Here is a 288,358-nt window from a genome sequence, read left to right as displayed (position 1 = left end):
ATATACCCAGAAGTAAGATTGCTAGATCATATGGTAGTTTTATTGATTTTTTGACAAATAACCTTATTTACAAATAGGGAAAACACTTGAATAGACATTCAAAACACTTGAAACAGACTTGAAACACTTGGAAACACTTGAATAGACATTCAAAGAAGACCTAGAGGTATATGAAAAGATGCTCAACATCACTCACCAGCAGTAAAACACAAATCAAATTCACAGTGAAAAATGACCTCACATCTGATAGGATGGCGATTATAAAAAATAATAATAACAAGTGTTGGAGAATATGTGAAGAAATTAGATCCCTTGTCCACCATTGGTGGGATGTAAAATGGGGCAGTTGCTATGAAAAATGTTATGGGGTGGTTCTTTAAAAAAAAAAAAAAAGATAGATGTAGTTCTGTGTGTCTCTTTAAATAATCATTGAATATCAAATACTCATCATGGAGTATCAGAACAAGCAACAGTGGAGATTGAGAGACATATAAATGTAAAGTTTCAGTGGCATATAGCAGCAAGTTAAAAAAGAAGGAGGAGTAGGAAAAGGGGAAGAAGAAGAAAAGAAAAGCTATCTGGGAAAACCAGGAGAAGAAACCTCTCTGATGTAAATTCAGAATTTATGGTCATTAAATACCAGAAGCAACAACAGTCATAAAGCTTTCATAGATTACACCAATAACACTTCCATTTAAATTCAAGAATCATTATTCTTGAATTATTAAATATTATTATTATTAATTAAATATTATTTTTTTACTTGTGTTCTAAATCCAAGCATAAAAGGACAAACCAAAAGAAGAAAAATCAATGGTGTGACCCTAATATACTGAAATACGGATGGCTATCAAACCTCAAGTATATATTTTATGGAAACATTTGTCAGAAAATAAAGACAAATTTTAATGTCATTCTCATTTCCCATCAAAATAAAAATTTCTTTGAAATAAAAATGATCTGATTCCATCAAGGACAAAATTAATGGTAGAAAATATTTCAAATTAAATTACTTCTTGGCCTTAGATTCTCCAGCTAACTCAATCACTTCACTGTCTCATGTGAGAGAACAAAAAGGCAATAAAATGAGAAAATAAAAAGGAGAAAAGACTATGCAGAAGGAAGAAAGTGGGGAATCGCCGTGAGGACATGTCTGAACCATTTTCACTAACCATTTCCATCCAATGGCATTCCCCAAATTTGACATATCATCTTAAGTTTCTAGCTGTATCTTTGCCCTGCCCCCTATGATAATTAGGGTCATAGAAACCTAGTGGATCATGGACTGGTTTGATTTGTTTCAACACTATCTTGCAAATACAACTATTTTCTCTAAAAATAGTTTTGAGGAAGTATAAAAAATGGCTTTGTTAAGTTTGGGGATGTTTTCCTAAAGCAGTATGTTCTAACCAGAGTTTCTTCTTCTCTATGTCTCATTCTTTAACTCCTTTGTTATTTGGCTTTGAAGCCCAAATATTAGGTTGGAACTATTCTCTTAAAAATCACTAGTAATCTCTTTATGACTAAATTCTGAGGACTTTCTTTTATGTCCATCCTTTTCATCTTTTCTATAGCTGGTGGTCCTCACATTAGATGATTCTAACATGAAACTGACGTTGAGAACTACTACAGTGGCTGTTCACAATAACCATCACCTGAATTCTCCCAAAACTCTTTCTACCCTTCAGTTTGATACTTATATCTTGGTTCTTCTGCTATTTTTCTAAATAACTCCACATCTATTGCTTCTCTTGCCTCCTCAAATCCTAATTGCATCTCTCTCCTCATCCACACTCCAAGCTATACAAATCCCCTTCCATGTCAACAAACATCAACATCTTCCATGACAACAGCTTCTTTACAGAGCTCCAATTTGCATTTCCTACAACCAGATGGAAGTAACCACTTGGATATTTTAACAACTTTCCCAATTAAAACTTATCATTTCTTTGCTCACCAAACTTATCATCCTTCCCCCTCATCCTCTTGATTTTAATAATAATAATGAAATAATAATGAAAATAATACAATTTAATAATTTTTAAAAATGGATATCAAAGCCACTGCAGGAGACAACTGAAACAAGAATTTTCAGGGATAAGCCTGGGCATCAACATTTTTAAAAGCTTTCCAGGGGTTATAATGCAAAAGTCAAGAATATTACTAACCAAAATTCATTATTTCATAAACACACTCTGGTTTTTCCTTCATCTAGAATATGACTCCTCCAAATGTCAACTATAGAAATACTACATATTGTCCTAGGAAGCCTATCTCAAACACGCCTTCCTTAGGTATTTTCAGGTGCTATTTGCCAGGCATAATTATTCCCTTTAATGAATCTAAATAGTCCTTTTCAACTTTCCCATTACATAAACCAAATTATGCCATATATCACAGTAGCCTATTTATATATTTTATTTTTTCATTGAATGGAAGCTTAAGAATAGCTGTTCTTACACTTTAGAATATACAAAAATTTCTTAGAAGAAAGTTAAACTATGTATTTCCAGGCCAAATGATCCAAAATTCTTATTAAACAACCTGGATATTGCTCGGGGTATGGAGATATACATAAGGCAGCTCCGCTGTAGGTTATTCTAGAATCACACCTCAAGAAACGTTCTCTCCGCCCAGAAATCTGTGTCTTGCTCCCTCAGCTCCATGTGTCCAGGGGCACCCTATGTGCTCATGTAGAGTGAATAACTGACTCCGCATTGATGCTCGGTTAATAAGATCACTTCTCCTAAGTATACTGCACCTCAAGGCTTTGTCCTTCATGGGTTGGCTACAATTTCCACAGACCTCGGAACTCTTGGTGAAACTCTTATAAGGAACCACCAGCAAAGATAGTGCTTTTTGCAGCCCCTCCTTTACCATGGATCACTCCCTAATGCTATTCCCATAGAAGTGTACTTCCAAATCCATTCAATCTTATCCATGAAAGAAGTTGAGAATTTCTCACAGTTAGAAACACTTGACTTTGTTACCATGCCAAAGCTCTCTGAATTAATCACACTGTCCACAGATTGGAATAGTTCCACCAGCCGGGATTTCATAGTTATTTAAAGCTGAGCAGGCAAGAATTGCTCAGCTATGGAAAAGGCGCTCACAGACTCTCTGAGGCATAATCAATTGGATTAGGAGTCTCTCTTCTGAAGCTAGTTTTGTAAAGTCTGTCCCTCCTGAATTTTCTCATTCACCAGTCATCTGGCCTTTCAGGGCTCAATTGCAAAAAAGGTGACTTGCACACGATTCAGTAGGTGAACATAATTACAAAGCAATTAACAGCAAATTTAATTATAAACATGATATTTCAGTGTCAAATCCAAACGTTATAATTATAGACATATCTTGCTTTCAGATTCCTTAGAGGGTAACAAAATTGTTTTCTTTTATCTATGTTTTAATGCTAAATGCAATGCTGTGTTCTTTATATTGCCATGGCTTAGTGTGAGAATGTTTTCATTAAGGTTGAAAGCAATAAAGAAGGAAATTTGAAAAAGTTTGGTCAGATTGTATTACCACCCCTTTATCCTCCAGCAGCCTTTTTAATTAAGAAAGAGCAACCATTATACAAAATCAAAGTGGAAAAACCAGGAAGCAGGAAATATTTTTAAAGCACTGTGTTGTTTTAAGATTACCTAAAGAAAATATGACAAAATGAATTAAAATTTAATTATACTATTACTGCTAGACAGAGGTGCTTTTAGGTTAGTTTTATTTCTTATTCACAGTTTTACAGATTTTTTTCCACTTAAAAACACTGACAATATTATAATCAAGTAAATTTATTTTAAATTCCATAATGTGAGAACTAGGATACTTGAGATGTATAAACATCATCTCACTGGGCTCAAAGAGAGATACAAATCTAGATGATGGAGACTGTGGAATAATTTATTGATGGAAAGTATGATGTAAACCTGTTTCTCCTTTCTGTGAGAGATGCTTGGGTGATTCTTGTGATAATTTTTACCCCCAGGACATACTTAGAACAGTAACAATAGTTGGCTCTTGTGAACCTGCATTTTATATAAGCAATTTATGAGTTTTCCTTACTGGTCTTGAGATCATACATTTATTTAGCAAAAATTTATTGAATTCTGCTGCTTCTTGAGGAGATAGTTGAATAAAGTGGAGTCCCCCACAAGCTTACCATCTAATGGAAAAGAGGTTACAAGATAAATGATAATTTCAACCCATGGAGAGTATCATCCTTGTAGCTTGAACAGGTTGCTATGGATTACAGAAGAGGCAGGGCCTAGTTCTCTGGTGAATTGGGGAGAAAAATATGGCGGAAGTGATTTGAACTGAATGTCAAAAAGATAAGCAGATATCTGCTTGACCTGTAAGAGAGACAGAGACTTTAAACCAAGGCAAAAGACAGTGTTTTCCCAGTGAGGAGCTCCAAAAAAATATATAGTTTCTTGAGGGAACTTCAAGTTATTGAATAGTAGGAACACAAGTTGTGGGTAGAGGAATTATAGGAGATCATATATATATATTTTTTTAAAGATTTTATTTATTTATTTGTCAGAGAGAGAGGGAGAGAGAGAGAGAGCACAGGCAGACAGAGAGGCAGGCAGAGGCAGAGGGAGAAGCAGGCTCCCTGCTGAGCAAGGAGCCCGATGTGGGACTAGATCCCAGGACACTGGGATCATGACCTGAGCCGAAGGCAGCTGCTTAACCAACTGAGCCACCCAGGCGTCCCAGGAGATCATATTTTAAGAAACAATATGTGTCCTGCCAGGGGATTGGCTTCTATTAGGCTATGCAGGCTCTGAATTTTAACCAGGGAAGTGATATGATCCTGTGTATGTTATCAGTTTTAAATGGCCTTGCTGAGATTTTTATTGACAGAAAATAAACCATTTTTGTATGGAATTATATGTATATCCATATATCCATAGCCATAATCAAAGTAATGCACATATATATCCATCATTCCCAAAGTTTCCTTGGGCTCTTTTGTCATCCTTACCTCTTCTTCCACAACAAAACCCAGGAGACCAATGAACCACTGATGTTCTGTCACTATAAATGAACATTTCCTAGAATTTCACATGAACAGAATCAGATAGCATGTACTCATATATCTGGCTTCTTTCATTCAGTGTAATTATTTTGAGATTTGCTAACATCATATGTATTAACGGTTTATTCTTTTTTATTGCTGAGTAGTAGCCCATTATATGGACATACTACAGGGTTTTTTTTTGTTTGTTTATTTGTTTGTTTGTTTGTTTTATCCATTGCCTATGACAGACATGTGGGTTGTTTCCAATTTGGGGCTGTTATGAATAAAGCTATGGATATTCATGCATAGGTCTTTGTAAGGACATACGCTTTCATTGTCTTGAGTAAATACCTAGAAATGCAATGGCTATATCATATGATAGGTCATGTTTAACTTTTTAAAAAATTTTAATTAATAGTCTAATTAAATAGTTTGCCAAAGTGATTGTACCATTTTATTTTTATATCAATAGTGCATGTGGAGAAAGGGGAACCCTCTTACACTGTTGGTGTAAATGCAAGTTGGTGCGGCCTCTTTGGAGAACAGTGTGGGGATTCCTCAAGAAATTAAAAATAGAGCTTCCCGGGACGTCTGGGTGGCTCAGTTGGTTGGACGACTGCCTTCGGCTCAGGGCGTGATCCTGGAGTCCCGGGATCGAGTCCCACATCAGGCTCCCAGCTCCATGGGGAGTCTGCTTCGCTCTCTGACCTTCTCCTCGCTCATGCTCTCTCTCACTGTCTCTCTCTCTCAAATAAATAAATAAAATCTTTAAAAAAAAAAAAATAGAGCTTCCCTATGACCCTGCAATTGCACTCCTGGGTATTTACCCCAAAGATACAGAGGTAGTGAAAAGAAGGGCCATCTGTACCCCAATGTTTATAGCAGCAATGGCCACGGTCACCAAACTGTGGAAAGAACAAAGATGCCCTTCAACAGACAAATGGATAAGGAAGATGTGGTCCATATACACTATGGAGTATTATGCCTCCATCAGAAAGGATGAATACCCAACTTTTGTAGCAACATGGACGGGACTGGAAGAGATTATGCTGAGTGAAATAAGTCAAGCGGAGAGAGTCAAGTATTATATGGTTTTACTTATTTGTGGAGCATAACAAATAACATGGAGGACATGGGGAGTTAGAAAGGAGAAGGGAGTTGAGGGAAATTGGAAGGGGAGGTGAACTATGAGAGACTATGGACTCTGAAAAACAATCCGAGGGGTTTGAAGTGGCAGTGGGTGGGAGGTTGGAGGAACCAGGTGGTGGGTATTATAGAGGGCACGGATTGCATGGAGCACTGGGTGTGGTGCAAAAATAATGAATACTGTTATGCTGAAAATAAAAAAAATAAAAATAAAAATTTAAAAAAAGAAAAAAAAATAGTGCATGAAAGTTCCAATCTCTCTGCATTCTCACCAATATTTGGTGTGGTCAGACTTTTCAATCTTTGCAATTATAAGAGGTGTATAGTGTTATACGTGTAGTTTAAACATGCATTTCCCTAATGACTATTGATACCGAGCAACTTTTCATGTGCTTATTTGCTACCTTCTTTGATAAATTATCTTCTTTAAGCATCCAAATATTTTGCATGTTTTTTTATGGGATTTTTCAGTTTTCTTATTTTTATATTTTTAGAGTTCCTTAGGTATTCTAGATATAAGCCTTTCATCAGATATAATTTTCAAATATTTTCTCCAGTATTTTTCTCCCAGGCTTGTTTTGTGAAGGATTAATGTATTTGACTTTGATGAAGTTCAGTTTATTAATTTGTCTTTTTATGAATCATGCTTTTGTTATTTCTAAGAAATCTTTGCCTATCCTAAGGTGACAAAAATTTTCTTCTACTTTCTTTTAGAAGTTTATAGTTTTAGGTTTTACACCTCTATGTGTGTTTTTGAGTTCATTTTTAAAAAAAGATTTTATTTATTTATTTGACAGGCAGAGACCACAAGTAGGCAGAGAGACAGGCAGAGAGAGAGAAAGAGAGAGGAGGAAGCAGGCTCCCTGCTGAGCAGAGAGCCCAATGCGATGGAGGGCTCAATCCCAGGACCCTGGGATCATGACCTAAGCCGAAGGCAGAGGCTTTAACCCACTGAGCCAGCCAGGCACCCCTTGAGTTCATTTTTGTATGTTGTGCCAGGTGTGGATAGAAGTCTTTTTTGTTTTTGCACATGGATATCCAATTTACCTGCACCATTTGCTGAAGATATTTTCCCCTCTCCACTGAATTGCTTTTGTGCCTATGGCAAAAATCAATATTCCAACTCTCCAACATATATAAAACACTCCAACAACCAGCAGTATAACATGCATTCTTCTCAAATACACATGGAACATTCTTCATAGTAGACCATATGTTAGGCCACAATACACATGCCGGTAAATTTATAAAGATTTAAATAATACAAAGAAGATTCTCTGACTACAATGGAATGAAACTGGAAATCAATAACAGAAGGAAATCTGGAAAATTTACAAATATGTGGAAATTAAACAACATACTCTTAAATAACCAATGGGTCAAAGAAGAAATCCCAAGGGAGTTTAGAAAATGTTTGGAGATGAAGGAAAACAAAAACATACCAAAACTTATGTGATGCAGCAAAAGCAGTGATCAGAGGGAAAATGATAGCTGTAAATGCCTATATTAGAAAAATAGATCTCAAATCAATGATCTAACTTTACACAGTAAGAGACAGGAAAAGAAGAAAAATCAAACTCAAAAGTAGCAGAAGGAAGGTAATAATTGACCACAAAATGCTGGGATTGAGAAAACAAAAGAAACGGCCTCTCTTTGACCCTCAGCATACTGGATATATTATACATTTAAAATAATGTCATTGTCATGAGGAAGTCTTAGTATACAGTCAAAATAATAATAGATGTGTAGCTGTTAGGTATGTAATAAAGTTGACATTTGCATGTCATTTATTATGAAAGAGACTATGACTTTGGAGAACATAGATTTAACATAACTTGACCTCAAAATTCTACACATGCTGTTTCCGTAGTACAGATGTTCGCTCTGAGATTGCAGCTTATTACATAATGTACCAATGGGAAAAATATTCATTTCAACAGTACGTGGCCAATGTTATTCACCATAAAATTCTGTCAGAGCCAAAAGTCCCTGAAATATACCTTGTTTGTGCATTAAAGGATAGACAGGAAGGTTTTTTTAAAAAGTATAATGTTGGATTCAAGTAATTTTTTTAAAAACGATAAGCATAGAAATTAGTTGACTTTCAACCTCAGAATTTAGGAGACTGTGATCTTACTCAATATACTTTGAATTAACATAAAAATAAAAAGTCCTCCACATCTGTAGGATATGGGATAAATTGAATACAATCCAGTTTTATGTGTATAGGGAATAATTTGTTACTATTCAGTTTCTGGGAAGAAAGAGCAACTTTTTGTTCTTGCTGATACACTGAAGAAGTTAAATGATTAACCTGAGACTTCCAGAAAAACCACTGTGCATTGTTATCATGTGCTATAAGCTTTCAATATATTTAAAACATATAAAGACATGAAAAAAAGGATGGAGTTACATAAGGAGTAAGCCCAAATCAGTTCCTTCCATTTTTCTGTATGCAGGCTCATTCACACAGCTGATGACATCTAGTTACAAGCATAACGCCTCACTACCTCTGCCCTCCACACTGCATGCAAGACATGAACCAAGCTGAGACCCAATGTGGTAAATCACATGATAGTGTTAGTTTGAGATTAGGTACCCAGAGAACATCTAATATGAACAGCACAAGGAAACCTAAGAACTGACAGGGCCAGAGGGTCAGAGCAACAACATTTCTACTCAAAGTCTGAAGGAAAATGGTCTGTGTAGTCAACAATTTGGCTTCAGAGCCATCAGACACTCTAGACTCAGAGTCTAGAGTCTTTACTATCAAAAACTTTTTAGCATCCACCCTCATACGCATAATCATCTTTTCCCATGAGGTGAGAAGTCATTTTACAGCGTGTGAATTCTTAAACAAAAACAAAAAGCAAAATGTTAAATGAAACATTGTAGAAATTCAGGAAATTCAGGAGGACATGAAGCTGGTTAAATCTGGAGTGGGAATGCCATAAGATTTAGATAGTATCATATTCGTCCCTTTCGCTAATAACCAGTTGTTGAACACTAGGAATGTGTGAATTGCAAAACAGTCATCCAATTAACTTCCCATGCAAGCAGGGAGGCTGAGAATACAGGTCTAGTCTGCATGAAAATTCTGGAGCTTGGTATAGGATTGGAGTGGAATGGTGACTGGCTGTGGCGCATGCAAACCAAAGAACTGTCCAAAGCATCCCTTCTGAAGGGAAGATGGGCACACCAGGCAACAACTCAAAACTTTGCAGAGATAAGATTGTACAGCAAGATTGTATGGTCAAGACCACAAACAAGAGACAGAACCAATGAAGGAGACTTCAGGGATGAGCATGGAGACTTTCTTTAAAGAGAACTGTCCCATGCAGGAATACAATGAAGGCACCAGAAGTCCCCATTTTCCCAGTTCTTTTTTTTTTTTTAAACTCTACTTTCTTGTTTTATGGAAACCATAGAAGACTTCTTAAAATCTTTTACTTTTGACTCCTTAATCAAAATATGGTATCTTCTGGAAATGGACTCATATATTTAATTTTACCATCGCAGCCACCTACCTGGAGTTTTACAAGCAGGAAGGGCCCAATAATAATTTGGTGACTTCCAATTTAAATTCATTATGTAAATATAATAGTAAATATAATAGTAGTCCAATATATCCTTGAAACATCTGACCAAGATACAATTTCTGGACATCACTAGCAGGTGAGTAATCATAACTATTGGTTGCCAGATATTAGGAGTCACCCCTGGGTTTCAGCTTGAGAGATTATGAACACTATTCTGTTCAGCTCGTTCTTCCTTTTATAAAATCTATATTGAGACTTGAGTCAGTAATCAGTGCACTGATTGGGTTTTCTGCCACCAGAAGCTGGAGTTAGTGATGTCTAAGCCCTTTCTTACTGAATCCCCTGGACATAGATTCCTAAGTACATGATATGGACAATATTCATTTGAAAAGCTGCTTTTTTAATATTTTGTGATATAAAAAAAATAACTTAAGTCATCTTACAATCACCACAAGATTTCCTGCTAGGAAAGACAGAGCTGATGATAAATTATCTTATTGCCTATCATTGACTACAGAAGTTTTCCTAAGAGTAGCATACTTATTTTTGGAATTTTTTTCTTTGATATTTATTCTATCATATTGGATACAAAGCTGAAACTTTAAGATCCCCTAGAAAACACAACCAAATAACTCCAATTGATTTTTATGACATCAAAATCCTTTAGACCCCATATTTATATTCAACACATAGCTCCTCTTCCTTTTACATAAACACTTCCCCCTAAATATCTACAATAGGTCCTATGAGAAGGATAGATGGGCTCACACACAGAAAAGTTTTCTCAAAAGAGAAATAACAAACTACACACAGGCTTGCGTCCCAACTTGGAGCAATGGTGCACATGGAATTCAAGTCAGAATGACCATAAGCACTTACTCTAGAAGAGGTCAAAAGTGGCAGGTAATAAAACAATTAATCCACTCAGCTGTGTTTGAATTTAACTCTCTGTTGAAGAAACTAAACCTGTTTTTTCTCTTCCATCTTCCATTCCTCACTTATCCCTCCCAGAACACAAAGATTCAGCTCTGACAGGACAGACAAGTTAGTTTAATTGCTGTTTTGTTTTGTTTTTCTGGCCAGTAGATCACAGCTGATAACAGATATGAAAATGCAAAAACAAAAAATTTGTTATTAATCTCTGAAAAAAATCTAACACTTAAGCCTGTGTAGCTCTGTATTCTCCCAAATAACCAAGTTCAGAAATATAGGATCACTAATATAAAGGAGTCCATCAGTGACAAGCTGGATCTGACTTTAGAATATTCCTTCACTACCATAGTCCAAGAAAAAAAAAGTGTCTGATTATATTTTCCTTAGTAATAATCATCTTTGATGCCTATGTGGTATTTTATACATTTTTACCCAGATAAAAACAAGCTCAGGATCTAAAAACAGCATTATTATACTGAATATACATCACTGATGAAATTAATAATTATGTGGCATGCATCTCCAATGCCACCAAACTGAACAAAAAGCAAATAAATCTTGTCTTGTCTTTATTGCTTTCCAGAATGTTAAGATAACAAACTTTTATCCAGAATCAAACATTTTCAGAAATACTAGCTTAGGATAAGGTTTTAATAGAAAAGCTTTGTTTTTGTTTTTGTTTTTTTTCTCTATTAGGAAATTGTAGTGACCTTTCTTCATTGTTTTCTTGAGGTATTTTAGTATTATAAAATTGTGATTATTTTAAGTTTCAGGAGACCACATTCCTGAAAGACACTTGAATTTGATTAGCAGGAAGAATCAAGGGGAAACTGATGAAATCAAGAACCTGAGAAGTGAATAGTTATTGGATTTAGAATATGTCCTGGGATGTGATATAAATGTGTCATCTAGGTGGCTTTCAGACTAGAAATAAGAACATAGTGAAATGTGCAGAAAAAGTAACAAAAGTAGGTAGCAGTTAGATGTGTTCAGAGAAACAATGTGACAGAAGCAACACGCTTTGGGATGACAGTGCTCAGGCTGGATGCAGACTTTGGCTTAGAACATAAACCAAGTTGCACCCACTTAAAGGAAGACATTATGACTTCAGGAAAAGAAAATTAAATTTAAAAAAGTGAAGGGAAGAAGCTAGAATATTGTGATCATTGAAGAAGAATGATGAATCTTGAAAAAGATGATTAAGATGCTCCAGAGCCTGGGGAGGAATCTTTGGGGAGGGTCACAGAAGGAAGTTTCCACCTCATCTAAGAAAGCAAGAACTACAGATAGGATGCAGAAAAGCTAGGACAACATAATTGATGGAGCTCAGTTGAGTGGCCAGAGGAATGAATCCCAGGGCCCAAACCTGAAGAACAGTTTTAGAAATGAGTTTCTGAAAATTCTTCAGATTTGAGAGTCAAGTTTTCCCTCAATCTACCTATTGCTACAGGCCATGTATTTTCATTCCGTATTCAACTAAGATAAGGCTGAATATATCTTACTCCCAAATTGGAACCAAAGTAAATAAGGGAGTCCTTTGCATATTAATGAACTGAAACAAGTATTAGTGCTTCTAAAAATGTATTGGGCTGGCAGAGTGGATATGAAAACCAGTACTAATGTTAAGTATGAGTCTTAAGGTCTTATGTTGCTTTACTCTCAGGTTTGATAACTGGATCTAGGTAGACATTCTTCCGGGTCTATTTCTTGCTCAATAGCACCAAATGGGGACTTGGTCGCTAAAAAATCACACTGCAGGGTGCTTTAGGGCAGTGTATCAGCGATTTTGTAAAATGGGGTTTGAAACCTCAGATATCAGGGTACTTCCACCTTGGCCCCTCATCATGTTAGTCTCTTCAATGTCTTAAACAAATCAAACAAATTATTGGGTCAAACAATTAACTCAACTGGAAGGGCGTTGTTACTGATTTCTCAGCACCGGGAAGATGACCTTTGGATGACTCTGTGGCTCCACAGCTGAGATTCCATAAAGGTGCAACAAATTTACAAAATATGTTGGAGACGACAATGGCAGCAGTAAGTAATTTCACATATCTTTGGGAAATGCCTCCAAACACATTTCCAATATCTCAGCAATTTTCCTATTTGTTGTAGTTAGGAAAGCTCTGATTATTTTTGGTTATTATAAGTTGAGAGGATCTGAGTGGTTGCTGTAGAGATAACAACAAACAGACTATCCTGCTTTGTGGGGTAAGAACACTAAATGGAAATGAGATGGTGGTGGCTCTAAGAGGACAGCAAGGTTACAAACCTCAAGCCTGCAGAAGGTGAAAATGGGTCACCAAGATGCTGAAGGTGACCCTAAACATTATCCTAGACATTTAAGGGAAAGAAGGTAGATATTTCGGAATGCCTGGGTGGCTCGGTGGGTTAAAGCCCCTGCCTTCGGCTCAGGTCATGATCCCAGGGTCCTGGGATAGAGCCCTGCATCAGGCTCTCTGCTCCTCGGGGAGCCTGCTTCCTCCTCTCTCTCTGCCTGCCTCTCTGCCTACTTGTGATCTCTGTCAAATAAGTAAATAACATATTTTTAAAAAAGAAGGTAGATATTTCACCATAAAGGCTACATCATGGTAATAATTCTCAGATTCAGATGAGAAATCATGGTGCAGTGAGAGGCAGTGAATTGAGTATACCCAATAACAAGAGCTTTAGACATGATCTGCAAAATAGTTGTTTGAAAACCTAATTATCGAAGTAGAGAAAGGAATGCTGCCCACATTTACCGAGGATCTTCCTATGTTATTACATTTTATCTCAGCAACATTGGTGCAAGGTGGATGATTAATCTTGATATATGGAAAAGGAAACTGAAGCTTGAAAAAGCAAGACAATTTGTTTGAGATTTGGATTTAGAGATGTCTGTCAGGTTAAGTCTAGAGTGAAAAATGTGGATGTTACCTCCCCCACTTGATGTTGATTTAGATGATCTGCCTATCAACTCATTACATCTATAGCTAAAAACTGAAAATGAAAGCCTTTGAAAAATGATTTTCAAACTTTGCTTTTCAGAACGTTGGAGCTTTCTCAGTAACTATCTTGAACATCAAAAGGGCTGAGCTGATAGGGCTCTCAATCCTTACCTCCACTCTAATCAGCAACTCCACTTGGTCTTTTTAGATATTGGGATGATATGTAATAATGTTTCATTTGGATGAAGAACTCCACTGCTAAGGAAAATTTGGAAAATCTGAAAAATAGATATAAGAACTACCTAAAGACAAACCACTTTCATGAAAGTTTTCAACTCAACTGTTTTAGGAAAACAATCCTTTTTTTTTTTTTTTTTAATCTAAGCATTTGCTATGGCAAAAATCAAATAATTTCTTGAAGATATCTATGCATATTCCAATTGTCAGTTGATCGCAACTTTTTTTGTTCTATTCAGTAAGTGACAATTTCATTACTTAGGAAGAGGCTTATCTTTAAGATGGTCAGGTCAATTGCTCTCCTGAAACTAACAACCATTATATGGGCATCTCATAAAGTCAACAGAACTGGCTATAAAATGGTCAAGGAATGCAGTTTTTATCGTAGACAACGGTAGAGGACGAGAATACCTATACACTATATTTACAGCAATGTTGCTCAAATAGCACGTCTTAACTGCTGTGGCTTTCTCTACAGGAGAGGATGAATCAGAGGAAGAAAGTCTGCACTTTATTTCTCTGTGTGATCTGGCAAGGTATTTGCAACTGGGATTTCAAGAACATCTTGGAAGGAAGCTTCCTACAGTTTCATCCATTGAATCTAAACATTAACCTAAAAGATTACATTTTGGAAAAATGATCTCCAGGAATCAGCCATTTGAGTATTTTAGTAATTTTTCTAGTTTTTCTGAGGTTGGATGACCCATCCTTAACATACTAAATAGGAAAAAATGGCTGATATATTTTAAGGCAGACTTCACCAAAAGCTAAAATTATCTTTTGAACAAAGACCAAGTTGGACAAGAGCCTTTTTAATTTTGAAAATTTTTGTGGGAAGGTCTAGAAATAAAAAGTGACAAGTGAATGAGTTGGAAATTACTACAATAATTACACAACTTTGAACTTACCATCATAAATTGTAAATACTTGTTAGAATGCATACTACAGTTTCAACAAAGCAATACTAATGGGCATAATAAATCTTAAACTGGAGCACTCAAGTATTTAAAACAAGCACTAGACCAACCAAAGAAAATATTTTAAATGAGCAATGCTAAATGAATCAAGTCCTTTTCAGGTAGCACGGGTCTCCTGGATCTCATGGTCTGGAGCATACCAGATGGTTTTTGCACGTGTTAAAATCCTATTTGTGAGTATTAGTAATGGAGCAAAAAGTAATAATGAGATAGAACATTAAGGATGTAATAGAAGTTCTAACACTCTTCGGGCCAGTGATAGAGGGTAGAAAATTAGTAAGGTGTTTTTAAATGGAAGAGTAGGGGAAAAAAGAATCCTAAGAAAATGAGGTCTTTATTACAAAGTCATCCATACAAAAGTAGTCATTTCTTTTTTTTTTAGACCTGCTACAGAAATAAATCTAAATGTTTCAAGATACAGGATGGCATAATCACTAAGTATTGAAAAGTAATAAAATAAATCTATAGTATTAATATTACATATGAATTATTGGGCCAATAAACAAAATTAAATTCAAGCATTTGGCATATATAGTGTAGATATTCATTCCTTTAAAGACGTACTTTCTTCTGTAGCCCCCTTGCACTCTTCACTAACTATAAGGGATACAGAGCGATTGTTTTGAGAATACTAAAATGGACCAATAAAAACTAAAGTCTGCATAAGCTGTCAGCACCATTTTTATAGATGCAAATAGAGCATAATTACTTGGTCTGTTTGCATTTCCCATTTTCCTTCTTTACTGGTATAATGGAATGGTTATTTTATACCATTTAAACCAATTTCAGCTATTTCCCCTCTCAAGCTATGTGTTTGTGATGAGAAATCTGGCATAGGTCACTGGGGAGGTTTACATAGTTGGCAGACTTAGATGCTCTCTTTATTTAAAGTATGTGTCAGGGGTGGGGGGGGTGAGGAGTGAGGGCAGTACGCATGGGTGGAATTCATGATGCTGAAAATTTTAGAAAAAAAAAGGGGGAAATGCCTTTGCTAACTCAATCATCTTCTGCTGACAGTAGCCTAGCCTTGGGGAAAAGGAATGCATTTATGTGACTCTTTTCTCTATTAACCTTCAGGCTGATTCAAACGTGGATTTTCCTCTTTTACTCGACAGAGCACAATGAGCCTGATTTCCCCTTTCTCTCTGGGGGACCTTGGTTGTTCCCATAGCTGAGGAATCTATGCAAAACAGCCCTGCAGAATAACAAGAAGCTCTCCCAGAGCTTCCCACATCGAGTCTTATTTTCAAACGCCAGAAAAGAAGAACAAATAGTCTATTTGTACTTTACACTTTCCCTCAGCTGTAGGGGAAGTGCTCAGGGTCCCTCTCTCAAATTCTGAATCTCTTTATTTCTACACATCAGTAACTGTACGAAAAGAAGTGTATTTTAATGCCCCGAGAGTGATCAGAGTTCAGCAGTATTCTTCTGTCTCTTGAGTTTTTCATTTTAAAAAGATCGTATTTTCTTAGGCCAGTTTTAGGTGCACAGCAAAATTAAGAGAACAGTACAAAGATTTCCCATATAACTTCTGCTCCCACACATGCACAGCCTTCTCCTTTATCAAATATCTCTCCTATTAGCAACGTTTGTTGCAACCGATGAACCTGCTTGACACATCATTATCACCCAGAGTCCATTGTTTACACCAGGGTACACTGCTGGTGCTATCCAGGCTATGGCTTTGGACAAATAGATAATAACATGTATCTTTCATTATGATATCATACGGAATATTCTCATTGTCCTAAAAATCCTTGCTCTTGAGTCATTTTTATCTCCAGCTCAATTCATCTACGGCACAGAGCTTTGAATATTATAGCTCTTAATAAGTATATGATGAATGAGTAAGTGAATCTCTAAAACACCATAACAACATGCAGGATAACTCAGCAAAGATCAGTTGGTTACCAACATTATGTTCAAGACACCTCAGGACAAATGGAATTGAACTTTTTCTTTCTGAAACACATGAGTGAGGAAGGGTCTATTTACTTCATTATGCTCTTGGTACAGTGAACAAGAAATACACAGAACATTTGGGAATGCACAAAGTCTTTTAAAAATATTTTTTAAATTTTTCTCTTCTAAATTTTTATTTAAATTCTAATTAGTTAATATATAATATAATATTGGTTTCAGGAGTAAAATTTGGTGATTCATCACTTACATAGAACACCCAGTGCTCATCACCAAGTGCCCTCTTGATACCCATCACCCATTTAGCCCGTCCCCTACTCACATCCCTCCACCAACCCTCAGTATGTTCTCTATCCTTTAAGAGTCCTTTATGGTTTGCCTCCCCCTCTTTGTTTCTCTTCCCCCCGACACACACATTCATCTGTTTTGTTTTCCTAAATTCCATATATGAGTGAAATGATATGGTATTTGTCATTCTCTGACTGACTTATTTTACCAAAATAATAAACTCTAGCTCCATCCACATCGTTGCAATCCTGAAAAAGCAAAGCAAAGTGGGAGGCATCACCATCATGGACTTCAAGTGATATTACAAAGCTATAGTCATCAAGGTAGTATGGTATTGGAAAAAAAAAAAAAAAGATATATAACTCAAAAGAATAGAATAGAAAATCCAGAAATGGACCCCAAAATTTATGGTGAACTAATCTTTGATAAAGCAGGGAAAGATATATAATGGAAAAAGACTCCTCAACAAATGGTGTTGGGAAAACTGGACAGCCACATGCAGAATGAAACTGGACCACTTTCTTATACCAGACACAAGAGGGGTGCCTGGGTGATTCAGTCTGTTAAGTGCTTGCCTTGGCTCAGGTCATGATCCCAGAGTCCCAGATCAAATCCCCCAGTAGGCTCCCTGCTCAGCTGGGAGTTTGCTTCTGCCCTGCCTCTGCCCCTTCCCCAACCCCATTCCTGCTCTCTCTCTCAAATAAATGAATAAAAATCTTTTAAAAAATGGGTGAAAGACCTAAATGTGAGACAGGATACCATCAAAATCCTAGAGGAGAACACAGGCAACATCCTCTTTGACATTGGCTGTAGTAACTTCCTACTAGATATGTCCCTAGAGGCAAGGGGAGTGGACAAAGACTTTAGGAAGCACTTCTATCTGATGGCCTCTCTAGTTGTTGTCACTTTATCATAGATAATGTCAGGTGGGATGCACTGGATAGTAGTTGTTGACTAATAACTTGATGATTACAAAGAAATGGGCAAGGGTTTCTAAAGAACAGTTTATTTACACATCTTGTTGAATTTAGTTCTAAGCTTTTATTACTTGGGAGATTAGTTCTCAGGAGAATAGCAAGGAAGTCACCGGTGCTCTGTGGGTAACAGATAACTACAGGTTAAGAAAGATCACCTCAACAGTATGTTATGTTCAGTGCTGGTCCTGTCATGGAGAGGGACTGGGAGAATGCTAGTGGGACGTTGGCAAGTCATTTTCCTCTCAAGCTGTACTGTCATATACAAGGTTCTAACCATGTGTTATGTCTGAAAAATCCAAATCATTTTGTCAGGGAATGCTTTGCAGGTGATTTTGTTCTCTCATCTTGAGCAAAATTAGCAGTTGATTTTTATGAACCTGTGATTTTATAAAGTGAAATCCATTATGTGATGCTGGCATTGATGTTCTTTTTTCAAGGGACTATGAATAAAAAACAAGTATTATTTTTGAAAGGTATCTTATTTAAAGAGTTTTTCAATAAGAATGATCATAATTAGAAGTTACGGCTTTATGGGGAAAAATCAGAGAGAGAGACAAACCATGAGAGACTCTTAACTGTAGGAACAAATTGAGGGTTGCTGGAGAGGAGGTCGGGGGGATGGGGTAACTGGGTGATGGGACTAGGGTGATAGGTGGGCAGACGAGGTGATGAGCGCTGGGGGTTCTATGCAGCTGAACTCGACATCTGAAACGAATGATGTTCTATATGGTGGCTAATTTAAATAAAAAAATAAATATACATTCACAATTAAAAAAATAAAAAGCAAAATTTATTGCTTTCACATTAATGTCACAAGGCTTCGCATTTGTTCTCGTTAATGTATTGACTATTTAAGTTAAAAGAAAAAAATGATTTAAGGCCTAGCGTGTCAAACTTTTGTTGTATCAAGGTCTTACATGAAATGTCAAAGGTTCCATCAACTTTCACATCATTATATAATATTTATTTTATAAATATTATTATTTCACAGTATTATTCATGAAACACTATACCTTGATTTGAAATTTACATAAGGGAAAGACATGAATGAATTCAGTGGTGATTTTTAATTGTTACTATTTTGATAATCACAAGAGAAATTCCTTATATGTAAAATTGACATTACATAAATGTACTAAATGTATTATTCATCCATTTAATAGCAAATGTTTGACTTTATTGGAAAATGCATTTGTAGGCTGTCTCCATAATAGCTTTCTGGCCCACTGGAGTTTTTGACCACAGCTAGGCATCCACTAATATAGAAAATAAACCAGCGTGTGTAAGAAAGATCTCATCGGCATTTTAGGAGGCCACTAGACAGCCTTCTGAAGGAAAAATGTAGGAAATACTCTTACTGGATAAGCCACTAGCAAAAGGCTGTTGGTCTACACAGTGCGGACAGTGAGTAGACCACACGCTGTGTGGGCATTGGAAGGCATCGGTCATGGGCTTCGCACCTCATCTGTCACTGACAGTCTGTTGCCATAACCAAAAAAGCCCACATAAACGTCTGTCCATTTACATCAATCCAAATAATTTTGGGGTTTGATTCGTATTTTGGATTGGAAACATTCTTCCCAATAATAATTTAAAGAACACACACACACCAGGAATTTAGGGTAGTTCTAGCTTGTTAGTGGGACTAAATTTTTCCTCATAAGCTATAAATAGGATACTAAAACAGTAGAAAAAGGATAAATATATTATCTATGCTACTTTTTTAAATAGATTTAGAACAGATCTTACACTAAAATTATGAAACATAAAAGCAAGATTTTCTACTACTATTGATGAAACAAATCCATTAAAGAGACTTACTGAAATGAGGACTCTCACTGAGGCATTTTTGAAATATCTGATATCCAATAGCTGGAATCATGCCTTTAGGTTTGTTAGTGACCTAAAATCTGTAGCTAGCAAAGTTAATAAATAAGAAACTTTGACATTGCAGATTCCATGCTTTAGAAGTTTTATATATTCATGTAAGTTTCTACAAATAGGAAAGACTTTAAGCATTTGAGAATGTGATTTATAAGAATAAATATATATGCAAAAAATATCCCCAAAATGTGAGAAATACAGACTCAAATACAGTATCATTGGCTCAATTATCAGTATAGTAGAGGTTTTACTAAACTATTAGCCTGAGAAATTAAAGATGAACAAAACCACAGTATATAATCTTGGCAATTTATCTTCCCTTATATTGGCCATTTTCTTTAATTATAACAAACTAGCTCGCTTGGTAAACTATTTTAGCAAAGATATCTAGCATCCATGTAAAGTCTGAAATTCTAGTGAGTATACCAAACACAATTCAATAGCCAGCTATATTAAAAAGCTAACCAGATTGAAATATTTTTCGTAGATTTAGAATAGTTACATCTTATGCACTATATGTTATATACTAAATACATATGAAACTTTGCAATTTATATACAGTAAACCTCCGAGTGCATATTATATTTGCATGCACTTAGTTTTAGTTTGAGTTGTGAGAAATTCAGATCATGAATACAAATAAGAATTATCCTACCAAAAAACTGTTTTCTAATTTCCAGTTTTTCTCTCATTTTAAAGTACCTTATATTAATCTTATATGCATTCTAATACTACATTATACTTGACAATGGTGAAGAGATTCTTGCTTTCTAGTTATGATTTTAAAACAGAAGCTAGAAATTGAATTACAATTTTATACCCTAGAAAATAGTGTATTTAAAATTAATTAACTGAGACTTTCACTCACTTACTCAACAAATATTTATTAAGTTTCTACCATAGATCAAGTATTGTAAATGGAAATATTATTAAGTCATGTGCCCTTCTGGAGTTTGGGTCTAATAGAAATGAGATACCTCAAGATAAGAACATATAGCAAGATAAGTTCTGACACATATATGTGTGTGCCCTATATGAACACACCCAGGGTGGGTTCTTTTCATACGGATACATGCTCCACAAGTGTTTGGATGTCCATCAGGGCATAGGAGTATTAGAAAATGTTCATATCTATAAACATGACTAGAAATGCTTACGCAGGGGCACCTGGGTGCTCAATCTTTAATTGTCTGCTTTTGACTCGGGTCATGATCCCAAAGTCCTGGGATCATGCCCCATATCAGCGGGAAGCCTGCTTCTCTCTCCCCCACTCCCCCTGCTGTGTTCCCTCTCTAGCTGTGTCTCTCTCTGTCAAATAAATAAATAAAATCTAAAAAAAAAAGATAGAGAAATGCTTATGTAAAAAGTGAATTGCACCATCAATAAAGAAAGAAAAAAGCAACCTACTGAATGAGAAAAAATATTTGCAAATCATATATCTGATAAGGGGATAATAGCTAAAATATATAAAGAACCTATACAAGAACTTAATAGCAAAATACAGACAATCTGATTAAAAAATGGGCAGAGGATCTGAATACACACTTCTTTAAAGAAAAATATATACATGGCCAACAAGTACATGAAAAGATGTTCAACACCACTAATAATGAAGGAAACAAATCAAAACCACAATGAAATATCACCTCACCCTTGCTAGAATGACTATTAGAGAAAGAGAGAGAGAGAGAGAAGACAAGAAATAACAAGTGTTTGTGAGGATGTGCAGAAAAGGGAATGTTTGTACCCTGCTGGTAGGAATGTAAATTGGTGCAGCCACTAGGGAAAATAGTATGGAAGTTCCTCAAAAAATTAAAAATAAAACTACCATATAAGCCAGTAATTGCACTTGTGTGTATTCATCTGAAAAGAAAAACAACAACAACAACAAAACAACAAACCTAACTTGAAAAGATATATGCAGTCTATATGTTCATTGCAACATAATTTCAATGGCCAAGATATGGAAGCAACATAAGTGTCCATCATGGATGAATGGGTAAAGAAAATGTGAGATACAGGTGAATATTATTCAACCATAAAAAAGACGAAATGTTGTCATTTGCAATAACATGGGTGGACCTTGAAGGTATTATGCTAAGTGAAATGTCAGGCAAAGACAAATATTGTTTGATCTTACTTATTTGTGGAATCTAAAACAAGAACAAAACCAAAATACGCTTATAGATACAGGTAACATACTACTGGTTGTTAGGGAGTGGGCAAAATAGGTGAAGGGTGTCAAAAGTTACAAAGTTTCAGTTATAAAATAAGTAAGTCACAAACACATACAGCATGTGGACTGTAGTGAATAATCTTGTATTGCATATTTGAAAGTTACTAGGAGTAAATCTTAAAATTTCTTGTCACAAGGAAAAACGAGTTCTGCATGACGAATGGTAACAAATGTTAAGCAGACTTAACTGAGGTGATCATTTTGTAATATATGCAAATATCGAATCATTATGTTTTACATCTGAAAATAACATAATGCTATATGTTTTATGTCAATTATACCTCAATAAAGGAAAAGTGAATCTCTGTTGGGTCAGACTTAAGGTGGAGAGGAGTTTTGCCTTCTTTTTCTTTTTCATTTATTTATTTGAGAGACAGAGAGGGAGCGCACACTCAAGCGCGTAGGCGGACACGAGCATGAGCGGGGGAGGGGCAGAGGGAGCGGTACAAGCAGACAACACTGAGCATGGGGTCCCTCGGCAAACCTGATGTGGGACCAGATCCCAGGACCCTGAGATCATTACCCAAAGCCAAAGTCAAATATTTTAACAGAATGAGCCATCCAGGCACACTGAGGGGAGTCTTAGCGAGTCAAGCCTCGCTCCCCGAGTCATTCTCAGTACAAATAAGTACAAAACAATTGAATCAAGAGAAAATGTGAGCAGAGGAATGGATATACAAGCATGGTGTCCTTAGTCCTTAAAAGACCTGGGAGTCACTATTGCAGCTGCTCAAGGCTCTGGAATGTTGTCAGGGTAGAACTTAATAACTGCATTGTAATGGGATTTGTTCCTCTTGGTCAACAATTGTGGGAGTGGACTCTATAAACTATACTCCCAAGAGAGCTGGAAGTAATCCCATTCCAATATAATCCTCACAGGACAAGACTTCTCGGAGTTCTGATTTACATAGGTGGCAGCCCACTGTTGCGGCCTCTTTCTGCCCATCACTGTGGCCTCTCTCACTAGTCCTGCTCAGTGCCTACATTAGGCCTGGTGGAACATCAATTTCTACATTGTTTTATCTTTCATTTTTCTTAGTCTTGGAAAGATAATGAGGTGCCAAAATGCTAATCAGGTAAAAACAAGCAAAAATTTATACACAGATCAAGGGAAAAACAAAACTTTAAAGTAAATAGAATAGTGACAAAAGAGGAAAAAAATAAAACTTATTTCACAATAAGATCTTTATTAAACTTTGATTCAAACTGCCATCCTTAATTAATCCATTCGTTTTCTTTAAATTGCTTTTAGGAGAAAAAAACAAATTGAAAGAAGAGTTTTAGAGTGCTCCCAAATCTGACTTTCATGGTGTGTACTTGGACAATTTGCATTTATCCTTAATTTCTATATTTCCTCTATCTTCTTTTACAGTCATAGCAAGAAAATTATTTGCTATTCAAACTCTGAGAAATTCTAAAATATGTATTTGTCCAAAAATCATTAATATTCAAGATTATAGCATTTATGAATATATGGTAACATATATTACAAATATTTTAAGGTCAAACATTGGTATCTATCACTAGAATGTTTCATTTCCCAATGATCCCAAAGAGTTACAGTTTTATTATATGTGGATCTTGTTGAGAACACAGTCAGAAGAATCTGTTCTGATCCACTTTTAAGAATGTATTACTGTGATATCTGTATTATGATTAGAATCATACACCTATTGCTGACTTAGAGCTTTTGTTTTTCAGTCCATTTTATTTTATTTTATTTTTAAAAGATTGTATTTATTTATTTGACAGAGAGAGAGAGAGCACAAGCAGGGGGAGCAGCAGAGGGAGAGAGAGAGGCAGGCTCCCTGTTCAGCAGGACTCAATCCCAGGACCTGATCATGACCTGAGCCAAAGGCAGATGCTTAATCGACTAAGCCACCCACGCACCACTTTCAGTCCATTTTATTTATTTATTTTTTAAATATTTTATTTATTTATTTGACAGACAAGAGATCACAAGTAGGCAGAAAGGCAGGCAGAGAGAGAGAGAGAGAGAGAGGAGGAAGCAGGCTCTTTGTTAAGCAGAGAGCCCGATGCGGAGCTTGATCCCAGGACCCTGGGATCATGACCTGAGCTAAAGGCAGAGGTTTTAACCCACTGAGCCACCCAGGCACCCCGTCCATTTTAATAGGCAAAATCATAATGATGTTTACAGATTTAGGTTACAGAAAGTTTTGATTCCAAAAATCTGATTTATAAAAGATTGTTCCCTTTATAAATAGATCCATTCATCCAGAACATATTTTTGAGGACTAACTCCCAGGTACTCTTCTATGTGCTCATGACAGATCAGTGAACATAATAAACTAAGGTCCATGACCTCTGAGACTTACATTCTGGTGGAGTGAGGGAGACAGCAGAACATGATAAATTAAGGAAATTACATGCGTGTTAAAAGGTGATAAGAGCTATGAAAAAAGTTTGTTCAACAGCAAGAAGGGTGTTGGTCATCCTGTGGTAGGGAGGAGGGTGAGGAAGAATGATGGTTTGGAGTTTTCAACAGGGTGGGCAGGGAGAGCCTGGTACAGAAGATGGAAAGTGGGTGAAAACTTAAAGTAAATGAATGAACAGCACGGATATCTGAAGGAGCAGTGTTCCGGGCAGAGGAAACAGGTGGACCAGATATTTTGCTCGAGCAGTTTCTTAGGGCAGCTTCAACACTTGGCATTCACCTCTTGATGTTGGCTTTCCCTAAAAAACAAACAACAAAAAAAGAGTGTCTTTTTCAGGAAGACCAGCTACTTTTAATCACACGGGGTAAAACAGAATCTAAGTATCTCACAAAGCCTATTGCCTTTCACCATTTCCTCTGACTTCTTTATTCCTATGCAAATCAAGCCAAGAAGAATCAATGAGGCACCACCAGGCAAAGATCCAACATTCACTAGCCATGTTGGCTAACCTAGAGACTTCTTTTCTCTTAGAATGAATAGCCCTGACCCATAACAATTAAACCTGCATGATCTAATTCTTTTAGATATTTAGAATTCCTCAGGTCCGAGCTAAACTCAGAGTCATCAATCCCCATATTGATTTTTTTAAAAATTCACTATAGATGAACTGTTGCAAAAAATTTGGAACTTTAGGAAGAATATGGGGTAAAGGTTACCAGCTAAAATACAAGATGCCAAAATAAAAATATATAGTTGTTTAGTATAAGTATGTTCTCAATATTTCGCAGGACATCCTTATACTATAAATATACTCTTTGTTTTTCTGAAATTCAAATTCAAATTTTTATTTGGTAGATCTGGCAACTCAAAATAGAAATGAAATTGATAACGTGTTTTTCTTTCAGCTGGAGCAAAATTGAGATCTGGGCTAATTTCTGATTTTGGAGAGGAGCAGAGATTTCTGAACTGAGGCTGGTTACAATGTATCATGATATTTCATACCAACTTTGACTGTGTGGACAGCTTTCCATCAGATTCTAAACTGATACCGATACCATCTGATGGCCTGTATAAGGCTCTTGTTAGTCATCAGGTATGAATGAGTTCCAGTTCCAGCATCTCCCAGCATTGTCTGGAATAAAATCAGCTACTGTCCTCTGAGCTGAAAGGATGCCTTTTTCTTCATTATTACCCAATCTCTTGAAGCATCCAGTCCCTACTTCCTACTCTTTCTGACAGTCAGCATACAGTACTTTTTGTTCGAACAGGTGTATAATGATGTATCTGGTTACTTATCATGGACATTTTGTTTTTCAAGACACTCACAGACTGCCAGGGGAAGGAGCCTGGTCCTACCTCAGCATGTACCAGAAGTTTAAAATCCCTATGGAGAGGGTTTTTGCTAGATGTGCTTTAGTTTATTGGAGATCCAATGCCCTAGTCACATTCTCCTTCTTTGTTTGCTTATGTTAACAGCCAAACTAGCTTAGTGCATTGAACGAGAGCCCTTGTTTAAGCCTGAATAAGAGCTATCAACTTTCCACCTATTCGATTAAACAATAAAGTTGTACCTACATTCCATTGTGTGTAAGTGAAAACCAATTACTTTGTGACATTATTCTTACCGTTCAAAAAAACCCCCCCAAAACCTCTCTATCAGAGTAACAATGATAGAAACATATCATTATGACAATGCAGTTTCCACTTTCTATGTATTGAATTTCAGTAAGAGAAATACCTGTAGAAACACAAAATCAACACAGAATAGCGTTGCCATGGGTCAACCCCAACTTTTGTCCCCAGAGGCAGGATGCGATGCTGGGTTAGAGACCCTGTGTGAGTAATCAGACAATATCCATGCTGTGCGGTTCATCATCTTTAGAACCAGGGACTGCTTCCAAATGTCTGTCGTACATACACAAGGAAATCCATGGTTTTATTTGATTTTTTTTTTTGAGAGTAAGGAAATAGATCTACTAGTACTTTTACCAAAAATGATGAATGTAAATCTTTTCAAATCATAGGCATATGTAAAATAATTTCAATTCCACTTTATAATGTAAGATATACTTCTTTTGCAAGGATTTATTTAGCCACCCTCCCATATGTACAGAGTTAAGCTTTTGGAAACCATGTGTTGCTACTTTTTGTGAAAGCCGACAGATGCTCAGAGTTTTTCTCAAAAAAGCTATTATAAAATTTTTACATAGGAAAATTACATATGAAGTATATGCAGATGTTAAAATCTGCCACCCTTCTTGGGAAGTAGAATATCACTCACACTTTGAAATTCCACAGACACCCCTGAAAGATTTCACTGTAATTCTCTGCATTTTAAAACTATCACCTTTGTGCTCTTTTATGGTTTTATCACATATGTATGGTTCCTCCCCCAAAATATTGCTTGGTGTTTTTTATATTTATCTTTCTTTTAATAGCATTTGGGTGGTTTTCAGGTTTTTATAACTATAACCAATGATGATAAGAATTTTGTGTACATGACTTCTGTGTACATAAAAGTGTTTATACATCAGTGAAAATGCTCCCAAGAGTATGCACATTTTAAATTCTATTACTAAATGCCAGACTTCTAAGGTTGTTGCATTTATTTTCCCATCAGCAATTTATAAGAGTTCTCAGTGCTCACTACGCCTTGGTATTGTCTGACACTTGAAAATTTTACACCCATTCTGATGGGTATAAAATTTTGCCATTCTGATAGGTGCAAAGTTCTCAATAGGACTGCCTGAATACTAATGAGATGAGCATCTTTTCCTATGTTTATTGTCCTGATTTTGTTTGCCTACAAAGTATTTGTTCAAGTCTTTCCCCTGGGTGCTACCTGGTTATTTGCCTTTCTAAAAAATCAGTCTGGGGGTGCCTGGGTGGTTATCTTGGTTAAGTGTCAGACTCTTGATTTCAGGTCAGCGTGTGATCTCATGTTTGTGAGATCGAGCCCTGGATGGGGCACCTTGATGGGTGTGGAACCTGCTTAAAATTCTCTCCATCCGTCCCTCCCTGCCATTCTAAATAAATAAATAAATAAATATCAATATGTAGGAATTCTATGTATATTTTGGATACCCATCTTTTGGCAAAAAAAATATTGTGAATTTTTATTTAATTTGTGTCTTGTCTTCCCACTTTCTTTTTGATGTCTTTTGATAATAGAATATCCAGTTTTAACACTATTTAATTTGCTAATCTTTTCCTTTTTAGTTTGTGCTTTATGTGTCTTATTTAAGGAATTCTTCCTTGTTTCAACATTACAATGACTTTCACTAATATTATCTCCTAAAAATTATCTTCAAAACTTTGTATTTCATATACTATATATTTATAGTCATCTGGGATTTGCTTTTATTTATGTCATAAGTTAAGAATCTTATTTAGTTTTTCTTACATATGGATAACCCACTGGACTTGTTCCACCAGCCAATCTACTGTCCAATCTTAGTCGCATGTGAAGTTCCTGAGTATACACAAGTCCAGGGAGGGGTCTGTCCTTTGCCATATGGCACTGTGTTTATCCTTACATAACATCACAATTAAATTACACATCCTTTACTGTAAGTAATGATATCTATTAGTCCTTCATGAGGACAATCTAGACTATACTTGTCTTTTGCTCCTCCACATATATTTTTAAGTCACCTTGGGACTTTAATTGGAATTAACTTAATTATCTTGATTATTTGGTGAGAATTGATATTCTTCAAAATATTTAGTCTTCCTCCCAATAAGTATAGTATGTCTATTAACCTTTTCTTTAAAGTCTTATATTAAAGTTTATCATTTTCTCCATAATGGTTTACATATTTTTCATTGGTTCTTAAGTACATTATATTTTATGATAACTAATATTATCTTTAAAATTTAATCCTATTTTGTTGCTGGTATATAGAAATAAAATTAAATTGAATTACTGCTCTTATGTCAGCAAAAGTTAATTCTGTAAATTATTTAGGATTTTCTATGTAGATGATCATATTATATGACAATAATGAGAATTCACTATTTATTTTCCAACTCTGGTATTTTATTTATTTTTCTCACCTAATTATATTTATGAGGTCTTAAAATTCAGTGTTGACTAAAAGTGATCACAGCAAGCATTCTTATCTTGCTCTTTTTTTTTAAAGATTTATTTATTTATTTTAGAGAGAGAGCACGTAAGAGATCACTGAGGAGAGAGGCAGAGAGAGATGGGGAGATGGAGAGAGAGAACCTCAAGCAGACACTCCCCCATCTCCACCTTTGCTGAACAGGGAACCCAGAGCCCAACCAAAGGTAGGGGGGTGCCCTTCATCTCGGGACCATGAGATCATGACCAGGGCTGAAATCAAGTCAGAGGCTCACCTGACTATGCCATCCAGTTGCCCCTTGTTTTGCTCTTGATGTTAAACTAGATTGTTTAGCATGTCATCTTTAGTGATGTTTACTATAGGATATTTTTAGATATTATATTTATCAGTTTGAGAAAGTGTGTGAAGAGATTTTAGTTTATCTTTTATCTTAAATTAGGGATGATACAGAATTTTGTTGAATGTTATTTCTAAATGTGAGAGAGAAACACATTTTTTTAATCCATTGAAGTGATAAATTACATTAAATAGTTTTCTACCATATTAACATTGCTTTGCTGAGATAAATCCAATTGGTCGTAATATAGACTATACATTATAAACTTCATATGCTAATTTTTTGTTTTTATTTTCCCCTCTATGGTCACCATTGGCAATGTCCTATAATTTTCCCTTTCTTCCTTTTCTGCTTTTTTGGATCAAGTCAGTTCCTTACAAAACAAGTTAAGGAGTGCAGGGAGTGTTCTCTCAATTTGGTCTCTGAAGAGTTGGTAGAAATAACTCTCTCCTTTGAATATTTGATAGAACTCATGATTAAAATGACACTGTACTGGGTTTTTTTCCACTGGGAAGAATTTTTTTTAAAGATTTTATTCGTTTATTTTAGAGAGATTATAAGAGAGCAGGAACTGTAGAAGGGGCAGAGGGAGAAGGAGAAGCAAGACTCCCTGACAAGCAGGGAGCCTGACAAGGGGACTTGCGGTCACGATCTGAGCAGAAGGCAGATACTTAACCAACCAAGCCACCCAGGCAACCCTCTACTGGGAAGATTTTAAATGACGTTAATTTTCTTATACAATAGGACTCATTAGAGGCTTTTAAAAATATACACAGTTTTAGCTAATTATATAAATTCACCAGAAATTTCAATGAAGTATTCAAACTCACTGGCAAAATACTCTTAGCTTTTTAATCCGTACTGTGAGTTAAATCCTTTTTTAGTTCCTAGCTTTTTTTAATAGGTTTTTATTTTTTTAATTTTTTTAAAAGATTTTATTTATTTATTTGACAGACAGATCAGAAGTAGGCAGAGAGGCAGGCTGAGAGAGAGAATGGAGGAAACAGGCTCCCTGCAGGGAGCCTGATGCAGGGCTTGATCCCAGAACCCTGAGATCATGACCTGAGCTGAAGGCAGAGGCTTTATTTAACCCACTGAGCCACCCAGGCACCCCTTTAGTTTCTAACTTTGCTGTAAGTCTTTTTTGGTTTATTTGTTTGTATATTTTTGCATGCATATATGTATCTTCTGTCTAGTAGTTCAGACATTCCATGCTCTTTTTTTATCCTATTAGTGTTTACTTGAGAAATTTTAAAATTAATACTTGCCTTAATAAAGTCCACATTTAAACTATGTGATTTACTCCTTCCAAGCATTCTAAAAATTTAGAACGCATTCTAAACCCCTTTTACCCAATTTACATGTCATTCTTTATTGTTATTATTTTAGTTCTATGTTTTTTCACCTCATGGATGTTACAATTATTATATATAATAAAATTCTGTATAGCTCACCCTCACATTTATCACTTTCTTTGCTCACCATTCCTATTTGCCCCACAAACTTTTCTTTTGGAAACATTTTTGTTCTTCTTGAAGTTTGTTCTTTAGATGTTCCTTTAGAGAGCACTGGTTGGTAGTAAGTTTCCTTAGTTTGGATGTAAAATATTTTTCTGGCTCTTTTCAAAGATAATGCAGTATTTAGATATTTTTCTTCCTATTGAGAAATCAGCCTAGTTTGCATTCCTTCATAAATAATCTCTTTCTTCTCAGTACTTTTTGTCTTGCAGGTCTATAATTTTACTAGAATTTGGCCAACTGTGGATTCCTTTTTATACATCCTTCTTGGGATTTACTGAATTGTCTCAATCAGAATTTTTTAAAATCAATTCTGGAAAGTTCTGTCTCTTTACATATTGCCTTTCCCATATGTTCCCCACTGTCTCATTCTAAAGCTCCATAGTTATGTGTTCCACATTCTTACTGGACCTTACATGTTTTTTTCTTAACTTGCTGTTAATATTTCCTATCTGTGTTCTACAAATTGGATTATATCTTATGCATCTTCCCATCTGTGACAACTTGCTTCAGCTATGTCAAACATTTTATTTAGGTTGTGTTTTCATGATAAATTATTTTATTTTTCATTTATAGAGATTCTATTAGTTGTTTTTGCCCCAAGATTCCTGAATATTTGGGATTGTCTGCTATTCCTTTGTTATACTTTTTCTACCTTTCTTTTTTTCAAATGCATTGAGCTTACCTATTTCATAGTAAGTACATATGTAGACTTGGTCCACTTTATAGTTTTTGAATTGAGACCTTATATTTGTAACACTTTATAGGGGTATTTTTTGTGGCTCAGATAAGCATGCACTTCCCCAAAGAAAATAACTGTTTGCTTTCTCCAGTAGGCTAGAGGCACTAGCAACCTAGGATCAGTTTATACCAAATTTTTATCTTGGAGTGTTTAGACCACACAAATAGAATGATTCCTGGCCCAAAACCCACATAATGCCTTGCCTGTGGTTATAAATTCTCAAGAAAAGCTTTCTTTCCCTTTCTATCTGCAGCCAAATTTTCTAGTTTTTTTTTCTTTTGTTGTGGTACTTTTTATAGTTTATTCTTTACTAAAGATGTTACCTTTGGAAGGTTCTGGTAACATGAGGATGATTATAATTAAACTTCCTATCTTGATTATTCCTTAGGCCTTACCACCTATAGCCCTGTTCAAGTGGTTCATTTAAAGAAAGCTTTGGGGGACCAGGGCCTGGCAGATGTCCCCCTGGGCAACTGTCCAATTTAGTGCTATAATAGATCTCTGGATTTATGTTTGGTTGTTCCTTTTGGCTTCTATGAATTTGCCTCCTTTATTTCTTGCCAGAATAGTTAAGCATTTAAAAAGATGGGTTTTGTTAAATTTTATCCAGCATTTTTAGAATTTTTGTATAAGGAAGTTTGGTGTGTGTGTGTGTTTGAGGATATCTGATCTGCTTATTGTCAGAAATGAAAGTCCAGAAACTATCCATGCAAATAATTTAATAAGGCTCTATTTATTCTTAAAAACATCTAGAGGCAGTTTTATATTAATATTTCAAGAGATAAGAAAAAGTTTGCTAAATCAAGTTTTTACTTGTGCTATGTTGCTTAAATCATAAATATGAAGGCATAGTTTTTCCATGTCTAAGGTTTATTTTACTGTAAATATTTTTTCTTATGTTCAACTATGAATTTGCTTTTTTAGAAGTATATCTGGAACTCAAAATGAAGTCTATTACATGTTCTGACTTCCACATAATTTATAAGAATGTATCACCTTATCACAAAAACCAAGGCATTTTTCCATCTACTCTTGAGGTTTTTTATCTTTCAGCCTAAATTTTGTGTGTAGGTAGTGGGAAATCTGATGGAAGGGTGACAGGGTTGGGGGCGATTGCAGCAGTTAATAATCAACATCTATTCAAAGCTACAGATTTAAAATCTCCCTAAGACCATTATTCTTAAACTTTTGAGTAGGAATAAAACATTCACTATCTCTTGGCATAAATTATAACTTCCATTGCAACTCTACTTGTACTTGTACTACTCAACTTGTAATTGTCTTTCAGAGGAATTTCCAATATCAAAGAATTTATGTATTATCATTGTATACCCCACTCTATACAATGAATCAGAGTTGAATGTGTTTTTTAAGAAAACAAAAACAAAACAAAACAAAATAAAAATAACGAGGTTATCTGAATGAAAATATTTCCCAAAGTTTAGGATCAAGAATAGGGATATAGTTGAAAAGATAGAGTAGTGGAGAATACCTTTTTCTCATCTAAGTTTTATTATTTCCATTTTTATAATATGCCAATTTTTCAGTTATCTGATCTAAGGGGTTTAAGTATGGTGTGCAGTTACTTTTACCTACCAATTTAGAATCATTTTTACTAGATTTTGTTATTTCTTCAGGAAGCTACCTAAATGCTAGTTTAATCTTCCAAAGATGAAAATACATTTTATAATATTTCATTTTTATGATTTTGGCTTGAAGGACCTGTATTCTAAAAACTATAAGACATTGTTGAAAGAAATTGAAGATGTCACAAATAAATAGAAAGATATTCTGCACTCATGGACTAGAAGAATTAATATTGTCGAAATGTCTATATTACCCAAAACAATCTACATATTCACTGCAATCCCTATCAAAATGTCAATTGTATTTTTCACATAACTAGAAAAAATAAACCAAAAATTTGTATGGAAGCACAAAAGACCTGAACAGCCAAAGCAGTCTTAAAAACAGAAGAACGAAGCTGAAGACATCCCAATTCCAGATTTCAAATTATACTATAAAGCTACAGTAATCCATAGTATGGTATTGGCCCAAAAATAGACACATGGTGGAACAGAAGAGAGAGCCCAGAAGTAAACCCACACTTAAATGGTCAATTAATCTATGACATAGCAGACAAGAATACATAGCAAGGAAAAGACAGTCTCTTCAACAAATGTGCAGCTATATGCACAAGAATGAAACTGGACCACTTTCTTACACCATACACAAAAATAAACTCAAAATGGACTAAAGACCTAAATATAAGGCCTAAAACCATAAAACTCCTAAAAGATAACATAGACAGTAAACTCTTGGACATCAGTCTTATCAGTATTTTTCTGGATCTATCTCCCATGGGCAAGGGAATCAAAACTAAAAATAAACAACTGGAATTACATCAAATTCTAAAGTTTTTGCACAGGAAAGGAAACCATAACAAAACAAAAAGGAATCTGCTAAATAGGCAAACACATTTTCAAGTGATATATCCAATAAGGAGTTAGTATTCAAAATATATAAAGAACTTCTACAACTCAACATCAAAAACAAATAATCTAATTTGAGATGCGCAGAGACCTAAATAGACATTTTCCCAAAGAAAACATACAGATAGCCATAGACACATGAAAAGATAATCCGCATTACTAATTATCAGGTGGTATAGCCATGACAAAAAACAGTGTGGAGTTTCCTCAAAAATTAAAAATAGAGTACTGTACAACCCAGTAATTCCACCCTGGATATTTACCTAAAGTAAATGAAAACACTAATTTGAAAAGATATGTAGACCTCTATGTTACTGCAACATTATTTACAATAGCCAAGATATGGAAACAACAAGTGTCCATGGATAGAGAAATGAATAAGGAAGTTGTGATACAGGTATACAATGAATATTACTGAGCCATAAAAAGAATGAAATCCGTCATTCAAGACAACATGGATAGACCTAGAGGGTATTATGCTAAGTGAAACAAGTCAGGCAGAGAAAGACAAATACCATATTATTTGACTTATATGTGGAATCTAAAGAGCCAAAACAAACAAACAAAGAAAGAGAAAACAGAAACAGACTCAAATACAGAGAACAAATGGTGGTTGCCAGAAGAGGGGAGGTGGAGGAGTGGCCAAAATGGAGGAAGGGGATTCAGAGGCACAGACTTCCAGTTATAAAATAAAGAAGTCTCAAGGATGAAAAGTACAGCATAAAGAATATAGTCAATATCATATTTAATAGCTTTGGTCACCAATAGCTATCCTTATGGTGAGCATTTTGTAATGTATATAATTGTGGAATTCCTATGTTATACATCAGTTTATAATAGTGTATGTCAACTATGCTTCAGTTTTTAAAAAATGGCATTGTGGTTTTTTTAATCATAACTAATTTTTCAGTAGACTATCTTGGATTTTCCAGATTTGTATCATATATACCTTGTATACATAATTTTGTATATATGTAGAATTATATATCTATAATATATAGGCAAATTATTCTTAATAGTTTATAATCTGGCCCAACTGGATTAATAACTCCTCAAGAGTAGTATTAAATAATGTGAGATGTGGGATGATAGATGCGTTAATTAACTTTATTGTGTAATCACTTCACAATATAAAAAATGTATCAGATCATCACTTGTACACTTTAAACTTACACCATGTTATACTTACACAATGTTAATTATATCTCAATAAATCTGGAAAAATATCAGAGATATTAACACTTCCTGTTATGTTTCTAAATTAATGACAATTCTTCATTTCACCAATAAATTATAAATTTTAACTACATTTAGTATATGTGCTGCCGAAGCGAGCACAAATTTTAACTACATTTAAAGCATCTTTTTAATCCTAATTTATCAAAGTTTATTTTTCATCCAAAATGAATGTAAAATGTTATCAAATGTGTTTTTGAAAATTTATGAAAACTATCATGTAGCTTCTCCCTTTGAGTTCCTACTCTGAGGCATTTTAGAAATGGTTATCTAAATTGAAACCATCACTGTACTCTAAATTGAAACCATCACTGTTAGATTGTGCTTCACTGTCTTTTAGAACCTAGTCAGTCCCTTCAACTTTTTCTTGTACTCATTCTTAGTTTGATTTTTTCTGAAAATGATAGTTAAAGTGTATTGCCTGTTTGTTATTTTATGTGCTTTCTCTTGTTTAATTCTCACAACCACCCTGGAAGTTGAATGCAATTATCTTGAAGTTTGGGAATTAGGACATGGGGTCCCATGAAAGAACTTACTTCTCAGTGGCCAAACTTCTTACTGTGCCTGTGGTGCATGCCCCCCACCAAAGTCCTCTCTCTCATATACTCACTCATACAAGGATATCTGTAGCCACAGGGAAGAAATACGGGTGAAGCCAATTGCTTTTCCCAATGAAGACCAGATAACTATGCAAATGACTGATGGAAGTCTCCTTTCCCTTTTTATTTCTTATATTTTTGACCAGTACCTACCTTTTTTTCTTGCTTCTCCTTCATCTCTAACTGGCATCAGAGCTGACCCTCTTGATCACATTAGTTCTTTTTTTTCCCCCCTATTTCTAAGAGTTCCATCATCAAAGTTACCTTAATATGACATATTTTCAACTTCCAAGTTGAAATTCCAAGTAGAGTTGCAGAAATCCTGAAGTTGAAGCCAGTAACTGAAGTACTAAAGGTCCACAAAATAGTGGACTAAAAAAGTTTGTTCCAAAAACGTTTGTTCAGGTAAATAAAAGGCAGAGCATAAGCGGTAAACTAAATATCAAACTTAAAGTAGATGTTAGATCTGTGGCAGGCAAAAGTAATATTTCATTGCCTCCATCATGTTCATCAAGGTTGGAAGACATTCCATGCACCTGTTAAAAAATATTTGTGTCTATAAGAAAGTGAATAAAAGCACTTTCTAACCATAATTATTTAACTTTCTTTGAAAGGCAAAATTAAAAAGGGAACCTATATATAACTACCTGATTTCTAATTTGAGTGGAATGCAATAATCTGATTCTCAAACTTGGTAAAATATATAAATTTTCTTTGCCTGGACTGAGCTTCTAGAGACTGTTTCTGCCTGGTAGGGTGGGGATTAGACCAGGGTAGGGTGGGATTTGGCGGGGAGAGATCCATAAAGGTAACAGATAGCTGACCAATTTAAAATACACAGGAAACTCCAGGGGTGGGGAAAAGCCATGTACAAATTTCTTGTTGATAAACAAATAGCCCCATTTCTGTCACCTTTACATTTTCAATCACAGACATATGAAGACTACATGGCTTAGGGTCAACATTTCAAGGAGAGAGGGTGATTCTCTTCTAGCCCCAAATTATTTGAGAACACAAAATTTTGCTTCAGATCACCAAGCACAATATCTAGTTTAACGAGAATTTCATTTAATTTCTCTTCACACGCCCTGTTACAACAGTCATAGAGGCTAACTAAGCCTCTAGGACAAAGAAAGGTAATTTGGTAACAAGTCCTGTACCTCAGCATTTTGAAAGTGACATGTAGCAAATAAAACATTAGGGTGGTGGGATTCTGAAAAGCATCCCCCTAGAGTCCAGCAATCAGTACTGGCGCCTTTGAGCACATTTCAGTAGAAGCCACATCAAGCAATGGTAAACCAAAAGCTTTTATTCAAATCCCTGTGTTCATTCCAACTGTGTTCACTGAAAAGATAGATGCATAAAAATGGATGTTTAAAACCCAACCCTTGTCCTCTAGGCGTTAACAGAGTGCAATTTACAAATCTATCTCCACATATCTTCAGGTTTGGGGGTGGGCGGTAGGGAAACTCTGCTCATGCCTTAAATGGAATCAACATCTCATCAGTATCTCACAAATTATAGAACAATAACAATAATATCAAGTTTAGCCAATTAATCACAAATATTTTCACCAGGGGACAAATTAGAGAAATAACATTTTTTTTTTTGCAATTTAAGAATAGCCTACCATTTTGCACAGTTGCACATGTCATCTTATAAATATTTTGAGTAGGAGACATGAAAGTAAATATAACCATATTAATATACATGTTCTAGTTAATTCACAGAAAATATGTATCACCGAAAAGTGGATGTCTTCATGTCTTCCAGAAACTTAAATTTCTATTTTTTGAAGACAAATATATATTTTGAAAACAATTATTTTTAAATTGCAAAAGAACAAAAGATTTGCAGCCCAAAACAACACAGAACGCTCTGTCGGAGTAGAAATAATAGAGCGTATAACTAGGATTTCATTCTATTAGAAAGAATTTATTAGTAAGAATTTATTAGTAAGAAGCTGTGTGATCCACACAGGTCTCTTAGTTTCTGTGGGTCTTCCTTGATCAGAGGAAATTGGAGTTAGATCCCTTGGGTCTCTCTAGTTCTTCCTCACTTTTGAATTGTTATCACCTGCTGGACACCATGCCTTAGTGCAGAGAAAATGGGGCTTAGAGACAGAGGCTCTGGGTTCCAGTCTCAACTCTGCAGTTAATTTATTTCATCACAGTAAAGGTCATTAGGTGTTAGTACCTATGAGTATAAAATTAGGTAGCCAAATTTGATGATTTTTGATATCCCTTAAACATCTGAAATTTTATATTGATGGTGAATGGTTGGAAGTGTATTTCAGGGTACACTGTGCATTATTGTGAGTCAATAGGGGGAGCTCTCACATTGCCTTTTTAATATATCCCACAAATAATAGAATTTACATTACCTTAATTGCAAACATTGGGCTGGATTATTTCATTACAATCAGGTACTTCTGAACCAGAGGAATCTCATTACCCACCGCAGCAATCCACTCAGCTATGCCCCTTTAACTCCGAGAGCTTTTTCATCATCCTTCAAAGCACGCGTTTGTTAGTGCCTGTAACCCATTGCAGAAGTTGTTTTGTTTCTGTTTGTCTTCTGGACTCCAGCTCCAGATGAAGTTAAGGTTTACATATGATTTGTATTCAAACCTATAAGAGTTAAAAGCAGCAGGAAAGGTTTATGGAGATTACAAAGCAAGAAACCATTTCGTTAGGTCTGTGCTTCTGTGGGTTGAATCTGCTACACACACAAGCTGACATGTGTACTTAAATTATTATTGCTCAATTATGTATTTCAGGGGTGGCATCTTTGTTCTGTACTCCTTTTTTTCCCCTGCATTGTGTTATATGTAATTTATGACCGTAGCTCACAGAATATAAAAGTCATTCATCACTGAATCTTTAGGAAGTTTGCTTTCTTTAATTGAAACGGATCTCTTTTATGTTAATTAGAATATGAAATATGGGTTGTTGTCTCTCAAATGAAACTCATACGTTAATGTTCAGGTAAAACAAAAATGAGACAACACAGTTTTAATAGATAGTTCTTCAATAAAGTTGTGGTTTATTTTTAAGATGGAATTTTATTGCTTACTGTGATTTATACCTACTTTATCTAAAGGTTCATGGTGGCCAACAAATAACGGCTCATATTTTTTGGCCATTTTTCCCTGAAAACATAACTACATTTTAAAATATGGAAAAGTAATTTATAAGGGAAATGAAAAAAGCTTACATGGAAGATTACATAAAATACATCTGTCTTTTCAAGCCATTGAGATATATAAACAACTCGTTAAAACCTTAAAATGCCAAGAGGAAGGACAAAAGATTCTTTTATTGCAATGAACTTTTGAAAATATGTCTGTGTTTTTTTTTTTTTACTTGAAAGGATTAAGATTTTACTTCACATCTAAATAAAGATCTTGATTAAATGTGTGTGCGCTCTTATATTTTTAAATAATATCACTTGAAGGCCATTCTTCAAGAGGACCAGTGATAGAGTGAAAACAAAGGAAATAAACATGTTTGGCAGCCAAAACGCTTTTTTCAGTGCAAGAGTACAGCCTTTTGTTTTTGACTGCAAAGGTTTTTCTTTTTATGTCAAATGAAATTTTAAGATCACCTCTGAGTTTGGAACCGAATCCTTTCCTGCCAAATCTGATTCCAATCCTTAAAATCTGTTTTTCTAATACTGCCAGCAACGCACTAACTTTAAATAGGTAGCCAGACATATTGGCAAAAAAAATATACGTGGTTAATCAAATAAAACTATGTAGCAGTTTGGGAACAATCAATCAACTTTCAAAATCTTTTAAGTATGAAGCCGCTGCGAAGACATCGTGACTTGCGGTGAAATACTGCGATCAAACTGTATAAGCAGCTGCTTTTGAATCTATCTCCTTTGTTTTTAAGTTTTCACAGACCTTTCTTAACTATGAATTTTATAAGCTTTTGGAAGAAAAAAACCTGGCAGGGCCCACTGCTTCAGCTAACAAAGCTAGGAGAGCCGGTAATACGTTGAAGGCTGAGGGACTCCGAGAACTGCCAACATGAACTTACCTGGTTCACTGTGACTGCAGGGAGTATACTTGAAATGTCTTCTGATGACTGACGTGATATCACTGAAGGGAGTGGATGTGCAAAAAGTCTGAAACACTTTTGATTGTGCTTCCTGACTCGAGTATGACTCTTCAAAGAAAAGATATTGTCCCCTAACGACACATCCTGGTAACATTTTTCATTCTTTACCAAATTTATATTTCTCTTATGTGAGACGATCATCTCTATCCTTCAACATGTGCCAATGCCCACAAGAATGCTACTTAATTAAAAGAAATGTTTTATTTTAAATCAGAAACAAAATTTCATTTACAGATGGCTATTTATGAAACCCTTCTAGGCCCTGTGGTTAAATCAGGACATTTTCCTGCTTTTATTTTCTATGTATCCTTGTTTTTTATAATCATGAGTGTAATTCATTGGAGTTTTAAAACTTGAAATACTAATGAATGATTTGGTTCTATCAAACCAAAATCTTGGATCTGATCAAATATTAAAACTTTTTCTCAACACTTGAAAAAAGAGTCCCTGCTTCATTTTAGTGGCTGAGGATTATTTTGGTCAATTTCAACAGTGGCTAATAGTATTAGCTCCTAACATACTATGTTTCTATGTAAGGATGTTTCTATGTAAGGTTTCTGTATGTATATATAATGGGCTCCCATTTTATTGAACAGCTTTGTATGTTTTTTCCATTTGTTTTATCAAATAGCCTCGGATTTAGTCATGGATGAAAATCTAAGGATTATTTCTGAAAGGGAGATGAATATATATTTGGAAAATATATGGCTTAACAGTGATGAAGTTTGTTCGTGAGCCATGTTTATAAAAGAATTGTAACATTAGATGTAATGCTGAATTCAGAGCTAGAGAAAGAGTAGAAGTTAAGAGTGGTTATAAATAAAGGCAAGACACAGTAGGAAAAAACCCAGATCAGTGGCTTATTTCATACTGTCCTCCTCCCAACCTTTGGCTGCCCTAACTTCTTCGAAATCTCTAAAGTCCATGAGAAAAGCCTTCTCTGCCCAGATCTGAGAAATGCCCTTTCTCCCCTCAACCTGACCACACCTTCCGCACCCATCCCACCTAGATCAGGGAGCATTTCCCTGCAGGCTCTGATTCCCCAACGGGCACCTGTATCATCACACTTGCAAGTTTTATTTATCCGTTTAACATGTATTTCTTTGTCTCCAATTAAATTGTAATCTGGAAGGTAGCATTGTAGCCCCAGTGTTTCATGAAAGGCTTGCCTAGGATTCAAAGGCAGAGAATGCATAGTTAACTCCACTTTCTACCCAAAGACCAAGTACTTGCAAGGTCAGATGCAGGAGCAGTGTTGGTTGGTTGGATGAGTGAGAAGCTAACTTCGTGAAGAGACACGAGGGCTGATAAAAGAATGACAGTTTAGTCATGCTAGGATTGTGCAGTCAAGGCGCAGGCACGAAACGGTAACTTGAGTCACGTATAAGCCAGGTCTGCATGCTGACCCAGTGTTCGGTACCTGCCAGTTTGTACTATGAGGGAATGGAGGTACAGTGTTGCGAGAGCTTGAAACTTTTCAAGTAATTGACAAATTTAGATATTTTTAATGTGAAATGGGTCATGTTTTAAGTTAAGGCTCAATAGATTTTTAAAATAAGATTTATTCATGTACTTTAGAGAAAGAGAGAGAGAAATGGGGGATGGGAGAAGGACAGGGGAAGAGGGAGAGAGAAATTCAACCAGATTCCATGATGCACATGCTGGGGCTTGATCTCAGGACCTGAGATCATGACCTGAACAGCAACCAAGAGTCAGAGGCTTAAGGATTGTACTAATAAGGTGCCACTGTGGTTCAATACTTTTTCAAACCCCCCTGTGAACCAAGAAAACATGTGAACCAGCCCTAGAAAAGTGGCAATTCACTGTCTTTAAGCAGAAAAGAAAAAACGCCATAAACATTTTATTGAACTAAAATGACAAGGGAAAGAATCAAAAACCTTCCTACCATATTGGAAAATTACTTGTGTATGTATAGTTTTATTTACATTTGCTTATATTTATATTTAAATTTATACTCCGTCTTGTACATAAAACTATACTATATGTATATTTAAACTTTTACTTAAGTGGATCCATATGTTTACATTTGTATTCATATTTACATGGCAGCGTCTGCAGGTTAGGACTCAGAAGGCGGAAACGTTCAGTTCGGTTTAGACCCGGATGGCATGGAGAAGAGCACAGTTGTAAAAATGCCGGCCTTATTACTTGGGTTTGAATCCAAGTTTGCAGGCGGCTTGTTTTTCTGACCTTTAAAACCACCTCAATCTCTGATAAACACAGAGCTAAGCTGAGAAGAAAAGGTATTTACAACACCACCTTTGGATAATTTTAAAGCTGCTCAAGTATTTTTGCAGTGACCGGAGGGGATGGAATGCTGGGAAAGTAACCGCGCTGGAAACAAAGCTGACTGGTTTTATCTCAACTTTTTATATCCAACTGAAGCACACTTCACCTGTGAATAGTGATTATTAAGTTTCTTTCAAGGCAATGGGGCCTATAATTCATGAATGCTGCAGGTGTGAACACCTACAAGCCTTTTCTCTGAGTGAAAGAACGTTAATCATTATTCATGGGTGAGATAGTCCATTTATGCCACAGCAGAGAAAGAATTCCTTTTTCATCTTCTTAAAACATGAGACCTTCAATTTTATAAGCTTCACAACAATAAAAGATTCCCTCTTAGAATTATGTTCATTAGGGTTCTTCTTACATCATGCTTGTTTTTTTTTTTTTTTAAATACTTGCATTTGTGTAAATTACTAAAATGTCAGTGAGAATCTGTGGTTAAAAATAACAATGAATTGGTTAATTATTCACTAAAATTTCCAAAGACATCAGTTGTTCTAGACCAACATTTATATCAGTGAACAGAGAATAAATCCCATCAAAATGAAATCCAAGGGAATGGCTGTACTGGATTTTATTTGTATCAAATGTTGCTTGAAATAAGGAAATCACCGGCTGGAGCTTAGAAACTTTTTGACTGTGTAGAGATTTTAATTTGTTGTGAGAATCAATTGACAGTGTACATTCATAAATAATGCTCACAAGGTTTTAGCTAATATTCTCATTTGATTCCTTACTTCATACAAGTCATCCTTTTTCTATTCACTTTTTTCAAATATATAAAAATATATTTAAAACACATATGCTTTTTAATATAGATATGGTTAGTCTTGTTTTTGTTGTCAAAGAACAGAATGTACATGATATAAATTCTTGCAATTTATGTGGGCATCATACTGATGAAGACAAATCAGATATTTTATGGTTTTAAGCCATTTTTCGGTTTCCTTTAGCACTTTTTTTTAAGATTTTATTTATTCATTTGTCAGAGACACAGAGTAAGCTAGCACAAGTCGGGGGAGTGGCAGGTAGAGGGAGAAGCAGGCTCCCCTCTGAGCAGGGAACCGCCATGCAGGACTTCATCCCAGGACTCTGAGATCATAACCTGAGCCAAAGGAAGACACTTAACAGACTGAGCCACCCAGGCACCCTGCATTTAGCACTTTTTAAAATCATGCTAGATTAAAATAAAAAAAAAAAAAAGGAACAAAACTTTACTACCTAGCCAGATTATATTCAGAATATATGATGAGTAGCTAAAGAGATTATTTTTTCCCTTTTGAAGTATAAATGATATATACAACCTAACAGAGAAATTCAGGATTGTCAGCCAATAGTTGCATAAAATTATGTGATGTTGGAAGAGATACTGTAATTATTAATTTGACAAATGTTACAACTAAATGACTGCTTTTTTTTTTTTCAATTTAATCATGTTATCTACTTGTGTAGCAAAACCAAAACCTAAAGTGGGAATTAACTGTTTTACTCTTAAAATAGAAAGACACTGCAATCCTAAATTTGGTCAGAGAGAAAATAGTGAGGAAACAGTTTATGTTGATTCAGAAAGAGAGATAGGATTTGTTCTGTAGTTTATGTCTATAGAAATTTTATGTTAGAACTAGTCTTAGGAAGTAGGAAACCCAACTAGATTTTTTTCTTTCTTTCTTCTTCTTCTTCTTCTCCCCCACCTTGGAAATTTTCTCCAAACATTAGCCAATACACAATTAAAAGTTTGAGCAAACTAGTGAGAAGATTATCAATTATTTTAGCAGCAGGAGGAGAAATTTAGTTACCATAAGTTCAGAAAAGCATTCATTTTTCATTTGTTGGAAAGACTCGAATCTTAGCCTCTTCTCCCTCAGGCTTGGAGTAAGACATTCATTTAATATCATGGGAGAAATGACCTCCCATATTTTACCAATCATCAAGGTAAAGAATGACAAGGTAGTCCTTATGGCTGTGTCCAGCCCAAGGACCTAAAGCCAGAGACAACTCATAAATCATAAACTATCAGCCAATTATTCCACAATGTGTTTCTATTTGATAAGCAAATGTGCCCCTTAAAATTTGTAGAGAATTGAATCACCTTTCCCAAAATCAAAAATAAATCAGACCCTGCAGACCTACTCATTCATCAATCATAACACAAATACAATAGTTACAAGAGCCATCTTAAGAGTCAAGCTGACCTCTGACTTTTCATATCCAAGTGGCTTCTTGGTGCCCTGACTGGACTGTGATGGTTTCTTCCCTATTGATGTGGTGCAATGCCTTCATTGCATCCTTGGTGACATGAAACATGTTTACTGCTCTCTTGCTTGTCTGTCCTCCTTGGCCCTGTGAGCTGAATCTATTTTTAGGTCCTGCCTATTCTTCAGAATGTCTCCGTCTTGGCCTATGAGAAGACCACTGTCCAGGTTGGGGTGAGTCAAGGCACCCCACCAGTGTATCTGAGGTACACTCTCCCACTCACTGAAAAACCTGCTTCCCGACGAAAAAGCAAACTCTGGGGGAGAAGATGGATTTCTTTGTTACAACTTTCCAAGCTTCATTAAATCCTGACACAAATGAACTGGATTATTAAATTTAAATGCTCAGTCTGTATTTCTCTAAAATCATAGGAAGAACAGTGCTGAACTGCTTCTCCAACAGCTTTCTCAAAAGTGAAGTAGAAATTGCTCTCAAATGCTAGTTATAAATGTGTAATCTGAACTCCAGCCACTCCACAGGGCTGCAGAAGAATTTACGATGTGCTAAATATTTCCTTTGTTCTTCCCAGTGGTAGCCTGCTGTAGCAATTAGAAAGCAACTGACTCCACATGTAAACTGCTAGAATTTTCTAAAGAATTGTTGATAACTGTTCAACCGGCTCAGTGAACAGAATTTTCTTATTGTGCAGAATTCTGATTTTTTTTCATTTCAAGATTGTATTTTCTGAAATATTTTCTAAAATTTTCTTCCTACTTCCCCTAATGCCCTTCCATTGCCCCTTACAAGCAGAGGGAAGAGGTCAATATGACTGCTATAAGCCAGTGGAAGTCCAGATTCTCAGACTCCTAACACTGCCATGTTTTTTTTAAGCCTTATAAAGGTCCATTGTGTTGCTATCAAAAACACCTCTGACCTCCTCTTTCTCATTTTCATAGAAAGTGACAGCCCAGTCCCATCCTTCATAAAAAGGAAAAAAAAAAAAAATCTGCCAATACCATCCTTCTTCAGAAGCCAGACACTATTAATCATCAGCAGGAGGCAGTATGGCTTCAATTAGCTACATAGTGTACAATAAATTCTCAGTTATTTAATGTTGTGTGTGTGTGTGTGTGTGTGTGTGTGTGTGTGTGTGTGTGTGTGTGTATGGTGTGCTTTACTCGGTGCTGGGCACTTTTAAAAATGCTTTACACATATTAATTCTATGAGGATATACTACCATTATTTTCATTTCAAAACTGAAAAAAATTAAGTATAGAGAAGTTAAATAACTTGCTCAAAATCATGTAGCCAGTTAGCGGCAGGAGTAGACATGGCTTCAGAATGAAGGCTTGTGACAAAGAGGGCAAATGTTTTTGAGAAGCAGTGTGACAAATGGTTAAGGAGGAGATTGTAACATCAGTCACTCCATTGCTATGTAATTCCAGGCAAGAGTCTGAGTCTGAGTCTCTCTGTGCCTCAGAGTCATCATCTATAAAATGGGGCAATAGTAGTACCCAACTCACCATGGTTTTCTGAAGATTAAATGAGTTAATGTATATTAAGCACTTAAAACTCTGCCAGGCATACAAGCACAATGTAGATGGGTTTTTTGTTTGGTTGGTTTTTTGTTTTTTGTTTTATAATCCTAAACAGTATGAATCTAAGAATAAGCCTTGAAGAACAGGTGGAATTAGCAGCATCCTTACTTCTAGCCTTTTTTTTTTTAACACCAGACACTGAGCCCCTGAGCTAGTTGTAAGAGATCTGAGACAAGTTAGACACTGTATGCAACCTAAAGTGTGTTGTGGTTTCATAAAAAAGTATTATACATATGATAACACATGATGTCACTTTTTTTTAATGGTTATGACAATGGGATTATAAACATCATTAGGAAGGGAAGTAGCATGTTTAGGGAAGGCTTCTTATCTAATATATAGATATATAGACATATCTATATATTATTATGGACATGAGTAAAACATTTGAGATAAGTATTGAAAGAAGAGTAGGAGTTAGTCATAATGGGGTAAACAAATTCCAGGAGTGGGAATAGCAAAGGCAAGGGCAGAGACAGATGAAAATGTATGGTGAATGTAGATGCTGTTTGGTTACAGTGTGTGTGTGTATTTGGATATGGAGCAAAGGGGGAAGGAATGACTAGGCCTTCAAAGGCCAGTTCACACACAGCTGCCAGATCACTCTTGCTGACAGGCAATTCTGTTCAAGAACCTCTACTATGACCCTCTCTTAAGCCTCAACATTTCCCCACCATTCTAGGTTGAATTGTGCCCCTCTAAAATTCATATGTTGAAGCCTTTACCCCCAGTACCTCAGAATATGACCTGATTTGGAAATTGGGTAGTTATAGATACAATTACGTAGGATGAGGTCATACTAGAAAAGACTGGGACCGTCATCCAATATGACTGTGCTTACAAAAAAGAGAATACCATGTAAAGATGAAAACAGACACTGCATCTACAAGCCAAGGAAAAACAAGAATTTCTAGAAAAGCACCAGAACCTGGAAGAGAGGCATAGAACAGATTCTCCCTTGCAGAATTCAAGAGGAAACAACCCTGTCAACATCTGTATCTTGGACTTCAAGCCTCCAAAACAGAGGCAATGAATTTCTATTGTTTAAGCCACCTAGGTTGTAGTATTTTGTAATGGCAGCTCTAGCAAACAAATAAACTCATCAGTACAACATAAAGACTACATTTCTAATATTCTTCCTAAATTTTCTATAATAATTGGTAAAGGTAGTAAAAATTAACAGGGAGGTAACAGGATTACACCTACATTAACTCCCTTTCTGACATTCTGAACTGATACATCTCCTTCTCAAATTAATGTAAGACATTATATCACTTAACTACTCTTTAAAAATGTGCCAAATTCTCTTGCATCCTTACTTTTATTCTTAATAATTTCTTACAACTAGAATATATTTTCTGTGCCCCATAATTATGACTCATATTTCTACTCATTCTTGAACCTCCAGCTGAACTGTCCCACCTACACAAAGCATTTCTCTAAGCCTGGCTCTTAAATTTTATTCTTCTTTATGTGGTCTTGTACCAGACAAATAGCTAAACTTCTACTTGCCTTATGCACCTGGGGATTGTTAAATTCCTTAGAGCAGCTATATTAGATACCTTACTCTTCATTTCTTACATGAATTATTATGGTATTTGACTTAAAGTAAGTGATCATTATTCACATATCCATTGTACTTTTTTTTTCTCAAAGATTTTTTTTTTTTTAATTTATTCACTTGACAGAGAGAGATCACAAGTAGGCAGAGAGGCAGGCAGAGAGAGAGAGAGAGGAGGAAGCAGGCTCCCTGCTGAGCAGAGAGCCCGATGCAGGGCTCGATCCCAGGACCCTGAAATCATGACCTGAGCCGAAGGCAGCGGCTTCACCCACTGAGCCACCCAGGCGCCCCAATCCATTGTACTTTAAATTGAAACTGTACCAAACATAATTAATGATTCAAAAAATGGATTTAGTTTTGCATTGTTGAAATTGTCCTCCAATTACAAATAGGTTGTTCTACTTGCCTTTGTCCCTCATTCACTGGTACTCTGTTGTTCTAATTAAGTACAGCTGTTTGAATGTCCTTCTGTGCTAATTCTATCATCTTTGTCATTGCAGGGTCTGTTTTTATTGATTGACTTTTCTCTTCACTATAGACTGTATTACCCAGGTTCTTTGTCTGCCTAGTAAATTTTGATTAGATGTCAGATATTATAAATTTTGTTTTTCTGGTGTCATATTTTTTTTAAATTTATTTATTTTTTTAGTCTTTATTATAGCATATAGATTTTTTTTTAAAGATTTTATTTATTTATTTGACAGAGAGAGATTACAAGTAGGCAGAGAGGCAGGCAGAGAGAGAGAGAGGAGGAAGCAGGCTCCCTGCAGAGCAGAGAGCCCGATGCGGGACTCGATCCCAGGACCCTGAGATCATGACCTGAGCCGAAGGCAGCGGCTTAACCCACTGAGCCACCCAGGCGCCCTATAGATTTTTTTTTAAATCAGTTTTAACATTTGCTTTTAAGCTTTGTTAGCATGGGTACAGACCAGTCTCTAGTCTCAGAGTAATTCTCTTCATTACTAAGGCAATACTTTATAAGGATAATATGCCCCATGGACTAGGTGTTTGAATTACTGCTGAGAATACAACTTATTCCCAGTCCTATATAATGCTTGGGTAGATTTCTCCAGAGATTTCCTTATAGTAGTTCTTTCTCTGAATTCAAGTGTTTTCTTCTCATACATCCATATTAATCAGCTGAAAATTTAAGGGAACACCTCTGTAGATCTCTGGAGTTCTCTTTCTGTCCAAATCCATTTTTTCTGATTCCATCACTCAAATTCCAGCCACCTTAGCATCCCCAAACTCCCAACTCTGTTTTCTCAACTCAACAAGACCAATAAGCTCTGTTTGGGCTCACTCACCCTCAACTATGGTCTGGCACCTCTCTCTTAGCAAAGCTCACCACATTTGTTTCCCTTCTTTCAGGAGTCACTGACCTATATTGCCTGCTACCTAGTGCCTGAAAAACCATAGTTTTAAAGATGTAGACGTCATCTAATTTTCAAATTGTTTAAGATAGAAAGATAAATTCAATCTTGATCACTCTACAAAAGCTGATAAAGTCCATATGCTGTTGTTTTTGTGAACACTAGTTAGAAGGTACTATAAGAGTATGGTGACTAAACTAAATAAATCTCCTCTTGTGAAAAAATGTATGATATTATTTATTGCTTCTCAATCATTCACTTTATTCTTTTTTTTTCTCATGGAAGGACTATTTTAAATAAAATGTGGTTGAAAGGTCTACAAGAAGTGTATACACATAGCTTTGGAGTTATGAAAACCTATGTTCCAATCCTGATTTCATCCCATAATCTATGGCTACTAACTTAATCCTTCTGAGCCTCTCTTCTTCGATCGTAAAACAGAAGCTAACACAATAATTCCACATGGTTATTGTGAGGATTAAGTGTCCATCACATCTCTACAGCTTTTATAGTGAAGCTTTATTCTGACATCCATGCAACATGGTGGGCCAAAAATTGTGTGTGAAGTTCTTATTAGAGCCTACCTCTAAACAGGCACCCAATAAGTTCCCTCCCACATTCTCTTCCCCTCCAAACAACAGGAAACTTATTATATCAGGATGTAGAGGAATTGGAGATCTAATTTCTGTTAACTTCTGAATTTTGCTGTATTTTCCCAGCACTATTTTTTGCTTGAATTAATAGGCAGGCAAACCTGGCTCAACCATTTACCAATCTTCATCTTGAGTCTGGGAGTCCAAAGTATAATAATGAATTTGCTCATTTTTCATTTGACAGACTTTCTTCATATTTTTCCTAAAGTCTTCTTTCAGGCATCTAGCATATGATTTTGTCTATAGTTGAGCCAGTTTTTCTCATTCCTTTTATTTTCTTTTATTTTGCTGTGTCCTTCTATTCTCACCTCCCTCACTGGACTTCTCCAAAGATTCATTTCTGATTCCTGGGCAATATGCTAATATACTCTATGATTCTGTCTTTGAAATTTCCACAAACACCATTTGGTTATCTTTATCACAGCTTTATTCTCAATGTATCATTGTTTTCACACTGTTGTTCCAGTCACAAGGACTCACACATCTTCATCAAATGTTCTTTTACTTAAATTCTTACATTACTGAGTGCTGATGACTACTTCTCTATGAGACCTTACTCATAGGAGATGCTTTCTCACAAGAAGTAGTTTGTGACAAAGTAGAAAGGGCATAGAATGTGCTGACCAGAAATCTGAATTTGAAATATTTGCTGCAGATTGTGACCTGGGGTAAATTCCTTAACACTCTCTCTGGCTTTCAGTTTACTCATTTGTAAAATAAGGATAAAAATAAACTTCTAGAATTGTTACAAAAACTAAATTAGATAATCTGTGAAATGCTTATCATAATAATCATCACACAAGAGATGGCACTCTGTGAAAGTTACTTTGCTTCCATTCTACATATTTCAAAATCCCCAAACCTCTTGGTTAGGCTTTGGTAAAAATTTTCTGATATTTTCTTCACTTTTAAGCTTTTTCTTGTGTATTTTTATTAGCAGAGAATATTCATCTTGAAGAAGGTTATTGAGGATCAAATGAGGTGTGTAAAAATTGTTATATATGTATATCACTTAAGATGTATTTTGCATCAGTAAAAATAAAAATAAAAATAATTATTCATGTAATTAATGTAAGAAAAGTTCATGTAAGAAAAGACCCAGACATAATGTAGCCTCCTTGGAAGGTTGATTCAGCAAATTCTTTCTATATCTCTTTTCCTTCAACAACAGTGTTGGTTTGAGTGACATAGGGATGATTAAGATAAAAAAGATACTATTAAGGCAAATGCTATTGCTTTTACTGTCAAATCCAAGGAGTATCCAAACTCTAGGGTATTAAATAGACATGAAAAACTTGCTTAACCTTCAGATTTCATATCCCATTTCCAAAGATTTTGATTTAGGTCTAAGATAGTGCTGAAAAATCTGCATTTTCATCAAATGTCTCAAATAAAAATTAGATGAACAACATTTGGCTGAATAGGTATTATTCAACCATACTCTTCTCCTTATATCAGTACAAGAAAAAGAAGTAAGGCTTAACTGGCTGATGTATGGAATTGTTGAATCACTGTATTGTACACCTGGAAAAGAAAAGTATGGCTTAATGTCTAATGCTAAATGAAAGAGTCAATGAACATCCGTGATCCCGTGAGTAACTGCTAACTAGAATTACTGGAGTATTCAAGAATGTATTTATAGAAAGGGCAGGGAAGACAGGAAAGAGGAGGGACAGAGAAAGAAGGTACTAGATGGGAAGACTGAGTTCTGATTGTGAAGGGTTTTGGTTGCTATGCTAAGAGGTTTGGAGTCTTCTAAAATCAGTGGGGAGTCTTGGAAGTCTTCTGAGCAGGGAATAACACAATATAATTTGTGTTGTAGAAAGCTGACTTTGTCTGCGTATGATGGATTGACCAGAAAGAGGAAGCGAGAGGGAGAAGAAAATCACATGTGATCAAAACCACAAATGGTTTCTTCAGGCCACAGGGACAGGTGAGGCCCCTGGGGCTGAAGGGCCAAAGTAACATGAATCAACTTAAGGCAAGTATTGTGAGTGATTGCCTACAATTTCCATTTAGAGCCATAGTGATTCATCTCTTTGTGAGGCAAGTGACTGCTAGTGGCTGCTCAGTCCAGAAAATAAGGTTCTCAAACCTGAGACGCTCTATCTTGTGTTCAAAGTACAGAGGCAGCCCAAGAATACTTTTTTTTCTTAACTTATTAATAATAGAAATTGTAGCTTAAAGCTGGAAACTTATCAGGAGCAGCAAATATTTCACTTTAACGATGTATCATTAGCATTATGTTTTAAGGAAAAAAAAAATGCCTATATTGAAAAAGTGGCTGAGACATTGTTTACATGGTAGGGTTTATATTGGAATAGAGACCCAATCTCCCAACTGGCAGCATCAGGGTCAGGTGTGAGGAAAGCCCTGGTGCTCTATATTTAGAGCCCAGGAAATAGGTCATTGAAGGTAGCCAGGGAAACAGGCTTTCCCTTTACGATGAAAATATTCTCTGTCTTTGCCACAAATCTCTACTGACATTTCTCTTTCATCATCTTTCCAAGGAGTCCATTTGCTGGGCAAAATGTTAGATGGTAAAACTGGAGGCACTGGAATTAGTTCTTTCCTTTGGAGAGGATGAAGGAACGAGGGAAATTGACTATGTTCCCAGAAATAAGTCAATGTGAACAGCCAAAAGTTATCAGGAAGGCTGAGAATATTAAATGGGAAATGAACTAATTTCCCCTTCTCTTAAATGCTAAAGACAATCTTCTAAAATCTGTATAACTGAAAAATAGGTGTCACCTCCTCCCCAGAACTCTTCTTGGAGCTTCCTTTCAACCCAGCTCCTATTCCAGTCCTTACCCCAGCACCAGCCTTCTTCACATACGCAAATCCACTTCCATCAAACCTTGAGCAAGACATTGTAGATTTCATTTTAAGATGAAGCAGGAGAGAATTTTATCTTTGAAATATCCCCTTTAGACATTCCTCCAATGTCACTACCTCCTGAGCTGCGGGGGAGGGGGGGGTTGGGGGGTAGGGGGGTGGGTGAGGTGGGGGGTGTGTGGTGTCTCCCCCTCTCCCCTTGCCTACTGCAGCTGCTCAGTCTCTCCACCCTCCTCTCCCCTCCACTCCACCCCCCTCCCCCAACTCTCTGCCCCATTTCTTCAATCTTGCAGAGAAATTCTCCACAATCACTCCTGTTTCTTAGCAAGGTAAGGCAAGAGGTCCCAAATTTAAAAGAAGATAATTTTTTTTCTCTTATTATTTATCTGCCTAACCATTGTTTTACCTATTTTCCTTCATTTTTGTTATCAGGGAATAAAAAAATTAGATAAAACTAAGTGAGGAAGGCATTATTTTCTTTTTTTTTTTTTTTTAAGATTTTATTTATTTATTAGACAGAGAAATCACAAGTAGACGGAGAGGCAGGCAGAGAGAGAGAGGGAAGCAGGCTCCCCGCTGAGCAGAGAGCCCGATGCGGGCCTCTATCCCAGGACCCTGAGATCATGACCTGAGCTGAAGGCAGCGGCTTAACCCACTGAGCCACCCAGGCGCCCAGGAAGGCATTATTTTCATAGCCATATCTGCCATAAACTGTGGAACCAAGGGAAACCCAGGATTTATTTTCCACATGCTCCTTGGTGTGTTTATTCTCCTTGGTCACTGTGTTGGGTGCTGGCATCTTTGCACTCAAGAAACTGCCTGTGAAGGAAGTAAGCCCAGCCCAGCATCCATAGACATCATAGTCTCAAAATTGATATTTTAATTTAATTTTTCATGGGGGGGGGAATGGTCCTTGGATGAATTTCCCCCAAGGTTCTAACAACCCCCATGTGAATATATTACCTTTAAAAATTGTTGAAAACATGATATATTAGAATTTTTCTCCAGGATTGAACCACTGTTTCTGCTCCCCCCCCCACCCCCAGCCACAATTCTGACATTGTCCAAATCATGGCAAAAAGGAGCATTTAATCCGTACCTCAAGTGGCCCTAGAATTAATTTGTCAAGCCATAAGATAGAGAAGACTCTATCAAGTAGTCTTTTACTTGTGATTTGAAAATAAACTCAATCCAATTATGGGACCCAAAATGAGAATTAGAGGCAACGAAGTGGGAGGGCCAAGTACATCATTTGTAGGGCCCAATGCAAAATGAAAATGCAGGGTCCTTCTTTTGAGAGTAAGGAAAAAGTGGTGTTAAAATTCCTAAAATATAAAGTTTTTTCCTTCTTCTGTGATCTCTCTCTCAGTTCGCCATGGTGTTTTTTTTTAATTTGCTTTTATTGTTCTAAGTAAAGAAATATTAAAACTTGAAAACTTGGTATCAATTTTGCCATTCATCTGTATATGCTACAGTGCCAGTTTTAAATGCAAACCTAAGATCATTTGACTTGTATGTGAAATCACTAAAATTGCAAAATTCACATTTCATAACCTGTATGTGTATATGTATTTCATTCTTACTAGAACAGCAGAGGTGCTGCACAAAACACAACTGTATCATTTGTCTACATGCACATGTTGTTACCACCAGTCTTTGCCTTTGGCTTAGTGATGGATAAGGAGACACTGGAAGGAAAAGGACTTATGGGTTGCTCTCTTTCTCTCTTTCTATCTATGCCATTATTTTTAGCTGAAGTGGTTGGCCAATTCAGGGAAGGAACACAAGAAAGAAAGTGTGTGAGAGGGTTCTTCAGTCATTGTGTTTCTTAGAACATCATTGTGTTATTCTGTGTTTGAAGTATGGTCTGGTTCTCAGGGAAAGCATGGCCTCTTGGAGCTGTCAACACCCTGCTCACTCAGTTGTAGATGTAACACATTTAGCTTATACTCACATGTCAATGAACTCCCACACTGGGAGGCTACCAGAATTCTGTGCTTATGGGGACAGACAGACATACTGAGTATATCTCTACTCTTGAATGCTCAGTTGTCTCATTAGATTTCAGTTGTAAAGCACAAGTTCAAAAATAAAATTTATAATATCAAGATGGAGAAAAACAGAACATGAACCATGTGTGAGGCCCTTCTGGGACTGCAGTAGCACAGATGACATGCCCAGGATGGCCACTTGTACAGTGGCCATCTTGTTAACCCCTCCCACTGCGACCTCCTGATTAGCCCTCACTGGTACTGACACCTACTAGGCCATCTCCTCAGAATTGGCAAAGAAATTCTGCCTTCTCTTTTCTTCCTCATTTCCATGGCTCTTTTTGTTATTTTTATTTTTTATTTCTGCTCTATACCCCAGAACCAGGATTTTCTTATACTGGTTGGCGATCTTTTAGTCCATCTCTACCTGCAAAAAAAATAGATTGGAGTGGTTTGAGAGAAAGATCCCCACTCTAGCAGACTTTCTTTGGGATGTGTTTTAGAAATACCAAGTCTAGCATGTTGAAGGTGAAGGGTATATTATGATGTTTTTGGAGCATATGCTGTGTTTGAAATTACTGTTATAAATACAGGTAGTGAAGAGCCACAGAAGATTTAAACTAGTAAAGAAAATAAGAAAAATAGCAAATGTTTCATTTCAGAAAAGTCCTTCTGCCATATAACATAGACTTAAATTGGCAGAATCTGGAATAAATCATGGAAACAAGCTAAAAAGAAGTCATTCTCACACAGCCCATTGTAAAATGACAGTTGCCCAAGACTCTAACTTTGAATGACACTATGATTCTTTGATTTTACTGATACATGAGGGAAAGGAGAGTCATGAATTTGTTAGTCAACAGCTTCAGGACTAGGGAAAACTTTCCTCTAACTAGAAGTGACTCATGGCAGAAAAGGGACAGAAGGCAGTTGACAGAAGGCAGGTCACTCTTCCAGGAGCTTGAGAGAAAAGAATGTTTGGGCCAATGGATTTGAGCTCCATAAAGTCAGCTGGCTGCTATGGCCCTTCCAGAAGTTACAAAAGCTTGGGGGTGGCATTGGAGCCTATTGTAGTGAAAAATACCGAGAATCCCTTAGGATAGAAATTTTCCAAGGCCATCCTCCCTCTGCCCCAGAACTCTAGATTGAGTTTTACGATACTTTCATATTTCTCCATGATGGCTCAGTCTAAAGAAGGGAGAAAGTAGGAGGAGCCATTTCCATTCTCAACAACATCTACACATACTCCTATGTTCTTGAGAGCTTACTTCCCTGCCCAGACAATTGGGTCAACTGAATTTTTTGTCCCATCCTGTTAGCACAAAAGGAATCCTATTAGTTGGCAGAAGCTGCTCCATATCAATTCTGACTTTACTTGGGTGTCTTCAGTTCAGTTTTGAATGTTCTGGTTTTGGTTTGGGCCTATCTTCATACAGTGGTACAGGGAATACAGGGGGATTTTCTGGGGATAGTTAACCTGTAGTCAGATGGTGAAATTAGTTCTTATTTGAATTAAAGCCACGTGTGGCTGAGAGCATTACCAGTTCCTGTGCGTACATTTGGATTTTAAGAAAGTTTAGGGAGTTTGTCTTAAATAACAATGTCAGGATAAATGCAAACAAAACTGTGAAAGCTTAATGTTTTCTCTTATGTCAATCTTTCTTACTGTCAGCGTTGTGTAAAATGAGAAATATCATATGCCTGCTACCTCATTTGGAAATTCCCACGTGGAATTTCCAAGTTAACTTTTGGAAATAAATAAATACAAATAAATCAAGCTCTGAAAGGTAATGTGTTTTCCAATTCTACTTTTAAAAGTATAAATATGACTAAGTCTCTCTTCTTCAGCCAATGACCTAAAAACACTTTAAAAAGTTATATTAAAGAAGTAATGTAATTAGAAAGACTCAGAACATTCTTTCCTCCAGAGGTAGACGTTCTGAAATCTAGAAATAAAATAAAAACATCAGCAAAAGGAAATCTTATTGTTATTGTCCATTCCATAGAATAAAAAATGAAATGCATGTATTTGGCAAAGGTTTTCCCAAATCATGCCCCCAAAGATATGACAACTCCAAACTGATATAAGAAATTGGATGGTAGTCACAATTATTCCACAGTCAATTCTACTCAAATATTGCAAAAAGTCTTTTCCAAATTGCCTTACAAAAGTAATTTTAAGATGTCATTTTGAATATACCATATTTAAATCATTGCATATACGTTTTTTATGTATATGTACAGTTATTTGGCAAGCCATACAACTTCCAAATCAAAGTACCATAGTAAATCTCTTTTGTAACACAGAGACACCAGGAGCTTGGGACACTACAGTCTGCTGATTATTTTTGTATTTTCTTTGTCAGGCATTTTTGAAAATGTCTTATTGTTTTACATCAGCATGGTCCCTAGCAAAGTTCCCTACAAATCTTTAAAGAGAGATCATAGGCATTCACTGACCCTGTCTCTATAAGAATCACGAGGTCGGACTGACAAGAAAAACTACCTCTTTCTCTCTCTCCTGGCTCTCGCTCTTGCTCTCATTTTCTCTGTCTTTAATGAAGCAGCTGCCCTTCTAAACTTGATTCCATATGGTCCTGTTTGAGGAAAGAAGGGGAAAAAAATTAAAATCAGTTCTCACTAATTAGAGGAAAATTGTATATAAATAATTGAAAGGTCTTTTCATTCTTATGGCTGACATTTCTACCAAAGCCTTAATTGACAGTCGGGTCTAAAGGGTTACATGCTTTTTTTAAGCGACATGTGCTCCTGGCCAAGTACTCGCTGGGACATGCTGAGAGTAGTTTTAGATCACCAGCAGCTCTTGCTATTTTGGTCCATGTCACTGCTGGACGTTGTAATTAATTTGGATAATACTAAAAATCGTAATTATGAACAGTTCCGGTACTTTGTAAGAATAACTTACATTCAGTCTTGCTAAGAAAGTCATGGAATGTTTAGCAGACAGGCGAAAGATCTATACAGTGACAACGGGTATCTCACATAGAAGCAGACCACAGAAGCCTCGATAGGGCTTAGCTTGTCTTTGTAAGTAATTTGTGGAATATTCCATGCCTGCTAATTAGCCGTTCTGCATTTACGTTGTTATTTTCTATCAGGAATTATGTGTGTTGCATTTGTCTTTGTTTTTAATTTTAAAAGTTCATCCATGGACAGGATTTAAAGCCAATGTCAATTTTAAATCATTCTTGTATACAGGAATGCTATGTGTGCCCACAAAGGACAGTGTTTCATCTTTTTCCTCAGCTAATACTAACACCCACTCTGCCCCCAAAACCTAGCATCATCATTAGATCTCTCTCTCTCTTGCTCCTGATTTCTTCTTCTTTTAATTTGGTTTTACTTGTAACAGCTAAATTTCCTAATAGATTTTCTTAGTCTTCAAACTAGAAAAAGAATTTAAAATAAAAGTTTTGAGGAATTAATAGTGAATGTCTGAGATGCTGAAATAGGATCTTTTTCTGATTTGTTGGGTGATTCAAATTAGGAACATTGAACAAATATTTTGCACGAATAGACATGATCTTCAGAGCACTGATACATTTTTACAAGATTGCCCTGAAAATTACTTAAGAATTATACTTTTAGTATGTGTCCCTGTTGGGTGGATAACAGTTCTTGTAACAAAATGTTTTTTAGAAGAATATTGATTTGGAGTCATGATGGTTATAGGTGCACAATAAAAGGATGTAGAATATAATTTATAGGCAGACGTTCTTTATTTGATATTGACTATAGTCTGTACCGGCTGTTTGATTTTTGATAAATTATTTTCTTTAAACGTCAGGTTCCTCTATAAAATGAGGATAAGAAAAATAATAACCTGGCCTAGAGAGTTGTAATGAAGACCAAAGAAGCATGAGGATATTAAAGTGTACATTTACAGTTTGTATGAACAATTAGTCGAGAATGAGCATTCTATTCCATCAATGCTTCTTGCTTAATAGTGTTAAGGGGAGAAATGACTAAGTAAAGGGAAAAATGTATAAGCTAACACATTTTTTTGTCTTTACTGACTTTTCATTGGAATTTTTTATATTTATTTATATATTATATACTACTTTATTATGACTTTAATAAATAAGCAGCAGTTGTGAGTAGGTAAGGAGTGTTGAATTTAAAGGACTGCATTGTTTTTCCCTGTTGCTAAGTTGGTAGAGTCAGAGAGCAGTCCTCATACTGTCCCATAGCGCTTCTAATGGTCCATCGATAAAATGGAGCAGTAAGTGTGGAAAGTCTAATCACTTACATATGGCTACTCCTGGCTCTCCTGAATCACAAGCGCGCACACTCTTCTGAGGGTCAGGACATGTCTGCAATGAGTACAAGCAGGGTTATGGGTGTCCTGTGTTCTGTTCCCCTCGCTGATCCCTTATGGTTTTTCTGTTTTCTGTTTTTTTCTCATTGGAGTTACTTTTTTGTTTTGTTTTGTTTTGTTTTTTTGAGACCTTTGGGAGAAATTGTTTATTGCTTCTTGTTCCATGAATTTTTTTTTTTTTTAATGGTAATGTGAGTAGTTTTGTGCTCTTAGAAAGTTAAGAAGAGAAGGGAAAGGAAAGGAGGGGAAAGGAGAGTTATACCAGTAAATGTGTACCATACTAGGCTCCAAATGAGAGGAACATTTTGCATTTGTTCTATGGATTCGTGTCAAGTATTTTGGGGGATCTGATGTTTCTTTCTCTGAAGGGAATTTCTACATGGTACTAACTTCAGTTTTAAGGAAAACTGAAGATACTTGAAAGTATATGTTTTTATTTATATCAGCATTGATTCTCCTTTAAAAAGTGATAAAACCCTCTTACTCAAAACTTGATATATTTTAGTGGTAAAAATATTATCCTAAAATATGCCTTTGAATTAATGCTTCTTTAGAACACTTTCCAGAATATAAGCATCTGACAACTACAGAAAAGAAAGAAAGAAAGAACGAATGAACAAGAAATTAAAATGCTGTGGATCTAGGTTTTTGGTTGACATGATAGTTCTTACTCCCTAACCCTGTTACTGTTTTCTAAATACTTAATTTAGATTTATAATCTGAGTTAGGATGGGTTGCCTAGATAGTAACTAGATATTGATTTTGGTCTATTTTGTTTTTGTGGCATGTCCCATGAATGAGTGTCTCAAACACTCTCAAATAAAACATTTAAAAAACACCCTATCTTTAAAAATATATAAGCTAAATTTTTCAACAATTTCTTTTTAAAAAGTACAATCTATGCTTCTAAGTTCAATTTTACTTTCTCTATATACGTTCCATTTTTACTCCTTCAGATCACATTGCTTTGTGTGCTTTCTCTCAACCATACCTACAATAAAGCCATCTGTTGTCCGAGGGGTCATTGCTACATGAATCATGCTCTGTCAAAATTTTGAGGTTATAAATGTTCAGCTAATTGAGCGGTCTGACTAGCTGAATACTTGTAAGTGCTTTATAATATCTTTCAACACTTCAAATACCCTGACCCACTTAAAACTCCAGAATCCCAGAGCAAATGGGAGAAGTCATTCACATGGATTCTTGCTGATAAAACTGAAACATGTTTATGAATGTCTCAGAATTGGGAATAAAATGGATGCATTTCTACTCTTAAATATTTACATTTGAGTTCTGTCTATTTTATGACAAAGCAAGCTGCTAGGAAGTGAAAACTTAGTCAATCAGCCAATTGTTTTGAGTACTCTGTATTCAATGACTCACTTGACTTGTTTTTATCACCAAACTGATGTTTTGGCATTGTGGATGCTTACAGTTTCTAAGAAAGAAGGTGCGTGATCTCTCTCTCTCTCTCTTTCCCTTCCTCTTCAGATTACTTTCTTTTTCTTTAAGAGTCTCCATAGCAGTGAGATTCTGAAAATGAATGCAATAATGAACGCTTCTGCAACTTACAGCCAGCTCAAGCCATGCTGATTTCGGGGAGACTTGTGTTTTCATGGTCTCTTCCGGCCTCAAGAGTTCATGGGATTCCGAGTCTCACTCCTACATCACTTCCATCCATACCGCTCTGCATCAGTTCAAATATGGAACCTAGTCCTCTTTGATTTCCTCAAAAAAAGCAATTCTAGCAAAAAGTCCACATCCCTGACTTTATGAAAGCTTGGCAAGACTGAAGTTGTTTACTTAGCCATGAAACAAAATTTTGGATATTGGTAACTTTTCTACTTAAAAGTATGTTGGCCTGTAGCCATGGATCACCAGGACCAAACACACTCTTCTCCTTTTTAGGATGATTCCACTTTCTCTAACCAACTCCAAACTCAGTTCTAAGTTTCCCAGTCATGTATAAGGACTAGCTAAGTGTGCTTCTAAACTTCCACGTCAGATACTACCCATTCTCTGTCCTTGGCCAGTCTCTGTACAGGGAAGTGAGATGCGCAGATGTGCTTTACTCTACTCTTTTAAGAAATATCCAGGTCCAAGTCACACACAGGTATGCACACACACACACACACACTCACACACGTGAGTACATACCACTCTCCCCATATTCCCATTCCACAGAAGGCAAACTTATCTATAGTCAGCTTGGATTTTAGGCAAAAATTACCTTGAATTCATTTATATTGATATTTAGAAGCTCTTGGGTCACCTGGGTGACTCAGGTTAAACAGCTGCTTTTGGTTCAGGCTATGATCCCAGGAGGGGGTCCTGGGATCGGGTTCCACATTGGGGTCCCTGCTCAGCTTCTCTCTCTCCCTCTCCTTCTGCTAGCTGCTCCCTCTACTAATGTTCTCTTCTCTCTGTCAAATAAATAAATAAAGTCTTGGAAAAAATATTTAAAAGCTCTTAGTTGTTATAGATATATAATATTTCAGTGGAAACTTTTTTTTTTAAAGATTTTTATTTATTTATTGGACAGAGAGATCACAAGTAGGCAGAGAGGCAGGCAGAGAGAGAGGAGGAAGCAGGCTCTCCGCTGAGCAGAGAGCCTGATGCGGGGCTCGATCCCAGTACCCTGGGATCATGACCTGAGCCGAAGGCAGAGGCTTAACCCACTGAGCCACCCAGGCACCCCTCAGTGGAAACTTTTAACTTGTTCTCCAAGCTGGCTCTTGCCTGTCTCTCGGATGTTATCCCATACGAGGCCACACAGGCCTTCTTGCTGTTCCTGGAAAGGCAAAGTCGTTCCTTCTACATAGCTTTTGTACCTTCCTATCTCTGTGCCTCTCAGCAGAAAATGTTTATTCTCATGATGCATGCCTTAGCCCAAATTTCTCCCTTTTAGAAGTGACCATCCAATTGATAGCAACGTCTTCCCACCTCCCCTAGTCACATTTATGTGACTGTCTTTTTTTCTTTAGAAGAGATTAATCACTCTCTGAGATTATCTTGAGATTATATCTAAATATTCTCAGCTTTCTGTCCTTGAGGACAGGCTCCTTTTCTAAATTGCTTACTGCTCTATCTCCAGGACTGAGAAATGCAGGTGATACTCGGTAAAACTTCATATATTTAAAAAAAAAGGGGGGGGAGTAATTATGTCTATAGTTAAAAAATGAAAAAAATTTGCTTAATAACTTTAAAAAGTAGAACTTTAACATACTTTAAAAGATACTTTAAAAGATATATTATCCATCTTGTAATAGCTAATATTGAGTAATGATTATAACTATTATTCTAACGAGGACTTCCTGATTCTAAATTGATGGTAACCACCATCACTTACTGTGCTCATACTTAGAATGTGAATGTTCAAATGAAATCGAATTAGCCTGGGAATGGAAACAGCCTCGTTAAAGATTATCATCCTGGAATTCTAACCCCATCCTCTCATTTAATATTTGTGGCAACTGAGACACAGAAAAACTATCTTGCCTAATATTAATGGCAAATTTAAGTCTGGAATTCAGGTTTCTTGAATCTCAGATGACTAATTTTTCCCCCTAAACCCATGTCCCCAGTCCTAATTTAAGAATAATCAATTACTTCATGTTTCATTTATAGAAAATGTAGGAGAAATTAGATGATCTCTCAGCATTTGCTGTTCAATCATTCTTTTTCTTCCTTCCCTCTGCTCATCAATTATTCCACAGCTTGACTGGAAGCAATTGCCTTAAACTCTCACTCATATCGTCGAGCTCCTACTCACTGAAACCCCAAGTCCCTCACCATTCTCTGTGTCTATTACTCAGGGCTAGTGGTGTCATCTGACTGGTTGCTGCTGATACGCAGCAGAGCAGAATTTACAACTGCTGAATCTACACAAGTAGACAAATAAGTACATTTGCACATACTCCTTCAACTATTAAAGAATAAGGGATAGCCAATCAAACATCATGTAATAGGTAAATTATGACCAAAATGAAGCTAACGTTGCATTTAGTATAGACCAAGTTTAAAATTCAAGTACTGGAGGAAGACAGTGTTGAGACCTTTTTTGATACCTGCTGTATTTGGTTTAGAATTAAATTGTTTTGCTCATAATGAGGGGGAAGTTTGCCCTATGTGTTTCTTCTGTTCTTAGTGGTAACACTTTGTGTTATGAAATGAGATAGGTCACCCACAAATATATGTATAAGAATATTACAAACTAGAAAGACATCTAGTCTTACACCAGGGGGTGTAAAAACCCTTGGACGAATTAAGTTTAGTGTTCTTAATGAGATCACTGTCCAATTTATTTTAATGCCTCACAAAAACATTACAAAATCTACCAGGATAGTTCAAAGTTTCGTGTAGTCTGGTGAAAACTGTTTTTAGAAGGAAACTGGATTGAAGTACATTTTCTGAGTGACTATGAGAATTCAGAAACTTTAGGAGGTTTTGTGTTTTAGGATTTTCCAATACACTAAAGAATTTAATATTTCTTTACTATGTTACTTTTGCGCCTGAAGAGGAATCTCCTAACACTAACCAGTGTACATACACGTGCAAAGAAAAGAGATAATGATGTTTTCTATACATAGACATAATCCCTTATCTTGTTCCCTCAATCACTCTCTGCAGTATCTGGAGCATTTGGCTAAATCAGCCTTGATTTAACCACTGGCAATTAATAAAGACATGTAGACAGCAAGTGGTAGAATGGAATAAAATACTGGGGCAAGAAACCGGAGATGTATTTCAGAAGAAAATGGAAAAATTTAGATTTTTATGTTTGTATTATACAATTCCCGGTATTGATCTGAGATCTATGGACACTCCTGGAACATTAAGGGGGGTTCATACACATCCAGAATTTTAATGTAAAATTGTGAGTCTGTATGTTTTAGGAAGCGAGCAACAATCCATAGTTTTCATCATATTTGCAAGGGGAGGTCTGTGGGCCCAAAAAGCTAAGAGCATAATATTGTGCCAGCACATTATAAAAAACAAACACTATAAAGATGGTAAACAATTAACTAATATTAAGTTATTATACCTCCTTTCCCCATCTCCAGTTGTATTTGACATTTTTCATTCCCAGACTTGGACATTTCTAGGTTAAGACTGTGAAGCTGAAGTAGATGAGAATAATTTAGTGAAGATTTAGGGAAGAAAGCTTAGGATAGGTAAAAGGTAAGAAAAGAAGATACAGTAGAAAAGAAAACAAAAAAGATGGCTTGGCTGAATAGTAAACTAATAATGATTTCTACATGTAGAAAAATTTAATATAATGATAGGAGGCAAATATTCCTCATCCTTTATTAAATGTTGTCTTCATTGGTAACAAGAGCCAATATTTATTAAAAACTTACCATGTGTGTTAGATAATGCTTAAGCATATCTTTTTTTACATCGAGTTCTCACAACAAATCAATGAAAGAAAGGTATTTTTCCCTCCATTTTTTCAGACAAGGAAACTAAAATCATCCTGGAAGAACAGGAAGGACTTCCAAGAAGAGAATAAAGTTAACACTGAATTTCCAAAGATCAGTGTGTACGTTTTGGGAGTGATGTGGAGTTCAGAATGAAAGGAGTGAGCAGAGGGGCTGGCAAAGGAGCAGAGTAGGAAGAGTAACAGCAAAGTTAGATTTTATTTAGATATGGAAAAACTTCTTTTGAAAGGGATTTGAACATAGGAAGAAATTGGTAAGGAAGGCTTTGAATTTTGTTTTATAGAGGCCTTCAATAAAAGAGAGTTTTATTGAATCAGGATGAGACTGTACACAAAGGCTAGGGAATGGATACCATGTCTTGTGGGTTTTTTCCCCAAGTTTCTCCCAGTTTTGGTACTTTAAAAGCAAACACTTAAGTTTCCCTAAGCAAAACAAATATTCAGAATTTATAAATAGATTGAGAATAGTAGACCATCTTAAGAAACCTCTTTCCATTGTTTCATAGGAGATCTTATCAATGCTTTCCAGCAAGAAGGATGTGTTGATCGTGAAGCCTTGAAGGGGAGGGATTTGGTGATACTGAGTCCCTCAAAAGAGCACCAGTCACCTTTAAAATATGAAACAAGCCCATGGGTAGATCTGAGAACTTATTAAAAATATATGCAAAGAGCCCAGAAATTCCACTTTCAGGTATATAACCAAAAGAATTGCAAGCAGGGATTTGAAGAGATATTTGTTCACCCATATTGACAGGAGCATATTCACAATAGCTAAAAGGTAGAAGCGTCCCAAGCATCCACTGATGGATGGTTAAATAAAGTGTCCATTGACGGTAGATACATATAATGGGGCATCATTCAAGCTTAAAAAAGAAGAAAATTCCTACACATGTACAACATGAGTGAGCCCTGAAAACATCATACTAAGTCCAATTTACCAGTCACTAAAGGACCAATAGCATATGATTCTTCTTATCGGCAGTATCTAGATTCATCAAATTCAGAGAGACAGAAAGTGGAATGTACTTTCTGGTATTGGCAGGGACAGATAATGAAGACATATTTGTTGATGGGTATAGAGTTTCAGTTTAGGAAGATAGAGATATTGAAGATATCTTTGGATATTGGATGGTGGCCATGTTTACACAATGTGAATGTGCTTCACACGACTGAACTGTACGCTTAAAATGATAAAATGGTTAATTTTATATCTTGTATATTTTCTCAGTTTATCTATCTATCAAAAAGAAGAGAGCTTATGTTAATTTATTTGATATTTTTAAAGCAGATTCCTGCTCCTAGTTTTTAAATACGTGTATACCATATATCCATTTAAATTCCATTCTAGAGAAGACTGGGTTAAAAATTATACATTTGTAAAAGACAGTAGTTAATTGATTTATGTATGTGAGATCAATATAAATGTTTTGCCTTAAATTCCTATATGTTATATAGCTTAATTTAAATATGTTTAAAATATTATATGGTTAACATTATGCATCTCTGTTATTTATTGAGTACAGTCAACTTAGAATTTCATTATCCAAATTGAAAATGTTGTTTGACATGGTTGATGACTAGTGGCTTATGTGGTAGGAAAATATTTTACCAGGAACTCTTGGCTAGTGGGAAGTCCAATAAGATGTATTATCAACACTCTAAAATGGTGGTATATTCATAGAATACACCATCTAATAGATGGCTAACAATTTGACAAATATAATTTTTTAAAAATTAAATATACTGGAATGTCTCTATAATGTTTTCCAGGGATCTGGGATTTTTTTTTTTTTTTTCAGCGTTACATGATCCTCTTTGGGCCCTTAGCCAGCCTTTTAAAAAATGAACATTAGCTGCAGGAAAATGTTAAATGAAGGCATATTGTGATGAATTTCACTGTCTAGTATTTATTTTAAGGGGTTTAACTTAATATACAACACAGCGAAACTTTGCTTTCTCATACATAATGTATTAAAAAATTTAGTCCCTTAGAAAACATTACCAGTGAGTTACAGTGAATAACAAATCCATATATATACTTAGGGCTAGGATTTTTTTCAGTACAGTTTATTTTTTCATAGCTGCCTTGAATGGATATTTTAAACTTAAATGGGTTCTATTTCTCCTAAAATAAAGCATCCTTAGAGGAGAAATTTTAAGAGAACAGATGAAATTTCATTACCATGCATGTGGTCACACCTTGTCAGAAGTTAGGTCCTAAATTTCACTGTGATATTGATATTTGCACACATTTAAAGTGACATTATTTGGCAAAAGAACAAGTATCCAGCTTGAGTTAGTGGTGCACATGGTGATGACTAACCACGTACTACAAGGTTAAAACAATTTTTAAAATCACTTGTTAATGTGATAAGACTAGGCTCATGTTATTCCTAGCCTCGTTTTCAATTGGCTTTTTTTGTCCAGCCTAGCCAATAGGTGAGTAAATGTTTGCAACTGACAGATGTAATCTTTACTCAAATGAAAAGGACCCAAGTGCCAGATATTAACGGGAAAAGATTGATTCACCCTGTTGTGGATATTAATCCCTTATTTTAAAATTGAATAGTGCGTTAGTATAATTGTACTTACTTTGACTCTAAGCCAAGGATTCCACCTACATGGGTGGACCAATCGGGGTGATCTTGTTGGAAAAACATTTCTGAAAGAATTCTGTTTTAGAAAATGATTTATTGTGTATAAATTATCTTAGAATTTCTCCCCCTTCTCCCTATCACTCTTGCTCTTGCAACCCATCATCCCACCAAAAAAAAGAACGTGTCAAATTAAATAAATTCCACTAAATTCTTAGATTTTACCTTTCTTATTATCCCCACTCTACAGATACTCTTTGCAATTAATAGGTCTTTTGGATACACAACTTAGTGATGTTTATGTAACAGGTTCTATTTTTATTCTTAAATTTTTATGGGTGGACATTGTCAATAACACTTAATAATTATTTAAAACATTTTCGGTTTTGCTCAATCACTTGAAAAATCAAAGCTCGCCATGGCTATGGTCCCTGTGGCTATGTAATAAATATGCCTGTATGTTCTATTCTCACCTCATTTTCCTCCTTCTCTTCCTCCTTCCCTCCCACCCAACTAACACAGAGAAAACTTTGAAATCTTCATTACTGCTCTGCCTCACAGAAGCTGTTCTCTGCTGCTTGCAGAGTCTAAGCCATGGGCAAGGAAGTGTTGGAAACCTCCATGCTTCCTTATCCCAACTCATCTGAGTAATTCCCTCAATACTGGGAACCTGCCCCTCAAATTTCACCTTCTTCAACACCTCTGAAATCAGGCAGTTGCCTCCTCAGCTACACCAAATTACTCTTTCTACTTGGGCTCCACTTTTGTGTGCTCAAGTTCAGAAAACGTAAGTATCATCTCATGTTTTCCATTCTCTGAAAAGTGACAGTTGTTTGCCACTTGCTGCCTGAGGCTTTAAAAGTCTAAGTTTTATCCAGGTTTGTACTGATTAACAGCGGGAGGATATTTCTCTTAGCAGTTACTCTATCATGGTCAGAATTGGAAATCCTACAGAATTCTTAAAAAATAGTTTTAGATAAAATACACATGTCATAAAACCAACCCTTTTAAAGCATACATTGCAGAGGTTTTTAGTATTTTCACAAAGTTAGGGAACCATAACCACTACCTAATCCCAAAGCATTTTCAGCACTCTCCTAAAAAAACCTCATATACATTAGGTCAATTAGTCATTGACCATCATTCTGTCCCTTTAGTTCCTGGAAACTGCTAATATATACTTTTTGTCTCTACGGATTTGCCTCTTCTAGATTTTTCATTTAAGTGAAACCATACACTATTGCAGTACTTTGTGATTGGCCCTTTCATTTAGCATAATGTTGTCAAGATTAATCTGTGCCACAGCATCTATCAGTACTACATTACTTTTTATTGTTAATAATAATTCATTGTATGGATATGTCACATTATTTATTTGTTAGTTGATGGTCCTTGGGGCTGTTTCCACTTTTTAACTCTCATGAATAATGCTACGGTCAACATTCAAGTAGATGTTTTGTGTGGGTGTATGTTTTCATTGTTCTCAGGTAGCTACCCTAGGAGGAGAATTGCTTGGTCAAATAGCATTGCCTGATTTAACTTTTTAAGAAACTTCCAGACTGCTTTCCAAAGAAGCTACACCACTTTATATTCCCACCACAGTACCAGGGTCCAGTTTCCCCACATCCGTGTCAACACTTGTTACTGTCTGTCTTTTTTATTAGAGCTATACAAGTGGGTGTGAAGTGGTATTTCACTATGGCTTTGATTTGCATTTTCCTGATGGCTCATGATATTTGAGCATCTTTTTGTGTGCTCATTGGCTTTTTGTATATCTTCTTTGGAGAACCGTCTATTCAGATCCTTTGTCTATTTTTAGGTGGGTTGTAATTTTTATGTGTATATTCTAGATGCACGCCCTTTATCAGATATATAATTTGCAAGTTTTCTCCCATTCTACGTGTAGTCTTTTCACTTTCTTGATGGTATCACTTGAAGCACAAAAGTTTTAAATTTGCTGATATCCAGTTTATCTTTAGTTGGTGCTGCTCTTATCCAAGTTTTTGGCATTGTAGATAAGAAGCCATTGACAAATTCAATGTCGGAAAGATTTACACCTCTTTTCTTCTAAGAGTTTGTAGTTTTATAAAACTTGCATTTGGATCTTTCATCAATTTTGAGTTGATTTTTGTTTATGGCACAAGTGAGGCTTATAAATTTGCTCTTTTGGATGAGGCTTCTAGTTGTCCCAGCAACTTGTTGAAAAGACTACTCTTTCCCCATTGAAATGTCTTGGCACTCTTGTTGAAAATCAACCAGCCAAAAATGTTAGGGTCTATTTCTGGACTCTCAATTCTATTCCTTTGGTCTTTATGTCTGTATTTATGCCAATACCACACTGTCTTGGTTATTGTAGCTTGACAATAAGTTTTCAAACCAAGAGCTGTGTGCCCTCCAACTTTGATCTTCCTCAAGATTGTTTGGGCTATTCTGGGTCAAAAAATTTTCATATGAATTATAGCATCAGCTTGTCAATTTCTCAACAACAACAAACAGCCACAATTTTCACAGGGATTATGTTGAATCTGCAGATCAATTTGGGGATGATTGCAATCTTAACAATATTGTCTTTAATCTAAGAATATGTTGTCTTTTGGTTTATTTAAGTCTTCAATTTTTTTAAACAGTTTTATACTTTTCAGTGTATACATTTTGTGCTTTTTGGTTAAGTTTACATCTGAGCATTTTATTTTTTATTCTGTTGTAAATAGCGTTTTTTCTTTCTTTTATTTTTGGTTTGCTCATTGCTGTTGTATAAAAAAATAATTGGTTTTGTATACAAATCTTGTATCCTAAAACCTTGCTGAAATTGGTTATTCTGATAGTTTTTAGTGAAATATTTAGGAAGTTCCATGTATACTATCATGTCATCTTCAAATAGACATAGTTTTACTTCTTTTCCAATCTGAATGCCTTTTGTTTCATTTTTTTCCCCTAATTGCTCTGGGCAGAACCTCGACTTCAACACTGAATAGCAGTAGCATCTTGAAGTTTCCCTACCTCCTGCCTTGTGTCTGGCCCCAGCAAAACTAATCTTTATATTGCATTCGGTGAATATAGAATTTACTCAGTAAATATTGAGTGTGCACCATCTATGAGGCACCATTCTTGGGGTTGCTTCTATTCTAGTGTTCATTATAAGCCAGTGCTCTTTATAAAACACAAATCTAACTATGATATTCTTTCATTTGAAAGTTTTAGTGATGAGGACTGATTATTAGAAAAAGGAGTAACTTCTTAATAGGGCTTACCAGATTCTGCTTTTCCTAGCATGAGTATAAATCTCCAAACTTCTTGTCCTGCCGCTTCCCTCCTGAAACTCTTGTCTAGGCAAATAGAATTTATTTTAGTTTTTCAAATGCTCAATATGGCTGCTCCTCATTCTTTGTGGATTCTGTATTTGTGAATTCACTTACGGGCTAACATGTATTTGTAACTCCAAAATCAGTCCTCACAGTGTTCTTGCAGTCATTTGCAGACATGCGTGTACACACAGCAGCAAAAAATTTGAGTCACCAGAAGTCTACACTCTCAGTTGAAGTTGAACAATTGTTCTTTTCACAGTCTATTTCTTGTGATTTTTTTTTTCACATTTTGTGCTTTGTGGTGATGATTTCGCTATATAAAATGGCTGTCGATGGTAGTACTAAAGTACTGCGTAGTGCTTCTCAGAGCAAGAAGGCTGTGATGGGACTTAATGGAGAAGATACATACATTAGTTAGATAAGCGGTGTGGAGGCATGAGTTATAGTGTTGTTGGCTGAGTTCAATAATAATGAATCAATAATACATATTGAAGAAGGTGTCTTCAAAAGGAAGCACACATAAAATTGTGTTATATATTATTCAGTGGATGAGAATATTGTGACCAGGTTTGTAGAAGCCTAACCCTTATTTTCCCTAGGGGTAACGATTCAGTATTTGTTAATTAAATGTTTAAAGGGACTTTTTAGAACATAACTATCATGAATAACAATAATCCTCTGTATGTAAAATGATACTAATGACAGTTATAAAAATAGCTCATATTTACTGAGTGTCAACTATGTTCCAGGTATTGTGCTAAATAATTTACTGGAATTAATTTGTTTAATCCCCACTATCTCATGTAATTCATGAGGTGGGTATCATAGAGACTCAATTATTTATTTATTTATTTATTTTTAAAGATTTTATTTATTTATCTGAGGGAGAGAGAGCAAGAGAGAGGAGGAGTAGGGGAGGGGCAGATGGCAGACAGAGGGAGAAGCAGACTCCCTGCTGAGCAGGAAGCTCAATGAGGGAGGAGGGTCTGGATCCTAGGACCTCGGGATCATGACCTAAGCCAAAGGCAGATGCTTAACCAACTAAGTGACCCAGGCACCCCAACTCCATTTTTTAGATGAGATAACTGAGGCTTTAGGGATATTAGCAGGCATCCCCATAAAGCTCATATTCCATCCCCCACCTCCTGCCGCCAGTACACTGATGCCAGAGTCTGGTTATTGTAAAAATTTCTTGAATGATAAATTACTTGCATGTTGTGTTCCATTCTATTTGAATTGGTAAGTACAGTCTTTAATATATTTCATGATCGCTTTCCTTTTGTTCTTTAATATTAAGAGGAAGAAGCTGTAATTTACTAGAACTACTTCTGATGTAGGCTAATCTGCCTGTTTATCAATTTCTTTGTTCACTTGTGCCATTTTAGAAATCCACAATGGTTGTTCATCCTAGAATATGTGAGGAATATCTCCTTTGGGGGAACAATGATTAATAAGTACCTGACTGAGTTCTTGGTAACATCAAAAGTGGCAGATTTTCTCAAATCTGTTTTGTCCATCTGTAAGTTAGGGAAATTTTAAGCTCCTTATCAATGCTGTAATTCTTAAACAACAACAACATTTATATTACCACATTTCAGGGAAAGAGAAAATTCTTGGAAAATGTTAATTCTGCATGATTTTCCCATTAATATTTCAATCGTTTGAAGCACTGTCCAAATAACATAATGGAAGAATCATTTTAATTTTATTGATAAAGAAAAAAAGCAAGGGTTAAGTAACCTTCTGAAGACACTGGATATAGATATAAGTGGCACCGAGTTCTCTTCATGAATATAGATTTACACAGTGTTATTCCCCTATGGTATTCATGTAACATCACACAAAGTGTCACGAGGCAGAATTTCAGCATTCAGTTAGCACTGGAATTATTTATCTATGAGCCCTCTGTGATTTGTGATGGAGAAGATGAGGGTTGCCTTGTGAGGAAGGTTAAAACAAGTCTCAAAGGAAAAAAATGCCTTGAAAACCAGAACCCAAAATGTATGATTTTCAAAGAATAATTTTACATCTCACTTAGAACTCTGTTCCAGAGCTCCATTAATTGCAACTGCAATACCTATAGAGTTTTCTGGGGTCAGGGGTGTTACAGAAGAATGTTAAGACTCAGGGCCAGCTAAGCCTAGGAAAAGCGTAACAGCCCTTTCCTAAGTAATAAGAAGTCCATAAACACACACCAGCTGATCAGACTTCCCTTCCCAAATTCAAAACAGCCTGTTGATTTAAGGATATGTGTTGTATTTCAAACAATGAGGAGCCAGGTATCTTTTTTTTTTTTTAAATGAGAAAATTGGCTGTAGGAAGGTAAAAGGAATCATAGGATTGAAACCCAATGGAGATTAAGCAAAATTTTGTTGAAAGGCAAAAGCAAAGTTTTCACTGCCAAGAGGAACCGATCATTCAGAAAGGAAAGAAGTCGAATAAGGCCGGTTGACTTTGTAGATTTTGGTTCGAGGCCTTCTTTGCCATCCTTGACTGAAAGAAAGAAAGCAATCCCCCGAGACTGAAAACTACTGTGGGAATGGTGGTCTTTATTGCAACCCAAGAGAGTAATAGGTCCGAGAAAATAAGATGAAAACAAATGGCTTCTTTAATACATGTTCTCCCCATAGAAATAGTGCCATTTCAACATGTAGACAAAAATAAATAACATAAGTATTCCATTACAAGGGCTCAGTATTCACATGGTAATACTGTTAAACATACAGGGGAAAGTTAACATTTTAAACTGGTATTAGAAACATTCAATAGAATTTCAAGTGCAGGATATTTTATACTATTTTATTTATTTATCAATTCTCTACCATGTTTTTTAACTTATCGGCAGGATTTCTAAAGAACACATTCTATTTGGGGTGCATGCCATCTCTTTTATTTCCAATTTTTATGATTTATTCTTTGGTCACAATTTCAAATTCTTTGAGGCATTTATATTCGGGACTGTTTCTATAGTACGTGTTCTTATAGATTTGAAGAGAAGTAACAAATAATGGCATATGATGAGAATTCATCAGGTATTTACAGAATAAGTGAATGAATGAACACAGAAAATTATTTTCCCTAAGTAAAATTTATCTTTGAAATAATGTTATTAATTGAAACCCTTGTATTTAGTATTGGGGCAATTCTGGATTGTAATTCATGCATACTATCACGTGATCGTATTGGTAAATCTTTACTGCTAAAATCCATGCAGAATGAATGTTCTATGTGGGTTTAATCCCACTTCCTTAGCCCCATTTTCAGCTTTCTTCTAGTGAATTGTAAATGAAGAACTAAGAAAGAAATACTGTATAAGACCACCAAGGCGTGCAGGGAGAAAAGTATACTGTTCTGAATTATTAGGGAAAGTTTAATTGAATTCTATGTCACTTGGAATAACATCCACATTATTTTTGATTAGGTCTAACCCTGGGGAAATGTGAAATAAGAGAAGTTTGTTTTCAGGTCCTACCCTCCATCTTTCCATTTTATATTCCAGAATTACTTTCTCTCTTCCGTTGCCTGCTCACACCTGCCCTGATCCAGGCCCTTTGAGGTATCCACAGCTGCCTCCTAAAGGCAGCTGGACCCACCCTAACTCTCCATCTGTGTCTACTGTGCTCATAACTTTCAGATTCTCTGCTATCTTCCCATCCTTACCAAAACTTTCTTGACCTCAGTTTATCCCATCGAGTCTCTACTATCTGCTTTTCAAGGAGATTGTTAACTAATCTGATAAATGCAACCTCACTGCTGTGATATTTAGATTAATGTATTATAGCACAGGTCTTCCTTCATCTCTTTTTGAAAAATATGAAATAACGCAAATTCAGAGAAAGTACACTAGTCATAAGGGTGCAACTCAATGAAGGCGAACACACCCATGTAATGAGTACCTAGGTCAAGAAATAGAACATCACCAACAGCCCCAAACCGTTTTATGAAGCACTATAACCCCTCATCTGCTCTATTCCACTTCCAATAAATATTACCATCAATATTGTGCATTTTGTATTCTACTTGAATCGAATCATACTGTATGTACTCTTTTGTGTCTGGCTTCTTTCCCTCAACATTATGCCTGTGAACTTCCTGTGTACTGTTGCCTGTGTTTGTGAATCATTTTCATTGTATATATAATCCTATTGTGTGAAGGCACCACAATTTATTCATTCTACTGTTGATGGTTGATGGCATTTGGGGTAGTGTCCAGTTTGGAGATCATGAATAGTGCTATGAATATTCCTCACATATTTATTTATTTATTTGGTGGATATAACTTTGTGTTTCTGGTGGATATCTACTAGGGGTGGAATTGCTGGGTTACATAGAGTACACATATGTTGAGCTTTAGTAGAGACTCCTAAAAAGGTCATCCAAATGGTTAACCAAGATAATACTCTCTGTAGCAGAGTGTGTCTGTTTTTTCCCCAAATCTTCCCCAACCCTTGTTATTCTTTGCTTTTTCCTTTTCATTATTCTTCTGTGCCTATATGATAAGGTCTCACCATGATTTTAATTTGCATTATGTTCGTGATAATTACATTGAGCATCTTCTCAGGTATTTATTGGTTTTTCTCTATACCATCTTCTGTGAAGGATATGAAGAACTTCGGTCTGGTTTTCAAGGATTGTCTTTTTCTTATTGATTTATAGAAAAAAATTGCATTTGATAAAGGAGTTCTAATCATTGGAGCATGGATGTAAGGGAAGTGTAGAAAGCATGGGCAAGATGCTTATACACTGCATTGTTTCTATTTGTCTCAGTGCTTGAGTATAACTTTCTAGGTAACACAGAAATATAGCTCTTGTCTTTAGCCACATAAACATGTGAAACAACAACCTACCTTAGAAAATGGATGACATTTACCATTCAAGTTACAATTTATGTTATTTTTCATCTTAAATTGGGGCTGAGAAAAACCCAGTTTGAAGTCAATATTCTGCTGAGTTGACACCAGATATCAAAACCCCAATGGGGAAAATTGCAGAGAATGAGAACTAGCAAGGGTGGGATGGAATGAACATCTTAGCCTTAGCTGTGTATCTCTCGGCCACGGATGCCACTGCGGTAGAGACTGCGGTAGTGTTATCCCACACATGTGGTCACAGTAACCCAAAGGACAGCATCACGGAAAGACACCCAGAATTAACTAGCCCACAGTATTTGAACCAGCCTGGAGAATTTTCCCGTCAGCGCTCCTCCTAAGAGAACACAAGCTGCAATGCAGAGAATAACAATAATGCTGAATTACTGATACCGTCAGCTGTATTTTCCAATTTCTCTGAAATTTCTGACTTAGTCACAGGTCTATGACAAGTTCCCAGGTTTGGCAATGTTGGTTTAATTTAATTTGTATAACGTTTAGCCCATCAGTCTGCTTGAAAAGTTACACACAAATGCCGGTTACTGACAATTGCAGTTCAGCAATTTTAAAATTTTTTTTAAAAATTGTTTATTTATATTTTTAGAATATATTACTATGATTCCACAAATGTCACAGTGGGTAACTATCTTCTGTTCTCGTTTTGGTCTCTTTGTTTTCTTTTCACCAATGTTATATGCCAACCAACACCCTTCGACTACAGTGAGCTATCTGCCAGAGTTGTTTAAACCTTCATTTCCATAGCCTCATTAATCTGGTTTTGAGTCAACGCTATGCTCCTTGTTTAGCAGAGCGAGTTGACTAAGTGACTTGACCTCTCTAACCCTTCATTTTCTCATCTGTAGAATGGGCTAAAAATAGTAGCTACATTTTAGAGTTGTCAGGATTAAGGGAGATTATCCACATAAAACATCTTGTAAGCGCAAAATAAAGTCGGTTAATGTTACTGCCTACTTCACAACATAAAGATTACTACGTAAGTCTTTATTACTGTATATTTCTCCGTAGTAGTTCTAACCTTGTTGGTATTTTGGTAGTGATTCTTTTTTCCCTACCTGTCCTTTAGCCATCGAGCTTTGTAGAATCAGAGGTTAGGAAAAGTGACTTTTTATCCCTACATTAGATTTGGAGAAATCAATCAATTTACCTGTGGCTATTCTATTTTATAAGTGCACAGAATTAACAAGAAAACTTGACCTCACAGAAATTCCACAATCGTATATGTGTAAAGATAATGTTTTTAGTGCTAAGAATAAGAAACATCATATTTATCAAAAATAACCAAGAGGTAAACATAAACCAGCAATAGACTTAAAATAGAGCAAGAAGTTGACTAAGCGTATCTTTTGTTATTCTCCTGTTTCTCCTTTTGTTGGCTTTCTTCCCTTGGGGTCTGAGGTTCCCCTCTTGACCCATTCTGGTTCCAATTTATCTCTACTGTGACATTTTGCGCAGACCTCTACTTCTCCAGCCATTCAAGCACTGTATCTCCCTAGCCCATATCAAAACATTTTTACTGCGTGACACAATTAAAGTATGACCCACTTTGCTATCACAGTCAAGACTATGTAATGACTATATAGCCCTGTGGGCAACCCTAATTCTAATTAAACACATCCACTTATGTGTATATATATATATGGATGGGTTTAATTGAATTTTCCCAGTACTTTCTTTCACTATGTGTAATTATGTCTACTAACATGACTCACTTCTTCCCCTCCTCCCATCACTTGAAAGTTGTTACAGGACACCATCTGAATAACAGCCATATTCACACACCCATGATAAGCTGGACCTGGAAAGTAATTATCCTGGATTAACACAGGTCCTCTGATGCTAAATTAGCAGCCAGACCCATGTACGCAGTTGCTCCCTGACCCTCAGTTACTCTTAACAGAAAATCTGCAGAAATATGAGTAGAGCAGTCCTTATGCTATTGGTTTAATTTACTTACCATTTATAGACCTGGCCTCAGTTGGGAAACAGATTTATTTAGTCACTAAGAAATTCATCCAACCTACGTACATATTAGGCAACAATTAAATGCTTATTCATTGGCTGGCGAACAAGGCAGGAGGAGCAGCAGAATGAATGCTCCAGATGAAGAAGCTTTCAGGGATAACCATTGAGCTGGATCCTTTTTTTCTGCAGATTAGGAAACTGAACAGAGAGGTTAAATGGTCAACAAACAGAGGCAGACATGCCCCCGGTACCCAGGACTCTGGATTCCTGTGCAGTTTTTCTTCTGCTATGATTTCTGGTCTATGCATCCAAAGGAAAAGCTCAGGCATAAAACACAGCATGGTGCAGAAAGCTATAAAGTCTGACCACCCATTGTTCGGAAGAGCATATCCCATTTGTTAATAGACACCTTAAAATACATTTCATTCTCTGACTCTGTGACTGTGTTTATGATAGCTTCCATTCTTACAGAGTTCTCAGAGATGCATTTAATCATATCTCTAGTTCTAGAAAGAAGCACAAATTCATTTGTTTGCTGCTGGCTCAACAACTGGGCAAAGGGATGAACCTAAATGTCCTGTGATGGCAGAGAGTCCCATAAAAGGGTCATGACATACAGTCACTCTGATTGCTATGTGTGCCAGTGACACTACAATACAAGAAGTGTCCAGAACCAATTTTTCCAGCAATTCAAGCAAAGAATTGAAGCCACTGTCTAATAATATTCTGGGAGATGCCAAGAATGAGAAAATTGAGGGAATAAAGCATGAAGTGATTGGTCTGGTCTTGATATAAGTTTATTTGCACTGAAATAAGAGTTAAAAGCTGGCAAACTGGAGAGCACAGTGGAAAGAACTTTGGATAAATTATTGAAGTCCACCAATGTATATGGTACATATAATTTTTTTAAAAAAACTTTTCTCTATTCTGCTTTTTTGTAAAGTAAGGATTCATTGGCTAACACCAGTACACAACAGGTAGTATGGCCCGTATTGACTCCTACCCGCTCCCTGTTTTGCAATCCATGGACTCTAATATTAAATTGTTTTTCATTTTGACTTCAAGGGCATGAAGATTCTTCCATAAATCACAATTGAATAAATCAATTGAAAACTGATTTATCAATCATAAATCAATTGAAAACTGATTTATGGGGGCGCCTGGGTGGCTCAGTGGGTTAAAGCCTCTGCCTTCGGCTCAGGTCATGATCCCAGAGTCCTGGGATCGAGCCCCACGTCAGGCTCTCTGCTCAGCAGGGAGCCTGCTTCCTCCTCTATCTCTGCCTGCCTCTCTGCCTACTTGTGATCTCTGTCTGTCAAATAAATAAATAAAATCTTAAAAAAAAAAAAAAGAAAACTGATTTATGGAAATTTTCTAGTAGGAAACAGAATTGAAACATTCTGATCATTGAGGGAAAATACCCTTGTTCTCTAGCACCTGTTGGAGAGTAAATGAGTCACTCCTAACTTCTCTCTGGATAAAAAAAGACAACTCTGAGGACCAGGAGGTGTTGGTATTGCATCATCTAGGGAGGCTTAATAAAAACACGAGGGATTGATCACAGCCAGGCACAGATGGAATTCCCAAAGTGCTCCCTACTGTGCCTAACCATTACACGACTTGCTCTGGTCCTGTGTGTGCTACCATTTCTATGACTTTTAAAAAATGACCATGTCAAAATGGAAGATCCTTAGGAGTGAAATGAAAGAGTTAAAATGGGCTACATCCAAATGAGAACAACCCAAAGCATGGAAATTATGGGTTTGGGAAAATGTTTTCTTGGTTTATTTGATTAACACTTTGCCACTGAGAAGAATTTTCCTTTGAGGTTTCTTATTCTGGATAGTTTTTAATGTAATTGGTTTAAGTGATACTTTACTTAAATATATCTTAAAAAGAAATCTGCCACTAACTATAAAATTTTCATGTTCAGTCCAATTGACTTCAGAGTAATCCAAAATGCTAATTCCCAAGTGACACCTATCAGTCTCCAGCTGTGTTCCTGATGGAGACTGACATCTGAAACCAACAATTAGAGTTACCTAATGCCAGGACTCTTTAAAGACTAAAGGGCTTTACAGTACCCTATCAAAGCAGCTCATAACCAACTCATACTATTATTGTTTCTGTAAGTGTGGTGGGAGGATTAATTTCTTGACACTCATTTAACATTACAAGAAAAATGATCTTCCGAGCCAAAGGTCATTCTTTGCCAAATCAACACATTCAAAATAGTATGTTTGAATGAAAAACTGGAAGTATGATTAAGGCTTTGACTATTTTTTATGTCTTCCACAATCATCCTGGTCCTTGCTTTCTCATTATCTGTGTGAGATCAATTAAGGAATATTACTTAAATTTAAAACTTGCTTTAAAGTAACAGAAGAGCTAGAGAGAGAGAGACAGATATTAAGAGAGAGAAAGAGAGAACAAGATACATTGCCATTCAGATTGAAATATAACAAAACAATGTTCTTGTCCTGTGATGTAGAATTCTCAAAACTCTCACAGCCATGACTGCCCAAAATCTCAGGAAAGGTAGTTTTAGAGAAACATCTATAAGGTATACACACACACACACACATTATCTATATATATATTATATTTATTATATATTTAATTTATTTATAATTTATATATCATATATTATATTTAATTTATAATTTATATATATTACATAATATTTATTTTATATATTATATATCTATACCTTATTTATATATATAATATGTGTGTGTATATATATAATTTGTATATATAATATATATGTCTATATATAATATATACAATACACACACATATATGTGTATATATATATATATATATATAAGTGTGTGTGTGTGTATATGTATATATATATCTCATTAGTATTAAGCTCTAAATTCAAGATTGGATTAATTTACTTATTCAACAAACATTTATAGGTACCTACTATTTGCCAGGTCCTAAAATGATGCCATGAGACTATGCGTTATGGATGATGTCAAAGGAATTCTTGCTGCGAGTGGGAAGCAGACACCTTAATTGTGACAGCAACTCGAATCAATACATAACTCCTTTATCTAACCTTACCTCCTTCCCCTCTACTTCCTGCTAGTTAGGCAACCTCTTGTCTAACTCATTCTTCCCTTGATGTTCAACCTTTAGAATAAGTTATCAGGACCATATCAAACTGATTAGAGAGATTTAAAGGAACTTAATAATGAAATTGTATAATTTGTCAGGCACAATACATGATCTATCAGAACAAAGAGTTAAGGCACTGGATATCCAGATTTCCAACAGGATTCCCAAATTTTCAAGTTTCCAGAAGGGCACTCTAATCTGAAGTAGACTGATGAATCTAATTTCTTATTACACAAGCAAAAATGGCATAAATAACATATAAAATTATTTTTATTTTTATTAATATATTATATCATATTTTTATTATATTATTTTATTATATTATAATAATATTATATTTTATTTTTATTATTTTTATTTATTTTTAATTTAATTTAAATTAAAATTTTTTATTTATTGGTTGGATTATACATGTTGAAATATGAGTTATTTTGGAAAAATACCCTTTTTACTACTGTTTTTGTGTTTTATTTATTTTAGGAACTAAATTGTTTCTATGTCAAAGGTTTCATTACAAATAATATGTTTTATTTTGACATAGTGAAAAACTGACTTTCAGCTAGAAAACTGAATAAGATAAATGGCCTTTTGAGGTTTAGTATCAAACAGGGTACTAAATAGAGAAGAGACATATAATATTTTTGAAGATGATCTAGAGGGAGAAATTTTCAGTTAAATATCTCATCTTTTAGATGATACTAAGCCATTCCTGTTTGTAAAATGTCAAGTAAACATTCAGATGGATGTTTTAAGGCTGTGTGCCTGAAGAGTTTATGGAGGTGAATTTCAGGATGTCAGTTGCAAGGCAATTGTCTTAGAAGGAAGTACCACTACCAATACTTTGAGATGATGACTTCTAGATTGTAGTTTACAGACCCAGAGGGATAACTATTATAATCAGATTATTTTTTAAGAAATGGGCCCAAATCCTGGTGGAATTATCACAAAGTATTTTGTTATATTCTTGATATTGTTTAGAAATATATTAGAAATGCAAGAGAAATGGTTGTTTTACCTTTGCCCAAAATTATGGTTCATCTGCATTGGCGGGAATGGGATTGCAGTTTTGGTGGCTATACTCCATGATAAATCTGATGGGATTTGGGAAGTCTATAGAAAAGGCGATCTATACCAACTCTGGTTGAGTTCTGTGTTCTTTTCTTCATTTTATAAAATGACTGGGCTCCTCAGTTTCTTCACAAGAAGATTCTAGAGGCCTCTTAATAGAACTTCATCAAGTCATGAAGTTATGAAAAAGCATTTAAGAATATTTTTAAAAAGGGAACAGTCTTTGCAAGAAAGGTTTTTTTAAATTAAAGTGTAGACTAACTCATATATAATAATGAGTTATTAATACCTGGATTTTTGGGGTCATGTTAATAGGTAAAAATGACTTTTTTTGGTAAGCTATCTCAAATCTTAGGTTATTACATAAATTTTAAAAACAAGAAAAGACAGATGCCTGGGTGGCTCAGTCAGTTAAGCGGCTGCCTTCGGCTCAGGTCATGATCTCAGGGTCTTGGGGTGGAGTCCTACATTAGGCTCCTTGTTCAGCAGGGAGCCTGCCTCTTCCTCTGCCTGCCACTCTGCCTGCCTTTGCTCTCTCCCTGACAAATAAATAAATAAAATCTTAAAAAAAAAAAAAAACAAGGAAAGAGCCACAGACATTCATTTTTAAACTGGTATACTATTTTAGAAAGTATAATTCCATAGCTACTGAGTTGAGTAATCCTTTATGAGTTTTAATATGAAAAATTATTCATCACCACTACTTTAACAGAAATGCTAATGACATTAAAATAACAGATATGCTGTTTAATGATTTGAGGGATCTAAATGAAATACAGATTGCAAAATTGAAGAAACAAAACATATTCTTTTATGTTTGATCAAGAATGGCACCAAGGTACAGTTCGTAGACTCCCTAACAAGCGGTAAAACTAAGCTAGGAGTTAATCTAGCTAGTTACCACATACAGACCGCTGATGGCCATGAGAAGCTATTTCACATAAGCATACACTTCAAAGCTACAATGACATGAAAAAGGAACTAAAGCCAGTTTTTACTTGTTTTGAAATACAACCCTCAATGAGGCATTGTTTGCACATTGAACTAAATGCATAAACAATGCGTGGTGGGTTTAATTTGTGAAATGAGTTTAAGTCTTGATGAGCTGTGATGTTTGCTCTTTGGAAATGGAAAACTAGTTTTTAATTTTACATATTCATCTGAGGATTGATACAAACATAAAATATGGAGGCTTCTCAAATTAGCTTGAAGTTTGATATTTTTCTCAGGGAGAACTTAAATGATAGCACAAAGAGTGATTAAAGATTATTTGTTGTAAGTTATGAAGTTTTATGAAAAAACACCTATTAAAAATATTTTTAAATACTCTGATGTCAAAAGTACAAATTAAATATTTTCAGCTGTTGCCAGTGGGTTGCTAAAGCCATGAACAGTTGTGTCCTCAATTTACATTACCTGTCCTGTGTGTTGTACATGTATCATGCTTTATTTTCAGTTTGGTAGTTTTTTAAGTTGAGATGTGTTCCAAATGTATTAGCATTGTTTTGTGATTTAATATATATAGATAAGTAATAGTATTAAATCATAAAATATAATTAAGTTATAAACTATAGTTCAGTAACATATTAAATAAATTTAATATACATAGAAATAACGTAAATATTGTTAACATTTATATAAGATTGATAAAGGAGTCACATTATCAAACATAAACATCTTTGAGTTATGTTTTGATACTAAAAATGAAACTGCAAATTCAAGTCAAGCTTGATCTCAAAAATAATATAAATTTTAAATTAAAAAACAATGTTATATACACACATAACAGTTCTGGTTTGTTCTTATTTGCCTGTTGCAACTTGCTGCTGAATTAATATCCAACCTCTACAGGTAACATTATTAGTAAAAATGGTAAGTGACTCTCTTGATTCCTGAAATTTGATAACAATGGTAAATGGATCTAATCATTCCACCTTTGTAGTAATATTTTGAATTATATACTCTACGAAACCTATACCAAAAATCGTTTTATGAGTTTTCAATTTTATCTGGAAAAATATAGGGTGCAGCAAAGAATTGATCTGAAAAAAGAGTTGGAAAGAAAGTGGGGGTGGGGGAGCCATAAAGAAAGTGAGACTTGTCAGTTATGTTACTTCTCCATTAGTTGTATATTTTATAAAACTAATATATTTAGCATTCCTGTTAAAAATGTGTTGTCCGCGGGCGCCTGGGTGGCTCAGTGGGTTAAGCCGCTGCCTTCGGCTCAGGTCATGATCTCAGAGTCCTGGGATCGAGTCCCGCATCGGGCTCTCTGGGATCGAGTCCCGCATCGGGCTCTCTGCTCAGCAGGGAGCCTGCTTCCTCCTCTCTCTCTCTGCCTGCCTCTCTGCCTACTTGTAATCTCTCTCTGTCAAATAAATAAATAAAATTTTTTAAAAAAATGTGTTGTCCGCAGGCACAATAATGCACAGATGTTATGCTCAGTGAATCCGTGTGGGAAGACTTGAGAGACCTCTATTCTACTTCCATTTCCCCACATTTAATGAGCAAACAAATCACTTAACCCTCTAGAGCTAGAGCTTAACCTAGAGCTTCATAGCTAGAGTATGAGAAGATTGGGCCACATTATTGTTATTTTTTTAAGGTTTTGTGTATTTATTTGAGATTGAGAAACAGTGAGAGAGAGAGAAAGAGTGCACAAGCAGGGGGAGCAGCAGGCAGAGGGAGAGGCAGGCTCTGCACTGAGCAGGGAGCCCAAAGTGGGGCTCGATCCCAGGACTCCAGGATCGAGCCCCACATTGACCTGAGCCAAAGGCAGTCACTTAACTTACTGAACCACTCAGGCGCCCTTATTGGACCACATTATGACCAAACTTATTTATAGGTTTATAAAAGCAGTTATTCTATGATGGGTATTATTGTACTGTTACCAAAAAAAGAAAAGAAATCTACTACCTGGAACGTTTTGGTTGGGTTGCTGATAAGGGTGGGATAAGCAAGTTAAAGAAACAGTAGAAGGAATTCGTAAAAATGAATGACGTATTTTTTAAAATGCGAGATCCTTAAATTCTGGCTCTGAAAGTACTTTTGTCCCATTTCTTGATACATGATCATTCAAAATAGTATGAACACTTTCAATAACTATTTAAATGTGGGAGGCTTATATGGATAAAACACAATTAAAAACAAATTAAAATCAGGAAAGAAAGAGGGAAGATAAGATGGGGCCTTAAACTGTATAGGGGACAAGACTAATACAAAAAGACATACCATGGCAACCCGTACCCTTGCTGGGGTGGGGAGGGGGGAAGAACAAAGGGGCTTTAAGCTTTCTAGAAGGAAATCAAAAAGAGAAACTTATTAGTTACACAATTCTCAGTGCCTTCTAGATATAAATAGCCTATAATTCTAACGAAACTAAGACTTTGTCTACACACACACACACACACACAAAACCAGCATATGATGCCATGAATTACTTTTCTACAACAGTCTATGAAGTAGATGGACTAACTCCTTCCACAGACCTATTATCACTTTTAGGATTTCTTTTCTCTCTCTCTCTCTCTTTCTTTTTTTAAAAAATTATACCTATGCCAATTAACACAAAGGTATATTTCACTGGGACCCAGACAGTACATGGAGGCTCAGACAGTATGTATACTCAGTATGTTTATTAAATAATTATCATTGATTTATTCAGCCCATTTTTCTGTCGTGCCTACCAAGTATAAAATTCTACATTAAGCACTCCAGAGGATACAAAGGTAATAAAATGTCATAAGTAACCATCATCCTAGGTAGACAATTATCTACACCTAACAGCCAACTGTGGAGAAGCTCACAGAAGAGCCAAGATTGTCTGTGGTGGGGTGGCAGAGGGACCGAGAGCCAAGCAAATCTGTGTTGGAAAGACGGGATGGGACAAGAGTGAGAGCTCTGGAATGTGAGCTTAAAGGCTGATTTCCCTCTCCCCCAAATAAAGTAGTGGCATGAACAGAACTGTGTTGTAAAATGAGTAATCTGATAGAAGTGGGGAAAGGCATTAGAAATGGGAAAACCAATTGTATGGCTATTTAAATACTCTATGTGAAAGCTACTGAAGCAGAGATTAAGTTAGCATTAAAAAACACAGAGGAAGGGATAAAGCAAAGCTTATCACAGAAGTGAGACCTCTAGGATTCAGCAACTGATTGGATGACGGGGGCTAAGGAATGAAAGGACTCATTTGTACCTCTGGGTGGCTGCGAGGTTATTGGTGCCATTAATAGGTAAGGGAACACGGGGAGAAGAGTATCTTGTTCTGGAGGAGGCTGGAATGGAGGGACAATGGCTTCTGTTTTTCTTATTTGGAATTACACATATTCCTAGGCATAACACTCTTCATGATCTAAACGCCAGATCCAAATGCCACCTCCTTTCTTCCCTCAGGTGGAAGCAAACTCTCACTGTTCTGAACTAAAGCAGTATGCTTGTCAATATTTCTCTAAAGCTGAACACTTTCTCTCTCATGTAGTAACTGTGTTGAAATGCCTTATTTTCTGCCCTAGACTGAAGTTTTCTGGAGGACGGTGGCAGGTCTGGCTCATCTCTGTCCTCCTTACATTGACTAAGCATACTTGAATGCTAAGAGCAGGTGTTAAGGGACATCCACATTTAAATGGCCAGAATGGATTCAAGACAAAGGTAAAGGAGAGGCCAGAGGGCTGGAGGTGACCAAGGCTGGAGCTGAACCACAGAAGCCAAGGAAAAGAAAGTTCCCATGGGGAGCTTGTCAGTGGGGCGCTACTCACCAAAGAGCAGCTCTGGGAATCAGAGGACTGGGGAAAGGATCTGACAGTGAAAGAAGAGGGACTTAAGAATTTGATATCCTAAAACCCAGGGTGAAAAGCAGGCCATGACACTAGGCTCTTGGGTTCCTCAGGACTGATGTCTTAGGTGGTTTCAGTCCTGGCTATTAGGAATAATTTTTTGGCAATGAGCCAATTTGGGAGAGGAATTGTAAATGTTTATAGGTTTCTTTCCTTTAAAATAGCTTCATTGATTCAATGGTGGGGAGGGGCTGGGAGATCCATTGTTATTATTTAGATTGCCTCTTTTCTAAAGGTTAAAGAGAAAAAGGCTACAGCATTTTAAACACTCAACTGTTCCAAAGAGGCAGAGACAAGGGGCAACAGCATGAATGCCTCCCAAGGCTTTGTCTTGAAACAAAGGAGCGTGGGCTCATCCTTTTCTTGCAGATAGGAAACTATGGTGCACTTTTAGTTAATATCAAGTTAGCAGGGAGTCTGAAACCAAGTAAGTTCTTTTATTTTTAATTTTTTAAGAACTTCATTTATCTATGGGGGGCATGAACAAGGGGAAGGGGCAGTGGGAGAGGGAGAAGCAGATTCCCCGCTGAGCAGGGAGGCCCATGCAGAGCTCTATCCCAGGACCCCGAGATCACGACCCAAGCCTAAGGCAGATGCTTAACCAACTGAGCCACCCAGACACCCCAAGGAAGTTCTTTTAATGAGTACAATCATAATGAGTCCATCTTAGGTGCCCAGCACTACATGAGGTCTACTAAAAGAAGGAAAAAAGTTCAGTTATCCTGAGTCCCTCTCTTCTTGCTTTTTCTGCCCCAGCCCTCCTCTCCTGTCCTCAAATTCCCCTCCTGAACCATGTATCCCAGTCTCTGTTTTCTTGAGTTCATAGACTACTTTGGAAATTAGGTCATGAAGCTGGGATGATTCATCACAGATCCTGGATTGTAGGACACATACAGAACACATACAGATCTCTGCTAATGGGAAACAGTAAAAAGTGGAATACAAAAGAGGGAAGTTGTTTGGGGCATGAAGGGTATCAAATTGTGCAAAGGGGATACTCCATGAATTGGTATTACCTACAAACGAATTAAACACAAAGGAGGATTCCCATCATACTGATTATTGTCTGCTCTATTGCGAGCAGCTTATCACCTGAAGTGTTTGGTCAGCCTTCATTTAAGTACCTCATTTCAACTGATTAACTTATGTAAGTAAATATCGATCCCCTGCTAGCTACAAGGGACTGTGCATAAGAGGGTAAGGAAGATGGAAGGTTCTGGTTTGCCACGTCTGCTCTGGGCATTTCACTGCTGGATTAGATGTTTGCACTTTATTAAATTGACATTTGAGACCTACGGTGTATTTTCACTGAGACAAGAACTGAACTTTAGAGAAAGACAAACTTATCTCTGTGTCATATGTTAGCTGAAGAGAGCCTAGAGGAGGAGGACGGCAGTTCTGCAAATCTGGCCTGGGGAAACAACAGTGAGAAAGAAATGCAAGGACAGATAAGGAGACACTGCCAGTGCAAACTAAGCTTGTCCTGTTGACTTCTTGTTTAGGAAAGGTCAGAAAGAGTGAGGACAAATTCTAAGGGTTGGGCCTCTGTGAAAGTGGTACCATAGGAACTAGAGAAGTACAATCAGGGGATAAACACAGAATCATGGAAATTGAAAAAGGAGAAGTCTGCTGGAAGTTAGCAGAAGGCTGTTGAAAATACCAAATGCTTCCCGGAAGTCAAGGGTGATGAAGAAATGACCATCAGAATGAGCACTGATGATTTTATTTTATTTTAAAGATTTTATTTATTTATTTGACCGAGACAGACACAGTGAGAGAGGGAACACAAGCAGGGGCAGTGGGAAAGGGAGAAGCAGGCTTCCTGCTGATCAGGAAGCAGGATGTGGAGCTTGATCCCAGGACCCTGGGATCATGACCCGAGCTGAAGGCAGACGCTTAACTGGCACCACCCAGGTGCCCCACCACTGATGATTTTAAAGAGAGCAGTCTCTGTAAAGAAAAGAGAATGAAGTCAGGTTTCTAGGATTTAACAGGGTGGAGAAGTAGCCTCAGAGAGGACTGACAACTTATTCTGAGATGGTTGGTGTCCAAATAAAAGAATTAGGTGAACAGGAAAGTCATTTTAATGTGTGTTGGGGTGGGGGTGAGAATATACAGCGAAAATATAAAAAATGTATAAAGACGTGGTTTCTAAACGTCTGTGCTCTAAGACATAGTGAAAAGAATGGACATTAGAACGTTTCCTTTAAATTTTCAGTTATAGTAAAACATTTTTGTTAAAAAATATTCAGTCTAAATGGATAGCTGCAATACAGCAGTCTTCCTAACTTTGAGCTTTTATAGTGTAAATAGGTAATGGAGTTAACGAAGCCAAATGCATTATCTTAAAATTGTCAAATCGATTTATTTGCCCTTCATAATTTGGACACTTGGGAATTACCATTGGTGGATTTTGACATTGTAATCAGTGGATATCTTTTATAAGTAAATGGACATCATAAAGATATATAATTAAGAGTTGTATTAAAAAAGAGGTTAGTTAGCTCTTTCCTTATTTGAAACATTTGTTCATATATTGACTCTTATGATCACTTAGAACTATGCATGTAAAGTACTTGCGAAATCCAGATTGTTTCAGTATGCTAGAAGAAACTGTTGAAGAGAAAATAGAGAAAAAACTTATATATAAGTTTGTGAGAATATGTAAAGTAGCAGGAGTTGGTGGGAGTTTGTAATGAAGCCAAAACATAAGGCCACAGAAGAAAAAGAAAAAAAAAGGGAAACTCCTTCTAGTATGCTAATGAGACCACACCTGGAACAATGCATTCAATGTGGGATCCGTCTAACAAAAAATGAACATCTAGGAACCTGGAAATAGTTCAGAGACAAGCAATAAGAATGATTAAGGGCTTGGAGAGACTGAGCTGAAACAAGATTAAAAGGCCTAACATTTGTATAACGTGGCTCACAGATGACTAAAAGTGGGCATGATATCTGTTTATAAACATCTGAAGGTTGGGTGTAAACATGAAAGATAGAGTAGAATTGCATAATATGGTACTAAAAGGATTTAACTGGAGAAAAAATTTCAAGAGAGAATTTAAAAGTAAATATAATGAAGCTGTCTCCCAGAGAGTATGCATTTATTTCCTTTTCTTTAGAGACTCTGCCAAGAATGAGGAAGTTTAGCAGAGAGCCCAGCAGAAGAGAATGACCCAACAGGTCCCTTGCAGATCCGATTTCTTCACTTTCATAAACCAGTAGAAACCTTTTTAAGTTTGATCTGTTTGCGCAAAATTACTCAGAATGTGTGTTTATTCACAGATTTTCGTAATTCAGCAGCATAGCACTTTAGATTCCTGGGCAATTGTGTCTTATCTTCATTTGTTCCCATAATCTGTCATGGGTAGAGTAGCTGAGTAAAACAGTGTTAAACCTACATTGTATGGATGCTGGCCTCTGAAAGGCCGTTCTCCCAAAGCTCAAAAGGTTTGCTTAGAACTTACTAAGAAACAATTGAATGACTTTCTTTTTCTTTTCTTTTCTTTTCTTTTTTTTTTTTTTTTTAAGAACTGAGTATACTTCCAGCTGGAGTTCAAAGGTCCACCAATGGAGTAACTCAAAAGATCTATTTTGGGATTATTTCTATAAGCATCCCGTCTTCTGCTTTCTTTTGTTGGTAAAGGCAGTGTCTTATTAAAATATTTTAGCCTAAATTTTGTTCTTACTAAATGATAGGATGATCTTCCCTTAAGGTTGCTTTTAAATGAAATTAAAATAAAAATTATGTTTTGGATTCTGAGCTCCTAGAGGGCTTTGTTTGTTTAATTTGTCTTCTATAAAACCCAATGCCAAACAGTACTATGCACACTTGAAAAATAAACAAATAGTAGATGAGAACTGTAGAAGCATCCCGCCCTGGAGCGGTTGGCTAAAGGAATTACTAATAAGGGAATCTTCGGTTTCCCCTGATTTTCACATAAAGTCACATTATTTTTTTGTTCCCAAATACATGTCTTTTCTCAGATTATTAAGACATTTATGGATATTCTGATGACCTGATTCGTGTCATGTAGGGTCTGTTAGTATTTCTGAATCACTTCCAGAATTTTCCAGACGATTTCAGATTTTCCCATCTGTCTTTTCAAGCTCTTTGACCCCCTCTCATTGTCTTTTACTTTTTCCTCTCCCCTGCTTCGCCTTGTAGAACTTTGTTGCAGTACCAGATGAGGCCAATAGATGCCGCCACTTCACGAGGTTAACAGTTGGGAGTTTCTCTGACAGAGGTTAAGGCCTATGATGAAGTTTTGAGAGGTCAGGTGGAAGGGGAGGGTGAGGGGTAACTGGTATAGTCTCTCTAGAGACTAATTTGGTTTTTAATTGTATACTTATGAGTTGTTCGAATTTGACGACAAGTAAGATGCTAAGAAAAACAATAAAAAATAAATTAACTTTAAAAAGACACCTCAACTTCAGAAGTGTATATTTTAGGCAAGGAAATCAATAATTGAATTAAAACAGAGTTTTAAAGGTAACACCTCAAAGCATCTTGGACTCAATGTTTCTCTACAGTAAAGGAAAGGAAAGGCTTGAAAATATGTTTTGGAGAGCCTGAGGGACATGAGGAATGTAATTCTTTAAATCAGTGTTTCTCAAACTTGTGGGTGAAATAATTTTAGGTGGCTTAGAATAAATAATTTTTATTTACATAATACAGTTTCATTTGTAATATTGTTTTCTATTTATGGTAAATAATATTGATTTTTTTCCACTTATGATGATGATAAGAAGTTTCCTTTGTCAGATAAACTTTTAATACAAATAGTTTAAAGAAAAGTAATAAGTTAAATTATTACAGAGGATAGAGCAATAGTTATAACAGTGATACTCAATAGAAATGCTGGAAATAATGCTTATTTAAACAAGCAATACATTTTGCCTATACAACCTCAAAATTCTTTGTTTCCTATGCTCAATTTATTTCAAACTTGGACTGATATATGACATTTTATATCACTCCTCTTAGTGTCCATGTAATATATGTACATTTAAGACTAGATGTACTTGAAGATAGTAATAAGAAGTTGAATACTAGTGCTGTGATATAATTTTAGGTTTTTAAAAATAACTTCTCTAAATACATTTTTATAAAGGTATATAAAAAAATCAGATGGAAACAAAGTAAATTGAAAGCAAGGTCAGTCTTGGTAAAAAATCTGATTTTAGAAGGGAGTAAAAAACCATGCAAAAAATTACATCCATATGAACAATATGCTAGAGTATGAAATTTTACTGTATCCACATTGTGCATCTCCCCAGCTTTATTTAGAAGTAATGTTTCATACCAAAATGAAATTTAAAAATTGTGGCCTTGGGGTGCCTGTGTGGCTCAGTGGGTTAAGGCCTCTGCCTTCGACTCAGGTCATGATCCCAGAGTCTTGGGATCGAGCCCCACGTTGGGCTCTCTGATCGGCAGGGAGCCTGCTTCCTCCTCTCTCTCTGCCTGCCTCTCTGCCTACTTGTGATCTCTATCTGTCAAATGAATAAATAAAATCTTTAAAAAAAAAATAAAAATTGTGGCCTTAAGAGGAGAGAATCAAATTCAGCATTTGCACTTACTTTTTATGTATTTGGTACAGTCACTGAAACATACACAGTGTCCTAAAAATACTTACTATTTTTCTGACTACTCTGTGAATAATAATAGCATCACAGTGGCTGTGTATGGTCTTTGGGGTTGCACAGAGGCTGGTTTGAATTTTAGGTCTGCCATTTATTAGGAAGCTGCTCCAAATTCTGAGCCCTTAATTTTCTCACCTGTAAAATGGGGGAAAATAAGATCTGCAAAGTTAATGAACTCTACCTATTGATACTTTTTAAAAAAAATTTATTTGCCAGAGATCACAAGTAGGCAGAGAGGCAAGGCAGAAAGAGAGGGGGGAAGCAGACTCCTGAGATCATGACCTGAGCCGAAAGCAGAGGTTTAGCTCACTGAGCCACCCAGGCGCCCCCTCATTGATATGTCTGTCTTACGTGTATATTAACCGACATCTTCTTCATGCCACGGCGTGCTGCGGATCATGCTCCAAATGCTTTTTGCACCAAATCCGCCACCAGAACCCTTTCCGCCTTGAGAAGCAGAAAAAGGAGCACGGCTCTTGCAAGTCTAGGCCTTCAAAATAAATCTGCAGGCAAGATGGACACCCACGGAATGGTGAAAGTAGCAGAGAGTGCCTTTATCAGTTTAAATTTACAACCTCACCTTTTCCATTGCTTGTTCATAATTGTGGATAATCCCTCACTAATTAAAAAAATAAGCTGTAAGGGTAACAATTCAATACTGGTTTTTGTTTTAAAGATTTTATTTTTATTTATTTATTTGACAGATCACAAGTAGGCAGAGAGACAGAAAGAGAGGAGGAAGCAGGCTCCCTGCTGAGCAGAGAGCCCAATGCGGGGCTCAATCCCAGGACCCTGGGATCATGACCTGAGCCAAAGGCAGAGGCTTTAACCCACTGAGCCACCCAGGCACCCCCTGGTTTTTGTCTTTAAACCCGAGAGTCCTTGTGGCAGTTGGAAAAGACCAAGCTGAAATAAGGGAGGAAATATTTTTCTGAACTTTTTATGGAAAATAATGTAAATTGACAAAACATTAAAACTATGTTTTCTTTGAATAGGAGTAAATTCTACTAGTTACCTTGTAATCTGTACCGCCACATCTAAGGCCATGTGAGGAGCTGGCTTGTTGAATCATAGGCTTTGGGGTTAGAGACCATTTGGTTGTCTTCGGTGAAGTTACTTAGGTTTCTTTGGGCCTAGTCTCCTTATCTCTTGTAAGGGCTTAAATAACCACTATACAATAACCACCTTAGAGTTGTGAAAATTAAATGAGCATACACCTACCAAAAGGGACCAGTGTAATGACTGACATATATTCTCAATAAATTAACGCACTTTAAATGGATGTGACAATTAAAGAAGAATAGACAATAGGTTTCAGGGAGAGATGATTAAATAGATGCAAACTTTATGTATTTTTTTTTATTGTCTATTTTGCCGTGGCCTCTGGTTGTGGCATACACATATGCTCGTATAGAATACTAAATCTTATGTGGGTGCCTAAAGCAGGCGCATAAGGCTTAGGCTCTGAAATGTCACTTCAGCAATGTGCCTGGGGAAGCTCTGACGCTGCCTGACCTTTGGGCGTCTGGAAGGGATGCCTATACCTGTGCCCAGCGCTGGAAGGGGCCCAGGCCCCTCCCAGCAAGCCTACCCCCAGACTGCTTACTCCATGCTAGCATACATCTTCACGCAAAAGGGTATTTCGTCCCCTCCGACTGGCGAGGGTTGGTTTTTCTTTTACGTCTTTGCAAGCAGGCGAAGTCCCTTCTGTCTTCTCTCCTGGGGTAAGTGGAAAGGAATCCGGCAGGGGGCCCGAAGTGGCCTACACCCGGGGAGACTGGGTAGCGGCGGAGTGGGAGGCAACCCCTAGGCTGTCCCGCAGAAGCAGGTGGGGGCAGACAGCGGTGCCCTCGCCCGGGGAGAGGAGTGCGGTTGCGGGTCCCTCCCCTCAAACGCGGGTGGCAGCAGCCGGCGCCAGGCCCGTGGGGGCGGGGTGGGGGCGGCGCGGAGGACGCGGAGATTACTGCGGTGCCACCGGGGACGCCAAGGGTCCCGAGCAGTCCCCACGCGGGACCTCGAACGATGACAACAGGCAGTCAGCGAGGTCGAATAAAAACGAGCTGGTCCCTGCGCGCCGCCCGCCCCGGGGCCCCCCAGGCGGCCTCCAGTGGCCGCGGGAGACGGCGGTGGCGTCCCCCGCCCCCAATCCCGCGCGCAAGTGCAAGGCTGCCCGCCGCGCGGCGCACGCTCCGCCGCTCCCGGCTTCCGCGCAAAACTTCGAGCCTGTCCACGTGAAGTTGTCGCTCCGGTTCAGAGGGGGAAAGAGCTTAGGGTGAAGCGGGGCAGTGGCGACAGCGGTGGCTGTGCGCGCGCTCTCTTTTTCTTTTCTTCCACTTTTTCCCCACCCCTGTCTTAGTCCAGAGTTTTGGCTCCTCTCCTTTCCTCCTCCCCCTCGGAGCCGGCTTCTCCCCCCGCCCCGTTGCTCCCCCACTAGTGTACGCTATTTGTCTGGGGGTGGCCGAAGGGGATGTCCTGTTTTCACCAGAGGCACAACGCGAAGGGGAAGCTCAGACATTGGAAGGAACGAGAGTAAATACCTAAATACAGACGCACGGGTCCGCGGCTGGGACAGACACTTGAACTTCAGATCCCGAGGCGATCCGGGCTTCGGGAGGTGAGTGTCCCTTCTCCCCGTCCCCTCCCGCGGGGTCCGACTTGCGGGGAGACTGTGAACTCTCTCCGGGGAAGTGCGCGCGGCTCCGCCGGGGACGCGGAGCCCCGGGGACAGGGAATGTGGGGCAGGACGGGGTGTGCACCCCGACTCCCCGCGAGCTCCCAGAGGCGGAGTGCAGCTCGCCCGCCCGAGGCCCAGGCCGCCGGGCTGCAGTGGTGCTTTCTGCCCTGGAGGACGCCCGGCGCCCGTGGGTCTTCTCCAAGCCTGCGGGGCTGCTGCAGGGCGGCGGGACGGCTCCCCACCTGTACTCAGGCTGCCTGGCTCGCGAGGGCGCGCGCCCGAGGTCTCCCCGACCTCCTTCCAGTGCTGTTTATTACTTTGATGACCCCCCAGATAAGCCTGACGCAGAGATGCTGACCGGGTCCCGTGGAGGGCCCAGGCTCCTGGCATTTTCACGATGCTGCATGCGTGTGCACGTACCCTGCATGTGCTCTAATCTCGAGGCACGAACCGGCCTTTTAAACTGCGGCCATCGCACTTTAATAGTTTTCATGCGGCGTGGACCGAATGTTTCCTGCCGCTTGCCAGGGTCCGTGAAATTAGAGGCGGCTTGTCAGAGGAGTCGCGTTCATTGGCTCGGGACGCGGATGCCATGGAGGGATTATAACTTCTCCAAACGGAGGGACCTGGCTGCGGAGAGCAGGTTTTCTCTCCTTTCAAAGTTTGCTAGGTCTGGGGTTGGTGGAGGCACTGGAAACGGCTGTTTTCGCGTGGTTAAGCCGGATTCGGAAGGAGACCGCGTGTGGGCTTGTTTTATTGTGCGCCACACAGCAGCCAGAACTTTCCCTTAGTAACACTTTAAAGAGGTCTCTTTCTTTGTAAGCATTTATCTGAACAGCTTGGAACTGTAAGGAAATTTGCGGACTGAGTCCCCTGGCGGGGCGCTAGCGAAACCAGAGAGCCATCAGTCCCTCGTTGGTATGGCAGGGTCAGCCCCCGCCACCTCTCTCGCTCCTTCCCTTGAAGGCTAGTGAGGTCTGTGCTCTGAGAGAGTGGGTGGGTGGGTGGGTGGGAGGGGAGGGTCTGGAGACAGTCTCCTCTCCCCTCTCTTCCCGCGCGCCTCTCTCCGCAGCACTCCGGAGCGGGCAGTCATTCATGAATCCCAACCTGAGGGCAGTGGAGGAAGGCGCAGGTCCCCGGGCCCTTTCTGCCAAGGTGCAGAATAGCGATGGGGCGTGTGTTTTGGTTTCAGAGCAGTTCCACGTGGAGCATCTCTGTGTGCGTGTGTGTGTTGTGTACCTGATCTGTGAGGAGGTAACAGGAGTCTCGTGTTCAAACCCAGTGGGCCGTTGGCCATTAATTTGCTTTCCTGGCTGTCATTACAGACACTTCCAAAATCTGATACCTAAGAGAACCAACAGGTTAGGTTTCACATTAAGAGCTCATACTTAACAGTTTTCTTTCTCCCTTACCCCTTTTGGCTTGGCACCCTGGGATCAACGTAATTGATGTAGCGAAACATATCTTCTGGAATATGGCATTTTGTTGCCCTTCTCCTCAGCGGCCACGTCTTGCGTTTGTCAGTTTCTGTGCAGGCTCCTTCGGGACGTAGGTGGGAGTCTTAGGAGCCTTTAACAACCTCAGACTCCCCTTTAGCAGCTTCTGAAGTTTCATTTACACATAGGTGACTGGCAGTATTGAAAGTCAATGATGGTTTTTTGTTGGGTAGGTTGTTTTTGTTTTTATTTTTAAAACCCCATCAGGACAAGAAATTGCACTTGGTAATCTTTCCTGGGCAGAACTTGGTTTTAAGTAGAAATGTTTCCTTTTCTTCTTCTTCCTCTTCTTTTGTAACGTTTCTGGCCATCTTGTAGCTGGAGAACCAAAAAATGAGGAAAGGGGGCGGGGAGAGATTCCTAAAACAAAATATTTGATACCTGGTGTGGTGCGTTTTAGGAGACTGCACCCAAAGGCATTTGTGTGTGTATGGAGGCGGGGGGTTAAATAATATTATCCCAAGAAATAAGTAGCAGTAGTAACAAGAGACAGACTGTTTTGTGTGGAGCTAGACTGCCAGAATCTGATTTTTATGGCAACAATACCAAAGGCAGATATAACCGCATCCATTTTTATTGTTATTACAAACCATAAAAATAGTTTGTTCCACCCGATTAAAAGTTGTAAGTCATTCAGAGTTAAACCAATTTTTAGAAATGACTGTACAAGAAAGAAAGTTAAGCCTTTTGACAGTTACAACTTTGAAAGTAACATAATTAGATTATGTGTAAACTGTCCTTTTTTTAATCGTTAGGGACATATCTTGTCTTTCATAACAAGTGAAAGTTTAAAATCAATGTGGCTTTCAAAATCCTGTTTTCCTTTGTCAGTTACCTGACAAGAGTACCCTTCAACATTTTAAGGCCATCACGGTGCTTGTTACACAATTATAACTGAAATAAAAATATTTGTTTTTTTTTTACTAGGAAGTATTTATTTCATTGGATGTTAGAAAGTTAATTTCTCTTATACAAAATGGAAATCTTTATGCATATATTCATAGGTAATATTTAAATCATGTATTCAAATTTAAAATTAAAAAGTAAACCCTAAGATTTGTGTAAAAAGAAATTGGTTCAGGAACAATCATTATTCTTATATTAGGAAATACAGATGCTACATTCTAGAGGATCTGTAGAAGCTAACTGAAAAAAAAAATTTGCCTTTGCATCAAAGTTTCTTTTTTGAAGAGAGACTGGCAGATGAGTAGTTTGTCATTTTGCTGTAATTTATTTTTTTCTTCTAAAAAATCCCTTTGAATTAGAAGAAAAAAGAAAACTCAGTTTTCCATTTCTAAGAGTTTCCTTTTTATTTATGTTGTGATTTGGGGTGTAAATAAATTTTACATACCCACGGGAAATAGAGTGTCCAGTTTCATGTTTTCAATCTCTGTTGCAAGCTCTAAATGACTGATGCCATGTCTAAAAATATATTTATGTGGCTTGGTATTTCATTTAAAAAAATCTATGCACTGAAATTAATTTTTCCAGGAGTTTTAAAAAGCAGAATGGTAGAAAAGCCATAATTATTGTCATGAAGAGTTAGGATGTTGGGAAGTTTTTACACTCTAACTTTCAAATAATAAAATTAACTTATTTTACCAAAGGAAACCTCACATTTTTATAGAGAATTCAAGAAGAGGGGAGATAATCCTTTTAAGACTTACTGAAGTGTTAAGTAATTTAAGAGCACAGGTATTTACTATGTTTTTTCATTATCTTTTTTTTTTTTTTTCCTATTAGGTAAATGCAGGAACACTGAACATTCAGTAAAAACAGGCCCCCTTTATAAGGACTTTATTCACCATAGTTCTGTATTGCAGCTGCTGATCATGTTTCACGGAGCTGTTAAAGCACTTAAAACCTAAAATTAGGTACTGTCTGGTTGTAAATATTTCAGATCACTCATTTAAGAAACAAACAGAAAAGCGTCGTATCAAAAGCAGAAGTTGTTTCGAATCTTTTCATTGAAGTACTGAACAAACATCTATCAAACACCTTGTTTTTTTCAGTGAAAATATAACCACGATAGTTTATTTTTTAAATGAGTATTATTTTTACACATTCTAAGCTCTTATAATGTGTCTTCCTATAGAGTATCTTAAACTGTGTTCAGAAATGTAGTTGGGGGATTTTGTTACAATGGTTACTAGGTGCATGAAATCAACAGGAGAACGCATGGATGACATTGCAATGTACCTGCCTTTCTGGTGAATTTTTCCCAGTGGACTAAGAAATGACATGATCTTTCAGGCATTTGTTGTTGAGATGGGTGAGATGCAGCACTGTATTTAATCGCAGTCTATGTAATACTGTATCCGTTAGATGTGTTTTAACATGGGGGGGGGAAGGACTGAATATTCATTAAATTGTACATAGAGCCAAACCTGGCATCCTTTAGTTTGAACTTTAATGGAAGAAAACAAAAAAGAATCACGTATTCAAGTGCAGTACAAGCAGTTTTGATCATTTTTAAGGGTCTGAAGACTTTGTAAATGTCACTGTCATCTACTCTTGCCCCCAGCACTGCACGTTAGTATATGCCTTGGTGATATGCCATTTTCCTCTTGAACTTTGTCTTTCGTGCATCCAGCTATGTTTCTACTAGTTGAGAGGTACTGAAAATGAATACCACTACCCTTACTGCCCTAACTCCTTTTCTGTCTTTCAGAAAGAGAGATGAAATAGATTAATGTAAAAATAGAAACCATTTTGAGTTATCAATACCACATTTTTATGGTGGTTTAAAATAGTTTCAGAGAGTGCACCTCTGAGTCTCACTGTAACCTTTTCTGTCATTGAAAGGTGCTAATTGATCTTAGGTCACTGACATAATAGTATAGTTTGATATTTGAAACCTTTCAGCATTCGCCTGGCCCTTTTCTCACCCTGAGATTTCAGTCCATGGCTGATGAATAACACCATATTAAAATGTCAGGAATTCCATTTTTTTCCTCCATATGAAACATTTTAATACAACATGCTCATATCTTTAAAACTTTTATTTATATACATTTAAGTACATTTATTTTGGTGTACTTTTAGGCCATGGGATAAAGACCTGTATTACCATGTTAGGATTTTTTCTTAAAAAGATTTTATTTATTTATTTGACAGGGAGAGGGGCAGAGAGCACGAGTGCACAAGTAGGCAGAGCAGAGCAGCAGGCAGAGGGAGAGGGAGAAGCAGGCTCCCAACCGAACAGAGAGCCTGATTCCATTCAGTACTCGATCCCAGGGTCCTGAGATCATGATATGAGCCAAAGGCAGATGTTTAACTGACTGAGTCACTCACGAGCCCCATGGATTTTTTAATATTATTTTTTCACAGGTAGATATTTTTATATTGAAGATACTAGGCCAAGTTTGATGGCTCTGATCACATTGGAATACTTTCAAAGTGAAGTTGCATTAAACCAATATTGAAGGGGCATCTGGGTGGCTCAGTCAGTTAAGCAGCCGTCTTCAGCTCAGACCATGATCCCCCAGGGTCCTCGGATTGAGCCAGACATTGGGATCCCTGCTCAGTGAGGAGCCTGCTTCTCCCTCTCTCTCTCTGGCTGTCACTCCCCCTGCTTGTGCATGCTCTTGGACAAATAAATCTTTAAACCTCCCCACCAAAACCCCAAAGTAACCCCCCAATATTGAATAGCCATCTTGAGACTTGACACCTAAAGCATATTTTCTTAATTATGTTTATATCTCAAAGTATATTTTAGAATAGAAATTGTCAGATTTTTTTTTTTTACAGTCGTAATTTTTATGTCTGTATAAATCATCACCATTGTCGTCATCAATCATTACCATCATCATTACAGCACAGCTGATGCTTCCTGAGGCTTGGCTTTATGCAAAACACGTTAAGGTGTTCATGTGGATTCACTAATTTTATCTTTTCAACTATGCCATAAGTTAGTTACTTTTATCCTTCCCATTTTTCAGGTGAGGAAACTGAATTCCACTTATGCAGTGGAATGGGGACAGGATTCCAACTCTGTGCTCTGACCTCAGACTCCTTATCCTTAAGGGTTGCACTAGGCCCTTACTCCCACCAGCCAGATAGAAGTTCATTGCAGGTGTTCTCTGAACAACATTTTATTTTTATATTATTGGTGATGCATTTATTTCTAAGGATATTAGAAAAATACATAAAATTTCATATTAAACCTACAATTTCACAGATACTATTGTTTACAGGAAGTTCCAAAAAGAAGTACTGAAGTAAAACAAATTGAATTTTAGAAAGCGCCTATTTGAGGAAGCAGATGAAGTAACAGTGAGGAAACGGTTGGCTAAAATAGCTAAAATCGGGAAGGTTGGTGGCAGATGACTGAATTTGGAGAAACTGTTACTCTAGAATGCTTCCCAAATGTCAGGAACTTATGACCGATCTTTTTAGCAGTTAACTTCTATGTAGAATTTTCCTTTGCTTTCCAGGCCTTATCCATCGGTTAGATGCTATTGATTTTATAGCGTTTTGGTTGCTGTTGCTACTGTTGCTGTTGTTTTAAGCCTGAATGCTGGTTATGAATCTCAAATCTATACATTTATGTAGGACCAGCTGATAAGGACTGCATAACGCATTTCTAGAGGCAAGTGTAAATTATAATGGGGTCACCCATGTTTTGGAAGCCCTCTCAGTCTGCATGGATTATCCTATCAGACTTACATTTCTACGGTTTTCTGTAGGTGAACACTTTTGTTTTGCTGCTGATCATCTGTTTTTTAACTTGAGTGCATTTTTTTCGCTTGGACAGTGGTTTTCATCTTTTATTTATGTATTGAGCCACAGACCCCTTTATCCAAGTGAAAACTGACCCTGTGCCCACTGGAGAAATATTCACTGTCCTGCATGAAGCAGAACGTGGGTGGCCCATGAATCACTCACCAGTTCTGCCCTCCGACCATTGCTGGCCCCCAGAGTCTCTGTTAAGGGTCTTCCAGTGTGCAAAAATCAGAGCAAAAGGGTCCTCGGAGAAGGGGGTCCATTCACAGTAACTGCGGTAGTATGTTCGCATGCCTTCCACTAAAAAACAATACAAAAACAACTCTCAAATACCTTGAAATATCTCCATTGTACTATGTGGGCACAAGGTATGTCTGCTTACCCTAGTATTACTTGAGTATTCTTGTTAACCAATCCGCAACTTTATTTCAATTTCGTGCTTAGAAAACAGAAGTAGTCAGTACGTTTCCTGCATAGAGATACAGGTCTGAATGAGACCCACCCCATTTTTACAGGCAAAGGCTTGTTTTATAAGAGTATCTTTTTCTTCTTAAGGACTTTATGAAGAAACATCAGCAATGGCCTAAATGGACATGATCTTAGATTTTCATATAAATTCTTTTTTTCATATAAATTTTCTGTTTCTGTGATTCTTTCCTCTTTTCTTTCTAAAATGAAAGGGACATTTCTAGTGAAGATTACAATGAAATCATAAAAATTTACGTTCTTATGCCATTAAGTTTAATCTACTCACAAAAGCAATAGCATTTGATTTGAAATTCTATACTTAATCAAATAGATGTACCACGTACTGGGAGAGCTTATTCTCCAGAAGGTCATACACACAATTCACAGACCTCTGCATATACCCCGCGGGGTCATCTATTCATTACAGTTCGCCTCTGGCTCTAAACTCCCCAATGTTTAAGGATTTGAAAAGACCTAAAGGTTCTGACTCAGAGATTGAGCATTTCCAACCTAATGTGTCCAGTGTGTTGAAAGTGATGATGACTTGGGGAGTCAACAGGTCTCTGAATTAGCTAATGCTTTTCACTTAGAAGTTTATATTTAAATGCAAATGTATAGTCATGTATGATTATGACTCAGGTAATTCTAGCCAAATTTAATCACAAGTGGGTGAGTCATGTTCAGATTCCCTTTGGCAGGTTTTCTCTAATCTAAAAGTTTGCTTCTAGTAGGTAACTTAAGAAGGCAAACCTCAAAAATTCTGTCAAGAACAGCAGTGCTATTAAATTTTTTACAGAATTTCCAGGTGTTCAAATGAGGCTACTGTTTCTTATTTTTCTTAGTTGACCCAAGAAGAATTTTAATTTAGTTTTGTTTCGTCTCCTTAAACATTGTCTTTGGATTAGATTTTCCAGGTTTCATTCATGAAGAGAACTAGCAAAATTCTGGGTACACAAAACATGCTTTTTAAGTGCTTTTTCATATTCAGTGTTACTAAGGACATGCAAAAGTTAGAGTGACATGAATAGGTTTTCACTTCTCTGTGTTAATTTTGAAGACTTTGGGGCATGTAGTCTCTTACAATAAATTTAACTTTTTCTTAGTATATACCATTCACAAGCAATGGTTTAATAATAAGTGAGTTATCCATGATAACCAAGATCATGGGTTTAATTCTCAGATTATCATATTAGCTTTGGGTGGACATGTGTCTTGTACACAATAGGTCATATGGTCTTTGGTTTAGTCCTGAGGGACCACCCTGGACTATACTGGAACTGTCTCTAAAACTCTTCTCCATCCCAGGAATGTCCAATCACATTTATTCACAATTTTTATCAGTGCCCTCTTTGACTTAAAATTCTTCAAAAAATGTTCTCTGGCCTCTAGGACAATCCCAGGATTTTTAGCAGGACCACAGGGCCTTCCATGCTGAGAACCTCACCAAGGATGCTGTTCTCATCTCTCATACCTGGTCACAAGAATCTCTAGCTGTATGGAGAACTGTGGTTCTCAAACAAATACACCCTCATCGCTTCCACCTCATTTCGTTGTGCACATCTCTTCTGCCCCTGAAACTTTCTTTTTGACTTCTTTTTCAAGATTGCCGACAAAATGTAACCTCTTCTAGTAAGCTCATCTGTCCTCCAGAGGCTGAGTTGGATGTTTCTTTCCTTTTTGCTGCCAAAGCACCCAGTTTCTACCTTCAGCACAGTACTTGCCTCATTGACACATAATAAATTACGTGAATTTAAATCCTGCTCTAGGCTGAGAATTTACTGACATGATTACTGACATTTGTCATCTCCATATCTCCAGTGAGTTGGGGTCAGTAAGTTTCTGTTGAGTAAATGAATAAAGAAAAGGAGGGCAAGGGCAGTGATGATGGCCTTGGATATTCTCTGCCATGAGATTGGGAGCCAAGGGGATAGCCGTGATCGACCGACTGCAGGACATCCTTGAGAAAACCTCGAGGATTTTTTGTATTAATCGTAGCTCTGAATCTAGGGCCAGCTTATATGTATGTGATGTATGTGTAGATGTATATAGAAGTGTATTTATTTCCCATATGGCCACTGGGAAGTCAGTGACCCAGTGGATAAGCCCTAAGGATCCTGAAGATCTCTGAAAACACAAGTATTTCATAGCACTTGAAATCTAAGGGACCAGATTATTTTTATACTGGTTAAGCACAAAGAACATGGAGCCAGGCGGGTTGTGTTCAAACCCCCGCTCTGACACTAAAGACTCTGTAATGATAAGCATGTTACTTAAACTGGTTTTGTTTCAGTTTTCTCACATATCATAGAACATACTTTATGAGGCTCTTTTTAGAATTCAATAAGTCAGCATATGTGAAGTATTAGAATAGTGTCTGAATTAAGTATTGGCTAGTATGATGATAATTGTTAGTCTCCATTAGTTGGCCAAAAATGTTCACAGGTTTTAGAGCTGGAAGTCATTTTTTGGGACCATAGACTGAGGACTAGCAATGGAGTCCCCAGTGGTCCAAGTATAAGTTTGGCATTCTTGGGTGATCTTGGCAAATCTGAGACTGTATCTGGAGAAGACATCAGAGGTGCTCCAAACTGAGCTTTGGTCATCTATGTTACACGGAATTTCTTTTAACAAATACTTGCACATTCAATAATCTAGAATTTTTTTTTGAGGCTTTGATTTAGGGTGGTCCTCAATTTCCCTCAGCAATTTTAAGCACGTTCTATAAGGGTACCCTTATTTTATAATCCTTGGTTGCTTTTCTCAGACTGAAGGTACCAATTATAAGAATTTGTATACTTTTCAATTGACAGTGAGCTCAATGGGTTTAATGTAAATGTAACAAGACAACTTTAAATATTGCTATGATTCTTATCTCTGCAGACACAATAGGGGGTTATAAGCTCCCCTATTTCTAGAATATATCACTCAGTCCTTGGATTCAGATGTAATGACTGTATAGCAGAGTGGGGCTGAGGGAGAAATGGAAGTTAAAATAATAGGTCCTATTTTTATGGCTTGCCAGGAACTGTCAGATGCACCTGTAATAAAAAAAATTATACTGATATTGGTAGTGTGCTTGAATTCCACAGTATATATAGACCAGTATTAACTGTTGTTGACACACAGTGTTGCATTAGTCTCAGGTAGTTTCAAGCTCTTACTATTGATATTTTGGGCTCAATAATTTTTTTTTTTAAGATTTTATCTATTAGAAAGAGAGAGTGAGAGAGGGTGATAGAGTACGGGACTGGAAGGGGGACAGAAGGAGAGGGGCAGGCAGACTCCCTGCTGAGCAGGGAGCCCAGTGTGGATCCCAGGACCCCAAAATCATGACCTGAGCTGAAAGAAAATACATAACTGACTGTGCCCCCCCACCCCCACCAGGTGCCCTGAGCTCAGTAATTCTCTGTCGGGGTGTGTGTGTGTGTGTGTGTGTGTGTGTCTGTCTGTCTGTCTGTCTGGTGTATTGTAGAGAGTGAAATAACATCCTGGTCTGCACCCACTAGATGCCAGTAGCACCCTCTCCCAAGTAATGGCTGTCTCCACACATTGCCAGACATCCCCTGGAAGCAAAATTGCCCCCGGTTGAGAACTCATGACCAAAGCAGATCTTAAGACCACTTGATAGAGAAAAAAAAAGATTCCCAGGCATCTGCCTGAGAGAATTGTTCTATTTTCAGTCAAGTGTGGAGAATCTTCATACCTTCCTCCTAAGTTTAAATACAAAATCAAACAACTCTCATTGGTCTGTGTTGATAGATAAACTTTACATAGAGGGGATTTACAGATACAGACTGTAAATCAGCTTTATACAGACTGACAACTTTCAGCATTTTTTTACCCTAAGAATAATATATGAGTGGGGAGAGCAGAAGACCTAGGAAAGTGTATAAGAAGTGGATATTTGTTTGACTCTCTTTAATATATATTTTTTCTATTTTTTACTCTTATTTTTGATATATTTTTAATGACAATTACTTATTTTTTCCATAGATAAATAATTCAGTAATAAGAGACTTTTATTTATAGTCTTTAGTGTCACAAAAGGTAAAGTTACTTATAATCGCTACTGCCTAAGATGAAAATACTGAGTTGAGAAATTTTCTCATTTGTTCATTTGTGATGAGAAATTTTCAGATGAAATATGTCTTGGGTTTCAGTCTGTACCACAATTTCAGGATCTTGAGTTCAGTACCAGGGGTATAATCTGAAGAAAATAAAAATGAGAATATCCCATGTAAGCAGTCCTGTGATGAATTACCAAATTCAGACTTCGGTTGTAATTCTTGAGGTTTAATTTTGAAGGCATTTTATCTACAACTTGATCTGTAATTGACTGTAAGTAAACGTGACTGGTCTGAGTACCACCTCTGACCTCCACCTAGTTTAAGCCTATATGAAAGATGTTTGAAGAAACAAAATGGGAACATATAATGTTAACTTCAAGTGATAGAGGATAACGTGACCTACATGAGTTTTGGGTTGAATGTGAAAGTTATTTTGAGGTATGAAATAATTGGTATTATAGATATATGATTGTGCTAATACTCATCTGAGGTCTAAACAGTATAAAGTTTTTTGTCATCTCATTAGGAACTGCAAAGATACTTGAAATTCCACACCTACATATTGTCTGATTTAGTGGTTTTACTTTAGTTATATTAGGCAGGTAATCATGTTACCTGGAAGCAGTCAACTGACCTAAGGATTTTGCATCATTTACTAATTGATGCTTAAGAAGGCAGGGCAGAAGTACTAAATGACAGACTCTGTGTGTCTGTCTCTTTCTCTCCTACCTCGCCTTTGGCTTATGCTTTAATTTTTGAAATGTACTTCTAAGAGGGGAAATTGGCTACAAATATAGTCTATAGTTTGTGATCAAAGTGTCTTACTGTTTTCTAAGAGGAGATGAACCTTGCACAGCTACTTGTTAGAAGAGAGATGAAGGTTCTGGGCAACCCTGTGACAGGTGATGGCCATTCCAGGGCAGTTGGAGGAGGGGTTGTAAGTCAGGGGCTTACATCATGAGTTTTCAGACCATGGAGTAGAGTTTTGCTCCATGCATTGACAAGAAGTCCAAAGAAGGCAGAGCAAAACTCAAGTTCCTCCAGATACTTTATGCCTGAAGTTGAACAGGAAGCCTGTTCATTGGAGAATAGCCAGCAAACCAGAGGTTCTGTTTTTCAGAAGGAACACTTCTTGGGTTCATAAATTAGGAAACTGTCCTCCTCCAAGAATTCAGGACACATATCTACTTTCTCAGGTTGATTCTTTGTATAGTGGGTCTTAATGTAAGACTTAGCTATTTTTATGAACGCTCTGTGTTATAAAGTACAATTAGGCACTTCCTTTTTTTCTCCCTGAGATACTTTCACCACCTTTGTCTTCCAGTGCTCCAGCTCCGTTAACCTATTTGCCTCTTACTCTTTAGCTGCTTACCTGCACAAAAAATCTACTTACCTTTCAAGGCTTAGCTCAGATGTCACCTCCTCTGGGAAGCCTTCCCTAAGGCTCAGGCAGAGTTCATTCTTTTCTCTCTGTAATACCATAGCACCTTTTTTGAGGCTATTAATATAAAAGCACATTGTGCTGAGGCTAATTATATGTGAATCTGTCTTCCAGAGAGACTTGAACTCATTGAAGGTAGAGATCCTATCTTTCCCCCACTGTAGTCCCAGTGCCTGGGCATATCGATGGAAATTCACTAACTGCTCTGTTCCATGCATGTCTTCAAAGGACACACATCCAAAGCCAGACAATTACAAAGAAAATCCTGTTTACAGTTTGGGAACTGATTCTCGTTTCCTTATGGTCACGGAAGCAAGTTTATCAGTTATTTTTTATTCAAATTTACTTACAGCTTCCTTTGTACCAAGATATTCTTGGTTTTCTAGAAGAAGAAAAGATTAGTCCAGCATGAACTGGCATTTTGAATAACCAAATTAAAAGATTCTAGTCGAGATTTATAGTCTTCGTACTTCTACTTTTCTCCCGAAACAAACTTTGGCCTCTCTGGTTGCTTTCTGCGAGATACACTTCATGTTATTTTGAAGAATTTTTAACTCTCAGAATTACGGATTTCATCTGAGAAGAAGCATGTTCTGTATTCGTCTATGTCAATGTTTCAAAATACAGGGGCCAGAAATCCCAGATGTGTCTGTTAAAGTATGTGTGGCCTTTTGGTGAGAGAAATTAGGTCTTTTTTCAGGCACAATTGAGGAAGGAAAATTTTTTGTTTAGTTTTTAGTGGTTTGTTTTCAGGCATTTTCCACAAAAAGATGAGCAAGAGCCTTCAAAACCACCAGCTTGCTTATTTAGGGGAAAAAAAAAATCCCTCCGTTGTCCAAAAATAACATTAAATTAAAATTATTGTTTCCAATAGTTTCAAAAATTGTGGTTTTATTTCCTTGTATGAGTCACTTTTGAATGCAGTATGTGATTGCACTACAGCATAAGGAAACATACTTGCTCTGTAGTTTGGTAGGTCACATTATTTACCAGAAAATCAGATCAGAAGAGGAATTTAACTTTTCAGTTTGCAGCTGGGGGCTGGATTAGAGATCTTAAGTGACGTATTCAAAAGAAGGAAGCTGAAAAGAGGACCTCATCTTGGACACCCTAGTGCTCCCACCTCTCTACCTTGTTGCCTTTATTTTCCTTTGTTCGTGTCTAAAGGAGTTGCAGATGCCGGAATCGGACTCCATCTCTGTGTGTCTGGGCCCTGCAGCCCGTTCCTTGGGCAGGGGAACCTTGGGGCACTTTCTGACTGAGCTGCTAAAGGCCATAACTCCAGATGTGGACATGGGGAGTAATAATAATTCTTGCCTCTTGCCTCGTGGAGTTGTAGGGAATAATTCAGTTCGTGTAGGGAAGACACTGAAAATACCCAGAATATATTTTAAATTGATTTCTTTGAAGAACTTGCTGAGTGTATTTAATATTCAAAAAAGAAGCCTTCCCTGATGCTGAAGCAAGACTTTTTTAATCAACTTTTTAAAAGAAAAAGTAATTTATATAGTGTGTAACACATTAAAACAGATATGATAGAATTTAACTTGAGAGCAGTGACTGGAAGAGGGAAGGAGAGAAGCTTCTAGAATGCTGATAATAGCATATATCTTGGTCTGATTGGTGATGTGGGGGTGCTTATTTAGTATTTATGAGCAGTCTACTTTTGATTTGTGTATGTGTGTATGTCTTACAGTAATAAAAAGATAAAAAACCTAGATGTATTTTAAGTAAAAAGTGGATGTCCCTCACTTTATTCATTTTATCCATATTCCACAAATCAGAGTTATTCGTTATACTTTAGTGCACTTCCTTTCATATTCTTGTTTCTGTATATGTATGAATGTAAGAACTATGTGAGAGTGTAATTTATTTTTATTTTACATTTGTTTTTATTTTGTTACGCTGTCTTAAATGCTTTCCCACGTCAGTACATATAATTTTGGATACTTCTATTTAATTTATGCATATGTTTTATAATTTAACTGTTCCCTTCTTGGTGTATTTCTGGGTTGCTTGCAGTTTTTTACTATTACAAGGAATGTTGCAGTGATGATTTTTATATAACTCTCTATTTATCCAAAATTCCTATGCATAAAGCTTTAGACATTGAATTAATAGGGCGCCTGGGTGGCTCAGTGGGTTAAGCCGCTGCCTTCGGCTCAGATCATGATCTCAGGATCCTGGGATCGAGTCCCACATCGGGCTCTCTGCTCGGCAGGGAGCCTGCTTCCTCCTCTCTCTCTGCCTGACTCTCTGCCTACTTGTGATCTCTCTCTGTCAAATAAATAAAATCTTAAAAAAAAAAGACATTGAATTAATAGGTGAAAGAATATGTGTATATTGCATAGATTGTGCCAAATTATTTTTCAAAAATGTTATAACCCCTTGCTTCCCTATGATGATGCTTGCATGTTTCTTGTAAAAGCCACAGGTGAAATTTTATGCTCAATTGAACATGATAATTATTTGTGCTTTGATTCATAATAAGGCTTAAAGTAAAATTCCTTGAGACTCATACACTAACTGGAAGAGTTCACTGATGAGAATGAATAATTTATTAACCTCATATATATCAAGTCTATGTTATATATAGTTAATATCTCATTTAAGTGTTGTTAGAATAGAGTTAAAAGAATAATTATTTTATATATTCATAGTTCTTAAACTAATTGGTAGGAAAGAAAAAAACCAGTATATGTCATATTTGTGACATGTTTTCATATAGTATCATAAAATATTTATAGGAATTGTTAAAAGAAATGGCTCTCAGATATTGTTGATGAGAATTTATGAGGAATTATGTATTATTATTCTATTAAGAGCTAACTATGTGCCAGACACAATTCTAAGCAGCTTACATATATTAATATAGTTTTTTAAAATGTAGGTAAAAGGTATAGACATTGTATGGTTATTATAAAAGAGATCACTCCAGTCTGAATATATGTTGATAATTATTAAGATAGATCAAAATATTGGCTGTCTTATCAATGTACTAATTTGTACATCTGTGAAATGTTATAATCTGTTTAATGTGAAATTTAATGTATCAAAATCTAGAGAATAGCTATTCAAGAACTGGCTAGAATAATGTTAAAATGAAGTGTATTAATCCATTGACTTTATTGTTAGAGTGTTCTATGTAGTAGAAAATTCTGTCTCTAGAATATTCAGGTCTTACAGTTTCTGGTTAATTAAGGTTCTGGTTAACCTTTAATGGTTATCTATTGCCTTAAGAATAATCCAAATCAAAACAGCTAACTTATTCCTCCAGCATTGGATAAGTATGGCTATCAATTTTTGTGGGTTTTTTTCCTGCAGAATTTCCTGTTATTCTAAGGGATTCAATAGGACTTATGCACATAAAACTGAAAATTATATTACTATGGGGAAACTGCTTTGTGCCTTTGAGAAGGAACTCTCTTGCTAACTTAAGTACTATATGTGTGTAGAATAGCTAACATTTTCCTCCCAAGAAATTTCATGTATGCAGTTAAAACACTCTTAAATTGATTAAGGATTTGTTATATATTTCCAGAAGCACTCAAGAGTACTTTTATGGTTATAAGAGTAGAGTGCATTAGAATGCCAGAAACCAACGAATACGCTAGAGGCCTTCAAAACCGTGCCCAACATTCCTGACTGTACCATATAAACATGTGGGGCAGCCTGGAAAAACAAAACAACCCCCCCCGCCAATATAGGTAAACCTATGATGATAACACTTCAGCTGGCTTGAATATTAATTTGATACTTCTGTTAGAAGTAATTTTTATGACTTAGCAAATGGAATGGAGAAGTAATAAATATAACTGGTATTTATTTCTCAAGTATCATTTTACATTAGATTTGACTAGTTACCTTTATACTTTTTGGAAAGCGTATTATGCAACTACCACAGTATTTTGCCTATTAATCAGGGAAGCTAAAAAGCATTTTATAAATATTGAATCAAAACCTTCACTGCAGTGAGGGAATTGAATTTCAAGCAATATACTACTTTTATAGGGTGAGAAACTGAAGTATGGAGAAATTACAAGGTTTTCCCAAAGCCGTGCATTGAGTCATGGCAGGCATGGAAATCTATGATTCTGTTTGCCTGATTCAACCTGCAACTTCAAGAAATTGAAGTTATCTGTTTCCTGACATGGGCCTTAGGCATATTTCCTTATTTGTTCATTTGCTTGTCCATTCACTCATTGATTTTTACATTATATAAGAATCCATGGTTTTGCAAGATAGAGTCTTGATGTAGGGAGTATGAATAATGTTTGAATTTATAAATCTTAAATTTTTTTTAAAAGAAACTTACTATCTATATTTTTTCATGACCATGAAAGAGAAATTAAGGCAATAAATTGGATTATCCAGGTGTGAGCCACAGAAATATCTATGGGAAGCAATGAAGTTTCTTTAGGAGCTAATATAGTTTGTTCAGGACTTGAACTAGAACTTGACTGCAGCCCTAGGTGGGCCTGGAGTGCTGAACGCTGGCCAGAAGAAACCACACTACCCATCAGGGTGTTCACATCTTTACAATCTCATTGATCATTTGGTTTGATCAGGAGGGGGAAAATTATTCTGCTTCTCTTGTCATTTTCTGGAGTTTCACGTCTCACATTTTTAATTCTTATTTATTGTGATCTTTCTCTTTCTAGTTTAACCAGTTTTTTCCCCCAGCTTTCTTCACTCTTTTTTTCCTCCAAGCTGTGAGAGTCCTATTTACAGGACTTAGTATTTCTCTGGGTCACATCTCACTTCTCCTTGATTGAACAGCTGCCACAAGTGACTTCAAAGGAGGAAAGTCTCCAGTCCCTTCCCCCAGCACAGTACCCTATAAGAGAGAATCGAGATAATACAGGGGTGTCATCTGTCCTCAACCTCTTCTATAGAGTTTAGTGGGCAGTTTTTTTGGGTTGGTTTGTTTGTTTTCTTGTTCTTTGCTTGCAGCCCTGAGACTTAGGACTCAGACTTAGCTCCAGCTTTATGGCTCACCAGCTCTTTCCTGGGAAGAGTTTTTTCCCAGGAGGCTCCTCAGGCCCAAGAGCACTTGGGAGCCTAAGCCATCGATTCTACAAACAAGCCCAGGCACGTCCAAGTTCTGGGCAAACCAAACCTCCCAGCAGCTTAAACGTTAGTCTTTTCTCTTTTTAAATTTTCCTGGAGAATAATTTGGTTTTCAGCAAACCAGCAAACAAACAAAATCCTAAGGTTGTTCATTCTCATTGCCTTGAAAATTTATTGCCACTAATTTTCATTTCAACCAACTGGGTTTCCTTTTCATTTTTGGCTGGGTATGAATATGATATTTGCTATTTGCTATACATTAATGCTGATCTGTAATAATTTAATGTCAGTTCATAATTGAATGGTCTAAAAATAATGATGCACTATGACCTAGTTCATATCTATCTTCCATTTAATGCATTTCCTAGGCAATTATGCATTCCCCGCAACTGTGGCTGAGTGAATTCTCCCATAATCCCTTTTGGGAAACAAGGACTTTTTTTTTTTTTTTATTAAAGATGTGGTCTTATTAACTAGGGGTACTTAACTTGAGGAAAAAAGATTTAGGGGGTGACATGAATGATTGCACTCTCTTAATATCTAACAGCCTGCCATACATATTAAAGCAGGATTTAGCTTATGCTTTATGGTTCTGGTGGGTAGACTAGAGTGGAAATTCTGAAAGGTAGATCTATGAACTAATATGTAAGGAAACACTGAAAGAAGGAAAGAGAAGAAGGAAGTGGTTCAGTTCCCTGGAGCTAAGAAGCTTCAAATATTCTATCTACAGACACATATGATCACTCTGTAAATAAACCCCGCTTATTTCTATATTCCTTATGATCCTGAGACAAAGAAATAAGACCCTATAGATTCCATTCATATTCTAAGTTTCTCTTGAAGTCAGAACATACAAGGAAGCACAATATAGAATTGAAAAACACCAAATTTATTCAAGATATTATTTTCTGAATTCTTATATCTTTAGCCCTTAAGAAGTTCTTGGGTTTTTAGAAGCTATAATGCAGTTTTTTGTTAATGTGATTCTACTTTGAATGCAGTTATGAAGTCAGTGGAATGCCTTTATTCCCTGACGCCAGAGGGGGATTTATTGAGAGGGAAGAACGTATTCAAACTTTGGATCCAGCCTTAATTAAAACTCTAGGTAAAAATTTCAAGTGTCCCAAATTTTAGGAAGGCAGATAGCATCATATATAATTAAACCCCCAACTAATATTCACTATAGACAGAATTCAAGCAAGTAATTTGGCTTTAGGTAAGTCAAATTTATTGTCATATTTTGTATCTCTCATGTTTACTTTGTTATATATTGGATTCTGCACGATCCCCGCTCCCCCCCAAAGATGACTCTCAGTTGTCACACTTTGATTCCTGAGAAATTGGTGATATGGAAGATATGAGAGAAAAATACATGTTTGCATTGTTACTGTTTTTTGTTACCATTAATTTCTCTCAAGGGGCTACATACTTCCTGAGAATTTTTGTTTATTTATTAGTTTCTATCTTTCTATTTTGCAAATTGTTTCTTTAGCTAAATCTAATTTTCTATTTAACTCATTCATTTCTTTTATAAGATTTCAGTGCATATAGTTTTAAAAAAACATTTTTTATAGTTCTTTCCTAGATTTATGTATTTATTTTTCATAGCAGGGGTTTCCTTCAATATTGTTTGTATTCCTTCTCTTTGTTTTAAGCATACTTCTCTTTTTCAGATTGTCCTATAATCTCAGATTTTGGATCCTAGTTTCTCTGTTGTTGCAGTTGCTGTTTCTGCGGCATTTTGTTTCCTTATGTAGTTTATCGTTTTTTTTTTTTTTTTAAGATTTTATTTATTTATTTATTTGACAGACAGAGATCACAAGCAGGCAGAGAAGCAGGCAGAGAGAGAGGAGGAAGCAGGCTCCCCACTGAGCAGAGAGCCCGATGCGGGACTTGATCCCAGAACCCTGGGATCATGACCTGAGCCAAAGGCGGAGGCCTGAGCCACCCAGGCGTCCCTAGTTTATCGTTTTTGATGAATTTCTCTCAGAATCCTTTCTGTCCTGTGGGATAATTTTGCATCTACTTCCCCTGGAGTCTGGGGATTTCAGGCCTCTGGATCAGTCCTGATATTTAGTTTGTCGGTTTGAGGTTTCCATACCAGAGAGGCAGTAACAACTTAAAATTTACATTTGAGTAAGACTGAGGTTTTGATTTATCTCAAGTAATTATTTACTTTATAATAAGTAATTATTATTTCTTCCCAATGGCTCCATCATACGACAAGCTTCCTTGCTGAGTCACATGGTGGGCTGAGTTTTCTAGCCCTCCTTCAATAAAAGAGACAGAATTCTCAGACTTTCTTTTTATACATTGCCTTTTGCCTTTGTTTCATGCCCATCTCCATAAGTGAAATTAATGACAACTAAAACAATAACACACAAAGAAAAAATATCTTTTCCTTTCAACTTTTCTGTATGATACATTTTCAGCACCGTGTGATACCTGCAAATCATATTTGCCTTAGGAGTTATATTCACATATTTTTTATATCCTTTTGATTTGTCTTTATGTTATCCTGCATAACCACCTTTTTTCCAGGTGTCTTTCAGCCACCACATCAGTCTAGATTCCCTTGATTTCTTATCTAGATCACTACAACAGTCTTCATGTTGCTCCTTAATTTTCATTACTATTCATCTTGTTTTTCAGAAATCCAGAGTAGAAAGATGTGGTGCTGCAATTTTATGACATATGTCATCCTTTGTTTGTATATTAGTGACCAAAATATAGTAATAGCAATTGCTATTACCAAAATCTAGCTCCTCACCCTTGCTTTTACCAATTCAAAACTTCTTTTCTGAAAATATTTTCCCTTTTCTTTCACACACGCATGTATAATTCTGTGACTGACAGCATCAGTCTCTCAACACTAAAGAAACGAGCTACAACTTTGGTGTTATATAGAATAAAAAACTAAAAAGGAGTAAATGGTAATAATGTAATTAAGATATTGTTCATTTTAACAAACTTATGTTAAGTTCAGAGAATCGGCCAAAGACTGGTAACTTTTGGCTACTCTCTAAACATAGGCAGTTAATGCACTTTCTGGAGATCACGGATTAATATTCTTAGTAGAGCAGAATTTAAAATCTTTACATTTCCATAAGAAATTGCATAGATAATACTTTACTGTACAGTAAAAATATTAAAATGTTTTAATTGATTATATAGGAAGCAAAGTAAAGAAGCAGAGATCTTTGTCCACTCTGTCACGAGTAATTGAATGGGGTGTATTTTTGAAATACATGTTTTCATTTAATCTCAACATAATACAAAATAGGTATCATTATTATTCCTATTTTATGTATGAAGAGAATGATATTTAGAGACAGTCATGAACTATCACAAGGCCATACCATTATCCAGTGAGGAAGTAATGACTCACATGCAGAACTGCTTTATCCAGAAGTATTCGGAATCACTAAATTTATATTCTCTCTAGCAAAACTATCTTTTCTACCTCTCAGGTTTCAAGAGGGGAATACTAAATTTAGGAGATGTGTTTTTAAATTCTCTCAAAGTGCAACAGATTTTCCTCAAGAGAGGCATAAAGTCATCAGACGTGTGTTAAGTAATACATAGGGTCAATACATTCTTCATCAAAAAAGTTTCGCAGGTATGGAAGAGAGGCTTATGGCCAAGAAGCAGACTGTTTCTGAGAAAGGGCTCAAATGGTTTTTCCTGCCAGGCTGCAGGACAAGCAGAGCTAGATGAACCATTCCAGGGTACACAGAAAGCTCGACAGGGTAATTGTGACATCCAGGTTGGGAGGAGCGACGGAGGCAGCCCGTGAGCCTGCAGAGTCTGCCTGAGTATCTGGAGGGTAACAGAAGTTGCTCAAGCCCAGAATCCCTTCAGAGGTTCCTCTGGGACTGTCCAGTTATAGAACTGGGTTGGCATTTTCTAGGATAACTAGCCCACCAGCAACAATGTACAAACACAAACAACATAAAACAAACTTGGCAGGCCTTGCTTGTCAAAAATCAAGGGATCATAGTTTATAATTCCAGGAAGATGATTGCCCCCCAAAATGAACCTATCACTAATGACCCAGGTGATTAGCATGAGATAGAGCTGGTTATAATTTTAGCATGAGAAATTAACCCCATTCTTCTGAACATTTTGCTTTATATAGACTATTTTGCGAAGTTCGTGCTCTACAAAGCAGGTCAGAGGAGCTTGGCGTCTGGTTTTTAGTTTGGTTTCAGTTCAGGAGATGGAAGCAAGGCACAGTCCTCATTACTGCTTACCCTGATCTGTCTCTTGGACACCTTTGCTGTTTTCCTTTTGCACAGGTAGGGACGGGTGTCACATGCATGGTCAAAGAACGCCCATGTCCTCCTCTGAACAGTGGGCTGTAGAATTGGAGCTAGGTGTCCTTGGTGCTGTTGGCTTCCCTCTTTGGCATGCTGCTTGACCTGTTGGAACCAGCTGGTGCCTGTCTTAGCTTCCCAGACCCATTTGTAAAATTTTGAGGGCAGTGTAGGTGACTTGATGTGCAGGATGTGAAAGCAATGCCCTCTTAACAGTTGGAGTCCAGCTATAATATCTGAATAATGTAATGATAATGTAAGTTGTTTGACTTCCTGTACAATTTTAGTTTTATGTCAGACAGTATATTCAATAAGGGAGGGAATTTAATTGAAGGCTCTTGAGGATGGCTCAGGGAATCCAAGGAAGAATTGAACAGCCAAGCAGCAGGAAGGGCACAGAAACAGTGGAGACTCCAGGAGTAATAAGATCCAGGTCCTTAAATTCTGCCAGGACTTTCTTCCCATCTTCTCTTTTGCTACTACTCTTTCTGGGTCACCTCTCTTCTGTCTCTCCCTAGCAGACCCAAGTTTGTTCACATGTCTGTAAAGAATGCCAAAGTGTTTTTTTTTTTTTTCCTTTTAAGATCTTATTTATTTATTTATTTATTTAGAGCATGAGAAGGCAGAGGGACAGAGGGAGAGGGAAAGGGAGAATCTCAAGCAGACTCCACACTGAGCATGGAGCCCGACATGGGGATCGTATCCCACGACCCCAATATCTTGACAGGAACCGAAACTGAGAGTCAGAGCCTTAACCAACTGAGCCACCCAGGCACCCCAAGCATGCCCCAGTTTAATGCCCCAGAGATTTTGCCACTGAAGGAGGACTAGCCTGATCCTTTCCCACACACCCATACTAAGCAGTAGGAAGGGATTGTGATGCATCGTTTGATACAAGTAATTTGGTATGACTTGGAAGGAACTGTGCAGTTTAGCGGGTTAGGTGCGAAATGTTGGCTGTGGATCAGTATATTTATAATATAGCCTCAAGTGGGCAAAGAGTCATTTTGTACACAATACATTTGCAAAAATGTACCTGCCCTTTGAAAACCTGTAAGTCAAACAATAGATTAGCTTTTCTGGATGACAGAATGTAATGGAAGGACACCCTCTCCTGGCCCAGGAAATTCTGCCCATGTACATAGATTCTTCAAAGCCCCATCTAAGTTTAAAGGGGACCTTATCTGTGGTTATGGGTGGGGCTCTCCATATGCCTCCCTCCACTTGTCGGGCGTCTGTATCGGGGTTGGAACTGGTTCGGACAGCCATGTACAAGGTTGTCTTCCACTTTCCCTCAGGATACTGTAGGCATTTGGCACATGGGTGGGGGCTGTAGTCTTTTCCCCACTCCGTCTTCCTTTATACTATCGCAGAGCCTGTACTGTACACACGTCCTCCCAGGACACTCTGCTGTAGTCCTCTCTGTCGGCTGCAAGGCGCTGTGGTGAGTGTGTCCATGGTGGTAGGATGAGGGAATGGTGTGCAGCCAGGAGAAGAAGGAAGGTGGAGTTCTCCCTCAGAACTCCCTCCTGGGACAGGTAGTGGCCCCAGGGAGCAAAGGCAACAAACTAGTGCTTGTCCTGCATGGATTCTGTTAGGTGCTGCCCCAGCTTCAAGTAGGACTGACTGAAGAATTTCTGGCTCGTCCTAAAGGAAGGGTAAAGATCTACTTTGTTTTAAGAGAATCCAATTAGACCTCTACTCTGAATTATTACTCTGGCTGCACTGCAAAAAGTCAAGTCCATGGGGCGCCTGGGTGATTCAGTTGGTTAAGTGTCTGCCTTTGGCTCAGGTTGTGATCCCAGAATCCTGGGATCAAGTCCCGCATTGGGCTCCCTGCTCAGCGGGGAGCTTGCTTCTCCCTCTCCATCTGCCTACTGTTCTGCCCACTTGTGCTGTCTCTCTTTCCCTCTCAAAAATAGATTTTTTAAAAATCTAGGAAAAAAAAAAAAAGAAAGTCAAGTCCATGGAGCCACTCTGGAGGAAGGACACCCCCAGGAGGCGCTTGCTCCCGTCTGGAGGAGGGCCACTGATGGCTTGAACTACTATGGCGGCCATGAGAGAAACGTGGAGAGATTTGAATGAATGCTATGAAGTACTGAGAGCACTTGGTCACTTCTGGAATTGGAAAGGAGTGGACAAGGAGTCCGTGACAAAGCCCAGGTGTCTGGCGTTAATCACCCGTGGGAGGCTGCGCCATGTGTGTGCCGTCCAGAGCTGTAGTATTCCCGGGTGCAGCCTCTGTCCCTGTCCCATGCCAGCCCTGGTGCAGAAAGCCATCCCCTCCACGTTCATGTTTATTTGCCAAAGCATGCCAGGACAATCTCCTTTTCACTGAGGGTTTGGTTAGAAAGATCCGTCGAAAGGGTGAGAACTGGATCATGCAGTCTACAAACTTCTTAAACATTGCTCAACATCCTCTTTTTCTTTTGCTGTCTCCACCACCTGGACCAGGTATCCGCCCTGTTCTGTTTCTGAGAATTGTCGTATAACTGGATATCAGAATTTCCTTATGTATTTAAACTATGGGAGATGTTGGTTTTTTTAATTCTAATTTTCTAAAACACATGAGTTTATAGCTCACTTTCTCTAAAGCAGAGTTGGAGAAAAGGATATCATCCATTTACTGTGTATTGAGAAACTGACTGCAGGAGAAAAAAAAAATCTAACATGGAATGGGTGGGGTTGTTATTATCCCTTTTTAAATTCACCTTTTTCTGGGGGAATGGCCTTGAAAGAGAGCTGGGAACTAGATTATTACCTCATAAAACAGCACGAGGTTATTGTTATTCCTTAATTTTATATCTTTATTATGAAGTAATACTTCTTTTACTTGATTTGAAGAGCATTCTTGTCTTTTTCTCATATATTTGTGAAAATGAAATGTTAAAAGATTTAGCATAACAACCAATGCTAAATTATGATGTAAAATAATACTGTGTCTGCAATTAACCTAGGTAGTTTTATTTGGTTCAAGAATATAAAATCACTGGGCTCATAATATTTTAGTACCTTAGTGTGTTTGGCAAAAAAAGAAATTCATGTTACCATAAAGAAGTTAAACTAAGTAACAATCTCAATTTTAAGGAAACATAAAGCAAAGTATTATGTTGTAACACGGAACATTAATGCAAATAGCTTCCCAACTGGAACATTAAGTAGATTCTCAGTGGGGGGTTAACAAAAAGAAAAAAAAAAGACTGGCTTTTGCTTAATTCTCTTATGTTCCAACATCTCTTCTGAAGCCTTAATTTTTAATTTCTCTTGAGTTACTACCATTGTCCTGAGATGGTGGTCCTTTCTAGAAAACAGTAACTTCTTTCCTAATGATCCATATCCTTATTTTAATTGTTAGATATCCTTTCTGGAAATACTAAACTTAAACCTTGATGACATCTTAAAAATTGTTTTAGTGTGGTAACTATAGCTATGTCGTGGGTTGAATTTGGATCCCCTAAAACGTATGTTCAAATTCTGATCCCCTCATCTGTGGAAGTAGTGTCTTTGCAGAAGGAATCAAGTTAGAATGAGGCTTTACTGGAGTAGGATAGGTTCTAAACCAGTGACTGGTGTACCTTTAGGAATAGGAAAATTTGGATACAGACGCACACACACGGAAGAAGGCCAAGTGGAGAGATGGGTGGGGAGAATACCATTGACTATGGAAGCAGAGATTGGAGTGATGCATCTACAAGCCAAAAGATGCCAAGGATTGTGGGCAACACTAGAAACAAGAAAGAGACAAGGAATGATCCTTTTCTGGAGTGTAGAGAAGGAGCATGGACTTTCCAGCACCTTAATTTAGGACCTCTTGCTGTCAGAACTATGAGAGTATAAATTTCTATTGGTCAGAGATACGTGGTTTGTGGTACTTCTTTAAAATAACAGCCTTAGGAGTATTTGGCCAGTCTGTTATCCAGGTAGTGAGGAGAAAATGCCACTAAAGGAGATGATCCGCCACAGTTGCCCTCTGTAAGGATGGAGGAAGGGCTCCTGAGGCGGGCAGGTGTCAGTCTTAGCAAGGTCAGCATCAGCGGATTAGTGGCCTGCAATGACTGTGCTGTGCCCAGACCCAAGGTGAACCTGCCTGAATGGTCTTGGTCACGAGGGTAGGGAAGAGTATACAGGCTGAGGATTCAGATGGAGGACTTCAAGGACAGGAGGAGCAAGCAAGAGATCCGTAAGAATGAGGCTGAATGACCCAGATCAGATGCCCTGAACCGTCCTTAAGGAGACGGGAAGAGTGGGAGATGAAAGAGGGAGGAGGTGGGAGGGAAGAGGCAGAGCCCAGGTTGTCCATTCACCATTTCTCACGTCCACCCCCAACACAAAAAATAACATCTGGACATCTTGAACTCCCTGCCTGCTTGTCTTTCTGAGTCCAAATGCATGCTGCCACACCTTTCAGTGTGCTTCATACTTACCCTTCCTCCTTCATATCGTATACGCTGTAAAACTGTGTTGTTCTTGAAAGGGACACTTTCCTGGTTTGCGAGAATACTTAATCAGTGTCTCATGGACTCTGTCAATTTACATACATACAAGTTAATTTACATACATACAAGTTATATTCCAATTTACATATGTACAAGTTATATGACTTTTAACTCTTAAGATTAAAAAAAATCTCTAATCTGTATCTCTGGGTCTTCTAGGCAATAAAAGAATTTACAAGATACATTTTAAATTTCCTTTGTAATTTTTAGAATGTCTTGTATTCTAATAAGGAAAGTCCTAGATTTGTTTTTGTAGAAAATAGTGCAACGTGGAAAAGGGAAGAAATTAAAGCCATGTCTGCCTGGTTGTAGTAGGGAGTGTATTATGGATGTTTGTAAAATGGAGCAAAACACCTGTGTATGTTGTATTTCAATAAACTGAGGAAATAAACTGAGTTGTTTCTGCAGAACACTTATTGGAATACTAATCTTTCACTTAAGTTATATCTTCAGAGAATTTTGATGTCACTAAATAGTCTTTGAGTGTAGCAGTTTATATCTAATTGATGTTCATGAGAAACACCATTTTTTTACATAATTTTTTAAAATTTATATTCTTCTTATTTTTAAAATTAGGATTTGAAGGACCACAAATGCATCATCACTATTTTATTAGCACCACGCTCTAACCAACTGAGCTAACCGGCCAGCTGAGCATCATCACTATTTTAAATGGCATTGTATTTATTTATGAGTTTGAGCATTGTTTTGTGATGCTGGACCATTTTCCTGTAGGGGTGTGTGAGCATTTCTGTTTGCATTTAAGAGTTCTTTATATGTTAAAGATATTAGCCTATTGTGTTTGATATTTGTACAGATATTTCTTTTTGTATTTTCACTTATCTTTTAATTTTTATGATTTTTTTTGTTGTAGGTGTGAGGGGATTCAAGAGGCTGTTTGGCTTTTTTGTTTTGTATTTCATTGTTTCTGTTACAGAATCCTCTCCATCTGGGTATTGAAAGAAATTATGCCTATTTTTCTTAGCGCTATTTTACACTTCAGTTTGCCTGGAAATTTTTAAATATATGGTATGGAGTAAAGATGAGCTTTTTTGAATAATTAACTGACTATCTCACTAAGGTTAATTAGTGAATTGTCCTTTCCATGTATGTCTGTAATGCCTTCTTTATTGTAATAGTGTTATTTTTAATCTATATTTAAAATTGAGCATGTATTTTATGATGCTCTATTTTTCAGCACTGGATGATGATCATCTGGTAATTTAGACAAATTTTCCTTTATAGCAAGCTATCATATTAAGATACATACTGTATTTTTTAAAAAATATTTTATTTATTTATTTGACAGACAGAGATCACAAGTAGGCAGAGAAGGAGGCAGAGAGAGAGGAGGAAGCAGGCTCCCTGCTGAGCAGAGAGCCTGATGTGGAGCTAGATCCCAGGACTCTGGGATCGTGACCAGAGCCGAAGGCAGAGGCTTTAAACTACTGAGCCACCCAGGTGCCCCCATACTGCATTTTCTTAATTCATACACTTCAGAAAGTGAACAATTGATGCAGACTCTTAATTTTTAATCTGCCAGTAGCTTAACGACTGATTTTTCTTTCAGCAAAACAGTATTCGAAGTGTTTATTACAGACTGTGTCTCCAAAATTGTCCTGAGTAGCTGTTCACATATTCCCATTTTCCATGGTGTGATTTTCAAGGTCATTGGGTCTATAAGATACGGATAATATTAATGAGTATTGTTCTTTGAAAATAATGCTCCTGTGGATTATCCATTATTGCATAAATCATAGTGTGCTTTGGTAATTTGCAAATAAATAAAAAAAATCTTTTCATTATTCCTCTTTGTTTCCATCTTTTTGTTTTAGATAGTCCACTTTTTAATTGAAGGAGGCTGCTTCTGTTTGGGGGTGGCCGGAGAAGTGAGAAAACCACATGGAAGACTCCCAGGACTTAAATGAGCAATCAGTAAGTCTCATTCAGTCTCCAGTTTGCTGAAAAAAGTTGTGATAAGACCACTCAAAATCATACAAAAGCAATATATTACAAAAATCAAAGAGTTTTGTAAAATACATACACATATATATGTATATATATATATATAAAAGTTGAATTTTGAATTCTCTTCCAAGGCTATAAAACAAACCTTTGGAAATATTATTCCATTCCTGCTTAATGAGGTCACATTTTGAGGTCTCTGTCGATTGTTTGGAAAGCTAGTGGTAGAAAGACTAGGGCATTTAAATCATGCCAAGTATTTTCAACTATCTAAACAATTTTGCACACCGTCTTTATTTCATTTTATTCCAGAAATGCTTAGATCGTGCATATAGTGTTGAATGTCAGAAGCATAACAGGAGAAGGTGTGTTACCAGCATACGTCTTGTTCATTTCGGAGATGGCAGCCACAGTCCTCCTGTGCTTTCTCGGACTGCCTTATGTTGCTAGTTCTTTGCAGAGTGAAGAATGCACAAGATTGGTGGCAGTCACTCTGAGATTCTGCTTTCTCAAAGCGAAAGAGTTTACGTGGCCTTTGCTCCTAACTCACTATTTGTGTCTCCACGGCACTGATGCCGTGTCTCCATGGCACTGATGCGTTAGTGTGTGGAACGGAAGTCAGGGGGAGGTCTTCCCTCACACTCCTACACTACTGCCAACTGTGGCTCAAGCTGTTCCTCCCACAGACCACTAGCCGTGTCACAAGTGAGGAGATATGGGAACCTACCAAGTGTGTATTATGCAGATTGACCTTGTTCTTTAATATCTTGTATGATCATGACTTGATCTACAGAGTCTCATGTTTCTGTGAGGCAACAGAAAAGAGTGCATTTGTGTATCCTCCTGTGGTTCTAGAAAATACTTCTATGACGAGCTTGGTTTTGAAATATAAATGAATCTATGTTCTGGTGAACTGTGTGCCATTTTCAAGTTAATTTGTTTCTAAAAATATTTCATTTAAAAGAAAAGGTGATAACCAAGTCTTTAATTTACAAGCAGACACAACCATTGCGTGATTTCATGGTATATTATCTCAAATAAAGTAAAATTATTTAATTTTACATGGCATCACAATGCAACAAAAAAAATACAAAACCATAAAAGTTTAAAAAAGGTCTGTCAAATGGTAGAGATATTACTCTTCAAAAATTTCCTGACTAGACAAATAGCAGTTAGGTTGCGGGGGCTTCCCAGTAGTTATTTTTTTAAATGCTGGTTATCGAAGTGTGGACTCCAGCAAAATGGATGATGGCATGATGTCACCCACACCATTGCTTGTTTATGGATTTATGGATCCCAGTGGTGTCAGAGGTCTGTAAGCGAGACCATATACGTACCTGAGTGAATAATGTCATTTTAGTGGGGCTGCTTCAGGAGAGGGCCACTGTTGATCTGTACTTTGTTCTGACACACTGCGGGTTACTTAAAGGTTTGTGCACATGCATGTGTACGTGTGTGTACGTGTGTGTGTGTATGTGTGTGTGTGAGAGAGAGAGAGATTGACCAACTGTCGCTGTTTTCCCGAGACCCTGGGGTAGCCCGGGACATGGAACTAATGCGAGTGCAGTCCTGGCAGACAGGGATGGCGGATCTCATTGCGTGTGTATCCTCACGAAGGAATATTTATTTTCAATGTAGTGTAGGTGAAAGGGAATATGTTTTTATGTTTAACATTAGGATGAGGTTATTATGCAAGATGCTTCCTACAACCTTTTACAGAGTGAAACCCAGCTTTTGTAAATCATAGTTTCCTCTGGCATTATTGTAGGACTATGGAGCGCAACGTTTAAAAACAAATTTTTTTTTTTTAAAGTTCCTGGTGTTGCTAATGTGCAGCCAGGTTTGAAAATTGGAAATCTGGTGTGGTTTTCTGGCTTCTTGGCTCAAACTTAGCTACTGAATTCGTGGTGAGAATGGGGGTGATTTTGACAAAAAGAAAGAATGCTCTCCACTCCCACCCCTCGCCCACTTCCCACCTCCCCCCACACTTTACATGGGACTCTCCACCTGAGGGGTATCATCTGGTCAGAGTCAAATGGGGAGCTTCTGCTCTGTGGAGTGGTTTGACGGGCCATCAAAGAGTGGGCACTTTGGGGTTAAAACACAGGAAACTTGAAGTTTGTGTCAAGTGTTGATGACTTAAGGGTTTTGGTTTTATAAAGATTGTAAAGCCTTTCTCCCTCAGCATCCTTATACTTGGAAGAACAGACATGCGCAGAGGGACCGTTGGGACTGTTAATGACATACCCATGATACCATGGCTAGTAAATGGCTGAGTTGGGACTTCACACAGGTCTTCTGACTCCAAGTCCAAAGCTCTTTCCAGAACATCAGCATGACTTATGGTTTTGGGGTTTTCTTATTTTGACATTCATCATTACAAGAAATGTCAAAAAAATGGAATCAACCCCTTTACATTGAAATGATTTCTATTTGAGTGAAATCTTTAAATAACATTAAAGTTTATAGAATATATTTCAAATATTTTGAAAAATGATACATAGTCTTTATTAAGATACAGAAAAATAGAGTAGAATGAAAAGAAAATTCATAATACGATGAAAGGAAATTTGCTCAGATCACAGAAGAATTTCTTCTTTAGGCATAGACATAACAGTGGGTACCAGTTATTGCACATATAGACTGAGTCTGGCATTTCCATATTTTCTTTCCATGGAATCGTCTTGTGATGTAACTGTTATGGTCACCGCTTTACAGGTGGAGAAACTATGGCTTGGAGAGTATCAGGGTCACTTGGCTGTTAAGTAGCAGAGATTAGAACTGAACCCATGTTTATCTGGTCCTAAAACCTATAATGGATTTTGCAGACACAGCATAGTATAGTGGGTAAGGACTTGAGCTTGAAATCAGAAATCCCTGACACTTCAATACTCTGTAACCATAAGGGAATTACTTAAACTCTTCTTCATATGTAGCGTGGGGAGGATAATAAAAAGAAGCTATATGAAAGGCTTAACATATGCCCCGCTTAAAGTAGAAACGTGGTAAATGTTAGCTGTTATTACAATTACCTGACATATTCAGGTGGTCTTTAAAGAGTATGCATTCATTCTTGCATATCCATTTACCTTTTAAAAACTCAGCATATGACAACTGAACTCACAAGCTCTCCTTTCCCAACTTTTCTACCCCTCTTTTTTGTTCTGGTTCTTCTCATCTCCAAGGATGGCATCCTCAGACGTGGGGTGGATTAGGTCAGAAAGCAGGGACTCATCCTACTCTCCTCATCTCCATTTCAAACTCTTGTCTCATCTTAATTTTTCAACTCTCTCAAAGTGTTCACTCTGCTACAGCTCTCATTTGGATCTCTATTTTATCTCCTGACTGTCTTTTTTTTGCTTTCAGTTGCTTCTAGAGTGATCTTTCTGAAGTACATACCTGATCATGTGGCTGTTCTATTTAACATCCTTCACAGGCCCTTTCTTGCATAAGAGAAAGTCCCAAGCGTTCAGTGAAGCTTACCTCTAGCTCTCTGGTATTCTTTCTGGCTTCTTTTGGTTCCTGGAATCTTACAGGTCCTCTGAGGTTTCTGCGTCTTTCCTAGTGTTGTATGTAGCCTCTTCCCAGGTGGGCCTCTGCTCCACGCAGGAAACTAGTAGATCTGGAAGACTCCAGATCTTCTGTCCCTCTGAGATGGCCTTTTTCTTCCCCAGACTGTCAGAGGCCTCTACGATGTGCGGCCAGTGGCATTTACCTCCATTCTGGGACTTACCCCACAGAACTGAAATCTTATCTGTTTATTTACCTTTCTACTGGATTATAAACTACTTAAGAGTCATTGCAGGTCTTGTTCATCTTGTATCCTTGCTTCTTAGCACAATTCTTGCTGTCATTTAATGAATGTTTTCTTCAAAAGCTTCTATATACTGTTACATACTAAGGTATGTTACTGAATAGCCTGATGAATTTTAGAAAGTCAGAATGTTATTCTCAAAATGGATTACTGACTCATGATTTCATGTTTCATTTACATTTTTTAAAAAAACTGCACATAACATATAATACACACAGCAGCATGTAATCAAAACAATTGGTTCTTAATTTTTTTTTTTTTTTTTGCTTTATATCTGGATCTTACTTTGCAGTCTGGCTGAGAACATCCAGGGAATTTTAGGAGGTCACCAATTAAAGTAAGGTTTAGTTTTCATATTTGTCTGAAATTCTATATTAGAACTTTCTAATTATTTAGAAACAGTTTTATATCCAGTTATAGCTGACTTGTTTTTAACTATCATTAATAGAAATAAATATGAATCTAGATTATGCATAGCAGTAACTATATTAATAATAATTTCCTTTGATACTGTGAAATATGTTATATTCCCCGTATTCAAATAAAGACTGAGCAATATTTATTGTTTTTATAGCTTCTATATTATCTTTACACATTGAGATATATTGAGGTCCTATTTGAATGATGGGCCATAGACTTTTTTCCTCATCTTATTCATTCATATCAAAGTGAGAGGGGGTATTGCCTAAATTTATCATCAAGCTAGAAGTTTGGGGAAAAAAATATTGCTTTTGAATTTTAAGTACTGGTGGGTTATGGAGTAAAGCATTAATGATTACCAAGTAGACTGAGGGAGAATAAAGTTTTTACTGTAGGGTGGCATTCCCTACTATTAGACATTAAGGGCCTGACTGTTCCTATATATGTCAACATTGTTACTCTTAACTTGAAGCACTTAACTTGTTATTGATGACATATTTCCTTTATAGAGGTGTAAATTCACATCCATTAGATCCATTTTATATATATGTTGCAGCAGTGTTTTTAGAAGCTTATGTATATTTGTAGATACTAATAGTATTTATTTTTTTTACATCAAACTTACTAACTTAATAATGCAAATTAAAATTCTAGAGTTAGTTTAATAAATTAATCTCTTTTCTGTTTGTTTCCCAGCCAAATCACCCTTTAGACGTACAGCTTCAGAATCACCAGTTTGTCAATATTTCAGCACCTTGCTATAAAATAATTATTTGGATTATCTTCAATTTAAATTGATTTTTTATCTTTGATAATGTGACATTGTCCAAATCCTAAAATCCCATTATTTTATTGCTTTTTTTCTTAGATACTCTAAATCAATTTGAGCATCATCATGTAATGTATTTTATTCCGATCTAACTAAAATTATTTTTGCAGCTGCAAATCTGTTAGGAAGAACTCGACCTTTAAACTTGTCAGAAGAATCATGTTCACAACAGGTGTTTTTTGCACCACTCAGTGGGACAGTATGTTTCAGAGTTCATTAGAATTTTGGCTAAAGGTAAATTACTTTCAAAACTGTTATAACTCCCAATTGCCAGTGATATCTTTACTTTGCAATTATGTAATAGAGTACCTAAAAAGTAGGTACAGTAAATTTAATTTTTAATTTTTATTAGTCACTAAGGCTTACTCTTTCATTTTGCACAATTTTCTAACTCTGAATCTCTATGTTTTTGCATGTGTTGTTAAAGATTCATAAAAAGATTCAATGAATCATCTTTTATGACCTTCTAAAATTATGACTTAATTTTATTAAAACCTCTCTACAAATTTTAATACACTTGGAGACAGGGAGAGCCCCACATTGTACAGAATATGGATTGTGACTGTGTATCATTTGCTGTAATCTGGAGAGTAAATGTTAGGCTTTTCTTCTGTCACCTGTGATCAGTTGGTAGCAGCTGTCCCTGCTGAGAAGGATCTTAAAGCTTCCTCCTGGCTCAGTGGAAGAGAAACATTATGATCTTAGTGCAACCTGCCATGGACTTCGTCAGGAGTGGGAGTGGCAGAGAGCCTCACACCTGCTGATCTGGGGCTGGACAGTTGTCAGCAGCTCTGAGCACTTGGCTTGGGGAGTATAGATGCAAATAAGAGCCATAATATCTTCAGGTACCAAAAATCTCTTACCTGAATTTACAACTTACATATGGTCTTTTGATTGTCCAATAATTCTGTCTTAACAATTAAAATGAAAATAACTGTTTATAATATAAATGTAACCTATTTCTTTCTTGCTTTAATAATTCTGAGAAATGGGAAAATTAATGTAATGGAACTTCTGCTGTAAGGTATACAGCAAACGGAAAATGTTGGCTGATGAAAAGAGCTTGCATTCCTTGATAGTGCTTTATGTGACTCATCCCATTAAACTGCCCCACAGGGCAGGCTGAAGCTGATCTTGGAGATCTTATTCAGGGTTGTGACAGCTAGAATGTTGCACTGATGGATGTGGGCTTACGTAGTCCCCTTCCAGAACCTATACTGGTAAATGTATTATCTTACCTGCTTTGATCAACTTAAATGGTTTTCAGACCCTTCAATACACTTGATGTCTTTAAGTATGCATTAAAACTCAACTTGATCTCAGCTTATTCAAATAAAGAGCAAATGTTTAAATATCCTGGGTCTTGGTGAGAAATAGAAGTTATTCTCCCATCATTACAAACCCACTGTATAAAGTTCATTACCAAATATTTTGAGCAGACAATCATAAGATAGCAGAATGTGTGAAAATTGAATGACAATTCAACAAATTCAGTTAAAGAAATATTTAAAGAGTCCATGTTCTCTTTCAGGAACTTTGTTAAACTGAGGATTTAAAGATAAATATAACATCATTTTTGTCCCCCCCATTTTTGTTTCATATAAGACTGTAAGGTGTTATGTCAACTTCTAAAGTTATTTTATTTTATTTTTTAAAAGATTTTATTTATTTATTTGACAGAGATCACAAGTACACAGAGAGATAGGCAGAGGGTGGCGGGCAGGGGGCGGGGGACAGTTTCCCTGCAAAGCAGAGAGCCTGATGCGGGGCTCGATCCCAGGACCCTGGGATCATGATCTGAGCCAAAGGCAGAGATTTAACCCACTGAGTCACCCAGGTGCCCCTATTTTATTTTATTTTTGTTTAAAGATTTATTTATTTGAGAGAGAGAGAGCATGCACATGGGCGTGAAAGTGTGTGGAGGACAGAGGGAGAGACTCTCCAAGCAATGTCCACGCTGAGCTCTGAGCTTCAGTCTCACAACCCATGAGATCATGACCCAAGCCGAAACCGAGAGTCAGACGCTAAACTGACTGAATCACCCAGCCCCGTGAGTTCTAAATTTACCTTAAAATGAGTTTTGGACAGTGGCAACTGATTTCTTCAGTGAATATTTGTGAAGAAGTGCTATATTTGAAGCATGGTGTTAGATGTTAGTAATCCATGGTGGACAAAATGGACAAATACTATTATTCCCATGGAGTTTATATTCTAGTTGGGGGAGATGAACAGTAAATACGTAGAGTATGTTGGATGATAATAAGTGTAAGGCAGAAAACCAGGTAAAGTACGGAGGAGGATAGGAAATTCTGGGTAGAATCCCAAGGTAGGTGGGAAGGGAAGGCTGCAGTTTTGGAAGAGTCGTCAGGATCTTACTGAGAAAATGGCATTTGTGCAAAGACTTGGGGAAGGTGAAGGAGTGAGCCCTATGGGTGTCTGGGGAACGTGGGCTTCGTTAGAGAAGATAGCAACTATGAAACTGAGCTGGCGGCACAGCTCATATGTTCAGAGGATAGAAAGAGGCCAGTATTGGTGGCTGTGGTGGAGAAAACAAGGTGGAGATAACAAGTAATCAGGTTGGAAGTGTGAGGTGGAGGAGTACAGTGTATGTAGGGGTTTGGGGGCCATTTTAAGAGCTTTGGCTTTAGCCTCAGCGACTTGGAAAGCAGTTGGAGGGTTTTGAGCTTAGGAGCGACATAATGTGACCGAAGTTTTTAAAAAATCACCCTGTCTCCTTATTAAAAACGACAGTTATGATGACAAGAGTAGAAACTGCGTTGTTGCAGTACCCAGATGTGAAATGGACAAGGTAGCAGTGGGGTGGGGGGTGCGAAGCGACTGGATTCAGGATATGTTTTGAAGGTAGAGCCAGAGGACTTGCTGATGGGTTGGGTGTCAGTCGTGAGAGAAAGGAGTCAAAGATGGCTTCAAGGTTTTCATCTTGAGCAGTGGGAAGGGTGGCATGGCATTTATTGAGTCAGGTTAACTTATAAGGAACACATTGAGGGTGGAGATCCAGGAGTTCAGTTTTAGACATGGGAGCAGAGACATTATTGTGTTTTCACCAATGCTGTTTCATACTCCTCTTTTCTGGTGCATTGGGAAATACATTTTCTAGCCTCCTTGCATTTAGATAGGACAATAGGACTAGTTTTGGCAAATGAAATACAAAGGGAAGTGCTGTACATATCATTTCCAGGTGGAAGCAGTGAGAGGCTGCTGCGTGATTCTTTGGTCCATATGTTCTTCTAAGATGAAGAATGAGGAGGAGGCTTCAGGTCAAGATGACGGAACCCTAAGATCGAGTGATGCTGCGTAGCCGAGACACTGTGGGGAGGACAGATTTCTGGGAGAGTATTAAGCAACTGAGTTCATAGAGACATATTAAGTTTGACCTAATATTAGACATATGAGTAGAAATGTTAAGAAGTCAGTTAGATGTAACCATTTGGAACTCAGGATAGAAGGTTGGACTCAAAATATAAATTTGGAAAGCTTTAGTATAACCACACTACTTAAAGAAAGAGTATTGGGTATACACAGAAAGAGTAAACTTAAATAGAGACAAGTTAAAAGGACTGAATTCTGGGGCACACACATTTAGAGGTTAAGGAGACAACAGTTTACTTAAGGTGGTTGCTTGATACCATGATACCTATAAATACTAAATTATGCCATACTGTATGTTACCATAATCAGTAAGTTTTCTTTCAATATGCTTTCTTCCAAATTTTCCAAAAATCACATATTATATCTGCATTACTGGTTACTGGGTTGGACTCTCTCAAGGAAGAGATACAGCTAAATAAGAATTGAGATGTTACTCACTTCTATGCATTTCAGTCCAGATAACAAAGCCATAAATATTTAGAAATCAGTCAACAAATATTTATTGTTTTCTGATTACTGTGTTTTTAGATATGAGGTTTCTAGGCATTACAAATTAGCAAAGAATTGACCTTCCTCAGGGCTTCTCAGTTTCGGCATTATCGACAATTTGGGCCAGATGGTTCTTTGCAGTGGGGGCCTGTCCTGCGCCTTCTATAATGTACAGAAGCATTTCTGGTATCTACCACTAGGTGTCAGTAGCATTCATTTCCCTCCCCCACTTTCTTTTGTGACAATTGAAAATGGCTATAGATGTAGATAGAGGTCTTCTGGGTGGAGGCAAGAATCACTGGTCTTTGTTATGTCTGCTTTCAGTGAGCTATTTGCTTATGTATGTATTCCCTACAAAATATTTGAGGAGGTTTATCTGAAAATTTACTGTGATATGCTATACTAAATTGTGGAGGAACTGGGATGAAAAGGCAAACACAGTCTCATATAGAGGTAAGAAAGCAAAACAATATTGCCAAGTTAGCAGTGGAGAATAATAAGTACTATGCAGCTTAAGAAAGGTCAAGAAAAGAATTATAGGTAGGCTAAATCATACCTTAACTGGATCTTGGAAGATGAGAAAATTGGACACAAGAAGGTCTATCCTGGCCTGGCAGATAGTCGGAGTGAAGACTAAGAAGCATAAAATAGAGGACAATAAGTTCTGTACAAAAAATGCGAATGAATTAGAATTTCTGAATCAGAGCTTTGTGGGAATGAAGGTGGAGAGTGGTGGGAAAACCAGCTGAAAAATCCCGAGACCAGACTGAAAAAGATCTTTTAAGTCAAGGTTAGATATTTACATGTTGCTTCATGTCTAGCATGATGTTTGTCACTACATGAATTATAGAGATGTGTAAGATACTGTGTTGTCTTTTGGGACTTTTATCTTGGACATAATGGAAAGTTACATAATTTTTGAGCAATAGAGTAATATTTTTTAAATGATGTTTTAGGAAAATTAACCAGATGGTGGAAAGATTAGTCAAGGTGTGAAACTGGGCATGGAAGATGGTTTGGGAGATCTTGAAGCAGTTGACATATGAGCTGAAAAGGGCATAAACCAGGTGAACAGACTTTTTTTTTGTGAAAGGTAGGACAAGAAATAATTTGGGGTTTTCTGGCCATAAAGTCTTCGTACAGCTTACTTACTTTTACTAGTGGAGTATGAGAGCAGCCATAAACAATGCATACATGGATGGTCATGTCTGTGTTCTAATAAAACTTTATTTACATCAGCATGTGGCAGGCTGTGGCCCATACTTGACCAACTTCTGGTGTAAACTAATGATGTGACAGTGGAAAGAAATCAAGGAAAGAATCAAGGAAGAGAACTTGAAGAGAAAGCTTTGTTGAACTTGTAACCATTCAAACAGAGTGAATAGGAGGAATTGTGAGTGGTAGATGTTGGTGAAGGAAAAGGCAAGTATTATCCTGGAGTTTCAAGGTTAGGGGATACTAGTATGAAGGTTCAAGAGTAAGTGTCAGTGACTTGAGGAAAGAGAAAGTTGTGTTTGAATTTAGAGCTGTAGAGAACCTGTCAAACAAGCAGCTGGTGAATCTCTGTTGTACATGGAAGAGATGTCTGGGCTGACCTTGTCTAGCAGAGCAGTATCTTCCTTGAGGCTCTGTATAAGGAGGAAATGATGTCTGGTTTATGTATATAAACCTGGGAGAATACCATGTTTCTGAGGTGGAAGGAGGAAGATGGATCAGGAGAGAAGAGATAGGGTAACAGAAAGAAGATCAGGAAAATACTGTTTTCAGAGCTAAGAACCAAGACAGTTTTCAGGAGAAACTGGTCATCACTATCTGACATTTCGAGAGGTCAAGCAGAATGGGGTCGGAGAAAAAGGCTGTCTCATTGGTTGACTAGAAGGTCATTGGTGGCACTTTGGAAAACAGTCTCACTTGAGTTCTGGTAAGAAGAGACATCTCGGAGGCTCAGTATAGAGAAGAGGAGGAAGTAAGAGGAAGCTTGTGTGTTTAAAGAGAAACAGAACAGTAATTGAAGGGAGCACTTCTTTCAAACAAGAAGAGGCTTGTGTGTGGTTGATGACAGGGGAGGAAGGCACAGTGGGCTCCCGTTGTTGCAGAAGCGATAGCGGAGCCCAGTAGAGGTCAGAATGAAGAAGGTAACATTGGGACGAGGGAGGGATAGCACACTCTGACTCTGAAAATGGTAGGGAATGCCTGTAGTTTTGAATATTTCAGGGTTCTCTCCCTTGTTGGCATTCATTTTTTTTTTTAGTAACAGGAGGGAAGTACATTTGTTCAGACAAGATCAGGAAATGGATGGAAGCATGGTAGGATTAAATACTTAAGTGGTATAAAAAAGATTAGCAATAGCTATTACTTTAAAAAATGATAGAGGATCTTTTAGATCTCAATACATAGATTGTTGAGAGATATTTCCAGTTTTCTTTAGCAAAGTATGTCACATTGACTAAGACTAAAGACCTCGTGTTAGCATTGGAAGTTTATTTTTTTTTACATTGAAACCATTACAAAGAGACAAGAGAAAACAAACACTTTTGTGGTTAATAAAAATGCCTCTCATCTCTGGAAGAAATTGTTTGCTGTGTTTTCTTTGGATATCAGTATTTCCAATGAAAAGAAGAGCCTATTATTTGAATGTGATCGTGTCAAATTTGACAAGAGTCAGACTGAAAAAGCACTTGTCTCAAAGTACATGAAATTCTATCGTTTCATATCTTCTTGGGTTGAGGATTGATTTCTCTGCCCAGACTTCTGTAGAATGTGAATACCCCTACAAGAGTTAGTATGTGAAGTTCACGTCAGCTCTCTTGGCAGGAACCAGGATAGCAGGGTAAAAGTTCTGCAAAAACAACAAACAGGAGTTAAAAGGAAGGACAAACACTGACTACTTACTTTCCTTAACTTCTGTTATTTTGCCCAAAGTGCTACAGTAGACACACAGGGCCAGTGAATTATAACTGGATTGTGAACACCAGATGCTCACAGCTACGTAGTCCTCACTTTGGCTTTCTAAGTGCTTTATGTATATTAACTCAATTAGCTCTCTTGCTGAGGTGGGCACTATTATTATCTGCCAGTTTATAGGGGAGGGGTCACACAGCTCGCAGGTGGCGGGGGTGGGGGCAGGATTTTAACTGGGCAGTCTGGCTCCTGAGCCTGCAATATAAACTGTGAGATGGGAAAACGCTGTATATTTTTTAGGCTTCCACCCTGACCCTTGCCTTCAACAACAAGAAAATTTTAAAATTTTGTTAAATTTTCATACATAAGAAGAAAAAAAAATTGGTCTGTGTCCTTTTTTTTTTTTAAATATCTTTTTTTAATTCAGAAGTCTGTCACATCAGAAATAATATGAAGAGGTAGACTGAAGTTGGTAACATAGATGGTATTTATTTTTCAATCTACTGATTTAAAAAGGGGCTGTGACAACCTTGTATGGTGACAGGTGGTAACTAGACTTATTGTGGTGACTCTTTCATAATGCAGATAAATATCAAATCACTGAGTTGTATACCTACAGCAAACATAATATTGTATGTCAGTTATTTTTCATTAAAAAATGGCTTAGGTGGATTTAGGGGTCTCTGCTGATTTTTTTACATGAGGATCTGTAGGAAGATCAAAAGTACACTCACATTTGTCTTGCATTAAGTGTCCTGGCTGCTCTATCTCCTTTTCATATTAACATGTTTGATAGGGAAGACTGAGGGCTTGTTCTACAAGTGGTGGGACCTTTAGAGGTTACACTGGTTGAATCCTTTATTTTACAGATGCAAAAGTGAAGGCCAAGAAGCTCGAGCACCTTATCAAGCCAAAGCTATCACAGCAGCACTGTGTTGCGAAATGAGAATTTTTGGTTTGTTTCAACCTCAACACTAAAATTTGCATATTTCCCTAAACAGCTTCTTAATGTGTTGAAATTGAAGTCTGCCCCCTGAAAACTGCAGTTGAATTATTGCTTTATTTAGAGGCTGAGGAAATAATTGCCTTCCTTTGAGCCTGTATTGAAGTTGGTAGAGGCGCGTCATTTAAGAAAGCTCAAGGAAAGGTGTGAAACACTTTATTTTACATGTTTGTTTTTTTCCTAGTTATTATTTACTGCTCAATCAGCATTAACAGAAGAAAAATAATTTGGCTGCGAAGTTACTTTAGCATAGGATTTCAAAGGCCCTTATTAGAGAGAGATGTAATTTCATCCTCTGGGCCTTTTATATAACAGAGTGCATATTTGGGTTACTTCCTTTTGACCCGGAATTAAACAATAGATTAAAGTTGTGCGCAGGAAGTTAAAATATTTGTTCAACAAACTTTGAAAAATGTATTATGGTTGTTTTTCATGTTACTGATGTCTTTATACTTTATGGCTTTATACTTTATTTTAGCTAACTCTTGTCTACCTCAAAATTTTCTTATTCACCAGATTTATAAAATATAAAATAGGTATTGGGTAAGCAGCATATATATGATCAGTGGTTTTTAAATGGGGAACTTTGACAGGTCAATAGATATTATATCACTATATGTTTTTGTATACTGCTTAACTGTATATAGCCGTAGTTTAGTTAAGGCATTCACTAATGAAAAATACAGAGTAAATGTCACAGGTTGTAACAACGATTTGGACATCAGTACTAAGGGAAGTGAGCTTGAATGTCCATAAAGTAAAGTCAAAAGTAAAATAAAAAGCCTTCACAACTTCAGTTTTGAAAGCATTTGCCTAAGATGAAGAGACAAATATTGTCAAGGTATTATTTACTCTGTGTGGCCCAGCTGTATATCTTTCATGTGACTCTTCCAGTCACCCCAAGACGGGCTACTCCCTTTTTCAGTACTCCGATTTGTGTAATAATATCTGCACTGATCCATGCTTGCGGTGACCTCATTGTGAGATTGTGGACTCTTATTTTTTTTCCATGAAATTTAGTTTTCATTGGCTGGGATCCCATATAGACTGATTTTTTTTCTTTTTCTTTTTCTCATTTGGTTGGTTCAATATCTTAGATTTTGAAAATCATTCAGAATTAAAGAATTTGCATATTATCCTAGGAAAATAATTTTTGGTTTGAAACCCTTTGTGAAAAACCAGAAGAGGCATTTAATATTTAAGTAACTTGTTATCAGTTTTCAGAGGTCTTTCTGGAATGCCCATCAGCTGCACATTTGTATGGGACTTACCATAATGGTATCTGCTCACTTTTGGGTTGATTCAGACACATTCTGTTGTGCCTAAGTTACTGTGCAGAAGTAGATCAGGAATCATTAATGATAATTTCAGTTATGCATAATTATTTAAGAATGTTGGAGGAATTTGCTAGTCTTCAAGGGAGTAAACTCTACACTGAACATTCCTGGTTTAATAGGTTTAATATTTGGATGCTAGACAGATTTTTCCCCTTCATCTATTGTTTATTGTACTGTCATTGGAATTGTATGTAGGTTATTTTCATTTTTGAACCCTTAATGTCAAGCTTGAGATATAAAGGAATTAATGGAAGTACTTTGGGTTATTGGTATTTGTTACATGAACATGGGTTGATTGTTAATGTTGGAATCTTAGTGGAATTTGCTTTGCTGTTAGATTCTGTTAGGTTGTGTGTATCAACCTCTATGCAAGGAACTTGGGGGGGAGTGTACTCCCAGTGCCTGGTTTTCTCTGTCTCTGGGACAAGTCACAAATTTAGGAATTGAGAGAAAAGGAAGATTTCTGTGTTGTTAAATTTTTTTTCAACTCTGAAACATTATTCTAAAATATCCTTTGATGTCTGGATATGTATTAAAAAGTCCTTAGGAATTTAAGTATATTTATTTAAATAGTTTTGTCCTTCTTCAAAATGTTGCCCCTTTGGCAGATAAAGCTTCACTAGACCGCAGAGACCAAATTGTCTTGACTCTATTATTTCATGGGTGTAATCAGAGTAAGCTAAGGACAAACAGCATTTAAAGAGGTTGTTCAGGATCCCATAGCTGGTTGGTGGTGCAGTGATGATTCAAGCTAGGTTTTTAAATCCCAGGCTGTGTTTCAGCATATTTGATTTTTTCATGTCCCAGAGCTTTCAGATACAACATTGTTGAACTTTTGAGCGTAGGGAACTTTTGCTGGTGAATTTTTTTTGAAGTCACACAGGAGAAACCTTTACTAAAAAGTTCAGACTGATTTGAATCTACATGAATCCCTGCTGTATTCAATTTCCAGTATTTTATAATACATAGAAAATGGTTAGTCCCAGGGCGTCTCATTCTCCATAAAATATATCTGAGGCTTTTTACACTAACCCCAACTATAGGGCCTTATGGCACAGAAAGTGTGAACTAATTTTAGTTGTTTCTGAAGAAAATGTCACTAGTAAAAAGGAAAATGATCTTGAGCAATGATATAAGCATTGCAATGAAAGTGACTGTGTCATATTCTGTATTGTCCACATCAAGACCTATTGGATTAAGCATGTTTTCTTTTCCACTTTTATTTCTTTAAGATTCAGAAATCATTATGTGCTCAGTGGCAGCGGTGGGTTTTCAGATGCCGGGTTCTGGCACACTTCCCAATTACATTCACTCTCTTTTTCTTTCAATTTGGCTTAGGTTATTTACACTAATTTGAAAGCATAAATTGTATTATAAACCACCAGAAATGCTTGTTCTGAGAGGAGGGGACACTCTGTAAATGAGGCAAACATTCATATTCATGCTTCTTCAGTAGAATATGAAGAATAGAGAGTTAAGTAATATAAAAAGCTGTTCAGGATTTCTATTTACTAGTCAACAATTGTAGCAGACATTTTCAGTTGCCGACCAGTCATTTACCTCTTTTCTTCTTTGTAAGTGAATCCGATTTTGTTGAGGGCCACTCACTGTCCTAGATGTCTAACTGGTCGAAGCCAGATTTATGGGAATCTTAGTGTTCTCTGACAGGGATTGGTCTGCTCCTGGGCAAGTGACCCAAGGGACTTCTGGGAAAGATCTTATTTCATCTAAATAGAAAGGCACAGCAAGGAGGACTCCTTTCTCTCATCTTGTGTCGCTCACTCCTCTGGAGGCTGTTGTAGGAGAATGTGATGCGTTAGCCATTCTCTGACAATGAGGTGATAAGCCTAAGAATGAAAAGCCAAAATTCTAAAGATGGCCAAGCAGAAGGACAGAAAGAACTTACATCCTTCAGGAAATTATTGAGCTGCCAAGCCTGACACATCTTCCTTCCAGGCTGCTTGCTTGTGAGATAATTATATTTCTGAATTGAGTTATTTGGTTATATTTGTTAAGCCTTGTGTGTGTGGTTTCAGTCCCTGTTGGAAAGGAAAGAAAAATATAGAAGTTTTAGTTCCTCATCTTAAGGATCACATAATCTCATGCTTCTCAAAACTGATTTTTTAAAAAATTTTCAGCATAACAGTATTCATTATTTTTGCACCACACCCAGTGCTCCATGCAAGCCGTGCCCTCTATAATACCCACCACCTGGTACCCCAACCTCCCACCCCCCCCCCGCCACTTCAAACCCCTCAGATTGTTTTTCAGAGTCCATAGTCTCTCATGGTCAAAAATGATTTTTTAAGGGAGATGAAAATCTTTCTAAAACTAGAGATTGTCTTATTTATTTTGTTTTGATTTTTAAGTTTTTATTGAGGTATATTTTATCTATAGCAAACTGTCTGTGTGAATGTGTAAGTGTGTATGTAAGGGTGTGTGTATTCTGGATGCAAATCCTTCTAAATATGTACTTTGCAGGTATTTTTTTCCAGTCTGTGTCCTGAATTTTCATGGTCTTAGTTTGTTAATTAAAAAAAGAAGAAAAAAACCCTTTTATTGACATTGAATTGAATCTGTGTATTATTTGAGGAGAATTGACATCTTCACAATGAATGCTGAGTCTTCTGACCCATTTATGTGTCTTTTTTAACTGCTCTCACCGATGTCTGACTTGTTTTCAGCATACATGTCTTGCACAGCTAGTCAGATTTGTGTCTCACTCTATCATATTTTTGATGCTGTTGTGAAAATTTTTTATTTCAACTTCTGATTGTTTATCTTTTATGTATGGAAATAGGTTGATCTTTGTATATGGATCTTTTCTTATGCAACCTTGCCAAATAGTTTTTGGTTCTAATGTATTGGGTTTTCTGTGTAGACAGTCATATTGTCTGTAAATAGTCTTACTTTTTTATTCCTGAATCAAAATGCCTTTTATTTTTCACCTCATTGCAGTGGCTAGGACCTCTAGTAGAGTATTGATAGCAGCAGAGAACGTAGACCTCACTTATCGGTCTTCACAGTAAGTTGAAGGTGGAATCTGTGAGTCCATTGAAAATTGTAAATGAAACCTCATAGAAAGCTTGTGATTGATTTTGAAAAATATCATTCACATTTTGCATTCTCCTCTGCAATTATATCTTTATAGGTAAAATATAGAGTAAAATTTTAAAATAGTTACATTCTCGAGCACAGCCTCTCCCCTAACCCTAAACGTAAGTGAAACTCATGCTCCAGGAGGAGGTGCTGTATTTAATCCTATGGTTTTTGAGCATGTTTCTTAAACCCTAATTTGAGAAGCAAGGTAACATCATAAAATGTAAGTCTTTGTAAACAATATCCTAAAAATGCAAAACAATGTAGAAATGAGTGCAAGTTGCAGAACATTGTACTGAGTTATATGGTAGGCTGTGTATTAATTTGTTAATCTTAGGCCTCCACACCCACATTATGTTTCTATAAGGCAGACCCATGCCTTACTCTCTATCAACCACAGCCTGTAGGATGCTGCCTTCTGTAGAATTTATAAAATGACAGTTTCACGAGTACTTAACTTGACTTGCATAGATAGCGATCACTGGAAATAAGTAAGAATGTGATTATATTAAAATGATTAGGATAAAAAACAGGTTAGAAGAAATAGAAGTGTATGAGTTTCGGGTCATGGTTGGATTGGAGGACAGGAGATGCTTCCTGAAATGGAAATGACTCTGTGTCTGTTATGACTGAGAAATGATCCAGACCGGTCTTTCTCATGATGCGATCTGTGTACCCAAGGGTATGTAAGTATATTATTTGAGGGAGTGGGCCTCAAGTTCTTTATAAAAACTTAAAAAGTATTATATATTTGAGCAAACAATTTTGGGTCCTATGAATGACCCATGACCTTATAACCAAGTATCTCTATGAAATTTTAGTCCAGTGATTTGTGATTTTACATTATATTTTATTGGTGCCCACTGATCACACAAGTGTCAACATTTATCTAGTTTACCTAATTACTTGAAATTTCTCAAATTAGACTCTGCAGATCATATTCTCAAAGGTCTTAGGGTCTGAGAAACATAGATTCTGTTCAGTCTGTCAGAATGGGGTGGATGAGACAATGGAGTGGTACCCCAGATGTCTGCAGCTTCAATACCTTTTATTCCTCTGAACCTTCCAGCTTTCCAAGGTCAGTGGGTCGGAGCTACTGTGCCTAAGAGTCAGTCCCCACAGCTGCCTACTTTCCTGGATCTTTAGCATGGCTCTTAGACCAGGAGGACACTGTTCTCTCCCACACTGCTTTGCCTCACAGTGCCCACAACTTTTTTGAGTTACTGCTGCCCTTTCCAAGGAACATAAGGCAGTTACTGTGTCAGAAGATTTTAGAGTGAGTACAGTGAAATAATTGGGACTTTCTCTCACACAACCCAGTTTATAGAAATTCAGAAGTCATCCGTAGTCACTGGCCATCTCTCCCTGGAGGTTTCTGTCTTGCTCCAGATTCCCATGGACTCTCTTGTAGCCCTTTTGTATCTCCACATCTTCTCCAGGTATACTGAATTTCTGTTTGTCGACAGGTCCTCAAGTTCTCTCACTTCATTTTGTAGAAATTCAGTTTTGTCTTTGTCATGGCCTCAGCTTCTAATCTGTGATCAGAGAATTATGGTATTTTTTAATCCAAAAGTCCATGAAAAGATATCAAGGTTTTTACTTATTTAAAAAAACATATGCCCTGAAAGTGAATGATACCATCTTTTATGAAACCATATCACCTGCAGCACTATTTTTTTCTTTCTGTTATAATCCACACATAAATATGCATATGGACTTAGCAGGGTATGTATAATATACATGCATGCATTTCATAGAGTTTATTTTCCATTTTTTAATATGTAAAAAATGTGAGAAATAGATAAATTCTCTGTTATCAAGAATCTCTCAGAGGGATGCCTGGATGGCTCAGTCAGGTAGGTGTTCACCTTCAGCTTGGGTCATGATCCCAGGATTCTGGGATGGAGTCCCACATCGGGCTCCCTGCTCAGCGGGGAGTCTGCTTCTCCCTCTGCCTGCGGCTTCCCCTGCTTGTGCGCTCGCGTGCTCTCTCTCTCTCTCACAAATAAATAAATAACAATCTTCAGAAATATATTTTTTAAAAATAAGCTTTTTAAAAAAGAATGTCTCAGAAATGTTTGATGATGGAATACTGTGGTTATAATTTATGAACGAACAAGAAAAGGCAACAGTGTTTTAGGAAGGACACTGACTTACGGTTGGCAAAATGGTTCCTACCCCTCATCTCAGTCTTCCAGTTAACCTGTCACTTTGCCTGTAGCACCCTGACTCCCCTGAGCCTCCTTCTTCACCTGTAACCTTTGTCCCTGCCTGCACCAAGGGGGGCAGAGACAGTGCTTTCTAGAGACAGTGCTTTCTAAGCCATAAACTTTTTTGTAAATATAACTGTTATGGCATGGTGGGATCACCTTTATCATCATCATCATCTAAACTAGAAAGGTCCTATTTTCCCATAGAATATGCATAGGTAGGTCATTCTCAAGCTAATCCTTGCAAGTGACTTACATGAACTTGAATTAGCAATGTGGGACCCAGACTATGCTTCCATCTACTGAAGAATAAAAAGAGGATATTTTTGGTCACTTGCATTTTGTATTATCATTCAGCACTGAAATAAATTGCCTCTTATTAAAAAAAGAGGTCAATCTTGCCATTTAAAAAAGACTGCTCAACACTGTGTTGATTAAACATTTCTAAACTTTCTAGCTTATTTGAATATCCAGAGTAAATTTTTTTCTGCTCTTGTGTAATATAGCTAGACTCTGAAACAGTGTGAGTAAACATTTCTCATCCTCCACCAGATAGTAAGTATAATTCTGTATATATTTAAGGGTTTTTAATGGTTTCAAAGTTAATATTTTAACATTTTTTTCTTATTAAAACTTATTTTTTTGAGTGTTAAGTTCACAGCAAAATTGAGGGGAAAGTACAGTGATTTTCCATATACTGTCTACCCTGGCATATGCATAACCTCCTTTCATCACAAGGTCGGTCCCTCCCCACAGGATACATTTCTTCCACTGATGAACCCACATCGGCAAATCCATATTTCAGAGTCATTATGGTTCTCTCTTGGGGTGGTACATTCTGCAGTTTTGAACAAATGTATAATGGCATGTATGCTTCATAATATCATGCAGAGTATTGTCCCTGCCCTAAAAGTCCTCTGTGCCCTACCTGTTTGTCCATTTTTTCCTCCTGCTCCCAGCTCCTGGCAAGGCGATCACTGATTTTTTACCATACTTTTGTATTTATCCAGAATGTCCTGTGACGGGAATCACGTAATATGTAGGCTTTTCAGATTGGTTTCTTTCACTTAGTTGTTGCATTTAAGGTTTCTTCATGTTTTTTCATGGCCTGATAGTTCATTTCTTTGTAGCCACGAATAATATTTTATTATCTGCTTGTATGCAGTATAATTCTCTATTCACCTACTAAAGGACATCTTGGTTGCCGCCAAGTTTTGCGATTATGAATAAAGCTGCTGTGAACATCTAAATGCAAGTTTCTGTGTGGACCCAAGCTTTCAGCTCCTTTGGGTCAATACCAAGGGGCATGACTGCTGGAATGTGTGGTAAGAATATGTTTAGTTTTGTACAAAACTGTCATCCTGTCTTCCGAAGTGGCTGCACCATTCTGCGTTCTCACTAAGGGTGAGTGAGGAAGTTCCTGTTGATCCACAGCAGATCCACATCCTCACCAGGCATTTGGGGTTAGGAGATTTGATTTTGGGGTTGCAAGATTTTGGCCATTCTAGCAGCATGTAGTACCATCTCATTTTGATTTCCATTTCCCTGATGACCTATGCTCATTTGCCATATGTATTGCTTCTTTGGTAAGATGTCTGTTGAGATTTTTGGTCTATTTTGTAATCTACTTGTTTGTTTCTTTATTGTTAAGTCAAAGTTAATATTTCAAGTTGTAATATGCTGTGCGTGGTAAAACTTATGATCAAAATATTTTTTCCAAGTTATACAAAATTAATGTTTGCTTATTGAGCATTTACTAATTATAAATCACAGGGCTTTATATATGATATTTAATTTTTCATACACATTAAATATTTATATATACATGCAGTTTTTATCTTTGAAAAAGTTGCACCTTCATTTTAGGTATCTACATTCCCCTTTTAAAGATGAGACAGTGGAGTCTTAGGTTAAGATTTTGCCCAGATTCACATGGCAGGTGGCAAAGACGGGATCCAAATCCAAGTCTGTCTGAACCTAGGTTTTTGTTTATTCTGCTATATTGCATTTATTATTTATTGATGGACTGATTGAACAAAGATTAACTGAGTACTTACTATGTGCTCAGCACTGTTGCAAAGAAAGAAACAAAATATATACATGAGTCCTATGGTGGTGCATGCTATTGGAAAAGAGCAAGGATGTGCAATAGGAGAAAAAGTGATGGAAAAAGAGGTGTGCGTACATTTGTCCATAGGTTGATGATCAAAGAAGTCTCTTTTTGTAAAACTGAGCAGAGGTCCAATGGAAGTGAAAGGATGAGTCATGGTATATGCTAGAACACCCTCGGACTGAGGGAACAGCATGTGCAGTGCTCTGAAGATGGACACTCACTTGGCATGATCGTAGAACACAATGAGGCCATCGGGCCTGAAGCAGAATGAGTACAGGGAGGAGGTCAGATGTGGTATCAGAGAGGGGGTGTGGGGCCAGAAATCTGTAGGCCTTGGTCATGACTTTGGCTTTAAGCTGAGGAAGATGGGGAGGCATTGGAAAGATTTGAGCATATGTCTTTGACATGGTATGATGTATATTTTAGATGGAGAATAGACCACAGGACAACAGGAAAGGATCTGCTGGACCAGTTAGGAGAGCATTACAGTCAGTCAGACAGGAGATGATGGTGGCTTGGACTGGGGTAGTAACTGCGGAAGTGACGATAGTGGTAGGATTCTAAACCTATTGCAAGCATGGAGCCCATAAGATAAGCTAATGGATAGGGTGTGGGGTGGGAGGAAAAGAGAGGGTCAGTGATGACTGCAAGTTTTGTGACCCAAGCACTAAAATAAGAAAATCTTCAAGAGGAAAGTTTGGAAGGAAATGGACTCCAATGTTTACATTATACAGGTAGGTTTTTTTCCTCCCCTAGGTGGCTAACCATTCTCAGCACGTTGATTTTCTTTCCTTCTTTTCATTTATAATCTAATATATATCCATGAATGTCCATTAAGGTAGACATAATTACATTGTTTGAAGCTTCCATATTACTGGGTTTTATTGATTAACCTATCAAATTTTTTGGCAAGTGGGTGTTTATGTGTGTCATTGACTCTGTTAAATACTGAGATAGTTGTGTTTAAATCTCTCATTGTGATGCTGGATTTGTCAGTTTATCTTACAATTCTATTTTGGCTCCTAGCATGTTTAAGTTATTTTACTGGGTCCATGCGTATTTAGAATTGCTAATTCTTTCTGGCAAATTAACATTTGTCAGTACATGTTAATATCTTTATCAAATGCCTTAAGGTCTATTTAGTTTTCCTAGTCTAGTTACAACCAGTTTTCTTTTGGTTAGTGTTTGTGTTCCTGTTTTTGAGCTCATGCTGTTTTGAACTTTATCTGTGAGAATCCTGTGGGACCTGAATTTAAAATATGTTCCTTCACAGAATTAGAATTTGCTCTTGCCAGATGCCTAGAAGCTCTATCATCTGGGGCTAATTTAAAGTAAATTTTGATTTAGGCTTTTTGGCAACCCCTGTAGCATGAGTTTTGATTCTCAAATTGAGTGATTGTGAGCTTGTGGTTAGGAGTTCTCAGGAAAGTTTTCTCTACTTTTCCCATCTAAGTCAAGGTCAGGATAGGCCTGTGGCCCCATCATTGCCCTCTGCAAGATGGGGCTTTTCCTATTACATCACTGAGGCAGTCGTTGAAGGATCCCACCTTGATGTGAATGTCCCAGATTTTAATATCTCATTCTGTTTGAACTCCTAGCTTTGCCTCATTTAAACCCATGTTAGAGTCCACTGGGGATTGACGGACTCCAGGGCAAATCCCAGCCTGTGCTCATTAACCCTTCCAAATCTTCCAGTCTTCATTGTCATCGTCTGAGGAATTCCCTTACTTTCCTGCCATTTCAGCCATGCTTTAAAAGATACTTAATTTTTAATACAGCATTTTTATATCTGCCTTACTAGAAAGTGTTTCTCTAAACATCTAGTCCATAGAAGTTCTCGCTGGCGCATCAAGTTGTAAAGAAAGGAGGGGTTGAGGCCAAGCCCAACCCAGGTGTCTGCTCACCTGCTGTGGGGGTGATACCTTCAGGCTGCATGAAGATCCGACAGCGTTTCACTCAGGGGTTTTGCCTCCACTAGTATTAGTGCCTGAATTAACAGTTATCCTGAGGACCACAAAATGATGGTTTTTAAGATCTGTTATTTCTTCTACATGTATTATTTGCCAGTTTTTTGTTAAGAAGAGCTTTCTTCTCTGACCTATCTACTTTTTTTCTCTTATTGTGGTCTTGTGGATTATTTCTGATTAAACATGTTTTAATACTTTATAGTCATTATTTTTGATACTGCAACTGTCTTGAATTTGTTAAGTAGGTACCTCTCAAGCCAATTCCTGTGCCCTTTTGACATACCTTACTTAAAGTTTTGAGTCCATCTTTACTTTCAGAGTGAGATATCCCAGGCTTGCTTAGTTTTACCCCTTCAACTAGATCTGGAACCAGCCAGTTTTCCCAGGGACCTCTGCTTCTTTTGGTGGGAAAAGGCATTTATAAACAAAATCAGAGTTCTAGATGTGCTCATTGCTACTGGAATGTCATTGTGTTTAGGACCTTTTGGTGGAAACAACTAGAAAATCTAATTTTTAATATCTTAAGTTTATGCTGATATTCTCAGCATATACTGTTTATTTGCTCAAAAAAAAATTAGATGTCAGAAACTGTAGCAGAGTGGTTAATAATCCCCATGTGAAATGTACTAGCTGTTTGACCTTGGGCGATTTATTTAACTATACTGTGTCTTTCTTAGATTGCACATTTACAAAATCAGAATAATAAAAGTATCTGCAATAGGAAGTGTTTGTGGAAAGTGTGTTAATTAATATATGTAAATTACTTAGAACTGTTCTGGCCTTCAAGTACGCACTTGGTAATTAACCATTTGCAAAAAATAGTATGTTGGACTTTATAGAACTACCGCTATTTGATCATTTTTGACCTACAAAAATGATAATTTCATGTGATTCAACCTAATAAATGTATCACCACCTTCATTCATTGAGTACCTATTGGGGATCATGCACCAGCCTCTGCAGTAGACACTTAGGATAAGGACAAGAGTCCCTGCCCTGTATGACTTGAGAGATAAGCCATAGAGCTGTAAACGAGGTTTCTCAACAGTGCTTTCTGTGTAGTGGGAGAGTGGGGCAGGACTCTTGCTGGGTTATCAGCATGAGTTGGAGGGCAAGTGGCAACATCTGGAAGATTAGAGAATAACAAGTTTTGGATTTTTAGATCAGACCCAAACTGAAGGTGGGAATTCCTATGGAATACCCTCAGGGAGTAAATTTTTAAAAATAAACCACGTAAGTACAGTAATATATGCAACTATGCAAACAAAAAATTCTAATAATCATTAACCCATTTCTGTAATATCATTAAAATGAATATATGCATTAGAATCCTACTTATTCTTGTGTTGACTTTTCAAAAAATTTTTCATTCCACCTCTCACGGTGACACAAGTCCGATCCCATAGTGATACTTTTATTATTGAAATGGTGCAATTAACATCAAGCTCACACAAAGTTATCCTTCACAACAGCACTGCAAAGAGAAATTTAGATGATGAATAGTAATATTAAGTTTGTTCTCAGCTCTCTTCTCATCTCTTATTCAATGTTAATGTAATGATAATAACAGTGAGAGTACAAACATGTTGGCTGAAGGTACCTGATTATCTTTAGGAAGGAGTGTCTTTTGCTGGCCAGTATTTGGTTGATCTCAGTATTAATCACAAATACTTGTACAAAACATAACTTGGTTTCTTTTAGGAGTGACATATTCTTGTACTGGCTGCTTCATTTTTGGACACGCTTTAATTGGTGGAAATGCCAGAGTGGAGGAGTGTCATCCGTACATCCTCACAAAATAGCCTTTTAAACTTCCAATGAGCACAACAGATTGTGACCACACTGCTCTGTTTGCCTTTTGTATTCTGGATGTGCAGTTACTTTTTTCAGTGCTTGTAAAATTAAAAGCAAAGTTTTTGCAGATTTCTAAGAACCTTCATCTTGCTGAAGGCCATCTCTTGCTGGGTCTTGACTTCTCTTACCATATGTTTCATATTTTGCACACTTCTGCCAGTAATGAGCCTGGCTGGCATAGCCATGTGGGTGCTGCTGATGAATAGGATTGTGTGTTTGTGTTTATGGTCTGTATGAGGGGTCTGGAACATGTGCAGTTATTACAATCGTAAGACTCTATTAAACCATCTTGATAAGAAACTTTAAATATGTAAACTGTTCATTAAAGAACTCTTCAGAGAGAAATTCCTTAAGGAAAACACGATGAATTAATGTTTATCTTTTAAACATTATACTATTGTATTAATAACATATGATGAAAACGTTAACCACCGTTGTCTTTGGCTGGTGAGTTTTTCCCTTTGTGTACATTCTGAATTTCCAGGTTTTCCCTTAGTGCACCAGTATGACTTTTATGATTATCAAGATTTTAGTGGATTCCTAGATGCTTTCAGTGTGCTTTTTGTTCCTAGATGCCTTCAGTGTTTAATTTGGTGAAAAGGGCAATATCCTAATATGAGGGGAATGAAAATAGTTGTTCATAAGATAATAATAGCTATCTTACTGCATAGCAGGCCCCATGTTAAATATTCTGTTTGCATTCTTTTATTTAACCTTAATACAACCATATAAAGTAGATGTTGTTTTTATCTCTGTTGTATGGATGAAGGAAACTGATCTTGGAGGTGTTTTTAATAACCTAAAAGCCAGTAAATGGTGGAGCTGGGATCTGGACCTGCTTTCAGAAACCAAGTTGCTATGCACTGTGTTCTACTTGACTTACTGTGTTGGTTACTATCGATACATCCATTTGTGCAACAGGTTTTTGGCCAGTTTGCACATCGGGTGAGAGAAAATGGCTGGACTTCCAGAGAGATGATCAGGACACATCTGTTGCTCTGAAGGAGCATGCAATCCACTGGGTTGCAACCCTGTGTGCACTCATGGAGCTCTGAGTGTAGGGAACTGTGGGAATACAGAAGAACATGACCAAATCAGCTATGTAGGAAGACAGGGGAGGCATCAGGTTAACTTCTTGGAGGAGAAATACTATGACTTAGCTGGCATAGGAGGGGAGGAAGGTATTCCGGAAACTGAGGACATGTGCAGAACGGTGGTTTTGCAAATGACTTAGAGGCCAAAGTTTGGAAGAGTTTGGATGACTGGCAAAGGAGTTTGTCCTTCTGGGAACAGGGCAGAAATAAAACTATCTGAGCTCCTGAGATTTTAGTTTAATTCTAGAGTTGTAGTGCATTGAGTTGGTTTTTGGAGTCAAGACCACATATTCTCATGCACCAAAATTTGTAACATATTTTACAGCTTACTCATCAAATAATTGTTTCACAACTGAATGAATGTGGACTTTATTCAACCAAAAACCTTGACATTTTAGAAACAAATTAGAAACAAATTAAAAATGGTCAGTTGTGCTTGTTTTAGCCTGGCTGTTAGCTGCCGCAATGAAGTCGAAACTTTTAAGAACTTATATGCACAGTACTCACAAATGCATACCTTTACACAGCAACTTGCTATTTATTTGTTTATAGTAAATTCCAAGTAGCTATAGATTTTAAAAACCAAGATCTTAAATCTTTCTAAACAGATGACCACACTATCACCATATGATGATGATAAGTTTATACTTACCAAATCAAAAGCTTTATGACAGTTTGTAGAATTAAAAGTCCTCTATAGTCAAGTATTGTATCAGCAATACCAGTCACAGATAAAAGATTTACATTATTATCTTGATCCAGGGATCTGCAGACTCTTTCTAAAAGGGGCTGGTTAGTAAATATTTCTGGCTTTGTGGGCCAGACATTCGATGTTGCAGCTAAATTCACTGTGTTGGTATGGGGTGGAAGCAGTCATAACCAATATGTAAATGAATGAATATGGCTATGTTCCAACAAAGCTTTGTTTTTTTTAACTATAATGTGTACACAATGTGTACACTCTATGTACTCGATGTGGGACTCAATCCCAGGACCCTGGCATCATGACCTGAGCTGGAGGCAGACACCTAACCTACTGAGCCACCCAGGCGCCCCCCAACAAAACTTTATTTTACAAAAACAAGAGGCAGGATAGATTGGGCCCACAAGGCATAGTTTGCAGACTGCAGCTCTATAGTTTTGTTTGCTTATATGTTTGCTTTAGATTCTTAATTCTGTTACAAGATGCAGGCTTGCGCTGCATGGTGTTGCATTTGGTCCTAGTACGTGCTTAGTGTAAGCATATTGGCATTCAGTGTTTTTTCAGTGATTTTTTTTCTTAGCAACATAGATCAGTTTTATATTTGGTAAAACTAGATATATTAATTTTTTTCATTTTTTGTGTGTGTGCTCCTTTGTTTGGAGCCAGTGAAGCAGTTCTTTGTGGTAATTTGATGACGGCTTGTTGAGTTTAATTATTTCAGATACTCACTTAAACAGAGATGGTCCATTTCCATCAAAAGTCCAAGTTGGAGGTGGGTGCCAAAGCTAGATCAGTGTTTTCCAGCCAGTGTTATATGACTGGAGAGGCCAATGTTTATAGGCTCCCTTTCTACTGCTTCCAAGATGTTAACTGTGACTGGGCTCCATTCTTTCTATCCTTTCTGCCTTTCCCCATTCCTGGGGTCAGTTATAGAAATTTTGAGTGTTTACCAGGCTATGATCAAATTTTTTCTTAGAAATGATAAATTATTTGAGTCTCTGTAACTGGATAGAAAAGAAGATATTTCACTTTATTCACTTTTAAGATCTGGCTTAGGAGGAGTATTCTTTTCATTTAATATAAAATAAAAATGTTATGATACAAGTCATTCTTTTAGGCTCAACTAAATATGACTTCCTTCATGTTGTCTTTCCTTATTACTGCATCCTAAAGTAATCTCTCATGTGTCACAACTCTGGTAGTATTTTGTTCATATCACTCATGTGAAATTTATGTGGTATTAAATTAAGTACAAGATCATTATATCCTAGTTAGAGGTGGGGTGGAGAGGGTGCAGGGCTTAGGTAGGGAAGACTTCTCTCCTTCGTCTTCATGGGGTCCATGGAGTCCTAACACAATAGCTCATATAGAAGGTTCAGGTAAATGTGTTGGCTGAATGAGTGAATAAATACATATTCTCCTTGCAGGAACAAGGATGGTATACATGATATTGTTGGTAGCAGTGATATCCCTCTCACACCTTGAACACATAAACTTCCTAGTGAGTTTCTGTGGCCACGGTTCAGTTCAGACGTAATTGAGCATTAATCCTGTGTTATGTCTTACTTAAGATTCTATGGATTCATTAATCAATTAGCTGGTTAATTAGTTAATTTTATAGTGGGGAATGTACACATTAATATATATATATATTTTAAAAGATTTATTTATTTACTTTACAGAGAAAGACAGAGATCACAAGTGGGCAAAGAGGCAGGCAGAGAGAGCGGGAAGCAGGCTCCCTGCCAAGCAGAGAGCCTGATGTGGGGCTTGATCCCAGGACCCTACGATCATGACCTGAGCTGAAGGCAGAGGCTTAACCCACCGAGCCCCCCAGGTGCCCCAATATTATTTTAAAAAATGTAGCATGAGCCCCTCAAGGAACATGTGCCGGGTTCTGTGGTAGTCCAGAGAGGGGCACTCTACTCAAGAATCTCCTGGTGCAAGATAGACATCCTTTCCTTCTCTTTAATTCCCAGCTAGATCCTGAGATGTGAGTGTAGGCAAGTTAGGGAAAGAGCAGGAAGAAGAAAGGAAGAACATTTAGGCTGAAGAGCTAACTGTTGCAAAGGCGGAGGTGGGTGACACATTGTGGCGTGCCCTGGGCACCACGAGCAGCTCTGTGCTGTGAGTGGGCTGGGAGCTGGGTCTGGAGAACTAGGCCAAGCCAGATTATGGAGGGTTGTGTACATCACGATAGGGGGCCATGAACTTTATCTTGAGAGGGTGAATAGCATAGTGTTCAAGGTGCATTCTAGAGTGTGAGTTTTAATCCTGCTTCTGCATCTTACCAGAGTTCAGATATCCTCTATTTTTCTCACCTATAAAGTAGGGATATAATTGATCTATCTTTTAGGGTTGGTTCATTAATTCAACAATTAATTTAACCCTTCCTGTGTTCCAGGACTTTGTAGGCACTGGGAATACAGCATTAAATGGATAAACAAAAATTCCTGTCCCTAAATTTATATTCTGGATGCAGTGGTGAGGGGGAGATAGACAACAAATAGTATAAGTAAAAGAGATGGTGCGGTAAATGGTAGGAGGAGGATGGGGAATCCTGGGGTCAGGTTAGGAGCAGAGAAAGGAGAAGGTTGCAATTTTAAATAAAATTGTCAGGGAAGACCTCTTTGAGAAGAGGACAGTTTAGTAAAGACTGAAAGAGATAGGGGTCCAATCAGTGAGGGTATCTGGGGGAAAAGCATTCCTGGCAGAGGGAACAGAAAAGGCAGGGCCTCAAGATGGAAGGTGCTTGACACTTTTAAGGAATGTAAGGAGTTACTGTAGTTGGAGCAGGGTAAGTAAATAGGAGATGATCCTTGTTACGGCTTGTAGTGAGATGAAGCATTGGAGGGTTTGAGGTAGGTTGACTACCCCAAACCCAAATAGTGTTTGACTATTTTAACAAGAACACTTTGGCTGCCATTTTTGAGAATATACCAAGTACAACAAGGTCAGAAGAAGGAAGACCAGTCGAGTGGCCGGTGTGTTAAGAAAGGGGTGGTGAGAAGTGGCCTTATAAGCATTAAACAACGTAAAACTCACTTCAAATAGTGCCTGGCAAGGGTGAGCAAGTAACGAATGCTAGCTACTAGTTGGTTGTTAAAACTTGTAATGACGTTCAGCAAAGGAGGTTGAATGCGTAGTTTTCTTTGACTTTCCAGTGCTGAGCACTGTGCCCTCCATGAGTGGATGAGCATAATGAACATGTCCTTTTTTGAAGTATTGAGTGAGAAAACGTACTCCGTTAGCAGCTGAGACATGGCAGCCTGATCTGTGAGCAACTGATGGGGGGATTTTCGCAGAGGGTCTAAGCAGACCAAGAAGGTACCTTCTGTGGTCTGGGGGGCGCCCACAGTGAGCTGGTGTTTTGTGGGCTCATTCAATGTGTTTCTGCCTTCATTCTCCCAGTAACCTAACACGGCCGCTATTGTTACTGCAGTATCTGTGCTTCCGTTAGACTGTTGAGGAAGCTGAGCATCCTATTCAAGACCAGAGTACTGGTAAGTGGCAGGCTTGGGTTTGCAAACCAGGTCTATCTTTTTGAAGTAGGTTAGATTGCCTCGTATCTATTCAGTATTTCAAGTAGGTTATACAGAAGAGTCAAACATGTACATAAATAAAAAGAGGGAGGACATGTCCATATTTTTTGCCATTATTCATAACTCTTAGTGATGATTATGTGCTCACTAAATGTTATTATGTGTGTGTGAGCGTGTGTGTGTATTTATTCTTGTAGGTGGTGTGTCCAATATAATCTCAGTAAACACTGGGTCAAACAGAAACCCTTGGCCTGGTGGTTGTAATGATGTCAAATTCCATGTTTTTAGGTCCTTTTCTCTGCCAGGTAAGGCAGTATATGAATATTGCACGACTGTTATCACAAATTACAAAAGCAAGGAGACCAGGCCAAGGAGAGGTTAAATGCCTTGGTGAAGACACTTGCCTAGGTAAGTGGCGGAGTTTAGATTAGGACTGGACGGATGGGCTCCAGATGGGGTAGAACAGATTGTTCCTATGGAGTAGAGCACCTGAAGGCATAGCCATAGGCGTATGGCATTAGAAGGGACCCAGAGACAGAGGTCCTCATCTTATGTGTAAAGAAAGTGGCTTCTGATTGTGGAATGACTTGCTGAAGCCAGTTGCTGGGTGGGACTGTCTTGTCATCGATGCCTCCGTCTTCCAGTACCCTACACCATTTTAACTTGATTAGCTGATGCTCCAGGTGAAAACTATATTCTCCCAGGGAAAAACGAATACTTCTTTTATACGCTCAAAACTTCTGAGCAAATTTGTTTTATTGTGGACATTTATTACAAACGGAATCTTTAATTTGAAATCCAGGTTCCTTTCTTTCCGCTTTGTTGTTATGTTTAGTTATGCTGAAAATTGGCATGTTCAGCTTCTCTCATTTTTTTGCCTATTAGTTTATAATATTTAACATTTTAAAAACTGATACTGTCACCATGTTTAAGTAGTTATTTTTGTGAATCAAATATAAGGGACAAAATATGCCTTATTTATAACATACATAAATTTAAATCATAAAAGAGCTGAACTGGACAAAGATTCTCGGTAGGAAGTTAAAAAAGAAAAAAGCATCACATGTATTTAATCCACACTTTCACTGCAACAAAGCAAGGGATGATTTATGTGGAAGAAAAGCATTTTTTATTATTTTTGTAGTGGGGCATTTATTGCATACACAGTAAGTGTTATAACCAAAACAAATATACAGTTGGGACATTGTGTATAAATTATCTTCTGTCATGTACTATATAAACCAACAATAGTTTGAAATGTATTTAAACTACCATATGGGACAAAGCAAAAGCTGTTCCAGGATCTAGCCCATGATGAATGTGAGCCGGGTTTCATTAGAAACCTCCTAGCACGGCTCTGTGTCCTGAATCACTTCTTCCACGGTTGAAAGGATTCCAACATCCGGCCTAGCTCCCAGAGGTTTGGGTGTTTTTAATAGATCATGACATTTTTTTTTTTTTTCCTGGCCTCATAAAGAACTAAATCAGTGAAGTTAAACGTTACTGTGTTCAGATTTCTTTTTAGTCTAGAGAGAGACACTTCAAGTTTGTGTCTTCAAAGCTTCGGCAGAAAGCCCCCTCTGATGAGAAAAAATCTTACGGGGATTTGACAGTTGGGAAGGCGCAGTCTTGCTTTTAGACTTGACTCATCTGAACGGAGAACCTGCTGCCATAGTAATGCTAGGTACTTAATCAGGGACTCCCCCACTAAGTGCTGTGGGTTGGAGGCATTGCACCCCGGAATACTGGCCATGCATTCTGCTCCCGCCCAGCCGGGCTTTCTAGCCTGCCTGGGCATTTTCCTTTTGGAATTTGCAGCATTTATCCCACATAAGGACAACAACACAAATAGTGATAGTTATCGGATTCTTACTATGTCCCGAGCATGGTCTTCAGCCCTTTAACTAAATGGTCACATTTATTCATGAGAGCAGTCTTATGAGGTAGATATATTTATATTTGCCGTTATGTGACTTATGAGGGAGCTGAGGACCCACATAACTGTCACTTGCCCAAAGTTACGTGGCCCGTAAGTGCTAGCCTCCTAAAGCAGCCCTCAGGACACTACAAGCGCGGTTTCTGTTTTCCCAGATGATATAACTAGGATGTGGGGAGTTGAGTGGCTCTCCCAAATCATCGATCTAATACCCAGAGAAAGCAGGAGTTGGATCTGGGGCTTCTGATTCCCAGTCCAGGAATTTTAGACAAAAACATGTCTCACTTTCAATGACTTGATATTTTTGTGCATACAAACTTGAATACACATGTAAATTATTTAAAATAAGTTTACTGTATAATTTAAAATAATTTTTTTATTCAGAGAGGTTTTTTAGAATTTTTTATCTAAATCAAATTGGAGATGATATAAGATTATAATTACAGATTTTCCATAGCTACTAAACTTTCTTGTTGTACTGGAAACAGGCACCCTTAAACAAAAAGCAACAAAACACACACTCACAAAAAGATTTTAGGTATTGTTTGAAGAGACATAAATATAATTTTCTTAGAGTTTCCAGTATAGTATAGGTTCCTTTAGTATTTATGGTAAAATATATATATTTTGCTTTTATTAAAATAATATAATGTTCTTTTATGGGTGATGAAAATAAAGCACCGAACTGTGGAAATCCAAGATATTTAAATTGAGATTTAATGGAGAGACTACACTTGCTTTTAGGAAATAAATTTCAGTATATTAGAGTTTAAGTGAGTGTGATAATGATTATAGGATGATCCAGAATTGCAGTAATTTCAGGCCAGAGCCTTGAAGTTTTATGAGATTTTAAACAAGGCAGTGACATTGCAATAATAAATATTCTTAAAATATTCAAATTTAACTTATTAGATAATTACGCAGATGTGACTGAAAACATACTTTTCTTTTCATAAAAATTTTGTTTTAAAGCCCTGCAGACATTTTGAAACAAATCTTTGTTCCCCATTCTGATTAAGGTAGTATCACTCCAGAATACTTAGGACTGGTTTTCATTAATTTGCTATTAATCTTAACCATTCTCGTGTCCTTTCCATAATACAAGAGTAGTAAAGCCATGTACCACAGTAAGATAACGCACTAACATGCCTATTTTTTTTGAAACCGGATACCTTTTTCTGGTTTGAAACTTGTCCATCTTAGGTTCTCTGGCACTAGGAAGCCAAGAGAGGTTAGCCTGTAGGAAGAAGTCTACACAGTCAAACCCTGTGGTAACACATGGGCCTCTGTGGTGAGAGCTTCCTCTTATTCTTTAGGTTATGATACCGTATCCTTTCTCCATGAGGAAAGTAACAGGAAGAAGGTTTGGGGGATTTTTTTGGGAAGGAGAAAAAAAATGGTGTGTCTGGGAAAGCCTCTGTGATTTGCCGACAATTAGCAAGTCTTAAGCAGAAAATCTTCCTTCAGGGTGAGGTTTTATGATAAGGAATAAGGGAGCCTCAGAGGCCACACAGCTTGGAAAGTGTGGAGTACATTTTACTTATTTGGTGATTGAAAGTGGGAAGCCTGTGTGAAAACATAAGGCTATGTTTTGATAATTTCTGCTTTATAGGACCTTCAATAATTTCCACTTATAGAAGGGAAAGAACTTTTTTTTTGGTAGCAGAATATTAACTGGCGAACAAGGTTTGCAGCACCTTGTTATTTCTCAACTCTTTATTTCTTGTCTATTTCTGACTTGAAAACAATTTAACTTTATGTGAGTAAATACTTGTAATTCTGGAGAGTTCTTAATTTATCTCCATCAGTACTTTACTACATTGTGGATCTCCAGCTCCCTCCCCCAATCCTTTGGTTGTTAAACATGATTTTAATACAGTATGATAGGAAATAAATTGGTTGGTTTGAATTTTCGTATTTTTTCCAACTTTGATTGAGTGAACCATTAATTGCCATTGTAAGGCAAAAACATAGCTTATTGTTGACATGGAAAATGGTTATCCCATACTTCTTGATTTTTTTTTTTTTTGAGGACTTATGAACTTAGCTGTGGCACTGAGATTTGGCTAACAGTTTTTTCATTGATTTCAAGATTTAGTGACTCTAAAATATATTTAGAGGAGTTCTAAGGAAAAATAAGTGGGAAGCACACTGAAAAGAGATGTGAAACATCCCATATAACAAAGTCTTATGTTAGATGTCTAGTGTTTAGCCAAATTCAAAATTCAAAAATAGATTTTTGAATATGAACATGTTAGGATGATTAAAAAATCCAGTGGCTAACCTTAATTTTGTGGGGAGCAACTGCAATTTTTATCTTTAAAATCTCCTTTATGTTTGGGGTGCCTGGGTGGCTCAGTGGGTTAAAGCCAAAGCCGCTGCCTTCGGCTCAGGTCATGATCCCAGGGTCCTGGGTTCGAGCCCCGCATCGGACTCTCTGCTCAGCAGAGAGCCTGCTTCCTCCTCTCTCCCTGCCTGCCTCTCTGCCTACTTGTGATCTCTGTCTGTCAAATAAATAAATAAAATCTTTTTTAAAAAATCTCCTTTATGTTAGATTCTTAGGAGATCATATAAGATCATGTATTTCAAAATTTGCATTTTTAAAAAGATTTTATTTTTTTATTTGTCAGAGAGAGAGAGAGAGATAGAGAGAGTGAGAAAGCAGCAGGCAGAGGGAAAGCAGGCTTCCCGCTGAGCAGGGAGCCCAATGTGGGACTCAATCCCAGGACTCTGGAATCATTACCTGAGCCGAAGGCAGATGCTTAACCAATTGAGCCACCCTGGCGTCCCCCAAATTTCCATTTCTTAGATCCAGCCTATCTTCCTTCCGTCTGTCCTTCCACTTTACACCCAGTGTGGAGCCCAATAAAAGGTTTGAATTCATGACCCTGAGATCATGACTAGAGCTGAGATCAAGAATCAGATGCTTAACTGACTGAGCCACTCAGGTGCCCCTTTAGAATCTTTCTTTTGATGACTCTTTCAGAAGAGCTCAGACTTCTTTTTATTCTATACTCAAATTTGAAGTTTTATTATTTGTCTTTTTAGTATCTCAAACCTAAAACTAAGTTTTCCTATTTTCTTCTTGCTCATTCCCATGTGCAGTTCATTTTCAACATTTTCAAGGTCTCGCCATTTTATCACCATTACGTGCCCAGTCTGTCCCATCTTTCTAGCTCTACTACTTGCATATTTGCCCCTGAAAGGCTGTGATGATGTTTCTTCTGGACAATTGCAGTTGCTTCTAACAAGTATACCTTCCTTCCCCTCTTTCCTGTGTTTGTGTATTCTTTATACAATGGAAGGAGTACAATTTAAAAATTTTAGATCATATCCCCCTCACCTCCAAAGTTCTTTTGTCACTTCCCATGGCACTCTGCTAAAATTCCAAACTCCTTACCATGGCCGTGTATGATCTTGCGTCATTTTGTGTCATCGTGGCCTTGTATGATCTTGTATGAGCCTTGTACAATCTGCCTCTAGAATATAAACCCAATGGAGACACTCTTCCTCATTCAGGAAACATTTATAAAACTCGTGTACAAGGCAGACACTGTGCTGGGTACTAGAGCCGTAGTTGGCTATCAGTTGATAAATAAATAAAAAAGTGAGAGGAGAAAAAAAAAGAAAGATAACATGTGGCACCCATATGCATGGAACTTACCGTCTAGTGGTAGCATAAATACTAATCAAATAATCACATGCAAAAAACCCCATAGAGGTGTAACACTGATGAAATATTATGGAACATGGGTTCATGATTGTATGAGAGCATGTAATAATGAAGTCTTTCTGAGAAAGCCATGATTGAGGTTATGGGCAGTAGTTAATTATGCTGAGTGGCAGGATGGGGGATGTTTGTGTGAGGGAGGAGGAGTAAAGAGGTCCAGGGGAAGAGTTTTCCGGGGGGGAAAAAAAAAAAAAAGAATAGGCCAAAAGCCTGTGGTGGCAGAGGTTGACCATGGCTGGAGGACCTAAGAAGTGACTATTTCTGGGACACTTGGGTTATGTAGTCAGTTGAGCATCTGACTTTTGGTTTTGGCTAAGGTTGTGATTTCAGGTTCATGGGATCAAGCCCCAGATCAGGCTCTGTGCTCAGCGCGGAATCTGCTTGGAAGAGTCTCCCTCTGCCCATCTTATCCTCCCTCTAAAATAAAGAAAGAATTCTTGAAAAAAAAAAAAAAAGGAATGACCATTTCTGCAAACTGTGGTGGGTTTTATTTAAGGATTTTCTAATGGATTAAATGTAGGGAGGGTGAGGAAAAGGGAGGAATTAATCAGTTTTTTGTTAAGTGCTTGGGTGGGTATTGGCAAACATAAACATTTGGAGACTTAGGTTCAAGTCTTGGTTGTTCCATTTACTTACTGTGTGTGTGGGAGTGGGGGTGAATAGACAGACACCAACCTATCTTAGGCAACTCACAACTCACTTAATCTTCTAAATTGTGGATACCTTATCTTATTTGTATAAAAGACATAACAAAAATACTTAAACTCATTGTGGTGAGAATCAAATGAAATAGTTTACAAACTATAAATTGATACACATATCAATTTGTGTTTATAAATCCACTTATATCTGTGTCTATCTACCTATCTATTTATATACAGATCACTGGTGTTACTGTTAACCCAGATAGCTCCTGGTATTCCTCAACATTCGTTTCCAGCCATTCTCCAGCCGGGTGTCACTTATTCTTTCTCACATGCTGGTAGTCTTTGCTCACTCCTTCCTCTTTACTCAGAGCAAACTCTGCCTCTGCAGCTCATCCTCCTCCTTTGTTTCCCTCTTTCCTGCCTTTATTACATCTGTCTTCCTTTATTTCTTTCCTGTCATCCACCTCATTTCTTTTGTCTTTTAAAAAAAAATTAATACATATATTTTTAAGTAGGTTCCATACCCAGTGTGGAGCCCAGCGTGGGACTTGAGCCCACAACCCTGAGATCGAGGCCCCGGGCTGAGATCAAGAGTTGGATGCTCCTTTATGGACTGAGCCATCCAGGCATCCCTATTTTAATTTTTTTAATTTTTTTTTTCATTTCATTTCATTGCCGTACATTGCATTGCATTTTTCTGTTCCTCCCACCTTGGGCTATCTATATTACTTTCAGAATATGACTTTCTTCCATTCCTCTGCAGCACCGAGCTTATAAATATGCTTTCCTGTGTTTACTTCTATTCCTTAATGGGACAAGTGGTTTAAGATTAAGTATAGAGATAGCTAATCTTTTTGAGATCATTCATATTTCTTTATATTTATTTTCATTTTTTTAATAAGCTAGGTTTTCCTGATTTAAAACCTCTCTCAAATCTCATGTCTATAACATTAATTATATTACTTCTTAAAAAATAGAAGTTATATATTAGATTTATTATATATTTAAGTGTGTGCAGTATTTATGAATATGGGTGTGGGAAAGCTCCACTTGTTCCATTTTGTTTTAGGGAGAAGGAGATGCTTCCTTTCTTCTAGGGTTGGAGGACATTGTCTCTCTTCCTTGGAAGAAGGAAAGTTTTTCTTAAGCCAGGCATATCTCCTTCCTGGCGAGTGAGGAATAGCTCTCTGCTTGTGTCTGCTGTCGAGATTGCCCAGAAAAAGTTAACAGATAGGTGGAAATGGAGGATCTATGCACATTATGTGCTTCTTACTCTCATTCATATTTAACATTTATTATCTTTGTTTTGGAAAAATAATTATATAGTTTGAAGAAACTTCCCTTTTTATCTTGGAGCACTGAAAAAAAAATAAAATTAAGATGTTAAAAAAAAAAAGAACCTTCCCATTTTAACTTTTTTCCCTACCACAGTTGATCTACTGTATATTTTCTAGGAGATTATAGACTTACATGATGATTAAGTCAATTTAGTGAAATATAAAATCTATGTGAGGTTAATTGTTGCTATTCCAAGAAAGAAATTTATTTATTTTACTTATTTATCTGTTTATTGTTGAAATGTGGCAATCAAGATCCAGCTATACAGCTACATTTGAGTCTACATAACTTAAATAACTTTATTTTTATTTTTGTAAATTCCCCTTTTATTTCTTTGTTACACAAGTATCTGCAATAATCCTCTTGCTCCTTTTTATACAGTTGTTAGATTGGGACTTTGTTTTTTGGCACTTTTATTCATTTTGTTATTTTTAGGCCAACTATTGAGAAATCATGTTAGAGAATGTATATGAATAATCTCTCCTTTTTTGAGTATTTTGATTTTTTTAAAAGATTTTATATATTTATTTGATTGACAGAGAGAGGGGGAACACAAGCAGGGGGAGTGGGAGAGGGAGAAGCAGGCTTCCTGCTGAGCAGGGAGCCTGAGGCGGAGCTTCATCCCAGGACCCTGGGATCATGACCTGAGCTGAAGGCAGATACTTAACCAACTGAGCCAACAAGGTGCCCCTTGAGTATCTCTCATTTTTTAAAAAGATTTTATCTATTTTAGAGAGAGAGAGAGCAGGAGAAGGAGCAGAAGGGGAGGAAGAGGAGTGGGAAAGAATCTCAAGCAGACTGTAGTAAGAGTGGATCCTGATGCGGGGCTCGATCCCATGACCCTGTGATCATGACCTGAGCTGAAACCAAGAGTGGAATGCTTAACCTACTGAGCCACCCAGGTGCCTTGTATTGGAATCTTTCTGATGTCTTATTTTTCTGAGGGAGGCTGTGTGTTGGCTTTGATTACAATGCTAACTTTTCTTCTTTCAAAATGACTTTTATAGAATTAAAAATGTCCAACCCCCAATATAAAGCTGTTTAAAGAAAAAAAAACTTAAGTTTTAAAATTTGTAGTTTCTTTGTTAGTATCTGAATAAAGCTATGCCATGAGACATATGTGGTTATAAGAAACATGAGAGTGTAAATGTAACCAAATCATTCATCTGATACAAATTACTTATGAGTCTCCAGTTGTACTTCAAAAATAGGAAGATTAAGTCGAGCTTTACCAATTAATGTCATTCCAGGAGAAAAACATAGGTGAGAACATCAAGTAGCATAGTATGTGCCTATGTGTGGCGGTATGTTGTATATAGAAACTTATGTATTACAAAACCTGTTAACTTCTGCAAAGCATATATTATTTTACCATTTTCAGCTTTCACCATAATTTCCTTTTTTTTTAAATTTAGAAAGACTATTTAAATATGTACTTAAATGGGGGCACCTGGGAGGCTCAGTCAGTTAAGCATCTGCCTTCAGCTCAGGTCATGATCTCAGGGTCTTGGGATCCAGTTCCACATTTGGCTCCCTACTCAGCAGGGAGTCTGCTTCTTTCTCTCCCTCTGTCCATCCCCCTGCTCTCTTTCTCTCTTCAAATGAATAAAAATTCTTAAAAAAAAAAGTATTTAAATGAAAACTAAAGATAAATTTTAATTTATAGAAAAATAATCAGAAACATCTCACAGTTAAATATTTTTGTTTTAAGATTAGCAATGCATGGCTCATTTCCCTTAGTATGAATGATGAAAAGTTAATTATTCTGGGTGTGAATTATGTGAAAATATACATATACATACATATTTATTTTTATTATTCTACTTTATTAAATGGATTCTTTTACATGGTATTAAACCACTATTTTTTGTTTTGTTTTGTTCAAGCAATGTTTTTCTTCCAAGCACATGGATACAACTTGCATTCTGCATGAAAATATTTCAGCTTCTTGAACCATATATCTCAACTAAAATTTACTTAACATAGCAATATTACAGTCGTTAATCAAAAGCTAATATTATACATGATTTTTATTTTGAATTTTACTTCATCATCCTTAACTATTAAAACATTTTAATTTTTTAATGATTTATTTATTTATTTTAGAGAGAGAGAGAAAGCAAGCATGAATTAGGGAGGCTCAGAGGGAGAGGGAGAGACTCTCAAGCAGACCCCCCGTATAAAGCCCCACTTGGGGCTTGATCTCACCACCCTGCCATCATGACCTGAGCCAAAATCAAGAGTCGGATGCTTAACTGACTGAGACACTCAGGCACCCCAGAAACATTTTTAGTCCATAAAATATTGTATATGGTAAAAAAAAAAAAGTAGTATATAGGTCTCTCCCTTAAGTTGGTGATGGGAACTGCAAATCGATAGGAATATCTAAGTGAAATCAGAATCTCTTTGAACCAGTATCAGAAGTCACTCTGTTTTCTCTCCTTATCTAATACGGGTGTGTAGTTTGGGTGGGGGCTGATTTTCTAGTATGTCTCCAGAAGAACATTCTTTGTAAGCCTTTGTTTTTCCCAGCAAGTCTCAGTGAAAAGGACATGTCTAAACTGAGGGGTAATCCACATGCTTAGAAAGGATGAGACATGGTTAAAGTAGTATCTTCAGCAATGAAGATCTGTGGTTACCAAAATGGTACAGAATTTCAGTTTTCAGATCACTGAATCACACTTGGGCAGCACAGCTGTATGGTTGGGGGAGGCCACAGATAGTACTCAGGACAGCAAACACAAAACCAAGTTTTTTTTAAAATGTGTTATTATCCCAGTGCTTTTGGAAACCCATCAAGTGTTAAAACTAAGTGTTTTCTGAGAAAGTTAAAGACTTTTCTTTTATGGTGATTTCAACCTTAATGTGATTTCTTTACTCATAAGTAAACTACATTTTTTTACTTGAGAAAATTATATTAAAATGATTTTGTGGGAAATTATTGAGCCAGAGGGAAAAGTCTGTCTTGGAGGTTTGGTTAGCCAGTATTCTTAAATTGAGGAAATTTGTTGATAATTTTCTTAAAAATGGTAAAGAAGTTTGATGGAAGACAAATGCCACTGATAGACAATTGGAAAGATAATAAATGTTAGTAATGGAAGTGATTAGGGTGACTGAAGCAAAGTCTTAGGGCCTTTAAATAGAAGTCAAAATTTAAACTATGTCTTGACATACAAAGGAAGCTCATGGAATTGAATTTTGGTGAAAAAACATATTCTACAATAATGACTAGGAACTATATTGATTCTTATTTTAATTCATCTAAAAAGTATTTTCCTTTCTTCCACTGCTAAGATTTATATTACTGAAGAGGCATTTTGCCTTTCTGAATAGAAGGTCACAGTGGGAAAAAGTGGCAGCCGTAGTGTGATAATTTCTAAACATGGGGGAGATGTAATGTAAAATGGGCAACAGTGGAGTGTTTTTCCAAAAATGTCAGTGGAAAGGTCTGGCTAACTGGAACAGGCCGGGAGACCAGGTGGCACACGTTGTGGATGGGTTCTGCTTTCCCACAGGGCCCCTGCAAACCCTGCCAGTACTTGGGAGCCTTTGTTAACATGTGGGCTGCATGTGGTTTATATTCAGATGGTAAAGAGGCTCTCTCTAATTCTTGACTTAGTGAACTGAAAACTCCCTAATTCTTTCAAAAGCCTTGCAGAAGACAGGAACAGACACTTCTCCAAAGAAGACCTACAAATGGCTAACAGACACATGAAGAAATGTTCATCATTAGCCATCAGGGAGATTCAAATGAAAATCACAACGAGATACCACTTTACACCAGTTAGAATGGCCAAAATCAATGAAACAGTAAACAACGTGTGTTGGAGAGGATGTGGAGAAAGGGGAACCCTTTTACACTGTTGGTGGGTATGCAAGTTGGTACAACCACTTTGGAAAACAGTGTGGAGATTCCTTAAGAAATTAAAAATAGAGCTTCTCTAAGACCCTGCAATTGCACTACTAGGTATTTACCCCAAAGATACAGGTGTGGTGAAAAGAAGGGCCACCTGTACCCCAATGTTCATAGTAGCACTGGCCACAGTCACCAAACTGGGAGGAACCAAGATGCCCTTCAACGGATGAATGGATAAAGAAGATGTGGTCCATATATACTATGGAGTATTACTCAGCCATCAGAAAGGATGAATAACTATCATTTGCATCAACATGAATGGGACTGGAGAAGATTATGCTGAGTGAAATAAGTCAAGCAGAGAGAGTCAATTATCACATGCTTTCACTTAGTTGTGGAGCATAAGGAATAATACAGAGGACACTGGGAGATGGAGAGGAAAAGTGAGTTGGGGAAAATCTTAGGGGGAGACTAACGATAAGAGACTGTGGACTCTGAGAAACAAACTGAGGGTTTTGGAGGGGAGGAGTGGGGAGTTGGGAGGGCCTGGCGGTGGGTATTACGGAAGGCACATATTGCATGGAGCACTGGGTGTGGTGCATAAGCAATGAATCTTGAACACTGAAAAAAAATAATAAAATAAAATGACAAAAAAAAAAAAAAGCCTAGCAGATTTCTTTTTTTTTTTTCCTCACAAAGTAGTTCATATTCATGAAGGCTAATGTAGAGACTTAAGTCTCTACATTAATTTATTCCCTTAAATTTTTATGTACAGTGTCTCTGCCACACATGATTATAGGCTCCAAGGTAAAAATCTTACAACCTTAAGTATTCAGTTATAACCAGGATAGTTCTTTGATTACCTTAAATAGGATTTAGCTTGAGTATTTAGTTAAGGAAAATGTATGTTAGAGCAGATTGTGCTGGGTAGCGAAATTGTTCTTCAGTAGATGTTGACATATTTTTTTTAAAGATAACGAGGTAATTTAGAAAATAATACGCAAGTGTTTAACTGAAATATTACTTTAGCCTATAAATTTCACCACTGCCATATTCTTCTGTAGTTACTTTCCATTGATTTTTGACTCTACCCTTCTTTGGCCCCTCCTTACTTATATATGGCTATTCACTAATGCTGTGCTTTATCTCTTACTCAGAGTATCTGTCTCAGTATTTTCCTCTCAGTTCACTATTTTGATCGGACTGGCACTGTTTCTCTGTCTTGAACATGTTAGTTCAAGGTACCTGTCAGAGGGAGCTAAAGTTCTGACCACTTCTAACTGCCTGTTGATGACCTTGCTATCTACAGAACAGTCAGGGCCCCTGGTACCTCCCCTGTGTCCTCCTGGTTTCATACCAACTTTTTCCTTTTGGCTTCCATAGAAGCCTAGGCTTACTTTATTCATTTTGGACCACTGGGGCCTCATCTGAATTCCTTGTTCAGTTCGGAACAAGAAACAAAGTGTCAAAGAGAGAAGTGGAGGTTAGAGGGACAGAGGCTCTACTAGGTGAATGTCACCACCATCAAGCAGCTGCTCAAAACCTTATAGCTCCATTCATCCTCTTGAAGTATCAAAAGGTCAAAGGCCCGAGGAGTTTAAGAAAAAGGTACTTCTAGGAAGCTCATTTCAATAGCTAATGGCATTCACCTGTCACTACCAAATAAGACGTTTCTACAGAACTTCATGATGTGCCAAGGAAGCTCAGCTTTGCTTGAGCAATGTTGTTATTGTTAACCCACACAAGTAGATGGCTGGGGGTCAATTAAGTTTCCAGGTAAGCAGTGTCCAAATTAAGTTTAGTGTAGCAATCCAGTTTCCAGTTCTGGGTAAGCATTGGGGCCAAAGTAATTATGATTTTAATGTTAGCAACTTGTATTTGTACTAATAATAGCAATGTATTTCTGTTCTCTTTCTTTGGTTTTATGTTGGAATTTTTCTAACAATAGAATTCTAAGTTTATATTTATTTTGTGCTATTTAGGATAAATGTGTTCAGATTAATAAACATAAACAGTAATTATAAATTAGTATGTATTCAGTGTTCTTAAGTATATGAAATAAAAGAGAATAGTGTCTTTGGTGATAACCACCTAATAATATGGTGTGTATCCATCTGAATTCTTATGTAACCATTCCCAGTCTCATCCCCCATCATCCATCCATCCACCCATCCATCCATATATCACTCATCTCATATAAATGTTACCATAGTATTTACCTTGTAATGAAACTTGCTTTTTTTTCCTGAAGTTTTGAAGTTAAATATATGTTTGTAGAACTTACTTATATTTGTTGTTGATCTGCAGTTCATAAAGATGATGTACCAGAGCTTTATTTCTAAGCATGTGGTTATTCAACTGAATAGTTTTTTCTGAAGCATGACAATTTGTGAACAATTTAAGTCGCTGAATTGTGGTGTAGGCACTGGGCCCTTCAGTGGGGGTGACTGGTTATTGTTTGCTGGCTCCACTGAGGACAGAACTAAAGGGAAAACATCTGAGAGGAATTATCACAAATTTAAAAACAGAATTTTAGAGCCAGGTGGTCAGGGTTTTGAGTTTAATGTACAAATTTTTTTGGCAGTCAATAAACTGTTCAAGAAGACTGGTTTGTCTGTGGAGGAAGCTCCCACATTCTCATTGGTCTACTAGTTCTTTTCATCCATTAGCTCCTGTGGTGTCTCCATGTTCATCTTAGTGCCTTCTCTGTTTTCCCGCCTGATAAAACTTGTGCTTATTCTCTTTCCAGATGCTCTTTTTATTCGACTGTCCATATTTTTCCAGTTCAAAAAGTAAGCTTTTTTTTTTAACCATTCAGAGTCTCCTGAACTAATTTAGTTACTTTAGCTTCTTTAACTGCCCTTTTGAACACCCCGAATACCTACACCACTCTGTACCACAATCAATACACTGATAGATGTCGCTCATGCTGATTCTGACCTTGTAACTCTCATTTTATCTAAATGCTTCTAAATTTGGGTTTCCCTGTAAAGTACTGGACAGTGTTTTCTATTCTCTTTTCTCGCTTCCTTTGGCACTTTTCCTATTTATGTAATCAACACTGTCTTAATGTGACCCTCTGAGCCTAAAATACTGTTTCTCTGAAGGCCATATGAATCTGCACAGCAGTATCCAAGCAGAGCACCGATGACAGGAGGACACATGTGCAGCTTTCTCACCTGTCACACTTGGAGGAGCAGCTTAGAGGCTGTGCTGTCTAGTCAGCCCTCCTTCTGAAGAAGTCCAGTGCTTAATAAACCCCAGCCCCTCCTTCTCTCTCCCATCTTCCCTACCAGTGTTAGACCTTGGAACGCCTCTTCCCAGCTCTTGCTGGTGGTGGTTGGGAATTCTTCATCCTCAGGGCTTGGTTTTCATCTTTAACGTATCCACTTGGCCCTCTTTTAAGAGATGGGTAAATGCAGAACGAGAAACAAGTAGGGGATTGTGATTGTGTGCTTAGGTTTAGCAGCCTGAATTTAGAAAGAGTCAGTTGCCATGAAACTGGATGAATAAAAATCTCCCTTTAAGATTGTGCATTTGTTATTTGTTATTCTTTTTTACATTGCAACTCTGTCAGGTTCTTTCTTCATGTTATATAATTTTTTTAAATTACTTTTTTATGGTAATTCCAGTATAGTTAACATACATTCTGTTAGTTTCAGGGACATAATAGAGTGAATCATGTCAGTTTTTACATTGTATATTTTGAGATGATGCTCCTGGTGTATACAAGTTCATCAATATACCGTCTTCTTTGTGAATTTTTGTTGTTGTTCTTTGACAATGTTCCTTTTTACTCCAATTAATGCTTTGTTGACTTATAGTTTATTTTTTCATATCAACATTGCTGTATCAGCTCTTTTTTGGTTAGTATTTGTTGAATACTCCTCTTTCAATCCCCAAGTTCTCATTTTTAGAGCAACTGTTTTGCTGGTTTTGTTTTAGGGATGTCTTTTCCAAGCAGGTTAAGCCTGGCTTTTTTATTTTTAGATAGCTCTGATTAATCTTGTCTTTGAATAGGGAGTTTATTATTTATGTTTATTATGTTTGTAGGTATATTCATATTTATGTATTGTCTTCTTTTGAGTTTTTTGTTTTGCTCCCTTTGGCCCCCATCCTGCTTTCTACTGGATTATTAAAGTATTCTGTATTTCATTTTATTTTTCTCTGCTTATGTGAAAGCTGTACATTATAGTTCTGTTTCTGTAGAGATTGCTTTTACTTTTTCAATGTATAGAAATTATTATACATTTTAAAGTCTGACAATTATCTGTATTTTCTTCTTCCCGAATATGCCTTAGAATGGTATAAATATCCAGTGAATAATTCTCATTGTTAATATTGACTAAAGTTTTGGTTTTATTTTTTGATACAATATGATTTGTTTTTACTGAAGTATATCCTTAAATGATTTGATGATGATCTTTGATTGGCTTTATTTGTAATTTCATTTTCGGTAATACTTTAGCTAGGTATAAAATTCTAAAATAACATGTTTTTTCCCCTCCTCAGCACTTTAAAGATGTTGTCCTATTGTCTTTTGCCTGGAACACACTAATCAAAGATATATTTTGAATAAATGAATGATATCTCTTATTGCTGATAAGAACCTCCAATCAATCTAATGGTTGTTTCTTTGTTACTAATTTGTTATTTTCTCTTTAATGGCTTTTGATACTTGCTATTTTTTTTTGAGTTTTACTAGTTGTACTTGGTATGGATCCTACATGGTATTCAGAGTACATTATTGAGGTGAGGAATTATATAACTTTATGAAAATTCTTAATGTTCGTATCTCCAAATATTTCTTATCTGTAATCTCTATCTTTATTTGTAATGTAGATATCTTTATCTATAAAAGATACTTATAACCTCTTATTTTCAACCACTCCTATGAAATAGATGGCATACTCTCAGTTGCTCTTCAGTTTCCACTTATTTAAACTTTTTAATTTCCTTTTCAATATTTTAAATTTGTTACTTTTACATCTCTTCTTCTTTAAAATTTCTGTCATTTGTGGTTTGCAAATGTTTTATTTCTGAGAGAGGATGAAAAGAATTTTCTCCCTTATTTATTTGAAAATTCTAACTTATTTCCATAAAAGTAATTTCATATAGAGAAACAATTAATGTTCATATTGGTTGTGTTTAAAAATGTGTTCTGCAATTTTGGTATGTAGCCTTATTTTGAATCAGACTTTCAGTGAAAGGGTTTCCCCCTTCTAAGCGTGTGTTGCTCAGAAGCCAAATTCCTACCTGGACATAATAACCAGTAAGTCTATGGCTTTTGCTTTCCTTACAGATTTTTCATTTCTTACCTAAAGATTCTAACTGTATTTTTAAAAATCTCAGTGATAGCTTTCTGATTTTTTATTTTCTATTATATTTATCATTGCTGTGGGTTTTGAGCCATTGGGGGTAAATCATGAATGTGTGGAAGAATCTTGATTGGAAGTTGAGACTAGAGTTGGGAAATAATTACTGAATAAAAGAAAAAGGTGAGCATTAGTTATTTAGATCAAGCAGCTATATAATTTATTATTTAAACTGAGACAGCTTTGAGAGTGAAAGAAGGCACTAGCAGTAGTTATATAGGCCAGGAAGTAAATCAAGGCCACCACAGGAAAACAGAAATGTATAATCTTGTGCTATAAAAGACTATTATCCTTTAATTTTTGTATATAAATATTTGTGACTCAGTATCATAGACCATCTTTCCTCTGATGTGTATGATCTACCCAGAATAACAAAATGAATTTTGCTACAAGACCCACATGATTAGTATATAAATATAAAGGCCAGATTTGGAAAACTTGGAGTACAGTGTTTTTGAGATGAAAATATAGTGCATGAATAAATTCGAAGTTAATTTTATTCATTAATTTAGTAAACAAATATTTACAGTTCTCTCTTTAATAAGTGTATAATATTGCATCTCATGACAGTTGAGTAATTTCCCAAGGAATGAATGCAGGAATGTCAGTATTAGGAAGTGATTCTGAGGTACACTCACTTTTGGACACATTAAAAATAAGACTGTATCTTGACTATTATAATTGCCAGTGAATCATGTGTGTGTGTATGTGTGTATATATAGAGAGATATGTATTTATATTTATATATATATGAGAAATTCAGAAGCTGTATGCACTGCAAATACAGAATGAACCAGTATCCAGAACGTTAATTAAAGCTAGCAGCATAAAAATATGATTTTTTAAAAACTTTCTGTGCTTATAAAATTTACTTATATACTGCAGTGTTTTTGCTACTGGGTAGGTAGGTTGGACAAAACGATTTCTTTTTTTTTTTTCCTTCATGTTTTATTTATTTATTATAAACATATAATATATTTTTATCCCAAGGGGTATAGGTCTGTGAATCGCCAGGTTTACACACTTCACAGCACTCACCATAGCATATACCCACCCCAGTGTCTGTAACGCCACCCCCTTTCTCCCAACCCCCCGCCCCCCAGCAACCTTCAGTTTGTTTTAAGAGTCACTTATGGTGACAAAACGATTTCTAATCATTATCTTTGAGGGTCTGTGGTTCTAGTGATTGTTTCTAAATATGAATACTATTAGTTTCTCAGAACAATATTCATTTTTGTTTTATAAATCTATATCTCTGCATATATATCAGTACAAAACCTGTGTGTCTGTGTGTATGTGTGTGTAAAGATCAAAAACCCATGACAAATACAGGCTTCTAAAATTTTTCAACATAGTTTCTCAACATAATTCTGTATTTCTTTTTTTAGAGCAAGCTCATGCCATCATATTGGTCAGATAGCAGGAGAGGCATCTCATCTTTTGTTTGTTAGAGAGTTTCAATTATTTAATAAGTGCAAGTAATTAAGACATTAAGAATTAAAGTACCTCCAAGAGGAGCTCTGAGACTCTGAACTACTGTGTTGCCTCGGTTTCTAAGTTTGAATTTCAACAAAAGTGTAAAGGTCCCACTACTGGTTGTTTCAAATTATGCATAAAATGCAATTTGTTAATATCTTTATCTGTGTTAAAGACTGAGATAGTATGTAAAATTTGGTTAATAGGAACAGTTATAAAATCCAAACACAGTGCCTTTATTTTATGTTAAAATTAGAATTTTGGTATCACTAAAGAGCTTAGTATAAGTGTATGTTTTTGCATGTGTGTAACAACAGTTGATAATGTGGTTCTTAAGGAAGCAAGATGTGTGTGTGTGTGTGTGTGTGTATGCGCATGTGTGCTCATGCACGTATGGCTGAGAGACAGAGAGAGATGGGGAGGAAGGGAGAATAAAAGTGAATGTATTAAACGGTCATTACCTTCAAAATTTTGTTTTTCAGTAATGAAATTTTATGCAGTAATATAGAAATAATAAATGAATCACCACGTTAATTTCTGTAACATTACAAATGCTTCATAGTCTCCTCTCAGGTTATAAACTTAGAGGTGGCACATACACGGGGGTTCTTATTAAAGGTCCATAAGAAGCTACATGATGTAGTATCTGGGTATATGAGTGACTACTCTTATTTCTCAGACAATACAAGAACTTCCTGATATTAAATTCATCCTCCATTTTTTTTAAATTATCACCTCCATTTGTACAAGTTCAAATGTTTTTTAATCTCATTGCTGCTTCTTTTGAAAATCAACACTTCAAGTTTTGAAGGACAACTTGAAAACTGGATACCAGTTCATATATAATGCATATAGCCTCTCCGTCGCTGTCAAAACCATCTTTCTGTGGCTTTGGATGAGAAATATTATTAGAAGTCTTAAATTTGGAAAGCCTGTTAATTATTATACAGTGTATCTCTTTATATGACTGAGAATTTATACTATATTCTGCCATCCCAAAATAATTTTGAACAGTATTTGTAATTAGACATTTTATTTACAATAACATTTCAGCTTCTGTAATTTTGAAGGAAACAATAAATTTCAAAACTTGGAAGACTTTAAAATTCTGTGGGTTGTCTTTGTAGGTGTGAGACTGGTGTCATATAATACTTTCTTCACACTTTTCTGTTTTCAAGTATTTAATTGTAGAATTGTTTCTTACAGAATGCGTAGTGGTGCTCACTGTTTTTGTTTAATGAATTATTATTTCTTTTTAGGTAAAATAAGTGAAAATCCTTTCACAATGTGTCTGAAGTGTTGGGAAAATAAAGAGGCTCTGTGAAAGGGAAAAGGTAGAAAACCAGCCCAGGGTTATTTCTCTGGTCCAGACTGGTCCCCAGGACAGCTCAGGGCACATAGTGGTCTTCAGTAAATATTTGTTGAATGAAAGGTTGCATGAGCTTTCTTGAATGTGGATCCTAATAATGATAATAAATTAAAGAAATGTTTTCATTAGCAAATAAGCTAACATTAAAATATTAATAAATCCAGTCCCTTCTTTCAAGTTTTATTAGTTTTTTCTGGAAAGTTATAGAGAATATTTCAGTAATTATTTTGACAGAGGTAGTCTAATCTCTGAAAGGTGATGGCACATTTCTACGATGCCAGGTTAGCTCACCAGCTAAAGTATTCACTGTGGCAACCAGGCATCCATTCATAAAATGGGCAGAATGTGATCGCTATATCATGTACATTGAGGCCACAATGAGTGGAATCTGTATGGGGAGATGGTTGTGAACCTAAGAAGAAAAAACTAATATAATCTTGTGGAAGGTAAACATGTTGATAAAGTGGAGAAAAAAGAAACACACGTAGAGAGGAAGATAGAACTGAAATATCCTAGTTTATAGATGTGGACAATTTTGTTAGTATCAGAATTCCGATCATTTATATCCACGTCTGTGTGATTGATTCATCTGGTTAGTGTGAGTTAGCTATGAGTTAGCTGCATGATATTTTTGTGTTCTGTTCTTCAAATCTTACAATTCTCAATTTTCATTGTTTACACTTATTTCCATGTATAAAGTTGCATCTGGGAAGACTGATACTTCTCTAAGGCCGGAATCAGCAGACTTTTTGTATCAAGGGCCAGATAGTCAAGCCTAAAGGCTTTGTGACCATGTGGCCCCGGTTGTGAGTACTCAGCTCTAGCACTGCAGCAAGGAAGCAGCCACAGGCAATGGGTAAAGCAAGGAATGAGTGTGGGTGTTCCCTTTGTTAGCTCAGCTGTAGGAGAACTGGAGGGGAGAACTGAGTTTGTTGACCTCACACTTTCAGTCCAAACTCTCCCTCTCAGAGCCATTAGCTCCTCACATGGGGTTTCGTGACCTCCTCTGTCATTACCCACCTGTCTTGTGCTTAGTTCTGGTGTAAGCCTGTATCTACAAGCTTCTGCCTGGTGTTTATTTGCCACTTATGCTTTGTAGACTCCCTTCTCGGAAGACCCCGAGGGGACTTCAATCCTTCTTTATAGGTTCAGATTGGGAAGAGGTATGCAGCCTAGGCCTTTCTTTCCTGTTCCCTCACCTGTGGAGGCAGTCATGCTCAGAGCTGCCTAATTCCAGAGCCAGTCTTGACTAGAGCTTGACATAGGCTGAGGACCTCAACCCCTTAAGCTGGCTGGTATGTGATGAGTTCTACTTCTGCAGCTGGTGTCTGGTAGGACTGAGTAAACACTAGGCAGGACTGTAGAGCTGTGAGACTGGGTCTTCTTCATGTTCACAGGATTCTTGCTCTGCTGAGACCAGGTCATAGTCTGCTTGACTGGACAGGGTGATTCACTCTTCTCCAAAGCTCTGGATTATCTTCCTCTTACCTTTGTTATGCCTGAAGGGCTGCTCTTAGTGGGTGGTTAGCCCTTAGTTGACTCCCTCTGTTCTTTAAGAACTGGTCTCCTGTGTTTCTGTCTGGTTCTATTGCACAGCCTTTGTGGGCTCTCAGTGCCTGCCTGAACCAGGCTTCTTTGGCATTTTTGTTGGCTCCCATCTTCCCTGTTTCTTAATTTTGCCAAAGAATCACACCCTCAACCTCACTGTTGGCCCTGAGTGAGTTCTGTCAAAGTAGAGATTATGTGGCTTTATTTCAATTCAGTGATATAAAATTGAATTTTTTGTTCAAATCCTTATATTTTAAAGTTATAGTTAATGAAATGTAAGTCAAACTTATGTTAATATTGATTTTAAGAGACATTTTTCAAGGAAATTTAAAATTGGTGCTCAAAGATATTATAAATTAAAATCAGAGAAAAGATCAGTGGGCTTCTGTGTTGGCCTTGGTACATAGGGAGCAACATGGGGAGCAATTTGATATTTACAGGAGATAAAAACAAGCTTTACCACCCCCCCAGTCACAAGGATGTACAAGGGTGTTCTGCTTCTATATTGTCTTTTATAATTCTAGGGGTCAGATTATTTGATACAGCCCAGTTAGGAGATATTTACAAGAGACTAGTAATTCTTTACATTGTATTTCAGAAAATTTCTAGGGAAAATACTGAGTCATAGTAATTCTTTTATTACAAAATCAGTCTTTAGATAATGTATCATATATGTGTAGACTGGAGAGTGGAAAAACGAGATGCCTAAAGACCAGCTAGAAGGGCATTGTCCAGGTGATAGACTGGATGGGATGGAAAATAGGAAGAATTCCTAGATACTTCCTCCTGGTTACTGTTACCTTCTTATGGTTCAAACTGGTAGACTGGGTATAGCCCAGTTTTGTATCTTGGTAGTGGGAGGTTATTTTATCTCTCCATGCCTAGTTTTCTCATTCTTAAAATAGTGGAATTAAGAGTAAGCAATTCCATAGGGTTGGTTATGTAAGGATTAAATAAAATTAGTACATGCAAGGCACTTAGAACCTTTAAAAACGTTATTATTATTATTATTATTATTATTAAATATTTTAATTATTAATTTGACAGACAGAGATCACAAGTAGGCAGAGGCAGAAGAGAGAGAAGGGGAAGTAGGCTCCCTGCTGAGCAGAGAGCCCAATGTAGGGCTTGATCCCAGGACCCTGGGAGTATGACCTGTGCTGAAGGCAGAGGCTTAACCCACTGAGTCACCCAGGTGCCCCTAAAAAATGTTATTATTAATATTTGGAGTCAGATAGACATGGACTTTAATCTCTGCTCCACTATTACTAGCTGTATAACTGTGGGCAAATTAATTACATCACTTTGTTTACATGTCTTTATCTTTATTATGAGGGTAATATTACCTATTTCATAGAATTTTTATTTCATAGAATGGCTGTAGGGATTTATTCAGAGAAGTTATAGGCAATCTAACACATCACAGATGCTCAGTAAATGGTAGCACCCATCAGCATTCATTTTTTTTTAAGAGTTTTTTATTTATTTGTGAGAGAGAAAGAGAGAGAAAGCACAAGCAGGGAGAGCAGCAATTAGAGGGAGAAGCAGGCTCCCTGCTGATCAAGAAGCCCAGTGTGGGTTCATGATTCCCAGGATCCTGGGATCATGACCTAAACTGAAGGCAGAGGCATAATTGACTGAGCCACCTAAGTGCCCCACCCATCAGCATTCTATAAAGAGAAAAGAAATACCTGGCTTAAGTAAGCTGTTTTTTAAGGAGAAAAAAAATTTTTTTTAAATGTATGGAAATAAAATCTATCTTCTATATGTCACTTATTTAAAATTAGTTTATAGGATTCCTCCACTGATAAATATGTTAAAAATATAGGCATTAATTAAAGACAGTTTAGTGTTTTGTATGGATTGAGATAATAGATAAGAAATACCAGATGTGTGTATATGTATATATATGTATATGTATATGTACATATATTTGTATATGTACACATACATACACACACACAAAGAATTTTTTCTTGAGGGGTTTGGGTGGCTCAGTTGGTTGAAAGTCCAACTTTTGATTTGGGCTCAGGTCCTGATCTCAGAGTTGTGAGATTGAGCTCTGTGTTAGGCTCCATATTAAGCATGGAGCTTGCTTAAGATTCTCTCTTTGCCAAGGCACCTGGGTGGCTCAGTTGGTTAAGCATCTGCCTTCACCCCAGGGTCCTGGAATGGAGCCCTGCATGGGGCTCCCTGCTCAGTGGGGAGCCTGCTTCTCCCTCTCCCTCTGCCCCTCCCCCCATGCTCTCTTGCTCATGCTCACACATGTGGTCTCTCTCTTTCAAATAAATATGTAAAATCTTAAAAAAAAAAATTCTTTTCCTCTCTCCCTCTGGCTCCTACCTTCCAGGCTCTCTCTTTATTTCTCAAAAACAAAACAAAAACAAAAGCAAAACAAAACAAAAAACAAGAATTGTTTCTTAAGACCTAATACTGATGAATTTTAAGATCTTAAAAGTGGATTGCTTTGATAAATCTATAGGTTTATAGAAGACACCAGACCATTATGGGTAAGCACTTAGCTCATAAAAATGAATGTTTATGTTCAAGTCTCATCAGATACAAAATACAAAAACTTGGATATTTCAATCAGTTCAACAAATAGAGCGCTGCTCAAGTACAAGCAAAGTTCTCCATTCAGTCTGTTTTCAAAGTGTCTTTCACTTATTTGTCTACATTTAAAAAAAATACTTTTATTTTTTTTATTGGGTTATGTTAGTCACCATAGTTTTTGATGTTGTAGTCCATGATTCAAAATACTTTTAAACAGCAACCCCTCCTAGTTCTTGGAGTGGTGACAATTAATTCTGCTATATTGTGATTTGATGATTAGTCTACTTTTATACCATCCAAACTTTCCAAAGTTTTAAAACTTTCCTGAGCTTATTTTCCCCCATGTCTGTTCTCCCAGTATAAATATTATGTACCCTAAGAGTCTTATTATGTGCTAGCAAATCCCTTCCCAGTCTAGAGCCCACACCTATTGAGTAACTACAAAATTTTTACAGGCAACTAACAAGGAATACAAAAAATTGCAACGTGACCAACTCAGAAATGAGCTGAAATTCTAGCTGAGGAATTTGAAGTCAAATGATAATTATTTTCCCAACTAAAAAAAAATTATAGTTTTGGAAAACCTTAGCCTGTCAACTATGAAAGAACAAGTCACAGAGATCAATCAGTAGAAAAATCTCAGAAACACCCAGTCTTGGTTGAGTTGTTACTTAATTATTTTTGTGGGAACTGTGTCTGCTCATAATGGATTTTATGTTGCATTTGTAGTCATAATGGTTTCTTGTAAAACTGTTCCTAGTTCATACTGGTAGAATTAAGTAGCTGGTATTTCTCAGAAGGCCTGGTGTTTTCCCACAAACTCCCTGTCTTATTTGCTTAACACCTGCCATTGTAGTGCAGTGTATACCTGTATATGAATTTCACGGTTCAAACCACATAAGGGCTATTCAAGATTCTTTGTGGAAGTGAATGGTGACACAATGTCAAAGAATCCCAGAGTGATGTGTTTGGGATCAGCTCTAACAGAGAAAAGACATGAGTTGGCAGAGGAGATACCTGGAATGCAAGGGAGTGCGGAAGAGCTATTTGGGGAAGGTGGATCAGTGGGACCAGAGCTGGAAACTTGAACAGTGTGGGGTAGGCAGGAGAGAGAAAAGGAAGAAAGAGAGTGGAAAATCTCAAGTGATTCAGAGAAGACTTCTTTAAGGATTTTCTAGCCCTATCAGCTGATTGAAAATGAAAGAAGGTGCCTAAAAAATTTATGCATTGCCCTTATACAGATACATCAAGAGTATCTCCTTGTTAGATGTTTAAGGAATTCATACATTGGATAGAAGATAGACTAGATGTCTTCCAAGATAGACTGTGATGTCCAACATGTTGTGATTCTATTATTTATATTGCTGATCAGTGAACATAGTATATAAAAGACATGGTAACACATTTGATCACTTTGTAATTATAACTCAGTATTATACCATGAGTTCACTGCCATGAAAGTTTTGTTGTTGTTGTTTTTAAAGTACCAAAGCAATAGAGTTCTTTATGAGGGAAGATTATATACCATTTCTAACTCAATTTTCTAAATCCCAAGTTAAGAAAAATATGACCTCAGTGCACCTGAATGGCTCAGTAGGTTAAGCCTCTGCCTTCGGCTCAGGTCATGATCTCAGGGTCCTGGGATAGAGCCCTGCATTGGGCTCCCTGTTCAGCAGGAAGCCTGCTTCCCCTTCACTCTCTGCCTACTTGTGATCTCTCACTCTCTCTCTGTCAAATAAATACATAAAATCTTAAAAAAAAAAATCTGACCTCCACTAGAGATAATAGAAATAAAAGCCGCAGTTGAGACTGAGATTTTACAGGTATTTCTTTTTTTATTAGAATTCTTAAAATAAACCAAGTAGAATAATTAAAACCCATATGTTTTGCTGATAACAGTTGAGATGACCTATATTTTGTCATATACTGTGGTATTCATAAAAACCTAGATTTTTCTCAAGTAAATAAAGAAGTGGCTCTTAAATGTTTTCATCCCCTAAAAGTCGGTGTTAGTGGATTTCTTTTTTTTTCTTATGTTTATTTGGCAGGATGTGTATCTTGTGCAAAGTGCAGTGAGAGGAGTGTTTATAACAGTGACATATGTGGTAACTGGAAGTGTATAAAAATTGTGATTAATGTTGGTGCGTGGAAGATTAAAAAAAACATTGACTTTGTAAGGCTCTTTTTACTGGTTACTTTATATAAAGAAATAAAAAAAATTGAAGTCTCATTCCTAATATGATTGATTATTTTCTATAATCAAACTCTTTTTTGCATTTGTAATGATTAATATATTCTTCCTCATTGTTATCTTGAAGTTGATATTTCTGATTTGCAATTCTGAGACCTCTTTATATACTTATCCTATAAAATGAATAAATTTTGTGGATTAACGTTTTGCCAAATGGGTACATTCTCTTGACTGACAAAATGGCGGTCCTACATTTTCAATGGACTTCATAAACTTTGTGAAAACATCAGAAATCTTGGGAAAATGTGGCTTTAGAGAAGGATAATGCATATGTGTGATCAATATAATGTATTATTGGCAGAATTGCAGAATCCTATGAATAATTCACTTTCTTAAGACCCGACTGATACCTAGCGAATCCCTGTGTCATCATCAGCATTATTTAAAAGATGGCAGAGAAGGTAACATCTGGGAGCCAATTCATCATTTAATTAAATTATCCTGTAATGAAATCTTCTGTAATGAGATTAATTTTAATTATTAATCAGGAGTTGACATGGGCACAAGACACCATGAATAATAAATGAAAGGCTTTGTCTGTTCCATTTCTAAGAAAGGACCTACTTTACTGCAACAGTGCTTTTTATGCAGCTGTGCTGAGTCCTCGCAATGTGATCAGCCAAGATGCTGGCTTGATTTCTCTTTCAGAACCTAGAGAGAGGATAACTGCTCAATACTTTCAGATTTGGATTCCAAATCTATGCATTTCCAGTGTGCCCTAGTGATTTTTGGCTGAAGTAGTTTTTATTTTTTTAAAGTATTTCGAGGAAGTCAAAGATAGAACAAGTAGTTGGAGTTCAGTTCCTAATTCATGCACAATAATGTCACCATTTTCCCCCGACTTTATTAAATTACGGTTGACATAAAATGTGGTGTATGCTTGTGGTAGATAGCTTGAGGATTTGATAGATGTTTACTTTGCAGAGTGATTACTCCGGTAAGGTTAGTTAACACATCTATCACTTGGCTTAGTTACAATTTTTTGTTGTGTTGGTGAGAACACTCTTAACATTCATTTTCTTTAAAGTATATAATACCATATCATTAACTATAGTCACCATGCCATATGTTAGATCTCCAGGACTTACTTGTCTGATAAGTTTGTGTCCTTTGAAAATGTCACCTTTAATGGCTAAAAATTGTTATCCCAGTCACACTTTGATGTAACTCTAGGCGTATACTTGTGTTCTCTTACGACTGGTCTGTCAGTTCCTGGCAGTCTATCCATGTGGGGTCTTGGCCTCCAGAGAGGCTTTCACATGTACCCATGGGACATGAGGATCTATAGACTGAACCACAATTCAGTGGGAACTCAGCAGTGCCCCCAGAGAACTGGGTATCTGAGTGGTCACTACAGGGAAGCCTTCCCTGAGACCCTGGCTGTATTTGCTCAGATCTTATAGCTTCTCTCTTTTTTTTTTTTTTTGGTTGCCTGAAGGAGAGTCATAAAAAAAGAGGAATGAGACCTTTGCTCTCCAGCCCTAGACACCAGGGGGAGGGCCCCATTTACAAGAAAGCAGACTGAACGGTTTTCAAGCAAACAAAACCAAACTTAGATCATCTCATCCCCTTGACTGAAGCTCTTCAGTAGATTGCTAATGTCATTTAGACTAAAATTTAATAATCTTAATATGACCACAAGGCACGTGCAACTTCTTCATCTTTCTTTCAGACCAGCTATGCCACCCCCCCTTCTGCTGTTGAACCTGTAATATTATTTTAGGAGATGGAAGATGCCACGATTTTTCCTACTTTGAGGGTTTCATTATGCAGATCCTATGGCCTTCTCCTGGATCTTGTCACTGTGTGCTCCTAGTCATCCTGTAGGTCTTAGCTTAAATGTCACTTCTTCCAAGAAGTGGAAGATCTCCCGATTTAAATGATTTCTCCTCTGGTTTGTTACAGCCTTTCCTCACATCTCCACTGATTCATTCAATACTGTGTTAAATTATTTTGGACTTACCATGTGCTGTGCAGATTTTGCTTTCCTTCAGATAACCTACCAAATTTGTACTTATGTAGTCAATTTCTATGATTATTTATTTACCTGTCCTACTAGACTAGAAGCCTCAAGAAGGCCAGGAACATGTTGAAACCCTGGCCTAGTATCTAGTACAGAATATTCCTTTAATGACTACTTGATACATGAGAACAACAGAGATGAGAACTTCTTAATGATTTAATCTATCAGATGCTAGATGGACTTCCTTAAAAGGCAGTGCACTTTCCACCGGTGGAAATTTTAAAAAGGATAGACAACTCTGTTAGAGTTTGCCAACAGTTAGGGGATTTAGGCATTAGAAAGGAAATAGAAACCAATGACCATACAATTTTCTTGTAATTCTGTGCGGTGGTGGTTTTAACTTCGAGGAAATAACCAAGAATCAATTACTTACTAATTAACCAAGAGATTTTCAATTCTTGGTGATAGTCTCTCAGTATTTATTCACTATACATAGAATGTTTTTCTGATTTCTTCTTTCAGTGTTTATTGAATATGTGGGAGTGAAAGTGGACACTGCTGGCTCAGCGTTATAGCCCTAACGGTGTCTAACCCAGATTATCCCCTGTGATGCTTTTCCCTTTGTTTTCAACCAGTTGTGTTCACAAGAACACCCTTTTTATTAAAGTAGAATAGTAATGAATAATGGGAAAGGAAAATTAAATAACATGATAATTATAGTGAGTAGTATCACATTCTATAATCTGATTAGATTGTACTTTGCATTTGGGTTTCATTAATAGGTAATGACAAAACTTTTGCAGGGAATAAAATTATCTTGCCTTCTGAAAGAAATTCCTGTATGATTAGGAAATTTACTGGTGGGGTATGTATGATATATAATATGTATATATAATATAATATACACACACACACACACACACACACACACAATAAAGAGATCTTTCTTTCTAATTGGTAAAATTCCACTGCTCTCAGCTATCACTCAATCTTGACCACTAAGTGTAATTACAAAGAGAGAACAGGAGAAACGTTGAGCCTCTCTCCACACAGTTCTAGCCTAGTTTGCTGTTCTGCTCAGTGACAATGAGTCTGTCTTTAGGAAGGATATTTCCTACCCTGTGTAATAGCCTTCAACTTATAACATGACAGAAATTTATATTAGCAGATGCAGATGTTAAAAGCAAAACACCTTTGTTGTGTTGTTGTTGTTGTTGTTGCTGTTATCCCGGTTTTATAAGCCTGAATTGTCTCTGGCATGCCTCAAAGGCACATAGGGACAGAATTCATGGAAGTATTTCTTCACACTTCTTGTGTCTAAGAGAAGAGATTCAAGCCTTCTGTGTTTTGCAACCAGAGATTTAAAATAGTCCAGTCCAGAATGGAACACTTCTTTCAACATGCTGTGTTTGCTTGCAGTCTGGTAGTAATAGAAAGGGTGTCAGAGCAGGGGTTTTTTTTTCTTTTTTTTTTTTTTTGATTCTTGAGTGGTATCTGGAAATTGTATTCGTAATTGTGATTAGCAGACTCTGCCTGGATATATTCTCCTGGTGCCGTGTGTCTAGTTGGCGTATGTCACCACGACTGAACATTTTAGCACCAACTAGAAGCTGTATTGTGTTTCAGTAGTTTTCCTACTCGCGTGTGCATTTGCCAATCTGTCTGATCACTCTCGGCAAGAAAAAAGAAAACAAGCTTAGTGACCTCCACCAAATTCTTTATGACATAGTCTGTTTTATTAAGGTTCCTTTCATTAAGGCTCTGTTACGTTCTTCGCTGGATAAAGAGTATTAGCATTCATGTTACAATAATACCTATGGAAAGAATATTTTAGCATCCATTTATCTTTTATCAAGAAATTTGCTTTGCTGAAATTTCAAAATCCAGCCAGCAGTAGAACTCTATACAGATCTACCCAATAAAGAATATACTTCAGCTAAGTTTAAGAGTAAGAATGTCATCAAAGCTCTAATTGACCATTTTATACTGCTTTTGCTATGACACAATGTATTTGTTCTAAGAAGAAATTCTGTATTCCACAGAAGAAAAGAAAGTTATTTTTAGTCATGACTTATGATCTGGTAGAGGTCTTTCTGCATTTCTGTTTTTCAAGTTGTAACCCATGGATTCCAGATTACTAAATTATTATTATTGGGTGCCTGGTGGCTCAGTGGGTTAAGCCGCTGCCTTCGGCTCAGGTCATGATCTCAGGGTCCTGGGATCGAGTCCCGCATCAGGCTCTCTGCTCAGCAGGGAGCCTGCTTCCCTCTCTCTCTCTCTGCCTGCCTCTCTGCCTACTTGTGATCTCTGTCAAGTAAACAAATAAAATCTTTAAAAAAATTATTATTATTTTTTTAATGAAGATCTACAGCAGTGGTTCAGCAGTATGCCCTTGTATGCTTAAGGCTTTGCTTTACTTTTTTTTTTTTTTAGTGAATTATAGATGGATTCAACAATAATTTTTGGAATCTTTGATTGCTAGTTTAGACACTTTTACAGGGACTTCCATTCTGTCTCAAAAGAGTTCCAAAGGCGTATAAACATAATTAGTAACACCATGCTTCAGGTTGAGTTACTCACTTATTCAATGGGTATTTCTTGAGCATCTATGTTCTAGGCACTGTGCCTGGTTAAAAAAAATAGATTCTGTTCCTGCTCTCATGTTGCTTATAGTCAAGTTGGTCAAAGAGGGATAAAGCAAATAACCATGCAAGTAAGTATAAAATCTGTTTTAGGTTTTGCCAGGTCAGATAAGTAGTTAAAATATTTCTCCGAGAAAGGGATTAATTGAAGACTAATACTGATGTCTGGAGATAAGCAGGCAGAGGTGCATGGGGTGAAAATTCAGGTGGGGGAGTAGCGTGCACATTGTGGGAGGGAGGAGCGTGGTGTGCTATAGATGGGGCCTGGGAGCAAAGCGAGCTTTCAGGGGAGCAAAGCTGTTCAGGTGAGCAGGGGCCAAAGCACAGGCCTTTGTAGGCTAAGTTAAGGTCATTATTGTTGTTGTTGTTTTCCTTTATCCTGAGAGCCCTGGGAAACTCTTCAGGTGTTAAAATGTGTGTGCATGTTTGTGTGTGAGAGAGAGATAGAAAGAGAGGTTGAGAAAAAGATATGCTTTAGGAAATATGCCTTTGGCTGCTCTATAGATCGTGGGATGGAGGCATAAAGGATACAGAGTAATGATTATGACTTCTTGTAACCCAAATGGAAGAAGTTAAAACCCATGAATCCATAGTGACGCTTGAGGGTAAGAATGATGTGGAGAAAAGCTCTTCTTTACAGAAAAAATTAAAAAAAAAAAAAAAAAGGAGAAGGAATGACAGAGAGTCATCATTTCCTTAATTCTTGATTTAATAACTGATTGGAATATTGTTAATGGATGCTAAAACCATTGCATGAACATCTGCTGAGGAATAGTATATTTTTATGGAACCAAAGCAATATCACTAGGCACCAAGTGCTAATTACAGAAGAAAATTGTAACTTCCCAATGGAGGGTTACCCTTCCAACCAAGGGATTAAACTTAGTTTTACTTATCGTGTGACTATAACCTAATATTGGAGGCTTTTCATGTGATGTGATACGAAGTTCCTAGCCCCACCTGTGCAGGATTTATGCAAAAGGGAAAAAAAAGTTGAACCTGACTATAATCAAGCCTCTAGATCTCACTCTGAGTTTGTGGAGAAGGTAAGAATGGAGGACCAGTTAAATAACAGCATAAAGTGGGATATTCTACAAGACTCCTGGCCTAGATGTTTTAGAAATTTGGTTAGCATGGGTTAAAAAGATGATGAGTTTGTTTAATATTAAAATAGATTAAAGAGACTTAACAGCAAAACATCTTATTAAAAAGATCTTCATGGGGCACCTGGATGCTCAGTGGGTTAAGCCTCTTCCTTCGGCTCAGGTCATGATCTCAGGGTCCTGGGATCAAGCCTCACATCGGGCTCTCTGCTCAGCCAGGAGCCTTCTTCCCTCTCTCTCTCTGCCTCCTGCTCTACCTACTTGTGATCTCTCTCTTTGTCAAATAAATAAATAAAATATTTAAAAAAACAAAACTTCATTATATTGGTTTAAAAAAAAAACTAAAAAAGAGACTTTCTTGGGGACATTGGGGATATTAGAGGATTTTATGGTATTGTTAGTATCGTCAGTGATAAGCAAAGTGTTCTTGGGAGATGGCATGAGAAGGAAAAGTCTGAGATGTCCGCCTACTTCCAGACGATTTAACAGCAGTTATAAATACGACATAGTTAGAAATAAAGATAAGTAAACATTGAAAGAATCATGGAACTTATGAGAACATCTGAGTTGTGCACTATTCTTCCAATTTTTTTTTCTTTTTTGGTCTTGTTTTGGTTTTGAAAATTTGGTCTCCAAATTTTCATTGTAAAAATTTGGAGAGAGAGAGTAGATGGATAGAAAGCTGGGTAGTTACTTGACTCAGCCTGTGCATCTGGTTCCAGGATTTCTAGTACTTGATGAATTAGAGCTGGTGAGATGATCCTCCACCAATTCAGAAAGTCACCCTAACATCTACACCCCCAAATCTGCCAAGTCTTCCGGGTTTTGAACACTTAGAGTGAAATCACATCAGGAATGTAAATGTGTGTTTAGTGGTATGAGTCTCAAACCCTGTATCCTTCCACTGAGAGGGAGGGACTTCAAGATTTCTCTGTGCCTGCCACATCTAGAATGTGCTCGACTTAACACAGGAAGAGTGGTTGTGGAATACAGGTCAGGAGGCTCCTGCAGTTTACCTCACGGTCAAGGATATGATAGCTTTGTACTAGAATGGTGGTGATGAGAGAGAAAAGTGTAAGGTGTGAGAGAAAGATAAAATTTAGAGGTAACAAATGACGACATTCAATGTTCTATTGTTAACGGGGCGTAAGGCAGAGGGGATTATAACGGACAGCTCGTAGATTTCTACCTTGTGTGACGAGAAGCATGTTGGAGTCATGCATGGAGAGTCAGAACTCCGAATGCTGGCAAGTTTGGGAAGAAAGATCCAAGAATTGGTTTTAGACATAGTGGGTTTAAGATATTTTGAGAAAATAAGGTGGAAACATATCATTTGATTTTATTGGGTAGTTAAATATAGTTTGGCTGTAAAACAGACTTTTAGAAAGTATCGTAGTGCATTTCTTTCATACAAAATAGCACTAGTTTGGTGTACTCCCTAATTGCTCTTGTTTGCAGTAATTTCCAGACAATTAAATGATGAGTTCCTTCTAATCAGAAAAAGCACTTTTCATTCTCTATGAAGCTGTTCTGTGTAAAAATACTATCTACTTTTTATTTATTTATTTTCTCAGAATTTCCCCAAATATAAAACCTAACATCAATTCTCTGTTGGGGTTAGAAAAAGCCAAAACCTTGGGTGCCTGGGTGGCTCAGTAGGTTAAGTGGCCAGCTCTTGATTTTGGCTCAGGTTGTGATCTTGGGGTCATGAGATCAAGCCTGGCATCTGTTATGTTCCACACTCGGAGGGGAGTAGACTTCAGGATTTTTCTCTCCCTCAATCCTCTTCCCTCATCTCTGACCCCTACCAAATAAATAAATAAGTCTTAAAAAAAATACCTACATAGAACTTACTTTGTGGGCTGTCTAATCATTAGCCAAAAAAAAAAAAAAAAATTACCTAAGCATTACTACTACAAGTTATAGTTAAGATAGAAACATTAGAAAAATTCTGAGAAAAAAAGTAATTTGTAATTTTACCTGTGTCAGTACTGATAACTTATGCTCATTTTAAACTCAAATTATGTATGTGCCTTATATGTAGCAAGTGAATTAATCCCTTTGGTACTATCCATGTAAATTTTGCCATATTTATTCAACAAGAGGTAACTGGATGGTTTGTTCACTTCAACTGAACATGTTTTTATTTTCTAGAGTGGTTCTTTCAGGAAGGTCTCTCCTTAATTTACATTGACAGCAATTCATAAAAAGTAAACCTTTCATTTTTACCTCTAGAAGTTCGATAGATGTCACGACCATTGAGTTTTCTTACAGCTGTATCTTTAAACAAATGATAGTTTAATGTGAGACCATGGCCTTTGATACAACACTGATTGTGCTTTTCTTTTACTCACTGCTGCATTTGTGCCTTAAAATGATTTCTTAGGAAACATCACAGCAGCCATTCTTGTGGTGATTAACTTAAATATGGCATGATAATTATAAAAGAGGTGACAATGTTAGTTCTTTCCAAAATCACACAGCATTGTCTATGTGCATACACACACACACACACACACACACACACACAATAGCATTTAGAAATTGATCACCAATTACTTGTCTTTTTCTGTCATCTCAGAAACAGGGAGATCCATTATATACTAGTTTCTTCTATGCATTGATTGTCATAGTCCTTTTTATCACTATCAGAAGACCTTATTAGGTGCTGAAATCAGTGTTGGGAATGCAGGATATGGTAAGGAAAGTGTTGGGCTGGATATCAGGAGACTGGGTTCATTGTAAACTAGGCCACGGACCTGTCATATGAATTTTCACAAATTATCCTTGATGAACTCATCATTTGGTGAAAGGTTGTATAGCCTGTAAAGGCAACTAGCTACATGGCCAGGAAAAGGGACTGGTTTTTGGACTTCTGCTAAAGCAGCACAAGGTAGTGAGGTCCGTCAGAAGAGACCTAGTTTGGTTTTATTAAACCTCTGAAGGAGACAAGTTCAGATACAAAGTCCAAATTGCTCATGGGAATGAGTGGAGCTGTAGCTTCTGAGTATCTAAGCAGTTGCTGTAAACACTAGTGTGTTTGCTGGCCGCCTTCAGAGACCAGCAGGTGTATGATGGTTGCAGTTAGGTCAGGCTAGTTTAAATGGCCAGAGGTGGTATGGAGCCATCAGTGGAAGAATATCAGATTTGTTTGTTTTTAGGATTGGGGAAATATGATTATGTGTGTCTGCAAAGCAGAGATCGTCCCTGGAGAGGAAATGGAAATATGCAAGAGAAATGAGGGGGAAAAAGTCATTCTTTCTTATTGGTAAAATTATCCTCTGAATGGATGATCATGGATTCCTGGCTGTCTAATGAAACATGACAACCAGAAGGGGCCTGTAGCCTACAGTTCGGGCAGAATGTTCAGTGGAAATGTGGATTCTGATGTGATAAAAATAAGATCTTGTATTTAGAGAGGGTCTACTAAGAGTTTAAGCTTGGATGGGTTGATTAATAACCAGTTTGACAAGGTCCAGGTAGGTGTTTATAGTAGCTAAAGTGGAGATGAATGTGGGAGGTCATTGACTTGGACGCATTGAAGGACTGCTTCCAGAGGGCAAAAAAGCCTAGTAACATGATGTTGAATCATCAGGGATGATGGCCAAGAGTGGATTACAGAGGTATGTAAAATAGTTGCTGAAACCAGCAAGAAATTTGAAAGATTGATTGTGGGATTGGTAAAATTTAGCAACCAATAGCATGTGGAAATGTAGGAGGAATTGTGCTTTATCATTTTCTAAGTTTTTGTCTCCATCATAAGTGACTTCCATTTAAAATCCAGCACACCAGCAAATAGCTTTGGCCGAATCTTCAAAATACATCCATGCTTTAACCACTGCTCACCACCTTCTCTAATTTCGTGCTGATGAGTGGCACAGGCTTGAAGAAATCGTCCTTTGTGTTCAGGTGTCTCTTTACATTTCTTTCTTCACAGAGCGGTTTTTTGAAAATTTACATGGGTCACGCCACTCCTCCACTCCAACCTTCCATTGACTTCCCGTGTGACTTTCAGTGAAGCCTGTCTTTATTGGCTCATGGGGCTCAATGCCATTGGGATCACCACCCACGTGGACCTCAGCTTGGATTCCTTCCCTCTCTCTCACTCCTCTGCAGACCCTCAAAGCACAGTTCTGTTTTGGGAGTCGTACACATCCATCCCCTGGAAGGTTTGTCTCCCATTTATACTTCGATTTCCTTCTCCCATGTCTGTGAGGTCTCTGCGTTTAAGTATCATCTTATTATCTTATCAACCACCCCAATCCTCTCTAATCTCTTTTCCAGCTACATTTTCTCATAGACCTTATCACCATCTGACACATTGCGTTTTTTACTTACTTGTCCATTCAATTCCACTAGAATACAAACGTCAACAAAGCAGAGATTTTTGTCTCTTTTGTTCATACTTTATCCCCGAGTGCCTACAAAGTACTTTCAATGTGGTCAATATCCATTCAGTGTTAGCTGAATGAATAAATGATTGGATAGACTTGTGGATAAATTTAGCCTAGATGGTAGTTTAAATTATAAAGTTAAGTGATAAAGCTGTTATTCATCCTCAGGCCACATTTTGGTCAAAGCCATTATTCTTTCTGCATTACCATGTGACTTAATCTGGATCCCTTCCTGGGAGATGTGGACAAACATTAACAGTGGAACCCTTTGTAGAGTCAGGTATAATGTTAAAATTTTAAATTCCAGCTGCATTTGGCTTTATGAACTTCCAAATATAAATAGTCTAATAAATTCTGGTTTGGGGGTATAGCATTGAACAGAATTTAGAAAATTCTTTTCTGTTGTTGAAACAAAGGACTTTGGCAATAGGTGAGTAAAAAAAAAACAAAAACAAAAAACAAAAAACATTGACTCACAAATGACTAGCTAAGGGAGAGCAGGATTTCTAGATAAGCAGGACAAAAAAAAATTTCCACTGTTTCTCACCAACTATGTAGCTAATGGGGATGGTGGCTTTAAGCCAACTACCACTTAAGGGGGAAAAAAAAGCTTACCATTCAACAAGTGAATAGTTAGTGTGGAATGGATAGCATCTACTGAAATTTGATTTTCAGCTGTCTCCCCAAGTGACTGAATACATTTTTTTCAACCTGTTTACTTTTGTGTAACATGTCTTCTCATAGTCAAAATCGGGGTTAATTATATGAGAGTCTGTGGTTTAATGCTACTGAATTTTCTTAAAAATATCTCAAGGGATCATTTGAAACATGCTGGGACCCTAAATGGGCTGACTGATCAGGGGCATTAACTCACAATGGTCAGGGCTTAGGGGCAATTTACTGACTATAAGACTTGAGCTCCAAATTCAGATCCTAAAATCTCAGCAAACAAGTTGAAATTGAGACTAGCCTGGATTGGAACCAACACCTGTGCGTTTTTCTGTGGCTGGGTAGAGTCAGGTGGGTGGTACCATGAAGCCATCTTGGATCTGGGCTGATAAACATCTAAGCATGAATTCTAGCCAACTGGTAGGTAAGGAACACAGGCAGTTCCAGTCTCCAGAAGGGCGGCATGAAGCCTAGACACATTTTCGTCATCCGGCCAAATGTGCCGAATTTCAAGACAATTTTAAGGACCCATCGGGGCAAAGGCAGACAAATAGAATTCAGCAGGCAAATCAAGAGGCAGGGAATGAATATTTTGTCATAAGCATCTAAATTTAGGTCCTTTATTACCCAGGATTATCTGAAAACAAAATACATTTCTGCTTTCCATTTTAAGGTACCCATCATTACACATGTGGTTTCTAATAGATTTCTGAACCTGACTTAAGGCATACGTTGAATTTATATTTCTTACTATAATTCCTTGGCATTTTTATATCTGGGTCTGGCTGGGGTAAATTGGTATTGACAGGAGAATTTGGAATTTCTGAAATCTTTATTCAGTATATCTGAATCATTAAGGAGGTGTGGATATAAACTAAACAACTCTGATTTGTTTTAATGGTGAAAATTCGTACAGTTCAATGTCAGTATATCTTTGATATGGTACAGACTTGATTCCTAGTTGTGCACTATAGTAATAGTTCTGTATTCTGAACACTATTATCTGTATTGGGCTTATTGATCTTTATGATTTTGATAGAATGAATTTGTGTGTCACTTATTTTATAAATTATAGAGGAATGAGCAGTAGCCATAAATAATGACTGATTACAGATCAATGGCTATTTTGAGTTCTTTGATTTATTGGTTTTATAAGTTTCTTCTCAGGAGGTAGAGAGTAAATTGATCTTTGAAATGTTTCATGGAGCATTCTAGATTACGTGCAGATGCCCTGGGGAATGAAGGAGTGGCCACTTTAAGAAGAGCTTGACCTTAGGCTACAAAAGCTCAGTTATGAAGAGATCCATGAAAACAAAACTGCACACATTAGCAGATACTGTTCCTGCATATGACTCCTCAGTTGAACTGAATTTACCAGGATGGGTCTGTGACTAGTCTTCCACTTTGCATCTGTTGTGTTTTTCCTGTTCCTACTCTGCCCTCCTTGGGTCTTAGCCCTCATTCCCCATTTTGGTTTTCTCACCTAGACCTTGATCCTATAGTGGGACTCGGTTTCAGCAGGTATCCAGGTTGGTATTGGTCTCATTCCCTAGCAACTAGCTCCACCACCAACCCTTAAGCCTTCCACCCCACCCCATCCCCATCCACCCCAACCTCCCCCACCCACCCCCACCCACCCCCACCCACCACCACACACACATTGTTTAATTGTATGCTGATGCCTTTGCTTTAATATAGACTTAACAAAGACTAATGATAACAAATAGCATAAAACATTTTGCCATTTACAAATTATTTATATATTTATTTTTTAATTTGGGATAGTGGTTGCTATTTCAAAATAAAAAAGGAAGAATGTGGTATTTAAAGTAGAACTATATTTTTCATAAATTATTATATATATTTACATATAGTAAGAAAGTGTCCACATTTTATAAATTTTTTTTTATTACAGGAGAGGAAATCATATATTATGGACTCATATTTACAAAGTTTATTTTCTTATCAGAAAAACTGTTGTTCCCCAAATCTTACAGTTTGATAGCCATTTATCAATGAGTTTTATTCACAACTAAAGAAATCATTACTTTAACCTTGATTTTCATACTCCGATATAAAGTGACCTGCTGTCTGGCAATGAGAATAGACATTATGGGTACAGATGAAGGTAGTGAAGCAGAACATTACAGGAAAAGACATAAGCATTGGTTGACCATTGATTAATGTTAGGCACAGTTATATGCCAAGGGCATTGGGCTGGAAGTCAGGAGACCCAGGCCCGTGATTACATGACTCATCTGATTTATCTTGGGTCCCTGGTTTCTATGCTGGAGTAGATCGGGGATCTTGTGATTTCAAGTATGTGTGATAAGGGGTGTCCATGTCCTTTTTACTTTTGAAAATGTTTCTGATGTTTTTTGATTTTTTTAAAAACAGTTTGAAAGATTTAAAGCTATGTTTTCGTTTTTTAAGAAGTTTGATTTTCCTTATGACTATATAAACTTGTATCAGTCTTATCTGATTGGTCAAGGTTTGGGGTTAGTTTTACAGTCTGATTTGATTCCATCTATACTTTGATCAATTTTAGGTAGTAAACCAATTGAAGGAAGAAAACTGCCTTTACACAAAGTTGGTATTTAAATGAGGTGGCATTTATTAAATATCATATATATATATTTATATACTATATAATTATATAAATGAAATATATTTCAATATAGTATTGCATATAAATGTGAATGTATGAATAACCCATTGTGGTTTTTGATCAGTGTTTTTTAATCATATCAAAGTGGCATCTCTTCCTTTAGTCATGCATTTTCACTTCTTTTCTAACACATGAATAATGTAAAACTTCTAAGGCATTTATGTAATACTATGCCATATGTCAGTATCACCTGAACTGAGAAACTTATTGGCTTATGTCCAAAAAATACCACAAATTCCTTAGGTTTTTCTCCTTTCTATTTAATCTGATTAAATAGATGGCTTTCATTTTGGAAAAAAGTGTCTTCTGAAAAATGACTGGATATTCCTCCAAGTTTCTTTAATTAGGTAAGATTGTTAGTTCTTAACCCACTGTTTTCATAAGTATGTGTATATTTATGGAACTATGATCTAATCTAGCTTTTAAAAATGAATAATAGATTTAATAGCTTAAAAGAAAAGATGTATAAAGTTATTTTGTGAAAGAAAGAAAATCATTAAGCATGACTTCTCCATATGGTTTGCTTACAGTTTACTGCAGCTATTACACAGAAATGAGTGTCAAAAATGAGAAGTAGACCTTGCCACTTGGGTCTTATGAAAAATTATATTTTGTACCATGGATTATTTGGTCATCTCTTTTTTAACAAACTAAACTTTCCTAAACTTTCCCACAGTCTTATGAGGAACATGGATACCAAGTATTAAGTATATGATATACTTTGCAGAGACACACATGTAAACGAAGATCTACTAAAGTATTTTTTTTAAAGATTTTTATATATTTATTTGAGAGGAAGAAAAAGAGAGAGAAAGAGGCAGGGGGAGGAGGAGAGGGAGAGGGACTAAAAGACTCCTCCCTGAGCCCTAGTGCAACTGCGGGGCTCAATCTGATCCCACAACACTGAGATCATGACTTGAGCCAAAACCAAGAGTCAGATGAGATGATTAACTGACTAAGCCACCCAAGCGCCCCATTATGCAAGTATTTTTGATTAAAAAATGTAAGTCCAAAACCTGTGTATACAACTTTTAACTTTCAAAGTTATGTTATCAACTTTGCCAATTATCAGTCTTATTATCCATTAGTGGTATTTTTAGGAGGTAAACCAGTAAGTTTCTCAGTTCTGATGATATTGATATTGGGAGTAAAATTATATAAATGCCTTAAAATTTTTATACTATTTAGGTTTTTGTTTTTATTTATTTTTTATAAGATTTTATTTATTTCTTTGACAGAGAGAGAGACAGAGAGAGAGGGAAATCAAGCAGGGGAAGCAGGAGAGGGAGAAGTAGTCTTCTCTCTGAGCAGGGAGCCTGACATGGGACTCCATCCCAGGACCCCAGGATCATGACTAACTGAGCCACCCAGGTGCCCCACTATTTAAGTTTTTATAAAGCAACTGAAAATGGAAGGCAAACAGCATATGTAAAGAGTCGATTGACTAGGCTTTTCTATTTCATCCTATGTTTTAGTAACAAATGACAGTATACCGATTTTTAATCATATTTTACTTGTATCTTTAAAACTTAAAATTGAGGATAATTGTAAGTAAAATATGAATATGTCCAGTTAAATTATAAGAAAAGTGATTCTGTAATAAAAGTAGTCTATCTGTCGTATTGTCCCTCCATTTTTAGGGCATTCTGAAACGTGTTTTACTTTTACTATTTACTATTTACCATCTTTAATGGGTAAGAGAAGATAAGGACATCTTTAGAGAAAAGGTATTTCTAATTCAGAGTTACTCCAATCCTAGCTACCTGCAATGAAAGGTGTGGTAGTATACAGACCCCCAAAGAGATTGAGGTATAGATTGCCTGGCTGGCAGACACTTTCCTTGCTTCTTCCTTCTTCAATTGAGTGCACTCACTGAAGCCCATCTGTGGGGACTCTGTCAGGCTTCATAATTTGGAGAGGAAACTGTTTTAGGGAAATGATAGCTTGATAGGATTGAAATGATTTATTCATCTGTTCATCTAGTGAGCCTTCTCAGTCATGTTTCTAATGTGCTCCAGAGGTATGAAATTTATTATTTTTTCAAATTATAGGTTTAAACATTTTTAATTTTGGTCAGACTGTGCACAAAAATTGAATATAGATTACTAGAAACTAAATCCTCTGCGTAACTGATTTTATTCTGTCTTCTATCCACTTTGTCTGTGAGGCATACCCATTTTACAGTGATGGGACATTAGTTTGCCCCCCCTCGCGCCCCTGTCACATAGCTCAAGAATGGCTAAGTGTGGATTTTTATCTTGTCAGAGTGACTCCAGGCTCTGAGTCTTAACCCCCACACCATAGTCTGCTCAGGACTGCATATGATGGAGGAGGACTTTTCCTGTCTCTACAACTGAAGGATTCTGGAAGTAGAAGCATTGTTTTAGTGATGAAGTATGACCAAAATATATTTATGAAGTCTTTCACAATTGATAAGGTGTTCTTCCTTGACCCTTGTAATAACACACTGTGATTATTTGTTCAACTGTCTTCAAGTAACCATGTGCTCCTTAGAGGAAGGACTGGATCTTCACCCTTAGAATACCTTATCAATTGTCAAAGACTTCATAAATATATATATGCAGAGGATTTAGTTTCTAGTCACGTAGGAATCATCCGATGAATGTTAGCCATTATTCTGAGAAAAGGATAGTTAAGGAACTCTACAAATAAGCAGGAAAGAGATAATTCTAGAATATCGAATCATTTTGAGTACACAAGGTTTCTAACAATGAGGTTTTTAAAATTTTATCAATTGTAATTAATCTGAGTAAATGTTCCTCTAATACTAATTCCAGTTACTTTTTCCTACTCTTTAAAAAGCCCAAACTGTACATTCTCTAATTATATGTTAAAAATGACTATGCAACTACCCCTTGGGGGGGTAATCTATGGGGGAACCATTCAGAAAGCTGGGGCAGGACTTTTACACAATGGGCTATAAATGAAGAAACTAGAAAGCAGAAAGGAGCTTCCTGTGTCTGGGGAACAGCAAACAGGATGACAAGCTGGAGTGCTGTGAGTGAAGGGGAAAGCCGAGCAAGGCCAGGCTAAGGAAGAAGGCAGGGACCATGTTTGTTAGAATGTAATTATAAAGGTGACCTTAGATCCCACAATGTAGAGTTTGGCTTTATGTGATGTAGAAAGGCATTGGATAGTTTTAAGCATAATCTACTTTGTATTTGGAGCATTTTTTTTGTATTTTTTTTTCAGTTTAGATGCATAGAAATATTTTGCATAGCTACCCAATACACACACACACACACACACACACTCTTAAGTTTTATGAAAACATACTTTATTGTGCATAGGACATTCTGATATTTCACTTCCATTGCATAAAACAATTCTGGTTTCAATTTTATGACGCAGTAAAGAGTTACATTCTGCGGTTTGAAGAACAGGGTTTTAAACCCGTCTCCCTTTCTGTTCAAAAAAGGGGAGAGCATGGTGAAGGCTCCTGAAACATCAAAGAAGACAAATTATACTGCCCTAGACTACAGCTGTCATTGTGCATGTGGAGAGAAGTGTAATGGAGAAGGACTGAATCTGAAGGACATTAAAAAAAAATCCAATTTATTGAGATATATGTTACCTACAGTAAAGTGCATGCATTTTAAATATAATATTTAGTATGTTGTAACAAATGTGTACAGCTGTGTAACTGCCACCATAGTCAAGATCTGGAACCCTTCTTTCATTCCAAGAAGTTCCTTATTCCTCTTTGCAATCAGTAAATCCCCCATCCTCAGGCCCAGGCAACCATTGATCTTTTTGTAACTATACATTAGTTGTACCTTTTCTAGAATTTCATTGGAATGCATTCAGACAGTGTGATATCTTTTTGTTTGACTTCTTTCTCTTAGCATGATGCTTTGGAGTTTCACCAAATTCTTGTGGGCATCAGTCATTTGTTCTTTTCATTGCTAGCATAATATCCAGTTGTGTGGCCTTCCGCAGTGTTTATTCATTCAGCAGCTGGTGATCATTTAGGTTGTTTGCAGGTTTGGGGACTATTAAGGATAAGCTGTGAACATTCATATACAAGTCTTGTGAGGTTTTATTTTTCTTGGGTAAATACTTAAGAGTAGAATTGTTAAGTCATATGGTAAACGTCAGTCTGCACCTACACAAATCTGCCAGACTATTTTCCAAAATAGTTTTACCATCTTACATTCTTATCATCAATGTCTAAAAGTTCCACATGTCCCACCTTCTCACCTACACTGATACTGTCTTGCGAATTTTAACTTTGCTGGTGAGTATGTAGTGATAGCTCCCTGTATTTTTCATTAGCATTTCCCTGGTGGTAATGATGTTGAGCATCATTTCACATGGCATTGACCATTGTATACCTTTTGTGTGTGTGTGAAGTGTCTGGTTAGCACCTTTGTCCATTTATTATTGGACTTCTTATTTTGGGGTGGTAAGAATTCTTTACACATTCTGGAGGCAAGTCTTTCATCAAATGCATGCATTGGTAATATTTTCTCCCTGATTGTAATTAAAGGTATCATTTAAAGAGCTGTTACTTCTAAAATCTTTTTTTTCCATAAAATTTGGAAAATTTTTACATTCTTATGCAAACATTTTCTTGCTCCCTCCCACCTCAGTTATACATGTGTTTGATTGCTTAATATCCTCCCACAAGCCCATGTAGCTCGAGCTTGCTTGCTTGTTTGCTTTTTCTTTTTCTTTTTTTTCTTTCTGTGTCTAGTTTGCTGTGTCCCAAACTTTGCTGATTTTTTTTCTATTTCAGTGCAAATCTCCTGTGAACCTAATCCAGTGACTTTATTTTCACTTTAAATACTCTATTTTTAGCTCGAGAAGTTCCATTTCGTTATTTTTTATACACTTCATTTTTTTATTTGAATTCTCAAGCATAATTATAATAGTTTTAATATCAGTTTCTTCAAGTTATGTTGCCTTCAGTACTTATATCTGTATTTCTATTGACTGATTTTTTTCTCCTGGTTATATTTTCTTTGCACAGCAGGTAACATTTTATAGAATGCTGAACATAATGAATATTACGTTGCTGAGTATCCCGATTTTGTTGTCTTCCTGTATGGAGTGTTAAAAGTGTTAAAATCTGTTATAGAAAGCCATTAATTAACTTACAAGTCAGTTTGAATTTTAAAGCTTGTTTTAAAGTGTTGTTAGGTGAGTCCACTGTAGACCTAATCTAATATGAGTTTTGCCTTACCATTAAGGCAAAAACTTTCAGGGTCTCATCATATTGTCCCAGACACTCACTAAGGTCTTTCCATGCCAGCTGGATGAAGTACAAGTGTCTTCTAGTTCTTTGTAAACTCTGCATATTGTAAAGACTAGAGCTCATTGGTCATTTTTATTTGTTTAACCTGTCATGTGGAGTTTCAACCTCATGTGTGTACAATTTAGTTTTAACAACTACATAAAGGGGCCCCATGTAGATTTCAAGAGCTCTCTGTCTGCATAGCTCTGTTATCCCCAGTACTAGACCCCATAAATTTCAAGTTTTTTAACCTTCCAGAACTCTGATGGCTAATTTTTTATCTAAGGTATCCCTCTCTGCTTCAAAATCCAGAAAGTGACACTAGAGAGAAAACTGTTACCATTGTAGTGCTCACTTTTTTAAATTTCCCTTCTTTGCTGGATTACTCTGCTAACTTTGTCTAATGTCTAAAACTAACCATTTTATATATTTTATCTGGATTTCTTAGTTTCATTATGGGGAGGTGGGGGAAGTCTGATACAAGTTCTTTAACATGGTCAGGAATGGATGTCCCTGCAAAAACTTTCTAAAATTTTTTAAAAGATCTTATTTATTTGACAGAGGGAGATCACAAGTAGGCAGAGAGGCAGGCAGAGAGGGGTGGAGGGAAGCAGGCTCCCTGCTGAGCAGAGAGTCCAATGCAGGGCTCGATCCCAGGACCCTGAGATCATGACCTGAACCTAAGGCAGAGACTTAACCCACTGAGCCATCCAGGTGCCCTGAAATATTTTTCTTAAATAATATTTTTATGGAAAATTTCAAACATATACAAAAGTAGAGAAAGGATCCTAATTAATTCTTATGCCCATCATCCATCTTTAATAGTTAACAATAGAAAACCAAATTTTTCTGTTTATACCTTCTGCCTAGTACCCTCACCCATCTTAGATTATTCTTTAGACCAATCATGAGGAAGAATTTAATGTAAGAAATGGCAAGACTTAATGTTATGTGAAAGACAGATAAAAGAGAAGAGAAAATAGTGTTTATCGAATCTGTACTTTATTACTCAGTATTTGTTCCTGAACTATAGGTCTAATTTTTTTAAATCTCAGAAACCTTACAGTTTAATCTTTTTAAAGGCTGCCAAATATTTTTTTTTAATTAATAAACTTAATTTTTTTTAGAGTCTCTGTAGTTTATTTTTTAGAGTAGGTTCACAGCCCAACTGAGGGGCATATAGAGAAAGTTCTCATATTCAACCTGTCCTTACACATGCACAGACTCCCCCATTATCCACACCACAGTACACATTTGATAAAAAGTGTCAAATCTTCACTGACACAGCATTCTCACATTCTCTAAATGTACATTTGATTTGTATCTACATTTTTATTGCTAAAAATAATTGCAATTAGCCCTATAGTTTCAATAGTTTATGTACTTGAAGCATTGCTTTGTGTATGAAATGTGTTCTGATTTGGCTAAAATTAAAACAAAATAATCTCACAATCCAATGGCTGCCATGGGAATGACCCATCATCTCTTGTTCAAAAGGAAGTTTGTATTGAGAATTTTTACTTATTGTAAGTCTGTAATTCCTACCTGTAAAAAGATAGGAATGAAACAACATAAAAATATTTAAAATAATATACTTAATATTAAATGAAGGAAACTATGCAGTATGTTCATGTATATTATAATTTGTAGTATTTACATTGTATCTTTTGTGGAATGGTTTAAAATATCATATATACATATGAAAGTAACATAGCATAGATAATGTGGAAGATATCTTAAAATAGAAAAATATTGCATAACATCAATCATTCTTCTGAGGGAATAGTGGGAATATTTTTTCTTTTAAAATTCTAATACTGTTTCATCAATAAACAGAAATGAAAATAAATGGAAAATAAAACATTTGGAGACCTATAATTAATGAACATAACTAGTTGACTCAACTTACAAAGCATGATCATGGGACCAGAATTGCAGCTGCACTGAAAGGAGAAAGAAAGATAGAAAAAGATGAGTCCATGTTTAATAAAAGGAAGAATCTTATAGGACAGAATGAAAGTTGGGAAATCAATCACCCATAGCTAAACCAACAAATTTAATACTGCTAACAAAGCTCCACATGTCTTAGCATAAAATATCATGGTTGGTAATTGTGGAAAGTTGATAATCTTGCTGTCCTAACACTAAAGATATTTGAGACATGCATGTACAAGTTCAAATGATAGTAAGTTCATAGTTTATTACCAGTTAAAGCAAGCATGTATTATAATACCAACCTCATTGTTGGTAGTATTTTCTCTACTCTGAATAAATTTCACATGGATTAAAAAAAATCATGACCATATGTTATACTGAGAATGCTTATTTCTGTAACAATGGAGAGATTTTCCTGAATATTGTTGTTGTTGTTGTTATTATTATTATTATTGAGTCATTCCTCTATTTCAAGTTTACATAAAATTTCTCAAATATCTGTTAATCAGGTTTCTATTTCTAACATGTTGCCAAGGAAGAGCACTGATGTGTGACTATGCCTGCCCTCCCATGTGGTGTACATTATGAAATTACAAATCTTCACTTCTGTTACGTAGTTAATGTTGAAATGAGTGAAGGTTATCCACCCTTTCTTCCAAACCTTGCTCCTGGGTAAAAAATGAATGAAGTCTCAGCCAGATTCTATCTTCTATATAAAAATGTATTGAATGGGGTGCCTGGGTGGCTCAGTTGGTTAAGCGACTGTCTTTGGCTCAGGTCATGATCCCAGAGTCCAGGGATTGAGTCCTGCGTCAGGCTCACGGCTCCATTGGGAGTCTGCTTCTCACTCTGACCTTCTCCCCTCTCATGCTGTCTCTCAGTCTCTCTCTCTCTCTCTCAAATAAATAAATAAAATCTTTTAAAAAAGATATTGAATGTTTCTTAGGAAACACATACACACACACACACACACACACACACACACACACACTCACACACTCCTTTAGCTTGTTCTATAGGCTCAGAGAAGTTCTAGCTCTCTGTTTTTGTTGTTGTTGTTGTTGTTTTGTTTTTTATTTGTTTGTTTGTTTTTGTTTTTTTGGTGTTGTGACCACTACCTTGCATGGAAGCTTCAGTTGTTACAAATGTCAAAATTCCCAAATCAGGATTCTCTCACCTTATTGGCTAGGATCAGGCAATCAGAGTCTTCTGTGGTTCATGATTTAGTTTAGGATTGCTCAAATAGTTAATCCAAAGACATCTTAAAAGTGAAGGCTGCAGGTGTCTCTGATTCTTTTACTCAATTTATACAAGAGGGCGGGAGTTATTGCTAAAATATTTTAGTGAACACTTATCTTGAATTGTTTTATTCTCATCTGTGTGAGCTCATTGCTCATTTCATCAGTTAAAACCCATTTCTGACATTAAATATTCTCATTTTCAGAATGTTAGTTGTTGATGAATATAGATACCAGGAGACTTAATAGCTTCAGAATGTAGGTTTCCTGATGAAAAAGTCACCCCTCTGTTACATTTTTTTCATAGAGTACTTACAACACATAAATCATAGCTTAATATAAGCAACCCACACACAATACTATTTTCTATATGTTACAATATTTTAAGGAAAATTGCAACCATCATAACTTTATGATACTGACAATATTAAAGGTATAGTTACATATGCTTTGTAAGTCCTTGGTTACTGCTCCGGTAACAAAATATCACCTGAATCTTTGAATGAACTTTATATAAAGTTCCAGAGGCGAAGTTGTAATGTTAACTACAGGACTAAACGTTCCATCAGTAATAATAACAATTATTGTTATTGTTACAGGTAATAGTAGTAGTGGTGGATTAAAAAGTCATAGCATTGGTAATAGTCATAATAGAAAAAGAAGATAAAGACAAACTAATGTTTCCTAAGTGTTTATTCTGTACTATATGTGTCAGGCTTATCACCATATTTATTCAGCAGAATGACTCAAGTAGTGTTATTTTATCTCAGTTTTTCTAATGAAGAATCTCACATGATTGGTGAAAGCAGGGATGGGACAGAGAGTCTCTACTTCCTGATTTCAAAGCATGCATTCATTCTCACCACCTTATACTGCTTCTTTTTCTGTCAAATCTTTTATAAGGCTTCCTATAAGATTTTTAGACTCATTTCTGGTAGGGCTTCTGGAACAAGAATACTTGATAGTAAATGAGTAGCTTCCAGGAAAGAAAGGACCTAGAGTTCTTCAGTTTATTAAAAGATGTACCAAGAGTAAAAAAATGTGAGAAAAAATTTTTTTCTATTTATGAGGCATTCAGCTTCTGTACGAAGATATGACCCAGATCATTGAAGAAAGGTTAATGTAGTTTTTGTTTTGTTTTGTTTTGTTTCCACATGGAAACTTACGGGAAATCACAGAAACAGGGGCTGTCTGTAGAACCTAGATTTTCCCCAGCATATGGCCAGTTTCTCATTAAGACTATGGCTGTAGCTTTTGGAGAGTAGAATACCAAATCTATTTTTGAATCCATGGACAGCCTAATAGACGTTCAGGAAGATCATTTTAAGAAAATGTTCTTTAATGATTACTGTTTCCTGGCAATGAACCCAATATTAAACTTACTTATGATGGTTTTTCTTCAGTGATTACTATATAAGTAATTTGGTAAGGTCTCTAAATTGCTTTGTGTCATTATTTAAGCTCAAATTTTAAGCTTCTTATATTGAATTGTATATGTTATGTATTATAAGAACCCAGGTTCCTGAATGTAAAAACCAAAGAAATAAGTAAATAAAAAATAAACAAATGGCATGCCTTTATTAGTAAAATAATTATCAGTATGATTACATTATCTAGTTTCATTTTGTCTTAGCTGGAGTTGCCATAACAAAAATATTATAGACCAGGTGGCTTAAACAACAGTAATTTATAGCTCACAGTCTTATAGGGTAGGAACTCCAGGATCAAGGTACCAGCATTGTTGGTTGCCGGTGAGAGCTCTCTTCCTGGCTTGTAGATAGCTACCTTCTCCCTATGTCCTCCCATGGTGGAGGAATAGACTGCAAACTTGCTGGTCTCTGCTTTTGTAAGGGCATGAATCTCCTATTAACCCTTATGATTTCATAACCCTACTAACCTCCCGAAGACCCCATCATTGGAGATTAGGGCTTCAGTATGTGAATTTGCAAACATTCAGTTGATAATACATGTTGTCAACCTTAAAGCCAAGAATCATACCACCTATTTGCAGTTTTTACTCAAAAGGAATGATAAATGGGTATTATTGGAATGGAATATGGAATAATACACGGAATGGAATGGAATTATACATGCATATTATTAAAAGTTTGACTCAAGTTGTGTGGATATATATTTTGATGGTGGTGATGGTGATGTTAGGTAAATCAGTGTTTGACCATATAGAAGTTTTCCTAAAATGTTTTTATTTCTGAGTTTATTATTTACTGTTCATGGCTGTTGCCCTGCAAGTTGTACAGAAGATAGTAGGAGTTGACTGTTGCTGAGGTCAGAGTGGTAGCTGCTCAGGTTCAGGTTCAGAAGTGGTGGCTATTGTTACAAAGTCAACTATTTTGACATTATGAAGACCAAATGGTGTAATGAATATGGAAGAGTTTTGAGAATGAGTTTACTGAGGACTAGACTACTATCCATTAGCATTTGAAGTGTCAGAGCATAATCCAGAATGTTTTAAAGAGAGAGTGATGATGGCTAGAGGGAAAGGGAGGAGTTGGGATAATGGATGACGGGGATTAAGGAGGGCATTTGTGAAGAGCATTGAGTATTATATGTAAGTGGTGAATCACTAAATTCTACTCCTGAAACCAATATTACACTGTATGGTAACTAATTAGGATTTAAATAAAAAGTTTTAAAAATTTTAAAAAGGAGAGTGATGAACATCAGTTAATGCAGTGAATTTTTTAAGCATAAGAGCTGCTATCGTATTATAGCATCATAGTAACTCATAGGAAGATGTATGAGAATGTAGTAAATACCTACATAGTAACCACCTTAAATATCTATTCTTACAACTAATGTATAGTGGAGTAGTTTTGGAGAAATTAATTCCAAACATTTAGTTAGACTCAGGCAATTTCTGTCAATCAAATTGTCATTTTTTTAAAACCATGAATTGAGGTGAAACTGTTATTTTCATTTATAATTCGGGATCAACTTGGTTAAGAATAATTATCTTGAAAGTAAAATTTTTTTACAAAGTTAATTTTTATCCTGTATATTTATAATTAGAGGTAATGCCCCACTTTTTAGAAGTTTTTATTTATTTGTTAGAGAGAGTGTGCACAAGCAGGGGGAACAGAAGAGGGAGAAGAGCAGGGAGCCTGATAGGGGTAGGAAGAGGGAGTCCTCAATCCTAGAACCCTGGGGTCATAACCTGAGCCAAAGGCAGATGCTTAACTAACTGAGCCACTCAGGTGCCCCATAATGTTCCTGTTCAGTAGCTTTTAAGTAGTCTTACTTCTCATTTTTTATCTTTGGGCTAAACTGAGCCTTTCTGACTGGAGGTAATCCTACTTTGTTTATTTCCTATATGGAAGAGCAGAAAAAATGAACTAGTTCTATATTTATTTATGTTTTTCTACCATTTTCATTTCCTACTGAAGAAAAGGGAGGACTTTAGTATTTTCAAAAAATCTATTTTGCAGAAATATTTGAATATTAAAATAGGAAAATGAATTTTATAGAAGTAACTTCTTTCCATCCTGATTAAATGATAGTACCTGATGTAACTCTAAGATAATTGTTGAACTGAAGAAATCATTCAGAAAACTTTTTAAAATGTCTCTCACCATGTCTTAGCCCATACATTTCAGAAGTTGACATAAATCCAGGTACCCTCCCTGTCCATATCATGCCAAAAAATCTAAACTGTTTTGAGTTGTTTTCAAAGGCATGGAACCCGGTTATGCAGAATCAGCTGTTTTCTCATTAACACTTATTTCTCTAAGAATGCATTCACTCAAAATGGGGCTTTTTTTTTTTTTTAAGATTTAATTTTTTATTTGACAGACAGAGATCACAAGCCGGCAGAGAGGCAGGCAGAGAGAGACGCAGAAACGCAGGCTCCCTGCTGAGTAGAGAGCCCAATGTGGGGCTCGATCCCAGGACTCTGGGATCATGACCTGAGCCGAAGGCAGAGGCTTTAACCCACTGAGCCACCCAGGTGCGCCAAAATGGGGCTCTTTATCACTGGGGTTGTTTGTTTTATAATGAAGGCAAGAGTAAAGGGGTCTTTCTGATAATTTTGCCTGGACCACAGATTTCATACCATGGCGCGGCTTATTGTTATTTGGGGAACAATAATGTGTGTATGTCATATTCATATAATTTATATTTGTCATGTTTTTATTTATTTATTATATTAGGACCAATAATTACATGGACATGTGTTTGTATATAGACATAATTATATATATTTTACATATATAACATTAGGCCCAGTTTGCCTGAAGTATTACTGGGTCTTGCTACTACGTAATACTTTCCTCTCAATATGGTTTGAATTAAAGCAGATGTTAAAGGTAAAACAAACCTTGAGGTGAACCCCACTGATAACTTCATAGCTTCTGTTGATTTACTGGTAATTTTATTGAAGTTCTTGCTTTAACACAGCAAAAAGTCGCTCGTCTGAAACTAATTTGATAGTAAGAAACCAAAATGTTTGTACTTAATCCTTTGATCAGAGCCTTCTCTTGAAAGTAGAAGTAGCATAGTGCACTGGAGGGTACTGGACTTGTATCAAAAGACCTGAATTTGAATTTGAGTATTATTGTGGTGGCTACGAGAAAGCTGTTAAATATCTGAATTTTCAATTATTTTTCTCTGCGCAATTGAAATATTAACTGTCTCACAGGATCAAAGAAGAACATGTGTAGGTGACTCTAAAAAACACTGTCTTTTTTGGGGGGGCGGGTAGGCTGGAAAATGCATCTGTAGAGGCGTATTTCTAAATGAAACAGCAGAAAGAAGTCATCCATTTTCTTTTTTTTTTTTTTCTTCAGATATCTTAGTTTTTATGCATTTAAAGTGCCAATTGTGATTAGTGGTAAGAAGAAAAATGTGAGCACTACAAGAAAGGACAGGGCAAAATTGCTTTAGAGTGAGTGGTGGAGAAAAGTCTCTGAGAGAGTGAAGTGTAAGCTGAGATCTGAAGGGTGAGAGGCAGCCAATCCTAAGAGAACAGGGGGAGAGCTTTCTAGGCACTGGAAATGTGAATGAGAAGCCTTGGTAGGAGAAAGGATCGTTTTCATTTTCAAGAAACTGGACAGAAACCCATGGTGGCTGGAATATAGTGTCATGGAGAAGAATTGTCTGACCTTAGATTTAGAGAACTGTATAGTTTACAAAGCACATTATAGAAAGGCAACCGGTTGAGATAACTAAGACTTTGGGTTTTTTGTTTGACAAATAATAGACACTTTGGGTTAAGGAGGATGACTTGCCCAAGGTTACCTTGCCAGTAGGTGAGATGAGATCTCCAGCCTCTGACACCTAGTCCTGGACTCTTTCTGCTGTGAAAATCTCCTGGCTGAACATTTTTTAATATTCCTGATGCCCAAGGTTATCATTGTGCAATTTGTTAATGAACTGAAACCCTAAGAGGTAGTCAGAGTATGTGGAAGGAAAGTTGTTCTTACATAAATGTCTTGGATTCTTATATTGGAATCATAGCTTTCTGTTTTCTCTACTGTTGGGTTACTCTCTCACTTGATGTCAGCTATTCTTTTTCCTTTTTCTTTGAGGAGCTGAAATATAGAAATTAGCATATTTAGTTTATTAGGCATGTGTAAAGTAATATTTAATAGCCTTTGAGTAAGAGTCCATTGGATTGTCTTATTAATGGAGTCCATGAATGCAGGTGTATACAGTTTGATATCTTTTAGGAAGCAAAGTCTGAGTTTTGTTTGGCCCTGCCCTTGTTTAGGTCTTTACCTGATAGAAGAAGTTGTGAGGTGTCAATATTAGATAGTTGAGGCAGGTGTTTGGGAGTGAAACTATTTATCTCCCAACATTTAGTTGCCTCAAAAGACCAGGCAGTGATACAAAATTATTCCTAATTGCTGAGTTGATTTTATCTTGGAAATACTTGCCTATAAAATAAAAAACTTTCCTCTGTAGTGAAAGGTGGCATGTTTACTGCCCATTATAAAAGATTTGGGCTCCCTAAGCCCGGGTTGTTTTGCTGTAATGCAACCCATTCCATGTCCTGATGTCATGTTGCCCTGTAGAAATTGGAACTCGGGAACTGTCATAAGAAAATGATGATATTTTGGCTTCTGCTATTGCTGTGAGTGTACAGTCCTTAGAATCTGACCCAGAAGTCTTGTATATTCTGTCAGCCTCTGTGCAGTTGTGACAGCTTAACTTATTAGCTTGTCAATAGAGTAAAACCCCAGACCCTTCACAATTTTTGGCAGTTTTAGTGATGAGGTGGGGATACTGATAGAGACATGGCTTTGTAAGAGAAAGGATAAGGACTTCATGGGTAATCAAAGGGATTTGAGGGAAATCCATGGACATTATTAGTGAACATGTTGACCAGCTTGTTTGGTCAATTGGAAAAAAACGGTCATCAGTTTTATTGAGAGTTAATGAGGATGAATTAGTGAGGGGGTTGTAATCCAAGTACCTGGAAGTAGGTTCAAAGTCAGTTGCTGAAAGGTACCCTGGTAGTATCTAATCCTATTCTAGGCATGGGGACTTCGTCATCTATCTCAGGGTCAGCTTCAGATCCACTCCAAGGTGACAAGTAGTACAAAGGCCAATCCTGGTCTGGAGGAGGCTTCTGGCCCGCTCCAGACAATGTTTATAATTTCATGGGCTAAGCATGAAATGGGGGAAGTTTGAAACCATATGGGTAATAGCCAAGCAAAAGACTAGAGCCTTGGTGGTTCACCTGAAAGATAGGGTTATGGGATGTATAGTCATTGTTTAAAATGGCAAAACCTGGTCCATTTTATGGCTCATCCCTTCTACAGTCTGTCATACCAATCTTAAATCCATCAGAAAACAGTGAAAGGTCTTAAGAGTTCTTGCAGTGGGTCTGGGCTGCTATAAGGGAAGTTTGTCCCCTTTGTGGAGATTTCCCAGAAACAAAAAGCCCCTGTGGGTATCAGGTATATGTATTGACTAGTACTGGGGCTCTTGTTGTCCTGGAGTGCTAATGAAGATCATCTACTGGAAATAAACTACCCAAAGCAATCTAGACACATTGTTCCAGTCATCACCTTTGCCTTGGAAAAGTCTCACCATTCTTATGTCAAAACAGGGATAGCACTTTAGAGGTGTTATTGTAGGGTGGTAAATGCCTTTAGTGAAAAGAGACTCTAAAACAATCTCTCCTATGCAAATCAAGTCTGAGTCCACCAAAGGGAGCAAATGCGAGAGCCACAGGTTATGGCTGCTAAGTCTAGGGATTCTCAAACTGAAATAGATAATGTCAGTGATGGTGATCTTGCTGCTTAATACAGATGAGTGCATGAACTGAACACATTAAATGTTCATTTGATTGAGTCCTGAGCTTGCCGTCAATCAAAAATGAAATTAAATGTACCTCATTTACTAACATGGGGTTATTCTTCTCTATGACCCTAGATCTTTCCCTACTCCTCTACCCTAACTTCAGCTTCTTGAATTAGAAAGACAGTGATGAGGCTGAGTTCTCTATCCTAGAGGACCCGATTGTTACCCATACAAATGTTGGTAAAAAATATGTAACATGCTAGGAAACTATGGGGAAGGGTAGAACATAAACTTTTATGGACATGTTAGATACAGGTGCTCAATTTACCAACTTACCCATCCATGGAGAAAAGGGATACCTGAATTCAGCTATTGTGGCTTAAGGAGGGTTTGCAATAGAGGAAGGAAACTAATAGACTTTGGTGGTGGATCCCACTGGCCACTCCAGTGTCTTCTAGTTGTGTGTTCTGTTACTGAATTCCTTATTATACTGTGAATGCTTACAAAATCCACAGGGAATTCTTTTGATCTTGAAGAGCTGCATGTGCAGAGGCACTAGGATGTTTGGGGCCTCACAACCCTAATGACCCCTTTTGAGCTTCAGGTCTCTATGACTTTGCTCTTTGGAGCCTCTGGCAAAAGGAAACAACCTTCATAGGGTGGTACCATTTCTGGTCCTGCCACATCCCTGATATGGATGCTAGGTACACTTTTGAGTCAAACTGAATGCTTGGCCCATGTGACTCTTCAGTCTGATATTTATACTTCAAAGTTTATCAGTTCATATACAGAGAGTAATGGGGTAAGAAGGGCCTGACAAGGCTCAGTGGCCAAATGGAAATGACATGGTCAGGAATGCAAGCAGCCTGACACCAGCAGCATCTTAACTTCACATGAAAAAGTTTCAGCTCTTCCCTTAGGGAAACTTTATCTCCTGACTCACAGGAGGTTTTTTTAAATGCCTTGCCCCTGCTCATTGATGGATTGGTAAAATTGAAGCCTAATTCAGTGAAGAGGGGCTGCTGTGACTTTTCAGGCTCAGTATCAGCTGTGCAGAAAATACATATTGTCTCTGCATATTGTCTGTGCAGCATTTGAGGTAGTCCATACAGGGCTGGTCAGTACTCCCTCTGATGAATCTTGTTACATATTTACTGTCTGCCATGATGTATTTGTTTGGTTTGCCACTTGAAAAACTACCAACTGGCAGATTAAAACTGTCCCTCTGGGGGCACCTGGGTGGCTCAGTCATTGGGCGTCTGCCTTCAGCTCACGTCAGGATCCCAGGGTCCTGGGATCGAGCCCCGCATCGGGCTCCCTGCTCAGCGGGAATCCTGCTTCTCCCTCCCCCACTCCCCCTGCTTGTGTTCCTGCTCTCACTGTCTCTCTCTCTCTCTCTGTCAAATAAATAAATAAAATCTTTAAAAAAAAAAAAAAGTGTCCCTGTGGGGGCACAAGCTATGGAAATGGTTAAGCTGTCAGGGTCATTCATGAAGCCTTTTATGGTAAGGGCCTGTTCTCTTGTTATTAAGAACCAACTGGATTCAAGCTGCTGGTTCAGTGTACACCCAGACTCCTGCCATTATTACATGGATTCATTACTGAACTGGACATGCAGCAGACCCACAGTCCAAGACTGAGCAGCAGGAGGTGAGGCACTCTGTTTCCAAGAGGAGGGACTGGCTTGGAAACCTGATGACTCATGCTAACAGTTGACCTCTTTGTCTCAGTGAAGGGGGGACATATTTTCCAGTGGTTTATTCATGCCATTCCAGAAAAATTGACTGCATTGGGTCACCTCTTGGGTTGTCGACGGGACCTCACTAATGTTGACAGTTTTCCAAGTTACGGTTTTGCTGGTCTATTCCAGTTAACCAACACCAGTCACACTACTGTGGTCCATGAAATTAATCTATATAAGTCTGACTGTGATTCAGCTTCTGTCACAGAAGCCAGGGCAGATAAGCAATTTCAGTGGCCCTTCTGTGCTCCCTGTTGTCCACAAGCATTTTACATGGCTGAACATTGAAATAGTCTCCTTAAAATCAACTCAAAAGATTTATAACTCTGCCTCTCTGAACTCCTCTGGTTCACATACGTTAGTAAAACACCTTGGTTACTGAATCCAGCTGGCCCCAGTTTCGAGTCATTTTTTGGGCCACTTCCTGAGTTATGAAAAGGATGGAAAGGGTGAGAGGTTATACCATACTTTATATTTTGAAGATTTGGGATGTCATCCTGACCATTCCTAGATGTGATGAGTCTAGTTCCCCTCATCATCCTGTTTGGTATGCCCTCTGGCTGACAGCTTGGTCAAAAGGGGGAAGAGAAGATTCAAACTTATATTGGTTCAGCCACGCAAAGTTTCTTGTTAGATTGAATTGTTCTAAATCATAATGATATTGATCATTTGATTACTAAACTGCTTGCTGATTCTTCCCAGATATTGATATCTCCCATGACAGTCCGAGTAAGTTTTATAAAAAGAACCGTGGTCCTCTTGCACTTGACCTTTATGGATGAAGGTATGTGTAATAAGGGGATGATTAGAAGAAGTTGAAGTAGTAGCTACTAGAATATGACATGATTTTGTGGTGATAGGGGAAAGGCAATGACTGAATGCGTGGATAGAAAACTTGAGATCTGGGAGCTGCACTGATCCAGTAAACAATGATGTTTTTGGTCTTTCCTAGCCATTCTTGGAACCTTCTTCTTCTTCTTTTTTTTTTCTTTTTTAATATTTTATTTATTTATTTATTTGTTAGAGAGAGACAGTGCTCAAGCAGGCAGAGGCAGAGAGAGAAGCAGGCTCCCCACTGAGGAGCCCGATGTGGGACTCGATCCCAGGACCCTGGGATCATGACCTGAGCTGAAGGCAGTGGCTTAACCGACTGAGCCACCCAGGCGTCCCTTGGAACCTTCTTCTTGAAGCAAACTGTCCTAGTGCAGCTCTCCCACTGTTAGAGCACCTTAAATTTAAGTAACTTTTAGATCTAGTATCTCCTGCTAGACAGCTCTGCCATGATTTGAGCACCATTTCCCCTTACCTGACAAAGGAGTCTATTGACAACAGCAGAAGTTGGCTTAACTCCTCTGCCTCTCATGCAAAAATCATATGAACACATTTAGATGTCTTCCTCATCATTTCCATGACTATTATTCATTCCACATGACAAATAAATGCCACTAGTTAGTGGTGTGGACACACAGAGATTGAACTGACTCATCCCCAAGACTAGACTTAGTTACTGGAGCTGAACTGGGAATCGTAAGGCCTACTAACTGACCTTGAAGCCACATTGGAGGCACCATCCTCATGTACCTCCCTAGCTGGTGGTGATCTGCTTGTGGGGCCCTAAATGCTATAAAAACCCCTTTCTTTCTGAGGGCTTTATGTGTATCTTAGAACTGTACTTGTTTTTTTAGAAGACTTTTATGTTAGGGATGTTGTAAGAGACTTTCAAGTATTTAAAGACTGTGGATCATACACTTGCCAAATGTGGAACTCCTTCCAAAATGAAGCTACCCTTGGTCACTCAGGAAAGTTTTATGGAGGAGTAATCCCTGTCTCTAGTTAGAAAAGGTGGTATGAAATCTATTCCTGATTTTAGTTGAAGTGATCAGTAATACCACCTCGAACCTGGTAGTTTTCAGCCCAGGCTCAAATCACCGGCCAGGGTTGTTGAGGATGTTCAGAATTGCCCTAAGGTTCCTCTCGTGGGGCTCACTGATACATGAAGACTGGGTGGAAAGGTCAATACAGAAACTTAAGAATAAAGTCATTTGGCTTTCTGAAGGCTAACTTTAATGGTTTATGAGATTTGTTCAGCTGATTTGGGCTAGTACTCTGGGGGCCAATGTTGAGGTTAATTCTTCAGGTTGGTCTAATTCTGCTGCATAGTTTAATTTAGATGCAGAGTTTTAGGAAAAGGAGGACCCAGTGACTCTAGTTTCTGGCTTTACTTATGTGGAAAATATTGGACAGTAAAGATAGGATTGTTGGAGTAGTAAAGAGCCTAGCACTGGACATATTAAAGTTTGATATGGCTGTGAGACATTTATATAGAGATATAAATTAGAAGAATGTGAGAGTTTGAAACCCAGATGATGGATCTCAGGAGGTGATGAAAATTTAGGAATCTACAGCATACGATGGCATTTAAGACTTGAAAATACATGAATTTTCTAGGAAAGAAGTACAGAATTTGAGTGGTTCAGGGAAAATCAAACATTTTGCCAATAGCCCCACTTCTTCTTCACCACCTTCACTCCTTCAAATTACCCACTTGGCTCCCGAATATACTTGAGTTTGACAGCCTTACCAGAAAAAGAAGGGAGGTTAATCAAATGGCAAATATAATTACCGCATTGATTACTATATGGCATTCTATGATGGCATGGACATAGTTCGCTAAATGTTTATTTTAAAATAGGTTCTTAGGTATTGAGTTTTGTATTCTAATATAAATACCACATCAGTAACTTAGCTAAGGAGGTGGTTATAGTTTGTGGCGGCTGTTATGTTTTGATTCCATATGGCTTTTCCAAACTAACAATTTGGGTGTTTATTGTACCTAGACACATTTTAAACTGTTTTTCTCTCCCTTCTCAATGATTTTTGGGCTGTTGTCAGAATTAGGTGATTGTACTTTTGGTGTTCTTTTGGTCTCCCACGTTGGTGCCATTTTATCTCTTGATTTTTAATATCATTCCTTTGCTCTGCTTACAAAGCTGTCTTAACATTGAATCAGACATTAATGAAGAGTGGCAAGAAACGCTATAAAAGAACCTCGAGGTATTTTATAGCTTTGGAGAAGGTGGATGCTTGACAGATTACTAGACAACGTACAAAAAATGATGCTATGGGGTGGAGAAGAAAGGAATAATAGGGAGACCCAAAGCACCGACCTTGTGCTCAAACTTTATGGAGAGTCAGTAGGGCGAATGTGAAGGACATACTTGTAAAACTGTAGTACCTGATTTATTTTCTTGATTTTAAAAAAATATGTGAGGGGCACCTGGCTGGCTCAGTAGACTGAGCATCTAGTTCTTGATTTCAGCTCAGGTCATGATCTCAGGGTCAGCGGATTGAGCCCTGCTTCCGCTATGCCCTGGGCAGGGAGTCTGCTAGAGATTCTCTCTTGCCCCCTCCTCTTCTGTCCCTTCCCCTGCCTTCCCCAATCTCTCTCTCTCTGGTAAATAAATAAATCTTTTATAAAATTATGTGATTTACCCTAAACCTTTGAGTTGTTATGATTGACTAAACTCATCTCAGTTCGCGTGTTATTTGGAAGGATATTCATGCATTTAACAACTGGTGCAGCTGCAGAACTCTGTAAGACACTGCTGGGACGCGTCACCTGTCAGCAGTTCGTAATAGCTTCACTCCTGTGTCAGCATGTGGGGCAGGTCCTCACTGACCGCACTGAAGTCACTGACAGGTAGTTTTTGGAAGTCAAAGTGTTATTTTCAACATTTTAAAATAAAAGGGAAACCAAGCCTCTACCCATAATACAGCTCTCCTGGCTTTTAAAGATATGTAGTTCCTTTGATTTTAGTTATTTTATTAACTCAGTTGTACCTACAGGCTACTTCATAATAATTAGCATTGATTGACAGCTATCTGCTTGATTTTAAGTGTGGGTAATGGAAACAATTATTGTTAATTGAAGTATATTTGATAGATAACGTCTCAAAAATATGTGGTTTACATTGAAAAAATAAATACTGTACTATTGACACTCTGAGACGGAAACTTTTGTTTCATAGGAGGAAAAAGAAATACTTAGAAGTTTATTGGGGCCCCTGGGGGGGCTCAGTCCATGGAGCATCTGACTCTTGATTTTGGCTCGGGTCATGATCTCGGGGTCCTTGGATTGAGCCGTTCATCAGGCTTTAATGTTCAGCAGGAAATCTGCCTGAAATTCTCATCGTCTCCTTCTGCCTCTCCCCATCCCCTGTGTGCATGCACGCTCTCTCTCTCTAACGAATAAATCTTAAAAAAAGGAAGAACGGTTTATCTGTTTGTTCCAGTTCATGTAATTAGTTGGTAGCAGTACACTGGGACTGCAAGAGCAGTTAGTAAATATTGTTAAAAAAATCAATAATATGGGCGCCTGGGTGGCTCAGTGGGTTAAAGCCTCTGCCTTCTGCCCACATCCCTGCTCAGCAGGGAGCCTGCTTCCCTTCCTCTCTCTCTGCCTGCCTCTCTGCCTACTTGTGATCTCTGTCTGTCAAATAAATAAATAAATAATCTTTAAAAAAAATCAGTAATGTAATTTTCTGCTTTAAACAATGTAAAGTAATGGTATACCAATTAGGAACACTTTGATGACCTAATATAAGCTGAGTTAAAGATTATATTTTTCATCAGAAAGATTGTAGTTATTTGTACTCTCAAAGGGTTATAATTACAAATGACATTTGTTTTCATGTTCATAGTTGCCTTATTCATAAAGTTTTCATCCCACGTTGCTCACTGACCCTCTTCCTCATGGGCCCCCATGCCCAGACTGGGGAAGAAGATTACCATCTAGCCAGCTTTCTTTAATTCATGAAGAATTTATTTTGTGCTTCTCAGGGGTATAGGTACAGTTCTCTGGGTCTCTAATGGAGCAGGAATTGACATACATTTTGTTTCAATGACTTTCTTGAGCTCTTCCGCATTTAGGAAATACTGAACGACTTCCACTCCTTAAAGGAAGTAGTCATTCAGAAGCCTCTTCTGTTGAAATCAAAAACTCTAATGTCTACCATAGTCCCTATGAAGCTCTAACTACTTAAGCTTTGGCTGCACAGCTGACACTACTTTTAGTGATCCAGCCATGCTTGCAACAAAGCACTGGATCTGCCCAAACGAGGTCTCTAAAATAATTGATCAGCACATTTTATTAACTCTGACAGAGCCAGGCAGCTCTCTGTCCAGAAAGAATTGCAGCGGCATCCAGACCTGGCCTGAACGGGGGCTGCAGGTGAATGGTTCAGTTGGTTTACAATTACCCAGTTTCCCAGCCTCAGGGACGGCTGCCAGCAGCCAGCCCCACGGGAAGACAGCGCCCTCTTCAGGTGCCGAGAGCACCGGGCTTTCTGGAGCGCCTCGCAGGCCCGAAGCAGGGGGTGGCTTCTCAGTTCCCATACCACCAGTCAGCCCCATTAAGCTCTTTACCCCTTGGCTATCGGTCTTTATTTTGAAAGGTTGGCCTCACTGGTATTTAGAGTCACGCTGTATAAAGATCAGGAAGAGTGGAAGAAATCATCCCAGAATTATGTAGACTAAATTGGAGGCAGTAATTCCCATAATGCCTGTAAAGGCTGAATTGAAATATTGTAGGAGGGACTTAGCCAATGAGCTTAGTTTTTGGAGATCCATGGGCATGTTTTTAAACGGCGAAGGGATGAAAGTTTCATAATATCGTTTTCTCTAAAGGAAACTTTTTTTTTTGTTTTTTTAATAAATTAGAAAGAAGGGAAACTTCAGTGCCAGAGGAGGGGCTTAATCTGCGTTATCCTTATCTCTTGTATTTAGCTCTTTGTTTTCATTAGAATTCAACATACTTCTTTTCTTCCTTGGTAAACATAAAAGGCTTTGTTTTAGAAAACATTTTACATGAAATGATGACCTCTGTGCAAAAATTTATAGTTGTGATCATCCTGTCCTCTACCTCAAATAAAAATACATAAAAAATGAATTAAATAAAAATGCCCGCAATTAACTTCCCATTTTGTCAGCAAACATATCTGTGTGCTCAAGGGAAGAAGAAAATGTTGTACTTAATGCAGAAATGTAATAATGAAAGTAAAATTTTACAGGACTTCTTCCCCAACCAAAACAAATGAAATAAAATAAAAACCCTGAAAGGAACAAAAACCAAAATGCTAGTTTGGACATTGAATAACAATCCTCATGTAATCCTTGCTTAAGTGAGTACCTTCACTTGCCAAGACGTATTTTTTCTACAGAAATGTTTTGCTTTAAAAGAAATTAAAGTAACATTTGATTTTAGAAATTTTAATGCAGGGATTTAACTCTTCGAGTAACTATACCAGTGCGTTGTGAGGACAGCAGGTTAGTAGCCTAGAAGTCAGGGTAAAGGCGATCTGTTTCCTGTATGGCCACTGAAAGACAGGTGCTGTTGATGGGGGTGACCTCTGGTGGCAAGTCATCTTACTATAAACAGAAGGGCGTGGAAAGCCATTGGCTGGAGCCAAGAGTGTTTACTCTCCAGGTGTCCTCCCAGTTAACCTAAATAGCTACACTGCTTCTGGAGCCAGAAGATTCATGCCAGAGCAAGGTGTTTTTAAGGCTACCTGGATGTTGGTTAGAGACTATAAACCTTTCAGAGTATTGTGTAATCCTCGAACCAGGTTTCTATTCTACTCATACTGGAGAGTGAAATTTATTGGCTGTTGAACTTCACACACACACACACACACACACACTCATGCACACACAAAACTTACTTCCAAATAAAACTGGAATTAGTTTCAGGTTTTTGGACTTGAAATGAGGTAAGTTGTATTTAACTTTTGATTGAGACGTTATAATGACTATTATATGGTATGGTAAGTCATACACTTAAATATAGGCAGTTCTTTCTCAGAGAAGAATGTTAATTAAAATAATTTGCTTGGATTTTTCTCAGTTTTAGCCCAAGGATAATAGAAGAAATATATACATAAAATGGAGGAAGTAGGTCGGTATAGAGAAAATGTCCAATCCGCCCATGCTAAGATGTTAAGAGCATTTTGTTTTTCCTTCATAAAATATAATAACACTATGTTAATGCTAGGAGAATTGCAGGTGAAACAGTAATTAATAGTAAGTAGATTACATTTCATTAAAAAATACTAATAGTGTATTTCAAGGAGTTTTCCCTGATAGCTGCATGCTGTAGGATTTTAAAAAACTTAATGCCATCTATTTAAATGAAAAAGTTTCTTTTCTGGATACTTTTTTGTTTTGAAAGTTTGTGCTAAATTTGGATTTTTCTTTAGATTTCAAATGCATTCTTCTCAAAGATAAGTGTTTACATTTTTTTAAGAGAACAAATGTTTCCCTCTTCTTATGGGAATTTTCCCCTAAAATTCTAATAGTAAAATCAAGTTTAACTTCTTTAAAAAATCTTAACTTTCTAGTTGGTTTTACCTTCAGTTGATTGTGCCATTGAGTGGGACTTTGATTTAGAACCTTGATGTAGAAGCCTTTGATATGCTTTGGTTTTGATTATTTGAATATAGGTTTGTCTCTTTGATTCTCATGAAGAAAGAGTGTGAATTGCTGTTTTGCTGCATCAAGGGGCTAAGATGTAGTCAATTGTCAGAATAATTTCAGTATCTAAAAGATTTCTTTCATTCAAGACAACTGAGGAAAGTTTTGCTCTGTTAGTACTGTTTTATTATTCTTGTGAGAAAAACACGATTCAGGAGGAGAAAATATCCTCTAATTCTAAGTGTCTGTGACCACTGATTTACTGCCAGAGTTAGATTGTTTAGGGAACCTGTTTGAAGAGAGAGAGGATGAATTATCACAGCCAATAAGTTTTCCAGTTTGGTTTCCAGGGTCTACTGAACATCAGTCAGCACTATCCGGTTTCCTGCTCCTTTCCTTGATTGCAGTTATGATTTTCTGAAATCCTGTCTAATTGAACAATGATGCACTACCTTCGTTTGCTTTTTGAGTGTTTGTTTTTTCACCAGAAGTTTTCTAAACTACAAGAATATTACTTAATCAAAAATGGTGACAGAAGCAGATACCAATAAACTATAATGCTTTGTGTTAGAACTTCGGAAGAGGAAGGGAGGGAGAGAGAGAGAGGGAGGGAGAGGGAGAGAGAGAGAGAGTGAGAGAAAGGGAGAGAGAGAAGAGGAGGGAGGAGGAAGGAGGAAAAGGAAAACAGAGAAAAGTCAGTTTTTAAAATCTCTCCTTTGATTTTTCTTTCTTCCTCCAAGTTCTTAAAAATTACTGTTGTTAGAATTTTCAAAATCGTAGGATCTCACTTTTGCAGCACGCAGCCCTCCTGCAGAAGGAAGGTGGTTGTGTGTGTCTGGGGGCAGTCTTACATTTTGCTTTGGGGAAATGGTGCAAGCCAATTTTGAAGGTAATGCAGCTGTTGAAGAAATACAAAAGCCAGATGACTTCATAAGTGTGTACTAAGGAAACCAGGATAAATTGTCCTTAGAACCTGCTCTCACAAATTCATTTTAATTGAGGTCAAAGAGGAAAAAATCGTAAGTATATTTCAGTTATTTATTAGGTTTACCTAGAATGAGAACTTCACTACAGATAGACCTAATCTATAATTCCTTTACTCTTTAACCCTTATGTTTAACCACTGTGTAGATCCATTTTACTTTGAAACTGCAAAGGGTGCTCCATTCCTTATGACAGATAAATATTTAGGGTCGGAAAAATTGTGAGATTACCTGACTAAATTCTTACTTCCATGTAAGGAATCAACTTCTATATTTCAAAAAGGCTTAAAATAAATGGCTTAGTTTTTACTTGAACTTGCACAGTTAATAGGAATATTTCTTCTTAGCACATATTTGTATGTGTGAAATGTTTCACGTGAAACTGTAATTCAAAATGTTAATTTAATTTGATAGAAAATCTGCTCAGACAGCAATCTTTTAATTTTTTTTTAATGTGTAAATTATGTCACAGTCTGTGTTTTATTAACTCTGCTAATGAGGATTTTCATTTTAGGATTAAAACTTAAGAAAAGGTGATTTATTAGCTTTTTATAACAATGCTTTGCAAGATGGATTTAATATAAAACTATATTAGGTTTAAAGCTGAAAAATGTTGCTAAAATTATTTTTAAAAAATCATCAAAATTGAATAATGCTACAAATATATTTTTTCTTCTTATATATAGTTCAGTTAAAAATAAAAAACTTGATGGCACCACCCTGGGATTTTCTCTTTAAAAAAGTTGTCATTTTAATGGGAGATCAAGAATTTAAAATTTACAGGATTTGGAAATATGACTCTTTGTTTACTTTTATAAAAGCCAATATAAAAGTGCCAGAAATATGTACATTATAGGTAAATGAATCTTCAGATTAATCTACAGATATATGCCATTCAATTTAAAATTGTCTTTAACATTTTATTATTTATGTTCTCTCCATCAATTTTTTAAAGTCAAAGGATTTTTCAGTTTTCCTTAAGTTACTGTGATACCTTTGGAAACATTAAGAGAGTTTTTATATATTAATTGAATATATCATTTAGAGTTTATATATTTGGTTCAAACTAAGAGATTTTAACAGAAGCTTTTACTAAAACTATTACACATAAACTCTACAATTATATATTAATAAACCAGATTATCTCTATATTATTATTATTCAAATTGAAAAGATTAATTATCAGTTATACCTATTAGACAAATGATGTTCGGTATACTAGAGTATGCTACAGAATGATTGATATTTATGCTGCAAAACAAATGATAGCTAATCTATGCCTGTGGCCAAATTCTTTTGAAGTTTCATGGCTGAGATGAGCCGAATTTGTTAAGTGGTAGAAGGCTGCGTTGTCTGGGGGCCTGTTGTGCGTGGCAGGTCATGATAAATGGGGAAGTTTTTCTTAACCTTGTGGCCAAAACATTCCAATATCTAAAATAAAGGCGGGGGGAACCCCAGAAAGACACAGAAGACATTGCCAAAAACATTAGCAAGACTTCTCTATGTAGGGAAAATAAGGTCAACTCTTAAGATTATTTTTAAAGCATTATTTGTTTGAATTCATAAATCTTCACTTGAATGGGGGAAATCTAAGGCTAAAAGATGTTTATATTTAATGTAGGTGGAATTATTCCTTCTTGGTACATAGAGGAAATATATAATAAGTCAGCAATTTAAATTTAACTCAGCGGCTTCTACCAAATTAACATTATGCTCCTTAAGTGCTAGTTCTTGGTTTAGAATTGAATATTCCACTTTCTTTTCTTGTTTTAATACTATCTGCTTTGTGACATCCAGGACTGCAGAGAAACATGTAAATATGATGTATAAATGAGACTAAGATCTATGGGTAAATATCTATTAGGTGTTTATAGTACACATTTGTGAGAGGAAAAAAACAAAAGAAAACAAAACAAAGCCCTTTTAAGACTTATCTATCATATTTAGACAGAGTATCATGGTTGAACAATCTAGTCTTGCTTCCAAACTTGGAAGGGGGGGAAAAAAACCATTCATATGTGCTGTAACATGATACGTTAAGGCATCTTATGGTTCCTTTTGTGGCATTTTAAGTACTATGTTACCTTTGATATAGTCCCTGTTGGGTAATAATGAAAAAACATACCATTAGAAGGAGTTTGAAATTTTCCTGGATGTTTCATACAGTGTATGTGGAGTTTATGGCAAGTGACAAAGAACTCTGGCATAATTAAGGAGAGAATGTGCTTCCAAATTCTAAAAGCTTATGAGGTCTGACATTTGATTTAATACTTGTATGCTGTACATATATAATTACGTTTTGCTTCCCTGAGTCATTGTTACTAAGTTGCATTTTAAATATATCCAACCTTGCAATGAACTCTCAAATAATGCGAACGCTATTGTGACAGTTGAAGTTGATGAAGAGTTATAGCCTATAGGATTTTTTACTTTTAAAATATAATTCCTCCCCAGTGGGTGATTTTGTATAACTTCCCTCCCCCAAACCTGGGTCCTGGAAGGCCCCCTGCTTTCAAGACCAGAAATCAAGTAAGATCTTGCCCATGACAGTCCAGTACCAGAGGGGTAGAATAATTTCTACTTCAGGTTTTTGGTTGTGGATTTTTACTTATTAACGCTCTAACCCTATTGTTCTTAGTAGATATGATTATTTTGTTTAGTGTTGCAGTTAAAAACAGAGCATCCAATTGTATCTTTGTATTTTATATATGTATAGTGGTTAAAAAAAGGATATGGCAATTTTTCTTTGAACTGAAGTGGATGTAAGATTTCCAGTTATGTTGTAGAGTTCCCTCACTTTTATAATAAATAAATAGCTTTGAGAAAATAAAAAGCTTGGGCTTTGGGAAAATGATACTTGGTGTTGCAGGGGAGAAGCTTGGGGAAGCAATGTTAAAGAGCTTGAAAAGAGATATGCTAATAAGTAAAGGGAAGAGTAAAGAAATGTTCCGAACTCCATGAGAAGGATTTTAGAAATGTACATATTTTAGAACCGCAGGATTTTTGTTTCTAAGAAAGAGTGACACCTTATAAAAGTAGATTTAGTTTATTAGTAATTAGATTTTTATGAAGTCTGTCCCTAAGACTTAATTTTTTGACCACCATCTGGCAAAATGGCATTTTATTTTATGTTATTTATTTATTTTATTTTTATTTTACTTTATTTTATTTAAGAAGCATCTCAGTTTGTGTGGGCATATTAAAACAGTGATATATTTTTAAAAACTTACATAACAACTTCTGTGTTCCAAAGATGTTTTTATGTCTTAAGTTTTTAGAAGTGAAGAAATGAATTGTAACATATAGAAAAATGTAAAATAAGTCTTATTGAGAAATGTGGGGACATTTCAGTTGAAGCCAGTTTAGATAGTGTCTAAGTTTCATTTGTATGGGACTACCAGCAGAAGAGCAATTCTATGCTGATCTTCTAAACATAAATTATAAACTTGGTTGTACAAATAATCACAGATTACCTCATTAAAGTATGCATCCAATGCTAAGTTCTGGAGTAGTGTTCACTTGTAAATATCATATTTCTAAAATGCACATATTCTATTTGACTATTCCAAGTAAGTATTAGAATAATTTTTGGCAAAAGCCTCCATAGTAAAAATTATGTATTTTGTTGAACATTCCAACTATTATTATTTTGGCTCAATTTTTAAAAATTAGTTGACACACCTACTTTTATATTTTCTTAGTTATGTTTTTATATACATTCTGAAGTAAAATTTTAAAAAAACATTTTAATTCATATGTATTTAATTCTACTAACCTGAAAACAAGATGATCTGAGGAAGCCCATAAAAGTATCAGCTGGTTCAATTGTAAAAAAATAAATGTTTTTAAAAGGGCCATCTAATTAAAATGTATTTAATGAGAGTATAAGTTATATTCCTAGAATACAGCTGGAATAATTACAAGAAAATACTTTTTCATTCCATTATATAATTTGCAGTTCAGATATAACCAACTTTCTAAGTATTAGATAATATGAGAAATGTCAAAACAATTGATATTTCAAGCAGTCTCTTATTTTCACTAAGTCAGAACCTAAAGGTAACTGAAGTTAGATACCTATTCTGCTTTATTGGGCAATTATTTACAACTTTATCCAATCCAGTCATAAAATACATTTTATAACATATACATTGATATAAGACACTGGGCACTGACAGTTACGATATTTGTATAAATATTGTTTATTAAGTCATATTTAGAGTTCATTCACATTTGAAATACAACCATAGTTGACAACCTAAATTTTTGTTGTTGACAATAACTCTGCATCACTTTCTGTATTTACAAAGATTTTTCCAAGCAATAATCTATAATAAAATTTGAATTTGGAGAATAGATTTTATTTTTATGCATCTTTTTATCCTTTTTTTCATTAAACATGCTTCATTGAAATCTAATTTATGATATTTCCTATACAGTTTAGTGGAGAAATAAAGATTGTCTAACACACCATCCATAAAAATATGTATAATGTGCTATTCATTACATCAGCAGACTTTCATCTCTGAAGTTTTTATCTTGGATTTATAATTGTAGAGTTGATCCTTTATTATCACTGTATTGTATATTCTGAGACTCAATCATTAAAATTCATTTCAAAACAAAATGAAGTTACAAAAGAGGTCTTTTTAAAATGTCATCATCTATTATTCCATCCTTTTTTATGATCTTTAATGTTTCAGGATTTATAAACAGCAAGATTAAGTAGAAAATAATTGGGATAATTGGCTCCAGCTTTTTAAGAAGATGGTAGATGGGATAAAAGAAATTTGTTCTTCTTTGCAATTTTTAAAAATGAGTTAATTCTCTTTTTCTTGAGAAGACTATAAGCTTCTCAAAGGGTGTAAGTGGTTAGAAAATAGGAAGAATTTGAAGGTGTTTTTTATTCTTGAATATAATAGTCATAATGAAAAAATTCTAGAGATGAAATATTCTGCATTTATTTTGCAGACATTGAAACTGTTGATGACTCTCAATACCAAATCCTACATTCTTTATAATTCATTTGAAAAGTACAGTTTACATTCCTTATATACATACAGCCTGAAAAACTGGAAGGGTGATAGTATTATAATTGTCTAGCTATTGTAATATTATGAAGCAGTGTTCTCTACCCTTTATTCTGCTTTCTCTTGGGACTTACCACTGACATATTCTTTGTTTACCTGTTCTCAGATTCATTACATGTTGTTTCCCCTAGAACGCATGACCCACAAAAGTAGGTTTTTTGTGGGTCTGAGTCAGTTTTGTCCACGGAGAGAGTGTGTATGCCACATATGTATTTTCCGTTTTTTTAGTAGCTGCCTTAGAAAAATAAAAAGAAACAGGGGAAATTATTTTATAAACCCACTATCTCTAAAATATTTCATTTCTCAATATAAAAGATACTGAGATACTTTACATTTTTTTCACATTAACTCTTTGAAATCCTGTGCACCTTTTACCCTTCCAGTGTATTTCAGTGTAGACTAGCTGCACTAAATAGTAAAAGGTGGTTAGAGGTTACTCTGCTGGACTCCTCAGCTCTGGTCCATCTTCATGCCCAGAATGGTACCTAGTACACCCCAGTGCTTTCAGTTAAAGTGCTGTTAGTTAGCCACTTCTGATATCTCAGATGTAAAACACCAACAGAAGCACACAGGACCTTTTCTGCAGTTGTTGCGGTGTTGGTAGGGGCACTGGATGCTAGAGGTTTTTGGAAAATTTCTTTAAAGCTCCATTTCACTTTGCTTATGTGGACTTTAAATGTTACCAGTGCTTGATAAAGACAGGGTACTTCAGTAACCCAATTTAAAAGATTCCTTTAATGGTTGATGTATTGTAGGAAATAACTAGTAGGTTCTTTAAAAAATTTTCCATGGGATGTTAATTTCAACTCTTAGTTTTAAAAAAAACCTACTAATAGCAATCAGCACATCTGGCACAGGAGAGAAAGAAAGGTTTGATGCATAGTATTCAATTCTAAATCCATCCCTTTTACTGCTAGCTGTGGAGCACTGGGCAAGTTGTTTAACCTTGTTGAGCTCTAGTCTTCTCTTTTGTAAAAGGAAGATTTCATCCATCACACCCTTCTTCATAGATTAAATGAGATTGCATATATACATAGTCCAATACAGTGAGTGGAAAAAAGTAATTGCTTAATAAATGACAGCAATTGTTGTTGTTATGATGTAGTAAAAATTCTACTTATAAAGAGTAAGACATTTTTGATCTTCATTTTAAACATGTAAGTAGTGTGTTTATGAATTTTAGGTTCTTTTTTTTTTTAAGATTTTATTTATTTATTTGACAGAGATCATAAGCAGGCAGAGAGGCAGCAGAGAGAGAGAGGAGGAAGCAGGCTCCCTGCTGAGCAGAGAGCCTGATGCAGGGCTCGATCCCAGGACCCTGAGATCGTGACCAGAGCCGAAGGCAGCAGCTTAAACCACTGAGCCACCCAGGCGCCCCGAATTTTAGGTTCTTAATGTACTGGTTAAAATACCTTTATAAATCTGGAATTGAATTTTCCTACACAACTTGCCTCCAGATTAATCTTCCTGATTCTCAGTATTCTCATCTACGAATTGGGAAAAAATAGTTTCTACCTAAACATTATGCCTGGCATATAATAAACACTTAAAACTTTTAGCTATCATTCATTCATTCATTCCAAAAATTTGGTGTTTTGATATTTTTATGTTGATTACATACTGATTGGTTATTTTCTTAAAATAGACTTGTAATTATTTTTTATTTTGCTTTGATTTTACCTGTACTTTTATAACGTTAAGTAGGGTAAAAATTTCACATTAGTGCAGCCTATTAAACGCATTTATTAATGTTATTTGTCTTTTTCCTTTTGGCATATTGTTTGTTCACCTCCTTGTGTGTCTTATGAAAATTGGGCCTTGATTTAAATTACGGGCATGAAATTCTTCCTCACTTCTTTGCCTGCTTGTTTCTACTTTTTTCAAAAACAAATTGAACACTTAATTGGTGATCTCTGAAAACAGAAGGTTCTATATATTTTGTAAGGATATTCATTCTCCAGTAGCATACCTACTTCAGCAGCCACATTTACTGAGGTGTTGCTGATCTCTCAGATGGGAGGGTGTGTTCAAATTTAGTTAAACTATCCATTTGCCTTCTAGTTCTATGATCAAGACACAATCAACATATAAGTTTCCTAATGATTCATTTCACTTTTCCCAATCAGTTCAGAAACAAGACAGGGGTTTTTGAAGTATTTTAAAGAAGTTATAAGTTAACATCTTTTTTGGTCTTTGGTATTATCAAAATTTCTTTTCAAGGACAGATTAAAAGATCAAGTCATATTCATCTTGGTACTTTGCTTCAATCAGTAATAATATTCCGTCAGTTGTCTCAGAAGTATCTGTCAAAAACATCCTCTCACCTCTGTCCTCATAGCTCTTGTCTTACTTTGGGTTGTCACCATCTCTCACCAATGGCTTGAAATGTGTTTCACTTATTAAACTCGTATTTGGGAAGTGTCTGAGTCCCTTTGAGCTGCCATGTCAAAACACCACAGACTGGGCAACTTAGAAACAACAGGAATTTATTTCTGGTGGTTCTGAATGCTGGAAGTCTAAGATCGTGCTACTAGCGTGGTCATGTGGGTAGGGTAGGGAGCCCTGTGGGGTATCTTTCACAAAAGCATCAATCTCATTAAACAAAGGCTCCAGCCTGATGGCCTAAGCACCTCCCAGAGGCCCCACTTCATAATCTCCACGGGTTGGGATTCCAGCATATGCATTCTGGGAGGACACAAACATTCAGACCGTAACAGTGAGCTTCTTCTCAAGGCTAGGGGTATAATAATGGGCAAGACCAATGCCATCTCTGCTCTTGTGGAGCTGAAACTCTCTGACCTGTTGCATTAGTCTCTACAGCCTTCACTTTGCCCCGCTTCTACACTGTCTTCTACATCATCTCTACCGAGGTTGTCTATTAAAACTCGTCAATGGTCTTAAGTGCCCAAAGATAAATTCTGAATTCTTTGTCATGTGTAAGGTCTTCTTCATAATAGGATTCCTCTGGCAAATCCCATGATATTGTAATAACTTTTCTCTAGATTTAGTCTTTGAAGACTTTCTCTTTTTAAAGACTCATTTGAGAAGTCACTTCCTTTGTTGCTATCCCCATCTTCCTTTGACTGGGTTAGATTTTCCTCTAGCAGTCATGGTATTCCAAATGTTATTTTTCCCTCATTGGACCATGGATAAATGGACGAAACCCTAAAAAAGATCACTTTGTCGAATTTATAGCTCTAGCAATTTATGTGGATAAAGAATATCTGTATTTACTTCAGTCTTTCATCATAGCTTTAGCTATGAAACTGAGACTTAGTGGGTATTAGACAGTGAGTAATCAGTAGATGTGTTCTTTGCCATCATAATTACTATTCTGAGGCTAAATTAAAATAATCAGAACTTTTTGGTTAATTATTTAAAGAACGGTGCTTTATAAAAGCCATGAATATTTTTTTTTTTAATCCTTTGTTTTTTAAGCCACAGGAAGCTTATCTGGTTCTGACTCTTGCTTTGGAGTCTGCAAGTGTGGTCTGGGGCTTCTTCAGCCAGTCCCAAAATCTAGTCATCATAGTCTTGAGGAAAGTAACATTGACTTTGAGGTGATTCTGCATATTCATTGAACAGTTCATGTAGTTTCTGGTGATGAATCATATAAAATAACCTGGTGGGAAATAAGGGTTTTATTCTAGTATACTACCCTTACAGCTTTTTTTTTTCTTTTTGGATAATTTTTAGTGGGCATATGACTTTTTTGGGTTTTGTAGGAAATTTTGTTTATATTTTAAGAAAAGTATTCATTTTTTAAATTTTTTTTTCTTTTAACTAATTCCTCTTGAAGATATTTCTTCACCCTTCATCTCATGGTGCTGAATTCCATGTTAAGAGCATAGAAGCTGCTCCATGATTAGACAGGGATGATAATCTCTTTGCTCATCAGTTTTATTTTCCTATTGTATAAATGTATACACAGGATACAACAGAGAGTGAGGTTAATCAAGCAAAATAATTGATTTCCCAGATGATGAAAATGTCTAGGCTTAGAAATTAAAGCAAAACACATAGATATTTGAAAGCATAGGAGTTTTTGTTTTGTTTTTTTTAAGTGTTCTTCTGAGTCAGAGGAGGAGAGAATTACTTTATGAGCTGGAAAGACAATGCTAGATCCTTAAAATTCAAAACTTACTCCTTTTTTTTTTAAAGATTTTATTTATTTATTAGAAAGGGAGAGAGAGAGCATGAGCGGAGGTGGGGGTGAAGGGGCAGAGGGAGAGGAGCAGACAGATTCTACACTGAGTCGGGACCCTGATGCAGGGCTTGATCCTAGGACCCTGAGATCATGACCTGAGCCAGAGTCAGACACTTAACCAACTGAGCCACCCAGGTGCCCCTCAAAACTTATTCTTAAGAGATGTCATTTGTGTGCCCAGGGTGTATATCCAGTAGACTTATTTTTATCTCTAAGCTTCGCATTAGAATTTAAAATGCCTTGGATTCTGTAGGTTGCATAGATGGACCCTCATGATTTTAACACTGAGAGTGTCTAACAGTGGACTTGTAAATGTGTATTGTTCATGCTCCATATTAACTAAGGAATTTTTAAAATTGAGTCTGCGTATCATATACCATTAGGCCCATAGTGATCAGATAAAGTTATCTGTGCTTGAAGTTAAATTGCAAAAGACAGTAGATTAGTGCTTTACCTTCTTTCAGAGAATGTATCACACACTGTTGTCCAGAAATGTCTAGTCCTAGAAGTCCTAGAAGCACAAGTTACTTCATTCCTTACCTTTTGTGGGCCAAAAACCACAAAGTGGAAATACAGTCTGCAAAATATATGTGAGAAGTCTGTGAGCCCTGCTGAGACTTAATTGATATGCTGAGAAATATATAAAGCATACAGCCACCGGATTGAGAAAATGAAAATTAATATGTGAATGTTTTAGCTCACACGATACTTTGCCCCCAGAACCTGGTGTTTATTATTGTGCACTGTGGTAGGGGACAGAAGCATTATCAATTGGAAAAACATTTTTTGTGAATTGAGAACAGTATGGCTTTCTTGTTCCTAAGTGGGAAATCTGGTTCTTTGGTTTCTTTGTTCCTAGTTAAGCTAGTCCCAAGCCATTTCAGCCAAACATTTTACATACTGATGGCGTCTAGGGAAGTGCCTGTGGCCGTGGATCTTGGGATAATGAAATCTGCTGTTGAGCCCCGCATGCTGCCGCTGAGAAGTGTGGGGATTATTTTCTAGAGATCTCGGTGAGCAGGGCTGTATCTGCTTCATCAAGTGTGTGAAACTGAGTGAGGAAGTTGTTTTCATATGAGAATAACTAGGCCTCTTTTCTTACAGGTAAAGAAAACGTGCACAGACCCAGACGTTTCAGAAGCTCAGAATTCCAGGTACTGTAAAATGGAGGCCGGGACTCCACTAAGGAAAATGGCAATTCTGGAGAACTAACTAGTAAGATGTCATACTCCAGATAACAACCGTGATTTGAAACGTTGAGGTTCTTTAAGAACATTTTCTTCATGAAAACTGCATGTCATGTTGGCTACAGGACTGTTAGCCATAGTATGAATAAAGAGGATTCCAATTGAAGTCAGCTTTAAAGAATGATAATAGACATCTTCTAGAAATACTTGAAAGCTTCTTCCCTTTCCATTTACTCTATGAGCTCAGCTACATTTTGCTTTCTAATCTTTTCTTATAATGTATTCACATCTGAAATTGTTCCAGAAACTGAATAACTTTCAAATCTCTGTTTACCATAAAACTATAGAATTTCTATTTTTTTTTTAATAAAACATTGCTAGATTTTGAGAATGTTGTCAAATTGGAAAAATCAAAATAGACTTGACCTTCTCTTTTGGGTTATTTGGAGCAAGTAGAAATGATCCAATAAGGTGGTCAGACCACCACCTACAGGAACTTCATGCCATTTCGTTTTTTGTACTTAGATTGAATGCCCAAGAGATATTTTCAGGCCTACAGATTTTTATTTCAAAATCCAGGCTTGAATTTTAAGAAGTATTATAAATACCATTACAATAATAAACATAACCAGGCTATTAATGCTATAACTTAGCTTATTACAAATTTGTAATTAATGGTGAGATGGGTCTTAGTTTTTTTTGTCCTCCCTCCTTGCTCCAGTGTATGATGTAAGAAGTGATTCTCTTGATGTAATACAGCAATACAACATCTAAGGGAAATGTTTATGGCCACCATATTTTTTTTTTTTGGAGAACAAGTATATATTTTGTGCCAGCATTGACAGTTTGAATAACTCTTTTCTCACTTTATGCAGTATGATTTTCCTACAGTTAATTCTGATACATCTTATATTAAAATGATTGTAAATGGTCTTTTCTTTTGGATCATCAAGAGTATACAAATATGATACAAGACTTTTGACATTTGTTCTTTGACATTTTGATCTTTGTCCTTTTTAATTGGATATCAAAATATAAACAAGTAGCTTATCAGAGCATTAGGAAATGGATGAACCATTAAAGGTTTTTCTACAAAGCAGAGTAATTCCAGGATGCATGGAGAGAAAGAAAGGTCTAAGCTCTAATCCTTGTGGGCATTTCCTTCCTAATCATTTTGCTGACCTTTCTGAGTGACCTACCCATGATTTGTTATTTAAGTAATTAGGTAATTTTTGCAAAGCTGATCTTGAAGATTAGTTTTTTTTTTTTTTAAGAGGCAATATCATCATCCTTATTGATATTTTATATTAAAAATTTTTCCCTTAAATCCACTCAGGATTTTTGGACATGGTGTTATGCTTAAATAAATTTTAAACAAGCAGAAAGCCACCAAACTGGTTGTGTTCACAATTGATATCAGTAACTTAGAGGAAAAACAGAGAATTTTGAACTCAGTGTATTTAAACCAGAATTAGATCATTCTCTTTTATCTAGCAAATCCCAGCTTATATGACCTTAAAAGTACAATTTTGTTTCTAAGGTAAACTGTGGTTATTTTTAAGAGACTATTTAAAATATATTTTATTTTATAAGATAGACTATATTATCATATTAATATATAATGTATATATTAATTGAAAACTGCCTTCATTTCCTGGAAACCAAGAGATGGTTGGTCTGGTCTTGGCTGGTCTCCTTGTCTAACTTCTGGTGCAAGGGACAATCTCCCCACTCTGAAAGTGTCAGTAACATAAAGGCATGACTATTCTTGGCTTCTCTGTTTACTCATAGCTAGTAGGTATTAGAGTGCTAAAACTTGCACTTAGTTAAGCAATGATGGAAGATCATTTTGCACAAAGAATTTGCATTGTGCAAAATATCATTTTACACAAAAATGATACAATAACTTACTGAATAGTCAAAGCATCCAAGAATGCCAAAAATAGTATTTATTGTATGCATATACTGAGGTTCAGTTTTATCACCTATTAAACACACACATACACACAGACACCCCAAAATGCCTTTATTATGGACACCAGGTAGCATTGCTTTAGCAATATATGTACATGGGTACATTCTTTGGTGCTCATTGTAACCACAAACCTTCCTGTATTCTCTTTCCCTCCCTCTCCTTCCTTCCCTCCCTCCCTTCTCCTGTGTGTGAGAGAGAAAGAAAGAGAGAGAGAGGGAAAGGGAGAGAGCACTGGGATAGAGAAAAAAGGAGAAAGATATTGATTGATTCATATTGAGATTTAAAGCCTGGGGCTAGATAATTCTATTCTAAACAAATCTAAAGTAAAGAGTAGAGCTCCAAATGAAACACTGCATCAGCATAAAATGCATGAAAGCTAGAGACCCATGGCCTTATAAAGTGCTGCCTCACTTGGAACCTAAAGCTAATATAATTCATTTATTTGGCTAGCTTTATAGTGTGTTGGTTTTGGATTTGAAAAGATTAGGATAAATGTAGATGGAAAGTGTTTTTACAGTAGGGAAGTAATTAAATTGGGTGTGGAGACTTGGTAAGGAAAATTCTTAGGGTGACATATGTGTATCAGCAAATTCTTTGTCTTGCTTGGCTTTAATTCCTCTTTTGGAAAGAAATGTTTGGGCTGCAGATGTGATGGTAGATTGGGAAAAAGAGACTTTACCAACCTATGTCAGGAAGGTAAAAATGTCTTCTTAGGAATAATATTATATGTATATACTAGAAGTCAGATATTAGGGATATTTTCTCAGACTCCTAAAACTATATTGAACTTGATGTCATATGGCAAGGGATATAATGTGCTTCATAGCAAAATTGACTTTTTTTTTTTTTTTTTTGCTTTCCTCCTGTTGCTAATCATGTAATAAGATTGTTGGCCTATGTTCCTAAAACTAATATTGACTATAAAATGGGTAAGAGAGAAAACTAAAATCCATATTTTTTACACATTTTCTCTTATCCTAAAATTGTCTGTTACTAGATAGACGACCCCAAAACATGAATGGAAATATCAATTTTATGTTGATTTTTTCCCCTGTATAGATGGTGAATTTATTTGTGTAGATTTGTGCCACTTTTGAGTCTTCTCTGAAAATACATGCATCTTGTTTAACTATACTGTAATGAATAGATTATGGAAAAGTGAAGCTAATAAAAATTTCTATAAGTCTCACATATTTTTAACTTTACTACTTCTTAGTTCTTTCTGATAAGAGGTGAGGAAATAATTTTTATTTCATTCTGTAATTGCATTTGTAGCAAATATCCTGTATGCAAATATGGCTGTATGTCAAAATAGTCCTCATGATAACCTGAACGATCTCTTTGGTGGGATTTGGTTTCCCTTCACTTTTTTCCTGTTTGGGTCACAAACTCATACAGCATTTTCACCAAGAAGACCTCAAGAACACAGAAAGGAAATAAAACTCAAATCCAGAAATTTTGTTTCCTACTTCTTCTGTTAATTCTGGAAATACACATTTTGGTGAAATTGGCTGTGTGAAGTGACTTCTAGGAAATAGATCTGTTCTTTTTCTCTCAGCCTGGCCACTGTACCAAGCACCAGCAGATTATAGTAGGGGAATCTAAGGAAGCGTGTTCAAATATGGGAAATACTCACAGTACCTATGAGCTAAGATGATGGTTTTTCCATGTGAAGGTTAAACAGAATGATTCGGTGGGTAATGGTGAGAGTGGACTTTTCTTCCCTGCTTCATAGGTTGAGAAATTGTGTTTGCTGAGAAATGGGGTTTCCTGAAACCAGCAAAGGCTTGGTTGTGTGCTGTGACTTGCCCTAGTCTATACTGACTTTACAGTTATCAAGAGAAATGACTCTCCAGCTTTTAAAGAAGCACCAGAATGAATCTCAGTGTAATATCTATTTCAGTGAGCCTCAGGAATTTGATGTATTCAGGGTCTCCGTATAAAACCTTTGAAAATGCCGCTGATTCATATTATGTAAACAATTATGATTTAACAGTGTTAATATTTAAGGCATGAAGCTGTACATATTTATTTGCTAGTAAAATAATTATCGTAATGCTTCCAGAAGTTTGAAATATTTGTTGATATAGAATTTCCTATCAAAAATTTAAATGGTGAATTTTTTCATAGCAGTGAAAAGTGAGGGCCCCTTTGTGAAAACACATATTTGTATTTCACTATGTCAAATCAGAAGCCCATCTGGCCCAATATTCTGTCTCTAAAAGCATGAAAATTCATTACTACCAGATTGCGTGTTCTTAAACTTGCAGATTTCAGAATGTAGTACCAATAAACAAATTCTATCAGTAACATAGTCTAGCTGTCCCAGTCCATATGTATGTAGTCATTTCTACATACATAAGTCAGAGGACTTAGCTACATACTAGCAAATATTATAGACGATAGTATTCCGGACTATAAAACCCAGAAAATTAGTAATCACAATACAAAGTAATTATTCATTCCTTCTAGTTGTTTAAAACTGCTTCTTTCAGCCTGCCCTGAAAACGATAAATGATGGATAAATATTCTAAGAGTGTTATTTAATTCTCGTGTTTGAGGAATGGAAGAGAAAGAACTCAATCTGGGAACTCAGTCTAGATTATAAAATGGTTTAGTTCACCTGAGTCCTACCAGTTTCATCTTTTTCTTTCCAGTTGTGCAAGCATTTTATCTCATTTCAAAGTCTGGCCTCATGAGGATGCCTCTCTGTTCTCTTCATCATTTTGGCTAGCATTTTCCGGAAGTTTCTGAATCCACTTTGCCCTCTCTAATGTGTGTTGACAGATCTACAGGTGTGGAAAGAGCTGGGATTCTGAACAAGAATGAAGAATGTGTTCCGTGTTGCCTGTTCATTTTATCCTCAGTATCTGGGATATCTTGACCCTTTGGATCATGGTAGCATATTGAGCTGGTTTCTTCAGATGTTTATCTGAGGTATCTGCTAATCCCTGATATCAATTAGTGTTACTTGAAGATTTAAAGATCAATCTCAAAACTTAGATTGTTGTTTTCTAAGTGTCTTGTCATACAGGTTTGTGATCAGCCCTTCCCTATAGTTCACTGGGGCTTCCTGGTGACGCATCTTTATTGTCCAACACAACTTGGGTTATCTCTATATTTGTCAATTTTGGGAAGTATTTCCTCTCCAAATTTAATTATCTTCCAAGATTAAATGAGTAAATGAGAGTAAAATAATAGAGGTGAAAGGCCCTTACACACACTGGTCCTCACAGAATTGTTTCTTATTATGTGTTCAAAATTGAACAAGACATCTTAAACCCAATAGTGGGGAAGGATGGGCTGTAGCTAAAGGGAAGAAGAGCCTCATCATTGGTACTTTTTATTTTTTAAAGATTTTATTTATTTATTTGACAGACAGAGATCACAAGTAGGCAGAGTAGCAGGCAGAAAGAGAGGGGGAAGCAGGCTCCCTGCTGAGGAGAGAGCCTGATATGGGGCTCGATTCCAGGACCCTGAGATCATGACCTGAGCTGAAGGCAGCGGCTTAACCCACTGAGCCACCCAGGCACCCCCATCATTGGTACTTAATTCACATAACACATACGTGTTTTTAGCTTTTGCTTTATGACTTCAGATCCCTAGGTTTGGCTCTTGATCTTTTTGTTGCTTCCCACTTCATGTTTTTCACATGTAATTTCAGTTCATAACTTTAAAAAAAAAAAAGATTTATTTATTTACTTATTAGAGAGAGCATGCTCTCAGGGGGAGAGGGAGAGGGAGCGCAGCCTCCCTGCTCAGTAAAAGGTCCTATGTGGGGCTTGATCTCCGTACCCTGAGATCATGACCTGAGTCCAAGTCAAGAATGAGATGTTTGAGTGACGAGGCCACCTCGCTGCCCCTCTGTCCACCGGTCTTGCCGTGGCCCACAATGCCTAGCATTCTCTAGGCACTGCTCTTCCTCTAGCTTCAGTTTCAGTCAGGCCTCCCCTGGTGAAAGGGTCTGCACTCACAGAGGCCATTGTGCTTCCACAGAGGCTGGACTGCTGCTTCCCCATTTGTGCTGTGTTCCCCGACCCTGATAGCTCACCCACTTTGCTCAACAACTTCATTTCAATTCATCCCTCCTAGGATCTCTGCTCTTCCCTGGTGAGCCCAGTGGTCCAGCCCCACTGTCCTCTGACTGCCTGGCCCCCCATGCTGCTCCTTCAGAAGCACCTCATTTGCTTAACATTGGCTTCATTCACTACACTGTAAGCTCCACAAGGTGAGGGCGGCATCTGCTTCTTTCTGGTCCTTATTGTATCACGAGTAGAGAGCACAGTGCCTAGCATGTACCAGGTCCCTCAGTACATGCCAGTTTAGTGTACGGTAACTTCCAGATACACAAATCTAGCTTGTAATCTCTCCTGGGACAGCTCATGTAACCACAAATCCCTAAAACAATTTTATTAGGGATTTCACCCTGCCATCTCAAACTCCTCTTGTAAAAAAATATGATGACTACACTCCCTCCCCCAGGATCTTTTCTTTCCAGTGATAATTCTCTCAGTTGTGTCCTATGTCAGGTCTCGAGAGTAATCTCTGACCTCTTTCTCTCTTTCCTTTCCCAAGTCCTGTTGGTCATCAAGTCGTATTTAATTGTCCTCAGCTACGTTTGGAATCTCTTTATCCTGCCCTTCCCACTGCCTCTGTGAAAGTTGAAGCTGTCCTCACCTTACCTCTGAATTAATACAACGCATTTTCAAGCGGCTCCCTTGGCTCCCTACAGATCTTGCCTTTCTGTTCTGCCAGGCTGTCAGATGAGCCTTTGTTAATGACACTTTCCATATGGGGCTACCCTGTTCATTGATCAGAAAAAGTATCCGGCAGACATTTAGAATATACACAGAAGCTTGAATAAATAATCTTAAAATAGAATTGTGTGCATGAGGTAAAAAATAAGGACACACATGCTTTTACCTACTTGCTGTCTGGAAGAGGCCAGGGACTCTTTGGGCTACGAGTTATCTACTGCCCTTATGCCAGTCTGTTAGCTGTTCATTTAGTCGTCCGATTCCGTATTCTTCCTCCAGTGGGAACCCAGCGTAAGAATACGTGACTCTACTACACATCTCGGAAAGTATGTTCAAGGGGAAGATATACCAGTGACACGTGTACTCTGATTTTCATTTTTTTTTTCCTTCTTCCCTCATTCCCTATATAGACCATAGAGTCAAATAAGATTTGGGTGTTGTGTGGCTTCCTGAAAGCATCCGTTTTAGGGCAGTACTTGCTTGGTAGTTCTACAGAGGAGCTCATTTCACTAGACAGTTGGAAGACGGTGCCACTGGAGTGCAGCTTGGACCCTGAGCACTGTGAGGCTGGAGCATTGGGGACGGCTTGCAGGGAAGACTTAGGGCTGTGGCTGAAAGTCAGAGAATAGATAAGATTTGAAGAAATGGAGAAAAGAGAACCCCAGTGGGTGCAAGAAAGGACTAGAAACCGAAACTGATGGGGATCTTTTTTTTTTTTTTTTAAAGATTTCATTTATTTATTTTACAGAGAAAGGTAGCACTAGGCAGAGGAAAAGGGAGAAGCAGGCTCCCCGCAGATGAGGGGCTCAGATCCCAGATCTCTGGGATCATGACCTGAGCCCAAAGCAGTCACTTAACCATCTGAGCATCCAGGTGCCCCTGATGGGATTTTTTTTTAATAGTCACCTCATGTGTTTCTACTTGATTCATATGGGCAGATGGTCAGTGAGATTGGAAAATGGGTAAATTAACTCAAAATGTTGCCGGCTTGGAGTTCTAATGTTTTGTTTTTTGTTGTTTGTTTGTTTTTGTTAGCACTCACTGGTTGAAGCTGCCACTATGAAGCAGTTTAGGCAGAAAAGAGGAGATTTGCTTATTTATTTGTCACTTTATTGTTTCAGTATTAAACTAGAATGTGGTGTCTTAGGGACCCTGAGAGGAGAGGATTTGAAAGATTTTGTAAGATGTGCGAGCAGGGCTCACCTTCCTGCTCGTTTCTTGTTCACACGGGTCCTGGCTGCTTGGCCACTTTCATGAGTCTTACCTCCTGATGAGGACTGACTGATTGGGCTTATATTCTCCCAAGGTCTCACAGTAGGAGGAAAATGCCCACGTGTTACTGCCTCTGATTTTATAATTTATACTTCTATAGATGAAACCTCTAGCCTAGAATCTCTCTCTTTTTCCTTATCTCAGCTCCAGATTTCTGGGGCAGGGAATGGCATTAGTGGGACGGGTTCACAAAGCAGAAACTTGACTTTCAGGAGCCACCCCTGGGAGCACAGGAAGCAGGGGTGAGAAGAACTTCCAAGAAAAGACTGCTGAGCAGATAACCCAACAAGTACCCTCTACTTTCTAGCTTTGTCCAAGACTGTTTTCTCCATCGACCCTTCCCCAAGTCCTTCTTTTTAAATAATCCAGCTTTTATTGCTTTCTAGCCTTCCCTCATCACATATAACTCAGTGGTTATCACTTTTGCTTGCACGGAGACTTGGAGCTTGATTTCATAGGTCTGACATCTACAAGCTGCAGTCAACAAAGAAGAGAATCGGGTAAGAGAGCTTTACGCCAAGTGGAGGCCGTACTTCAAAGACAGAGGCACTCTTTCTTTTCACCCCTTGCTGGAAACCCTTCTTGCAGTTTGCCCCTGCTGTCCCAATCCCCAGGATGACCAGCTGCTCTTCAGTGGGCCCAGTCCTTGTCCTCTGCTGTCAGACGCCATGGCAAATGTAAAGTACTTTCTCCACTTCCTCCAGTTGTTACGTGACTATCTGATGAACGCACTTCATGTACCGGTTGAAATTACTTGTCTTTCTGAAGATAATCTTGTCAAATTGAGTATATAGGTTTGGACTTAGGTAAACAAAACAAAACAAAACAAAAACTGTCAAATGCATTCAAAGAAATAAAACCAGTGACCAATAACCTAGAGTCCAAATTTGAAGTTTTGGCAGCCCACCTTTCCAGGTATTGGGAGGTTACCGGTGGATTGCTGAGCAGGTGATAACCTGATTAAACCGTAGTCCTGATGATGAAGCAACTTGACCTAGGGGCCTGGAGGCAGGGAAGCTAGCTCTGAGACTTACTTAAAAGGCCTGAGAGACAGTGAGCAAACTGGGGTTATTTTGAGGTGACATTTGATGCTATGGTTTTTTTTCATAGTTCAAACACGTTTTCTAAATTTTCTACATCGTGTATTATTTATTTGTCTTAAGAACCAATAAACATATTATAAAGCATGAAATAATAGATTCAGCTTGAAATAGGATGGTGGCAGTGGGAGGGATCTGGCTGCTTCTTCCTGACCGCCTGCATTATTCTCTAAAGACAAGAAAATATTTGATTTCCCCACATGTTATTAGTGATGAGTTCCAGAGAATGGCTGTGGTCCTGGTTCAGCCTCTCTTGCAGTAAACTGAGTTCTTCTGAAATCTTTATGGTTCGTAATATGAAACAGTCTTCCTGGAGACTGTTAGCTGCTTTGAATTAATTTGGTCAGAGTCACACATCACATAAAGTCGCCTTTGTTTAGTGACTTTTATCCAGAGGACCCCAAGAGCTGAGAGGAGATTCTCCTTTGCATCAAAATGATAATCTAAATTACTACGGTTGGGGATAGTGAAGGTCTCTGAGTGTTTAGCATGGAGGCCGAGGTTCTGCTGAGGAGTTACTGGGCTACATAAATCCGTATGGTTATTCTGGACTTGGGGTATCTTTAGCATGAAGTTCTAGACTTGACTGAGTAGAAAACAGAAACTTTGGAGGGCCGTCAGTGTGTTGGGCCAACCTAAGGTGGAAAGAAACAAGATCTTACAGTTTTCTTCTCAGTAGTTCATTTAGAGGAACATTAATTCTTGCCCTTAAAGTAACTGTTTACAAGCGTCTTCTGTGTGTCAGGCACTGGAATGGGTGCTTGGGATATTTCAGTGAACGAAACAGGAGTGTGTGTGATGACAGCTTATTTCAGAAGATGATCAATGCCTGGGAACAGAGCGAAGTATGAAGAATATTGGGAAGGAGTGGGTTCTGGTTTTAAATTGGGCGATATTTAAGCAAAAACTTGAAGGAGCTGGTAGTACAGCCAGAGTAGGGCTGGTAGAAGTTCACTCCCTTGGGTTCGAGCCACTGCACAGACCTTCAGTGGGAGCCCTGCCCACCTGGCGTATTGCAGCACCAGTGAGGAGGGCCTGGTGGCTCAGAGGGAGTGAGCCCAGAGTTTCAAATTTGAAGTAGTGACATTCTAGAAAAAGCTGCTGGTTCTGTTAATCGCTGTATTTTGAAAGCATTTATTTACAGTTTTGATAAATCCATTGCAAATAATTTTTCCCCAACCTATGGGTAATAATCTCTGACAGGCAGCTCATCCATCACTGCCCGCAGCTCCCAGACTGACTTGATTCCTTGCCAGAAACACCTCTTTCTGCCACAGGGTGAAGATCCTCCAAGACAAGGGCTCTGGCTGATCAGAAGGCTGTAAGCTTCTTCACCAGCAGACCTCAAAATCCTGAAGACATTTTTTTTTAAAGTAATACTCTTAAAATTTTAGTTATATGTACAGAAGAGGCATTAGATTCCAGAATTTTGATTCATAAAGACACAAAGATTCTGCTCATTATCTTACAGTTAATCATCTCATCTCTGTTGTCTTAGCAACCCATACAGTGTTCTCATTTGCTTTTCAATAAGCCAGTAGTTGAATGGGCTCTTTGTTCATTTGTTTTCTAAATTTCTATCACCTGATACTCAATGTCTTTCTGGCCTGTTACTCTATCAAAGAAATGCCTTTTTATTTAAATTCATGTAACTAAAATTAAACTTTACTTTTTCTAAAAATCTAAATTTCTCCTGAGAAAATATTCAACCTGAGAATAATTGGACAAAATATATATGAGATTATATTGTAAAAATGTTTTCATTTTAATTGTAATTAATTTCCAAGGCTCAGTGAACTTGGCAAACTGAGTTATGCGACAGACTTCACCTACACAAGCATATTTGTGAATTACAGAGCAAGAAAAACGCCTTCTGACAAATATAGGTGTCATAGATTTGATTTCCCCAAACTCACAGGCTTACGTTTCTCAGATGCATATTTTCTCTTACAATAGTCTAAAGTTCCAAGTTCATGGCTTATTAAGGTAGATGCGGCATTGCTTACATGGCAGGGTAGGCAAATGTGGATTGCCTGTGTTGGACTCCCAGGTGTTTGAGCTCAAGCAAACTGCTTAACTTCTCTGTGTCTCAGAGTTTCCCTTCTGTAAAGTGGAGATAATGTTATATTGGTCTACTAGGTACATTATCACTAAAATACTGACAAAAGACAGTTGAACTATCGGAAGGAGACAAAAATAATGAAATAAAAATACAAGAATGTAAAATGCTGAGTCATGTATGCTGTTTTGTGATTAATACTAGAAACTGCATTCTTTAGCAATTCCCCAGGGCATTTGCATGTCTTAGTACTGTATAATCATTCTCATCAGGTCTGATCACCTTGGCTCTCTAAGGAAAAGTTACGTTTAGCATCCAAAACATTGGGGAATTATTTCTCTACAGAAGGTTCCATATTGACTGTGCCATTGCTAAAATTATGCATATAGCAGCCACCCAAATGATTTGACTAAACCCTAATGACCATTTCTTGAAGGTCCTAGATAGCTGAAGTTTTGTCAAAATATTTCTTTTTCACATTAATAGGAGCAACTCAATGTCTGGATCATTTAGGAATTTTTTTTTCCCTAAACCACTTGATTCCTAGCATATTGTACCTGGCACATAGTAGGAAAGCAACAAATATTTGGTATATACATGAATGAATGAATGAATAAGTAGCTAAGTTATTACAGTTTCTTATGTGAAAGATTCTTTATGTCTGGTCCTGAGTTATTCTCAGTACCATATGTGACATGATAACTAATGCACCTCAAATATCATTTGTAAACATAAGGTAGAAACTCAGAGAGACCTCTTAGCTTTCTGTAGCAAGTATGGGGCTTCTCCATCCTAGGTTGGCCCAAGTATGGTCCCATTTTACATCACTGTTCCAGTGTCCCCTCTGGAGCTGGTTAGAGATACTCTACTTTCAAGAAAATCCTAGTTTGCATGGTAAGTTTTTTAGTCACTCTAAGTAAATGCTCATGCCATTATCAGACTTTCTAAAGTAGAAGTGTAACAATCCCTCTCTCCTGTCCCATCCTTTCCTCTTTCTCTGCTTTCCCTTTCTTTCTATCTTCCTCTCTTTCCTTCCTTAGGATGGTTTTTATTAGGGGCATTGCACTTTTGTTTCTAAAGCAACACTATATATGAAGATGCTTCTTGAAACAAAAGGTCACTGGGAAATAATTGTTCTATTTTTATAGGCTTGACTTAAATAGCTAGCTCCTCTGTTGCATTCTGTCATGGGATAAGTTGGTAGAGAGGCCATGCCTCTGCAAAGTAATACTAATTTTTCAAGAATGTACACAGTCTTATTACATGAAGTGATGTGACCCTTATTTATTTATCTCCCCTACATGGCCTCTTGTCTCGTTTTGTATTATTCTTCTGATGGGAGATCCAGAGTCCCAGCTAATGGGTATGTTAGGGGTCATGCAAGTGCCTCGTAAAGAGGTGATGAGTGTGGTTTGTCTATGCTGCCCTCCATGAGCAGCTGTTATCCTGAAGGCTGCTGGCAGTGGAAGGGAGCATGGTGTCCTGCACAGCAGGAGTTTAAATAGGCCACTGTAGCTCACACAACACTGACTCGATGTATTCTTAAACATAATGTTCCATATGTGCTCTTGGGGTATAACTCTCCTAGGTTTCCTTGTCAAGAGATGCACTGATGGTAACCGTGGTAGAGAGGAAGCATGAAGTGCACTGGTACCATGTGACTGGAAGTGTGGGGGACCCACCAGTGTTTCTCCAAAGAGGATTTGGAAGAGACAATCCTTTGTTAAGCAGGACTGCCCCCTGCCCCGCACTACACAACTGTCCTAACCTGGCTTCTTCTACATCTAAGTAGCAGCCCCAGTTGAAGTGAGAACCCCAACACTTCCTGGCATGGTTTCAGACATTCTCCAGGTACCCTGTGGATGCCTGATTATGGTCAGAGGAGGCTACGGTGTAACCTAAAAGATCGTAAGTCTGGTGGACTAAGAAAAGTTTTAAGAAATACAAGGCTTAGAAATTGGTGCCAGTGAAGCTGCCTCCCAGGGCCCAGAATGAGTCACTCGACTTTGCTAGAAAAAGAGCTCTCATCTATAGCTTCTGACATTTAACCCCAGCATGGCTCTCACAGACACTTGACATTGGGACAAGGACATCCATGTGAGAGTATAGACAGCAAAGAATAACCTGTCAATACCTTAGAAAAACAACTCAAGGTCAGTATCCCAATAACATCATTTGAGTTGTTGATGCTGCTTAGACAGAGTCAATAATCTCTACAGCCAGATTTCAAGGAACATTCCTGACAATGGAGCATGAGCAGCATGAGGTTTCAGAATTATTTCCAAAATTCTTATATGTTCAGTGTCTTTTTACTCTTTCCATTCCATTTCCAGTCTACCCATTGCATTCTACTGACCAAATTCTTGATATTTGAGCATATGAATTTTTATGAAATTGAATTTTCCTTCATGGAAAAGTGTTTTTTTTTCCTTCATGCAATAGAAATAAGTGATCATTGAGGAATCTTAGAAGCAGTTGGCTTTAAAATATTGATATCCTCTTCTTAATTTATCATTGACCATTACTTTATGCAGGAGTTGGAAAGCCTTTAGAATTTATTTATTTTGCTGATGAGATGGTGTGCTCCCAAGTCTGTCACCCTGCATACTTTCGTGTGTCCTTTCCCCTATGGTCATGAATTGAGGTCCATTTAATTAAAGTGACTAGGTGGCTGATAAATAAAATAAGAAAAAAAGAGAGTCCAGTGTAAAATGTAGGCCTTGTCTTCAGGTTAAGAATCAGAAGAATTGCAAAGGAATGCCTGCTTCCCATCTCTGTAATGCCAGGAGTGACCAAACTGGTTTTACAAAGCATGTGAATTGATTCTTGTGTATGGTAAGGGTGAAGAGGTTGCTGAGACTAGTTAATTTGGGGTATTTTGAATGTTTTTTTTTTTTTAACCTCTCTAAATAGTCTTATTCCTTTTCTTAAGGGAACAGAAATTTTATACAGTAGACCTTCATTAAATTCAATTTTCATATCCACATTGAAGCTGGATCAGTTGTTTGAACTCTCTCTGAGCAACTATCAGGACACGTTTCCATTTCTTCGTATTTCGGGAGTCTGATTTATTCAGCTGCTACTTTTTTTACTTCATGTTACTTTTACCCAGTTGGCCTTTCTTTTGATATTGTCAATAGTAAGAGTTAGAACTTCTCCGACTGACATGTGTTTCTTATTTCAAAGTTCTGTCTTAATATTGCTCCTTTTGCATGTATGCTATAGAAGGTTTGTTCAGGAACTTTGGGAAGATTCTATATCAGCGAAGTCCAGAATTTCAGTGTAAGTGAGGCCTTTTTTTGGGGAGGGGGTAGGTAAATTTTCCACATGGTAGAATGAGAAAAATCCATTTCTTTTTTTTTTTTTTTCAAGATTTTATTTATTTATTTGACAGAGAGATCACAAGTAGGCAGAGAGGCAGGCAGAGAGAGAGAGAGAAAGCAGGCTCTCCACTCAGCGGAGAGCCCGATGCGGGACTCGATCCCAGGACCCCGGGATCATGACCTGAGCCGAAGGCAGCGGCTTAACCCGAGAAAAATCCATTTCTTGAAGAAAGTTCTGATATGGCTTCTTAGAGAAAAAAAGGAGGAAAACAAAACAAAACAAAACAAAAAACCACAGTTTGCAGTTTAAAAACAGATTTTGTAAAATCTTGTCCCCTATAGCAATTGGTGAATTGCAGGCAAAGACAAGAAGCCTGCACGTGGTTATTTTAGCGGATGACACTGGTATATGATGAAGCAGCATTGGATTTGTTTAAAGATGAATCACAAAGTACATGGGTGATAGTTAATTAAGTAGGTATAAGGTATAACACAGCTAACTACATGGTTATTTATCTTTTGGCCAAATGTGTGCCTTCCAAGGTCTATAGTCATTCGCTGCTCTGTATAGAGAGTGGCAGATCTGGAAAGCCCGTGCCTCCAACAGGTCATGCTAAATCCAGGTCAGTATCCCAGGGAATCCATTTGCTTTGCTAGTGGATTTTCTGGGCATAATTTATACATGCTCAGTTCTTTACAGTGTCAGACCAAGTATATTTATGTCATAATTTATTCTTTATGATTATAATTTGGAACACATATAAATTATCTCTAATGAAGCAGTGGGGACAGAAGGAAATTATTTATTCAGCTAGTACTTTAGTATGTTTTTCTACCTCTTTCAAGTAGACGATATCTATGAGAAACTGATACTCAGTATTATTCATTATCTGGTTAGTTCACCAGATCAAGATGTTGATGTGTGGTGTGGAAAGGTGAAGAAAGTTAGGGAGTTAAAAACAGGTTGATAGAAACTATAGAGAAAAAAAAAAAAAAAGTCAAATGAGGCCACTTATGTTTTAAATCAAGAATATGTTTTCAGTGAAAGTATTTTCTAATGGTTCACAAAAGAATGTTATCAACTTTTACTACATCTGCTGAAAATCAAAATATAAGTAGTTATATAGCTTAGAATTTTGGCAGGAGTCTATGCTGTGACATGTAACAAAGTTCCCATTAAATGACAATACTTTTGTATTTTTCTGACTTGAATAATAGTTTCCTGACTTTAAAAAATGTTGGTGGTGTTTTTTCTCCTTCACATTACATGAATCGATTGGCAACCTGCCTGTGTGATTTCCAGAGTAGGTTTCTTAAAATAATTTTGATGGGAAGATAATTGTTTAACATCAGTATATAAAGTTCTGCTGTAGTTCGAACAAATTATGTCAGAGAAAATAAAAAGAGGAGGCATTTGTATGATTACTGGGAAACATGGAAGGAAAAATTAGGCGATTGGATCTGAAAAAATAGGGACTAGTATTTCCAAATTTCATCATATTCATCAGGATTCCTCACCTCATTCTCTGACATTATTTGATTGTTATGTTTCTGAGTTTATTATCAAATATCAATGTATTTACCCTACTTATTTCTAAGTTTTCTTGTGCTTGTATATTCTCTATTTGCAAGTGTCCTGTAATAGTGAAACATGTCTCATCCATATTATGTATAAAACATCATTACTGAAATATAAACCGATCCAGACACTGGCTGGACACCTGCGCACAAGCCCTCTTGCATAAACGGTCTCTGCTAATATAAGGATTTGTATTTAGCAAAATCCCTGAAAATAGTTTGTGCCCCGGACGTCATGTTGAAAGCTGGATCGCAGTTGAGTCACGGATAGTAGTAGTGTACAAAGTACTGTTTGTTTCCTTACCTTTCAACAGTGTTATTTTAAAAATGCTTTGGAGATGTTCTAAATTGTGATTTGGATTCAAACCCACTTCTGTTTGCCTCTGCCCCTTTTATGTTAAATTGTAGACTTTTTCTTATTTAGCAGGCATACATTCTAATCCCTCCTAATCTTGTGTAAGAACAAAAATAAAAAACTTGCAGTGGTTCATGTGGTCAGGTTTGGTTTTGGAATTCAACTGAGGGATACGGCACAAGTTCTCCTGCTTTGTTCTAATTCTAACACTCTCAGGCAATAATATCAAATAGTCAACAGACTCTAGACACAGAAAGACCTGAGTTCAAGTATCATTCCCTTACTTATCAACCTCTAGGTTTCATAACCTCTCTTACCCTAGAGAACTGGTGCCTTCCTCTTGTGTTGTCATGAAGACTAAATTAGATGGTATTATGTTCAGTGTTTGACACCATAGAAAAACGTTCCGTGGGAGGTGGCTGTTATCTTCCCAGTGTCCACAACTGACCCTGGGGACTTATGACCTGACCAGATTGAAATGTGCCAGAATCCAGGGCTCAGTCTTCCTAGGAATAAGCAGCTTGGTTGGAGAGTCTGTTCCAGCATCTCTCTCTCATAAAAGAAACCCTATATTTTAGCAGACACCGAAATGACGACAGGCAGCCGCAGTGCCACAGTATGTGTGGGGGGTGAGAACAGCAAGGACTGTACTGCTCTTGCTGACCTTAGAGGAGTAAACACGGGGCAGTACGGGAAGCAGAGGGAAGATCCAGAGCTCACTGGCTGTCACATTGTCACGAGCCATCTCCACTGGCTATGAGAAGATATTCATTTACACTTTTTTGCAAAATTTTAGCTGAAAACTTTTTTTTTTTCAAAATTATTCATATTTTTGGGAGGGGGGAGTATATTCTCAGGAGAGGGGATTTGCATATGGGCATGTACATGCACACACACAGATCTTGTTCACACTATTGTCTATCTGCGGACCTAATATGCACACCTTCCTCAGACTCATAAGGACCCAGAAGGATATCCAATGATAGTTCTTAATACTTCTCCAGAATACCTTATTAGGCAAAAATACTTTGGTGCATCTGTTAAACTGTTGATTGGCAAGCTCTTCTTAGGTTGTCTTATCATTATTAAATTAATTATTTATTAGTTAGTAATTAGCTCTCTGAATAGAACACTTGCCCTTTTTATTTCCTTCAGATTTCTAAAAAGGTAGCATTCATGAAATAACACAGTCTTATAAAAACATTCCAAAGTGCGAATCTACTTAAGTATCTGGAAGCTTAAATTCACACTATTATTTATCAGCACAAATGTCGAAATGTGTACTGAAATGGCCTAGTCCATTTTTTTCCTTTGCAAATTCATTTTGATGAAGCGCTATGGGAATATTTAGCCATAATTAGGAATCAGATGCTTGCCTCTTTGCTGTCATGATTCAGGGAGCAGCGCAATATAAAGATGTCATCATCAAGGCGTGCCTAGCGGGAGATGTTGCGCCATCGTAATTCCTTATATAAAAATTATGAGCCATCACTAAGTGCAGTCTTGATATACTAGCTCAGTCAATAATAATTAGGATTATGTTTGAATTCAAAGCAAGGATAATATATATTATATTGAAAATAAAATAAAATGTCATGGTTATAAAGAGATAAGAGGAAGGGTAGCAAGTGACAGGGTCAATAGAATTAGGGAGGAGACAGGGTTGTAGAACTGTTAATTATTTGATACCTCTTTTCATTGTGAAAAGACCATTACACATAAATACCTTTGACTGGGTGCTTAAGAAATGGCATTGTGCTGTGGGGAAGCACCTGGGCTCTGGAGACAGACAAAGATCGTAGCCTTTGCTCCACAACCTGCGCCCTTCTCTTAACCTTCTGGTGTCTCTGTTTCGGCACTTCTGTCCTGGGGATCCTGACTTGTGTCTGCTGTCCTGAGTTGTTGCAGGGCTTACTTACATTTGTGAAACGAAAGCACTTAGAGTGGTACTACATGCTATTTTTAAAATTTCCGTTGCTGTTATTTACTGCTTTCTATTTATTATTTCTCTGCTTATGTGTCTATATAATAGGAAGCATTAATATTATATAGGCCAAGTAGCAAAACTGAGTAAAAATGTATTTGGCTAAATAAGAATTGTTGTGGGTGTAGCGCACCTGAAAATAAACAGGAGTCTGGGATCACAAAACAGAAAAGGACCAAAAAATGTCCTTTCTAACCCTCTTCCTTTGTTTTTACAGAAAGACAGAAATTGACCTAAGAGAGAATGAAAACTATGTTGTAGCTGCCTTACTTTAGTGATAATTTTCCACAAGCTTTGTTTAACTCTGAAAAGACCTGCCCAGGTATTAGAGTCTTAGAGGGCAAAGTCCTATAAAATAAGTCCTAGTTCACTTTCCTGCCAAATGCCTTCTTTAGCTGAAAGGGGAAAAAAAAATAAGACTTTGTTCGTTTTTTTTTTTTTTTTTTCCTGAAGATTCATTTATTTCAGTGAGAAAAAGAGAGTGCTGGAGGGAGGGGTAGAGGGGCAGAGAGAATGAGTCAAGCACTCTGTGCTAAATGTGAGCCCAGACACAGGGCTCGATCTCACAACCCTGAGATCCTGACCTGAGCTGAAACCAAGAGTCAGACACTTAACTGACTGTGCCACCTAGGCACCCCCTGGTATATTTGTCAAGGAGAGTATGTATAGTTATTGTACAATGTTAGTTCTATACAAAAATGACAGTTTGATGAAAGTGTTTAAGAAAGACTACTTTTTAATTTCAAGGATTTTCCTTTCCATATGTATTTTTCATGATTGAGTTTATCTCCTTAAAATAATCTATTCAAATCTGAGTGATTATAGTTTCTTTTATGCACCTTCAAATTTTAGACTGTGTTTTATAAAGAAAGGAGGCTGCTTCCACAAACGCATACCTCAGAACTGGAAGACAACTTTTCCTTTCCTTTATGTCCAATAAAAGTGTCCTGGGAATTTGAACTCTCCTTTTGGACCACTTTCTTTCCTTAGTTTTTCAGATTCAAAGTGAGGGTTGCCAGAAAACGATAGAGTAGATGGGAAACCTAAAGTACATGGTCTCTTTTCTAATCCCGATGCTATTTAGTGACAAGGAGAGAGCAGTTAACATCCCTACTTACTGAAGCGATGAACGACTTTATTCCATTAATTCGTTCACCTCCATTTAGCCAGTGACACATGAAGACCTGTGTTGGTCCCAGTCACTGTGCTTCTCCTGAAAAGACAGTCCACACTCTCGATAGGTTTCACAGTAGCAGTTCTTAGTTCAGTATTTTTCTTAAAACATTCACAACTGTGTTTTTTCATATTAGATATATAATACATTATAGATCCTTTAGATCAAATAAATACATGCAGTCACACTAAATTAAACAAATCCTCTCTATTTCCAGTTTCTAAGGTCTAGTGATGAGAGCAAGTCTGGTTGTTGTCTTGAATATTAAAGGCTTTTCCTAATATAAATTTGAGACTAATCATCTGCTGTGCACTTAATTAGCAAATATGAGCCTATAAGTAATAGAAGGCATTTTAACTGAGTTTTGGAATGTACTTTCAGCTTATAGGTGGCCCTGCTTCATCAGCCACCACGAAGTGGTTTGCTTATATCTAGCCTCTAGTCCCCTTGGCTCTTCGTGTGAGGTCAGAGAAATGGGAAACCTGGATGTCCTATTCACTTGATTCAACATCTATTATTACATTCTATTTTAAAACTTCCCTCTGACAGTAGGTGCTCACCATGTGTAGTTACCTTTAGTTATGCTATTATTTCTGTTTAAACGTACTTCCTTGGTCCTTCTTGTGGAAAACTCTTGCCTTGTGGAACCCAGTTCCCGAAAGTCATTTCCTGGGGTCATTGATTCGAGGTGCCTTTCCTATCTGTCCCTTTGTTCCCCAGGCACACCACTGCCATGGCCATAACACACTGTGCTAGAATATTGTCTGACTCCCTGCCACCCTAACTGGCCTTCGATTGGTAGGGATTGTGTTTTCGTATCTGTGTTCTAAAGGATCTTAGCCATGTGCTGGCATATGGAAGTGTGGGTGTCGTGAAATATCTAGCGAATATGAGAATGAGTGAGTGGATCAGCATCGTTTTGCAGCATCTCTCTTCTGCAATAAAAATCAGAATGAAATATACTTCTGACAGTCTCAATGTTTCTAACTGAATATGAAGTGTATCTTGATGTCAGAAAGCACCATTGAGCTGAAAACCTTAAGGTTGTCTAGTAACTTTTTATTTTTTATTTATTCTGGGATCATGACCTGAGCCGAAGGCAGAGGCTTTAACTCACTGAGCCACCCAGACTCAGTAACTTTTTAAATTTATTTTTCCATTTGTCACAGTGAAGTGACTGATTTGCACAAGAATCATAAAAAATCATCCTCAATATTTTATATTCTACCCATCTATAGATTGTAAATACTCTTCATCAATTCAACAAATTAATTCAACAAATATTTATTGAATGCAAATAATATGCCAGGCACTACTTTAGATGAGGGTATGGCAGGGTACAAAACAGACTCAAGTTTCCCTATTGGGGCTTACATTCTAGTAGAGGGAGGCAAACAATAAGCCAGACTAATATATAAAATAAGAGTATATTATGTGGTAGTGGGTAATATGGAAAAAGAGCAAGAAAAGAAGAACAGGAATATATGGGGACAGGTGGTGATAATTTTATATTGTATGGCCAGGAAAGGCCTTCAAGCATTAGACAGAGGAAATGAGGGGGTTAGCCATGCAGATATCTGGGAGAAGAGTTACAGGCAGATGGAAACGCATGTGCAAAGGTCCTGAGGTGACAGCACGTTTATTATGTTTTAGGATCATTGTGTCAGACAGGAGAGCAATGAGAATGGAATTGAGGGATAGATGATGTGATGCAGCCTGGGGTTGAGAATCAAGGCACCTCATTTAAGCTCATGAGCTGGAAAGTCATTGGAAAGCTGGGATCTGAGGATGAACAATTGGACTTTGTTTTTAATAGGATCGCTTTGATTTCTCTGTAGAGTAGTGCTCTAACTGTCTGTGATGGAAATGTTCTATAATCTGTGCTGTCCGCTATAATAGTTACTAGTTACATATGGCTGTTGAATGCTTGAAATGTGGCTAGTGCGAGCGAGTGAGTGAGTTTTTAATTTCAGTTGATTTATAGTTAAATAGCCACATGTAGCTAGTATTTACTGTATCAGACAACATAGATCTAGAGGAAAGACTGAAGGAAAACCCAAGTTGCTATCTATATCAGATATTACCTTGTCTATAGAATGTAGATTGTCAAACTTCATTAATATTTCCATTCATTAATTTAAAAGGTGGTTATTCAGCACTTAAGTGTGGGTCAAGCTCTGTCCTAGGTATTGGAAGGTATTAAAAACTATTAGATGTAGTTCTTACCTTAAACAGGTTTGCAAAATAATAGGAGAGATAAGACACATCGGTGAGTAGTGATAGACTACATTTCTTTATGATAGACTATCATAAAGAAATGACAGCTGGTTGGTGGGTGAGGGAAAGTGTGCGAAGTCAGGGCTTGGAAGACATGACTTCTAGCTGTGCCTCAGGGGAGTTTCACGCAGACAGAACCTCCTGGGCAGTGGCATGAATATGACCTTGCTTGTGGGGGACTCCTACTCTATTATCTGTAAAAACAGCAGGGAAGCTAAGACTGGAAAGGAATATTTTACTTTGGAAAACCTTTGAAACAGTGTATATTTTCTGAATTCTCTTCATTAACAATGTCCTAAGATTTCAGGATGTTCAGTGCCTTGGCCTTCAGAATCCAATGTCCTCGACTAAATGCCAATATGTGTGGGTATGTTTGCTTTGCCAGTATCCGTCAAACTTCATAGCCCTTAAATAAGTTCAAGTTGAAAGCTGTTAACAAGTTGTATAAACGTGTTTTTAATACCTTAACAAACTATATAATTTCCAAGTTACAAAACTATGACTTTTTTTTTCTTTTTAAAGATTTTATTTATTTGACAGAGAGAAATCACAAGTAGACCGAGAGGCAGGCAGAGAGAGAGAGAGGGAAGCAGGCTCCCTGCTGAGCAGAGAGCCCGATGTGGGACTCGATCCCAGGACTCTGAGATCATGACCTGAGCCGAAGGCAGCAGCTTAACCCACTGAGCCACCCAGGAGCTCCAAAACTATGACTTTTTAATTCTAGAATGTTTCTGGCCAAAATTAAAGTGAAATTTATTCATGTCACTCCTCCTCATAATTATCTGAACAGAATAAGTTAGGAAGAAATGCAGAACATAAATAAGCTTCTTTATAATGACAGAGAAAAGCTGATTAGAGAAATAACATATCTAGAGCATTGGTTTTCCAGAAGTTGGAAGATAAATCACTTATTGGACTTCCAACTTTTGGATGTATCGTGTCTGTGTTTCTCTTTAGTAGATTTTGCATACAGCTGTTGAGATGTATATATATATATATATACACATATATATATACATACATACATACACACTGTAGCTTTGAATTTAGAAAGAAAGGGAAAATAACTTTTGCTGTCCCATTTTGTGTTGTTGTTGTTGTAAGGGAAAGGATTAATTAAAACACTCAAGTGTTCATGTGATTACTCAGTGCTATCAACCACAGGTTATCCAAGAATTTTATCAAACTACACTGTTAAATAACAGCATCTATGCATTTTTTTAATTGCAGGAAAGGTATTCATCTCATGAGCTTTATTTAGATCATTCTGTATTTTTAGTCTTGTTGGGAGTTTGCATTTCTTAGACTTAAGAGAAGATTGGACTAGATGTTGAATGGGGGACTGTGGGGTGGGAAAATAGTGATCCCCTCCAAGCCCAGACTCTCCCACATCACCAGGACTTTTGTTCTTGTTCTCTCCCTTCCTACTCTCCAAGCCCGCTCCCCGGCGCCCCCCTCCCCCGTGCCCCCCTAATGGCGTCACATTACAGCAGGCTTAACAGAAGCAGCTCACTGGGTGCCAGCTCCCCTGACTCCAGTAATCCCAGGACCCCCTGTGCCATGGATAAAATGCAATAATAAATCTTCTCAGCTCCAGTGATTTTAGTCTCCTGAATTCAATTAAGTTGAGCCTAGTAGGAATTTGTAAATCAAATAGTGAACTCTATGTAGATTCAAATTCAATTTAGGTCTCCTATGTTTGTTACTGATTTTCTGGGGGAGGAAAAAAAAAAAAAGAAAAACACCGCTGCTGTTTTCCATTTTTCAGCTTCCTTGTAAAGGTATTTCTTATTGAAACCAAACTCATATTTCTTAAATTCCTAGACCACTATCTATCATGCAGTTCAAGTCTCTTTTCCAAATGGTAGAGTGCCAGAACTCAAAAGCTGCTTGTTTGGGTTGTCTGATTTTCTCTAGCATTCTTTGGAGGATTTGAATTAGAGGGGAAGAAAACACTGACCTATAAGAAGAGCTATACCTGGAAAGGGGATTAGGACACGCTTTAGTATGCAAACTCACCCAGAACTATAATGCATACCTGTAGAGGGTTTCTTTTATTGTTGGTGCTGCTGTTTGGGTTTTGCTAAAAGAGTATTTTGTTATATACGAAACATCCCATGCTTCTTACTAAGTGTGTCGTATGTTTTATGTGTGCAGCACGACCATCCCTTTTCAGTTTTTTCTCAGTGAGTGCCCACCTCAAGTTCTGGGTGACAAGCTCAGGAAAGGTACTCCTGCCCTGAGGGAGGGCAGCATCTGGCTCCTGGGCAGATCCCATGCGCACTTTTGTTAATGGGCTCAAATTTGCCAGGAAGTCTTTTATGTGGTTGCATTACAGATGGACTGTCTGCATAGTCTTGTCCTCCTGAATGATTGGTGTAGAGGTGAAAAGGAAAAAAAAAATCTTTGGTTTCTAGAATCTAGATTGAATGAATCTCAGCAAGAGAAAAATTTTATAAAAAGTTGTTCTGAGGACAGTTGAGTTTCAAGTATAATAGTAGAGAATATAAATTCTGGAGCCAGATTGACTTAATTTGAAACAACTCAATTTGAAACCCGGATTTACCACTGGCTGGCAGCGAGGCCTCAGATAGCTTTTTTAACCTCTTAGTGCCTCCATTTCTCCACCCAAGCATGAGGTGATCGGGACAGTGCCTACTTCATAGGTTTCTGTGAAAGTTAAAAGAGTTTACTTCCCAAAGGTACTAGGGATAGTGTCTGGCACACACCTGGCACTCAGTCTATCCATGGTATTCTTTTTTTTTTTTTTTAAAAGATTTTATTTATTTATTTGACAGGCAGAGAAATCACAAGTAGGCAGAGAAGCAGGCAGAGAAGAGGAAACAGGCTTCTCGCAGAGCAGAGAGCCCGATGTGGGGCTCGATCCCAGGACCCTGGGATCATGACCTGAGCTGAAGGCAGAGGCTTTAACCCACTGAGCCACTCAGGCGCCCCTACCCATGGTATTCTTAAGACTGGAGTATGTTCTTGCTTGTATGGGTTAAATTCAGCTTTAAGTGTCAAGTAGTTTAATGCTATTTTTTAAATTTTTGATGAGGCTCAGGGAGATGCATGGTCATTTCTAGTGGAGAGTAACTTCGGTTCCTTTTTAAGTCGTGAAAAAAGAGTTCACCTTCCACTAACTAGACTTTGATCTTACACAACCCCTGGTCCAATCTGGATTTTATTATAAGTGAAAATGAAGTAGGTGAGTCTGTCTGTGGTCCTTGGGTCCCTACGTCTGTAGCTGCCATGTTACATGGGAAAGCCCTGTGGCCTGATGGACAAAAGACATCTGAGGTTGGATTGGCAAGGTAATGTGGAAGCATCTACTGCTCTCCACCAAAATTAAAGCGTTAAAAATTATATTCAGTTCTTCTGGGGTCATCTTAATGGACTTAAAAAAAAAAAGAGAGAGAACTATGAAGCTTTTGAAACACTGCAAACACAACTACAACTGATGCCTATCTATTAAAAGTTTAACATGGCAGATTCACTAATGTTTGCAAAGCCAGACCATGACCTTAGTGTCCTATGTGCTATATTTGTTGATTAAATCTATTTCATTAGTTTAATGAGATGATAGTGGCATATACTAGAAGTTGCATATGTGAACAGAGAAATTAACATCCTAGAACACTTCCTCTCAAATGTGATATGAGTAAAATGCTCATGCAAAAGATATTTCTAAAAGATAAGATTGTGTTACTGGTGTTTCTTAAATACAAATTATGTGCAGCTTTTGCTCCAAGTGGGATTTAAAGTTTTATAGTGAACATCAGTGTGTGAAGTCTAGGTGAGAGAGAATAGACATTCTGTGAAAGTATTATTTAAGTCAGTGTATAAATCCAGCTTAATTAAGGACATTGGATAATCAGTATTCTGGTCACAATTTTTCAAAAAATAACCACTTACCATAAAAATTAGCAATTTCTTCCGAAGGTAGTGATTATAATTTGACTATGAGGGAGCTCTTTCTAGAAAAAGTTCTCTGTATTTTTTTGTCAAACTAAGTTTGTAATTCCTTCTATCAATCATGAGCCTTCCTTTTCCCCTTGAAGGCTCCCTACTCTCTTAAGCAGCTCAAAGTCCCTCCTGTTGACCTGGTTTTCCTCCCCTCCTGTGGGCTCCCTGCAGTCCACTTCAAACGGGGCTCAGGTTCCCCAGTGGGCCAGTTAAATGATTACCCCCAGGTGTTGATTCACCCTTGGCTTTGTTGGATTTTACCTCCTTCAACCTTGAGTCATGGGGGAAGGGGAAGGGACTTGGAAGAAGATCAAAGACGCGGTTCTCTACTTGGAGCCTTGGAACTGGGGTTGAGCCCCTCAGCCCTGTCTTTTGCCTCTCCAGACCCAACCCCACCGTGCCTGGACCTTCAGCCCCTTCTGAGCCTAATCAGAAGACGGAGTGCTATGTATGGCTCAGCCATCAGCGGTGCAGCTGGAAGTATGTTTACTTCCGAATATAAGCAGCAAAAAGGCTAATATTGCATGCTGTTTACTTAATTGTATAGTACAATTGTATAGTACAATTATAGAAATAAAAATAACAGATGAGGGCTCAATGTTTGATTCAGTATTTTTATCTTTTATTTATTTTTATTTATTAATTTTATAAAAAGTTTTATTTTATAAAATTATTATTTATTTATTAAATATTAAAATATTTGTTTTATTTTTTATTTTTCAAGATTTTATTTACTTGAGAGAGAGAGAGCACGAGAGAGAGAGCATAAGCAGGGAAGGGTGGAAGGATAGGGAGAAGCAGATACCCCACTGAACAGGGAGCCCAGCTTGGGTTTCGATCCCAGGACCCTGAGATCATGACCTGAGCCCAAGCCAGACACCTAACCAACTGAGTCGCAGGCAACCCTGATTCAGTGTTTTTAGAGAGCAGACTCCGTTCTCTACAAGGTTTATGAGAGAAAGTTAAGATGAGTAAAAAAAGCTGAGTCAAACTGTTAAGACAATTCTTATGGAGCAGAACACAGTTGTTACTGATGTTTCCATAAAAACAGGAAACTATGAGGAGAGCAAATAAAAATGCAACATAGGCATGCTTTTTTTTTATCTGTAATCAACAAAGTATTGCATACTTTTTAAAGAAAATGTAGGATATACAGAATTTATGAAAAGAAAACAAAATCATTCTACCAAAGATAACTGCACTTTGGTACATATTGTTATGGATATTTGGAATAATACTTTATCCTCACTTTTTCTATTTTGCTTTTTAAAAAACTTTACATGATAAACATTTCACTATGTAATTGAAAATTTTTTGCATAATTATCACATCACAGGATTTAACAGTTTATGTAATCATTTTCCCCTTTTGGGGACACTTCTGTTCCTTTCAAAGTTTACCCTCTTATAAATAATTCATTGAATATATTTATGCATAAGTCTTCTCATATTTCTAATTTTCTTAAAATGAACTTCTAGAAATGGAACTCTAGGTCGAAGGTCATGCATATTTTAAAGCTCTTGAAACCTTTTGCCAGAGAGCTTTCCACCCAGCTGATGCCATTTTCAAGTCAGAGCACGAGGGCATAGGAGCCTGTGTGTCATTCTTGAGAACACTGAGAAGTACCGTGTTTTTTTAAAAACTACAACTTCTGCTATTTGGATAAGTAAAAATGGTATGTATTTCTCCAGTTGGATAATTTTACAGTATACATACGGAAGTGCATACATATTATAAATTATATGTGCTATTTTCTGAATTTTCACAAAACCGGAAACAATCATGTCATCAGCACCAGGGAAGATCCGGAACATAACGAGCTTCTACCAGCCCCACTGTGATCACTCTCCAGCCACAATCCTTTTGTTTGTTTGTTTGTTTGTTTGTTTTTGGGGGTGGTTTTTGACTTGTAATGTTACAGTTTAATGTTATCTGGTTTTTATTCTGTATTAGTGGAATTATATGTGCTGTATGTGTGTCCCGCTTCTTTTGCTTAACTTCTTTATGAAAGTCATCATTATTTCTTTGTGTGGTTGTATATTTTAGTCTCCATTGATCCTGTCTGTCTGCATGCATTCTGTTAAGTGACCCTAATGTTGCCCGAGACTTCATTAAGTCTCCTCATCTTTTGTCACAGTCTGTCACCTCTGAATGATCTTCTTTGCCTGCTGCCTTGGGCTTAGGTCCCATGGCTCACCGTTTCAACTAGTCACTTTCTAGTGATCTTAATTTCCTATCCCTTTTTCTCTTTATCATACCCCTTTGCAAAATCAAGACTGTCTATCCTCTCTGCTTATGCTCCCAAGGCTTCTGAGTGTTGTCAAAATTACTGTGTGTATTAGCTAGACTGCAGAGTAACAAAGAAACCTAGAAGTGCCCAGATTAAATAAGATTGATGTTCTTTTTTTCACATCACAGGGCAGAGGTCAGTGGCGACCCAGGGCTGGTTTGGCTTCTGCTCCCCATCACCACTTGACTAGTGCTGACGGGTCCACAGTGGTTGCTCTACTTTGCACCATTTCCCTGCAGCTAGAAGGGTTAAGGATAAGGAGGACAAACCCAACTGGAAAGACACATGTCTCTGAAATTCACTCTTATTAGAGAGAATGTCTTCATGTGTACAAATCTACCTGTGAAAAGGTTGTGAAATGCAGGATTATGGCTGGGTGGCTATGAACACAACTAAAATCCTATTTTTTTAGTGAAGGAAGAAGGAAATCCCCAGATACTGGGGGCAACCCAGAAGTGTGCTAGAAAACCCTACCAATTCATTCTTAGGTTTCAACGAGGCCCTCCATCCTGCATAGTAATACTCTAAGTTTTTACCTAAAATTCTCTTTCTCATTTCTAGTAGTATATTTATTTGAAACTCACTTCACTCTCCTTAAACTGACTCCACTTCAGCTTCCCTTCATATTCCCACATGCAAAGAGTTTGCCGAGCACCTCCCAGATAAATTAGAACTATAGGCAAGGGATTTCTTTTATTTCCTCCCTTAATCTGCATCTGGCTACATCTTTCTTTGCCTTTTACCTTGTTATTCTAACACAAAGAACTGCTGTCTTATCAAAGGCCAATTCTTTCTATATATGTTCAGGATTCCCCACCATTTTGAGGTTATCCATGATTTCTGGTGCTAATCCAGTGCATTATTTTAACTCTCCTATAGATCATACCCTCCTGGCTTTCTTACCATCTTTTGATTCTTTCTTTTCTGTTGTCTCTTCTGTATTCTCCTTTGATGCCTATCCCTTAAGGAACAGTCCTTTCCAGGATCCTATCATGTTTATCTTCTCTCTGCCTACCATTGTACGGGGAACATGTTCCATACCCAGACATTGTGGACACTCCATAGTGTGGATGAATCTCAGTGCTGTCTCCAGCACAGGCCTCTCCCTCCCACTTCTGTTAACACTGAATATCTCTCTTTGCATGTCCCTTGGACACCTTAATCCCTCAGTGTCCAAAATTGAACTCACATCCGTCTCCAAAATTTCTTCCCTTTCTTTCTATCTCAGTGAATCATGGTGCCTTTCCTGTCACAGAAATCTGGACGTCCATCCTTGATGCTTTTCTCATAGTTAATCAATCATAATTTATTAGAAAAATCGATCTCCCTGGACTTTTTAGAATCTACTGAGTTTTGAACTCATACCTGTTATCTGTCACTTAAATATCAGAGTCTCTTAATAATTTCCACACATCTGGTTTTCTCCTCTCCAGTCCACTTTCTACGTGTTAGCAAGAATGATTTATACAAAATAACAAATAAATTAGGTAATTTCCTATTTAAGCCATAGGTGGCTCCCCACTGCCTGCAGAACTAATCCACTTTTCTTAGCCAGATGGATAGGGCCCTTCAGGGTCTGAAGGCTGCTGAACTCCTCACCACTTCTTCATTCCTAGCTCTTTGTATGTCTGTACTCTCTATGCTCATTGCCGTGTTTGGGCTTTTGCCTGTGTTCCCACTCTGCTTGGGTTACCCTCCCTTCCTTCCTTTAGCTCTTATTTAGATTTTAGTACATAGCTTCTGGTTTTCTCTGCAAAGAACCTTCCTCTGATCTGTTTCCTCCAGGGCTGCTGGAAATCCTTCTCATATTTTCCCCAATGATTATGTGCCTGCACTGATGGTAGAGAATTTGGAGAACCGTATTGTAATTTTTTTAATCTATTTGTCCGTATGCCTACTAGACTCTGAGCTTCTTGAGGACAGAAACTCTTTGTCCTCCACTTCACCTGTGGATGATGTTAAAAGCATCGTGAGAAGCAACATTGGCACAGCTAGGCTGTCTCTCCTCCATTCGCTGGGCTCTGCCTGTGTTCCTCTGATCGTGGCTTGGAAATTTTCTCTAGAGACCAAGCTGGAGGCCTCACCTGACTTTGTCTTTCATCCTTCTCAGATTGCTATTGTCCTTTGGATGATGTTCAATGTCTTGAGAACCATTGTTTCATATTTCTTGTTTGTTTGTTTTTAAAGATTTATTTATTTATTTATTTATTTGATACAAAGAGGGAAAGAGAGAGAGATTACAAGTAGGCACAGAGGCAGGCAGAGAGGGAGGGGGAAGCAGGCTCCCTGCTGAGCAGAGAGCTTAGAGGCTCTATCCCAGGACCCTGAAATCATGACCTAAGCTGAAGGCAGAAGCTTAACCCACTGAGCCACCCGGCACCCCTTTTTTGTTTGTTTTTGAGTTGTTTTAGGTGAGAGGCTAAATGAGCTCCCTGATACCCTGCCTTCATTAAAAGCAAAAGTTACATCATGCGTTTTACCTATTTGAAGTAGATGATGAGGAGAATGTGAGTGAGGGACTTACACATCCATAAACTGGGCTTCAGATAGAATCTCAACATAACTTAGAACAGATAGAGCATTATGAATATTGTGTATTACATTAATATATCATAGATAAGCAAAGCTACACATGTATAGGTATATACATGTGTAAGTATTTATACAACTGTATTTTTGCATTAAGAACTTGGATTTTTGCATTGAGAATCAATGCCCCAAATCTGACTACTCTAGCTTCTTGGTTAAAAAAAAAAAAAAAAAAAAAAAGGTAGTAGAACCACATTCCCTGAGGTGAAATTGTATTTTCTCTCTGGGTTCCTCAGCAACTTACATACCATGGGTCACACATGAATGGGAGAGTAGGGTAAACGCCACCTCCATAGAGCTTCCAACCTAAATTCACAGAAATGAGTGGAAATTGGGGGTCCACAGCCCTTGGTAGTTATGCCATATGGGCACACAGGTGGGCTTGGTGGCTTGCTTAATACATGCAGCTTGTGTGCAGTGGGATCCAGTGCACAACAATATGTTGCGGTTATTTGTCTTCTGATCATTGTTTCCTTCAGGACTGTTGTCTTGACTATCGGTTTTTACAATGATATTTTTGATGTGTCATTTGAAATTAAATTTAAAATTAAGAATATTTGGTTGGAAACCCAGGAATCATTTAGACTAAGTGTACTCAGTTTATAGAGGGGAAACTGAAAATCAGAGAGGTTAAGGAACTTGCCCCATAATTGGGTTAACCTTAAGCAGAAGCAAGAATAGACCTTAATTTCTTGGCTCATAGTTTATTCCCTTTCCACTTCACTGTGCAAACTATGCAGTACCTACACAGGGGAAGGAAAATCATCTTTTAGAAGGGTGCGTCTATTGGTAAAACAGGAATACATATTGAAGCAAGAAGGTCTGGATAGGACTGTGGTGATTCAGATGTAAAACAGAGGGGCCCAGGATTAGGCTGGAGTAAGTGGGAACAAGAACTAAAAAGGTGAATATGAGACCTGTTGTCAGGATAACTCACAGGATTTGTGATGAGTTGGTTAATCTGTAGGCTTTGCATGGGATAGAATATATAGTTTGTGGAATGTTGAATGAGTGAAGGAGTATGTCTTTGTGTGATACTTACGTATACATACACATATACCTCATGCATTTCACAGGTGCATTCTATACTGGACGTTCATAATCAGGCATGTTATTAGTATTTAAAAAGCTCTAAAGTGATTTTTTCCTTTAATCCATATAATAGCACCCTAAGTTACTGTCCCCACTATGTAGATAGGAATAAGGTTCTGGGAGGTTTAGGGTTTGCCTAAAATCACAAATTAGTATGAGGAGCTTAGCTGGGATTCGAGGACATATTTCTTAATTTAAAATCTGATTTTTTCTACAGGAGTCTTTTTTTAAAAAAATTTTTTTATTTAATTTAATTTTTTTTCAATGTTCCAAAATTCATTTTTTTATGTACCACACTCAGAGCTCCATGCAATATGTGCCCTCCACAGGAGCCTTTTTAATTATCCAAAACATATAGAGAATATTTCTGTTGTTGTTGTTTTTATTGTTTTCCCGTCATGGCTGATTCTTAAACCCAATGTGTCATTCTATCCCTTTATTGTATTCAGTGCACAGTATTCCTGTTCCGAAAATAAATACCCCACCCCACTTCTCTGATTTTCCAGTTTTGTTTCACCTTTCTGGCTTTCCCCCGTGTTTGACAGCTAACTCTATGTTGCTTGAGGATGTACTCGTGCATTGTGACATTCATTTTGCTGGTGACCAGGAGCTTTCCCACTTGAGCCTTTCCTCCTTTAACACTTGGGGGAAAACAGTATCCATTCCGAATCTGAGTATCACCTAGCAAAAACCTGGCAAGTCTGTGCGCTGGTTGACTGCATTCTGGGGTGCGTTCACTATGGCCTGACTCTTTGCGCTGCTGTCTGAACACCTGCTTGCACTTTTCACAGTATGGAGAGAATCGCTGTGGTGGGTCTTTGGATTGCATTACCTAGATGGCTGACTCTTAGATGTCTCATAAATTTTTCTCCCTAGATGCTTGACTCTTAGATGTCTTGTGAATTTTTCTCCATACAGTGCCCAGCACAGTACCTTACAGATACTAGTTGCTCAAGGATACTTGTTGGATGCATATATAATAAAAGTTATTATTGTCATTATTCTGTGGACTTTGTCTATGATATTTTAACATACTGAGCTTGCTTCAGCAGCACATATACTGAAATTAGAATGATTCAGCGACCTTTAACATGCACATACATATATGGGATATGTATAAACACACATGCTTACTTTCAGTATATTTGAAACACATAATGGGTAAGATAGTACACTGACGAATTGTATGAAGTTTGACACATGAACTTAAGGTTTTTCAAAATGAGTACTTTCTGGGGCACCTGGGTGGCTCAGTCAGTTAAGCATCTGTCTTCATCTCGGGTCGTGAACCCAGAGTCCTGGGATCGAGACCCAAGACTGGCGGGCTCCCTGCTCAGTGGGCAGTCTGGGTCTCCCTCTCTCTCTGCCCCTCACCCCTCTCGAGTCTGCTTCTCCCTTTGCTTACCCTGCTTATGCTCTCTCTCAAATAAAGAAAATCTTTTAAAAAATGAGGACTTTCTATTTTAAATTAGCTGGAGAAATATTAATACAATAACCACGATAACTATAAACAGATTAACCAAATAAATATAACCAGGGATCTAAAGATAAATTGTGATTTTTATAAAGTTTACAATTTTGACATTTTCAACTTAGAATATCGAGTACTTCTTTCTTTGGTGTAGGAAGATAGAGAAAAGAGCTGAGTGAGAGCAATAATTTCTAAGTTGCTGAAGACATACTGCTATGGCATACAGCTCCTTTTGTGGGTATGTGCAAATAGAGTAATTTTCTGCTTTCTCTCTCTTGTCCCTTGGCCACTGTCACACTGTCTGACCGTATGCACTCATGAGAACATGGGGATGGCCTTTTCCTCTTGGTATAGAGGGCGGAATTGTACAATAGTATTTCAATATTCCTTTGTGCTTCCTCCAATTCTTTAATTCCTAATGTGGTTTCAATGAGTGCAGACTTTGACAACCTGACAAATAAGAGAGAAGGGATAGAGTCAGGGAGAAACGTCCAGTAGCATGGTTTCCACTTCCGTAAACTCGTGAATCAGTGCCAGCCAGGTCTACACTGTGATAGGGACCAACATTGTTGGTCTTATAGCAGAATGGAATAGCTGGTTTGCACACAGATAATCCTCCCGTTGTCCATCATTTGTGTTCCATCGAAGTTCCTCCTTTGGGATATGGCCCTTTCCTTTATAAGGCGGCAGTGGTCCTGTGTCTTTGAGCTCCTCAGAAGACCTCTTTGCATCATCATTAGGCCTTCTTGATAGACACCGCTTGGAAACCTCTTCTCATGTGTGATTGGTAGGGTGTGTCTTCATGATCAAACTATGAATTCTTACAGGAAGTGAATTCTAGTTTACAAAACTTAGTAACCTGTCAACGTGCCTCAGAGGAAGTAGATTTCAGATATGTATTTGTGAATGAATGAGATGATTTTGTCCTGTATAAAAATAATCATGCATATACACCACAAATACTATTTCCTTCCCTGAATTTAAAAAGTAGTGCAGTTCAGTCTAACAGTATACCAGCCATGACAGTCTGAGTGGGTGTGATCTCCTTATGCAGTACAAACACCAGCTTCTTCATCTTGTGTGTACAATGCCTCACATAGTGCCAGGAACAGAGTGGGCGTCAAAGACAGACTTTTTTTTTTAAGATTTTATTTATTTATATGACAGACAGAGATCACAAGTAGGCAGAGAGACAGGCAGAAAGAAAAGGAGGAAGCAGGCTCCCCCCTGAGCAGAGAGCCTGATGTGGGGCTTGATCCCAGGACCCTAGGATCATGACCCCAGCTGAAGGCAGAGGCTTTAACCTACCGAGCCACTCAGGTGTCCCAAAGACAGACATTTTTTTTCCTTTAAGATTTTATTTATTTATTTATTTGACAGAAAGAGAGAGAGAGAGCACAAGTAGGGGGAGTTGCAGAGGGAGAGGGTGAAGCAGGCTTCCAGCTGAGAAGGGAGCCTGAAGCGGACCTTGATCCCAGGACCCTGGTCTTAGGACCTGAGCTGAAGGCAGACACTTAACTGACTGATCCATGCAGGCACCCCAAAGAAAGACATTTATGAATGACTGACTGAAATGTCTCATATCTGAAAAATCAGAAGAGATGTTCCATCTGTTGAGTATGTATGTGGGGTAAATGTGGAAAGAGCATTTCTGAGGTGACCCACCACAGTGAAGGAGCCGTGGGCATATACTTAGGCAAATGACTCTGCTCAAGACGGTTCTGATGACATCTGCAGTTTTAGTCTCTGGAGAATCACTAAAACAACAACAACAACAAAAATAAAAGAAGAAAACCTCATAACTTAGGATGTAGGAATTTCTCATAATTTAAGAAGCATTCTTTTGGGGGAAAGCCATAACTTCATGCATCTTTCATTTTCAGTAATAAAGCCCATTCAACAGCCATAGTGGGAAGAGCTGATAGCATATTGATAAACATCCCAGCATCAGGTAAAGACTGCAGAAAGAAGGGGTACTTTACAAGTATGAGGTATCTTTTCTGATTATTATTTTTACCATTATTTCAAATAATATCTTGCATTTGCTTACAACTTAGTTTTTTTATTTTATTAATATTTTTATTTTAATTCCAGCATAGTTAACATATAGTGTTATTAGTTTCAGGTGTGCAATGTAGTGACTCAACCATTCTGTGGATTATTCAGTGCTCGTCATAGTAAGTGTACTCTTTAATCCTCATCACCTATTTCACCCATTCCCCACCCCCCACTCTGGCAACTGTCAGTTTGTGCTCTGTAGTTAAGTCTGTTTCTTGGTTTATCTCTCTCTCTCTCTTTAAAGAATCTTTGTTCATTTGTTTTGTTTCTTAAATTCTACGTGGGAATGAGATCATATGGTATTTGTCTTTCCCTGCTTAGCATTGTACTCTGTACTCTCCTTTGTCTTGTTGCAAATGGCAAGATTTCACATTTTTTATGGCTGAGTAATATTTGTGTGTGTGTGTGTGTGTGTGTGTGTGTGTGTGTTTAGTATTTTTGTATTCTTTGGGATAAATGCCCAGTAGTGCCGTTTCTGGATCATAGGATAGCTCTATTTTTTGAGGAACCTCCATACTGTTTCCCCAGTGGCTGTAACAATTTAAATTCCCACCAACAAGGCACAATAATTTCTGACTTCCCATATCTTCTCCAACACTGTTATTTCTTGTGTTTTTGATTCCAGCCATCCTATCACTTGTTACTGCAGCCTGTCCTCCAAGTCAGGTGTCAGGGGCTATCTCATTGTGGTTTTGATTTGCATTTCCCTGATGATGAGTGAAATTGGCCATCTTCTCATGTCTATTGGCCGTCTGGATGTCTTCTTTGGAGAAATGTTTGTTCATGCCTTCTGCCCATTTTTTAATTGGATTATTTGTTTTTTGTGTGTGTTGAGTTGTATAAGTTCTTTACATATTTTGGATACTAATCCTTTATTAGATATATCATTTGCAAATATCTTCTCCCATTCAGAAGGTTTTCAGTTTTGTTGATTGTTACCTTTGCTGTGAAGAAGCTTTTTATTTTTATGTAGTCCCAGTAGTTTACTTTTGCTTTGATTTCCCTTGCCTCAAAAGACCCATCTAGAAAAATGTTGCCATGACCAGTGTCAGAAAAATTACTGCCTATTCTCTCTTTTAGGATTTTTATGGTTTCAGGTCTCACAATTAAGTCTTCAATCCATTTTGAGTATGTTTTTGTCAGTTATATAAGAAAGTGGTCCAGTTTCATAGCTATCCAGTTTTCCCAATTCCATTTGCTGAAAAGATTTTTCTCACTACATATTCTTGCCTCTTTAGTCAAAGATTAACTGACCATATAATCCTGGGTTTGTTTCAGGGCTCTCTATTCTGTTCTGTTGACCTACGTGTCTATTTTTATGCCAGTACCATACTGTTTTGATGAGTACAGGTTGATTGTATAGTTTAAAACCTGAAGTTGTGATACCTCCAGCTTTGTAGAACTAAGGGTTTTATAAGATTTTATTTATTTATTTGACAGAAAGCTCACAAGTAGTCAGAGAGGCAGGCAGAGAGAGAGGGGGAAACAGGCTCCCTGCCAAGCAGAGAGCCTGATGTGGGGCTCAATCTCAGGACCTTGAGATCATGACCTGGTCCGAAGGCAGAAGCTTAACCCACTAAGCCACCCAGGCACCCCCAACTTAGGGTTTTAAAAGCATCTTCCCTAACAGGGGCCCTACTGTTTGTATTCCATCTTCCTTGGGAGGCAAGACAAAGGCTGTTTTCCTGGTTCCATACAATAGAAAATGGAGGTGTTAAGAATACAAGGAATGGCACTCCTTGGGGAAAGAGTGGTGCGGGACTACAGTTCCAGCCCAGCAGACGTCCCAGGCCACTTGGACTTTAAAAATAGAACCCCACAAGTAGGGGCTTGACTTTACCATTCACTGAAACAATGGTTTGATTTGTTTTTTTTTAAAGATTTTATTTGTTTATTTGACAGAGATCACAAGTAGGCAGAGAGGCAGGTGCAGGGATGGGGGAGTAGGCTCCCTACTGAGCAGAGAGCCCAATGCAGGGATCCATCCCAGGATCCTGGGAGGATCATGACCTGGGCCACAGGCAAAGACTTAACCCACTGAGCCACCCAGGCGCCCCACCGAAACAATGTTTGAAGGAGGGACGACCTTGACGACATTGAGAACTTCAGCACTTCTGTAAGCATGAGAGAAACGAGCTGGGCCAAGCTGGCGGTGTGCAGAGGTGACTGCAACCCGGGAGGCTATCTGTGCGGCAGGACCGCGTGTTGAGTTGTGTGCAAAGGGCTGCCGGGGGGGGGGGTAAGGCTAGTGGTGTTGTGAGCCTGCGAAACCCGACCAGCAGCTTTCTGACTCCCGACGCCCCGTCCCTGATGCAGACTGAGCAGGGCCTGCTGTAGTGTTAGAAGTAGCTGCAAACTTTATACTGAATAGGCTGCTCTGTATGGCCTTTCCTCTGGCTCGCTTTTCTTCTCACCTATCACTTGTTACTGCAGCCTGTGCCCCAAGTCAAGTTTCTCTGTAGAAACCAGATGGAGATGCTTTAGGGGGAAAAAAATAAAATAATAATAAATCCCCCTTCCCTGCTTCTTCCCTCCATTTGGCTCGCTGGTAGGTAGACTGGTCCTCCTCTACAGTGAACCCAAGGCTCCATCCAGGGCAGCCCTGCAAGAGGCAGGTCACAGGGAGCCTGTACTTTTTCCTCTGGGCAGATGCACTCAGCAGAAAGATCCACCGCTGTTCCTACCGCATGCTGATGATAATTGCACCTGGAGTCGTATTCCCATATAAATGTCGTTCAAATTAGCTTAGCTCGTCTATCCAAGAATTCTTGAAAGAACCCAGGAAGCAGAGCTGCTCAGACTGCCAGCACATTAATCCAAACATGCCAAGGAGTCTAAATAAATCAAGTAACATCTCATTTGGGATAAGGTTTAATATACTGAGCTTGTGGCAAGCCACAATGTTTGGAATTTACTCCGCATGCCTAAAATTTGGTTACAATAGGTTTTATTTAGCATGGGTTCTCAAGAGTGGCCTCCAAGGTCTTCATTTTAATGTCTCTGTATTTAGGCACTATTTCCCTGGGTGTCCCCGAAGCTCTCCCTCACTTTGAGAGGGGACACAGAGAAATAGAACTACAAAATGCGGAGATTTCTGACATGGGGCAGTGCATTGTGGGAAGGAATTGGAACCATGCTTATCTGTTCTTTTGCTTAAAGCTATATTCAAGCAAGAGCAGCTCGGTTGTAGATGTTTTCCTTCGAGAACATCCACATTGTCAAGAGCTGAACCAAGTAAATAATCAGTTTAACCAGGACTCTTTCCTCGTGTTCAGAAATTCATAGATGGGTGTGAATTCAGAAACCTTGTCAGCTGGAATTACGGTTACAACTGAACAGTTCACTATTTGCATGATAATGGCATTTTATTTTTTTTAACATCTTTTTTTAAATTTATTTTTTTTAATTTTTTATTTTTTATAAACATATAATATATTTTTATCCCCGGGGTACAGATCTGTGAATCGCCAGGTTTACACACTTCAAAGCACTCTCCATAGCACATACCCTCCCCAATGTCCATAACCCCACCCCCCTTCTCGCAACCCCCCTCCTCCAAGCAACCAGATATTAGCATTTTAAAGGTATTCTTTGTCTCCAAGCTCTTTTTTTTGTCTTTACACTTTTTTTTTTTAAAGTAACGTTTTGATACAAATCCTTTTGGTGTGAAAGGGAATAAAACTATTTTTTTTTACCCACATGTAAACATCTGTCCCCACCCCCTATCTCTATGAGATTTTAACATCAGTTTACATTCACTTTGGATCTTAAAAATAAACACAAGAGGATGCTAAAGATTCTTGTGTATTCTCTGACCTTGAGAAAGGATTGTCCTGAATTTAGAAGCTTTCGCTATCATGAATGCATTGTATCTCACTACATATTTATAAATTTAGAGACAATATGTTTATGTTGGTCAAGTGGTAAAATCCCTATGAATATAAAACAATACACACAGTTGTGTGGCTTATTTTTTCCCTAAGCTTGCATTCTTTATCCATATTAATGAATGTAGCTTTGCCTCATTTATTGTAAACATTGTGTACTATTCTATAGTACTTATATAATCCAAATTATCTATGCATTGTTTTCTTTTTTTTTTAAGATTTTATTTTTTTTTATTTGACAGAGAGATCACAAGTAGGGCAGCAGGCGGGTGGGGGGGGGCGGTGGGCAGGGGGCAGTCTCCCTACTGAGCAGGGAGCAGGATGCCAGGCTTGATCCCAGAACCCTGAGATCATGACCCAAGGCAGAGGCTTAACCCACTGAGCCAGCCAGGCGCCCCTATGCATTCCTTTCTAGAGAGACATTTAAGTTGTTTCTAATCGTTTACTCTTACAAACGAACAATGTTATGGGATAATTTTTCTGGTGTCGAAATAGAAAGAGGAATTAGGGGACTTAGTACATAGTGTTGACTGTACCACAGCCACTGACAGCTAAACACTTCAGCATTTATCTTCTAATACAAACATTAATAACAGAATTTTAGAATATCAGCATACACATCAATGAAAACATTTTGTGACATTCGTGAATATCTTAAACATCTCCATAAAAAATAATAACTACAAATTATAAAGTTAAAATACCACCCTTCTTGCTCTGCTACTTTCTGGGTGTTTCGTTACCTCTAGTCAGAAAGCCCATAGGATTGAGTTTCCTGCCGTGACTGGACCTATAAAGGCTTCAGTACCTTTCTGCTGTGTTTACTTGATGCCATGGCTTTTCCCTGCCTATCTTGTCCACTGTTGGACTGTCCACATTTCAGAGGACAGATGTGTCTTCTTCCCATGGAACTTCTGATCCCTACTCAATACTTTTGGGGGGGGGGCGCGTGAGGGGAATACAGGGCATGGGGTGGGGCGGGGGTTGGGATGGGGAAGAGAAAGTCGCTTTTAAAAGGTAAGGGATTTCAGCAGGTGTTGGGGTGGGTAAAGTGACTGGAGGGTTTGCCCCCCGGCTGACAGGAAGGAGAGCTACCAGGGACAGGGGAAGGAGAGATGCTGCAGAGAGGAGTGATCTAAACTGTGGCATTCTGAAATCTCAGTACTCACACAGAATACACGCAGCAAATGTGTATTCATACTTCACAATTGTACAGGTTATTAGAATCATGGAAAATTGAAAACTGGTTCCGCAGCCATTAGTCTAAACACAGCTTCAACTTTGCTAGATATTGCAGCATTTCTTTCCAAATTAGCTGTACCAATTTATATTCCCACCGGAAGTAGGAGAATGACCTACTTTACCACATTCTAGCTGACATTTGACCTCATCTGATTTTGTAATTTTGCTAGTCTGATGGGCTTAATACGGTATTTCACTGTTGTTTTAAGTTGCAGTTCCCTGATTACTAGGATTAGTTGAATACCTGGCCAGTGCACTTTCTGTAATTTTTAAAATGAATTTTATTATAAAGGTCATAGGGTTTTATATTTGTGTATAAAATGTAAAAAAAAAAAGAAAGAAGAAAACTAAAATTAGCCCATAACCCACCACACAAATATACCTGTTATTTTATTTTTAAAAAAACAGCTTTATTGGGGTGCCTGGGTGGCTTAGTGGGTTAAGCCTCTGCCTTTGGCTCAGGTCCTAGGATCTGCCCCCACCCGCCACATTGGGCTCTCTGCTCAGCAGGGAGCCTGCTTCCCTGCCTCTCTCTGCCTACTTGCATCTCTCTCTCTGTCAATAAATAAATAAAATCTTTAAAAAACAAAACAAAAACAGCTTTACTGAGGTACATTTAACAGGTACATGTAAGGTGCTCAGCTTGATGTTTTCACATACACACATGCCAGTGAATTCATCACCACAGCCAAGATCATTAATGTACCCATCATCCCAAAAGTCTAGTCCTGCCTCTTCATTTATTTTTTCTCCCATCCTCCTTCTCCCTTACCTCCCATCTCCTGGCAACCACAGATGTCCTTTCATAATATTTTCAGATTCCTCCATGTCGTGAGCATCTGTCCCTGGGTCAGGTCGTTCATTCCTTTGTATTACTGAGCAGTATTCTCCCGGGGGCTGATACCACAGCTTGTCCATCCGTTCACCTCTTAGTGAATATTTGTGTTGTTTCCAGTTATTAAATTGATTAGCCATTTTATATTTTGTGGAGTTTTAAATATATATGTATATATTTAATATATTTAATGTATATTTAAAATATAATATAAATATATATATATTTAAAACCCTACTATGTATATGTATGTATGTATATATATATATATATATATATATATATATATATACACCCATATATTTTTATATAAGCTAAACATTAAACACGAAATAATACCTGTGATTAATCAGAGTCTGGGACAGTGTCTGGCCTGTATGGTATTCAGTAATCATGTGGTAAAAGAAGTAGATATCTTTAGGCAAATCTAAAAGCTAATTGGGAAAACAAAGCAAGCAAACTTCAGAAGTGAGAGTGCATGGAATAACTGAACTAAACTGAAATCCGTCATGTGCCTCTTTTACCCAAATGCCAGGGGGGTCCTGCCCTGCTACTTAGAAGTCTTTCCTTTCCCTTAAAGCCTTCCATCACTCCTTCTTTGTTGCAAACAGTCTCTTCCTTTTGTTCCGATTTTGTTCCATCCTTTTCCCAGCCTCTGAGTTCAAAACCTTCGTTACCTCTGTGAAATGTCCCTCTCTTCATGGCTGATTCGTGTCCAGGTTCTAGGAATTTAGCTTCCCACTCAGGTTTCCTTCTTTTGTTTACCACTTGATAATCAGATCTTTTTTTTTTTTTTAAGATTTTATTTATTTGACAGACAGAGATCACAAGTAGGCAGAGAGGCAGGCAGAGAGAGACAGAGAAGCAGGCTCCCTGCTGAGCAGAGAGCCCTATGCGGGGCTCGATTCCAGGACTCTGAGCTGAAGGCAGAGGCTTTAACCCACTGAGCCACCCAGGCGCCTGATAATCAGACCTTTAAATAACCATCAGTGCATTGTCTTGTCCTGCTCTTTTGTGTAGTGTCTACCCATCTCCCACCTCAGCACGCCTGCAGGTTCCCCTCTTGTCTCCTGGACTTGTTTTTGCCTCCCAGAATCAGCATCCACGCAGTCCTCACGTCTCTCTAATGTGTTATTTTGTCCATGCTGCCTTGTTGCCTCCCACCCCCAAGCTGCTCTTCTCTGCCTGCAGACTGCACTTCAGTCCTCAACAGGAACCTCAGGCAGCTCTGTGCTTTTTGCCACCCGCCCCCTGATCACGGTGATGCAGAAACATTTTACTGTCTTACAGCACACGCTATGCCTTTTCCCTGCACACGCTATGCCTTTTCCCACCTCCATGCCTTTGAGTCAGCCTGTCCTCCCACCTTCCGGAATCCCTCACTAACTTTGAATAACCTCAGAACTCCATTTTGACACCTTCTTTTATCTCTACGTGCACGTGCATTTGCCTTCCCACAAAGCCCAGGAAGTGAATCCTGTCTCATCCAGACTGCCTGTGTCCACAGGACTGCCCTGTACTGTGCTGTTGCTCCATCTCCCTTCCTAGACTGTGACCGTCGTCACAGAGTGTGGAGACTGTGGCATTTTTACCACGTTGAATCTTCTAACTGGTACGATGGCGGATGTCTAGTAGATGCTCAATAAATATGTGGGGTACTAGATTCATATGAGTGACTCACATTGTGGTGCTTAATACATATGAATAGATGAATGTCAGATATACATGTCTGATCATCAAGTTGTAATTTCCCAGCCAAAATATTCTTAAGGTCTTTTACCTCATTTTCCAATCCTGTTTTCACCAGTTCAGTCAAAAATCATTTAAATTCCTACCTGAATTGTTGCGTTAGCTTCCAGCCTGGGTCAGTTTAAGTTCTACCTCTTGTCTGTACCTCATTCATGCATGTGAACCAGACTCATCTCCTGCGGTGACTGCCCCGGTCACAGCACTCTCTGGTCAGAAGCCTGTGCCTGGCCTTCTGCAGCCTTAGCGAATCCAGTAATCTAACTCCTCCATTCTCCAACATTCATTCCCCATTTTATTTAGCCTATTCTCCCCACTTCCCCGTGCCAGCTGGTGCTCTAGAGCTCAACTCTATCTTCTGGCCAGAATACCCTGTCCCCATGCCTCCATCAGTCAGAATTCTGCTAGTAATCTGTCCTACTGAAGTTCAACCTTTGTGACCAAGCCACATCTCCTATGAACTCTCTAGGTATTTCTGCTGTATAGCCCACTGACACTCTCACTGGATGATAGAGAGTCTCATTTCTCTATAGATGAAATAACCCATTGCAAAGATTTCCAAGTGAATAGCAGTTGCTACATAAGGGAGTGTTTACTCTTCTCCCCTACCCCACTCCAGAATGGGAGTTCCACAAAAGTCAAGTTTGTTCATAAAGGAAAACCGAGGGCCTAGCCACCCAAGTATTTGTCAAATAAATAAATGAAGGTATGAAATTGTGTGCCAAATGGTGGAATTTAAATAATCTTTCTTCAGAAAAAAAAACTTTGAAGAAAATATGAACAAATTTGAGTGATTTCTGAATTTTAAAGAATGTGATACTTTAGAACTAATTTCTTGAGTGAAGTCACAAACCAGCAAATCACCATATTCATTTATATAAAATGTAGTATTGAAATTCTGAAATTTAAAGCAGCTTCTAAAAAGTACTAATTTCTGTACACAAGAGTGTCAATTAGTCAATCATATTTTCTGGAATTTTTATGCCTCAATATAAGTTGAAATTAACTCAGGATAATGCTAGTTTAGATCTAGAGAGATGGAGCATAAAAATGGTATGAAAATAGTCCATTGGAATAAAAATAGATGCTGGTTCTTGATTCAGAGAGTAGTGTGGGACACCTAGGTTTTGCCATGGCTAAGGTCATTTGCCGATTTGTTCCTAAATTGTATGTGATTTTTTAAAATAAGAAAAGCAGGGGTGCCTGGGTAGCTCAGCCGTTAAGCATCTGCCGTCGGCTCAGGTCATGATCCCAGGGTCCTGGGATCCAGCCCCCCATCAGGCTGCCTGCTCAGTGAGGTGCCTATATCTCCGTCTCCCACTCCCTCTGATTGTGTTCCCTCTCTCTCTCTGTCAAATAAATAAATAAAAAGATCTTTAAAATAAGAAAAGCATAACTCACTCTTTCAAATTCCTTAACCCAAAATCTAACATATAGTAGACATTTTTTAAATATTTGAATTCAAGCCACTGGAGATTTTGTTTTATTTTGTTTTTGCCAGTGGGAAGGGTATTTAAGAAGGGAACTGACATAGTTATACTTGTATTTTGTATTTGAAAAAAATAATCTGATAATTCTCTGGAGGATGATTTGGAGAAACAAAAAAACAGAACAGAAAAACCGGGCAGCGTTTGTTCATTTCACTAATGAAGGAATGGTCATAGAGCTCCTACTGCTTGGTATACACCAAAGAATGATTCTGCACCAACGATTCTGTGTGATAAGTATAGCCCATAGAAAAAGTTTAGATGAAGAATTATGAAAACCTAATTTAAGAAGTGATTAGGATAAAAAGGAGTAAATATCTTTGTATCTATTTAGATAGAAACCCTGAGGGTGTTTGGTGAACTCTGTAAAGACTGAAGGCTCGAGTCTCTCATCTGGGTTTCTGACTTGAAGGACTAGTCTAATAGTATAGTTTGAGGTAAGAATTTAAGTAGGTATAAAGGAAATGATGAGTTGAGCTGTGGTCGTATTCTGTTAGGAAAGTCTGTGTAAATCCCTGTGGAGAAAAGAGTTTAAAATTGAAAAGAAGATCTGGTGCTTAGAAGGGATATGTGGACTGAGGCTGGATGGATTTTGAATTAATCAACAACAACAAAAAGTTGTTGAAGACACAAATACATGTGAAAATTCCCAGAAGGGGCTTTGCCTGAGTGAGATGAGATGTGGGCTGAGGCTGGACGATTATGGACATCAAAAGGTTAAGAGGACACAAAAATGACCCACAAAGAAGACTGGAAACTCATGGCCAGAACTGACGTCAAGAAACCAGGAAAGGGTAGTTGTCTCAGTGAAAATGGTTTCAAGTGTAGGTAATAGAGAAGCTGACTCACCTAGCTCGAAACAATAAGGTAATTTATTGGATCACATAACTAGAATTCCAAAGGTAAAACGGCCTTGGGCGCGGTTGATCCAGGCACTCAATAATTTCATCAAGAAACCAGTTTCTTTTGTCTTCTTTCACTCCACCATCCAGTCTTGGATTTGCTCTGTCTGTTTCTCCTCTGGTGATAGAATGACGGGTTGTAGACATCAGGGCTACGTGCTCCCTCATTCACACCCAGATGAAGAAGCAGTTTGCATCTGGAAGCTCTCCGAAAAGAGTGAAGAGGAGCTTCGCGCAAGTCTCCAGCAAACGTGCTCCGTGTATCCCCTGGGCACTGTTAAAATCAAAAACAAATGGAGACCCGCCTTGAAAGTTCCCTGAGCAGACAAAACCAGTTTATTCATGCAACAAAGCTTAATTTAGCTTATTCTGCAAGGCTAACTTGACCTGGGTCATTTCTTGATTATGCCTCTGGAAATCATAAGCAACACTTGAACCGTTTCCCAAGGTTGAAATGAGGTGAGTGCCGATCAATTCCCTACCATTGAAGAGAATTCTAATATTGTCACCAATCACTGTGAAGAGCACACAGTGCTGCTTTCTCACTAGATACGCTTCTTTGTAACAATACACCCCTCAGCCTCACTTCAGGTATTGGTTTGGGTGCTCCCAGTTTGCAGACTGTGTTTCTTGTGTGGCTTAGTTTACTACTTCAGTGATTCATTGGCTTTTACTTTGGCTCCTTCTGAACCCTTGACAGCACAAATATGGTTACCTGACTTAGGATTCCTAAAACAGCCATTAACTTGGGAAAAGAATTAGACTGCCATCTCCTGGAGCTGAGTGTGGTTTTAGCTTTCTCCAAGGCACTATTCTTTGTTGGTGAGGAATGGATACCAGAACACAAATGGAGACTTTTTTTTTAGGTAAAAGGAAATGGCAAATGGAGAAGCCATAACCAGGCAACAGGATCACGCTGCAATTATGAAGGATGCCTAGGAGGAAGAAAGTTTGAGGAGAAGTTTTGAACATCATGAAAAGCCAAGGAGGATCAAAGTGAGAGTTGATGAAAAAAAAAAAAAAAAAAAGCCCGTTGGATTAGTAATTAGGAGGTGAAGCTAATGACTACATAGACTATGGATACTGGTTGAAGTAGACAGAGGGTCATTGAAGTGAGGAGGGGATAGGAAGCACTGAGGCTAGTGTGAAGACTCTGGATTTTGCAAGGAAGAGTAAGGATAAGGAAGCAAGTGGAGGGGAAAAATAGTAACAGGAATGTTTTGGGTTTGTTTTGTTTGTTTGTTTTGTTTGCTTTATTTCCCGAATCATCAATGAAATCTGATAAAGTCTAGTCCATGGCTCCTGATGAGGTTCTGATGCTCTCTTCCAGGACCAGTTGCATGAATTTTGTTAATTTGTCAAGTCCTAGAGCTCTCATCACTTTATAGAGAGAAAAAGAAAGCTCTTTTGTTTTTTGAATCCCAGAGTTGGTGAATTTCAGAAATGATTTAAAGAAAGAGTGTTATTTCTATTTTAGGGAAATGCTTATGTTTAGGAGAGATTATAAACGTTATACTGCAATGAGGCATCAAAAGGTTTTATTTGGAGTCTAAAAATGGAATATTTTTACTTTTTACCTCCATGCTTGGTGCTGTGGTCTCAATGTTGGTGTCCCCCTAAAATGCACATGTTGAAATCCTAATGCCCAAAGATGATAGTCTTAGGGTGCGGTGCCTTTGAGAGGTGCTTAAGTCATGAGGGTAGAGTCCTTATGAATGGGGTTAGTGTCCTTAAAAAAGAGGCTCCCGAGAGATCCCTGGCCCTTCTACCATGAAAGGGCACAGTGGAAAACTGTTAGCTATGAGCCAAGAAGAGAGTCTTCACCAGGGAACTCAAGCCTGCTGGCATCTTGATCTTGGACTTCCCAGCTTCCAGAACTGTGAGCAATAAATTTCTGTTGTTTATCAGCAACCCAGACTGTAGTATTTTGTTATAGCAGCCTGAACATACCAAGACACTTGGTTTTAAGCTAAAATTTGTATTTTGCAAAGAATGCAAGAAAATGTTTAATGTCTGGGAAAATTCTATTCTTTATTAAAATTATAGAAAGTAATGCCTCTTGCATGCTATGTACGCACTTATGTACTTATGTATTTAATAATTATCTATACTTCAAATTTAAGGACAAAAATAGGGAGATTTTGTCAAACCATCAAATTCTTTATACTTGAACCATATTTTTTAAATTATTAGATACATGATTCTCAAAAACCAGTCAAATGATGCCACAGAAAACTAGTAATATTGAGCAGTACAATAAAACCTAAGTAACTAGGATTAACTAGGTCAGTCAGGTGAAACTAGTGAGTCATTTAGTCACACATTCACATGCAATGATTAACTGAACCATCCCTATGTACCTTATACATTTCTCATGCTGTAGATACAGCAATGAACAAAATCTCCCTGCTCTAAAGGAGCATACATTGCAAACGGAGAGAGAATTAACAGACAGGAGCATCTGGGAGGCTCTGTCGGTTAAGCATCTGCCTTCGGCTCAGATTATGATCCCCGAGTCTTGGGATGGAGTCCTGAGTCGGGCTCCCTGCTCAGCGGGCAGCCTGCTTCTCCCTCTGCCCTTCATTCTGCCCCTGTTCTCGCTTTCTCTCTCTCAAATAAGTAAATAAATCTTAAAAAAAAAAAAAAAAACCAGATAAATTAATATATTCTGTGTCAGAGGAGGTAATTGCCTTGAAGTAGGATAAAGCAACATTAACGGGGTAGTAGGCAACATTGGGTGCGGTGGCGTTGCTGTTTTCTAAGGAGAATGGGAAATCCTCTCTGAACAGGAAAAGTTCGAGCAGAGAAACAGGACTAGGAGGATGGCTGGGGAGCTCTATTCCAGTAAAGGAAATATCCAGTGCCGAGGCCCTGCTCTGTGAGACCTGTTGGGCATGTTTGAAGGTCAGCAGTCAGGGTTGGGTAGATGGGCCAGAGGAGCTTCGTGAGTGAGGGGAATCATTGGGAGCCAAGGTCAGAGAGATGGGGAATTGGAGTATCTGTCATGTGAGGAAGGAGACCTTAGGGCCAGGTAAGGAATTTGGGAACACTCTAAGAGGGATGAAGTATGGACACCTGGGTGGCTCGGTCCGTGGATCATCTGATTGTTGATTTTGGCTCTGGTCATGATCTTGGGGTGGTGAGATGGAGCCCTGGGACTGGGCTCTGCACTCAGCAGGGAATCTACTTGAGATTCCTTCTCTCTCCCTCTCCTTCTGCCCTGTCCCCTGCTCTTTCTCTCAAATGAGTAAATTTTTAAAATGTTAAAAAAAAAAAAAAAATGAAGGGTGGGGTGGTAATTAGCAGGTTTTGAAAAGTTTGAGGTGGTTATTGCAAAGCCCTAACTGCCATGGGGAAAGCAAGCTATTCTGGGGCAAGTATGAAACTGAGAGAGTTAAAAACAAATGTAACTTTTTTTTTTCCTTTCTAACACATAATAAAAATAAACTGATGCACCTCGGAAATTTATGCAAGTAATAGAACTGACAGATCTACTCCAGTAAATAGGCAAGATCAATTTGTAGGGGCGCCTCGGTGGCTCAGTGAGTTAAAGCCTCTGCCTTTGGCTCAGGTCAGGATCTGAGGGTCCTGGGATCAAGCCCTGCATTTGGCTCTCTGCTCAGCAGGGAGCCTGCTTCCCCCTCTCCATCTGCCTGCCTCCCTGCCTCCTTGTGATCTCTCTCTCTCCGTCAAATAAATAAATAAAATATTTTTTTTTTAAAAAGATCAATTTGTAATTATGAGCACAGTAAGTACTCATGTAGAAACAACCAAGTAGACCTTCGTTAATCCTTTGTTAGAAACAACCTGGTAAACCGTAATTAACCCTTCTTCATGCATTTGTTTGTATTTGGTAAACCTTGCTTCATAGCAAGTAGAATAGGAGGCACACCCTCCCCCCATCACTGACAGATTGCAACAGATTACTGAGGTGAGTGTCCTAGAAATTAATGGCATTATGACACTTTTATTGTAAAGAAATAATTACATCGTAGTGTATTTTTGTCAAGCTTTTAGGAATTGGGCAAGTGCTTCAAATTTAGAACATTGTGTGCTCCCCTTAAATGTGAATGGTTGGAACACATCTAAGTTTATGCAATATTTAAAAACCTTTTTGGCAGTGAGATTCAGGGGATAGCGATCTCAAAGCCTCTCTCATCCTACATTTTATAGGCTAAACAGCAACTTATTTCTGAACTTGGAGGCAGCCATCCATTTTTTCCCAGGCAGACATTACAGAAAGATTTTACCTTGGAAAATGAGACAAGAGTCAAGATGGCACGTGAGCTCAACAAAATATTCAATATGCTTGATACATTCTTCCAAGATTTTTGTCAAGAGCATTATTCCCCACCTCCAGCATTTGCAAAGGACCCAACATTTCCTGAAGGACCTTAATAGAGGAGACATTGAATTCCCTGCTGTCAGTGTTGCCTTCCACCTGGGAAAAAGACAGCCCTGTAATTGAAACCTAGCCTATGCATTGTCATCTCTCCTGCCTGCCCCTCTGGTGCTTTACAAATTAAAAGATCTCTAAGGCTCAGCCTGCTTTCCAGCTGCCAGCCCTTGGTAGACATGAGGGAGCCAGAAGGGACCAGGTGGAACAGTTTTGAGTTGCACTAAACACACAGCGCAAGGAGGTTGGCCGTAACTTCCCAATGAATATTTATACCAGCCCCATTTCTCATCTTGCTCTTTGGCATGGGTCAGAGTGCTGAGCTCCTGCTGATTTCAAGGGCCCTGCATTGTTTTTGGACCTGCTCCGTGAAGTATTATGTCAGATGAGAAATGGGCCCCGGTTCCTATCACTAAGATGGCTGGTTGACTTTATTTATTTATTTTTTTTAAATGGAGACTATCATGTTATAGTGTTATAAGGATGGGGCAGTGAGGGAGTTCCCTGATATCTCCTGGCATTCCTGTTCCTTGAATCAGACACTCAACTACTGTTTACTACGAAGTGGCACTTTAATTGCTTCTCTTCAGGGCCACACAGTCCTCTGATTTGCGTATTGCCGTATTTTCTTCTTTTTCTTGGGGGTTTTATTTTTGTTTGCAAAGGTCAGGCACTTATCACAGGGCTCCCTCATCATCTTTCACATTCTGATCCTTCGTGGCAGGTGCTAACTTCCTTGCGTTCAAAGTGAATGGGTTGAGTAACCTCATAAAGATACAGAATGTCTTGGCGTAAAAAAGCAAGAGAGTACGGAATGCCTGTCTATTTCGGGGTTATTTAGAGAGTCCTATAAACCTGAGAAGATATTCAGAAAACCATCTACACATACACCCATTAACTTTTCCTAGGTAGTATATCATAGACTTATATTCATGTTCCTGATTCCCAGTCCGTACTTTTATCTAATACAATGCATACATTATGTGTATTTTATCATCACATTGCTTACGAGAAATCATTTTTCATTGTTTCTTCCTAGGACATAAACTATAGACCGTAAAATTCTTATGAATTGTTGACTCTAAAATTACATTCTTAGGTAATTAACTGTAAATAATTAGTAAGATCTGTGGTCACAAGTATCTAGTAGGACTTCTCTAAGCAGAAGGCAGGCGGGATATCCTCAGTCTCTTGTGACAGCAGTACCAGAAAAGAGGAACAAGGACATGCATTATACAAAGTATGTATGGAATTCAACAAGGGGTGTGTCAGAGGCTCTTGATATATTTATGAAGGTGGGGTAATGATAGAAAAATACAGACTGAAGGTGAGGACTACCAGTAGCTCAATAATTATTCCCGAGGACCTCATATAAATCTGGAGTTCCACCTCTAGTGTCCTCTTCAAGATCTGTTTGACATTGGCCCTTTAACATTTTTACTGCGATTCGGTATTGAAGACATGCTAAGAGTTTACTGGTGTCATAGCACAACAGAAAAGTAGGTTGAGCGGCAGAATCAGAAGTAATGGGACAAGCTGAAACAATGGACTTGCTCCAACAAGATGGCATTTAGGAGGAACACACGAAAAGCTTTATACTTGGGTTCCAAATGCCAACTGCATGTGTAGTGACTGAGCGAAAACAGGACTGTAAATCCTGACATGGGACAAAGGCTTAAGGGTTTCGTTAGTTGGTTTCAGCATGTATTAGTACTTTGAAGTGTGGTAGCAAAACTCATGTACTCTTAGGCTAGGGCGATGGTCCATGGTGAGTTGCACTGCCTCTGCTGTGTTTTGTGACTGTAAAGGCTCTAATTCAGGGCAGCCCTCTTTGGAGTTTGAAGAGCAGTTATGGAGAAGGTTTCAGCTTGACCCATGTCAATGGGTTCAATTTCTTCTAAGACCAAAATTCCATGGAAACCATGTATGGAAAACTTTCCAATAGTAAGAGTGATCTGAAAATGAACTGAGCTGCCTCTTAAGAAAATAATTTTCGTGTCAACGCAAGTTTTCAAACAGACAAATCAGGCATTTATTGACAGTGTCATGAAATTGATTGTAGTAATAGCTAACATTTATTAAGATCTACTGTTTGCCAGATTCCATGCAGTGTGTGTGTGTGTGTGTGTGTGTGTGCGTGCGTGTGTATGATCTTATTTAATTTACACAGTAGCCCTCCAATGCATATTATTATCTTCATTTTTGAGCCTCAGGTCCCATGACTAGTAAATGGGTAAGACAGGGTTTAAAACCCAGGTCTGAATCTACTGTGCAGGCTTTTAACACTGCATTCACAGCCTTGAGCATAAAATGATATTTTTCCATCTGAGGACATTGAATGTCCTTTGGACCCTGAAATTCCATGATTTTAGTAGGGGACCATCTTTTTTTTCCAGGGGGGGCATCTTTATTTTATACATTCATTCATCCAGACTTTCTCAGAAAAAGGAGTTGATGTGTTTCTGGGTATAATTGATGGCATTAGCTGTTTTGATCGTGGTCTTCGGCTTTACTGCTTACTGGAGGGAAATAATTTCCTGCTTCATTAACCATGGTTTGTAACTGATCTAACAGAAATTTGAGTCCTGTACCATTCAAATAATGCTTGGGAATTTTTTTTTCTTTGTTTACAGATTAAGTTGGGGGGGGCTTTGAAAATTGGCATTTAAAGATATGCTTCTGTTTTTTGAAAAATACTTACTCGAACTTCTTTGGTGGGTGAACCATGTTTTATCTGGATAATTTGTTAGGTTCATAGTGAAGAAGGGGCCAGAGTTGCAGATCTCAAGTGTAGAGCTACAAGCCCTGGAAAGGGAAGACTGTGAAAGTGTCCAGAGAACAGTGTGTTCATGGCTTTATTTGCTGTTACTCCAGGGCCTGAGGTCACCCTGGCAGACAGGTCACTTGTACTGCAAGCATTCATGCTGGCCCCAGGGACAGGCATGAGGTCACTGGCAAAGTGCAAGAACAGCTCCCATTATGCATGGCCCATTTTCTTGATACTGGTTGCTAGGGGTCTTCTTCCTCCTTCATTTCCACTTCTCTCTGGTGGAACCTGGTTCTGACCATGTCTGGTAAAATGGGTGAAGGAGGGTCTCCTTTTTAAGACCATCTGTTCAGGGAAATAATGGATCTAGAACCACTGGAGTGATCTGTACCTCCCAGCCTTACACCCAGAGGAGAAACTGGCTTAGATTTACAGCTATGACAGTGATTTCTTGGATTCTAAACTGAAATGTTTAAGATGGCCTGTCATTGTTACCTGCTGGCTTTTTCCAGACCGTGGGAACTGGTACTCCATAGTGACATGCCATGACTTTCCTTTGATCTAGGTTGACCAAGTTGCTTTATTTTCTTTTTTCTTCCACAGTGGCTTTCTGTACACAGGCAGACCTCCTTCTCTTCACCCCCAACATATGCATGTACACACACACACAAAACCTTCTACTCATTTGGGAGATCTAACACTGCACATACAGATGTGAAAACTTGTACACACACTCACATCAGAGAACTGATCCCTGTTATGCTTCACCTGTCCTCTTGCTCTCCGCTAGCCTGCAAGCTCGCTGAAGATACCATGTGTATTCCTAGAACTATCTCCAGAACATAATAGATCTTCAAGCAGTGACTTCTGAACTAGACTACACTTGACTACCCCAGATCACTTTATCTACATTTTTCCTGTTCCTATTTATTTTTCATTCATTAGCGCTTACCAAGTAGCCTGCACAATTGTAAGTGTAGTGACTAAAAACAATGAATAATGAACATAATCCCTGTCCTAACAGAGCTGAGACTCATTATTGAAGTGGAGGCTAATGTTGTTATTCCTACTTTGCAGCAAAGGGGAATTAAGACTTATATTAGGAAAGGGAGTGGTACGCAAAGCAAAACCTAAACTCTTTCCTTAAACTCTTTCTGGGGGCTAAAATGAAGATTGACTCTGACAGCGAGAGACATAGAGCCATATGCACATACTGTCCACTTTCTGCAAAGAGAAGAAGCTGCTGTGAGAGTGAATGTCCTAGAAAGTATTGGATGCTTTTGCATTTTTGGGTCGTGAAGGATTGATGGAATCTCAGCCAGTATGTGCAAAAGCTGTGACCCATTACCAGGATCCGTGCAGAAGGAATTATGCTTTCTGAATTAGAGTAGACTTTGAAATACACAGATACAAACTTTGCTCTTGGGTTTCAAGAGGATTTTTTTTAATCTGTTAGAAATAAACTCCATCTATGCTACAGAAGATTTCCAGAAAAGAACCAAGAAACTAGTTGCGTGTGGCCTGCAATTCTTAATTTTTAAGTGAGTTTTTGTGCTTATGGGTGAGTTCATTTTTTATATTTCCCTAACTAATGCTAGTATTCATGTGGTCTTTTGACGTAAGGACCATTAAAAGGGGGTTGAAATGGGATTCTTGGGTAGAAAAGGGGGTCACCTTTAAGTATGGTAATAACTAGTATAGATTTGGCAGAGTAGATGCTTATTCTGACTTTAGGAATTTTTTGAGTACTATACAAAATGTTTTATTGCAGGATTCTGCATTCCTGATTGTGTTTTCACAGTGTGACAGAATTAAAGTCACTTTAAAAAATGGGAAACAAACAATGTGTGACAGAAAGAACCTGGACTCTGCCCTCAGAAAGACATGAGTTCAAATTCTGCTGCTGCTTCTTTCTACGCATATGGTCTTGGGCATGCTGTGGATCCTCTGTAAGCCTCAGTTGCTTCACCTATAAAGTATAAAAAGTAATATGCATATAAGTGTGTTACTGAATATAATTCATATATTCAGTAACATATTCATAGAATCTGTATGAAGTACCAGGTATAGAATGTGTCAGACTATGTGTACGAGGTGAAAACTGGTACCATTAATCATTTTCTGCTATTGAATTCTATGGTAAATTTTGTATCTCGTATATTCTTTTTTGTATAAAATAGACTTAAAAAGAATCTGAAGTTTCAGAATTCAATTAATTACAGAACATGCAGAAGGAATTACAGGAATATTCTTGCTGAATACTTTGTGGTAGTAATAATGTACGTGTATTCTCAAAAGGCTCTTAAAATTTTAAGAAAGATCAGCCCACTGAAGTGAATTCAAGCAAAGGGGACTTAGTGTAAAGATTCAGATCATTACATTTTGGTTTCCTGGAAATTGGAATGTAAAATACCAAGGCTGTTTTTGTTTTGTTTTGCATGAGGAACATGGTTTCACTCCTTTCTTCAGCGTATATGCTCCATGTTTTCATTCCTGACTAATTTTCCTTGCTTCTTCATCTTGTATGTGGTTTAAACTGACTGAGCCCGTATACTACCTTGCAGCTTTAGTGGTATTACTACTAAATGCTTCCTCCAGAATTCCTTTGAAATCATCGAAATCCAGTTAATAGTTTCTGAGAAAAGTTGCCATATTCTGAGTTCACACTGATTTCTGTCTGTTTCATTCAGTGAACATCTAATGTACTTTAATTTTCTTTGCCCAAGATCTGCCTTCTCATTTGGATCCTAAACTCCTGGACAGTAAGGCCATGTTTTCTTCACTCAGGAATCCTAGCAACTGTGACAGTACTTTGCATGTAATAAGCAATCATTATTTTTTGATCGATTACATTAAAAATATTTTGGGAAGGTTCAGTGGGAGGTAATAAAGTTATGAGCATTCATTACTTACTATAATTCAGCTTGTTACCAGGAGTGTGCTACAGATAATCATTTTGTTTTTGTTTTTGTTTTTGGTTTTTTTGTTTTTTTTTTTTTTTTTGCGGGGGGGATACTACTATTTCCCTCTTTTTTATTCTGGTTGCTATAAAGTTTTTCTACTTTTTGCTATTTTTGGAATTTGGCTACAATGTGCCTAGATATGGTTTTCTTTTCCCTTTTCTCATTTGTTGTTCATTTTATTTCAAGGATCTGTGTGTTGCTGTTTCATCACATTTGGAAAAATATGTGCTATTACTTATTTCAGTATTATTCTGTCTTACTCTTTTGCTTCCTGATAATATTACACAAGTTACTTATACTCAATTTAATTTCCCCACCTCCTGTTTTTGTCTTGCTCTTCCAGTTTGAGTAGTTTCTAATGGCCCAGCTTCAGACTTACTGATTCTGTCTTTTGCAGTGTTTAATCTGCTGTTAAATCCATACAAAGAACATTTTTATTTAATATATTGTAATTTTTGTTCTAGAATTTTCATTTTTTGAGTTTCTGTTTCTTTTCTATATGTAATACATATAAATAATATATATGTATTATATACATATGTGTATTATATGTATGTATATGTATATATTATATACATTTATGTATATAATATGTACACATGTATATATAAATATATATGACACATATGTATGTATATATGTGGCACACACAAACACATCTTCTGTGGGCATATATCTTTTCCTTTAAGTTATTTCATATATTCACAATAATTTTTAAATCCTTGTCTAATAATTCTTAAACCTGGGTCATATACAGGTCTGCTTCTGTTTACTGTGTTTTCTCTTTACTGGAGCTTTTTATTAGGAATCAAAATATTTATGATATTTTGAACACGTTACATACAAAAACTCAGTAGAGCCTGAAGCACACTATTTGTTTTGTTGTGTTTATTTCCTGAAAAGTCTAAATCCTTTTCTCTGGCTAGCAGTTAAGGTGAGGGTCTGAGCATTCAGATTCCTCTTAAGAGTTGAGCAAGAGGGGAACTTCCAATTACTGAACAACAATCATTTTTATATTTCAGTTTTTGAATTGGAACAGTATGGACTGAAGTTTCAGATATTTTTGGTTCATGTTTTGATTTAGTACTGGCAAGGCCCTTGTACATATAACTTGGTAAATTCACTCATTCATTCTAGTATTTTTTGTTGTTTTGTTTTTATGGATTTCTCAGTTTTTTTCTGTGTAAATAATTATGTTACCTGTGAATTAACAGAATTTTTTCTTTCTAAACTTACCCCTTTTATTTATTTATTTTTGTCCTCTTGTATTGGCTAAGATTACCAGTAAAATATATTAAAATGGGAAAAACAGATATCCTTACCTTGGTTCTGATCTTAGGGAGAAGTAATTCAGTATTTCATCATTAAGTATGGTATAAGCTATATATTTTTTGAGAATGATCTTTATAAGATATGAGAGAAATATTGCTTTTCTAACTGGCTGAGAGTTTCCATCATGAATGGATGATGAATATTATTAAATTTTTTTTGTACTCATTGAAATAATATTCTGTTAATATATTGAATTGCACTGATTTTCAAATTTTTTTAAAATTTTCAAATGTTAAATAAACTTTGCATTTTTGGGATAAAGCACACTTAGTCATGATACAGTGGTTATTTTATTGCTGCATTTCACTTAATAATATTTTGTTAAATTTTTCATCTATGCTCATGAGAAGTATAGATCCAGAGCTTTTTTTTTTTTTTAATTGTCTTTGTCAGGTTTTAGATGAGAGTAATCCTTTTCTCATACAATGGAGTAAAATGTGTTTCCTCCTAGTTTTTTAAAAAAATAATTTATAAAAACTTTCTTTTTCTTTTTTTATTAGAATTCACTAAGAAAACTATATGATCCTGGAATAATTGTTGTTGTTGTTGTTTGTTTGTTGTGGTTTTTTTTTTGAGAGGGGAGTGTTTAATTACTAATTCAGTTTCTTTAATTTGATATAGAACTCTTGAGATTTCCTATTTTTTATTGGATTGGTTTTATAGGTTGTGTCTTTTAAGAATTTTGCTGATTTTATCTAAATTAATGAATGCTGGGGTGCCTGGGTGGCTCAGTGGGTTAAGCCTCTGCCTTCGGCTCAGGTCATGATCCCAGGGTCCTGGGATCGAGCCCTGCATCGTGCTTTCTGCTCAGCAGGGACCCTGCTTCCCTCCCTCTGTCTCTGCCTGCCTCTCTGCCTACTTGTGATTTCTGTCAAATAAATAAATAAAATATTTTAATAAATAAATATATTAGTGAATGCCTTGGCATAAGGTTGTTGATAATATTTTCTTATTATCTTTTTAAATATTTTTAGTGTCTCTAATGGTTAATCTTTTGGATTTGTAAATTGTCTTTATGATAGATTTTTCTCTTTCAATGATTTAGGCTCTTTTTTGTTTTCTTCCTTTTATTTACTTGGGGTTTAAAATGTTTCTCTTTAGTTTATTAGGGTAGAAATTTAGATCACGGATTTCAAACCCTCTCCTTTTCTAAAATAATCTTTTTAAGCTATAAATTCTCATTAGCCACTGCTTTATTCGCATATCACAAATTCTGATTTGAAGTCATTTTTTTTATTCTTTTAAGGGCTTTATTTTTTGATCAGTTAAAGTTCATAACACAGCTGAGAGGAAGGTACAGAGATTTCCTATATACCCTCTGTTCCAGTGCATGTATAGCCTCTTCTATTTTTATTACTCACCAGAATGGTGCATTTGTTACCAAGAATGAACCTACACTGACTCATCATCCTATCTGTAAGTCAATAGTTTACTTTAGGATTAACTCTTGGTATTGTATATGCAATGGGTTTGAACAATGTATAATGACACATAACTTTAATTATAATATCATACAGAATATGTTCACAGCCCTAAAAATTTTGTTTACTCTGATTTATCCCTCCCTCCTCTCTACCCTGGAAAGATAGTTTTGCTTTTCTAAAATATCATATAATTGGAATCATACAGTACATATGGCTTTTCAGGTTGGATATTCACTTAGTAATATGCAGTGAAGATTCCTTCATGTCTTTTCATGGCTGGAAAGCTCGTTTTCTTTTAATACTGAATAATGACCCATTGACTCTCTATATTAGAATTTATCCATTCACCTAGTGAAAAACATCTTAATTGTTTCCAAGTTTTGATGATTATGAATGAAGCTACAATAAACATCTGTGTGTAGATTTTTGTGTGGACATATATTTTCAACTCCTTTACATAAATATCAAGGAATGTGACTACTGGATCATATGGTAAGAGTATGTTTAGTTTTATAAGTAACTGCCAGAATGTCTTCCAAAGTGGTTGTGCTCTTTTGCATTCCCACCAGAAATGCAGCAGTGTACGGGAGTTCCTGTTGCTTCATATTCTTGCCAGAATTATTTGATGTTGTCAGTATTCCAGCTTTGGGCCATTCTAGTAAATAGTGAAGTGTTATCTTATTGTTTTAACTTGCATTTCCTTGATAGCATGTGATGTGGACTATCTTTTTATTTATTTATTTATTTATTTAGTCATCTATACATCTTCTTTGATGAGATGTCTGTTGAAGTGTTTGGCCATTTTTAAGCAGGTTGTTTTTCTCTTGTTGAATTTTAAGAGTTCTTTATGTATTTTGGATAACAGTCCTTAATCAGATGTGTCTTTTGCAGACATTTTCTTTCAGTTGTGGTTTGTCTTTGAATTCTTTTGACATTGAATTTTGAAGAGAAGTTTTTAATTTTAATGAAGCCCGGCTTACCAGTATTTATTTTTCAAGGATTCGGTCTTTGGTGTTGTCTTCAAAACTTACAGTTTTGCATTTTATGTCAATCTATGATCAATTTTGAATTAGTTTTTGTGAAAGGTATAGGGTCTGTGTCTAGACTTATATTTTGTGTGTTTGTGTGTGACTAGTTTTTCCAGCACCATTTGTTAGAGAAACTGCCTTTGCTGTACTGTATTTTGTTTGTTACTTTGCCAAAGATCAGTTGACTACATGTGGGGTGATTTGAAGTATTTCCATTTGTATTTTGTCCTAAGTACTTTCTAAATTCATTGGTGATTTCCACTTTGACTCATAGGTTATTTAGAATTGTGTTGTTTAATTTTCAAGAATTAATGATTATTTCATATATTTTAC

The 288,358-nt window shown here is 37.4% G+C and overlaps 1 long non-coding RNA gene across 1 annotated transcript; it reads left to right on the top strand.

Annotated features, from left to right (window-relative positions):
- Nucleotides 1–93,523: 93,523 nt before the first annotated feature.
- Nucleotides 93,524–228,720, top strand: LOC122906528. Its single transcript, XR_006384556.1, has 3 exons — nucleotides 93,524–93,941; nucleotides 121,916–122,015; nucleotides 228,614–228,720. It is a non-coding gene; the product is annotated as an uncharacterized LOC122906528 (long non-coding RNA).
- The last annotated feature ends 59,638 nt before the right edge of the window (nucleotides 228,721–288,358 follow it).

The sequence above is a fragment of the Neovison vison genome, chromosome 1 (genome assembly GCF_020171115.1).
Source record: "Neovison vison isolate M4711 chromosome 1, ASM_NN_V1, whole genome shotgun sequence".
NCBI lineage: Eukaryota > Metazoa > Chordata > Mammalia > Carnivora > Mustelidae > Neogale > Neogale vison.
This window is presented reverse-complemented; position numbering and strand designations above follow the sequence as displayed.